A 288,358-nucleotide genomic window follows, 5' to 3' on the forward strand; every position below is an offset into this window, starting at 1 on the left:
TCTTCATTACATGGCCCCCTTAAGCCAAATCTTCTTGTAGTCCAGAGCAGTCACCAAATACCAGGTGCTTGTCTCTTGGTGCACCTGTGTGTTCATCCGGAACTGACAGATGCGGGACATTTGATTCCAGCCCTGCCTCCTTCCTTCTCTCTTGGCATTGTGCTTGCAGGAGAGCTTCAGCTGCCGTTAAAGCAGTTTTGTCTCTAATTTATTATTTCAGCACTAACACGGATGGTTTCCAGTGCTTGAACAATTGAACACTGGAGGGTGAGTAGTTGGCTCAGACTCAAAAGGCCTGGCTTCGGTCTGTGACTGTCCCTAGGCCCTTTGAGTGCTCTGCTGTCAGGGTCAACTTCTTCAGCCTTAGCAATCACAGGGCTGAGGGCCTACCAAAATGTTTGTTTTAATTGCTTTCAATCCAGGAAGTAAAATGGATAAAGTTCATATATTCAGTGTGTACTATATCATAATCATATTCATTCATATTCTGTACACCACATACACACACACACACACACACATACACACATTCTGTGAAGTATAATTGATTATATTAGTTTTCATACCAATAAAAGCATAAAACATTGTTCATGTGTGCATGTGTATACAAATGTACATACATGTGCACATGTGTGCATATTTTTTTAATTGAGGAAGGATAGATTAATAAAGATGGGTTGAGCTCCTAGAAGTCAGCGCCCATCTGTGCAACACTACCTATGTCTGAGGTACCTAACAACTTCTGGCTCAGACTCACTTAGGTCATGGCTAAGCTCACTAGTGTTGACGGCTTGGTGGGATGCGATAAAAAAAGTGCTCTGTAGATCCTGCCTGTGCCATTCAGATTCCTCACAGTGTATGGCCACAATGTGTGGCCACAGCATGGTTGGCACACCTCAGGGTTATGTTGGTTAGTATTGGTTGTTAGCTTCATCAGGTCTAGCTAGCATCTCTAGTTGATAATCCTCATGGTCATGTCTATAACGAAGTTTCTAGATTAGACTAATTGATGTGGGGGAGGGGTAGCCTTAAGCATGCACAGACATTCCATGGGCACAGGGCCCAGACCAAACAGGCACTAGAATGTGGAGTTGGCAAACTCATTTGTTCACTGCCTGAGTGTGGATGCAGTGTGCCCGCTCACCTCACTCTCCTGAGCCATGACAGGCTGCACCCTCCAGCTATGAGCCCAACCCAACCCTTGCCTTCCTTCAGTTGTTTTTCTCAGGCATTCTGTCACATATACACGAACCAATTAATACAGGTACCTGCACTTGAGCCACACTGTGGGTGAAGCATGGAGCAAATCTCTTCTGCCAAGAAACCAAAGCTCTCATAAGAATCTTTGCTGGAATGAATGCATACCTTTTATACAGGCTTCCCGCTCTATCTTTTCATATCCAATCTCTGGGAAGAAGGAGTTGGATGGAGAAGGCTCTCCATCCTCATGGGCAGATCCCTCGGCTCTCCTGCATCCCAGAGTATCAGACGCCTTGACACAGTTGTCCACTGGTAAGACTGGAGACTTGTCTGAGGTCCAGCGAACAGACTCAGCAGTGCACTGACCACAGCAGGACAGTCTGTACCCCTAAAGGAGCATTGACTGAGTGCCAAGCTGTGGCATAAGGTCCAGTGTCAGCACATCTAGCTGTGGCTAAGGCAGGGCAGTCTGCTCAGGGCCTGCACTAGAGTTTGTGGGTACACTCTCCATTGCCCACAGGTTTCCGAGAGAGGCACTAGTGCACCCATTTACAGAGGAAATGGAAACACAGATATGCCATCTAATTGTTCAGCAGATGACTCTCGTGTTGCCTGGGGCAGGAACACTTCCCTGAGAAACAGCCTGTGTCTGTACCCAGATGGCCCAGGACACTTCGAGATTTGTCTCTTGTCCTTAGGCTCATGTTATGCTCCATAAAAAGGGAGACTGATGGGAGGTGAGATCTCAGTTTGGGATCCAGTCATAGCACATTGCCAGACAGTGCTTTAAGCAGGATGCCAGAGAGCTGGAAGACGGACCCTGGCCCTCACTGACCCTTCTCCTTGTGATGCCCCCTGGTTATTTGTGTCCCTAAGAATAACCAAGGTCAAGCAGTGTTGACGAGGGCACAGCTGTAGGGACCTAGTGCAGGCTGAAGCACTGTACTCTATCTAAGGCTTCCTTCGTCAAAAGGCAGCCTAAAGAGACCTCAGGTTTAGCAGCCCATCCGGGCAGCTCTCACACCTCGTCAGCCTGCTTCCACCGCTCTGTTCTCATGTCTTTAGTTTGTTGTCCTGATTTGGGGCAGAAAAGATTTATGAAAAAGCAAGTTTAGTGGTTATTTCATCAAGGGATGCTGTCCTAATAGGGTTTCTATTGCTATTAAGAGACACCATGACATAGTAACTCTTATAAAGGACATTTAATTGGGGCTCACCTATAGTTCAGAGTCTTAGTCTATTTTCACCATAGTGGGAAGCATGGTGGCATGCCAGCAGATATGGAGTGCTAGAGAAGGAGCTGAGAGTTCTACATCTTGACCCAAGGTCAACAAGAAGAGACTGAGACGCACTTCCTCCAACAAGGCCACACCTCCTAATAGTGCCCCTTCCTATCAGCCTCTGGGGCCATTTTAATTTGAACGACCACAGACGGTAATGGGAAGCTTGGCTTCTAGGCTTTCCTCCCTCGCACCATCTTTTGCTCCTTTCCTCTCTCTTTCCCTTCCTTTCTCTTTCCTTCTCCATCTTCCACTCTTTCTTGCATTTCCTTTCTTCTAGAACGTCCTTACTGAGCTGGCACTGCCCACACCATGGCATTCCATGGCACTGTTCCACGGTGCAGTGAATGAAAAGATTAGAATACTCCTCTCAAGTAGCCAATCACAAAAGGGCAGAAGTTCCCAACACATGCTGCCATCTGATCATCCCCCATCCCCTACAGATTGGTGCTTATGTTAATTCATCATAGTGTTCTCCAGAAAAATGTGTGAACATCGTATCTCAGTAAATAATCAAGAAGCAGCCCCTCCCATGAGGCTGGGGAAATGGTCTGAGTGAGTAAGCAGGAAACAGTCCCAATCTATTAGCCTCTTACTAAGAAACGGAAGTCTGAAAGACTGACAGGATGTTATTTTCTCAGTGACTAGGGACAGACTGTGTGTGTCCACGGAGAAGGGATCTAAGGGAAGATGATAAAGAAAGTCACCAGCAGATTTCCCTAGACTGGCTCTCTGAGCTTCAGGGTCTTCCAAGGTTGAAGCCAGACTGGGGGTAAAAGGATCATTAAGATCCTTTCCTCCACGAGCTGGCCCCAGGGAGAGGGGAGGATGAATTACTGTCCGCAGGAAAGTCAGACTGAGCAAGGAGCTGCCAGATGCAAGGGGGCTGTCTTTGAAATAGATCTTTTGTAATTTAAAATGAGTCTAATCTTCTGCCTGCTTTTCATTTTAATGTAATAATTCTCCCTGCAAAACCACATGTGAATGATTCCATCTGCATGAAATGTTCAAAATAGAAAAACCTATAGAGGCAGAAAGTAGGTTAGTAGTTGACAAGGCAAAGAGGGCTGGAAGGTTCTGGGAGGCTGTGGCTGACTAAACAGTCACTTTTCCTCTGAGCAGTAACAGCGCTGACCTAGAACGGAGGGTGGCAATGGTCACGTAACTGGGACAGTACTCAAAACCATTTGATTGGATGTTTTAAATAAGTGGATCATATGGGATGTGAATTAGAACTCATAAAACTGTTTGAAAAGTGAAAAGCCCCTCCCTACCTCCTACCTCCCAAGTAAAGTTGGTGTCTTAGTCAGGGTTTCTATTCCTGCACAAACATCATGACCAAGAAGCAAGCTGGGGAGGAAAGGGTTTATTCGGCTTACACTTCCATACTGCTGTTCATCACCAAAGGAAGTCAGGACTGGAACTCAAGCAGGTCAGGAAGCAGGAGCTGATGCAGAGGCCATGGAGGGATGTTCCTTACTGGCTTGCTTCCCCTGGCTTACTCAGCTTGCTCTTTTATAGAACTCAAGACTACCAGCTCAGGGATGGCATCACTCACAATGGGCCCTCCCCCCTTGATCACCAACCAAGAAAATGCCCCACAGTTGGATCTCATGGAGGCATTTCCCCAACTGAAGTGCCTTTCTCTATGATAACTCCAGCCTGTGTCATGTTGACACAGAAAACCAGCCAGAACAGTTAGCATTCCGGGAAGATGAGTCATTTGCAGTTTGTCACCATGGTGGATACTGGAGTGAGGTGTGCTCATGGAAGAAGTGGGATTCTGCCCAACTCTATTGATGCAGAGTTTTATAGAAGCCTGAGGAAGTGGTATGACTTGGCTGCCCAGCGAAGAGAAGACATCTGGGTCTCCTAAACCTTAGTCCAAGACCATAGACTGAGGCTCCAGATGTCGTTGATACTGGCCTTGTGTTTGCCCTGCATTTTCCCAAGTCAGACTTAGCAAGTCCCTGCAGCCACAGGAGTTTCCTGGCAGGTGCCATTAGCCCTCCTTCTTAGGCTTCCACTTCCTAGCATCCCATACCTTATGTGCCTCCAGCTTCTACCTGCAAATCCTCATGCCTACTGTCCACTTGGAGGGTAGAAGCAGATGTCTCACACCCATACCTGCCTGTGCCTCCCCTGAGCTGAAGGCTAGCTGTGCAATAGAGAGGTTGTGGGAGTGAGAACTGCTATCTGCTGCATCACCGTAGAACCTCGGTATCTGGATGGAATCTCAGCCAGGATACTTTCATCCCAATCTGCCCAGTGTTGGGCAAGCTGTGAGAGTGAATGGCTGAGAGGAGGTGTGCGGCTGGATCATGTAGTAACCTGCCACCCCATGCCAGGGACCATAGGTATGTCCAGAGAGTGGCAGCTCCCAGCCAGGCCAGGCCTTCTCAGTGTCCTGCAGGCAGAGGCTCTCTGGGGACTCCCCTCCTCCCCCTTCAAGTGCTTCTATCCAATTCTAATATCCCCAGCTTTGCCTGTGATTGTCACTAAGGTCCTGGAAAGCAAAGGATGTGACCATTGATTTTCTTTACTTTTCAGTGGGGACTTAGGCTTGGGGATTGTTAGTTTCTCTGCCAACCAATGAAGGAGCAGTCTGCTGTGTACTTCTGCACCAGCCTATTTCCCCCACACCCTGAACTCTGTGTCCATGAAGAGTGTTCTAGAAGGTTGACTGGCCTGTAATGACTGTTGAGCACTGGAAGTCATTGCTTCCCTCCATTCTTGCCCCTCTTACAAGTGTAGGGTCAGATGTTCTCTGAGAAGGATGGTGTTTTTCTGCCACCCGTGTAGAATGTGAGCACCCAACCCAAGAAGACTGCAGAACACTCTTCCTTATGGAGCCCAAAGAAAAGCCTGGGTAGTGTAGGCTCCAGAATACAGGGACAGAGGGCATAAGTGAAATTGCTTGCCCCTCTAATTCAAGGACAGGGGTCTTACTATCTTCTATTAGGGTCATAGGCTTTAAAATGATCCGTTTCAGTATTTCATGCACTTATAAAAATACACAGAATGTCAACATATCAGTGTGGATGGGAGAAATTCCATAAGGCTCCAATGCCTGATGAAGAGCTACAGGCAATCAATGGCTGTGGAGAGAGGGAGAGGCAATTGTTCCCCACCCCCCAGGGATGAGCCCCTGAGAGGTTGTCCAACCCCAAGTGGTTAGTTGTGGGTTAAAATGGAGTCCAGGTTCTGGCCCAGGGCTCAGGCCGCTGGGGGAGGCAGGACACGGGAAGTCTGACTGTGCACCCCATGCCACTGATGGATAGGGAAAGCACAGTCTGAGGTCCCTGGGGAACTGCCAGAATTGGCTCGGAGTCCCTGGAAGAGCTGAGAATGGAGTGTCAGCCTGCAGGTGTGCTCTGGTCTGTGGGGAGGAGAGTCCTACTAGACTTGCTTGAGCAGGCTGCTTGGCTCGGTGGAGACCTTATCTGGGAACGCAGAGAGGCTTCCAGCGTGAGATTAGATGTGGGGCTCTTTAGGGGAGGACCTGCTCCATTGCTCCAGCATAGCAGATCCCAATGAGAGGAGGCAGTTCATGGTTTTAAGGTGTTTATTGTAGGAAGGGAGAGAGGGAGAGAATAAGGAAGTAGAGGCCAGCCATGGCCATGTGGAGAGAGGGGTAAAGGAATGCGGAGAGAAGGTGAGCAAAGGAGCAAGAGGCAAGAGTAAGAGCAAGAAAGGGAGGAGGGGGCAAGCAGCTCTATTTATAGTGGGCTAGCCTACCTGGCTGTTGCCAGGTAACTGTGGGGGTGGAGTCTAGACAGAATACCAGGAGCTTGGGTTGTTGCCCTACATGACTGACGGCCACACACCTCTGGGGGGGTGAGCGGGGGGGGGGGGGGTAGGGGTAGGGGGTTATGTAGCTGTGACAGGAGTCAGGGGCCCAAGGGGTGTGCCTTGCCTGGTCACCTACCTGGTCTCCAGGTTTCACAGCCTGAGCACAGGCTGCCTGTGCACAGCTCACCGCCCCACAGTTAGTCCTAGACAAAACTTTATATGAGAAATACTAAGTGGACTTAAGTGTGTGTGTATGTGTGTGTTTATGTTTAAATTTATTTGGGGCTGGAGAGATGGCTTAGTGGTTAAGAGCACTAACTGCTCTTCCTGAGTTCCTGAGTTCAATTCCCAGCAACCACATGGTGGCTCACAACCATCTGTAATGGGATCTGATGCCCTCTTCTGGTGTGTCTGAAGACAGCTACAGTGTACTCATGTAAATAAAATAAATAATAAAATTATTATAGAGGAAGAGAAAATGAACTTGAGATGGGACATAAAAGGAGTTAGAGAGGAGAAGAGGGGTGGATAAAATAACATAAACACAATATTCGTGTATGAAATTCTCAAAAAATAGAAATTTAACTTTAAAAACATACGTTATCCCTCTCGCCCCACAGCACCTCATTCTGTAACTCAAAGAAGAATGGAATTTGGGAAGGAGGCATCTTGGAAGATGAGCTACCTGGGTACCTAATTGTCCTAATTTTTCTGGCAGCCTTTGAGAATTCTGGACTTCTCTTCAAACCACTGAAACAGACTCTCATTTCCTACCGAGGAAATGAAACAGTAATAGCAATCAGGGCAGTACATATATCAACGATGAACTCAGATTTTTATTCTCACAACCTTCCAAAGGCCACTTTCTTGGATAGCCAGAAGAGGAAAGTGAGGCTCAGGAGGTGTTAGAAAAAAAAAAAGCCCAAGTCACCTGACTTCTGTCTTTTCCATGCCCTCTACCTGCATACATAGAATACAACACACACACACACACACACACACACACACACACACACTTCTTAAAGAAAGTTAGGACATTTGAAAGCATTCTGCCCAATGTCCGGGCTTTATAAGGAGGATGTAGATAAAAGAAGAAAAAGAGAGAGGAAGAGAAGAAGGAGGAGAAAGAAGAGAATGCAGGGAGGAGTGGAAAGGGGAGGCGAGAAGAGAAGATCTAGTCCAGTGACAAGAAGCTGCAGCAGCATGGCACTCGCTGACAGCCGTGTTGGAGATGGTCCTCTCGGGGACTGTCAGTGAGGACCTGATGTATGCAAGGCAGGTTTGGCCATGTGGGCTACATATGTGAAAAACACATGGAAAGTCCTTTGGCCCATGGTCTCCCGCTAATGGTGTGATTTGGATGTCAGAAAATAATCCTGGGCTGGGGCTCTGTCCTGGAATGCTTGCTAGCATGTACAAAGCCCCAGGTTCCATCAGCCAGCATCACACATATGGAGTGTGGTGGCACATACTTGTAATCTCAGCCCTGGGAAGTAGAGCCATAGGACCAGAAGTTCAAGGTTGTCTTCAGCTATATGGGGAGTTCCAGACCAGCCTGGAAAATGAGACGTTTGTCTAAAACTTCTTGTTAAATAGTGGTCTTTGAATTTGCAGGGTCAGTGATGGAACTTAGTTGCTAAGTGCTTGTCTGGAAGGACCTATGCCCAGGGTTTGACCTCTGGCACAACATATGTCAGGCATAGTGCATGCCTGCAATGCCAACACTCACAAGGCACAGGCTCAGCAGCTCAAGGCCATTCTTAGCTATATATCGAGTTCAAAGCCAGTCTTGGATATTTGAGCCTCTGTCTCAGAAAGTTTGTATATGATGCAACAGGGGAGTACCATTGTTTGCATGATGTTCCCCAAGGCGAGTCTCTTTGTTTCTAAATTGCATGCATGTGTTTCCTTATTAGTCTCTCCAACTAGATTAAATCTATTCTTCAAAGCAGGAGATATTTTATAAAAAAAAATACATATGGAATGTCTAAGTTTTCCCTCTTCCCAGTTGTATGTATTTTAGGACACTCTTTTTGGAGAACTCTGGGTCAATGACTCTACTAGTTTAGATATTTTAGAACTCCACTGGACTGCGTTGCAAGCTCTGAAGCCAACTATTCAGTTTAGGTAATTTTTAAATTCAGAACCACAGTTCCCATTTTTCTGTGATTGCTTGCTTATTCAGTGTTTTCCTGTGGTAAAATATTCATAAGACAGAATTTAATTCTAATACTTTGAAGTGGGCAGTTCATGGCATTAAGCACACTCACACAACTCCTCTTTTTACCTCCAGAACTTTACCCTCTTCCCAGCCCCTCCCAGCCCCAGCAGCCCCCTTCTCCCTGACTCTGTGGATGGGATTGCCTCATGCTCTCTTCCCGGCCCCTCCCAGCCCCAGCAGCCCCCTTCTCCCTGACTCTGTGGATGGGATTGCCTCAGGCTCTCTTCCCGGCCCCTCCCAGCCCCAGCAGCCCCCTTCTCCCTGACTCTGTGGATGGGATTGCCTCATGCTCTGTTACTGCCATCAGCTCCTAGGATGATCCCAGTGAGTGAGGACTTGAGGCTTTCAGTGCTGAGCAAGGAGATGAAGTCTATGCGCTTGCAGCACAGCTGCTAGCTGACTCTAACTCCCAGCACAGCCTCCAGGGCTGGCGCTCTCATTGAGGCAGAGAGGTTTTACTGCATCAGCTTAAGGCTGAGTTTAGAGACTTGAAAGCCATAGCAGGCAAGATATGAAGGTTGGAGGAGCTGAGCCTGGAATTGAGCAACTTATGACAGGGAACCATGGGAGAAAAAGGTAAATATCTTTCAAGGAATTCTGAATAATTTGGACGAGACAGAACGTGTGTGTGTGTGTGTGTGTGTGTGTGTGTGTGTATGTTTGTGTGTTGTGTAGGCTGGGGATATTTGCTTTAAAAACTCGAAATTGCACTTATTTATTTGGTTGGTGTGTGTGTGTGTGTGTGTGTGTGTGTGTGTGGTGCACACATGTCACAGTGCACATATAGAGGGCAAAGGACAGCTCTTGTGACCACTGAGAGGTGGGGTCTGGTGGGAAGTCCTGAGGCCACTGGGGATGTGCCCTGAAAGGAATCGTGTAGCCTAAGTTTCTCCTTTCACCTGTTCCTTCTTTCTCCATTCATTTATCCATTCATCCCTTCTTTCTTCCTCTCTCTTCCCTTCCCCCTCCCCCCCTTCTCCTCTCCTCTCCCTTCCTCCTCCCCTCTTCACTTTTCTTCTACTCTGGATCTCTCTAATCAGTCCCATACGAATCTCTCCATAGTCTATCCCACCACCACTTGCTAGAATCCCAGACTAGTGGGACGGTCTGACGTTTAACTCAGTTCTCCAAATCTGTGACCTTCCTAAGTCTTCTTTTCCTCACCAGTCACCTATTTTAGGTATTCCTCACAGCAACACAACACTAACTAGTACAATGTCCCATATAGCAGAATTGCTTCAACATTGGTGATATCACCAGTAAAGCTTAGACTCCTCTCCAGCTCTGTTTTTATAGCATAGCTCACCATACCTTCCTATGAGTCTTCCCTCACCAGCTCAGAGTCCTCTGAAGACAGGAACAGTGACATATCCTCTTTGGATTTTCAGTGCCTTATGGCAGTCAGCAAACAGAAGATGATTCATTTATGTTTATTAGGTAACCAGTGATGACACACCCTAGGACCCTGGAAACCATTCATGTGCTTTGCATATCTAGGATAAGAGTCCTCATTAGCAGTACTCAAGGAGTGTGAGGTGCAACAGTGCTGTGCCTCAGAGGAGCATCCAGAACTAGCTGGCTCTTCTACTCATGTGAGGACACTGTATATTCCTCCATGCTCATGAATTCTGTAGCCATGTTTTTTGCATTCATGGATTTAGCCAACTCTCAATCAACTATATTTGAAAAAGAAATGCATGTGGTCTGTATGCATTACTTTTCTTGTTGCCATGGCAAAATGCCCAAGAAAAGCCACTTCAGGTAGGAAGGGTTTGTTGTTGCTCTCAGTTTTAGGCAGTACAGTCCATCACAGACAAGAAGTCTTAGTAGAAGAACATGTGGTGGCTGTCCGTCACACTGCATCTGTTGTCAGGAGGCAGAGAGATGGAGGATAATGCTCATCAGGCTTTCTGGCTCCCTTTTCACTTCCTGTTCACACTGGACACCTGGTTCACACTACGGTGGATCTTTTTTTCTCCCTTGTTGCACCGTTCTAGAACTATTCCCATAGATATGCCAAGAGGTGTATCTCCTAGGCAACTGCAAATGGAGTCAAGCTGATAGCGAAGATTCACTATCACACAATCAATATATAAATATCATGTAAACTCCCTTATAATCCCAGAGCTAAAATGTTTACTATGAGAAATGAGATGCCATAAAATAGATATGGACATTATTGGAAATTTCCAAAGTAGTGAGTATTTCGAATATTTCTTGATATATAGAATATAGGAAATGATATCTTTATTTAATAATTTATGGTAAGGAATGAGGAATAGGCTCAACACAGTCCACTGTGCTGTTCCTCTGGCTACAGCCCAGGTTCTTTTCTTAACAAGGTGTTACAAAGTTGACTGCAGTTGTTACCTTGCTTTCTTTGATCAGGACCTCTAATCCACTTCTTAGCCTAGTGGGCTCTGGATCTAGGCAGTTTGCAGAGCCTTCTTTAGATTGGACATTGCCTGAAAGTGCTAGATCTGATGAGTCTGTTTCAGTCCTCTAACCACCCTTCAGGTGTACATGATTATGCAGGCTCATGTGTGTGAATGAGTGGACATGTGTGAATGTGTGAACATTAGAGGTCAAACTTGGGTGTCTTTTTAAGTCGATAACTACCTTTCTGGGACAGAAGAGCTTAGCTAAACCTGGGCCTTATTGATTAGATTAGACTGGCTGGTAAGTGAGGCACAGGGACTGCACATCTCTGCTTTTTCAATGCTGAGATTGCAAGAGTGCACCACCCCAACCAGGTTTATAAGTTCATCCTGGCGATTGAACTCTGATCATCATGTTTGTATCACAGTGCTTTCCTAACTCTGCCATCTTCCTCGTCCGTCTCTTAGTTGTTGGGCATTGCCATTCTGTCCTTGAGATTCCTGCACTGCAAGCCACCTCTATTCCATACTGTGTTCCTCATCATTCTTAACCATTCCTTCTGCGTCTCCATTTCTGAAGTTGGCAGCTTCCCAGGCACAAACCACTCCCCTTCTGCACTCTCCCCGATTGCTTGCCAGTCACCACTCCACACCCCATAATTGACTACTATGCCTCCTCCACTCAGGGCCTACATCTGACTCCCCATCCACATCTAGTTGCTGTTCAAGACACATCCAGTTGAGGATTCTCCTTACCAGCCTTCAACTGCCAGCTGCTTCTTGCATTCACATCCTTTTCCCCAGAAGTGGCCTCAGTCACGTGAGAGTCCAAGGTAGCAACTTTGGGATCTTTCTCTCTGTCACCCACAGCCAATTGCTCACCAAAGCCTGTTGTTTCTACCTTGGAAATATCCTATGTGCTCTGTTGTCTCCTCCCTCCCAATTGCTTCCATTTATCATCTCTCCGTAAGACAGCTCCAATGACCTTCTGATCCATCTCTTCTGCAGCCTGTTGGCTCTGCTTCCTTCCTCATTCTATCCCAAATGGTGTTCCTTAAAAACAAACCGAGTTACCTTGCATTTCTGCTTTCAAATGTCCCAGGTTCCTTATTGCCAGTTTCTGGTTACCCTGCTGGGCTCACTGGGTCTCAGTGCTAACTGGGTGTAGCTTTTTGGAATGCACTATAGGATGCTAAGTCAGTGGGTAGGGTCTAGGAATCTACATTCAAAAGAGTTCCCTTCAGCTGGCACAACCATGTGATCTCAGCACTTGGTAGGCTGAGGTAGGAGGGTCATGAGTTCAAGGCCAGCCTGGGTTCTCTTTCTCACTTCTTCCCGTAAGCTTCCTGTTCATGCCTCACAGGGAACTTGCTGTTAGCAAGCTCAGCACCATACTTGTTCAAGTGTCTGTATTCTGCATGACCTTCACGTCACTGTCCCTTGTGGTCACTGTCTTCTCCTTCTCCTCCTTCTCCTCTTCTTCCTCCTCCTTCTTCTTTTTGATTTCAAGAGTTAATGCTTTAGTATTTTTTGTTGCCTCCTTCCTGAGGCTTCTTGTAAAGAAGGTGCTACAGGTGACCATTGTAGAACAAACTGCATTAATATTTATGGAGTCTGAGCTGAGAGCATGCATTTCAATGACAACTTACAAAAGTTACTTATTTACTGTACAACTCACTATGAACCCTACTTCTCCCAGTCCCCACTTAGGCAAGTCCGCCCCATCCCACCTTCCTCTTCTCTTTTGAGGAGGGGAACCCCATACACCCCCTGCCCCCATTCCTCGTCTTCTTGACAGGATCTAGGATTCCACTCCAGGCCCTGCAAGACCTTCTCTGACTTTCCACTATCAACAGCAGCTTCTCTCCTGTGTCACAGAGCATGCCTACTGCTGAGGCATGGCTACTGTTTTGGTATGTTCTTCTGCTGAGGGACTTTGCCTGGGGAGTTGTGAACGTACATCTCTTCACTCTACATATGGTTTTGATGACAGGCCAAAGAAATAATTCCCCCAAATCAAGCTTGTGCCAGTAAATCCCATGCAGTCACTCATGGAAGCACGGGCGAGGGTTCATTTATGGGAACTCACTTACTCAGGCAGCTGCAACCCCAGGTAGCCTGCGTAGCAGCAGCAGCTCCAGAGCTCTCTATACAGTTTACAGGCAGCCCCACCAAGAAGTCCCCTCCCAGAAACTGTTTATTGTGTGCATAAGCTAGGCATGGGCTTTGTGAATCTGATCATTTTCTAGTGAGTTTGCTAAATCCTGTCCTACGTGTCCAGACATCACTGGTTAAAGAAAGAAAATATGGCAGGCCAGTTTAAGAAGCCCTCTTGTCCCTGATGGACTTGCTAAGCAGAATGGCATGAGCATCTGGATGTTTTCTTGTCGCAGTCACCAATACACAATGAGGAGCACCTTAGAGACAAGAAGTTTCCCTTTGCATATGTTTGGTTTTGAGGGGACAGTCTGCTGTGATGTGAAAGGCATTGTGACTCGAGCAGTTGGCAGTTCCACGTGGCAACAGGAATGTGCGGTGGGTTGCTCTCATCTCAGTGACCCCGGGAGGCAGAGCGAAGGGAACACCAGTGCTGGGCTTCCTCCTCCTTTCTTTTGCTCAATTTGGGACTCAACCCATGGGCTGCTGCTTGTTCATAGTAAGCCTCCCAAGTCAACAAATTCTCTTACAGACACACCCAAAAGCATGGCTCACTCATGTCCTTCATGGTCCCTGATCAGTTGGATCAGCAAAGTCACTATCCCAGCATCTGGCAATGGATACAGGGTAAAGGCCCTAGATGCATCTTTGTCTTTGAGGAGCTGGTGCTAGAGTCCAGTTCTGATCACAATAGAAGCTCGATAACTTAAGTCAATGAATGGGTGCATGGAGTGCTAGCTAATTCCTATGGGCCTTAGGTTGTGGGAACACTTGTATTCAGCGTGACATGTAGGCAGAGGCTAGGGTGAAGCTGGACATGGCCACAGAATCCTCAGGGGACTCAAGTCTTGCAGGAGGTAATAGCCTCCTGGAAGACAGATGTTAGCCTTCGAAGCACCCAGTGGGCAGATATTAAAGGCAAATACCAGTTGTCTGAAATTTCACCAGGAACCACCGCAAGATCCTTATTTCCTCAAAATGATCATTTTCTCAAGACTCTGAACTCAAGACTCTGATCTCAAGATGATATCTGCTCCTTGGAGTGCATCAATATGACCAAATTGAAGTCCTAGTTGAAAAGGCAAACTCTTTGTAGACCATAAGGATAAAGCAGAATCTCCGTCGTAGTGGCACTGTGCAGTGGAGGAAGGAGGGCTTGCAGGCTGGCCTATGTACTGTGCTTTCTTATTTGTTCCCAAGAACAGCAGGAGCTGAAGGGAATGACTGAGTGTTCCTGGAGAGAGCAAGGAGGTGTGACTTGCAACTGTCTAGAAGCAGATTTGTGGCAGATGATGTGGTCTCCTTAAGTGAATACAGCACATAGCTGTGACTGCTCGGCCAGTGTGGTTTCGCTCACAAGTAGCTCACCAGTAGCAAAGCCAAGACCCAGGCACTCTGGTTTCTAAACAGATGGACCCTGAACTATTTAGTCCAAAGTCTAAATGGACTGAGTTGTACACAGTCAGGCCATTAAAGGAGAAGCTGGAACAGGAATTCCTTGCCTGGGTAGGGAAGGGACTATCTTTATACACATGTGGCTCTGCATCTCTGTGATTCTGAGAATGCCGAGCTGTGAGTTTACAGTGCATCTTGGAGGCATTGTGTCAGGGGAGGCTTAAAGCTGTGGCAACCAGAGCTGTGTTCTCACCTCAGCTGACCAGGAATCTGGGTGCTGGTGTTCACCTGGCTTCCTTCTGGGGTGCTACCATACATACTCAGACTGGGTATTTTTCAAGATACTTCTTCTCTGGAAACAATGCTGTCTGTGTCTATGTACATGATGAGAGGTTTTGTAAACAGCTGGCTTTCTTATATCACCCACATGGCCTCCAGCTTTTGGATTAGCATGCATGTCTGTGATTCAGGACCTTATTTGTGGATGGTCACTTTTGGATTCAGTGCAGAACCAATCTTTCATTTATCTGACATTTATTAATTCTTGGAGTTATCAATTCAGACACCCACACTTAGTGTGGATTGAATGTTCTCGACAACTTGACAGTGACATGGGTAATCCTTGACTGAGTCCAGAGTTTGCAAAGAAAAAAAAAAAAGCCATTCTGAAAAACAGGAGCAACTGAGAGGGTCTGGATAACTGAGGGGATCTGGATAACTGAGGGGGTCTGGATAACTGAGGGGGTCTGCATAATTGAGGAGGTCTGGATATTGACAATTTGTGTATATGCATATGCATGAGAGAAAGTGTCATATTAATATTAAGTTTCTTGTCATTATTTTAGGAGCATGTTCTTGCTCTAGGGACATGCTATCTAGAGGGGCCTTGGACAAGGTTATCATGATGGTTGTAATTTACTTCCCAGTGGTTCAGGAAAACCAGTGCACAATGAATAGAAAATGTGGCTGGACCTTTACTCGTGGATGCAGGTGAACAGTGTGTAATGTTACTTGAAATAGTTTGGTTTTTCTGTTGGATTGAACATTTTCAGATGGAGGTTGTTGGGAAATGGTTGGCTGTGAAATAAAACTGAATGTCAGAAACGACTTTACTTGTATGGCTGGTCCGACAATGGGGAGCTTCCATGTCACGTGGGCAAGCTGAGGCAAAGCACATCTGCGCTTTCCCGCCCCAGTCTCAGGGATCCAGGAAGCTAGAGAAGGCAGCAGAAGCATCAGATACATTTTAGACAGAGGGGACCAAGGGAGAGATTGTTTATCTACCTCACCATTCTCAGTAACCCCGTAGTCACACCACAGTCCTCACCTAGGCAATAACTGCAGCCCATCCTAAAGTGTAACCTAGCCAAAATTACTGCATCTTCCCTTCCCTTCCCTCCCCTCCCCTCCCCTCCCCTCCCCTCCCCTCCCCTCCCCCTCCCCCTCCCCTCCCCTCCCCTCCCCTCCCCCTCCCCCTCCCCCTCCCCTCCCCTCCCCTCCCCTCCCCTCCCCTCTCCTCCCCTCCCCTCCCCTCCCTCCCCTTCCTTTCTCTTTTCCTCCCTTCTTCCCTTCCTTTTCCTCCACCTCATTAAAAAGCCCCAAATACTTGTCTTTAGAAAGAAGTACAAAGTGACTATAATAGCTCAAGTTTATAATTCTAGCAGTTCGGAGGCTGAGGTAGAAGAATCGACACACATTGAGACCATTTTGGACTACATGGAAAGTGCCAGACTAGTCCGGATTACAGAGTGATGCCCTCTCTTACACACCCCCACTCTCCCCTCTCACAACAGTACAGAATATAAGAAACTTGAAAAAAAATTATTCTAATGCTAAAAGTCAGGGATGCTGGGTGGTGGTGGCACATCCCTTTAATCCGAGCACTTGGGAGTCAGGGGCAGGCTGATCTCTGAGTTTGAGATAGCCTGGTCTATAGAGTAAATTCTAGGACATCCAGTACTCTAGAAGTCAGAGAACATCTCACATAAAAACAGTGCTTTCCTGACGCTAGAGGCATTGCAGGTGTAACTGCCGTTCCGCATGCACATCTGTAGGTGGCAGAGAGTCTCTCCTCTGCACTCAGTGTTTTGACCTGTGAACACTGGAATGATAAGATGACTAACCAATTCCTGGAAAAAGCAAGCCTGAGATGACCACCAGTTCTGTACCAGGGGGCCCGGACTGGGAGCTATCCTGAGAAGTCTGGTGCTGCGCAGACCTCGGAGAGGGAAGACCATGCTGGAGCTGACCCCTCTCGAAGCATCCGATGTACTCTGAGTCTCTGAAGTTTTACATGATTGGCTCATACTGTGTAGCTGGATCTCTTCATTAAGAGCATCTTTAAGCACTGCCCATATAGATCTGCTCGGCTCATTAATTTCAACTACTATTTAGTATTTCATTAGTTACTCGCACCAGATTTTATCCACAAAGTTCCTGGTGAATATTAAAGCTTTCCTAATTTTTCATTATCATAAACGTTTTTGATATTTAATATGATACTGGACAAGGATTTTTTTTCTTATATATGCCATAAGGTATGGGCCTGAGACCACTCCGGAGATGGCCCATGGGCGCCACTAAGGGGAGCAAGTGGTGGAGAAGTGCGAGAGAAAGAGAAACAGAAGGATGTAGGCACAATGAAGAGAGGCAGAACTGGAGAGTCGGGGGGTGGGAGGGGGGGAGTGAGGATCAGCCTGATGTGAGTAGCTAGCAATGCCACCTGGGACCAAGTTGGAGTCCTGGCCTGTGCTGCCACTGAGGGCCATGTCTGGGTCCGTGACCCAGCAGCAACAGAGGTCTGTTACCACCAAAGGCCGGGAGATTGGTCCCTGACCTGGGTTATACCCCACCCCGCCCCCCGCAGGTGGGCATGATGATGTCTGAAGGCTGGGCAGAACTGGCCCCACCCCGTCCCTGGGCATCATGGGAGAGCCAGCCCTGGGGGCGCGAGAGCAGGAGAGCTGACTCCTCCCTCGCCAGCTTGGGAGAGCCTGTCCGCACACTGCGAGTTGTAAGTGAGCTGGCCCTGACATGTGTCACCTGTGCAGTGATATGGAGGAGTGAGAGATACCCTTCTCCCACCTCGCTCCTTGCTATTGCAGGTGGGAGAGCCCTGGGGACATGAGAGTGGGGGAACTGTCTGTCCTTCACTAGCTGCAACACTGGAGAGAGCAGCATTATTTAGTACTAATATTTCTACTTTTTTGTCGCAGTATTTTGCTATGTATCCTGAGTGTCAGGAGTTTAAATGTAAAATGACCTCCATAGGCTCATTTTGGAGTACTTTACTCCCTAGCCAAGGGAGGGCTTTATGTAGCTCAGTCCCACTTCCTGTCCTCTCTCCACTTCTCTACTGCAAAGGCAAGTTGAACAGCTACCTACTCCATGCCTCTTCATCTCCCTTGCCAGAACTGTAAGCAAAGATATGTTGTTGTTGTTGTTTCTAAGTTCCTTCACATCAGGTATTTATTTGATCACAGCAATGAAAAAAAGGAACTGATACCACAGGCAACGTAGGTTACTACCCCCAGTGAGATATCAGGTATTGCACATTTTACTATGTTGAATTCTGGATTTGTGTATCTCTATAAATATCATTCCACTGCCTTATGGAATATAGTTGAGTTTCCTAGAAAGGCTTTGGAGACATGCAATAAAGCTCTGTTTAGGTGAGCCTAGAGCTGTGCATAGTCCAGGGTTCATTTTTCCCAGCACTGTGGCATTCTGGGTACCATGCCAATGACTGCAAATTGTGAGCTTTTCCACTTGGCCTAATGGGTCAAGACCATATGGGTATCACTGTCTCCAATTTCTCTACATAGCTGTTTGCCTGACCTTGGGCCATTTCCATGACTGGGTCTGTACTGAGTGAAGGCTCCAAGGAGATGCTGTTCATGTAGATCTACACTTCCCACTGCATGGCTGCTATTGTTTGGAAGTCCTCCAGGCACTGGTCACCACATCATGGTGCTGTTTTAGAAGGCTTGGAACCTTTAGGAGGTAGAGCTTATCTGGAGGAAACAGATTGAACAGGAAGCCAGCCCATATGTAAGGCAAAGCCTGCCGCCTGTGGTTCCCTGCATCCTGCAAGCCAGGGCCTAAGCCTCCAACCACAGGGTCAGGCCATCACAGTAGTGTCTCCACTTGTCTTTAGCAAGTTTTCTCTACTTTCCTCATCACTGGGACTGCATACCTAATAAACACGGTTAAAGGGAGAAGTGTTTGCTTTGACACATGGTTTAAGGTGTGCCATCTGGTCAGTGGGAGTAGCTCAGCTTCCTGATCTGCCCAGACTGAGTGAGGAATTCATGTTCCTGCTGCCACAAAGGGGAGTTCTGTTGTGATTTCCCATTGTGATGTGCTGTGCCTTCAAACTGCGAGCCAAAGCTTCTTATCAAATACTTGGTTGTAGTAATAAAAGAGGTAACTAACATCCCTGTTATGTGAACTCAAGCTGCCTTGGTCTCCCAAGAGTCCCTGCTCTGAGCCTGCCTAGTACAGAGAACTCTGTTTTCTGCCTGCCTCATCTCTCTCTGCACCATGAGCATCTGGTGCTGGAGCATCTGGGGGCCTCACCATATCTGCTGTTCACCCTTCTAGGGTACCTCTCCTTTGCTCTCTTATAGCTAAGGTCCCACTAACTGGTGTATTTTGTCAGGTTTATAGTTATTCCAAATGGAAGTGTAAGTTTGTTATCCCATGTTGCTCAAATGTGGGAGACCTCTCTGACTTTGAATTGGCAGAATCCAAAGCTCTTAAGCCCAAAGTGTAGAAAAAATTACTATTATTTATAAATGGATTCCTTATTGTGTGCCTCTTTCTTTAAATCTAGTCTTACTTAAACATTTTTTAGACTTATTTATCTTATTTTATGTGTATGAGCATTTTGCCTGTGTGTATGTATGTGCTCCACAATGCCTGATGCCTGTAGAGGTCAGAAGAAGACATCGGATCCTGCAACTGGAGTTCTGGATGGTTGCAAACTGCCATCTGGGTGCCTGGGGTAGAGCCAAGGTTCCCTGAAAAACCAGTAAGTGCTCTTAAGCACCAAGCCTTCTTTTTCAGCCCCCAATTTATTCATAAATATTTAATTTAGTGTTTAAGAGTATAAACAATCAAACAGGCCGAGTGGTACATACCTTTAACCTCAGCATTCAGAAGGATCTCTGTGAGTTCGAGGCCAGCCTGGTCTACATAATGAGTTCTAGGACAGTCCAAGCTATGTAGTAAGATCAAGTTGTTTTGTTTGGTTTTGTTTTTAAAAGAGAAGAGTATGGACAATCTTTCCAGGCAGTAGAGAGGGAAATCTGAGTCCCATCCGCTTATCAGTCCTAGGAACACTCGTTTCCTCAATTCATCAGCACAAACATTGACCGGCCCTTCTTTTCTCTCCAGCTCTCGATTCTTGTGTGTACCAGATCCTCTTTGAGCATCTTGTTCTTGTTCTTCAAATTAAGAATTTTCTGTTCGCAAAAGGCAACATGGTGCCGTACCAGCAAGACCTGGATAACATGAAGTTTACAATTTAATGGAGTGGACACCACTAAGCATTCTCATCACAGACAGGGAGAAGGAAGGCAGGCAGGCTTGAACAGTCCTGGATTTGAATTGTATTAAAGAATTCTAAGGTACAAAACCCGTATCTCTCTAACAAATGCTAGGTACTGAAGGTAAGCCAGATTTCTCTCACTGGAGATCTTAAAGGTGGCCGTTACATTAGTAAATATATAACACATACAGAATGCTTTTGATCTGAAGAGAAGGGCCATTTTGCTGAGAGGAAGTGGAGTCTTGAAGTATGGTTGGCAGATGATTTATCAACCAGAGGATAACTGTACTCCACCATACTTACGGATACGTGGCAATATTACAAACATTATGTAAAAACATGTTATGTGGTGACCAGCAGGAGGGAAGGGGTGAGAGTCTTTAGAGTTAGGTTGGAGAGGTCACTGAGTGTTACACCGAAGACATGGGATGACTCAAGGAGCAAAACAGCTTACATTGCAGTCCAAGTCCTGGGCTGCAATGCAAGGGACAGACTTTAGGGGGCAGCAATTCACCTCTCACCAGCCAAATGGATGGAATGCTGTAGAAATGGCCCATGTAGGAAGAATGGAATGGATGTGCTATGTCCTTGAAGGGGTTAGTTGGAATGGAGAGACAAGGGCTAGAGAGATGTTTAGGAGACGCTTCCTTCAGGAGCTGCTGCCTAAATTAGAGTTACTGTTGCTGGGAAGAGACAATGTAACCAAGGCAACTTATAAAAGAAAGCATTCAATGGGGCTTGCTTACAGTTTCAGAGGGTGAGTCTATGACCACTGTGGTGAGAGCATGGCAGTGGGCAGGCACAGTGCTGCAATAGTAGCTAAGAGCTTACATCTTATTTACAAGTTGAAGTGTGTGTGTGTGTGTGTGTGTGCATGCGTGTGTGCGCGTGCATGTGCGTGCATGTATGTACACTCTCAAGAGGGGGAGGGGTTGAGAATGGCATTGGCTTTGAAGCCTCAAAGCCCACCACCAATAATACACCTTCTTCAATAAGCCCACACTTCCTAATCGTTCCTTAACCCTTCCACCAACTAGGGGTCAAGCATTCAACTATATGAGCCTATGTGCGTCATTCTCATTTGAACCACTGCAGCTGGGGACTGAACAAAGTGCACAGGAAATTATCCTTGTTGTGGAAGGAGGTTTTATGAACTGAGACAAGAGACCTGAAGGCAGCAAACCTGGGGCGTTTGGGTACTTCGTGGAAATGCTTGACAAACCCTACACGTGCTGTAGTTTATGACACAAGGTGTTGAAATGGTAACATTGCATGCTTTATCATCTTGCCTATCTAAAAGGTGAGTGTCCAGGGTACATCTCACCTCTCTGTGTTGTCACGATGGGCACCATGCCTGAAGCTCTGGGGATAAGTTGGCCACAGTACTGGTGAGGGAAAGCCGTAGATGCAAGAGATGACCCAGGAAGTGGGAAGAGGATCAACAAAAGAGTAAAAATATATACCCTGTGACCACTTTCAATAAGAGCACAAAGGTGTTTGGTGAATGTATGGACACCATTTTTATTCATTCTTTGGCTGATTGTGTGGAAGCAAAGTGAGGACTGGGTTTTAGAGATTGCTTTATTGCAATCTGGACAGAGGCAGAAAGCTATTAAGAGGATTCAGTGTGTGTGTGTGTGTGTGTGTGTGTGTGTGTGTAGCTGTAGTTGATTAATCCTCTCTAATCTCTCTGGCAATATCAGAAGTTCCTAAATACCCGTCCCAATGCTCTGGATTCTCGAATGAAACACACACACACACACACACACACACACACACACACACACACAAAGCCTTACCTTTTTTTCCCCCCTTTGGCATCTCAGTGAGGTGGATAAACTTATTTTTTTTTTATTGGATATTTTATTTGTTTACATTTCAAATGTTATCCCCATTCCCGGTTTCCCCTTCAGCAAACCTTCTGTCATACCCCTCCACTTACCCTGCTTCTATGAAGGTGCTCCCCTAACCACCCACCCACTCCTGCCTCACCACCCTCTACACTGAGGCATCAAGCCTTCGCGGGACCAAGGGACTCCCCTCCCATTGATGCCAGATAAAGCCCCTTCAGCTCCTTCAGTCCTTCCCCTAACTCCTCCGTTGGGGTCCCTGTGCTCAGTCTGATGGTTGGCTGAGAGCACCCACATATGTATTGGTCAGGATCTGGCAGAGCCTCTCAGGAGACAGCTGTATCAGGCTCCTGTCCCCAAACACTCCTTGGCATTAGCAATAGTGTCTGGGCTTGGTGTCTGCATGTAGAATGGATCCCCAGGTGGGGCAGTCTCTGGATGCCCTTTCCTTCGGTCTCTTTTCTGCTCTTTGTCCCTGTATTTCCTTTAGACAGGAGCAATTCTGGGTTAAAATTTGGGAGATGGGTGGGTGTCCCCATCCCTCAACCAGGGTGCCATGCCTAACCTCTGAATATGGTCTCAACAGGTTCTTCCCGCCCTTTGTGGGGTATTTCAGCAAATGTCATCCCAGTGGGGTCCTGGGAGGCTCTTGCTTTCCTGGCATCTGGGGCTTTCTGGTTGCTGCCCCCAACTCCCCATCCCCCATTGCTACCTCTGTTCACTTTCCTGACCCTCTGTATATCTCTTCTATCTCCTCCCGTACCAGATTCTTCCCCTCTTTTTTCCCCTCCCCTCTTCTCTTCCTCTCAAGTCCCTCCCACCCTCTACTTCCCTTAATTATTTTGTTTCCTCTTCTAAATAGGACTGAAGCATCCACTCTTCAGTCTTCCTTCTTCTTGAGCTTCATGTGGTCCATGAGTTGTATCGTGGGTATTCCATGCTCTTTGCCTACCACCCACTTATCAGTGAGCACATGCCATGTGTGGTCTTTTGTGACTCAGTTACCTCACTCGGGATAATATTTTCTAGATCCATCCATTTGTCTGCGAATTTCATGAAGTCATTGTTTTTAATAGCTGAGTAGTATTCCATTGTGTAAATGTACCACATTTTCTGTATCCATTCTCTGTTGAAGGACATCTGGGTTCTTTCTAGCTTCTGGTATTATAAATATGGATGCTATGAACATAGTGGAGCATGTGTCCTTATTACATGTTGGAGCATCTTCAGAGTATTGGCCCAGGAGAGGTATTGCTGGGTCCTCAGGTAGTACTATGCCCAGTTTTCCAAGGATCCGCCAGACTGATTTCCAGAGTGGTTGTACCAGCTTGCAATCCCACCAGCAATGGAGGAGTGTTCCTCTTTCTCCACATCCTTGACAGCATCTGCTGTCTCCTGAGTTTCTGACTGGTATGAGGCAGAATCTCAGGGTTGTTTTGATTTGCATTTTTCCTGATGACTAAGGAGGTTGAACATTTCTTTAGGTGCTTCTCAGCCATTCAAGTCTCCTCAGTTGAGAATTCTCTGTTTATCTCTGTTCCCCATTTTTTGATAGGGCTTTTGGTTCTCTGGAGTCTAACTTCTTGAGTTTTTTGTATATATTGGGTGTTAGCCCTTTATCAGATGTAGGATTGGTAAAGAACTTTCCCCAGTATATTGGTTGCCCTTTTGTCCTATTGACAGTATCCTTTGCCTTACAGAAGATTTGCAATTTTATGAGGTCCCATTTGTTGAATCTTTTTTTTTAATTGGATATTTCCTTAATTTACATTTTGAATGTTTTCCCCTTTCTCAGTCTCCCCTTCGGAATCCCCCATCCTATCCCCCTTCCCCGTCTCTATGAGGGTGCTCCCCCACCCACCCACCCACCCACCCACTCACCCACTCCCGTCTTCCCGCCCTGGAACTCCCCTACACCCTGGCATTGAACACCCTCAGACCCAAGGGCCTCTCCTCCCACTGATGTCCAAAAAGGCCATCCTCTGCCACATATGAGGCCTGAGTCATGGATCCCTCCAAGTACTCTTTGGTTCGTGGTCCAGTCCCTGGGAGCTCCAGGGGGTCTGGCTGGTTGACACTGTTACTCCCACCATGAAGCTGCAACCCCCCTCAGCTCCTTCAGTCCCTTCTCCAACTCCTCGGTTGGGGACCCTGTGCTCAGTCCAATGGTTGGCGGTGAGTATCTACCTCTGTGTTTGTTAGGCTCTGAAGAGCCTCTTAGGAGACAGCCATATCAGGCTTCCATCACCAAGCACTTCCGGGGATCCATAATAACATCCAGGTTTGGTGGCTGGTGGGTTCAGAATGGCTAACAGTTTCGCTGATACCAAAACCACACAAAGACCCAACAAAGAAAGAGAACTTCAAACCAATTTCCCTTATGAATATCAATGCAAAAATACTCAATAAAAATTCTTGCAAATGGAATCCAAGAACACATCAAAACAATCATTTGTTGATTCTTGATCTTAGAGCATAAGCTAATGGTGTTCTGTTCAGGAAATTTTCTCCTGTGCCTATGTGTTCTAGGTTTTTCTTCAATTTCTCTTCTATTAGATTCAGTGTATCTGGTTTTAAGTGGAGGCCTTTGATCCACTTGGACTTAAGCTTTGTACAAGGAGATAAGAATGGATCCATTTGCATTCTTCTACATGCTAATCACCAGTTGAACCAGCACCATTTGTTGAAAATGCTGTTTTTTTTTTCCAATGGATGGTTTTTGTTTCTTTGTAAAAGATCAAGTGGCCATAGGTGTGTGGTTTCATTTCTGGGTCTTCAATTCTATTCCACTGATCTACCTGTCTATCTCTGTGCCAATACCATGCAGTTTTTTTTGTTTTTGTTTTTGTTTTTGTTTTTGTTTTTGTTTTTCAAGACAGGGTTCCTCTGTATAGCCCTGGCTGTCCTGTTTCTCCTGGAACTCACTTTGTAGACCAGGCTGGCCTCGAACTCAGAAATCCGCCTGCCTCTGCCTCCCGAGTGCTGGGATTAAAGGTGTGCACCACCACGCCCAGCTCTACCATGCAGTTTTTATCACTATTGCTCTGTAATACAGCTTGAGGTCAGGGATGGTGATTTCCCCCAAATGTTCTTTTATTGTTGAGAATAGTTTTCACTATCCTGGGTTTTTTCTTAATCCAAAGTATTTTGAGAATTGCTCTTTCTAACTCTATGAAGAATTGAGCTGGAATTTTGATTGGGATTGCATTGATTCTGAAATTGCTTTTGGCAAGTTGGCCATTTTTGCTGCCAACTTAATCCTGCCAATTCAAGAGCATGGGAGATCTTTCCATATTCTGAGGTCTTCTTTGATTTCTTTCTTCAGAGACTTGAAGTTCTTATTATACAGATCTTTCACTTGTTGGGTTAGAGTCACACCAAGATACTTTATACTATTTGTGACTATTGTGAATTTCTTTCAGTCTGTTTATCCTTTGAGTATAGGAAGGCTGCTGATTTGTTTGAGTTAATTTTATATCCAGCCACTTTGCTGAAGTTGTTTACCAGCTGTAGGAGTTCTCTGATGGAGTTTTGGGGTCACTTAAGTATACTATCATATCATCTGCAAAAGGTGATAGTTTGACTTTTCCTTTCCAATTTGTATCCCTTTGACCTCCTTTTGTTGTCTAATTGCTCTAGCTAGAACTTCAAGTACTATATTGAATAGATAGGGAGAGAGGGGACAGTCTTGTCTAGTCCCTGATTTTAGTGGGATTGCTTCAATTTTCTCTCTATTTAGTTTGATGTTGGCTACTGGTTTGCTCTATATAGCTTTTACTGTGTTTAAGTATGGGCCTTGAATTCCTAATCTTCCCAAGACTTTTAACATGAAGGGATGTTGAATTTTGTCAAGTGCTTTTTCAGTATCTAATGAAATGATCATGTGGGTTTTTTTTCTTTGAGTTTGTTTATGTAGTGATTACATTGATAGATTTCCATATATTAAACTATCGCTGCATCCCTAGGATGAAGCCTACTTGATCATGGTGAATGATCTTTTTGATGTGTTCTTGGATTCAGTTTGCAAGAATTTTATTTAGTATTTTTGTATTGATACACATAAGGGAAATTGGTCTGAAGTTCTCTTTCTTTATCGGGTCTTTGTGTGATTTTGGTGTCAGCATAATTGTGGCTTCATAGAACAAATTGGGTAGTATTCCTTCTGTTTCTGTTTGTGGATTCGTTTGAAGAGTATTGGTATTAGGTCTTCTTTGAAGGTCTGATAGAATTCTGCACTAAAACCATCCTGGGATTTTTTTGGTTGGGAGACTTTTAATGACTGCTTCTATTTCTTTAGGGTAACGGGACTGTTTAGATCATTTATCTGATCCTGATTTAACTTTGACATTTGGTATCTGTCTAGAAAATTGTCCATTTCATCCAGATTTTCCAGTTTTGTTGAGTATAGGCTTTTGTAGTAGGATCTGATGATTTTTTGAATTTCCTCAGTTTCTGCTGTTATATCTCCCTTTTCATTTCTGATCTTGTTAATTTGGGTACTGCCTTTGTGCCCTCTGGTTAGTCTACCTAAGGGTTCATCTATCTTGTTGATTTTCTCAAAGAACCAGCTCCTGGTTTGGTTGATTCATTGCATACTTCTTTTTCTTTCTATTTGGTTGATTTCAGCCCTGAATTTGATTATTTCCTGCAGTCTACTCCTCTTAGGCGTATTTTCTTCTTTTTGTTCTAGATCTTTCAGGTGTACTTTTAAGCTGCTAGTGTATGCTCTCTCTCCAGTTTCCTTTTGGAGGCACTCAGAGCTCTGAGTTTTCCTCTTAGCACTGCTTTCATTGTGTCCCATAAGTTTGGGTATGTTGTACCTTCATTTTCATTGAATTCTAAAAAGTCTTTAATTTCTTTCTTTACTTCTTCCTTGGCCAAGTTATCATTGAGTAGAGTGTTGTTCAGCTTCCACGTCAACATTGACTTTTTATTATTTATATTGTTATTGAAGATCAGCCTTAGTCCATGGTGATCTGATAGGATGAATGGGATTATTTCAATATTCTTGTGTCTGTTAAGGCCCATTTTGTGACTGATTATATGGTCAATTTTGGAATAGGTACCATGATGTGCTGTGAAGAATGTGTATTCTTTTGTTTTAGGATGAAATGTTCTATAGATATCTTTTAAATCCATATGGTCTAAAACTTCTGTTAGTTTCACTGTGTCTCTGTTCAGTTTGTGTTTCCCTGATCTGTCCATTGATAAAAGTGGGGTGTTCAAGTTCCCCATGAATATTGTGTGAGGTGAAATGTGTGTTTTTATCTTTAGTAAGGTTTCTTTCATGAATGTGGGCAACCTTGCATTTGGAGCATATATGTTCAGAATTAAAAGTTCTACTTGGTAGATTTTTTTCTTTGATGAGTATGAAGTGTTCTTCCTTATCTTTTTTTGATAAGTTTTGGTTGAAAGTAAATTTTATTTGATATTAGAATGCCCATTCCAGCTTGTTTTTTGGTTCCATTTGCTTGGAAAATTGTTTTTCAGCCTTTCCCTCTGATGTAGCATCTGTCTTTGTCACTGAGGTGGGTTTCCTGTATGCAGCAAAATGTTGGGTCCTGTTTATGAATCCAGTCTGTTGGTCTATGTCTTCTTATTGGGGAATTGAATCCATTGATGTTAAGAGATATTAATAGTGATTGTTGCTTCCTGTTATTTTTGTTGTTAGAGATAGAATTATGTTTCTGTGGTTATCTTCTTTGAGGTTTGTTTCTTCCTTTTTCTAGGGTGTAGTTTCCCTCTATGTATTGGAGTTTTCCATCCATTAATCATTGTAAGCCTAGACCTGTGAAGAAATATAATGTAAATTTGCTTTTGTCATGGAATGCCTTGGTTTCTCCATCTATGGTAATTAAGAGTTTTGTTGGGTATAGTAGCCTGGGCTGACATTTTTGTTTTCTTAGGGTCTGTATGACATCTGCCCAGGATCTTCTAGCTTTCATAGTCTCTGGTGAGAAGTCTGGTGTAATTGTGATAGGTCTGCCTTTAAATATTACTTGACCTTTTTCTCATATTGCTTTTAATATTATTTCTTTGTTTTGTGCACTTGGTGTTTTGACTATTATGTGATGGGAGGAATTTCTTTTCTAGTCCAATCTATTTGGAGTTCTGGAGGTGTCTTGTATGTTCATGGACATCTCTTTCTTTAGGTTAGGGAAGTTTTCTTCTATAATTTTGTTGAAGATATTTACTGGCCCTTTAAGTTGGGCATCTTTGCTCTTTTCTATACCTATTATCCTTAGGTCTGGTTATCTCATTTTGTCCTGGATTTCCTGGATGTTTGAGTCATGAGCATTTTGTATTTTCTTTGACTGTTATGTCAATGTTTTCTATGGTATCTTCTTCCCCTGAGATTCTCTCTTCTGTCTCTTGTATTCTTTTAGTGATGCTTGCATCTATGACTCCTGATCTCTTTCCTAGGTTTTCCATCTCCAGGGTTGTCTCCATTTCTGATTTCTTCCCATTTTTAGATCCTAAATGGTTTTGTCCAATTCCTTCACCTGTTTGGTTGTGTTTTCCTGTAATTCTTTAAGGGATTTTTGTGTTTTCTCTTTAAGGGCTTCTACCTATTTACCTGTGTTCTCCTGTATTTCCTCAAGGGAGTTATTTATGCCCTTCTTAAAGTCCTCTATCATCATCACGATATGTGATTTTGAATCAGAGTCTTGCTTTTCTGGTGTGTTTGGGTAACCAGGGCTTGCTGTGGTGGGAGAATTGGGTACTGATGATGCCAAGTAGCCTTGAGTTCTGTTTCTTATTTTCTTGTTCTTGCCTCTCACCATCTGGTTATGTGTGGTGTTGGTTGATCTTGCTGTTTGTGATTGTGGCATGTCCTTCCTGTAAGCCTGTGTGCCAGCACTCCTGGGAGATCAGCTCTGTCCGGGTGGAATTTGTGTATGGATTGCAGACCTGATGGAAACCGGAAGGATCCTGTCCCTTGCTGTTTCATGGTTCCTGTGTCCTGATAGCTCTGGTAGAATCCCTCTTCGGGCAGGTATTTGAGTAGAAGTGGTGGTCTCACCTGTGCCCATAGTTGTGTCAGCACTCCTGGGAGACCAGCTCTCTCTTCCGGAGGGATTTGGGAATGGAGAGCTGTGGCACAGGGTCAGCTCCAGAGTGCACATGGAAACCGGAAGGATCCTGCCAAGCAGCCTTTCATTTAAAATGTGTTAATCAGCTCGATGGCTGGGCCATTTCCAAGCATCCACATTGCAAATACCTCTCTTCTGATACTCCTGAATTATTACTTACTAATATCTATATCTCATCTTTACTACCCTAGACTCAGTTGGGTGAGGACCTGGGGCTGTGCTTCCCTGGCTCTTACATGATTGTATAATTTCTCTTCTGCAGCCTCAAGCCTGGATCTTATTCCTTTTCTGGCATGACCATTCTGCTTTCTCCCCCTCCTGTGTTTCTTGACCAGGAATCCTGAAAGTCTTGCCTCTTTCTGCCTGCCCAGACATTGGCTGCTGGCAACTTCATTTACTGGTCAAAGCCAACTGGCCGATTGGGACAATCAGCATCTTACACGTACACATGCGAATTCCTGTGCAATTTTGGAAACCCAATGAACACAATATAAACAATAAACCAATTCCACAATAGTGCGTGTGTATGTACATGTATATCTGTTTAGTTTTTTCCTTCCCCTCTAGAACTATGAAAAAGTAACTCTGATTTTGAAATTATAATATCAGTAGGTCAACATTCTGTTATAGAAGCACATCTACTCTGTTGAAAGTACAGCCATAAGTGAGTTGTTTTCATGAATATGCAGCCAACTTAGAATTTCAAATTCTCTGTATTAATATACTTAAGAGGCCAAACATTTGAAGATATGACTTGCAGAACAATTGCCCTTTTTTTCCTGTGTGTGTGATGTACCTTAGTATTTAAACTAAGCTTGCCTCAGATTCATAGAACTCTGCCAGTCTCTGCCTCAAGAGTGCTGGAATTTAAGGTGTGTACCTCCATGCCAAACCAGTATACAACCTTAAATATTGAAACATTTTAAATAAAAAGCAGTGATAACAAAATTACATTTTAGTGTTCCTGATCTATCTGCTTCTGACCATGTTCTCTTGCTATCTGCTTATCACTGCTGATAGCCATGTCTGCTGTGTTAGATGAGTTTCAGATCTTTGGATGAGCCTTTAATTCCATCTCACACTTAATGCAATCAACTGTCCCTACCAGTCTTACTTCTCTTCCAACTAATTCCACTCTTCCATGACAAGGATTTGATCTCTGGTTTCTAGGACCTGCTTTTCCTGTTGACACCCAAAGTTTACAATAGAGTGTACTTTGGGTTTTTCTCTAGCTTTGTCAGCTCTTTTAGTCAGCAGTCTGATTTAATGCCTATATACTTTGTTCTTTCTCCTGACAGGAGGATTGGGAAGCATGGCAAATCACTGTGTGAATCACACTCAGAGTTATGGGGAACTGTGTGGGAGGCAGGCTGGTTGGGCCTTTGACACTAATGTGCATGACAGCATAGCAAAGAAGTTTGTGATAAAAGGTTAGGATTGTAGATTTACACATCCCTGAGGACTCTAAAAGTCTGAAATAGAATTTAAGTTTCAAAGCCACTGCAAATAGATGGCCTTAGGTGGATTCCTGCCCACATATTGTCAGGAGGTAGAGGCATTTGGGTCTATTCTGTGCTGTTTTTGAGCAGGTAAAATGATTATATAACTAGGCTATTGTCTCATGATCAGTCTCTTCTCTTACCTATTTAGAAACGGCAAAGACTCTTGGGATAAATTTTGGTTGAGTGCTTCCCCAAATCATGTTTCCCTACCAAAACCCCCATTGGGAACATTCAATTTAATATGGCCTTCAAAAGAATGACAGAGACTGTCAGAGACCATCCCGTGAGAAAGTGATCCCTTCTCAAATCTCTTTAACAAATCAAATGGCCTTGTGCTAAGAGCTGGTTGCCACCCCCCTTCCTCCTTATTCCCTTCCTAACACCTAAGGCTGTAAAGTTGAATAATAGTCCCCTCTTCCTTATCTCTTCCTGAGTTCCCATGACATCCAAGGACATGAGTTACGCCTGAGCCCAGCCTGACACCCAAGGCTGTCAAGGAGGATCTATGTTCCAGAGATAAGATGCAGAGTGCCTGCAAGTTTGGCACCTGACCTCAGCCCCCATGTCAGCAGATGCCCACTTCTTTGTTCTTTGTATAATTCCCCCTCGACCCCTCCCATATTCTCCGCGATGTATGCTTTAAAAAGAAGGCACCTCAGCTTAATAAACGAGACCTTGATAGGTACAATTCTACTTGGTCTCCGCCTCTCTTTCTTTTCCTCCCATTTCCTTCCAGGTTCGCGGTCCCCCTCGCACCCACGAATAACTGAATCCCGCGGGATGGGATAAGAGACCAGCTGACTTGAATATTCCCCAAAGGCCACACCTTGCTGACTCGGTCTCCAACCTGTGGCACTCTTGGACATTTAAGTGGAAGGGCCTGGTGGGAGAAAGTTGGGTTCTTGGAGGTGAGATGTTGGGATACAGTCTCTTTGCTTTTGCTTCTTGGCTGCTGTCAGGTGACAAGCTCCCTCTATGATGTCCAGAGCAACAGAGCCAAGTGCTATGGACCACAGTCTCTGAACCATGAAACAAAATAAGCCTTTTCCTTTTATCTGTTGATTATTGAAGGTATTTTGTTACAGTCGAGGAAAGCTAATGCATTGAGCATTGTCTAAGGGACATCAGTGATGTCAGAAAAAGGCACATCACAAAGTGGCCTAGAAGATCCTCAAGATTCTTGATATTCTAAGTGGGGACCACATCACTGTTCTTCAAGTTTTCCCAGGCTTGTTTGACCCAAGCATCATCTGTGTTGGGTGTTGTTAAAAGAGAATCTCTGGATGCTTTGAGACTGAGATCAAGAACCCATGGGGAGTGAGTGGCAGTGGTGCCAACCAGAACCTGTAACTCTGCATGTCTTTTGAACATGTCACTTTGGGAACACTGGAATCCCTTTTGTAAACCACTGAAGAAGATAGCTGCTTGACAGAGTCAGCGCCAAGTCTTTTCAAGAGCTTTCATTACAGGTTCACATTGGTCAAGTATGTAATTATTATTTGGACATTTTTCTCTAGTGCCATATAGTTTAGTGACAGACAAAAGAGTTGCCAGTAAAGGAGAAAAATCACCTTTGTACTAGTTGGAAAACCAGAATAAAGTCCAAGGTGTTACTCAACAGATATGCATCCGTGCATGCGTGCATGTGTGCATGCACGTGTCTTTGTGTCTGTATGTGTGCCTGTGTGTGTATGTATGTCTTTGTGTCTGGCTGCACGTGTGCATGTGTGTGTATGTGTGTGTGTGTCTGTGTGTACACATATATATATATATATATATGTAAGCATTGTTCTAAGTTTCTTGACTCTGGCAATGTTTTTTACACACCAATGTTCTCATGTGTAAATTGAGATAATAAGGCTAAAGCCTTATGTCCTATTCCTATTCTTAGGAGGACTAACAGAACACAGATCGTGGGATTCCTAGGAGGACTAACAGAACACAGATCGTGGGATTCCTGGGAGGACTAACAGAACACAGATCATGGGATTCCTGGGAGGACTAACAGAACACAGATCGTGGGATTCCTAAGAGGACTAACAGAACACAGATCGTGGGATTCCTGGGAGGACTAACAGAACACAGATCGTGGGATTCCTAGGAGGACTAACAGAACACAGATCGTGGGATTCCTAGGAGGACTAACAGAACACAGATCGTGGGATTCCTGGGAGGACTAACAGAACACAGATAGTCAAATCCCTTAGGCAGTGGCTTTCCTGGCACACAATGCTAATGGGGCAGCAGCTTATTGTTGTGAGTAAATAGGCCAGGATTCCAATCTTTATGATTAAGTAGGATGATAAAGACTTAGCATGGAGGGCTGGAGAGATGATGGCTCAGTGGTTAAGAACAATGACTGCTCTTCCAAAGGTCCCGAGTTCAATTCCCAGCAACCACATGGTGACTCACAAGTTTCTGTAATGGGATCTGATGTCCTCTTCTGGTGTGTCTGAAGACAACTACAGTATACTCATATAAATAAAATAAATCTTAAAAAAAAGTTAACATGGATTTTTTTATCGATTTATGAAAGTTATGAACTCAGACACATCACTTCTTATGCAGTCACTATGAAGTTCAACTCAGTGGCATGTTTATGGAATGTCTGAAATTGTTTTATTATTTCATAACTCTGTCTTACAAACTGGCAGTCTGCAGATGCTTTGCTCGGCCTGTATATTTTAAAGGACAGTTTGTTTCTATACTTATCTAGATATTTCACACACAGAAATAGATTTCTATGTTTTAAAGATGCTTTTTGAGATTTTATTATTATTTTTATTTTATAAGCATGGGTATATATGTGTACCATGAGTGAGCAGTTCCCATGGAGGCCAAAAGAGGGCATCAGATCCTTTGAAGCTGGAGTTACAGACTATTGTGAGCCACCACATGGGTGCTGGGAATCAAACCTGTGTCCTCTGCAAGAGCAGCCAGTGCTCTTAATGGCTGAGCTGTTTCTCCATCCTGATTTCTAGGTTTTGCAGAAAAGTACTTTGAAATGCACCCCTAGTCTCCTATAGACGAGGCTTTCTGCAGTTGAAAAGGGGCTGGCTTTCTGAATGGGCAATGTATGCTACAGGTTTCTGCCTCTTGTTAATAGTTGATATGGTTTTCCTGGCCCCACAGGCACCTGAGTGTTTCCCTAATGTCCAAGGTAACAATTTCTTTTCTCATACATCCTAATGGGTGACAGCTCTCAGCCCAGTTTGCAGCATATGGATGGATGGATGGATGGATGGATGGATGGATGGATGGATGGAGAAAGCAACCACTTCATTGTCTTTCATATCAACAGACTCTTCCTAGCCAGTCAGGTCAGCAGAGCCCCTAGATCTTCTCAACCTTCTTAACGCTGTGACCCTCTAAAAAACAGCTCCTCATGTTGTGCTGACCCCAACCCTAAAGTTATTTTGTTGCTACATCATAGCTATAATTTTGCTACAGCTATGAATCATACTGTAAACATCTGCTATGAAGGATATCTGACCCACAGTTGAGAACTGCCACCCTAGATGGATATCTATCTGTAGGGCCACCTTCCATGACTTTCCAGCAGGTGGGATTTAGACTCAAGTTCAATTCAACCTCCACCAGTGGATTCTATTTCTATTTTCTAGCCTATTTGTTTTATCTCCAACATAGCTGAGCTGCACCCCACACAGTGTTTTATCCCTGACTTATCCAAAGCTCAGGGGCAGCCTTCCGCCCTGCAAACCCTATCATCCCATTCCTGCAGTGAGCTACCCTGAGGTCATTTTCTCTGTTTTTTTTTTTTTTTCCCTAGATGTGACGCCTGATAATTTGGCACACTTCTAGTCCATGCCTTGTAAATAGGAAATGAAGTGCATCCCAGTGTGCGTTGGACTGTAGTTAGATAATTAGATACTCCCATTCTGCCACTGGATGTGAGAACCCTGCTTACTACACCTCAGCATCTAGGGCAGAAACGAGGTCATTGTCATCAAAATATAACCAAATATTGGATGCTCAAAGTATTTGTCATTAGGAATACATTTTCCAACTAAGGAGCAGATGATTGATAACCAACTTTAGGGGCTGGAGAGATGGTTCAGTGATCAAGGGTGCTTTCTGATCTTGCAAAAAAAAGTGGCCTTTGGTTTCTAACCCCCACAACTGGGTGGTTTATACCTGCTTATAACTCCAGCTCCAAGGGATCTGAATCTCTGGCCTCTCAGGGCACTTGCACACAGGCAATGAATTTAAAGATAAATCTTAAAGAGTCAACTCTAAGATCAGAGGATTGGATCACTAGATGAAGGCACTTGCCATCAAGCATGAGAAGCCAGGTTCTGTGCAATCCCCAGGACCCATACGGTAGAAGGTATGACTGCCTCTCACAACTCACTCATGGACCTCCAAACTACTGTGGCACGCGTCTGCACACAACAACAACATACAAATGAATACATATAGTTAAAAAAAGAAGCTGTTTGTAGTCCTCGAATGTTGCACCTTGAAACTCATTTTTCCTTGTTGCTGTGGTTTCCTTTGAGCCTCCTATAAAAGCTTAATGGAGCATTAGCTTCCACTGTGCTCTTTACCCAACGTCTCAGAGTCTTAGCTACATGAAGTACTTCAGTTCATCTTCTTGCGACTCAAGCTCTGTGTAGCTCCTGGCACACTGAGCATGCCCAATGCCTGACAGCGCATGGTTCTTATTCCTATGTAGAAACCAACCTGCGAGTTGGAATCAAGTTTGGGCTTGCTCTATTTTCCCAAAGTATTTCTTAAGAAAGGGCAGGTCAGAGACTGTGGTTTGTCTACCCCGTGCTAAAGAAATGTATTTTTCTTCTGTATAAAAATTCTCTTCTGTATAAAAATTTTCTTCTGTGTAAAAACCACTGATTTTAAAAATCAGTGGTTTAGCCATTCAAAGAAGTACACTTTTATGATTTTTATAACCAACAAGGTAAAAATTATTGAAAATACTGGTAATGTATGGTAAAATCATCAGACATATATGTGGATTAATTAACAATTATGAAGAGAAAAACCAAGTTGTACATCTGGTGGAGGTCATTTTATGCAAGAGGTGAAAACTGGCTAGGCATGGTGGCACATCTTTATTTCCAGTACTCGGGAGGCAGAGGCAGGCTCCACAGAGGGAGTTCCAGGCCCTTGAGGGCTATATGGTGAGAGCTTGACTCAAACTATTAACAACAACTACAACAAAAATTGTCATCATCAACAAGAAACAAGGCAACTCTTAGGATGTGATGCAGTGAGGACAGGACACCAGCTATGCAGTGTTCTTGTAGATAAAGAAAGTCCTCATTTGACTCTACCAAGGAACCAGTTAGGTAGATCCAAGCCTTTACACGGTGTTACTAAAGAAGTGAGCTAGACACAGTCATCTATAGGATGGAACACAGGGCCCCCAATGGAGGAGCTAGAGAAAGTACCCAAGGAGCTAAAGGAGTCTGCAACCCTATAGGTGGAACAACAATATGAACTAACCAGTAACCCCAGAGCTCGTGTCTCTAGCTGCATATGTATCAGAAGATGGCCTAGTTGGCCATCATTGGGAAGAGAGGCCTCTTGGTCTTGCAAACTTTATATGCCCCAGTACAGGGGAACGCCAGGGCCAAGAAGTGGGAGTGGGTGGGTAGGGGAGCAGGGCGGGGGAAGGGTATAGGGAACTTTCGGGATAGCATTTGAAATGTAAATAAAGAAAATATCTAATGAAAAATAAAAATAAATTAAAAAAAAAAGAAGTGAGCTAGACCCTTTAGATGGTCCTCTCAAAGGAAAACGTCTCAGAAGGAGTCTAAAGAGACACTATTGATAACTGTCACATGCAATCCTTGATCAGATCCTCAAGGAGGACAAACCACAGCTGTCCAGGTTGCTATAAGCTCAGGCGGTCAGATTTGCATGTGAACTATATATTGGAGAGTGAGAAGGGAGTGAGACTTTGAGGCTGTGGCCCACTAGCCCACTGCTTCTGAAGTGAAGGGTCTGGAGATCTTACTAGAACTAAGAGCATGGTGAATACAAAGGGAATTGGTTCCACTGAGCTCAGTCTCCTGAAATTGGAGTCACATAAACTGTCTTTAAAAACTTAGAAATGACCATGAAGTCACAGTCAGGGCACACAGTTCTGTGAGGTCCATGTACTGTAGGGGAGGCAATTCTAACTGCAGAGACGATGCTGAGTGAGTATCAAGTATTGTGTGCATGTGTATGCAGGGCATGTGCACCTTGTGTGAAGGCAGAGTGCCTTTTTGTTTACAGGTTTCTCCAGAGTCTGGAACTTTGCTGAGTTGACTTGGCCAGCTGGCCAGCAAGCTCTAGGAATCTGCCTGCCTTGCCTCTCCAGCCTTGCCTCTCCAGCACTGGAATTATAAGTGTGTGCTGTCTGTCGCTGAGCCCGACCTTTTGCATGGGGTCTGGGGCTCAAACTCACATCCTCACGTCTGCAAGGCACGCTTTACTGACTGAGCCATCTCCCCAGCACTAACTGGAAACTTGATTGTCACCAATAGAATTCCAGAGCAGGGCCTCTGTTTTACTGTTTTGGAGCTCTCTTGTCTAATGAAAATAGATTGCTAGTAAGAACCAGGGTAAATTTTCATCCTTGCAGTAGTACAGGGATGCCAGAGCAGCGGGCAGGGCAGCCCTGGCTGTCTGCGTCAGATCCTGTGGTTTATTATCTCATCTGAGGGGACATTATGGAAGAGTGTGGCAGCCTTGTTGGCAATCACTAAAGAAATTCAACGTTTGGGCTGCCTCTGTGTTTCCGAGAGGGGCAGCAGACATTAACAGCTTACTTCTAGTCCCAGTAGCCATGATATTTTCATTACTGCTGTCCTCAGGCACAGACTTTTTAATTTAAAACAGGAAGGTAAGTTCAGGATGGAAATAGCCCATCACCAGAGGAGCATCGCCGCACCAAAATCACATTATCGCTTACCTGCCAATCTTAGCAGCATGCCAGGTGCTTTGGGGTGTCTGGAAGGAGGATGTAGGAAAGAAAGGTAGCAGAAAGGTACAAAGAAAGAAAACTGGAATTACCAGTGCCCTGAAATGGCTGAGGACTTGGTTTTGAAGTACGATGGACTCCTAAGTTTATGCCTTTCTGACTGGTAAGAGTGATTGCTTTGGCCTCAGCATCTTCCCTTATCAGTTGCCAAGTTATAACACCCTTCTTTTGCCTGATAACGATAGTGGGTTCAAGTTGGCTGCAAATTTGTTGTTATTCTCCTCTGCAAGTGGGACTTAGGCCCTTCTTCTCAGTCTGCTCAGAAAACAGAACAGAGTCACAGCACAGGTCGGAGCATGGCCTCTTACAGGACTGCACTCCCCACAGCTTGCTTCTCAGAGTACTTACAGAGGCAACTTGATGAAGGGGTCTTAGCCACAGGGAGCCTCACAGTCATGAGATTGGCAGCCCCCTGGATAGGTTGCCTTGGATATCATAGCCCTGCCAACTCCCTGGATGGTATCATATACAGCAGGGGCAGACAAACCAAGACCAGTGTGTGCCTGAGGATCCCAGAATCACAAGCTAAGAACACACGTTAAGCTGCCCACCCAATATTTATCTAGCTACCTCTGCACCAAGAAATCTAAGCGAGACTCAAAAGTTTGTAGGAATAAAGATCAGAGTCTAGGCATGATGGTGCAAACATATAATCCCAGAATCTGAGATGGAGGCCGGAGGACCAGAAGTCAAGACCTTCTTGGGTGACAGTGATTCCGAGTTCTGCATAGGCTACCCGAGCCTCCTCCCCATGAGGAGGTACAGAGATGGGGCCGAGGAGGTAGCTCAGTGGTAGAGTTCACGCTTAGCTTCAATGAGGCCCTGGTTTCTGTCCCCACCCTCCTCATCAAGACAGAATGACAAAGCACAGGAAACACTGGCTACATTGAAAGAGAACTGTCTAGAACAAATTGCTACATCCTTATCTTTTTTGTGCTTTTGACTTTAAAGCTAGCTCTAGCTGTTAAGACCACTTTTTGATGTTCAACACAAGAGAGAGAAAATAAAAGGAAAAATTTCATTTTAATTCATTCTCATCCCAACATGTGTGTTCTACACAGATCTCATTTTTTTTTAAAACAGAGTTTATTGTATTTAATACATTATAAAATCTGAAAAAATTGTAGGAAAGCAGCAGACTGAAACTGGAGATCTCTAGCAAGTAATAACTCTGGCCCCTCTGCCAAACGATCAGCATAAAAACAAAGGAAAGGTCACGGCTGTGCGGTGGACACAAGTGCCAGTCCTGTACAGACTGCAGTCAGATGTCCTGTCTACCAAGCGTCCCGTGTGGTGTGCTCTTGAGTGGTTCTCTGAACTCCCTTCTGGTCCCTACCTGACCAGACAGAAAACCTCCACCTGCAGAGATACACCAGCCCAGGTGTTTTGTTTAAAAAAAAAGAAAAGAACAATAAAGAAAAAAGAAACAATGGATGGCTGCTGGCAATGAAGCGGTAAGGAGACTCTGTCCTCCCTGCTCATGGCTTATTTACTGGACAGAGACCTCAGAGGCCCAGAACACCACAGTCATCACAGCATCCACTGCGTTCTCTCTCTCTCTCTCTCTCTCTCTCTCTCTCTCTCTCTCCTTGCATTTCCTACCTTTTGACATATAGATATTTATATATTTATATATTTTTTTACATCTTGAGGATATCATGATTCCAATTGTTCCCATATGAATACAGGTGTGATTTCTAGTGGATATAAATGTCTTTTATTCAATTTTAGATTCAGAGCTTGGTTTACTGTCCCAGCTGCACACAAATGTCCCTTTTCTCATATTGTTATTGGTTGTGTATGTTTTCTTTTTGCATAAGAAATAGGTCTGTTTAGTCCAGTGGCTCCTGTTTTATCCGGATGACTGAGGGTACTCGGGGTGTCCGCCTCAGTTCCCGTCGGAGGACATATTCACTGAACTGGGACGAGTCCACTCCTCCTCCACAGGAGCCCACAATTTCAAATCCTCTTTGCTGCAACCGCTCAAGGACCTGTAAAAAACCAAAATAGGCGTCTGCTTAGGGGCAAGGCATAGACACACCAAAGATGCGTGCCAAAGCTCAATTCTTGTACATTCAAGGATGAAGGCAATGGTTTTTCACTAGAAAATATACCCCAAATTAAGCTATTTCAAACAGAGCCGTCACTCGGTTGTAGGGTGCTTGCCCAGCATGTACAGGACCGTGGTTTTGAGCCCTAGTGCTGCAAACAAACGAGAAGATTCTTTAACGGTCGGGTTTCGGCTACACGACCTATTATTTAACTCTGAAGTCAAATGCTAGCCGGGTCCTTGCATTCGGTACATGTCCAACACTCTCTGATGCAGGAAGCCATCTCTGCAACTCCGAGATAGGGAAAGTACAGGAAGCTGAGTGCATTCTGCTTTTCAGCAATGCAACAGATAATGCACTCGATATAATTAAATTCCACATAACGTGAAAGGAAAGGGATACCATAGACCATAACTTTAAAAATAAACATGTTTCATTTCTTTCTTGGAGTGGAGTAAACTGTTGTTAAATAACTCCACAAATGTCAATAATGTGAGAGGCAAAGAGAGGAGGCCCAAGAGTGTGGAACTAGCCTGGCCTACAGAGTGAGAGTCTGGCTGAAAACAGGCAAGCAAAACCCTAAATGCAACTTAGCAAAGCAACCTAATTCTAATTAATTAGTTAACTGTAGCATTGGGAATTGAACCCAGGACCTTGTGCATGCTAGGCAAGCACTCTACCACTGAGCTACATTTCTGGTTTCTTAAGTTATTGTTTTCACCACCAACTTTTATATGTAACACAGAAGCAACATAACGACCTAGAAGAGATTGGAAAAACAAGAGTATGTGCTCCAAACATGCAAACCAGAGACTGAGAACGGTGGGTATCCCTCAGTTTGTACAGGTGAATTCACTGCACATATCTGTGCTCATTGGCCTAAGCACAGGATGATGATGGGGCCCATCCCTAACTCAAGTTCCAGGTGCTCTGGTGGCTGGTGAATACAGTGGCTGAAAACAGCTCTCTGAAAAGACGCTGAGGACGGAGTTGAACCTGTGTAAGAGCTGCCTCAGTGTGCTTGGAAAGGATCTTCTGCCCCATTAGGAGAGGACATGTGAGTGTGAGGAGCCATCAGACAGTAATGAGCCTTCTTCCTCCCCAGAGGTTATCATACACAGACTGTGACGAGTATCTGGAATGATCCTGTGCTGGCTTCCATGTGGTCCAGTGCTTGTTTCAATGCCATGTACACAACTTAGGAAGTCACTGTTTTGTTTTGTTTTTTAAAATATTTTTGCATTTATTTATTTACTTACATATTCAGTGTGTGTGTGTGTATGTGTGTGTGTGTGTCTGTCCATAGAGGTCAGATGACAATTTATGGAAGTCATCTTTCTTCTTCTACTCTGTGGGTCCCAGGAATTAAGCTCAAGTTAACAAGCTTGAAGGCAAGCATCTCTTCCCGAGGAGCTAACTCACAAGGCCTGGACTTATTACTAACTAAACAGCAAGTCCAAAGCAGCCGTTGTTAGGTTTAGAAATGTTTTGGGACTGTTTAAATAATTGAGTGTATCAGGTATGTCATGCCCTGTCCCTAAACCTCTGAGCACTGACAGATGGGTGTCTTTCTCTGGGTGCTGGGTAGAGTCAAAGCAAGAATGGGCTGGGCCTCATTGAATGAGGAAGCTGCTTCAGGTGAAATGTGCACAGCTGCTCTGGCCAGCAAATCAGGCATATGAAAGATGAAAGGTGTTCCCTGGCCAAGGGGTGGGGCTAAGATCTTAGTTGGCTCTGAATGCTATGGTCAGCTCTCTAGGGAACATGGCAGGGTGTGGGGGAGAAGAAAGGCTTTGAGGCTTCACAAGCATGTAGAGGCAACACAGCCATTCAGGACTTACTCTGTCCATGTTGCCTTGTAGGACCACTGCACACCTCCAGGGGTGCCATACCCATAGGAGAGAATGCAACCGTTGCCCTTTGGAACTGGGTAAGACTGGGCACCTTTCTCTGGATGCTGGAGGACCCCATTTTATATGAGTTTCCTGCTAGTGTGCTCTGGGACAATTGCTTAGACATTTTCAAAAGCATAAAGAGTGTGTAACAATTCCTCTGAGGCAGTATGATCCTTTGAAGAGTACTTAGTGGTGTTGGGAATAGAGCATAGATAGGTGCCCTATGGGCTACATGGTCACTTTGCCACTGTTGACCACACAGTGAACAAAGCTAGGAGCCAGTGCCAGGTCCAGAGAGATGGAGGACTTTCGGCCTACTGCCTCTTAACAGAGCACAATGTCAAAGAGCTTCTCTGGGAAGACTTAGGTGTACCTCTGACAGGCACACTGGCAAAGCTCACCTGCTAGAGTTGTTGTCAGAGGGCAGTGACCCACTGGTCACAGCCCAGGGGAAAGGACTGATGCATATTGAGCTAAGATGGAAACAACATCTATCAGCATCAAAGGCATACAGCAAGTCTCAGGATCTAAACCAAAATCCTGAATCCCAGCCTGTTGTTTTCTTCTCCCAAAGATGTTTCCATCTCAGAACAGTGACAATTCCACTCAGTCCTCTCAGAAACATGTAGGGTTTCGTGTATACCCTGCCCACAGTCAGAAACCCTTGTAAGGCTTTTCAATGTCCTCAGATCATCGCTCTGTAACCTCCTTCCTTGCTTCTCTCTCTACTACTTTCATCTGTCACTAGAGCTTTAGCTTTTGGTTTTTTCGTTTTTGTTTTTGTTTTGAGACATGGTCGCATGTAGACAGATATAGACCGAGTTGGCCTTGGACTTGCTAATTAGCTGAAGATGACTTGAATTTCTTTTCTTTTAAATTTTATTTTATTTTATTATTTTTTTTTAAGATTTATTTATTTATTATATGTAAGTACACTCTAGCTGTCTTCAAACACACCAGAAGAGGGAGTCAGATCTCATTACAGATGGTTGTGAGCCACCATGTGGTTACTGGGATTTGAACTCTGGACCTTCGGAAGAGCAGTCGGGTGCTCTTACCCACTGAGCCATCTCACCAGCCCCTTAAATTTTATTTATTTTTATTTATATGTATATGCATGTCTGTTTGTCAGTATGTGCATCACTAACAACAGTATGTTGCCAAAGGAGACCAGGAGAGAAGATCCCAGAGTTAGACTTGCAGGCAGCTGTAAATCAAGCAATGTGACTGCTGGGCTGACCCTGGTGGTCCTAACCACTCATCATTTCTCTAGCCTGACGTTGAATTTCTGATCCTCCTGCCTCAAACTCGCAAGTTAAGAATTATAGGTATGTTTTTTTTGTTTTTCGAGACAGGGTTTCTCTGTGTAGCCCTGGCTGTCCTGGAACTTACTCTGTAGACCAGGCTGGCCTCGAACTCAGAAATCTGCCTGCCTCTGCCTCCCGAGTGCTGGGATTAAAGGCATGCGCCACCAAAAAAAAAAAAAAGAATTATAGGTATGCATCACAGCTTATGTGGTACCAAGAATCAGACTCAGTGCCAAACGCATGCTGGGTAAGCACTCTACCAACCCGTCTACATTGTTGGGCCCTGGAGGATTTATTTTGAAACACAAGTTATGGCGGCTCACTCTTCTGCTCAGATTCCCCCATTGGCTTTCGACTTGTCTCGCATAATCCAATGAACCCAATGCAACACAACACTGCCTACTCCCAAACCTCACAGAGGATCCAGAGTGAAACAGAAGACCCAGCACTCTCTCTCTGAAGCTCACGAGGATTGTCTCCCATCGTCCGCAATGTCATGTGCTAGCCTATGTTCACTCTCTGACTTCCTTTCTTCCAAGGCCTTGATTACCCTCAACATGCCGAGGGCATCATCCTGTCTGGAAGACCACTAGGGGCTGTGTGTGAAGTGCGCCTTACAAGGTTTGCACAGGGAGAGCCTGGTCTCCAGCTGTTAGACAGTCAGAGGACACAGACCTCGTGGATTCCTTGATCCTCTGAGAGTTCGCACTGAGTGGACTGTTAGGAGGTAAGCCTGGCTGGAGGAGGAAGCTCACTTGAGGGTATATTCCTAAGGGGCACATCTTGCCTAGGCCCCGTCCTGCTTTTCTGCCACCATGAGATGAATACACTTGTCACACTCTACCACACTTGTCAGCCATGATGTTCTACTCACTCTAGATCAAGAAACAGTGGAACCAAGTGACCACCTCTGGAACCATAAGCGAAAATATTTCAAGTTGTTTCTCTCCAGTATTTGTTACAGGGACAAACACTGATACAGACACTGTGCCCAGACGTGTTCTTACTACTATTTGGCAGCATTTATGTTGGGTAATTCTGCTCCAACGCCACTTCTGTCCACAAACACAGAGCTGTTGTCTATTTTGTTCTTTTCTGTATCACCTGCACTCACAGTAGGCACACACACTCACAGTAGGTATATACATAGCAGGTGTTTAGTTACTAGTTGTGGATTTATGGGATGGATGTGGTGGAGGCTGAGAAACAACCCACTCAGCACAAGCACTGCACATCATAGTTCCTCAGCTTCCTGGAGGAAAGGCGGCAGTGGTAGCCAGGTGGAGGGAGAGCATGAACTGCCTGGATGCCACATGCTACTGGATGCCTTACCTGAACTGAATTGAGGTGGCAGTAGCCGTTTAGTGGAAACCTGATGACATGTGTTGAGTCGTGATTCCAGCCTGCGTTGACGGAGTTGCACATCACATCACCGATCTCGGGAAACACTTCCTCTATCAAGGACTTGTCCCCACTGAGGGTGATCCTTTCTCCAAGGTCCGGGGCCACACGCACCACGAGGCACTCACAGGGCCGTGAAAAGCGGCCAGTTTCCCTGTCCTGTTTCCATCGCTCCATCTCCAACAACATTGGCTGAAGTTGAAAGTATTTTGCCTCTTCATATAACAAAGTATAGTCCTAGGGGAATAGAAAGGTATTTTGAGGTGGGAAACACACATGGAAGGTACTGAAGACAGTCATGTTTTGTTTTCTTTGTTTGCTTAGAGGGGATCTTACTAGGTAGCCCAGCTTTGCTTTGAACTCATGATCCTCCGCCTCACTCCCACCTCTGCAAGTGTTGGGACTACAGGTGTGTATAACATGTCTTCCAGACATGACAGGACCACTGTAGTCATGAACTCAGAGCAGAGCGGCTGGGAATGAATGCACATTCTAGCAAGGAGGGAGAAGGGCTCCCGAGCTCCCACACCTAGCTGCAGAGCTGTTGACAACCGATGGCTTCGAGGAGAGAGTGGAAGAGTCTGGATTCTTTAAGGGAGTGGCCCCTGCTGGGCTGACAGGCTGCTGTGGATGATCCCACATTCATGTGTTTGTGGACGGTCCAGATTGGACTCAGTGGGTTACAAAACCAAAAAACAACAAAATACCATGAGACTGGGGTAACAGGTGGATTTATGCGGAATCAGAGCAAGGAGTGGTGGGGGTGGATTTACCAGGAGTCACTTTATTTAAGGAGTGGAATGAACAAGATCAAAATGCATTGTTACATATAGGAATGAAATTTTCAAATAACTAATTTTAAGAGTTATATTACAAAAGAAGCTGATATTTGTTCACTTCTTTTGGATTTCAATAATCAAATCTAAGTGAAAATTTACAACACATCTGTAAAGACTCATTTTGTATTCATTCATTGATTCATTCATTCATTCATTCATCCATTGTGCTGGCTAGATTCCTGTCAACTTATCACAAACGATAGTTATCTAAAAGGAGGCAACCTCAATTGAGAAAATGCCTCCATAAGATCAGAATGTAGGCAAGTCTGTAGGGCATTTTATTAATTAGTGATTGATGGAGGAGAGCCCAGCCCATTGTGGTGGTGCCATCTCTGGGCTGGTGGTCCTGGGTTCTCTAAGTAAGCAGGCTGAGCAAGCCATAGGAGCAATCCAGGAAGCAGCATCCCCTCTGGCCTCTGCATCAGGTGCTGCCTCCAGTTTCCTGCCTGCTTGAGTTCCTGTCCTGGCATCCTTTGATGGTAATCTGTGATGCAGAAGTTAAATAAACCCTTTGTTCTTCCCAAAGTTGCTTTGGTCACGGTGTTCCACTACAGCGATAGAAACCCTAACTATGGCATTCATGCATTTTTGTTGATATAATGAACTGAGGGTCAATCTGCAGGCCTGGCTAAGTGCTTTCCATGAATCCAATCCTCAGATCACCTACAAAACCAGGCACTATCATTATTCCCATTCACAAATGAAAAACTGAGACCTGAAAGGCTTCCCTTCCTTCTTTTAGTTCAGAAACACCTGCATTTTAAGCTTGATGGTGTTGGTGGGAATCCCAACCCAGTCCTCTCTGATGGAGGACACATGGGGTGGGGGTGGGGGGTAGGCCCAGCAGCAGATACACTCCTGAGGGCCTTCAGTCCTTGTCACCTTCAGTACTCATGGGAGAGAGAAGGTGGAGGCAGCACCATAGCCTGGGGCCAGGCTTGAGTGGGTGTCTGGAGAGTGTGCACTCGGCTTTTGCTTACACTCCGGTGTTGGTGGGTGATGGTTTAGGCGAGGCTGGCAGAGATTTGGGAGGTTCTCACCCCGCCCCCGGCCACCTGTCAGAGATGTAAACTTCACACAACTCTGACTCCTGGGAACTGGGTAAGAAAAGGGCAACTTGTCCGTTTCTGAAGGACCGGGGCATGTGTTCTTTTCCTCAAGTTTTACACAGATGGCCTGAATTAAAGTCCCAAACCTACAGAATAGGTTCTCAAGTGCACACAGGAACTGCTGAAAGAGAATGGGGTCAAGGTGGAACAGAGAGGCAGCACGAGAAGCGGGGTTGACAAGCAGGCCAATATTATGTCTCAATGTAGCTATGGTCACAGTCATCCTGGGTGAGATAAGTGGGGACTTGTCCAGACACATTGCCTGAGAATGCTTCAGTCAACTGACAGAGTCATTGCTGCCTTCCATCCACGGGCCCAGGTTGACAGGGGGTGCTTGCTATTCACATGAAAGTCAGCTCCGTAAGTATGTGGCCTTGTGCCTCTTAGACTGAGGGACAGCTCAGAAGCAGAGGATGACCCATAACACACACACACACACACACACACACACACACACACACTGTCTCTGTCTCTGTCTCTGCAGTAACCACATCAACAGCTTCATTCACGTCTTCCTGAGAGAGCAGGGAATGGTACAGCAGTTGGTACCACGGGCCTCTCATTGGACAGTTCACTTTCCACCCTGGGAAACGGGCTAGGTGTGAGGTACAGTCAGGGCCCACATCTCAGCAGGATCCGATGCTTCCTCACCATCTCACCAGCAAAGGACCCCAGGGCTCTGATGGTCCTCCTTGCACATTGTTCTGATTACATGACCTTCTGACCCCGGGGGACATGGTTTGGTTGTAGGAAATTGAGGATTGGCTGAGGTGTGTCCACTCTCAAAGTAGGGCAAAACCAAGCTGCGTACTTTTACGTACCTATAATCACAACATTTTTGAGGTGGAGGTGGGAGGATCAAGAATTCAAAGCCAGCCTAGGCTACATGAGACAGTTTCAAGACATAAGAACAAAAGAACAACAATAACAAAAGGTAGGGACCCCATGTTCAGCCTTAAGGGTAGGAGACAGTAGGCCTGGGTTTCTGCCTGGCTACCCAGGGTCTTCACTCTAGAGCTTCATCACGTCTAAATTATAATGACCGTAAGATACTGACATAATATACGTATTAAGACGAGAGTTCTCAAAGAGATTTAAAAACATAGTGGAATGCTTGGGGGATGCAGGAAAGCGCTGGTTGTGTAAGTGTGAGGTCCTTAGTTCATCCCCAGTACTTAAGTGAAAAAGCTGGGAAGAACTTTCTCAGCAAGTGCACACACATGGGTCCCTGTGGCTCACTGGCTCACAAGGCTAATGTTAGTAAGTTCTAGGCCAGTGAGATCCCTGACTCAATGCCAAATAAATAGATGTGAACACAGTCCTAAGGAACAACACTGGAGGCTGACCTCTGACCTCCAAGTGAGTATACATGAACTCCTGTGTGTGTGCACACATGAACACACACTCCAAAACCCAGAATCAATCATGGTAGCACTTGGGAAGTTGAGACCGGAGAATCGAAAACTCAAGGGTCAGCCTGAGCAACTCGGATCCTGCCTTTTATAAAAGGAAAAGTTAAATAAGGGCTAAAGATGTAACTATTGGTGCAGCACTTGTCTAACATGTATAAGGCCTTGGGTTCAAGCCCCAGCATTGCAACACACACACACACACACACACACACACAGAGTCGCACAGCATCAGATGAGCTGCCCCCCTGCTTGCTTGCCCGCATGGTGCATTTCCTAACTTCTGTGTGAGAAAGAATCTGCTAATGCCATGGGCTTCCTAGAACCACCAGGCCTTCCAGCCACACAAAGATGCTAGAAATAGCCTGCTTGCCCAACCTTGACCCCAGGGAGAAATCTGTCCCATACCACTGGACAGGAAGGTGACTTTCTAATAAGACACAACACTTACAGGTTTGGTAGCTTTGGTTGGCAATATTTATTAGAAAGACCTGAATTTTCTCATGCTACCAACTATGCTTATTCTAATTCTCTCTGGAATTATGGTAATTTTAAAAAGTGTTTTTTGTTTTAAAAGTAAAGGGGCTCACTGTGACATTTCCACACACATATTTCACTAGGCTGGAACTGTCCTTGCCCCCTGTACTACTCTCTCCGTACCTCCTGCCCTCTCTGACTGCTGACCTTCCTCCCCCATATATGGTGTGCCCTCTGCTTCCATTTCTCTCACATTCCCTCAATCTATTCAGACCTCCGTCCTCCCCTGAAGTCTTTCTGTTATTTATCTCCATTTCTCTCTCACACACACCCTGCTAGATCCTGCATCTGAAACAAAATGTCATGTGTGTGCTTAATTTGGCTTAACATAATGACTTCTAGTTCTCCTGCCACTTGCATAATTTTGTGTCTCTTTACATTTCTCTTTAAAATTATTATTATTATTGTGTGTGTGTATTATATATGTGTGTGGACCAATGTGGGACACATTTGTGTGTGTGTGTGTGTGCATGTGTGAATCCAAGGACAATCTTGTAGCATCAGTAGGTTTGAGGATGGAACTTTATTCGTTCTGTGACGGGCATCTAGACTGGCTGTGCATCCTGCTACTGTGAAACATTCAACATGGATGAGCAAGTACCTTGTAAGCTGACATAGGATCCATAAGCAGCTTTCACAGGTCAGGTAGAGCTACATCATATGGTACTGGTCTCCCAACCCTACCTCCCTTAGGCACCTGATTAGTGATTTCCATGATGTGATATTTCCACAGTGATTTCCACCAGTGTGACTTGACAGTATTAATACACACCAGCTCCCCTCTCCTCACATCCTCACCACTGTTTATTGACGGGCATTCAGACAGGGGTGAGATGAAACTGTAATGCAAATTTTAATTACATCTCCTTGACAGCTCAAGATGTTGAATAGGATCCCCAAAGAGTATCTTTTATCCTGTAAAAATCCATTAAAGTGCATAAAAACCTGATTATAAGACCTGGAACTCTAAAATTGCTAGAGGAAAACACTGCAAAATGTGTAGGAAGGACCTCTGAGAAGGATTCAAATCACACAGATATAACCCCAAGAACTGACCAACAGCATTGCATGCAGTCAAAAGATGTTCAGAGCCCGGAAGACAGCAGAGGCAGCCATGAAGTGAAAGAAACTCTTTGTCAACTGTACACATGGCAAAATTGGTAAAGAATTACAAAAGTTACCCAAAACCCATCAGTAAATGGGCTGATGAACTGGGTAGATCATTTTCAAGGTAGAGAAACAAATGGCCAGAAAAGCAGAAAAAGTGTTCCACATCCCTAGCCCTCAGAGGTATTGTATTCTTACCGTTTGCTAACCTGCCTCCAACCACTGTAGCCTGGCATCAAACAGGTAAAACTAATCTTTTGACTCTTGCATTTGTTGTGGCCCTGAGGAGCTTCATCGGCCATCTGCACTTGACATTGTTGATATGCTCCCTAACACCCCAGTAGCATACAGCACTGAAGGTGTCGTTTAAGATGGTCCAGGACAGTCACTGCTCAGTGAGAGGTGCTGTCACCATTAAGGACACCGTGTTTCCAATTGCTGCTGGCCAGGATGAAAGGTGAAGGGAGAGAGCTGGATGTCTGGAGGGGGTACTCCCTTCTTCGTCTCTGCTTCCCGACTGCATGCATGAGACAGTTGGTGCACTCTCCACCACTGTGGGTGCAACCTTCTGAAATTGTGAGCTAAAATGAATCTTTCCTAGCAAAGGTAGCAAATAAACACTGTAACGAAGGTCGTTCTCGGAGACCTGGTCAAAGGTCGAGTCAGAGTCGACAGTGGCTTTTTAAGAGTCGTTCTTTCCAGCGGCTCTAGCAGAAACCTATTCTTCTGGCTTTCCAGCTTCCAGAGGTTGCACATAGTCTGTGGCTGGGAGCCTCCCACCACTTCTCCTCTGCCTTCACTGCCTCTCATCCTTTTCTGACTCTGACCTTCCTCTTAAACTTTTACAAACGCCACATATCACAGCACACCCAGGTAATATGGGATAGTCTCCCCAGCTCAAGTGCCTAAATAGGAAAATTCTTGTTTGTCATGTAAAGGAGTTAGGGTTTGGCTGCCAATTCCTCTGCCTCTCCCACCACCCCAATGCAGAGCAAACCCTCTCTTGATCTCTGATTTCCCTTTCCTTACAGGAGAATGGTCTGGATCCTCATTTGGTGTCTGGAAGTATTCTGAGAACCTGCATAATTAACCTTGCTCTAACTTCCATGCTGCAGGCTTTGAATTTGAAAACCTTGATTCCCCCTTCCAATGCCCTACGTCTTTCCTATTGCAGTGTCATTCTGAACTGGGCAGTTTGCTCCTATGAGAATTACTGTGCAAAGCAACAAGACAACTGGGCTAAATCCAGCCCTCTGTGGACTCAGGCAGTAAGTCAAGACTCTGGACTGGCTGTTCCAGGACTTATGAAGCCATCATTCTTTAAGATCACAGGCTCACAGGTATGGCATTCTGTAGTGGTCTTGTTGGAAGGCTACAGTTTAAAGTGGGATTTAATGGGAACATCTCCACACTGCCCAGGCTTGTCGGTCACTTTTTAGACCTTAGCCTCTGTCTAAAAACTGAGTGGAACAAACTCCATTAAAGCTGTTTCCCACTCTAAAATGCTTCATCTACAGAAAAGTGTGATATATTTCCCCATCATGTCCCAAAGATGATAGAGCTGATGGGGTGGTAAGATGTGGCAGGGATCAAGGCCTTGCACTGTAGATAGTAAATAAATGAATACATAAATAAAATCAAAGGTAATGAAGCCACAAGGGCTTGGGGTTCCTCTTTGCTGACTGAATCCTAACCACTTTTTCCCTCTAAATATTTTAGAAATTACTCTGAAGCCTGGCGATGGATGGACAACTCAGGAGCACACATCACTTGGTCTAACGCTTGAATTCATTATCATCCTCTTCTCTTGGAATAATAGGAGCAATGGCTGTCTTGAGACTTCTGGCCTTGCTTGGTGACACCCGAAGGATTCCTGTTGCTGAGGAAGAGTTAGGATGCTCCCTACCCCTTCATCCTGAGTCCTAGACTCATCCTGTGGGCCTAGCATTGAGCTGTGTCAAACCACTGGGCATCTTTTCCTCTCTTTTAACCATCCTGCCTGTGATTTCATTTATCCCACGGCTCTGCCTGGTTCCCAGGGAAGAGGCATTCTCCGTGCTGCATGGAAGTGAAGGGTACCACTGGAGAGGAGCTGAGCCATACTGATGGCTCACCATGCCAGCATGCCCCTAAGCACTGGCCAGCCCAGTCAGGCACAGGCCCCTCTCACTATACCACTATTTTCTAGGAAGATAGGTTTACTTTGGCCATTAATTTTCTGGGCAGGCCCATTCTTTTGTTCATTTGTTTGTTGGTTTTTCTCCACTTCCTAGCACACATTTTTAGTTTTTGCTCACTGGAGAACTTCCTACAAAGTGGAGTCAGTCCTGTTGGCTGCTTTCCTTTAGAAACATTGGCCCCATTCTTCAATTAGCAGGCCTGTCTGATTCCACAATTTCAACTTTGTTTTGTTTTACATGGTTCTTTGGGGTTCTCTGGTCCTGGGCTTGACCCCACTGGCCTCTAAAGCTTTTGAAAAATTTCTATGCTCCCTTTCTGGTCTGACAATGTCCTTTCTTTGGCTTGTACAGACTGAACAACTTCAGTCTTTTCATCCCAAGGCAGGAGATGGAGATAGATCAGAGATGTCAATGCGGTGGGTTGAGTGCCAGCTGCCCAGGGGAAGACGATGCTCACACAGAGTTTGCTTTCTCTCACCTGTGAGTGAGGAGCTTTCAGTGTAGCAACTGGAGAACGGTGAAGGCTGACACAGGAGTAAGAACCCTGTGCTTAGTGTCCACTTCCTCTGATGGCTCAGCCCCTACTCCATTAAAGGGAAACAGTTGTTCATAGACTCACCATGTCTCAGTGATTTTAACTTCTGAGAATATGTTTTAAATTTTTCGAAATTTATAATAACTTTCTGAGATAAGAAGATGGAGAGCCCATTTTATAAGTGAACTTCCCTAAGATCTGGAGACAAGCGCCTGAGCTGGCCCACCCTCCCGGCTAAGTGAGTAGGAGCCGTTTCAGACAGTTCAGGGAGCAATGAACTGTAAAATCTCACTCAAGTGTGGTCAGGTAGCGTCTCAGAAACACTACTCACACAGGTCATTTCTGGAATCAAGCAAGGACACTTCTATGTGGTTATGGTATTACACAAAATAAAACTAGAAAAAAAGGAGGGTAGAGAATTGTAAAGGGAACAGGTCTAGAGGGTCGTGCTAGGTTCCACCATAAGTTCCCTTTGGCTGTCCACTTGACATATCTGGAAAGAGGCATCTTCAAATGAGGAGGAACTGCCTTATCTGACAGGCCTCTGGGCAAGAGGGCACACCCTACTGTGGGCAGTGCCATCCCTGGGTGGACAGTCCTGGGGGTGCATGAGCTGAGCACACTAGAGGAAGAATGTGTAAGCAGCACTGCCCTGCCTTCTCTGCTCTGTTTCCTGCATCCAGATTCCTGTCCTGGCTTCCCTTCATGATGGACTGTGACCTGTAAGCCAAGCAATACCCCCTACCCCCGCCAAGTCACTTTTGGTCAAGGTATTTAACATTGGTAATCTGAGCAGCGGGATATAGTGCATAAGTGGTTTTTTTTTTTTTTTGCTTCTTTACATTTTTAATTTTTTTTTTTACAGTATAAGGATGCTTCTGTAAGATTAAAAAGCATTAGAGATTTGAATACAATGTAGATAGATAAGCTAGGCCTGCTGCATAGTGGATTTGTCTAAATCTAGGAAGGATGGATAGTCATAGAGATCAGTCTTAGCCACAGCTGTTACCAACAAAGATGTGAAAAAGAACAAGCTGGAGGGAGAGAGAATCTGCAGGATCCTGACTAACAGTTTCCGACTGCTGGGGTGTTGGGAATTATAGTCACACAGTTGTGTTTGTATGCAGAGACTGAAGTAGCAATAAGCAAATCATTATAATTGAGGATGGGATTATGAGGAAGGGAGGGCAGCTAAATCCACATAAAACACTCAGAGAAGTTCTGCAACTCACATACAAGGAGAGCTGGCTTTCAGTGGAAGCCAGGACACATGCTTCTGAAATACGAAATTATCAGAATTGCCAAGTGGGTGTTGAGCACAGACAACATATTTGTGGGACTGGATTTTAATGGGGGCAGGACACTAGCACTGTAAGATTTCCCAGGCTTATTCCTTCAGCAGTGAATGGCTGGGGCCAGAAGGGAGCAGTCAGCAGGCATTCCCCCTAGCAAGCCCCTAACAGCAGTCTTTCCAGGTGAACAGGATAATGTCCCATCTGCCATGGTTGGAAGGGAAATTCTGGCATATTGACTGTTCACATGGGTATCTGCTTTTATGATTCCCACGAACTGCACTGCTTTTTATGGTTTAATGTCATCAAGGGCCACAGAGCTGAATGGCCACCTCAGCTCCAACTCTTCTTCCAGCTGTTCTTCCTCAGTTCTGGAACACTCCTTGACACCCATCACCCAGCAGTTCCAGAGGAAACATTTCAAGGTCCCAGATACATGCGTCTCTTTTGACAAGTTTTTTGGATCCCCACTGTCACCAGGCTTGGGCAATGATCAACTAAAGGACATGTTCTGTACTTAAAGTTGATAAGCAGCAGATATTATGTTCAGGAAACCTCAGGCAACAGCCCAAAGGTGTGGTGAAGCAACTGGCCCAGTCCTAGGTGACTAGGGCAGTCCCCAGGGCATGGCCTCTGGAACTGGCCATATCAGCATTGAATCTGACTGTTCTATACCTCCCATGGAAGTTCATGGTGGAGGTTAAGCCAAAGTATGTGTTTAAAACACTGGGCTCCTTTCTTGGAATATGGTGCCAATAAAAACAAACGGCTATATTTATTTTCTAGCAGAAATTCCCAATTTGTTATCTTATGGTTATGGGAGTTATAAATGATGACATTATATAGGTGAAAGCTTCCAGTTTTTAGTTTAGTCCTATATGATTTTAAGAGAAGTGGGCTGCGTATTGATACTCAGCATCTGACCTCCTGGGACTCCTGCAGCTAAGTAAGCAATTCTCACGAGCACAGTGTACAATATCCTTCAGAAAAGCATGTGTGTGTGTCTGTAAGAATATCGTCATGCAGCAGTTAGCCAAGCTAGTGCAGCATTCTTAGGATCAGAGTCAAGGCAGCTATGGCTGGACTTTATATCTTTGCTTAATTTATGTACTGCTTGTGAGGGACTGTAGACGTATACATGGGTGGGCGTATATATGGAAGTCAGAGTCAATGTTTTCCATCAATCCTTCGGTTGTTACTGTTACTGTTAGTGTTGGAGACAAACAAGGTCTTTCACTGAACCTGGAGCTCACATTTTAACTAGACCAGCTGACCACCCAGCCCCCAGGCCTTCACCCTCTCTGTGCCTCTCTGTGCCTGGCTTCTCTGCTATCAACCCGAAGATCTCAAATTAATAAGGGACTCAGGGGCTTTTCCTTCATCCGCTTTTCTGAATTGGAAGCAGTGCGCATGTGCGAAGTATTATTAGTCAAGTGAGAAAAAGTACTCAGGACTTACTCGGGGCATGTTTGTTCTACAGGAAAATACCATGCACCTTTAAGAGGAAACTGAGGAGAGTAAGGAGCGGTGGCTGTGAGGATGCGTGAGTGCCCACAGTTCTGCAGGGGACCCGAGGAAGACTCAGGAGCACTAAGCTCTGAGGGGTGCTGGAGAGTGCTCACCGCAATTCAGATTCCAGGCTCTTGGTTAATCATCTCGGCTCTGAAGTGTGAACTACTTCTGTGTGTTAAGAAGATGCCATTTCAAATACTCACAATAGTGATGACATTTTACTTAGAAACACATTCCGTATCATTTGATAACTTGATATTGTCACTGAATGAGAAAGCTTCGGTTTTTTGCCCTATGTATCAACAGATATAGATGAACCATGGTCTTTAAAATTATTCCATAATATGAATATTCTATATTATTTCCAACCACCTACTGTTTTTGAACTCCCTTTAGGTACACTGTTTTCATATTATAAACATGACTAGCAGATATCCTATGGACACACATGTCTATACGCTTATGTGAATATTTATAGAGATAAATTCATAAACATAAAATTGCTAGACAGCATGCATGATTGAAATTTTAAAAGCTATGGCTGAATTATTCTCCAAAAAGGTTTAATCATTTTCCCTGCCAACTACACTGTATATCCCCAGTGTCTATCGATCTTTACAACTTTAGTCAAACTAATGGATAAAAACTAGTATATCATTTTGTTTTTGTTCTTTTGATATAGAGGGAGATTGAATATCATTTTAAATATTTACTGACAAAATCCTTGCTCTCCCTTTGAGAAAATCTTGTTTATAGGTAAAAAGTTTCCCCTAGATTCTTTATATACTTTTATAGATTTGGAGGAACTCTTTTACGATAATATTAATCTTTTATTGCAAATATTTCTTCTACTTAGACAGCTGTTATGTGAATATGATCTCTGCTTCATAAGGATGTTTTAAAAAGTTCTTTTGTGTATGAAAAGTCTTAAATATACCCTTTCTCAAAATAGAAATTCCTTTTAAAAACACACCCTGCACACTTCTCATGTGGTTTATTGCTTCCTGGACATTACAATTTCTGTTTTGCTTTTGTTGTTGTGGTTGTTGTACACTATGACTGATTCTTGCTATTCCATAGGCAGCGCATTGACTGTCGCACATTGATTCTGAATTTAGATGTTTTAATTAGTTCTCTATTAGCTCTAATAGTATTCAGAATTAGTTTTAAAAATCTCTTATTTAGAGAACCATTACCAACCATAAAAATTCCATTTCCATGTATTCCCTTTTAATACAAACACTTCCTATATGCCCTTCTGTTCAAGGCCCACTCCTTCAGGGGTTCTCCTGCTGTGCCTGATGCGAGCACTTGCTACTCCGTTTTAAGGGAACAATTCTAGGACTGTCTTGCTGATAGTAACCTTAGATTTCTGGGAGAAAAGTGTTCATTGAGTTCAGAAGTTCCTTTTACACTCTAGCTTGCTAAGACATAGCAGAAATTAAATTTGAATGTAACCAGCTTTTCAGTTTACTAAAAGAGGACTATAATTCAATTATTTTAATAACACAAGTGCTCCCGTATCCTGTAACATCTACATGCCATGTGCTCTGCTTCGTGAGTACATGCCAAGGCGCTGCTGTAGACACTGGAGTTGAAGCACATCAAAAAAAAAAATCACATATTTATTGTTAAAACAGATTCCCTCACCTTGAAATCATCAGGAATGAGGAGTTTTGATGTTCGTAGAAAATTCAGGATATATCTGAACATCTGCCCGTCTCTGTCAATGAAATAGTGCTGCTTGAGACTGTCCAGGACAATGGGCTCTGTCCCATCAAAGAGTCTTCCGATTCTGTGATCAAAGAGAGGGAAGATCGGAGAGAGACAGTTAGATCAACTGGACGCTTTTGCTTGCAGTCACCGTCAACGGTAGCCCTTCTGCAGAGCTGCCCATGGAAATCATCTGTCCAGCAGCAACAGTGGCCTCTGAGAAGCACTGGTCTCTGCTGGACAAATGTCTTAGGGTGAAAAAAAATCAGACTAGTCTCAGGTTTGTTCAGACACGCGCCTTTCTTCTCTGCCTCTCACCTGCAAAGGGAATGTCCTGACACAGTGATCCTGGCAAGAGGCTGTCACTGTGACTGAAGAACTCGCCTTTCTCCAGTGGTACTTACCTCTGCTGCCTGCAAAGTGTTACTTCTCCTGTGTGTTCATCTCCTTTTAAACACATTATACTTTAAAAGGTGTTCTGTTTTAAAGAAATGGGTTCCATATTTTCCCAACCCATAAGTCCCAGGCTTCTAAAAATACCGTAGTAGAGAATGCCAACATTTATTCTAAGAGGGAGCAGATAGCCAGCTAGTGACGCTGAGCACACAGAGGACAGAATTGTGTGTCCTTTACCACGTCTCACTTGACTTCTCACTAACAGTATAGCTATGCGTACTGCTCGATTTTCTTAAACACCTTTTCTCCCTGATATCATAATATGCCTGTCTCAGTTTTGGAGTTTTAGAATATTATTTATTGCTATAAAAATTATTTTGAAATAACAGATCATCTAATCATACATTGAAATGTGACAAAGAATCAAGTGCTCCACCCCTTAAACATGATAAGCCATATTTTCCTTTCCTCTGATGTCAGTCATGTGAATTTTTGTTTCACTTACAATATTTCAAAGGTAATTCTAAAACTCATATCCTACTCAAAGGTGGATCAAAGGAAGCCAGAGGAGGGCTGCACTTCTCAGACATGGTACATTTTCTTTGTTTTCTCTGAGCTTTCCATGGGCTGTACTGATTATTTGGGGCGGAGATTACAGTCACCCTGGGACTCTTTCACTGTCTGTCATTTCTCATGGACACATCAAGCAAACAAACCCACGGAGTCTCTTCCATGCAGGCTTTCCAGGACAGCCTGCTGCAGGGCGGGATAGAAGGAGACTTGTCTGCCTCTTATTGGACCATTTAACTCTTCACTTAGTAAGATGATAAAGGCATGCATGACGGGGAAAGAAGGGAGGCCGTATTACCCAAGTGCTTTCGGGAGTCTTTCTCTGTCCTCAGCACCTTCACATGTAATACATACACTCTGCTCCTCTTAATGATGAAGATACCTGCTTGAGAGGATGAGGAACCGGCCTGACTCGTTAAGTATCGATGGGGTGGGAGGGTGGTTGCCTGCTGCTAGGAAAGGTGGCTTCCTCACACCCGTGAGAAGCAGGCATTGCTCCTGAGCAATGGATGTTTTGGGTTTGTTAAACAAGAACTTTATAGTAATGAAGTTTAAGCACCTACACTGATTAATTTAGGGGTGTGAAATAAATCAGCATCGACGTTTTCATCAGTTTACTCAGCGGAGATGAAAAGTGTTTTGTTTTAGTTTAGCTCTAGTGGTCTTGCATACCAACTTCCAAGCCTGCACAGGAAGAGCACAGACCCAGGATGGGTCACCCGTATGTGAGCACCGAGAGGAGCAGATGGAGCTGTTCCCTCCTATATGAGGAGAGTGCAATAGGCTATGGCTTGCTTGGCCAGCCACTCATGGCCTTCCTGGTATCTCCACTTCTTTTTTTACAAAATTATCTCATTTTTAAAAATAAGCTTTTATTTCCTCCTAGTTGATGAGAAAAACCCAGTAAGTCATGGTGAACTCAGAAAGTACACAGTAGCTGAGATAGTCTAAGAGAGTTAACATTTCTATACTTATTAACTTATTAAAAACTTATTAATAAATATAGGAATATATATGTAATTATCTATCTACTAATTTACTATGCTCTACCCAAGAAAGAAAGGGGCACCATTGGCTTTTGACCTCTGCAAATTAGGAAAAAAGTGTTCCTGAAATAGCTTTTAGGGTATAAAAACCAAAACCAACGAAAACAGGAAATGTAGCACAAAGTCAACAAAAGGTATCATGGGAAGATGAGAAATTAAAAAGAGAGAGAGAGAGAGGAAAGAAAAGCTGAGCAGCCCAGCCCAGCCCAGCCCAGCCCCAGCAGAATCTGAAAGCCTCATGGCCTTAGGCAAGATCATGGGCAGTGAGAAGTCTTTAGGGAGAAACAGGAGGGACTGACCACTACAGCAGAAGTGGAAAGCCAGCCAGGGCTGCAAGGGGCAAGAAGACCCAAGTCAAGCATCAAGGCTCTCATCCTTAAAGTTACCCACCTTCGCCTCGCCCCTGCCCTCCCCTCTCCTCCCCGCCCTCCTCCCCACCAATGGCCAAGTCACCTGCTACTGGCCTCTGAACCTTTATCCAGATCTATGATCATGAATGTGGAGGAGCACTGGGCAACCGGAACCGGAAGGGAATAGGACCGCTACTGGGACGGACCAAGTAGGGTAGGACTGCCCCCAAGCAATGGGAACTAGCAAGGGCCAGGCTGATGGCCATGCTCCCAGGAGTCCAGGGGCAAAGAAGAGCAGGAACCCTTGGGTGGCGGAAGGTAATGGGAAAATAAGGGCTGTTTAGGGCAGAAAGGGCTGTGGAGAAAGGGTTAGGACTGTGGAAAGAATGTGAGAGGATTATAAGAGTCATGGACACACATTCCTGCGCAAGGTGAAAGCCGTCGTGAGAGGAACTTGGTTCCTTATCTCAGCACGAATGTTACAAGTGAAAGAGCGCAGTGCTTTACTTTCTGCAGCCTTAAAGGAGGGGCGACTGTGAAGAAACAGCAGAAGGGGCGGGCGGGAAGGAGGTGCCAACAACCCGAGCGATGTCGGCTTCTGGTGGATTTGCAGATCGGGGAGATTGTGCTGTGGAAAAGTATTGTTTGACTAACTAAATAAAGCGGGAACTGACAGGGCCATATTTCTCACAGACATATGAATGGAGTTACAAATCACCCTGCAGTGCTGTGTAAACGTTGCTGCTTGGAAACTATGTGGGACTGATTACAGTGTACAGACCTCGGAGAACATTCCTGGTTTCCAACTGACCAAGACCAAGCCGGCTCCAGATGATATATGGCTGGAGGTTTCTTTCTCTCTCTTTTTAAAATATAAATCCTGTGAACCAAACGGTAATGCTGAGAAAGGCTTCCACAATGTTTTAAAGGTGAATAACTATTTTAACTAGTATGTAATGTCTTCCTTAAAAAATAAATTTATTTTGGATAGTTTCAATGTCACACGAAAGCAGACAGAATAATATAATGAATCCCGTAAGTGAAGACACTGGCATGGGGTTTCAAACCCTATCAGTTCTTAATTAATCTTGCTCCATGGCTACCTTCCTGCCTCACTGACCCTTACTGGGAGTTTTGAAGTAAATCTCAAACATCTTATCATTTTATCTGAATATTTCATTAATTGCTAACATTATACAGGTCTGCTAAAATAGGAAGTCAATAATGTTGAATATTATTTTTCTTATGAGCATTGTGGATTCCTCTTGCCTACTGCTCAGGGCAGAGACCTACTGTGGAAACCAGGCTCCTTTGGGTGAAAAGTCAGTCTGGTTTCCTGCTATGATGGGTTTCCCTTTTACCCAGGAAAGCTGTGTCCCACACAGTGTGCATATGAATATGAAAGGGCTGACATCTGATTCACCTGGCTCTGCACGGGTCAGTCATTAAGACCAATTTCTTCTGTAGTCATTCATATGTAGGACCTGGTTTCTGTAATTTACTGATTCAGTTTCTCAAGAATTTTCCCTTCCTTCATTTTGTGTAATCGTTTAGTTATTCATTCAATATCCGCTGAGCCTGACTGTACCAGTAACAGGTCTAGGGGTGTGGGAGGGTGTGACTAAGACACACTCCTTGCTTTTGTGGAATTTAATAGTCTGTGAGGCTGGAAGCATGGTCAAATGCAGCATGACCAAATAAATCACTCACTGTGTGTGGAGTGGATAGTAGGGATAGAAAGGAGGAGTACCTGACCCATTAAACTCAACTGTGGGTTATCAGGGAAGAAAGAAAAGACTCGCTGGAGCCCTGATGGCGGAGGAGGTTAGTCAAGTACAGGACTAGGAGGGAGGGTAGGAGAGGGCCCAGGAGGGAGGGTAGAAGAGGGCACAGGAGGGAGAGTAGGAGAGGGTACAGGAGGGAGGGTAGGAGAGGGCCCAGGAGATAGAACTAGAAAGGCTTGAAGCTGGGAAAAGCTTCCTGTGTGACTTGTGTGTTGAATCAGGCTGACTGAAAAATGAGGCCGAAGCAGCAGTGAAGAGCCTGGTGCATCAGGAGATCTGTTTGGAGGGGGGTGGTACGGATGACAGATTTTTCTCTAGGGAATCTCAAGGGAAAGGGCAAACTTAGACAGGAGACAGAAGTGACACACCACACTTGAAGCCGTATCTCCTCACAGCCAGAGCTCATCCAAACTGTGTCCTGTGCCTGCTTTTCACCATGTACTGTGAATGGTGAGGTGGCTCTCAGTCCCGGCTGACAAGGAAAATCCCTGGGAACCTTTAAAAAACGATCTCAGCCCCCCCCCCCCCCCCCGTTATTCTGATTCAGTTAGGAAAAGGTCTAAACAGCTGGAGGTTTTAAAGCTTTCCACGTTTGTGTGTTCATCTGTTTGTGAGACAGGATTTCACCATGTACTCCAGGCTGGCCTCGAACTCACAGAGACCTATCTGCCTATCTCTGCCTCCCCTCCCAAGTGCTGGGGTTAAAGGTCTATGCCACCACAACCACAGTGGGCAACCTGGAACTTTTTCTGATCTTCTTTCCCTTCCTTCTTCCACCTCCCAAATGCTAGGATTACAGGTGTACACGCCACAGCTGGCCTCACTGAGCTGAGAGTGTCAAAGAGGAGGGGCAGAGATTAGAGAGCATGCTCAAGTCCCACACAACTGGAATGCTTTCAGTTAGTTCTCTTATTATCTGAAGTCATCAGAACCCTCCCTCAAATAGCTGACCACACTTTCAGAAATGAAAAACTTGACCCAGTTCAACCTCTTGTTTTATAAATATAGCAATAATCATAAATGTAATATAATATGCTAACATCAGGGAGATAAGCGCAGATGAGCAGAAGAGATGATGACATGTGACCAAAGGATTCCTTCCTCCCTTCTCTGCTGAGATTATAGAGGAAGTAAAGGGAGCAGACAAAGAGACCTGCTGCCTTGCTAATGGATATGACGGAAACAGTGTCATGACTCCATGACACCTTCTCTACTGTGATGGGCTATATGCTTGAAACTGTGACCAATATAAGTCCATCCTCAAGGAAGGAAGGAACGGAGGGAGGGAGGGAAAAACCCTAAATGATCATAAACAGCATTTAATTTCAAGCAAATAAAATGTTGTTTATGATCATCCAGGGTTCTGGAATAATTCTTTACTGTTTCCAGTCTTGGGAAATTTCATGTTTTATGACTACAAATAAAAATGGATTTAGATCTTGTTATAGAAATGGATAGAAGTAATTTAAGGGAAAAAAGAAAATAATTTAAGCAAAAAACAAAGCAAATTGTGTGTACTTGTAGGAAGCTGTGCTTCCGGTACCTGTCCCCTGGGGCAGCACCATTTCCTTACATGATATATGGAGACAGTAGAGGGAGAATGAAAGGAACGTTAAAACTGCAAACAACAGGGTATGTGGCTGCCTACACAGGAGCTCAGCACTTTGGAGAATCTGTCCTAAAACTCATGGCTCAGGGAGATCAAGGCCACAGAGACACTACCTAATCTACAGGGAGTTTTAAATGCTTTCATTATTGTGTTCGCATGCATGTGTGTGCCTAAGTGTCCTCATTTGCAAACCAGGGATGCTAGTACAAGGCCCATGCTGGGGTTGTTCTCAGTTGTTCCTCACCTCACCTCTTAGACAAGGTCTCTCACGGGAGCTTGGGCTGACTAACTGGCTGGCTGCGGAGCAGGCTCTAGGCACCTGGCTGTCTTTACTCCCAGAGATAGTATACAGGCGTTCCCCACCACACAGCTTTGCATGTGCATGCTAAGGCTGAGTTCAGGTCCCCATGTTTGCACATCATGTACTTCACACTGAGCCCTCTTCCCAGCACGTCAGGGAGCTTTGGTTTGTCTGTTGTTTTAACTGTAGAACTGGGATCCTATCAGGCAGTGAATTCTTATAGGGAACACATGTCCATGCAATAAAACGTTCCCTGTTCCCTGTGGGGCACATGGTATCAACTCTACACAACTCTATGAGCTCCCTACTCTGCAGGCGAGGACACTGCAGCAAGCTGATAAATGATGCCAGAACTCCCACAAGGCCACAGGCCCGGCTCAGACCTTCTCCTCTACTGCCCAATGGTCATTTGTCTCTCTATAAAGCACCATGCCTTCCTGTCACAAGCTTGGCAGCTGCTGGCAGATATTCATCCTTAGATTAGGTGTTGTGCCCCCAATCAGAAATCTTTCTGTCTCAGGATCAGGCTGAATTGGAAGACAAACTTTGAGATTACTTGTGCTTACTCCTGGTTCAAGCAGCTTTTCAATGGTTTCTAGAACAAATGGCTATTTTTCTCAGATGAGCCCAGGACGAAATCATCTCGCCTTTTCCTGGAGCCCAGCTGGGTATTTTCAGTGAACACAGTCTGTTTAGGTTTTTGTCTTGCTTTCTATATGAGCAGGCAAGCATGAACACATGCGCACGAGCCTGCCTCCACAGCCACCCTGCCTCCTTCCAGCAGTCTCTTCTATATTTAGAGGTATTTTTGACACACTCCTTAGGCTTTTTTCTTGATTTAAGAACTCTAGAATATGTTTTCCACTTTACAGTAATAATCCCCATTTAGAGGGGAAAATGCTCTAATAGCTAACATTTATTGAGAGTGTGTTCAACACCCTGCTGGAATTTTACAGATTATCTGCTTGAATTCTCATGGTGGTAATATTAAGTATTAAAAAAATGCCTAATACAAAGAACATTTGATTGTAGCAATGAAGAAACTGAGTCTTAGCACCATTAAGTAGCCTGCTGAGAATGCGAAGCTAGTGGGCTCTGCTGTCCCTGAGACTGGGAGCCTGTCTGCCTTTGAACTGGCCCAAGCCCCTTCAGTGCCAAAATCATTCAAGCACACTAAAATATCAAGGGGCGTGGGTGGGGTGGATACATATCAGTGCTTGAGTCCTTGCCCCATATCTGCAAGGTCCAGGGTTCTTCAGTTCTCAGCACCACAAACAAACAAAAGACAAAAGCAGAAATCACTTACAAGATGTGGGAATCTGTCCAGCATCTGTCCCTGTCTCAGAACCTCAGCTTCTTCCCTGTCCCTCTGACCATCTTGTAGTTGTGTTTTTTTTTTTTCTGTTCCCCTCCCTCCCTCCCTCCCTCCCTCCCTCCCTCCCTCCCTCCCTCCCTTCCTTCCTTTATATCTTCCTTTCTCCAGCTCTCCATTTCTCCCTCCCCTCTGCTCTTTCTTATGATGTCAAATCTTCAAACCCAGTATGTACTGCACACTAGCCAAGCAATCTAGCATGACACTACCTCCCCAGGCCCTCCCATTTCGTATGACTGGACACATTGCATGTATTCTGGATAAATCTAACCGTGCGAGATTTCTACCCTTACTCCTGGGCAAACCTGACTGTCTGATTATAGAATGTGGTGCACCATTCCTGAGTCTTCCCCGTGTCTAGCAGATCCCTGGGTCTGCCCCTGGCCCCCTCAGCCTCACACTTGTGACCATCAGTGAGGCTAGGCTGGCGAGTGCAGTGTGCCCACGCTTCCTTTGTTGCTTCACTATTCCAGATGGTTGGAAATCACTGACAATATGTTACAGTCATTGCTTCACACAAATGCGCATCATATTGATCATCTGAGAGGACGATGGCCAAGCCAGCATTTCTATTTCCAACTTAACAGTTTTCCCCACTTGTGATCATGCCAGCAAAACAGTGGCTTATAATGAAATATTTAAATCTTTTGCTTAGTGTGTTTAAGTGAAAATCCTAGAAGCTTAACAGAGTTTAATGAAAAGAACAAGAAACTGACAAGAAACCTGCTTAATGCTTTTTTAACATCCTCAGAAAGATGGACAGAATAGCTGAAGCTACCTCAGCTTGTTTGTAGTGTTTTCTAACTCTCATGTTCAGAGACATAAATGCACAAATACCACACATGTACACAAATGCATGCACAGCATACATGCTGCACACATACACAAATACATATACAACACACATATTATAAATTTACACATACCATATGCATAAATATCACACACATACAAAAATGCATGCATATTCACATGTATTCATGCCACACACACATACACAAATAAACACACCACACCATACTACATATACATAAATGCATACATATGGATATGCATACTTGTCATAAATATATACAAATGCACATACACACATGCATATATGCCATGTATATACACATGCACATGTATACATCCATACATACCACACACATATACAAATGAATGCATAAATGCACACATATCCCAAACAAACAAATTCACACATATGGACTAATGCACTTACACACACAGGAGCACACACATGCACATATACACACATCCACTGTCTTAGTTAAGGTTACTGTTGTGGGGATGAAACTCCATGACCGAAGCAACTTGGGAAGGAAAGGATTTATTTTGCTTACACATATCCCTGTACATCATCAGAGGACATCAGGACAGGAACTCAAACAGGGCAGGAACCTGGAAGCAGGAGCTGATGCCATGGAAGGGTACTGCTTACTGGCTTGCTTCCTATGGCTTGCTCAGCCTGCTTTCTTATTGTACCCAGGAAAACTAGCCCCAGGGATGCTCCATCCACAATGGATGAATTGAAAAAAATGCCTTATAGCTGGATTTTATGGAGGCATTTTATCAATTGAAGTTCTCTTCAGAGAACTCTAGCCTGCGTCAAGTTGACATAAAACTATCCAGCGCACACACAAATGCATGCACATTCACAACTTCATGATTACTATCATTCAAAAGTTTTACAGCAAAAGTCTCATTCAAATATCAAAAGGTGGTTGAATGAATGGAAGTGAATTCATTCTGTGATTGTATGACTTTAGAGTGATGGAGAAGTTTTAAAACTCATCCAGAAACCGACTTCCCAATGACACCACCCTGGGGGTGAGAGTCCTGCCTCCTTAGAGAGAGAAGAGCTGAATGCAAATTCATACCGCAGAGTCAGTAGCACACAGGCATGTTTAAGGGTGCACTGAACATCCTTGTCACCCAGTGGCCTTCTCAGGATGTCCAACTGCTTTCTCAGGTCTCTGCGGGATGTGCCTGTTTGGCTGTACACTCTGAAGCTTTCTATTTCTAGATTATGTTGTACATATCTATGTAGTTACCAACTCCAAGTGTCATGTGAAAATAAAATGTGACCTGTAGACCTAGGCACGGTGGCTTATTCTGTAAGCTCATAATTTAAAGGCACGTTAAAGCACATCTTACTGTTGTGTGCTTGGGAGACACCCATGAAGGCTGCTAACAGTTCTCTGCCTTTGGCAACAGTAGGGCCAACAGCTAGAGGTGTCTGTCCTGGGCTGTCACCCCCTCCTGCTGGGCCTACACTTGGTTTACATAATTCAAGAATTCCCCCAGAGGTACCACGCCAGTCATTCAGCACACTGGACAACTGCTGTATCTCTGGCTATTTCTCCCTAAACCATCCAAAAAACAAAAATTCAGAACCAGGCCCCCACCTGCTGATGAGCTGCAGAAGTAAATGTTTCTAGCAAGGACCACGACCTTGTCATTTCCCCTTTCCTGCTCCAAGTGCTCATACACAGGGGTGACAGTGCCAGGCAGTTGATATGATGGCTTCGCTTGACTTGTTCTTCCACCTCCCTCTGCAGATGTCTCAATGAGAAAGAAGCAAGTGCCTCTAACAAGCTGGGGACTTCTGAGACACGTGAGCTCCTCCCTAGTCCACCTACACACTGTGTTCTTGGGAGGAAAGCCACTGCTCTTCTGTCCAGCTTTCTCACTGTCATTGACACCTCACTGGGGCGGAGAAAGGAATGTGCTTTATTCCAACAGTTCCATGAGTTTACTTGGTTGTTATGACTTTTAGTCCAATAACTTAATTCATCTAATAATTCTCTTTCTGAATTCCCTCTTATATCAGCTCATTCCTTAGATGGTAAATTATCAAAATGTTGAGGTTTTGGTGAGGCCTCTTCCCTAAAATGCTTAAGATTATAGATTAATAGGCCAGTCTTACAGTATTCCTTAAAGACAGACCTAGAGGAAAGGAAGGGAGGGGTCATCTAGGCATGTAACTCACTTGGTGGAATGCTTGCATAGCATTTCTAAGGGTATAGGTTCTATCCATAGCCCCCTATCACACCTGTACGTTTAACATTCAGGTAGAGACACGAGATTGGGGGTGGGTGGGGTTCTTTTTTTCTTTTTCTGTAGATTGAGCTATTTAGAGACCAGGAGAGTTTCAGTTTTTCTGTAGATTGAGCTATTTTGAGACCAGGAGAGTTTCCATTTTTGGATAAGCTCAGAAGTCCTTGGGGCCTGCTAGGTTGTTTTTCAAAGATCAATTTCAGTATGGGGGTGGGTGCCCAGAGCTCAGTGAGGCTGGGGGTGGATCCTTGAGCTCACTAAGTTCAAATAAAACACAAGCAAGAGTGAGCTCTGGTTCCCTTCCTGTGATTGATTAAAACCCTCCCAATCCGCATTCTTTGCCACTGTTTAAAAGTTAGAGTCCACTGTGAGACACTCAACTGAGCATTTCAACATAAAGAATCAAAAGAGATCCTAAAGTACACTGCTATTTCCAAGCCATTTGACATTGGCTTTTATTAGCTGCCTGAAATCACTGTTCAGGGCCAGTGTCACTTCTGGGGACATGGTATTGAGGTTTTGTTTTGTGTCAGTGTGTATGTATGTTCATGTGTTCATGGATATGTGTGTGGTGTGCACATGGAGGTCAGAAGACAACCTTGGGTGTTAGTCCTCAAGTTTGAGACAGGCTCTCTTTTTTGTTATCTGCTGCTCTGAATGCCAGGGCAGCCGGATGGACAGCCTCCCGGACTCTCCTCTCTGTGCTTGCCATCTCAGGTAGAAGCACTGAGATTAAGGGACAAATGACCTGATGTTTTCAAGTGAGTTCTGGGGGCTCAGATTCAGGGCCTCATGCTTGCACACAAAAGCATTCTACACACAGAGCCTTGTCCCCAGTCCCTTCACAGACCAGATGTGGTCAGCTGATGATATTCAACAACTCACTTCTTCTGCCTTCAGATTGAGGGGTTTAGGATGACATCAGAACTACACTCAAGAATAAGGCTGTGTGGTGAATAATTCTTACATTCAAAGGTTCCCATATAACAAAAGGGTAGTTGGGTTTTGGAAATTCATGTAAATACTTATTTTTAATTTCAATTATGTGTGTATGTGATGATATGTATGTGAAAGAGTGGAGTATGTACATGCATGCCACAGCTAGCATGTGAGGTCAGAGGACAACTTAAAATTGTTCTTCTTTATTCTTGAGAGTTTCATATATGAATACAATAAAATATATATTGAATTTCTCTCCTCCAGTTCTGCCTCATTTCCACAACATGTCCTCTCCCCAACTTTATCCTATCTATCTATCTATCTATCTATCTATCTATCTATCTATCTATCTAATAGATATAGAATATGTATATATATAATATAGTTATATAGAGAATATGAATATATATGTGTATAGTATATAGTATATATACATACATATATACATACATATATACACACATATATACACATACACACATACATATACATGTGTACACATACATATATACACATATATGTACACACATATATACACATATATGTATACACACATACATATATCAAGTCCAGTTAGTGTTCCCATGTGTGTACTGGTATTGGACTGTCCACTGGAACATGGGAACATGGTAATCCTATCAGTAGCTATATCCTTAGGAAAGAGTGGTTCTCCATCTGTCTGTCAACTGCCAGCATCTGGAGGACAACTTGTGGGAGTCAGGTCTCTCCTGTTGACAGTTCTGTGCATTCCACCCTGCCACCACACTTGCATAGCTTCTAGTCACCGAGCCACCTCACTGTCCTGAATGTTTCATATTGCCTGGGATTTTTAAAAGCCATACACTGTCTGCACATTCACATGTGTGACTAGAAGAAACAATAGGGTTTGTAAAATAAACGACAGTCCCTAAGAAGCAATATCTGCAATCTGTGGGCTGAGCTGCAGGCGAATTTCTGAGTTCGAGGCCAGCCTGGTCTACAAAGTGAGTTCCAGGACAGCCAGGGCTATACAGAGAAACTCTGTCTTGAAAAACAAACAAACAAACAAACAAATAAATAAATAAATAAATAAATAAATAAAATAAATAAAAATAGTGAGATGGGTCATTTTCCCCTAAACTAGCCTTGTAAGAAATCAACCAAATGAATTAATTTTTAAACCAATGAATAGATCAGGCATTTGTTACGATTTTTTGTCTGATGAGAAGAAACATGAAAAGATTGAAAACAGTAAAAACAACCTTGGCATTCTCGGTGATACTATTCATCAAAAATGACAGCCGAGCACTGCTTTTGTCCCACGCAGCATGATTCATGGCATAATCAGCTAGAAAAGCCTGCTTTCACCAGACTTTATGTAGCCACACCATAGAATGCACAGCACCAGCCTGTGGACACTTAGACGTCTCTCTGTCCCCATACATGAGGTGCCCAAACTCCGAGAGACTCGAGGATTTCAGGAGTACGTGTTAAGACTGAAGAGTCTGAGTGAGGAGCTGCTGAGCTGGTAAATCATTTGACTTGGGAGAACCCAAGTTCCATTGCAGAGCCCACATCCAAGCTGGGCACTGCAGCACAGATCTCCAATTACAGCGCTGGGATTGGAAGAGATATGAGGATCTAAGGGGCTTGCTGGCCAGCCAGTTGAGCCAAATTAGCAAGCTTCAGGCTCAGCAAGAGACCCTGTCAAAAAGGGCCTGAGGCTAGATAGGACCCTATGGGACACCTACTACCATTGTTGTGGTAAATGAACAGAGTCATAAAATGGCCCCTCGTGACACTGTCATCACATAGATGAGGGCGCCACTCAAGCTTATCAGAGAAGTTTCCTCTTGCAGTAAATGGTTATTAACACAGGAACCCATAACTGTACAGAGAGGAAGTAACTTTAGCATGCTCAGGCCTAAATGGGATGTCTACATCATAGGTGCCCAAAAGGCTCAGGGATCTATGAGGAAGAGGGGGTAAGAAGATTATCAGAGCTGCAGATGGTGGATGACTCTAAGGAAACCTTTCCAGACATGACAGGAAGGAAGATACAGAGACTGTGACCCCAGAAGACCTGCACAAGCTCAGGCCAGACAAAACCCCAGCATGCAGAAGTCCTGCTCTAACCAAGGGACACACAATTGTGCTGGAGATGAGAAAGTCAGTTCAGTGACATCATGCATCTCCCATGCTCCAGGGTGAGCCCCACGCCCAGGAGTAACCAGCCAGCACAACCTGGACTTCATGGTGTTTGTTTGTTTGTTTGTTTGTTTGTTTGTTTAGACAGAGATAGGAAGAAATAACATGACACTGGATGGGTAGGGACTTAGGGGAAGATCTGGTCTGGGAGGATTTGAAGGAGGAGAAAATATGGTCAAATGCATTGTATAAAATTCTCAAAGGATAAATAAAAATATTCAAAAATAACGTAGAAAGCCACTTAAAAAAAGACATCCAGTGTCAGCCTCTGGCATGTGCGCACACACACACACACAATACACACACATACACATACACACACATATACACACATATACACACACATACACACACATATACACACATATACACATACACACACACTTACACATACACACATACACACACACACATACACACACATACACACATACACACACATACACACACACATACACACATATACACACACATACACACACAAACATACACATACACACACACACACACACAATACACATACACACACATTAACCCACACATTAACCCACACTAACATCTACACACACACATACACATTAACCCACACTAACATGTGCACACACACGCACAAAAAGTCGAGGATTTCCCCTCCTCCCTAAGAACTACACAGTAAATGAGTAACAGAGCATGTCCAGAAATCTGTATCTCTGGAGATGGAAGAGGAGGAGGAGGAGGAGGAGGAGGCGGCATCAGTTAAAGGAAGTTAGGGGTCACCTGGCTGCTATTCTGGTTCCTTATTTTCTCCTGAAGAAAGTAAGCTTAGAAAATAATCCTTCTGGTTTGTGCCTTGAAGGAAAGAGGCTGTAAGTCCTTACTTCACAGCGCTGGGCTCCAAGGACACAAGGCTGGGACACAATCGAGAAGACCTTTGTGGAGATGGGTTTCTAACAGGAAGATGTCCATAAGAAGTTGAGTTCTTGGCAAATTAGGGTAGAATTAAAGTACTCAATATGACGTGCAGTTCAGCCTTGAATCGTTTCTTGTTGTTATTCCCAAGTGAGTCTAACATCGGGCACCAGCAGGTGTATACATGCAAGGAGTCTCTGCCTTCTTCCCAGATCCAACTGGGAAGAATGAGGACTAGGCTAAGGCTTTATTTGCTTCTACACACATTTATTTCAGCAACTTTTAATTCACTAGTTCAGTCAAAACCAAACCTAACTTTATGTGCAGAGATGGAAGAACATGATGGTCACAGAGGTGTTGTGGGTGATGGTGAGGAAGCTGCTTCACACCCAGGGCCTGCAGCTCAGGAGCCTGTGGGTTCCTGTCCACTGGGGCAATGGGGCAATGGGGGCAATATGGCGATCCCAATGTAGCGATGAAAAGATGCACCACAGGACACTGGAGACAAACAGACTCAGCATGCTAGCAAATTCTGCTTCCAAGTGTGAATTAAAATACATACTGGACTTTGAGTTAATTTTTTTTTTCAAATAGATGTTACTTGGGGTGAGGGGATAACTATTTAAAAATAAAATTATCTTTAGATTTAACATAGGAGGCAAGTTAATTCCCTAAAGGGTCTACTTACCCTGTGCAGTAATCTTTCCTCTTTTCTTTTCTTTTCTTTTCTTTTCTTTTCTTTTCTTTTCTTTTCTTTTCTTTTCTTTTCTTTTCTTTTCCTTTCCTTTCCTTTCTTTTCTCTTTTCTTTTCTTTCTTTCTTTCTTTCTTTCTTTCTTTCTTTCTTTCTTTCTTTCTTTCTTTCTTTTTTTTTTTTAAGGTAGTGTCTTAAACAGCCTAGGCTGGCTCAAACTCATTATATAGCAGACATAGTCATAAACTCCTGATCCTCCCTCCTCCACCTCACAAGTGCTGGGATTACAGGAGTGCTCCACTATGTCTAGCTATTGTTTTTCTCAGTGGTATTGAGCTGCTTAGTGAAATACTGCTTATGACTCATATTGGCTGCTTCTCTCTGCTACCTCTGCCTGATAAGCTACAGAAGCTGTTTGTTAAGAGAGGGAGGACTTTTATAGGTTAATTCTGGTGGAAGAGAAAACAAAATCACCCATCCAGGGAACACCAAAGGGTGACGAGGAGAGGTAGGTACCCTTGTGGTCTTTTCTCTACATTATACTTTAAGACAACACTTCCCAAGTCTGGCCACATTTAAAGCAAGGCCCGTCTTGCTCCCTGGTGGCAGAGGAATCCCGTAGCTGTACAGCACACCTTACTAAAGGATTATTCTCCCAGCACAAAATAAAAAAGCCAGGTTCATTGTTTAAACACAGAGGCTGTTCAACTTTTCATTCGTTCACCTGTGTCCCAGGAGAGAACTGTGGGAAAGCAGGACAGTGAAATAGAGAGGTGACAGATGAAGACCCCACCCCATCAGTCACCCCTGGGAAACTCCACGCTTCCAAAGTCATCGCAGCAGCAGTACGACCTTCCTTCCCTCTCTGCTGACACTCCACAGTGACCTAGCTTGGCACACTTCAGTGCAGGCACCAAATTGCTACCATGTGGATCAAAAGGCAGGGCATAACAAAACAGCTTAGTCACTAGTGTGCCCTAACTTTCTGGGTTGCTTGTTTTGTAGATAGATTCTCTCTATGCAGCCCACCCAGGCATGCCGCATCCAGGATCCTCCTGTCTCCCTTCCTGAGATATCAGAGTATAGAGATATGCTGCTGAGCCTGACTTCATGCAGTAATTCTGAAGAAAAGTTTGATGAACCATTTGGCAGATCAGATGCATCCTGTAACAGCATTTATTTGGGGGTGGGTGGGTGGGTGGTGTCTTTGAAACATGAGCTTACATGACAACACAGTGGGACTCATGTCTGGAATGACAGCATCAAAACTGGAAGCATGAAGATGGAAACGATGACATCACAGAATCCTCAGACTTAGCAGGATTCCAGAAATTCTAGGCCAGGATACAAGTGCACAGAAATGCAAACACTGACTTGACTGTCTTCAGAACATAGTCTTCAAAGATTCTTTTATTTTAAGGCTTTAAAAATGTATTTAAGCTGGGTAGTGGTGGCACACGCCTTTAATCCCAGCACTTGGGAGGCAGAGGGAGGTGGATTTCTGAGTTCGAGGCCAGCCTGGTCTACAGAGTGAGTTCCAGGACAGCCAGGGCTACACAGAGAAACCCTGTCTTGAAAAAACAAAACAAAACAAAACAAAACAAAAAGTGTATTTAAAATGATGTGTATAGGTATGTGTCTGTGTGTATATTTACATATGAGTTTGTGTGTCTGTGGAATAAAGAAGAGGGTGTGGACCCTCTGGAGTTTACGAATTACTCAGTACGATTCTAGGAACCAAACCCAGAGCCTCCGGAAGAGAAGGCACTCTTAACCACTGAGCAATCTGCCCGGTTCCATATTTTAGGTGGTTTTGTTTTGAGACAGGGTACAAATATATATAATGTAGGTGGCCTGGCATTCACAAGCCTGGCCTCTCTAATCCTCTCACAGTACACTAAGCTGGCTTCCCCCCTCAGTGAGTTGAGTCTGTGATGTCTACCATCATATATGAGCATGATGCCAGAAGACAGAACTCTGCTGGCAAGGGCACGTGCTTGCCTCCTCTAGCCTAAAGCTCTGAATGCAGACACCCTTTGGGTGGCCATAGGCGTCAACTCCAACGCTGTAAGAGGAGTCTCTTTTGAGTTGTGCAGTTACCTACATATCCCTGCATGCTTAGTAACTCAGCAACTATTTTAGAGATATCCATTTAGCATAATCTACTTATGTGGGAGTTAACTCATGTACTGGGTTTAAAATATACAAAAGCTCTGTCAAGCCGTCAGCTCAGAAGGCTCAAGGAACTAAAACTCGAGAGCTCCCTGCCAGACAGTGAACTATTTTCACTGAGACCCCTAGTTTATTACCACCCCACAGATTCTATTAATTATGTGGTTCAGCCCACTTCCCCACTTGAAAGAGTTCACATCTGAATAAGCATAAACAGAACACCACTAAAATTACTTTTGCTAGAAGGGACAGTGACGGATGCAAAAGACCCCACTTTGAACTCAGACAAGCTTTTCTTACAGTGATTGCTGCATGAATGTTCACCACACACATATGCCCAGAGCAAATCTTCAGGATGCCATGTCATTTGGCATGGAGCTTAATAAACAAATTATTGCAATATTTCAATCTTTCATTATCAGTGGTGTTAATAAAGTATCTTCAGTGTTTTTGGAGCCAGTCATAATCAGATCTGCCCTTCAAATCTGCACAGGCCAGAGAGAGAGCATCTACAAGTGTCTCCCATCAGATGCTCACACTGTCCAAATCAAGTGAGTAGAGCTGTACGGAAGATTCTGATTCCATCCACTTACTCCCCGCCCCCCTTTTTAAAGCGGTGCTACGTTTGATCAGCCATGCTGGGCAAGTCCCTACCTCTGAGCTACATTCCGGAGTCTCCCACTCCCTTGAAGTTTTGCTGTTGTTGTTGTTTTGAGACACAGTCTTGATAAGTTGCCCAGGCTGGGCTTGAACTCACAATCTTGCTGCCTCTGTTTCCCGAGTAGTGTAGCTCAGATTACAGGCCCGTACCACCAGGTCCAGCTAAAAATATTTGATGGCGGTATAGTTTTCTTGACCTTTCTTTGTTGTTGTCCCTTTATTTGAGAAAACAGACAGCGGACCCACAAGACCTAGTCTGTTGACTTCTGACAGCCCATCTTTACATATTCATGGCTGTCTACTATCCCTGTTCAGATTTGCTTCTGCTTTTTTGAAAGTGCATCCCTTTGTAAACCAGCTTAGCCTTGAATGCAATATGCTTCTACTTTAGCCTCCCAAGTGCTAGGGATTCAGTTTGAGCTGTTGGCCTTGGTCTTGTTTTTGGTTTATTTGTTTGTGGTTTGTTTTGTTTTTGCTTTTGCTTTGAATGTAATTGGTATAAAGTTAGTCTGGATTGGGAGCAGGTGTTCTTGTGGATTGGCGCCAAGCCGGAATCCCGGGTGGAGAGTCCCCGAGCTCTCCCTTCCTTTCTTGGTGAGTACTTGGACTCAGATTCACATCCCTCACAAGTGTTGTACCCCAAACTATGCACCCCCTCACATCTTCCACCTCACATCTTTTAAGGTCATTTGTTACTTACAAATCAGAATTTCTTTAACTAGAGGTCTTTGCTGTAATCCTTGAAGCCCCCCTTCCCTCAGGGCCACGACACCAGAAGAAACTAGAGAAGACTCAGGAGCTCTGAGAGGGTACAGAAGGGGCAGCCCGTCAGGGAGGCAAGGGTTCAAAGCACCCCAGAGTCTAGAGAATGTGTTCATGGGTAATGCAATTGGCCCGTCTGGGTTTATTGACAGATGGTTGACTAGGTTGTACATTTGTACAGAACTTAGAAGGGACACTTGAACACCTTTGGGGAAAATCACAAACAAGCATCCTTCCAAGTGTCTTTGACTGCTAAAATCTGAGGGTTGGTCCCTTTCTGAAGTTTCGTTGAGATGAATATTTAATTACTTAGGAAAGTGTCATGAGAACCAAGGAGGAGCAGAGCGACGCACACACCCAGTTGAACACTAAGCAAGCGTTATCTGACCAGCACGGTTTGCTTTAGGTTTAAAGCCATGGAATCAGAAGTTTCTTTGAAACTTGACATAAGCTTAATGCTCTATCTGGTTGGGAAGGAGGGAGGTAAAGCGGGGCATACACGAGAGTTCATGATACCAGAGACAAGGAAGGAGACCCCAGCATTACGTCAGGCTGTCTCCCAGCCGTGAAAAGGAAGTTCTGAGAATTTGGAAGACAGTGTGAGAGGAGCCAATTGCTGAGTGGCTGATCACTGTACATTAAACAAAGGACTATGATGTGCTTCCTATAATCATGTGCAATGAATAACCTTATAAAATGACATATTTGTACCTGATTTATATGAGAGAAGGCAGGTATTCAGCTATCGGATCCTACCAACCCATCAAATAACTGCCAGGCAGATGGCAGAGCCTACATGTAAACACAAATAATAACAAAGCAAATTACTTTTGCTCAGGCTGGAGGTGAGACTTAGGGATAGGATATGTGCCTGCCATGCACAACAGCCCATGCTTGACCTCTGAAATATCAAAAGGAAAAAAAAAAACTATTATTGTTGCTGTGATACTGTGGGCAAATGGTGACTGGAAGTGACAAGAAAACTGAGGATAGCATTCAACGAGTCTGCCTTTTGTTGATGGGAAAAAATTCAATTTTTGATGGATGAAAGTCTTAGGATGGGAAAGTGAGGTTTAACTCTTTCCATGAAAGCATATATTGCTAGTTTGGTGCTTTCATATAGGAAAGAAGGTGCATAAGCAATTTTACATTTTCTAATAGTCGCATGGGAAAAATAAAAATAAGAAAAATTTGTCTGAAATATATTTCTATTTAACTTAAAATATTATCATTCCAACATGAAAAGAAAGCAATATAAAAAATCAATTTTACATGGTTTTTTTGGTTTTATGTCTTAAAGTTTAATGTGTAATGTACGCCACAAGGGGGAAGGCGTCAATTTGGACTGTCCTTTCTTTGGGTGTTCAAAGCTGCACAGGGCAGCTGGCTACTGTAAGAGACCAAGCAGGGAGAGAGAGTAAAGAAACCTATGGGATTTGATCCACATTTCAGGATATGAATAATGAGAGTCAAAATTATGGACTGGAGGAATATTCATAGAAAGTTATACTTGAGAAGTCTCCAAATGAGACATTAACTGAAGTTCATTCCTAAACTATGTAATACCCACAGGAGGTGAGTGGAAAATTCCATGGGACATCAGCAGACTGAGAGAGTGGCTAACCTTTTGTCTTCTACAACTACCCAAAGGCCAAGTGGATCCAGAGCTCTCCAACCCAACAGCTCTCCAAAGGCTTGAACCTCACAGACCATTAGACACTGGCAATGCTCATGCATCTCCACTGACAAACACAGAAGAAAGCCAGCTGCTTAAGGCATAGGCTCGTGGTCCAGAAACCCATGCCCACGTGTTCCAAACGCCAGTACCTTGGCATGTACATCTACTCAAGTGTGTACACCTATATGTTCATGTATGTATGTGGGTCTTCAAAGAAGGCACATGAGTAAGGAGGACGAAAGTCAACCTTGGGTGCAATTCCTCAGGAGCTGGTTTTGGAGACAGGGTCTCTCATTGGCCCAGAGCTTGCCTGATGAGCTGGTTGGCCAGTGAGTCCTAAGGGTCCACCTATCTCTGCCTCCCTAGTGCTAGTGTTCCAGTTCCATTCTGTTGCTGTGATAAAATACTCTGACAAAAAGCAACTTAGAGGAGGAAAGAGTTTAGTTACCTCATATTTCTAGGCTACAACAAAACATTGAGGGAAGTCAAGGCAGAACTCAAGCATGAGCCTTAAATAGATATCATAGAGGATGCTGTTTGCTAGCTGGCTGATGCTTAGCTATCGTCTTACACCACCCAAAATACCTGCCTAGGGATGGTAATGGATACAGTGGGCTGGACTTTCTTATATAGATTATAATCAAGACAGTTCCTCACAAGCATGCCAATTTGATCTAGGCAATTCTGCAACACAAGTTCTCTCTTCCCAGGTGACTATGTCAAGGTGAGAATAAATACTAAGTAGACAACTGGGATCATAGGAATACCAGCTGTTTTACGTGAGTTCTGGGGACTGGACTCACACTTTTGTGGTCAACACCATACCAACTTAGCTATCCCCACAGTCCCCAAAGACCTCCTGAGTAAAAACATAATACCCCTACATGGAAAACTCCATATTATGTAAGTTTGTTTCATCCATAGAACTACTAAAAATATGATACAAATGATCTTCAGGACATGTATGTAAATTATATATATGAAAAATAAATGAATTTCAAGTTGAAACATGGGTTACCTTTCCCCATATAGCTCATTAGATATAGACAAATATTCTAAAATTTGAATATGTGCTAAATCAGAAATACTTCTGTACTATGTAGTTTGGACGTTAAGGCCCTCAAGCTGCATTAACATCTCCCTTATGTAAGAAGTTTAGAAAGCAAACCAAAGCAAAAGGCCACCTGACCAGGCCACTAACTTGCCCTACACTTAAGGACAGGATTTAGACCTTTGTATATATGCTGTACTTGACCCTGGATTTAACTCCTCATCTGAAGGTCCAGCACAATTTTCTGTAGTTGATGTTAGTATTAACAGAAGGATGGAAGGAATACAAACAGGAACTATTTTAAAAGAACAAGAATTATAGAGTCATATTCTTAAAACCTTTAGCCACTGTGACCATGTGACTCAGTGTCACCTTAGTGTTTTTAAGTCATGCCTGCCCTAACAGCTGACTGTCAGGATTACATCATTGTAGTTCCTTTGTGGATAGCATATAAACCTACATTTTAGTCATTTCATTTTTATCATGGAAATTAAACCTGGTTATCAAGAGAAACATTTTCCTACCTTTTTCATCCCAATTATCAAATTATTTTTATATAATACTAAATAGCCAAGAGAGATCTGAAAAACTAATACACCAGTCTCCATAACATTTTTACAGTAGCTATGATTTTTATTCAATCTTTTCTATTTAGGCTACACTCATTATTCTCTCTCTCTCTCTCTCTCTCTCTCTCTCTCTCTCTGTCTGTCTCTGTCTCTCTCTCCCACCCCTCTGTCAGACTCTGTCTGCCTGCCTGCCTATCTGTCTCTGTCTGTCTGTCTGTCTGTCTGTCTCTGTGTCTCTCTCTGTGTCTGTCTCTGTCTCTGTGTGTGTGTGTGTGTGTGTGTGTGTGTGTGTGTGTGTGTGTGCATGTGCTAGCCCATACATACCATGGTATACACATGGAACTTAGAGAACAACCCTCTGGATTCTCTCCTTCCACCATGACATGAGTTTGAACTGAGGCATTAGGTAGTAGTAGTAGTAGTATTTCACCCTGCTTGCATCATTTTTAAATTTTAGATTGGCTCTCTCTACAGTCCTGGCTAGCCTTGAACTCATCGTGTAGACCCAGCTTGCCTTGAATTCATGATCCTTCTCCCTTGGGGTCCTGAATAATGAAATTGCAGGCACGTAATGCCTAGCGCTCAGAACATGACATTTGGACATGTACTCCATGTCCCCGCTTGTAGAGACCAGGAATCCATGGCCCTGAGGAGCTTCTGTAGGTCACGTCCTACACTTGGCAGTGGCCAGTCCACACTGGTCTTCTGATCATCCCATGCATGCACTTCTGAGAATGACATCACTTTTGCAGTTACCTGGATTCGGGGTATTTGGTGAGGGTGGCCAGGCTGCTGGTGTACATGTGGCCGCCCACGTCGATGTGGACGGGTGCGTTGGATTTGGTGAGCTGCGCTGGAGTTGGAATGCCTTGGTTGTTCAGTGGCGATGCAGGGGATCGAGTGATCAGAGGTCTTGACATATTGGGCCGACTGTCCTACAGAGAGAGAAGCACATTTAGATGTGGGTTCTGTGGTGACTGGAACTGGAAACAGATCATAAGAAATGAGTGCATGCCAATGGTGATCAATTGCAGTAAAAATAACAGGTTCTCTCACTTTTGCTGTAACAATTTATTAGCAAAACAAATCCTGCAACAGAGAGAAAGAAAACTTCATGTGCTCAGGGTCCAATCCTGATGACTCTCAGGGCTTATTATACAAATGGATTTTCACAGTATACAAATAACAAGGGGCTTGCGGAAAAATTCTATTCATTTCACATGAAGAGATAATCAGTGCTTAAGACAAGACACACCCAAAAACGATATATGTGGTTTATACTTGTCTTTGAAAACTTTCTCATTGTTATGCACAAGGAACTGGGGCAGATCTTTCACCATGTGTGTTCTGTAAGATGTTTTCCTACAGTTCTAGTTTGTGAATCACTAAAGAGGATGCTGCACAGTTCTATCTGTCAGCTGCTCAAAGAGGCACCAGGGGTGTATCTGTCAATCAGATTCCCAGTTCTCTTCCTTGGGATCTGAGACTTTGGGATGCTTCAAACAACAGAACCCTCAAGTGTTAACTAAATATGTGCATGTGGATCACAGACAAGCTTCTTTGCTGTGTTCCTGACTTCTGAAGAGATCAGGTTACCTAGGTGAGGATGAGGCAGATGCTGCCACCACGATGTGTAGTCACAGCAGCTCTAAGTGTGACGTAAACAAACAGACCAGGATGAGGGCAGCATGTGGCTGCACAAGGACATGTTTAAGGAACTGCACTCCCAAGAACAGAGAGGAGGCCAGTTATCCTGGGATACAGCATAGATGCTTAAACACTGAGTAACTCCCAACCACAGGCAACTTACATCAAGATTCTGGCACTACACAAGGGTCAGCTATTTAGAGTCATCAATTTGATGACCTAATTGGTGATCAATTGAGGACAAAACTAAAAGAGCATTCTGTAAGGCTGACCACACACACACCCTCAAGTCTGTAATTTAGCCAGAGACTGTTTGCAAACATATTCACAATGGATGCCAAAATTGGTGCTGGACATACAAGAGGATTCTGGAAAAGTGGCTGATGGAGATTGCAGAAGGAAGTTGCTTAGTCTTAAGCTTAAAGTGCAACATGATAAAAATGTATATTTGCAAAATGTCATAGGTTTCTTAATTCTGGAACAGCTTGAGGTACTACCTGGAGCTGGTAGACCTCTTAGTGATGTGTTAAGCACAAGTCCAAGTAGACTTCGACCAGGTCTGCTTCCCCAGGCAGCCACTATGAACAGGGGGATGATGGCTCCTTTCACGAAACGTTTACCATCTGTGTGGTGCCCTTCTGCATGGTACATGAAACAGAGCCCAGAAACTGTCACTTGGAGAAAGTTCATTTTCAGCTCCTAAATCAGGTGGCAAATTCTTGGGTACTCACTGGAATATTCTTTACTGTATTCTTAAATAATGCAAAATAGAAATTAAGAACACAAAAGGGTGCTTGGAACACAGAAGGAAAAGGAGCTGAAAGAGTTATTAGGCAGAGGGAAAAAAACTAAACAAAATCGCAGATGGCAGAACACATTAAAGTTAAAAAGTGCCAGAAGTAGCAATTGCAGTTCCAGGAGACAGAAAACATACTTTACCCTTAAAAGTGATCAAGGCCCATGGAGATGCAGTAAATAAACCGCTAGCTGTGTAAGAATGAGGAATGCTGTTAGAGTTCATACAAGGCCTGGCCTGGTAGCACGATTCGGTAAGCCCGTGTTCCTACTGCCCACTGAAGAGAAGCAGGAGATGGCTAGGGAGATTTTGAGCGAGCTAGCCTGGTGTATGGACCAATCAACAAATAGCAGTATTACTATTGCTGCAATGAAACACCTTGACCAAAAGTAAGTTGGAAAGGAAAAGGTTTATTTGGCTTACGCACAGTCCATCACTGAAGGAAGTCAGGACAGGAACTCACACAGGGCAGGAACCTGAAGTCTGGCACTGACCCAGAGGCTATGGAAGAGTGCTGCTTACGGCTTGCTCTCCCTGGCTTTCTCAGCCTGCTTTCTTATAGAACACAGAGCCACCAGTCCACAAAGTGCAGAGCACCCCACCCCCATAAACTACTAATTAAAAAAAAAATGTTCTACAGCCTTGCCTGCAGCCCAATCTCATGGAGGCATTTTCTCAGAGGTTTCCTCCTCTCAAATGACTTCAGCTTGTGTCAATAAAACTATCCAGCCCAACTGATCCTGTGGTAACGTAACACCCTCACAGGTCACTGTTAAGCCACAACCTTTCTTGTTCCTGCTCATCCCCAAGATTGCATATTAATATTCATAACATTTTCAAACTTAAAAAGTTCCATAAACCATACACATTCAAACACTTAAAAAATTCACTCTCTTTTAAAAATCCAAGCTTTTTAATTGTGGGCCCCTGTAAAATAAAAATAAATAAAAAACAAGTTAAATATTTTTTATCTCAAGAGGGAAAAACCAGGGCACCATCACAATCAAAGCAAAATCAAATCCCAACTGTGTAAATAATTCAATGTCCAATGCCTGGGATCCACTCCTGATCTTCTGAACTCCTCTAAGGCTTGGGCCACCTCTCTGGCTCTTCAGTACATACAGCCTGTTCCGGGCTCTGGCTGGCTGCATGCACTCCACTGCTGCTGCTGATGGTGGTCATCCCATCATATCTCTACAATGCTGGGGTCTCTTGCTGCAACTAGGCTGCACTTTCACCAATAGCCTCTCCTAGGCTCTCCTCAGGGACCTCAGCCCTGGCAAACAGTGCCAGGCCTCAACTATTCTCCATGACCCCTTCATGCTTTCAAGTCCAGTTCCACCTGGGAGAATCTTTCATTACCAAGGTCAGCTGCCTATAGGAGGTAAAACCTTATCCACCTCTGGAACACAGCATCTGTGTGTGGCCCCGAGGAAATACTCCCCAAAATACTTCACAGCAATGATGGTCTCTTCTTAATCACAGCTGACTCTTCAGTCCCAGTTGACCAGCACCCATTGTTCCAGAAAAGCAAAGGTTTTACTATAGTGGTTCTGGTCTTGTGTTAATCATAGTTGATTCTTCAGCTCCAACTGAACAGATAATCGCAGATTCTTCACACAAAATGAACAGATAATCGCAGATTCTTCACACAAATGGCCTGATGGAGTCTTTGCTTCCCTCTGAACCTTCACAAGCCAGGCCTCCATCCTCTACAGTGATCTCAACATTCTTGTCTTCCAAGATCCTTCTTATCAGCTCTCTGAGCTCTCAACACTCAATGGCTCTTCTAGCCCAAAGTTCCAAAGTTCTTCCACAACCCTCCCCAAAACAACAATCGTCACGTCTGTCGCAGCAGTGATCTGATCCTAATTTCTGTCTTAGTGTTACAATTGCTATGATGCAGCACCGTGACCAAAGCAGGCTGAGGAGGACAGCATTTATTTGCTTTAGATTTCCACATTGTGGAGCACAGTACAGGAAATCCCAGCAGGAACCTGAGAGCAGGAACTGATGGAAGCTGTGGAGAAAGACTCCAGGGCCACCAGCCCAGGGGGCCCCACCCCCAATGGCTGGACCTTCCCAATTAATTACTAGTTAAGAACATACCTTGCAGGCTTGCCTGCAGCCCAATCTTCTCAGTTAAGGCTCTTCTTCTCCTATTCCTTTACCCTGTGTCCAGCTGACATAAACCTAGCCAGCAGAGGGACCCTGCCTCAAAGAAGGCTGAAGTCCCTAGTTGCCCTCTGATTTCCACATGCATTCGGTAACTTGTATATGCACATTCACAGACACACACACATGCACAGGTATCATACCCCCTACATACACATCACACCCACACACCTCACAAAGCAATAGAAACCACTTTTAAGAGATACCTATTATGTGGCTTCCTATTAGAAAGTGATTCCCTGACTACACACACACAGTCACACACTGGCACACACACTCTTACACATGTACTTGCACATGCACACCTGTTACAATTCAGACTTTCACAGCACTGCAGAGTCTATAATAGCTTTTCAATTGGACACATTCTATATCCTGCCTGAGGGTGCTTGGGCGGAAATGAACAGATTTGCTGGGTTAATGCTGTAGTTAGACTGTGACCTCATTCAGCAGAGCACTAACACTGCCAGCTCTACATAGAAGAGAGAAAAATTCAAAGCATAACTGATTGGTTAAGGACTCCAGACTTCTCCAGGTTTCTACCATTTACATTGTAAATCACAAATGGGTGGCTACTTCTAAATGTAAAATGAAATCAGCATGTCTTCAGGTGGGCCTGGGGTGAGGGCAGGGCTTAGTCCTAAAGAGTAAGGATTAGAATTGGTCTTCTGAACTGTCCTGCGTTTTCTCCTAGACTCTTGCCCCATCCCAGTGCACCTCATGTCCAACACATGCCCCCTTAAATAAGATCTTTAAAATTTTCTTCTTCCATTGGAGTTCATGTACACGTGTGAGGGTATGCATGTGTGTGCAAATACATGTAGAAGCCAGAGGTCAGCCTGGGGTGCCACTGAGGACATCCTACACTTTGCTTTTTGCAATGAACTCTCTCATGCATTTGGAGCTGGCCAAGCGCAGCCAGGCAAGGGTGAGCCCCAGGGCTGCACGGGTCTCAGCTTCCCTGACACTGGGCTTATGAACATGTGTCAGCACCACAATCCGTTCTTTTTTCATGTGGGCTCTGGGGATTCAAAGTTGGGTCTTCAGGCTTGCAAGGCAGGTCCTTTATTCACTGAGTCACATCCCCAGCTCCCAGTGAGACCCAAGGCAGAGGTGGCCAGAGACAGAGTGGGCGCTCCCTCCTCTTTATGCAGACACTACTTGGACAGAACTGATGTTACCCGCTGCACAAAAGCTGTCTCCCAAGAAAACCAAAGATGAAGTCAGGGCATGGAAGCCTGTTCTGAAAGCTGATCACACAAAAAACTATTTCTAAAAACACCTTTCTAGAGCTGTGCCTACAGCCCCTTCCTTCTCTCCTTAATATTAATTGACATCTCCTACGTGTGGGGGATGGTACCAGGTGCTAGACAACACAGTGAGGGATAAAGGCTAGCCCTGGACTGTGGGTCTGTGGGAGAAATCAGCAAATGACTGTGACTACTAGGGAACAAGAAGGCCAGATGACCTGCAGCATCATGAGGAATCACTCAACCACGGTGTGGGCTTTGGAGGGACGGGTATAAGATACAGACAAGCACCGGCTCACTAGCAGAGCCTCACTGAGGCCCCAAAGAGGGAAAGGTACAGCTAGAAGCTGCAGTTCAGTACACCAGAGGTTTCAACCACTGATGTGTCACATCCTTCAAAAAATTTCAATAAGACATCCTTATGCGTGGAAATGGGCCTGAAGAAGAGGCAGGGAGCTGACAGTTTGCTCTCTGGACTTGAGGGACTGTTGTAGCAGTGGGAATATTGCTCACTGTGGACATGGGACTTGAGTGCTGCGGCAGAGCATCTGAGGTTTTTCCCGTAACGTGGAAGAAATGGATATTTATTTATTGGTTGTTACAGAGACTTGATCTCATGTAGCTCATGATGACCTTGAACTCACTACATAGTAACATCTGGAACCTTCCAGCCTCAGACTCCTGAGTGCTGGGATTGCAGGTTTGTATCACCTTGTCCAGCTTCTGAAGTTTTCATTGTAATGCATTTGAATTCATTTGAATTTTATTTTAAATAGCCCCTGTGGGCATTGTCTATCATCTTGGGTGATAGAATATCGTGGGCTTGACTTCTTCTTACTACATTGGAAGAGTAACTCATGACAAATCTAAAGTCTTTATGGCAAGCAGAGAAGCAAGCACATGCTCCATGCCGGCTGCTGTTCTGTATTGTGCTTTGGCTTGGCATGTCTTGGTTGCCTTTTGTTTGTCTTTTGCTTTTGAGACCAGGCCCTAACATGTAGCCCAGTGTGAGCCTGGAACTCAAGATTGTCTAAGCAGGGGAGTTTTAAAACTTGAACCTAGGAGTGCAGGGCCCTAGCACACAGGCATTCTCCTTGTTCTCCCCAACAGCATTTCTGCCTTCCTAACTGGCATTATGACAGAAAGAAAAAAGAAAAGAAAAACCACATAATGAGAGAAGATGAGGGAAGGATGAGCCTTCTGGATGGGAAAGATGGTCATCAGACACATCAGCACATGCTGTGTGTCTGTCCCCAAGAAGCAACAGGCAGACAAAGCAGGATGCCTCTGGAGAGATGGAGGGCAGAACGCTGGCGGTCTCAGGAGGCCATTCTCTGGGAATAGAGGCGAGAGCTAGAAAATCCTAGATTAATCTGGATGTTGCACAGGTATACCTAAGATATATTCGTACTCAAGATTTTGTTCTTTATTCTAAACTCTACTTAAATACGGTAAATTAAACCAAATATAATCTCTAAAGAAACCGACTCAAAACTCTCTTGATCTAATACTTACATTTCAGTGAAATGCTGCCTAAAAACCAAACCAACCAACCAGCCAATCAACAACAGTGGTATGTAGCTCCGATGGAGTAGCAGTCACCACGAGAGGCCTGGGGGCCCATTCCTAACAGTGGGGGATGGGGGAAAAGGTGTTTATTATTTCCTTTCACAGATTTTGCTAAATCTAAGTGAAACATTCTGGCAAGAAGCAGCCCTCCGGGACTGTTTCTAGTTCCCCCCTTGCCCATATCTGGCCCACAGCAATTTCCCAGGCATGTCAGCTGGTTTATCTCTGCATTGCATCTCCCTGCTTCCGAGTCCCTCAAATGGTAATCTCACCTACCCAGCACTGGTTTGAGGGAAGGAGAATCCTTCAAGGGATTTCACTTCAGGCATCTTCCCAGAGAAGATAATGAAAAATTTGTCTCTTCAGTCTAACCTGGCTGTGCGCTGTTCAAACAGGAGCCCCCGGGGCACTGCCTCAAACAAATGTGCTGAGGTTTAAACAGAAAGTTTTAATGACTTTATCGGTAAAGAATGCATGCCCCTGTCATGGGAGCTCACATTCGAGTTGGACTCTATCCGCTCTTTCACTGAGGAAAAGAGACAGGCTTCCTGAGGACAGCTCCAGAGAGACCAACGTGTGCAGGGAAAACATACTTGTGTTACTTTATATTTTATTGTTTAGTGTACAATGAGAGTGGGAAAAAATCTAATACAGTAGAACTTTTCACGCAGTTTCTACTCAGATGCATAAATCAATCTGTTCCTCTGTCTCTCCCTCCTTCGTTTTCTCCCTCCCTCCTTCCTGCCCCTCTCGCACACACCTGTAACTGCCTCCAACAGTACACACGCACACTTAACCACATACATACATCTAACCACACACACACACACACACACCCCTCTAATCACACACTCACAAACCTATGCCTAAGCACACAAAACACTTGAACACACCTAACCTCTATATTGTGTGTGTATGGCAGGTCCAGAGAAAGCAGTATTCCGACTCCCTCATTTCAGACATCCTGACAGACATTTAAAGCCTGGTAGGCCAGGACCTGATTTCTGTGATGGAAATCTGTGCTTGACGTGGGCATGTTACTTCAGGAATGGCACAGTTCTATTGGGCTCGCCATGACTCTTATGAAAATCATCACTTTGTCAGGCATTGTTCCTTAATCCTACAGCGAGGTTCTCAAACAGCATCGGGGAACTCAAAGAAGCCTCCCGTGGTCATTGTCTGCAGCCCTGCTAGCAGGCGCTTCTCACTGCTAAGCTCTGCTTTCTACTGACTTTAAATAAATAACAGAATGAACTTGAGCCAGAGAAACAGGCAGAGAAACATCAAACCCCTCTGCACTGATTGTTCTGTAGGGTTTTAGAAGGCCAACAAGCACTGGAGCACTTCAGATTTGATGCTTAGTGCTCTCACTGAGTACTCAGAGGACACTTTCTGTCCGTCTCAACCATAGGGAAGGTAATGTGGAAGTAGTTCCCAAAAATGTTCTCAGCATCCAAATTTCATGTAAAAAAAATCCCACTTACATGAGCTCTTGCAAATACATACAACCTGTTTTATTATTTGCTAAGATTTTATTTTTATTTGTGTATGAGTGTGTGTGTGTGTGTGTGTGTGTGTGTGAGTGTGTGTAAGCACGCATGCATGTGAGTATTATGCCTGTGAAGGTGGGAAGAGTCCAATAGAACTGTGCCGTTCCTGAAGTCACACACAGATTTCCATCACAGAGATCAGGTCCTGGCTTATGAGGCTTTGGTTATAGTTTGTATGCTATGAATGTCTGTCAGGATGTCTGAAATAAGATATTAGAATACAGAATGCTGTTTTCCCAGGGCATGCCCTACACAGGAGCTGAGACTTCTGGAGCTGAAGTTACAGGTGGTGTGTGTGTTAGGAACTTAACTTAGGTTGTCTGCAAGAGCAGATTGCACTCTTAGCCACTGACAATGTCTCCAGCCCCACTCTGAGCCTTTTTAGTCTGATTTCCCACAATGTAAGAATCTCAGAATTGCTTTTGTCACTCATTACCAGAACCACGACCACTTGAAAGTCAGACCCTAGACTTCTGTGACTGGAAAGTGTAGAATATAGTTGAAACATATTTCCATCCCCAAACTGGAATGAATCACATTATTTTTAAGACCATCTTCAAAACTTCATATGTCTGGCAAAGTTCCACATATAGGGTATATATAGTGTGAAGAGAAAGAACCTACATGTCCGGAAGCTGAGGACCTAGGACAGGTTCAGCCTTGTTCGTGCTTTGCACGATCCTGGAGCAATCACCAAAGCAGCTGCTTCTTGCTGTCTCTCTGAGATGAACAGAGATAAACCTTCCAACCTTTCAGAACAGGGGCATCAGTGAAGATGGCGGAGAAGCTGCACATAGTAGCCCAGGCCTGTAATGCCAGCACTGGGAAGGCTGAGGCAGGGTGATTGCTACAAGCTCAAGGCTAGTCTGGGGTACAGAGTGTGAGGCCAGGGTGGGTTAGGGAATAAAACTCTGTCTCTGTCTCTTTGTCTGTCTCTGTCTCTCTGTCTGTCTCTGTCTCTGTCTCTCTCTCTCTCTCTGTATGATTGAGAGAGACAGACAGAGAGAGAGAGAGAGAGGAGTGAGCTGGAGACATAGCTCAGTGCTTGACTAACTCGTATAAAGCCTCAGGTCTTTATCACTGCAGTTCACTGGCTGTGACAGCACATACCTGTAACTCAGCACTCAGAAGCTAGATGCAGAAGAATCTCAAGTTCAAGGTCACCATCAGCTACATAGTGAGTTAGAGGCTAGACTGGGCTCCATGAGATCATGTCTCAAAAAACTGAACTATGACAGAAGATGAGAGAGTGCATCTGAAGGGGCACAGTGCGCACTTTGCACAGAGAAGGGACAAATGGCAGTGACAGCACTTTCCATACTAGGGATCACACACCCAGAGAGTCAAAGGAAGGTGAAAGTATTGCTCACAATCTGTCCTGGGCTTATACAGGTGTCTTTTCTTTTCACCATCCCTGAAACAATACTGTAGAACAAGCAGTTACATAGTGCTTACATTGTATTATGAAGATATGGGCACAGGGAGAAAATTCCTGAATAGAACAGCAATGGATTGTGCTATAAGAACAAGAATTGACATATGAGACCTCATAAAATTGCAAAGCTTCTGTAAGGCAAAAGATACCATCAATAAGACAAAAAAAACCACCAACAGATTGGGAAAGGACCTTTACCTATTCTAAATCAGATAGGGGACTAATATCCAATATATATAAAGAACTCTAGAAGGTGGACTCCAGAAAATCAAATAACCCCATTAAAAATGGGGCTCAGAGCTAAACAAAGAATTCTCACCTGAGGAATACCAAATGTCTGAGAAGCACCTGAAAAAAATGTTCAGCATCCTTAATCATCAGGGAAATGCAAATCAAAACAACCCTGAGATTCTACCTCACACCAGCCAGAATGGCTAAGATCAAAAATTCAGGTGACAGCAGACGCTGGCAAGGATGTGGAGAAAGAGAAACACTCCTCCATTGTTGGTGGGATTGCAAGCTTGTACAACCACTCTGGAAATCAGTCTGGCGGTTCCTCAGAAAATTGGACATAGTACTACCAGAGGATCCCGCAATACCTCTCCTGGGCATATATCCAGAAGATGTTCCAACTGGTAAGAAAGACACATGCTCCACTATGTTCATAGCAGCCTTATTTATAATAGCCAGAAGTTGGAAAGAACCCAGACATCCCTCGACAGAGGAATGGAAAATGTGGTACATTTACACAATGGAGTACTACTCAGCTATTAAAAAGAATGAATTTATGAAATTCCTAGGCAAATGGATGGACCTGGAGGGCATCATCCTGAGTGAGGTAACCCAATCACAAAAGAACTCACATGATATGTACTCACTGATAAGTGGATATTAGCCCAGAAACTTAGAATACCCAAGATATAAGATACAATTTGCAAAACACATGAAACTCAAGAAGAATGAAGACCAAAGTGGGGACACTGTGCACCTTCTTAGAATTGGGAACAAAACACCCATGGAAGGAGTTACAGAGACAAAGTTTGGAGCTGAGATGAAAGGATGGACCATCTAGAGACTGCAATATCCAGGGATCCATCCCATAATCAGCTTCCAAACGCTGACACCATTGCATACACTAGCAAGATTTTGCTGAAAGGACCCTGATATAGCTGTCTCTTGTGAGACAATGCCGGGGCCTAGCAAACACAGAAGTGGATGCTCACAGTCAGCTATTGAATGGGGCCCCCAATGGAGGAGCTAGAGAAAGTACCCAAGGAGCTAAAGGGATCTGCAACCCTATAGGTGGAACAATAATATGAACTAACTAGTACCCCCTGGAGCTCGTGTTTCTAGCTGCATATGTATCAGAAGATGGCCTAGTCGGCCATCAGTGGAAAGAGAGGCCCATTGGTCGTGCAAACTTTATATGCCTCAGTACAGGGGAACGCCAGGGCCAAGAAGTGGGAGTCGGTGGGTAGGGGAGTGGAGGGTATGGGGGACTTTTGGGATAACATTGGAAATGTAAATGAGGAAAATACCTAATTAAAAAAATTAAAAAAAAAGGATAGTAAGGAATTTTAAGGTGGTAGGAAGATGTATAGGGCTCCGTGAAGATAGTGTATCCTTTTCCATGAGGGAACCATCCCAGGTGGAGGGACTGTGTCTTTCTTCCTGCTGCACACACACAATACACAGAACAGAGCAACAATCCAGCTGTCCTGAGCCTTCTGCAGACCCAGCAAAAAGTATACACACTTGTTAACATCTCTGAGGCAGAGTACAGGGAAAAGACCATAGCACTGAGTGTGGTGCATCAGCCTGTAGAGGAAGAGGGAAGAGGAAACAGGACGGAGCACACATGCTTACAAAGTGCAGAGAGCAGGGCCACAGCGAAGACTGGCATGGCACGGAGAAAAGGCCCCGTCACTGCATTTGTCTTTTCAGAATAAAATCCTAATTTCACTGAAAGAAACAAAGGAAAAGCACGGTGTGCTTCAAAGTTTTCTGGCATGACCTCTAGCCCGTGGCGTGACCTCTAGCCTGTGGTGTGACCTGTAGCCCGTGGCGTGACCTCTAGCCCGTGACACAGTGTGCGCTTCCCTCTAACTCGTTGCAGGAGCAGGTAGTTCTTTCCTAAGCGCAGGCCTTGGCACGATGCTCATCCTGTAGTGGTCAGGGTGAGGGTCACTGCTATTTAGGTATGGCAATGCACAGGCTCTCTAGCAGATATGGAGCAAATGCCCTCAATGCCCCGTTCTTTTTTCCTTTGAAATAATGAAATATGTAGCTAAAAAGTCCCATTATTAAATTACCATGCTGGAACCATGAAAAGAATGCCCAATAGTTCTCTCTTTTTTTTTCCAATAGCAAAAAAAAAAAAAAAACCAAACAAATAAACAAAACAAAACCCACATATTGATGGACTTACGTTGTTAAGTAGTTTTAAAATTAGATTGATTATATATTTGTAATGTATTTAAAATACAGTATTTAAATGTACAGCTCTATCTTGTATACTAATTCTTCAGAAATACAAATGCAGCATTAAAGTGGCAGACTGAGCTGTGAGGCAAAAGTTTTAGAGGAACAGGCGGTCTTGTTTGTTTGTTTATTTAAAGAATATGAACAACAAAAGCCCAGAGATTATTGCATCAAACATTAGGAGTTTGAGAATAGATGATGATGATACAAGCATTTTAAAAAGTATGTGATGCATGTGTGTACATGTTCATGAATGCGGACGCAGGTGTGAGTGTATAGGATGCAGGTGTGAGTGCACAGGACACAGGTGTGAGTGCACAGGATGCAGGTGTGAGTGCACAGGACACAGGTGTGAGTGCACAGGATGCAGGTGTGAGTGCACAGGACACAGGTGTGAGTGTATAGGATGCAGGTGTGAGTGCACAGGACACAGGTGTAAGTGTATAGGATGCAGGTGTGAGTGCACAGGACACAGGTGTGAGTGCACAGGATGCAGGTGTGAGTGCAAAGGACACAGGTGTGAGTGCACAGGATGCAGGTGTGAGTGCGAAGGACACAGGTGTGAGTGCACAGGATGCAGGTGTGAGTGCGAAGGACACAGGTGTGAGTGCACAGGACGCAGGTGTGAGTGCACAGGACACAGGTGTGAGTGCACAGGATGCAGGTGTGAGTGCACAGGACACAGGTGTGAGTGCGAAGGAGCTTACACGCACATGTGTTGAGCCAGGGTGTCCTTCCTCAGATGGACTTACAATATTTTTTTCAGACACTTTCACACCTACAGAGTAGGTGAGGATTGGCTGGCTAGGAGACCCTGCCCATTTCCACCTCCCCAACAGCAAGGTTGCAAGAGAATGCACCTAGATTTTTAAGCAAGAGTTCCAGGGATTAAACTCAGAGCTCACGCTTGGAGTGCACTCACTATGCTGACTAGGCTACCTGTTGGCCTCTTAAAAATATTGATATTACACGAAAATTAACAGTTATCACTTTTGAAGTATTTCTTTCAAATCCTATTTTTAAAAGAGGAAGAAGTCGGGGTGCTATTTCTCTGTGACATCCTTTGGGAAGGCCGTCAGCATGTGCTGCAGCCTACCTTCGCAATAGAGATTTTAACAATGTAGAAAGAACTGGAAGATGAAACTCAGAAATGGAACAAACTCCAGGAAACTGCTTTCTCCCTTTCTTTTCTTGCCAGCGAGGAAATGTGCAGAACGGAAAATCAAACAGGCCTCAGGTCATGGGAAGCTCATATCCAGCAAACACAGAGATCTATTTAGTTTAATCCTGATGGCCAGAGGCAAACCCCATGGTGCCCCACATTCCTGAGGCCAATCTGGCCGCCTGTTCTGTCTTCCCAGATGCCTGCCTTCCAGGCTCTTAGACCCAGGAAGGGCAGAATGATTGAGGCCGAGGGCAGACAAAATTTCCCATGATCCTGGGAGTCAGGGCTCTGCAAGTCTCAGAGGGAAGATATGCCTGGCAACAAGAGTTTGGCTGCGGCACAGTGTCTAACACAGAGGGGCCTCTAGGCTGAAACCAGAAACCTCCGTGAGATGTTAAGCATTATCACCATTTCACAGTGAAGGAAGTTGACTCTGAGGTCAAGTGGCTTAGCCTATAATTACCTAGTAATGAATTTACTGTGATATTTTACACGTTGCCCTTTGTGTAGCAAGATAAGGTTGCCTCTCTCCTATTACCCATGTGCTCTGGCTTTCCCAGAAGAGGTGGATCTGCCATTTGTACCATCCATACTCTTGCTGTTAGTCTGTCTAGGGAGGACTGTAGCCAACTACAGAGATCACCACTGGTCACAGAGGAGGCAGGAGCCAGCTGGTCCAGGCAGTGGTCAACCCCCTTTCCTCCTCGGACTTTTTTTTTCTACCACAGGAAAGTGGCACTCTATTTACCTCCAATACCTGGTTTTGTGGGCCAGTTTTACCTCTAGATAGATACAGAAGTGACTGCTAATACCCATAAAAATTCCTTGTCGAGGACTGGGGAGATGGCTCAGTAGACAGTATTTTCCTTGAGAGCATGGGGACCCATGAGCTATCTTCTAGTCCCTAGTCTGGGCTCATAGTGAGTGTTTCAATTCTGGCTCTGAGGAGAAACAGGTAGATAGATCCCTGAGGCTCACTGGCCTTAGCATACCTGGCAAATTCCATGTCGGTGAGAGAACCTGTCTCTCAAAACAACAACAACAACAACAAAAAACCAAGACAGATAACACCTGAGGATTGGCACCCAAATATATCTTCTCTGGAATGCAAAATGTCTCAAAGGAGGTGGTGGCATTCCTGAGGATGATAACCTAAGCTGCCTTCTGACCTACACACACACACACACACACACACACACAGAGACAGAGACAGAGAGAGAGAGAGAGAGAGACAGAGAGAGAGAGAGAGAGAGAGAGACAGAGAGAGACAGAGAGAGAGGAAAACACTACCACTGCCACCTCCTCCACCACCACCACCACCCCTTGCCCTATAGACACAAAAGTTAAATGCATTTCCTCAAACCTAACTCAGTCTCTTAAGAACCCCCAACCCATGCTAGATTTTTAAATGCCCAGTTGCTTGCCCTATCCCCATTAAAAGAATAAAAATTAAGACACACAAATGTATGTATTCATTTAGAAAGTGCTTGCTGGTTGCTGTGTTTGGCACCAGGCTAAGACCCTGGGCCAGCAACTCCTCTGGAAATTGAGAGCTGACTTGAACAGTGGCTGTATGAATGCTCATAAATTCTTGGTGCCAATGAGCATAAATATGAATATTAAATGAATATAAATATGAATATTAAAACCTTTTAAATTTTCAGCTGTGGCCAATCTTCTGACACAGCACTGTCATCTCCAAACATGTCTGGCCATATTCACAGCTACGCTGGGATCCATGTGGCCCGTGACCGCAGCTGGACATGCCTGCCATGAGGACTGTGTCCAGCTGCCCTTACCTAAGTCCCTTTGAAGGTTGAGTGATACTTTGATATAAAGAAGAATGTACTTTGCTTGATTCCATAAATCTAGGGCATGTCATTTTAAAATATGGCATACCTATATTTAGTATTTCCACATCCCGAGATTCTTCTGACTTTGACCCAATTACTTTTTGGATTGTTGTGTTTTGTTTTATGGGTAAACTGTATTGTGTGTATATGTGTGTTTGTGTGTACAAGGGCATGAGTATGAGGTTGTGTATGTGCATGAGTATGCAGGTGTGTGTGTAGGTCAGAAGGCATTCTCTGGGATAGCATGCCTATACCACCATGCCCAAACCTCCTTATGTGTGTCCTGGGAATTGAATTCAGGTCTTTCATGCCTGTAATAACAAGCACATAGACAACTGAGCCATAGCCCCAGGCCCCCAGTTACCTTGGAAAGAGGAAGCCTAGTTGGTGCCTCTAATGGTGCAGATGTTGATAAAGATTCCTAACCTAAGAACTGTCTTCTGAGGATGCGGTGAAGCAGCAGCTAAGCATCACCTAGGCCAGCCACCAGTGCTTCATATGGCCTGGCTGCTAGTGTCTCTTCCTTCAGTCCCCCTTTATAACACATACATGTGGTTGGAGCAGATGGTCTTAGATGCTCTTTCCAGTTCTGAATTTTCACTACTCTATGATCTTAAAAAATATATACGAAATTTTGAGACTCAAACATCTTAAGAAAGCGTGTGTTCAGGTCAGCATGAGAGTTCTAAATTCCTTTGCAAGAATGGAGAATTGGCAACCAAATGAAAGGCACTCCCAAAATAGCACAAACAGAGAAGGAAGCCAGCTCAGAAAGAGTGTTCTGCAACCATACGATTCTCGCCGGCTGATGGGCAAGATTAAATTTTAATCACTATTACTTTGTATTTGCTTTCACTTGCCAGTGGAACAGCTAATAAGACAGAGTGTTTGACGTGCACCATGCCTGCTTTGGAAAGTCTTTTCTGGTAGCCTTGTATTGGAGTGCTATTTGTATATGCCATGTATTGCCCCAAAACCTCAGAGTGTGGGTGAGGTCCCAGCACTTGGGGAGCTAAGGCAGGAGGTTTATGAGCTGGAAGAGCAAGCTGGGCTACATAGTGAAACCTTGTCTCAAATAAATAACACATGGGGCAATCTGTGAGCTTAGATGTGCAGTGCATGGATATGTGCACATGTGTGCTGAAGATAGAGTGCTATCAGGTGTCTTCATCACCTATTCTCCAACTTAGAGCTTGAAACACGGTCCCTCACTGAACCTTTGGGTAGTTTGGCTGGTCACTGAGTCCCAGGAATTCTCCTGTTTTTGACTCCCCAGTGCTACCATGCCCAGCTTTTCCATGGAGCTTGGGCCTGGGGGTTAGAACCCAGGTCTTCATGCTCATGTGGCAAGCATTGTACTGGGTGAGTCATCTCCCTAGGCCCAGGGCTGTCTTAAAGAAGCTTGTTTGAAATTCTTCAGCAAAATACAAAAATCTGCTTTAGTAATAATACAAAGTATTTTTATACAGTAAAGAGTCAGCATTTATCTTTCCAAGTGATCTCGCAGGTGATAAAAACAGGGAGAGTAGGCCTTTGAGAGATGTGTCAATGTTTACACACTAGATCCAATGGGCCATGTGTTCCAGTCAGTGGGTATCCTGAGTCCTTGGGCTTTGCCAAAATTCTTCTCAGAGGAGGCATCTGGTACTTCCTGGGACCCTTGCTCTCAGGCGACACAGGCTCATTTTCTCCTGCTTGCTTGGGTCATCTTAATTCTTAGCGGCTCCTGGCATTGAGCAAATAAATGTGGAGGTGAAGGAATGCTGTGGTGGGAACAGATCTGCCAACAGCTAGGTGTGACTACAAGGCCCAAGGGTGCTCACGACAGAGCTGCTGGCCCCAGTGTCAACAGAGGGGACTCATTCCTAGAGATCATTTTGAGAGGACAGTGGTCTCTGGGGCTTCTGGCTTAGGAGATATTGTTGGATGCACATAGAGGTTGGAGAAAGCAACACAGTGAAGCCATCCTTGGCCCTCAACACTTTATGAGCTATTCTTTATAAGTTTCTCACTGAACAGGAGACATCTGTGTTCCAGGGGACACTGCTTAAAATAAACACCAAAATGATTTTAAAATGAACCAACGGTTTTCTTTTTTCTGGAGACAAGGTCTCGTGGAGCCAGGCTGGCCTCACTTCCTCTGTAACTGACCATGTCCTTAAACTCTAGACTGCTTGCCTTTACCTACTAAGCACTGGGTCTGGAGGGGCGGGGCTACAGGCATGTGTTACTGCCCCTGAAAAAAATGTTTTTAAAGATCAACCTGATGGGGAAGAAAAATTTGCTGTGAAAATGAAAAGACCATGCCTTCTATTTACACGATGACTTACCAGATCCAAGAACCCTAAAGAATATGAATAGGCATTTGACCTTTCTGTCACTGGGGTAGAGAGGCGTCGAGGTCTTTTACAGAAAAGCAACAGCAAGGCAGCCATCTGTAGACTGGGAGCTGTAGGCCAGCTGCAGCTGCTGAAGTCAGAAACTCAAGGGCTTTGGGATTGAAGCTCACATCCTCCCATCTTAGACATGCTGTCTCTGTCAGGGTTGAGGTGGTGGTGTCTGGCCCATCAGAGCTTGGACAGTATTTCCATTTGTACACAGTAGGGAGCCTTGACACTCAAGATAGCAAAATGTAAAGTCTTTCTTAGTTGCTTGTAAAAGCTCCAGCTATGTTTTATGACTTGGTTATTTAGTCACAAGCCAGTAAAAAACTTCAAAATGGTGGGACAGTGTGGTGGTGAAATGTGATTTGTTTGATGATAAAAAGAGCCATGGGAAGACCAGAACAGCCCAAGAAGACAGAGCAAGGAGAAACGAGAAGCAAAGAAAGACAGGAAGTGAGAAAAGAACTGAGTGTGGGAGAAAGATGGGAAGGGAAACTGAGGAAAAGGAAAAGAAGACTCAGGAAGAACTGTGCATTGGACTAGACTAGTTTTATGCTTTGTTGTGTTTTCTTGAGACAAATATCCCAGGCTGGCCTTGAACTTGCTATGTAGCTAAGTTCATGACTTGAACTTCATGGTGTATATGTATAGGGTATGGGCATGTGCATGTACTCATGCATGCATAAGCAGAAGCTGGATGCCACCATCAGGTGTCTCCCTGTATTGTTCTTCACTCAGTGACTCTATCAGGACGAGCTGGCCAGCAAGTCCCCAGGATCCTCCTGTCTCTTCCCTCCAGCCCTGGGGCTGCATTTATGTAGGTGACAGGATCAATGACCACAGGGTTTTGTCCTTTAGGGTAGTAGCCCTCAAATGCCTTCTGGTTTGTGCTACCTTCCACCCCACCCATCAAAACAAAAAGAGTAGCTTCATAGTCTCTTGGTGTTCCCGTGTCACATGGTATACAGGTCAATAAGTGAGAAGGCCAGGGTAATGAGAGCAAGGATTCTGTGGAAATTAATAACACCCAAGACAAAGACAATGGTGCCACAAAGGTCTGGGCAGCATGCCCTAAGCCAAGAATCTCCCAGAGTGATGTTGTGACGGAGCACAATATTAGGAAATGGAGTCCTGTGCTGGTTTTAAAAATGACGAGAAGGTTCCAAACCGCATTGTAGGGATGACACTGCACCCTTGCAGCAGACAGACAGACAGATAGACAGAATAAGAGAGCCAAGCTTCTCACCCAGGGCATCTTCACCAATGAAACGGACTATTCAAAATCATGCCTGAAGTCAACTGGGCTGGAGGTTCGTCCAGGAGGGAAGCTGCGTGTTTTGCTTGCTGGACCCTCTTTGCCACAAAGCAGGGTTTAGCAGGCACAAAATATGTGTTTGTGGGATGCAGCAACCTAATGTGGTATTTCAGAAGAGAACTAAAAAGATGCTGTGTCATGGCGGCTCATCACTCACCTTCCTTCACAGACACTGCCTCATCTCTTCAATAACCACACAGAGCCAAAGCCACCTCAATATAGAGAACAGGGGCAGAGAGGGAAACCACAAGCTTAACCCGAGATGGAAACAGAATGTAGCAATGTAGGCCCCTGATATTTAAGCACCCGGACCTGGAGAGAGACCAAAAGGAACCGGGGTGGACATTTACTCTGTGATAAAAGTAATACCATCTTAAGGTGACGTAAACTATTTTCAGGTAACAGCCATGCTTCAAATTTTCAATTTGGAAAAATGTTGCCAACACTTGAGCAGAATGAGGCAGAGGCAGAGCACACCCTGGGGGGTGGGGGAGGGAGCACATGCTTTTTACCTCAGTTTCCCCATCTTGGCAACAGTAATCACCATGTCTTTTATGATTATTATTTCTTTTAAAAAATCCCATAGACAAAAGTAACAAGTCACAGAAAATTTTTGTTTAGTACCTAGAACATAACTCAAAAAACAAAACACAACAAAATTTGTCACATTTTAATACTGGCTTTCAAAATTTGCAAATAATCATGATATTTTTAAATTCCTGACAATGTTTGAGGGTCCAAGATTTCAGTCTTGCCTACATTGCTTGCCCTCCATCCTTGTTTCCTTCTCTTCTCTGTTCTCCTAGGTGCTAACCTATGCAAGCCCAGCATTTTCACTACAGAGAACGCAGTTGGGACCCATACGCTTAGAAAGGGGATCCCTTGGTAGCTCAAGTAGAATGTGTACCAGTGAGCTTCTGATAGCCATCATCAAGAATAAGGAGAGCCAGAGGTGGGAGGCATGCCCACGATCCCAGCACTAGGGAGCAAGGCAAAAGGGGTGGAGAGAGGTCCAGGCCACGCTGAGTTACATGGCAAGTTTCAGGTCACCCAGCACTACACAGAAAAAACCCTCTCTCAGAAACCTAAATAAATATGGATATAGTGAAGTATTCTTTTTCTGACTTTTACTTTATCCTCAAAGCTGTTTACATACAGCTTGTATATCAGTTAACAGTTGTACTTCGGGCAGGAGAGATGATGTCTTAGGGTTACTGTTGCTGTGTGCAATGCCCTAACCAAAATCAATTTAGGGAGGAAAGGATTTATTTGGCTTACATATCCAGAACCATGCTCCGCTGAGGGAAGCCAAAGCAAGAACTCAAGCCAGGCAGGACCTGGAGGCAGGAGCTGATGCAGAGACCATGCAGTGCTACTTACTGGCTTGCTCCTCATAGCTTGCTCAGCTTGCTTTCTTATAGAACCCAGGACCACCAGCCTGGGAATGGCCCCACCCAAAATGGGTTGAGCCCCTCCCCCCACGTCATGAATTAACAAAACGTCCTACAGACCTACCTACAACCAGATCTTATGGAGCCATTTTCTCAATTGAGATTCCCTCCCCTCGGATGACTATAGCCTGTGTCAAGTTGACATATGACAAGCCAGGACAGGTGGCTTGTCAGCCAAGACCTCACATTGTTCTTTCACAGGACCCAAGTTCTCAGCCGCCTGCATATCCAGATCCAGGGGCTCATGTGTACACAGTCAGACTTCCTGTCTCTCTGTTTGTCTTTCTGTCTCTCTTCCTCTCTCTTAAAAAAAATACCATAATTATGCTTAAATCTCCTAAGTATTGTTTTTAGCCTGTATTCAGAAAGCTCTTAATGATGGCCCTAACTAATCACTGTGTAAAGAATTCTCACTTGAATAGAAATAACTCAGAAATACAGAACATAACTTCTTTTCTTGAAAGTAGACACTTGCTATCCAGCCCAGGCTAGCCTCAAACTCACAATCGCCCGCATCCAGCTCCCACCAGCTGGGATTATTGGTATGAAGTCGAACAAGTATCTTCTTTCTGTGCATTAAATACACACGTGTGCACAGCTGAGGCCCCAGGGATGGTCAAACAGTAACTGCTTGCTTACAGAGCACTCCTTACTGTTATGGAAAAGAGTTTTATTGAGACAAATTTTTAAATACTCTCAATCTTTATATTTGAAAATGCACTGACCCTCTACTGATCTTAGGCTAAAAGGTAGTAGTATAATCAAGTTAATAATAATGGCTGTAACTTTCTGGTCTGCTCTTCACCATTTAGAGAAAATGGCCCAAAATTTAATATTCACTCTACCGCTTATATAAACTAAGACTCATATTCCATCACCAGAATAATTTTATAATTTTAACAATATATTTGTGATCCTAATCCATGTACTTGATGTACATCTATTAAAATGTTAAAGAAATTAAGCAGTGACGGCTATATCTCTTTGTGAAGCTATATTCAATTGCTTAATATCATTTAGTTGGATGATAATAAAGGGAGAGATAGGAGGTAAGACATTAGCATACTCAATATGTAAAAGGGGGTTGTGGAAAGGGACTGTGGTAAAAGCCTGTGCATTCAGAGCCAATCGCTGCCATTTGTTAGTCTTAATTTAAAAATCTGTAAGAAAGCATCAAAATCACTTCTGCTCAGTTTTAATGAGACAGCTCGAGCAGGAGTCTATTCACTTACCTGCTCTAATTAGCATGCGTATGTCCTCAACGTCAAGTCTGACAATACACTCAACCAAATTAATGTTCATCTCCTAACACAGAACTACATTTGAGTTAGTAGCTCTGACACAAAATTTGCATATTAACATTTTCATAATGAATAGCTAGTGAGGGTGAGGCTGGAAAAGAGATGTTCGAGATCTAAAAAATGGGAAGGAAACTGAGGTTCAAGGAGGTTTGGCTGTGAAGCACCTGGCAAGCAGGGTGCTGGGTTCCAACGCATCAGACACCCAGGTTTTCCTTTCCACCTTTGCACCATGGTACAGAGCAGTCCCGTGACCTTGCAAACTTGTGGTACTTGCCCACATCGGAGGCGATGGTACCTGCCCATGTTATTGATGACTGAAAGGACTCGCTACAGCAGAAGACCTCAGATACCCCCGTGGAGGTTATTAAGTTTAATTCTTACTTTTTAATTGCCACTTAAGCTGAAATGATTACCTCTTTGAGAGATAATGCAGAGCTTTTTGAGGTGGATGTCGGCACACATGCTAATTGACCTTAATTCACACGTATTTCTAAAGTGATGTGAAGGGGAAAGGATGGGAAGCTATAGCAAATGAGAATTGAAAAAAAAATCACTCTAAAAATAAGTACTGATAGGATGGTGCCAGGCAATGCCCCACACTTGTTCTAATATGTCCCAAAAAGCAGACTAAAATGGCTGCCTTTCAGTTTGTGTCTTCTAGAAAGTTTACTCTAGTTTGGCAGGTCCCGAAGACCCTGAACAGGTCCGAGCATCCCTGCTTTGATTGGCATGGTATGGTCTATCTCAGTGCTAGGCTGGCAACTTCCACCTTAACCTCCTGGCACAGTGACTATTTTATCTTAAACTAGTCTCAAAGTTAATTATAGCCAAGGCTTGAACTCTCGGGCCTCCTGTCTCCATCTCCGAAGTGCTGGGATTATAGGCATGTGCCATCATACTAATTTGTGTGATTCTGGGAGTCAAATCCAGGCTTCAGGAATGTTAGGCAAGAATTCTCCCTATTGAGCCATGTGCCCAGCTTCCAAAACCTTCTTTTAGACAGAGAGAAAAGTGCTATTTATAAGATTTATTTATTTATGTACATGAGTGTTCTGTCTTCCCCAATGTCTACATACCAAAAGGGCATCAGATCCCATTACAGGTGGTTGTGAGCCACCATGTGGTTGCTGGGAATTGAACTCAGGACCTCTGGAAGAATACCCTGTGCTCATAACCACTGAGCGAGCCATCTCTCTAGAAAAGTACTATTTAATAGCCAGTGAGAAATGATGTTAGGGCAGTACCATCTCTCCCCAAGGCTGGAAAGGATGTCAGAATTCTAACAGCTAAAGTACACTGGCAGAGAGCATCATCAGAGGCTTACGAGTCCACTGGTAGCAATTGTAACAGGCAGTGTTTTGGAGGTACTATGAACCATGTTCAACCCTTACCATGTGATATCTCATTTAACCACTACAATTGTGTCACCATGCTAAAAATACCACCACCAATGTACTGTAATACTCCAAGAGGCTAATGTTCCACAAAGAACTGATTTTCCTTCAAACTAATTTTCCAGATAGAAATGGTCAACGTTTTTACTGTTAAATGTTGTAAACAATTTAATTGTTAGCCAACTGTGAGTTATATGTCTATAATCTCCTCTTGGGAGCTGAAGCAGGAGGCTCACAAATTCAAGGTCATCTGGGGTCCAGAGCTCAGTCTCAAAAACAAAACAACAACATAAGCAAGCAGACACAAGGTGTCCCTTCCATGAAAAGGATACTTTCCTCCCAGGCAGACCTAGGTTGTGGGGGGTTGGGCACAGTAACGAAGCAATTCTTTTAAAGGAAGATCTATCTACATTGTGCCCCTACTGGGCACAATTCTGGCTTCAGAATTCTAAGGGCTGGTTTATGGTAATTAGAAGCTTTGAACTAGACTCCTGTAGATTCACAAATAGTTCACCTTAAGACAGGGTTGGAGAAACAGCTGAGCCAGTAAAGTGGTTGCCTTGCAAGAATAGAGACTAGATCTCTGAGAACACATGTTTAAAACAAAATAATATAAATAAATGAATAAAAGAATGAATGAATAGAAAGACAGCTAGAAGCAAGCAAGCAAATAAATGGTAGTTCTTGCTTGTAATTCCAGAGCTAGGAAGGTAGAGAGGACTGTAACCCTAAAGCCCTCTGGTCAGTTAGCCTAGATCACTTGGTGAGCTCTCAGCTAATTAAAAACAAGGTAGACAGCATCTGTGGGACAACTATTGTCCTCTGGCCTCCACATGCATGTGTACACATGTGTGCTTATATTCATAAAAGCATACACATACACACACACTCATACATATACATACACACACATACAAATACACTCACAAACATACACACTCAACTATATATATACACATGTACATTCACACACATACACACACGCACAGATACTCACATACAAATACATTCACAAACATACAAACACTCACATACATATACACACGCACATATACACATATATGCACACATGCAGTCACACATAGACACACACACATCTGCACAAGCATGTGCATACACAGCAGACAAAAACCAAAAAAAGGCCAGAATAATAAACATACGCAGTATAATTCTGTCTATATGAAACCCCGGGGAAAAGTGCAGCTTTACTCACTCTATGGCAGGACACAGGTCAGCAAAGGGTGGCAGATCTTTGGGTGGGGGCATGGATCTGGCAGTGGATAGACAGATAGGAGGAAGCGTCTAAAATGGGGGAAATAATGCATGCCTTGACTAGGGCATATTATTTTTTTAAATCCACTGAACTGTATACTTTGTGCATTTACCTAAAATTGGTCTATTTTAAATAGTGTATCCCTTAATAAGAGTGATTGAAAAAGCTAAATTCTAAGAGAAAAAGATAAGCTTAAAGAAGCACAACTCAGGTTCAATTAAATCCCTTTTTCTCTTGCACATTCTTTCTGGGATGAGCATATAGGACTGCTGTTTAAATCAGCACTGAGAGTTTAAGTCACATCTCTCAAATATTCACTCACTGAAGCCATAACCTCAAAGTGGGACCTTCCTGGAAACAGAGTCACAGGAAGTGTTATAGTTAAGATGAGATCATATAGTAGTAGGGTAGGCAGGACACGTTGATGTTCAGGGATAAAGATGGAGCAGAGATAGAAAGACCAATGACTGGCCTAAATGGAGACACATCCCACAGGCAAGAACCAATCCCTGACACTATTAAATAATGCTCTGTGATGCTTGCTGACAGGATCCTAGCATATCTGTCCTCTGTGAGGCTCCACCAGCAGCTAATGAAAACAGATGCAGAGACCAACAGACAAACATTAGATGGAGCTCGGGGAGTCTTATGGAAGAGTTGGAGGAAGGATTGAGGGACCCAAAGAAGACAGAGACATCACAGGAAGACCAACAGAGCCAACTAACCTGGACCGTTGGGGGCTCTCAAAGACTGAACCACCAACAAAAGAGTGAGCCTAGGCTGGACCTAGCCCCCTGCACATAAGGAGCAGATGTGCAGCTTGGTCTTCCTGTGGGTCCCCCAACAACTGGAGCGGGGCTGTCCCTGAATCTGTTGCCTGCCTATGAATCCAGTTCCCCTAATTGGGCCACCTTGTCTGACATCAGTGGGAGAGAATGTGCCTCCTCCTTCAGTGATTTGATGTGCCAGGGTAGGGTAATACAGGAGGGGGGCCCCCTTCTCAGTGAAGAAGGTGAGGGGGAGTGGGGAGGATCTGTGTGAGGGGAGCTTTGGGAGGAGAGGGGGGCTGATATTGGGATGAAAAGCGAATAAATAAATAAAATTTTAAAAAAGAGTAGGGTAGAGCTGGAGAGATGGCTCAGCCTGTAAAAGCACTAGCCATGCATGTCCAGTGACCCATGTTCCACTGAGGAGAACAGGAAGTGATGGTGAACATCTGCAATCCCAGCGCTCCCATGGTGAGACTGGAGGCAGAAACAAGACTGTCCTGGAGGCCCACAGGCCAGCTAGCATGGAGGAGCAGTTTGACAGAAACATGAGACTCTATTCTATGATCTCCATATATGTACTGTAGTACCCTCACACCCACATCTTTACCCATACACACATGCATGCATGCATATGTATATACACATATACACACATACATATACACATACACAAAGACACATAAACACATACACAAACACACACAAACACACACATATACATACATACACACATATACACATATACACGTGTACATATACACATACACAAACACACACATATACACATGTACATACACACATATACATATACACACATGCACATATATACACATATACATACACACATACATACACACACATATACACACATACATATACACATATACATACACACACATATACATAGTACAGATACAATATACATATACACATACATATGCACACACATATACATACACACACATATACACACATACATATGCACATACATATGCACACATATACATATACACACATATGCACACACACACACATTTTAAAGACTCTAACTCAGTGCTATAGTTTGAATATGCCATGTGTCCCACAGGCTCAAGTGTTGAAACAATTGGGACCCAGTTGGTGGTACTATTTTAGGTTGTGCAAACCCCTTAGACATGGGGCCAAATGTCGATTGGAACAGGGCTTGTGAGTTATAGCCTTTCCTGGTACCACCCAGAGGTTTCTGCTTCATGGCCTCCAGAAGCACAGAGCCATCCACCACATGTCTGCCAAGACTGAGGGTACCCTCTCAAACAATACCCAGAATAAACCCTTTCTCTTTAAAAAAGTTAATTGTCAGGTCTTTGCTCACAGAGTTAAGATAGATAATGAAGTTTATCAAAGATGAAGATTTGGATATAGACAGTGCAAAGAATGAATATAATTAAGGCACAGACCAGAAGGACACATCTATGAGGACCACGAGTGTAGCTGCGTGTGGTGGTACATACCTGTAGCTTCAGCCTCTTGGGAGGCCGAGACAGAGAAATGGCCATTTTGGGGCCATTCAGACAACACTAAGTAAGACCATGTCTCTTTAAAAAAAAAAAAAAAGGAAGGAAGGGAAGAAGGAAGGGAAGAAGGAGTCACTCCCTCCCTACACTTAGGAGTCACCCTAAGTCACCTCAATCTCCAGCTTCCTGCCTCCAGACCTGTGAGACAAGAACTGCTGGTTATAGAAACCTCTCAGTGTGGCACTTTGTATAGCGCCCAGGGGAACGATTACAGTCAGGTTTGTTTGTTTGTTTTTTCTCCAGCCACAAAGGCTGAGATACTTTTACCTACTTTCTGGAGTCTAATAGGAGTTTGGTGGATCTCTTTCTAGACTTTCCCATTCCTGTTTTCAAGAGAGATTCTAAGTCCAGGGTCTTCCTAGGAGCAAATCTAGCCGGGCATGGTGGTGCATGCCTTTAATCCCAGCACTTGGGAGGCAGAGGCAGGCGGATTTCTGAGTTCGAGGTCAGCCTGGTCTACAAAGTGAGTTCCAGGACAGCCAGGGCTATACAGAGAAACCCTGTCTCAAAAAAAAAAAAAAAAAAGAGCAAATCTGCTCAGAGTTCATGGCTTGCCCCATCCACATTGGCATTTTCTGAGTACGTCCTGTGTGTTAGACATGGAGTCAAGGGCTAGGTGCCCATCTCACCTAGTCAGTGACCATGGTGTATGTAAACACTATGCCAGTTTCTAAATTAAGAAAATTATTATTATATTTCTTTTGCCTCCATGAAAGTCAGTGCACCATGAGCATGTAGTGACATTGGTGGCCAGACAGGGTGTCGACCCCCCTGGGATTTGGTTACAGTAGTGTGGGTGCTGGGAATTGAACATGGGACCTCTGGAGGACCAGCCGGTGCTTGTGCCCAGTGACCGTCTCTCTTGCTTCCTGAGTTAATCCTAAGCCATTGTCAAAGGAAGCCTCTGCAGACTAAGTAGTTTAGCAAGGTCAAATCCCTCACTGGCTTTATGAACTTTTGTTTAAGAACAATTATAGTACAAACTTGGAGAACTCTGAAGGTTGGTGAAAAGTCCCTTTTTCCCCATGGTGATGTGTTGCTCACAGTGTTAGGAGACATTGTGATACTACGAATTGCCAAGTGGGAGCGAGGGAGGGCTAAAAATCAGACAAGTCTGGGAAACACTGAGTGACAAGTCTGGGAAACACTGAGTGAGACAGGTGCCTTTGTTTCTTGCTGACAGGGATTGGGCCCAGGGCCTTGTGCGTGCCAAGCACACACTGTGCCATCTGACAGTGCCCATACAAACGAGTCAAATGGCTATCTATCTCTTTCTTGTTGATTTGTTCCCAGACAGGGTCTTATGTAGTCCAGGCTAGCCTTGCACTCACTATGTAACTGAGGCTGACCTCAAACTCCTGATCACCCTGCCTCTGCCTAAGAAGTCGTGAGGTTACACATGTGCAACGTGACATGTAGCTCTGATGGATACTGGGTATCCAAGAGGGTGGGCAGCACCATTCCCTAAATTACTTGACCTTGACATCCTACTTAATTAAATTAATTAATTTTTACATCTAATACAGCTAGTGTCTCCTCTAATTCAGGGTGAAATATCACACAGACTTATTCTCTGATTGAAACTGTCACAGGACTATTTTGAATCATGTTTTTGCATTGGCAATGAAAACAGCACTACCTCCTTTACCTCCCAAGGTCAGATATGTGTAAAGACATGAAAATGTGGAAAAGTGTACTTAAAGCTGTGTGTGGTACTGTGAGGGAAAAAACTCTATTTGTAGGTAGCTTTCTATAGGTTACCCCTGTATCCTTTCCTGTAAAGTAATAAAAATTGCCAGAAGCATCCCATAGTGCTCCTGTGGGCACTATCAAAAGGACTATTGGGTTCTGAGGTCTGAGCATGCACACTGTGGCCAGTGCAGCTTTAACAGGGAACAGGTTAGAACCTATAGACCTATGGAAGCCTTCCACCTGAGCAGTGATTGGGAAGCTATAGCTGTGGCCCTGGAGAAAACAGGCTGGGAATGGGGACACTTTCTAGCTGTTACTTGGTGGCTTCTAGTGCAAATAACTCCTGGACACCCACTAGAGCATCCCAAGGAAGGGTTGAGGAGATGCACCGTGGAGCATCTCTAACATGTTCCCCATGACGGCTAGATTAGGATTGAACCTGGGACAAAGGTCTAGCTTTCCTTCTTGGCATTGGCGGCAGCTCCTGCCTGGGCGAACACGCCAGAGAGAAGGGCACAAGGCATTGTTTATCGGTTCTTCTTCCTGGGCGAACACACCAGAGTGAAGGGCCCCAAAAGGCAGTGTTTATCGGTTCTCCTTACTTTCCAGTTTTCTTGAAAAGGAGAAAAGGATTCCAAAAGATTCCTCTCATACATGTAAGATGAGAAAATTCAAGCTCTTGTTTTATTTCCAAATATCCTTTCTCTGCAGACAGAACTGGCTCAATTTCACAGTACACTTCCTTCCATTATATCCCATTACATGCTTTGTTTGTGACTTTGGTTTATCAGAACCATAAACAGTATTCTGTTGTCTGTCTATTGAGTTTTACTTGGTCGGAACCTGTAAGCAGGGACACACCTGAGCATCTGATAAAATCCTACCTCTGGGCCGAGCGTGGTGGCGCACGCCTTTAATCCCAGCACTCGGGAGGCAGAGGCAGGCGGATTTCTGAGTTCGAGGCCAGCCTGGTCTACAAAGTGAGTTCCAGGACAGCCAGGGCTACACAGAGAAACCCTGTCTCGAAAAACCAAAAAAAAAAAAAAAAAAAAAAAAAAAATCCTACCTCTGAGAAATTGTGTGATGAGATCTGTGTTCAATACGGAGCAGAGAGCAATATGCCAGTTATTGATCTTAGTTACCACAGCCCTGGGCTCTCTTCTGCCTGGGACTATAGAGCCTATGTTGCTGAGGCAGGACACCAGGTGTCAATCACACTCCTCACACAGACAGGAAAGAAAATCAAGGGACCAGAGGGACAACCAACCCTTTCCTGACACCTGTGCTATCATTATTCATTCTGAGGGACCCTGGAGCAACTTGAGGAGGAGACCACATCACCCCACATAAGAACCTTCCCAGGATCCCAACAAATCCATGAAATTAAACTCTTCTACAACCTTTCCACTCTGACACTGTGATGTAGATGGGTGGTCCCAGGCAAGACTCGTGCCCCAGCAGAGCTGCAGAGGGGAGGGGTGGACAGCTGTCCTGTTGATTTTAAATAGTGAGCACAGGTTTCATGGGTGCTAGAAAAATCTAAATATCAAACCAACCCAGTAACACTGGAAAAGAGCTATTCCCTATAAAGAAAGGGCAAACGCCAGGCCAGAGGTGCCCCTGGAGCCCCAGAACCAGCTTCCTCTGCCCTGCCCCTCATTCCAAGGCAGGAGGAGGTTACTGGAAACCTAGGAGAGGCTCCATAAGAACAGAGCAGTGCACACAGCAGAACCAGTAAGGACCTGACTCGTGAGCAATGGTGCTTTAACTGCTAAAATCCTACACTGCCTTTCTGCTAATCCTTTAATGTGGCTCCCTCCTGCCTCTTATGCTATGGCAGATATCCTAAAAAGTCAAAGGTCTCTTCCTAGAAAGAAAGGTAGGGGTGGAGGAAGTGGGGTGGTGGTGGCAGTGCCCAGCCTACAGCCATTAGGGAGGGATAGGCCAAGGCTATTTTCCTCCACAGCCAAAGAAGGAGAGTGAAGTTTCTGCTGAAACGTTAACTACAGAGAGCTTTTAAAATGAGTGGGGATAATGACTGAGAGGAGAACAAAGCTGGCATTAGATAAGGACAATTACACAAACTAAGGGACTTGCTGCTTTAAAGTCATTAATTCCAGGTCAGTGGCTAAATTTTTCTTGTGTGTACTCAAACCAAAACAAACCTATTAATAAGGTTGCAGCACAGGATCTTCTGGAACAGTGAGGTGGGAAAACAAATTGTTCTGTTTACACGGAAGAGGACTAGAGCGATTGGTGAGTGAATGAATGAATGGGAGGGAGAGGGGTGCACAGGAGGAACCCAGAGGGCTCTCAACAGTGCCACTACTCCGTGTGACACTCTCTTGGGGGACACATTTATCCTAACTGAAGAGAGTGACCCTCGTGGAAGCTATGGACGTGGTACCTTAGCTGAAGTCAGCGGGCAGCTTCAGGACTAGATAGGGTTTCTTGTTGGTTTTTCTTCCTCTTTTCTTTTTATCTTATATTTGGAGACAGGCTGTCCCTAGGTAGCTCAGGCTAGCCTGGAAACTATGCAGCCCCAGCTAGCCTTGACTCCTCATGCTTGTGCCTCTTCTGTCCTGGGACCTGGGCCCCGAAGCCAGCTCGGAGGTTCTTTTATCTAGGAGATCCATGCAAGGCTCTAATTTTCCAGTCAGTTTTCTGTGAACCCAAGGCTGCTCTTAAAATGGTTTCTTAAGAAGATAAATAAGCAGTCCGTGGTGGTGCAAGACTTTGATATCAGCACTAGGGATGCAGAGTCAGGTAGAGCTAGAAGCCAGCCTAGTATACAGATCAAGTTCCAGGACAGCCAGGGCTACACAGAGAAGCCCTATCTTGAAAAACCAATGAACAAACAAACAAACAAACAAACACAAATTAAAAACTACAGTTGTTGCAAATCACAGAAATTTTTTTTCCAGAAAAAAAAAAAAAGGTGTGTGTGTGGAGCGGGAGGGGCAGTGACCTAGGACAGGACAAGTCTGTCTCCCACCCCACCCCCAGCCCGGTCCCCCATGTGTCAAGTTTGCGCATGCCCAGCCCAGCGTGAAACCTAGGCTGTGATTCTTGTGCACACAGGCATCTTCCTTAAAATCAATCAGTAATGTGACCAAAAGGTAATTTTCATTCCAATAAACCCCGGGCCTGGAGTGCTGCACAGCTGTGGGTTGCTCTATTTCAGCGACATTTTTCAACGATTTCTGTATGAACTCTGTGTGTGTGTGTGTGGTTAGGGACAGGGTCTCACTGGATAGCCCAGGCTGGCTTTAAGCTTTCAGCCATGCTCCTGCCTCAGTTTCTGGGTCCTAGGATAACACACATGAACCATCATGCCGGGCTTTGGTGTTTCTACTTTACCGAGCTGTGTTTGATCCCATGGAGAACTGAATCCTCAGCTTCGACTCTAGCTGATTTCAAATTCCAGCTGAACACAAGCTGATTGGGAACTTTATTTAGCAAATAGCGAGCCAGGATCTTTTAGGGACAGAACTCCCTCCCAGCCACCCCAGCCACCCCAGCCCACCTTTTATGCCTACTTCTAAGAATACAAATCCTGCTAGGCAGGATCCCTCTGACCTAGTGGAGAGGCTGCAATGCTGGTCTAGCCTGAGCTAATCTTTTCTGCCTGTAACTTTTGAAAAGTACATTTATAACTTAATAAGGCAATCTAAAGCCAGCCAATCTACCTGCCCTCAGAATGCTGCTGTGTCCTGACCCTAGATCTTTTATTCAGATTATGTCAGTTTGTCGGTCCCTCTTCTTAAGGGTGCAGATCACATGTTCCTTCACTTCCCTGAACTGCACTATGACTCCCCTTGCAGCAGCCCCTATTTCAATACAGGGATCCCTCCTCAAAACTCGCTTGCCAAGATTGACTAATGGCTCCCCTAAGAGACTCCAAAAGGCCTCATCCTGCACGCCCCATCTTCACAGAATTCTTACTTCACTTGCTTCTCGCTCTTGAAAGCGCCTTGCTGCAGCTTTGTGTCAAGCCCCTCTTTCCCGTTTCTGCCCAGCCTTCAGAGTGTCCACCCTTGTCTCTTCCTATCATTTCTTATTAAGCAAAATGATCTATGCAGATGGCTTCAGTAATCATCCTAATTGGTGTACTTCTAGGTCTGGTCATCTAGTCCAGACCCCTCAGACTGAGGCGGCACACCCTTAGCCATATCCCAGACACATCTCAGCCTCTAGAAGGGACTCCTGTCCTGTCTCTCTGGTCATGCCAGATCCTTTCCTTCAACCCTCAGAATCAGCCTCAAGTTCCGTGGCTGCTACTCTGAAGGACCCCCTCTCACCCTCTCCAGCATTCTAGCCCAGGTACTTTGCCCTAATCTGGGCAGCAGTGCAGCCCACAGTTACATCTCAACAAGGCAGAACTTGTAACAAAACAACAAATCCCCAAACAAACCCCAGAAAAGCAGCTAGTTGCCCCACTTCCCCGCCCCTTCCCCACCTTCTGTGCTACCGGAGACCTGAAATCTCCATCACAGTCTTGGACAGGATCCTTGTCACCCGCCCTTGGTTTTCTCCTCACCACTTCTGCTCAGTCTTTACGCTCCAGATCAGAGTCCTTCTGTTCTGGAGTATTCTAGACTGTTCCTGCTCTTTCTTTTATAAGACCCCTTGCTCAGTACTTCCCTCTGTCGACCACTGTCTCTAGGTTCAAAATCCTTTTCTCTGCCTTTTCTGTCTGCTTTGAAGGAGGTGGGTGGTGTTCCTAGGGATTAAAAAGATATCCTTGGGGGGAGGGGCAGGGAGGCGAGGGCACTTCAGAGGACAAAGGTGACTCCCTACACTAGCAACACTAGCACAGAGCACAAGTTTCCAAATATAAATCACCTTGAGAATACTGATTTAAATTCTTGCAGTTGTGAACAAACAAAAGGACAGGTCCATGATTGAAACTCTTGGAGGTAAAGCAGGGTTCCTGTCAACATTACTGACATTCCGCAACACCGCAACACTGCACACTATTCTTCTCATCTTGACAGCAACCCAGACAAGGATTCCAGCCCTTCCTGCCCTTTTCTTCTCTAGGACAGTCCTCATCTCTGACCAGTATTGGTGCATGGGAAATACTTGTTCCCTTGGTATTCTAAAGCATCAGGTTTAGAATTCTTACTGCTCTGCTCCCCAAACCCAAATTATAACACTGACCCACTGAAAGCTGCAGAGGCTCCCTAAAAATTCCTCAGTACTGCTGTGTACCTGTCAGAGAACATCCTGCCCATCGGATGACGTCAGCGTTCTTGGTTGTATCTCTATAGACTGGAGTTACGGGAAGGATAGAGGAAAAATGAAGATTATGGGAACGGAACAGGATGGAAAGACAGCGTGAGGTCTAGAGAGACAAGAATAACCTGTAGAGAGAAAAGGCACACATGAGGCTGGAGTCGTGGTGACTCTGGAGAAGGTCTACCTCAGTCCTAGCTTTCATTACCCACAGAGGATTCAGCCTGCCAACCAGATGACCTCTCAGCAAGACAGACTTAAACTTCACGGTGCTGTCTTAAGCCCTGGTCCATGGAGGAGAGAGCTCTGCCAGGTACACAGGAAGTATGCAACCGGGGCGTAAGGAACAGCATACTCTTCTGTGCACTGCTGGAAAAAGCTTTTTATTCCTAATCTTCACAACCAAGGAATTTGTTTTTATGTTTTCAGATGAGGATATAAAATTCATGGGAAACCTTTTTGCTTTCGTCTTGGGGAAGGGAGGCGGCAGAAAAAATGGACTACCGTTAAATGATCCTATAAAATATTTTTCTACAACTGCATCTGAGCTCTCAGTATGTACTGGGAAAGAGAGCAGTACTGATGGAGCAATGTTCCTACCCACAGAATGGACTTTACCTAAGGATAAATGACGGGGGTTATGAATAGTCAAGCTTTCTATGGTCCTAGGGATTGAAGCCAGAGCCTCATGCATGCTAGGCAAGGAGTTTATCACTAAGCTATATCCCCAAACCTCAGTTTAGTTTTTATTTTGAGATATGGTTTCACTTAGTTGCCCAGATGGTCTTGAGGTGAGTCTGCAGCTTGACTGGGTTATAATCCTCCTGCCTCAGCACCTTGAGTAGCTGAGGTGACAGAATTATACCACCAGGCCACCTCACTAATCTTTATTCTTTTATAGTCTACTCTACATATATCAAATTAAAAATAATTAGAAAATTTCAACCACTGGTTCAAATACAGTAAGTCCAATGCTTATGCAATGGATTATAAAAAAAATACCCTCTCTGTCTCTCGCCCAACATATGAGTGGTAACTAGAAATAACAATAGAGGTTATATTACAGAGTACACAGAAATGTTTGGCATTAAAAGCCTGACCTAATATTGAAATTCATACCAGGGACAAACAAATCTGAGCTTTAGAAAATTATGTCCCTCCAAGCACTTGTTTTGACCTAATTTAAAAACATTTTATTTGCAGTTATTTTGGCAAAACAGAATCATAGGCTCTCAGGTCAGAGAGAAGTTGCACGTGTCACTGGGCTGCCACCATCTCTTGACCCCTCTAGGCCTACTCAGCCCCCCTGTCTTGCTTGGTGGTCTTCTGAGGGACTGACAACAGGGTGGAGCCACCTCTCCTTTTCAAAAGCTCCCCACGACTCAGCTATGATTCAGTACTTGATCCATGCTGTTGGTCCCCCAGGGACTCCTCCTCACATGCTTTCTTCCATGGGAATCAGAGAAAGGAGACGTTTCAGGGGGAAAGCACCTGAGAACAGAAAGATGTCCCCACTGAGTGACTCACTTAGTTTTTGGGTGGCCCATCTAGGATGAGAGAGGCCAGAGTGAGGCATAATGCCACAGTATTCTCAAGGTTACACAGGAAAAGAGAGGCTTTGTCACCAGGAGGAAGACCAACTCCTTCGGCTGGGACCAATTCCTGACCCTGGACAGACACTGGTTCTCATCCCAGATGGGCTTCTGTCTCCCCACCCAAACAGGAAGGTTAAGTTCTCAAGGAACTCGGCTAACATGTGTTCCAGAGTTCACTGTCCTCTAATTAAAACCAGCATTAACTAGGAAATGCTGGCTGCAGAGATAGCTCAAGGGGTGAAATGCTTGCTGAGATCAGAGCTCCAGAATCTACATAAAGCTGGATACAAGTAGTTTACATCTGTAATCCCAGAGCTCCTATATGGAGATAATAGCGTTTCCCAAGCTCACAGACTAACCTTATTTACTGGAAGCTGAACAACATGAGACCTCCATTTCAAAGAAGGTAGATGATGAGGACTGACCTCTGAGCTTGTCCTCTGAGCTCCCCTTGTGCCATGTCATACATGCATCTGCACCCCCAACACACACTTTTCTCTTTACAATTAGGGAATTCTACATTTTATAAAACTCATGCAAGAGTGACCACCTTTATCTGGAAGATCAGATGAAACCAGTCACAGCTTCACCTGCTACTGTCACATGGAGCCTTCCTGTGACAATGTCAACATGAGTGTTCAATCAGCATGCAAGCCTGCTTTTGTAGGGGTGGAACCCAAGTGCTAGAGGAGACCTCGTGTTGTAAGGCAGGTTTGGTGACTATGGTTCTATTTTAATGAGCAGACTTGTCAGTTTCAGGCTCTGCCTTTCCCACTGGAATGCTGAGTCCATGAAAAATGAGCCTTCTTCATAATTATTGAATAAATGAACAAGTGGGAAACCTAGTCCTAGGTTTGGTATTCAATAACCACTTGCTAGAGCACATTATTTTGCATTCTTAGCCTATAAACTTGTGGTGAGGATTATACACACATAGTGCATAGTGAGTCTTTATAGAAATGTACACACACACACACACACACATATATATATAAAAACACACATATATACCTATGAAGCATCAACGCACGGGCGCCTAATAATCTAACTAGAAGCATCCTGCATGGGTTGACAGGGCTGGCATTATTCCCAAACAAGCTACTATAAAGCAAATCAAGACCCAGGTGTGAAGTCACATGGTTTAGGTCTACTTAGTACTTCCTCTCAGGAAGGAAAGGGTAGCTGAGAAAATGACATCCTGCCATTGCTTGTAAAGTTTTCATGAAGAATGGTACCTACCATTCTATGCAATACACTGAAGACAGCCTCACATTCTTTGTTTGTTTGTTTGTTTTTAATTTGAGTGGGATCTTTTGTGGTGTAATGACCACAAGAATATTCTTAAAACTATTATTGAAAACAATTTACAAAAAATTTTAATGATGAAAGTGTAAAAGACCCTAGGTGGTGAAGTGTTCTCATTAATTTACTGAAACAAATGTAGACTGCGTTTCACAGGTATCAAGCCACCTGACGGGGAAATTATTGCTATAAACCGCTGATAGTAACTAGGGAATATATCAGCAAGATGGGGCATGCCACGGAGAACCAAAGTCACATTGCCAAGACCCAGAAGTCATTGTAAATGTTAGTTTTTAAACACTTTTATATAAATAATGAAGCCACCCCTACTGTGATGAAATGAGAAAAGCCAAAGCTTGGTCACTTTGCTCTATTTTTGTGACTTGCTAGAGATGGCACACCTATAATTTAACATCTGTCTTTTTTGATAACTTGATGGTTTTGATCGTTTGATCATTACTGTACTTGTTTTAGAGCTGCTTCCTGGAAATATTTCTATTCTGTCACTGGTGCTTATAAATACTTTACTATGCTAGTTCATGAATACTTGATCTTACTGTTAAAAGTATATTGAAAATCAGGAATATATGCTATATAATCCTTCTATCCCTCCCTCTCAACTTGTCAAACTCTGAACTAAAGAATTTTTAGCTATAGTTTATTAAGCACTTAATTCAAGACTTTTATTTCTTATTACTGGGGATCAAACTCCAAGAATCAGGCATGCCAGACAAACACTCTACACCACAGACCCACATCACCAACTTCATTGTGGACTTAGAACAATTTACACACCACACTCAAGTGATCAGGTTTTCAAAGAGTTCAGTTACTTTGGTCAACTGTGCCCTGAAAGTACTCAATGGAAAATTCTAGAAATAAACAATTTATAATTTCCAAATTACACATTGTTCTACATATTGAACATGTTGAGATCACCCTCCCACCCCCAACACACACACACACTGCTAGGGAGTGTAGACACTACCTGGGGTGTAGACCATCCGTTTGCCTGGCACCTGAACTGCTAACCTTACAATTAGACACTTCATAGCCATAGTATCAGCCCATTGGATGTACTTATGACATGTAACCCATACAGTAAGTCCCATGTTTGTGCTATTTGCTTAATAAATGCCTGAAACACAATCGCCACAATCCTGGGAATTTGGATAAGCTAAAGAGAAGTTGTAAATATGTCCTTTAAAAGGTGGAGGCTTTTGAGACTTTGGGTCTGGTTAATTTTTGTGTGTGATGTCTCTATTTATTTTCCAGATTTAAAAGTAGAATTGTTTTTATTTAATAACAGGGGAGGAATCCACTGAGGCTGCTGAGCTCACCATGAAGAGTCTTCTGGATGCTACCATTGCTGTTGCATCTCACTCAGGAAAGAGATAATCAAGTGCCTGACATATGCTTCCCTCTGTGGAGAGGGCACTAAAGGTGCACAAAGGCAAGGCACAGGAAGACAATGGCTTGTGAGACTTACTAGGGGTCTAAGAATACAGCGGAAGCTGCTATGTTCCCAGTGTCTGCTTGAATTGAGGAGTGTCTGACCACCCAGGTTAGCTGTTAACATAACTTGAATTGTTCTGTCCCTTGGATTCTACCAGAATCAACAGGGAATCCCCAAAAGGCGTAGCTCCTTCCTGGAAGGCTTTAGGCAGCTTCCCCTGTCCTTCCTGGAAGGCTGCAGGCAGCTTCTCCTTTTCTTCCCTATGATTTCATTTTACTCTGTATTTTCCTTGTGTTCTTTTGGGCTCCCAGGTCCGCAAAGCGGCCTTTATTCCTTTTACAATGAAAGGTCTCCATGCCTGTGGTTGTCACTTCCTAGAGATATATGTTCTTGCAGCAGAAACAAGTCGGGTGACTCCAAGAGGGCTGAATACTTTCACCAGCCTGTTCCTGCTGGACAAGTTCTGCCTGCCAAGAGAAAGGCCTTGGTGGGAGGGCCTTCCTCCATGCCAGGAGGCAAATTCTTGCCCATAAAGCACTGTAATACTATATTGAACATTTTCTATTTGACTTTACGGTCATTTTTATTGGTTCTTTTACTAGTTACAGCCCTGTATCAGAATTGTGTTTATTATTATTTTTTTAATTAAATGCTCTGAATGAGGTGATTGAGAAGGCCTGAAGTCCTTGAGCATTGAGTCCTCAAACAGCTCAGCTGAGAACTGGCCTGGTCTCCATGAGTGTCAGAAGCCCCAATGAGGATCCCATGAGCGTCCTACCACTACAGAAAAGGCTGAAGGGAGTGGGGCCTCTTCGCACAAAACCAGAAATCCCTCAGTCGACCTAAGGTGGCAGCTACTGGCAACTGAGACCTACGTTTGAGCAGGACCACTTCGTCCTAATTCATACCGCATGTTCTCTACAATCTCTAAAATCTAATTGTTTTCAAAGACATGCCTAGCAAGTGCTGATGCCCATCCTTTCCCTCCTGCACACTGTCCCTCCCTCCTTCCCCTCCCGGCCTCCATTATTTTTGGCATAGAGACTAAACACAGTTTCTCAGACATGCTAAGCATGTACTAGGCGAATACTCCTCCACTGAACTATAGGCAGCCTTTGAATGAAAATTTTTCAGCCTTTTATTTTGAGACAGGGTCTAACTAATTTCACCAGCATAGCCCAGGGTAACCCAGTGTAGCCCAGAGTATCCCTTAGCTTTGTAATCCTCCTGACTCAGCATGGTTTTCCTCTTATAGAATATCACAGGCTTATCATGCTGTCGAGATGTATAATTCTAATTATTTATCTACCCCAAGGATATATACCTGTGTCTCAGTGTCTATGTAGCCTGGTACTGGGCACTGGACAGTATCCAGAAATGCTCCCTATGAACAAAATCCCATAAACACTGCACAGGACACCTCAGAACCATTTCATCAATTTTGCAAACTGGGGGTCCATTGAGTCCTCAAACAGCTCAGCTGAGAACTGGCCTGGTCTCCATGAGTGTCAGAAGAGATGAAAGAAAAGATGCTGTGTGCCAAGAAGCCAGAATTTTAGTAGCTATAAACGTTATAACTGGCATATAAACCATGTTGTGCTTCTGAATTCCTCTGCACAATTACACATACACTCAACCATACAAAACGTGGATTAAAACATGGTGAACACTTAGAGCAACTCATGTCTAGGAAACATGGCCGTTTACTCTGAGGCAGACTTTCAATTCTAGTGTGCACACGGGTTGAGCATCCTTTACCTGAATATCCAAACTCTTCTGAGCACTGCTGCACCACCAGGGTAGAAAATTCCCCACCTTATCTCATGTGCTGGATCACAGTTGAAAGACGGGCATGAAACAGCAGCACAGAACCAGATCTAGGTGAATGTATGAGGTATACATGGGCATGAGTGAATTTCATGTACAGATTCGAGTCCTTTCCCCCAAGAGATCCTAAACTTCACAAAATAAAAACAACATGTGAAATTGGAAATATTTCTTTTTCCTAAACTTACTGGATAAGGGACGCGCAACCTGCACTAGGCTAAAGTGATATCTCAAAGAAAAGGCTTGATATTTTTAACGAATATTTTATTTTTTTCCTGAGTTTCTATATTCTATATAAACTTGAGAGTAACCCTTTCAGTTTGGCCAATCCACCTTCAGTTCGGTTTCTTAGAGACTAACACAAACCGTTTGCTCTCTGGGGTTCACTTGTGATCAGTCATGAGACAGAAGGTGCCTTTCTCTGCAGCCAGCCTGCTGGGCATGGCCCAGAGACTCCTCTTATGCTCATCCACACTCTCCTCACTTCCAAATCCCTCCAACCCCAGCACATAGTGAGTGTGCTGGCTGCTCTGTGTCAGTGTGACACAAGCTGGTGTTGTCTGACAGGAGGGAAACTCAACTCAGAAAATGCCTCCATATGATCCAGCTATAAAGCATTTTCTTAATTAATGATCAATGGTGAAGTGTCCAGGCCATTTTGGGTGTGGTGGTTCTGAGTTCTGTAAGAAAGCAGGCCAAGCAAACCATGAGGAGCAAGCCAGTGAGCAGCACCCCTCCATGGCCTCTGCATCAGCTCCTGCCTCCAGGTTTCTGCTTTGCTTGAGTTCCTGTCTTGATTTCCTTTGGTGATGAACAGCAATATGGAAGTTTAAGCCAAATGAACCTTTTCCTGCCCAACTTGCTTTCTGGTGATGGTGTTTTGTCACAGCAATAGAAACCCTAGAATGAACATATTCATATTCAATGAACACATCTGCAAAAAATCCAGGTGTTTGGGATGTACGTTAGCTGGTAGGTACTTGTGTAGCATGCATGATAACCTCAGTACCATGTACAGCATCAAATGAAACTAGTGTGGTGGCTCTTGTCTGAAATTCCAGCACTTATGAGGTAGAGACAAGAGGATAGATACACAGCAAACTGAAGGCTGACTTGGACTACATAAGACCCTATCTTAAAATAATAAATCAACTTTTCAGAAATTTCTGGCTAAGAGTCTCCATCACCTTACTCCTTTTGGATAAGAGCTCTCATTTCAAGAAACCATCACTAGGAACACTAGGCAGTACCAGGATGGGGTTCATGACTCAACTCATCCCTAAGTTTTCTTTTAAAAGGCCACAGAGATTTGATAAAGGCAATCGCTGCTAAGCCTGTGGTTCTGAGTTCAATCATCATATGGTAGAAGGGGAGAATGGACTCCTACAAGGTTGCCCTTTGACCTCTACATACGTGTTATGGCATGCACATTGGCACACATACACACACATACACACAAACACACGCAATGTAGAAATCATTAAAACAACAACTGCGTAAGAAAGATTTCTGAAACATTCCCATTACTAGTCCAAGGGTGTCTCCTGAGAGAGGTCACCAGTTCTGTGAACGCCTGCCATGACTGGACACTAGCTTGTTGGGAAGAGGGAACAACTCTACCATAACTGGCTTTCCAAGGTTCCTGTCAGACTTTTATTTAAGTCTGTTGTCACAGTAACATTTTTTTTAATTGCTATCTAAATCCACTGAAAAATAAATAGTCCCCCCTTTCTCCCTTCTCTCTCTCTCTCTCTCCTTTTATCCAGCCCTCTGTCCCTCCCTCCCTCTGTCTCCTAGAGTAAACACACATAACACACATCTTTATTCAAGATGGAATAAAATGCCTAAAATATCTAAACCTATTCAGTTTTATCAGAAAGTATGCCAAAATCTAGAAGCCAATATTCTAGATGAGCCATCTCAATAATATAACTTAATTCCCAAAAGCCCACAAACTTATGAGGACAGCATTGGCTGAGTATCACAGGCTTTTGAAGGTAAAGTGAAGGCAATAAATCCACACAAGGTCACATCAGTCATTTCTATTCTATAAGCACACTTGGTCACATTACAAACAAGTCACAAGAAGTCATGAATTGGTTGGCAGCATTCCATTGGAGCTCTAATCCCCCTGACTGTGGAGTCTATCCCCTCTGATCATGGAATCTATCCGCTGATCATGGAGTCTATTCACCTGATCATGAGTTTATCCCCTGGTCATGGAGTCTGTTCACAACATTATTGGCACACCTCAACATCCAATGCAGCGTGTTTTCATTTCTATTTCATCCAATGAAGAATTTGGCTTAAATTGTAATTTTCAATGAGAAAACTGTTGTCCATTTATGCATTTGAGAAATGCAAACAGTCTAACATGAAATCTAGTCCAATACAAACTCTATTCTGGAGCACTAAAATTAGAAGACTTATAAAAATGACTGCAAGAACAATTTTTGTGTTTTAAGAGCAGCAGTATGGGACTGCTGCAACAACAATTTGCTACTAAGTCCAGCAATGAGAGTTCCATCCTCTGAACCCACAGGGTAGAAGGAAAGAACAGATTCCTTTATGTTATCCTCTGACCTACACACACACACACACACACACACACACACACACACACACACACACACACACGCGCGCGCGCGCGCAATTTTTAAAGACTCTCAGTATGATCAGCTGCTGTCCTCCAAGCCATCCCAGATAAAATTTTATCTCTTATAAAAGCTTCTGACTTTGTCTAACACCCTGCTGCTGAATCACTGGAGTTTGGGCAGCAGTAACATCCACCTGTGGGTTCTCCAACTCCTTTCAGCCGGAAGAAGCCCTGAGTTCCCATAAAGAGACATAAGAAAGGCCAGCAGAGCGAGCCCAGAAGTTTCAGAGTGAATTTCTCCTTAGGAGTTTGGGGATCAGGCCCACTCATAGATGGGCTCTGTGAGGTAACTGTGAGAGCAGAGGTCAGAGAGGACCAGAGCCCACAGATGCAACAAAATTCATTATCTATCATGAGGTCAGTGGTCTCCAGTGTTCCCAGTCTAGTCCACAGAGAAGAAATTGAAGAGGCCCCTGCCCAGCCCCTGGAACACTGAAGACAGACATAGAGCTTTACTCAAAAATTGCATTTTTCCCTACATGTAATATTTTTTTGCTTACAAAATGACAATGACTACTTCTAGAATGGCAAATGTCTTGATAGTCAATCTTTCCTCCTTTCTTCCACACCCCCTTTTTGGTGTTTCATTTCGTTTTTTGAAACAGTATCTCATGTACTCTGGACTGGCCTTGAACTCATTATGTAGCTGAGGGTGACCTTCAACCCTGATCTTCTTTCCTCCATCTCACAACCACTGGGTTTGTAAGGCATGTGTCATCAACATCTGGTTAATTTTGTGCTTGCAATTGAACCCAAGGCTTCATATATGCTATGCAAGCATTCTGCCAACTGAGCCACATACCTAACCGAATTAAGAACTTTTCAAACAGGAACCAATTTAACACTCATGGACATCCCATTTGGTAAGGAGGGAGGTGACCCTAGAACGTTGGAGGCAGAACTGATTTTGGGGTTCAACTCTGGGGACTGGCTGGTCCTATTCCATGATTTGGTTTCTCAAGAGTTTGTTCCAGTCCCCAGATCCAGCAAAGGCTGAGATTCCCACAGGGCTTGGAGAATGCCCCAAATACAGGAAACAATGTTTGTATTCCATACATTTGTAGGTGGTTATTTTTCAGTGTTGTGTAGAAACAGGCTGCCAGCAAAAGCCCTTCAGGGTGGGATGTGATTTGATGCTCCATTGTCTTTACTTTCAGACTATTTTATTTGAAAAGTTGATAAGAAATTTGGCACCAATAGGTTATGTATTTAAAGCCATGAGTTCAAATCCCAGCTTAGTCCCCTGACAGTCATCAAGTAAGTTAGTCAACATCTACTAGCCTTGTCTCCAAAGTAACTTGTAAAGAAAGGCCATAACTCTGTGAGAGACTCAGATGAAAACCTGTCCCCATCCCTCCCATGTGCATCAGTTAAAGGCTTTCTCTCCAGATGCTAGCACAGTTTTGAGAAGTGTTGGGACTTTAGGAGGTAAGGCTGAGCTAGAAGTAAGTATAAGGCCATGGGGCTCTATCTTATCCAGCCCCCTCCTGTCTGTTGTCTCTGTTTCCCGTCTGCAGTGAGGTAAGCAACCTCCTCCATGACACGCACCTCACCAAGGTGCTCTGCATACTATGGAGACCATGCACTGAAACCATGGGCCACAGGAAGTCTTCTCCCCTGGTTTTCTCAGGCATTTTGTCAGCCCCCACCCCAAAGCTTGACCAATACACTGCATTTCCAACAAGCACCTGAATGATGCACATGTTCAGGTTGACGGAGCCCTTGAAAGCCTCCAGTGAGCCCTGGTCATTACTCACTGATCAGTGAGAGACCATGAGTGCACACACCAGGACCGGACAGCAAAAGTCTCTGCAACCCACAGCCCAGTGAAACAAGAACCCAGCACAGCACTTCCCCTCTCCCTCCTGCCTCGATCTGGTTGGCTAGTCTACTCTATGACCCGTGACAGCTGGGAACGTGGAAATAGTTCACAGTCCTGAAAACTACATGTCTGAAAAAGGAACAAGCAAGGGTATTGAAATTAGCCATGTTCAAGGAGCTTGCCCTGAGTAATTACCTCACAGACTATAACACAATGAAAGATTGTTCCTTTAAAATATCAAATGCAAAGCTGGGTGTGGTGAAGCACTCAGGGGGCTGAGGCAGGAGGATAGCCACAAGTTTGAGGCCAACTTCAGGCTACATAGCAAGGAGTTTCAGGCAACCTTGCAATTATACATAGTAAGACCCTGTCACAAACACACACACACACACACATAGTGAGACCCTGTCACAAACACACACACACACACACACACATAGTGAGACCCTGTCACAAACACACACACACACACATAGTGAGACCCTGTCACAAACACACACACACAAACACACACACACACACATAGTGAGACCCTGTCACACACACACACACATAGTGAGACCCTGTCACAAACACACACACACACACACACACACACACACACACACACACATAGTGAGACCCTGTCACAAACACACACACACACACACACACACACACACACACATAGTGAGACCCTGTCACAAACACACACACACACACACACACACATAGTGAGACCCTGTCACAAATACACACACATAGTGAGACCCTGTCACAAACACACACACACACACACAATTAAATGTATTTGTGTCTATGTGTATAAAGATTATGATCATTTTCATAAAAGAATAAGATAGACAAATCTACAGGTAATACAAGATTTTAACTAATATAAGATTTTAAATGTTTATTCTATTTAATAAGTTAAATATGTAAATATCTTATACACTTTTTAATGTAGCCTCCTACCTGGGTCCAGAGTGGATGGCTCCAAAGGGAACTGTGTTACCAATAGTCACTCTCTTTTGTTGTGTCCAGAAGGAACCAAATGGAAGATTCTGAGCTAAATTGCATTAACTTTAACTTCAGGCATGAAGTAAGACTAGAAACTGACAGTTACAAGCTTCTCAATGTCTTGACATCTTAATTTGGTAACTGAATGCCTCACAACGGAAGTGACACCCTGGGTCAGGCATCTACATTCTTTGCCCAGCCCCTCTCCTCTCCCGGGGGCCTGCCCCCATGTGCTATCTTAAATCTGTCAGCCCCTTCCTGTGGCACATTCTTGCCCCTCCTCTCACACCCAATCATAACAAGGCTTCCAGGGTTCACTGCCAGCCATGGGAAAGCCGTGATGCTGGGTGGGGATGAGGGATGCTCCCAGACAAGGGATGCTCCCAGACAAGATTTGCCGGGCAAAGTTTTACCAACAGTACTGCCTCTGCTTCATATTCCAGGGACGGGGAGGGTGGTGGGAGGAGGAATGAAGCCACTCTTTTAGCCTGCACCACTTTTTCTCTTTTAAGATCAGTTCTTGGGGTGTCTCTAGAGGGTTCACCATTGGAGACTGTCACTATCCTTACTCTGCCAGTGCCTGGTAGGTTGGGGGGGCATGGCGGGGGGGGGGGAGAGGGCAGGGAATTAAAAACACAACTAAGGTCAATACCTGGCAAATGGCAGGAGCTCAAATTACACACTGCAGAACGTAGAGGGTCTCCAGATAAGACTTCCTAGGACTAACACTGCGGAAAGCCCTGGGCAAGCACTGAAGGATGTCTGACAAGCAAGCAGTTCAGGGGGTGTTAATCAAAGCCCCCACCTTCTGGCTTCACAGTGCTGTACAACAGCTCCTACTTTTATAATTAAAACAAAAAGACTTATCTATGACTCAAGCAAAATTTAAGCCATGACGTAAGACAAAAATGTCACTTAATTCACTATTAACAATCAAATGACTCTCTCTCAGATTGAAAAGACAGCTTGACAAAGTGTAGATCAGAGGGACCAGAATTACTAAAGACCTTAAAAGTCTGGCCTCTTGTAGCTCACTGTAGCAGGCTTTCTTACCCAGTTTACAGTCCTGGGCATGAGCAGCTGCAGCCTTAGGTCTGTGTTCAGCCTTGGTCACAGCCTTGGCTGTATCAAGGCATTTCACAGGGCATTGCTGCTCATTTACAGACCTCACAGAAACCATCCACACCATGTAGCCTGTCCTCTCTGGAAAGTGGGAAAGAGGAACTTAAGAGAGAGCTATAAGCTGAAAACCCAAAAGAAGTTCCAGAGGCCAGGCTGGAAGAGTTTGCCCATTTCCACTGTGTTTGTGACTACACAGAGAACTGCCTTGACTCCCCGTCCCCTGCAAATCTGCACAAAGGGGCGGGTCTAGACCCTGTTCCTCTTTGTAGCACACAGCAAGACACTCGGTTATGGCTGAACTGAATTCAGCATCGTAGAACATAAAAGTGTTACATAAAACTGGGCCGCTCCAGGCTTCGGGGATGGCCGTGAGCACGAGGGTCTGAGTACAGAGCCATGGGAAAGCCAGGACAGGGACAGGGGTGTCTACATCAGCACAAGAGGATCCCTGTGTGGCACTGGCCGGCCAGCTAGACAAATCAATGACTCCAGCTTCTGTGAGAGACCTGACTTCAAAATGAAAGTGGAAAGCAAGCAAGGACAACAAAGTCCTAGACACACACACTCACACACACACACACACACACACACACACACTCACACATACACTTACATGCACACACACATACACATACTCATATAGACACATACATGTACACAAGCATACACACAAGACACACATTCACACATACTCACACCCTGTCACATATACACACACACACAAACACAGACACTGATTCACACACACTCACACAAACATACACAAAAACAGACACTGACGCACACCTTCACATCCACTCACAGACATACACACACATACACTGACACACGCTGACAATATAGACAAACACTGACAGAAACTGACACACATAGTCATACACATCCAACACACACACTCTCACATACACACTCTCTCATACACACACACACACACACACACACACACACACACACAGTGGGTTCCTTCAAAGTTTCAAATTCTAAAACTGCAGTTTTGTTTTTGTTTTTCACTTTAATTTATTAAGTTCAATATTCCTATATTCTTTCTGGAACAATAAGTTCAATTACACCATTCCTTATGTAGTACATAATCCAAAGGAGTCTTTAAACCATTACCTCACCAGTGGACCATGAATGGAGAGAAGTCACACAGCTTCTAGGAACAAGCCTGGCTCAGAGCCAGAGTGCTAGCTTACACACTTGCTCCTAGAACCTGTAGCTCCAGCAATTACCCAGCAACTCCAACATCGGTGCTTTTGAAACAGCTCAAAAGATAGCCCGAAACCAAGCATTTCAGAGCTGGAGTGGGCTTTCTCACTGGCTAATACTGCCTCAAGAACTCCAAGTCATCTCCAGTCTAACTAGGAGGGCTAAAAAAGAGCTTCTTGCGCTAAAGGTGTAGTTCAGTTGGTAGGGGACTCGTCTCAACTGCCTGGAGCTATGGACTCCATCCCTCCATTGCCTCAACTGTCTGGAGCTGTGGACTCCATCCCTCCATTGCCTCAACTTCCTGGAGCTGTGGACTCCATCCCTCCGTTGCCTCAAAGGCCTGGTGCTGTGGACTCCATCCCTAGCACCACACAAACCTGGTGTCCTGGTGTAATTCCAACTCAGGAGGATCAGCAGTTCAATTTACCCTTGACCAGACAATGAGATCAAGACCAGCTTGGACTACATGAGGCCTGTCTCAGAAAACCAAAAGGGATGGGAGGAGGGTGTTTCTCTGTTCAGAATCTACCTTGATAATAACAAGTGGGTGTCTTTAGGGGGATCTGATTTCAAATCAGAGTGACACAAAGATTTGAATTTTACATCAGGGTTATTCAACCTGTGGCCCAGGATAGCTATGAATACAGTACAGCATAAACTTACTTAAAATGTTACAAGATTTGGGGACTGGGATGGTTAACCATGAGCTTTGTGGATGACAACTCGACTCAGAGGAGCCCAATGGTTGGACACTCCTGTTTTACATAGGTGACACCCAAGCTTTTTTTGGTCAGCACTTCTTTTCCTGTTTTATCTGCTTTAATGAACAATGAATGAGCCTTTGGTACTGATTTATATAAATTTGAAATAATAAATTCTGGGTGTGGTGGTGTGTCCCTGAATTAGCTGATTAAATGGCTAAGACAGGAAAATGGACATAGTGAGACCCTATTTCACCAAAAGTAATGAAAATAAATAACAACAACAACAACAACAACAATAATATCCCCTAGTCATAATAGTAACATGTAAGACTCCATAAAGAAAACTATAAACTCAGATCACTCTTCTTCAACAACAACTGCAAACCACTGGAGGTATCAGCCAGGCAAACGGCAGATACACACACCTGTAACCAGAGCACTCAGGCAATGAGAAAAAAAAAAAAAAAAGAGGCTTAGGAGTAGGCTAGCCTGAGCTACATGAGGCCCTTATAGCTCTCCCCTCCCCCTCAAAAAAACAGCTGTTAACTTTCTTATTTTGATCTGGTTTTAACATGAAATGAGGCTGAAGTCTTGCCAATGAGATTACTTGCCAAGTAGAAAATTGATCAATGTATTAATTCCTGGCACAAGGCTGAATTAGTCAGCACACAGTTACTACTTCCTGAATGAGAACTATAAGCCGAGCACATACACACAAGGCATGTAGAAAGTTCCCTAAAAGAGCAAACATCTTACTGTAGGAAAAGGAATGTAGCCACAATCCAAAACTAAGAAAAAAGGAAAGCACCCATCTTTAACAAGGAAGTTAAACTTTATGCTCCCAAGTAACCAGTGCAAAGTAGTAGTCTTGTTTCCTCCAAAGCCTTTCCTACCTGCACAAAGTCTCACCTTTACAGAGGCATGTCTCTGCCCAATCTTCCTCAGAGACCATAATACAAGGTCAGAGATGATTTCAGTACTACATAAAATGCACAGTTGCTTCCATCAAATATATGCGTAGCACACAGCAGCTTCTTCAGCACCAAGGCATGTGAATGTGAGCATAGCCTCCCGGGGCTAGACATTGTAGGGCACACCTATGATCCCAGCACTAGGAGGCAAAGGCTGCAGGACCTACAATTCTAGGCCAGTTTGGGCTATACAACAAACCTTCACGAACACCACTGCACCCCCTAAAAGCAACAGTGATGTTAGCGTCTGACTTCTTCCAGAAGGTAAATTACAGAGATGTGTGTGTCAGCTACGTGGTTGCTCCCTTGTCTAGCTTGTACACTGTAAGTATCAATTGAAGAACAATTGTGTGAGGCAGGTCTCACAGAAAGAGGGGACTTACTCTACCTGAACCATTATGCTGCTAGTCTTTCTACTTAAAGAATTCCTTAAAAGTACTTCCAGAATGAAGCTGGGCTAGGGCCAAGTAAGTGTAACCAGACACCTGGGTCACAAGTCTACAAGCACTCCTGAAGTTTATGGGTGTGGGGTTGGGGGGCTGCAGCTCTGTGCATACATAGTATAAGCTATATCACTGAGCTACATCTTCAGCCTCAAGTATGTTTTAAAGTGAACTAACTTATTCATTTTCATTCCTCACTGAAGGGATAAATCATCTGTAAAAACATCAACAAAAGAGCTATGGTAACTAGAGCGTAAATTTACTAATACCTTTGAGTGATGAAGAATACAATTCTAGAGCTGAGATACAACATTAGAGCCTACTGAGAATCCTGAAGACTTGATTTTTCAATCCCAGGGCAACAAACAAACTACAAACTTCTACCATCTACTTAGTGGGTGAAATGCTGTATTTTCATGCAAAGAGAATAGTTATAAAGATATAGGATATAGTAGAAGGCCTATTTAATATTTTTTAAAATTTATTTTTGAGGTAGGATTGCGCTATAGAGCCCAGGCTAGCCTCAAATACAAGATCCTCCTGCTTCAACCTTTTCAGTGATAGGCTCACAATGTGTACCACCATGATTGATGGTGTCAGACTTTTAAAATGGAACATAGCAAAGTACTGGGTTCAGTTCCCAGAACCAAAGTAAATACATAAACAAACAACAAAATACAATGGAACACGCAATTGCTACCAAAACTTTGATAATCATGACACTTCAGTAGGAGAAAAGGAACAGAAAGTACTTGTGACTGCTAACACCAGTAAACATGATTAGAGTTGGTCAGCTAGCATTACCACCAACCCTCCCAAAGGCAGATACACTAGAAGAAAAATCATAAATTCCATACTCCTATTTATTCTTGCGTATATTCATTTTCTACTGTTCCCGTAGGTTAAGACACTTAACACCCTCAGGAGTTTAAAAGAAGAAGAAGAAGAAGAAGAAGAAGAAGAAGAAGAAGAAGAAGAAGAAGAAGAAGAAGAAGAAGAAGAAGGAAAGAGATTATTCATTCTTTACCCATAGTTTCCAAGGTCAACTATGGTCTAAAATGTTAAATGGAAAATTCCAGAAATAAATAAGTCATAAGCATTAGATAAGTTTTCTTGTAGGATATTGCACTTGTTCTATTTTTTTATCAAAAGATGCTATTGGCTATGACTACAGGAAGGAGCCATGGAACACTGTACCAGTACATAACACCCTTCCCAAGCTGCCTGCATAGGATGGGAGGCAGCTAGGTATCCTGGGAGTTGTATATGTTGAGGGATTAAAGTGTGAACCTGGCCTGATGACACAGGAATATAATCCTTACTACTCAGAAGGTCGGGGCAGGAGGATAATACATTAAAGGCCTACCTTGGCTACAGAGTAAGTTGAAGACTAGCCTAATGAACTTAACATGACTATGTAATAAAAGATTTTAAAAAGGAAAAAAAAAGATGCTATTGTACATCTCTTACTGTGCCTGATATATAAGTCAAATTTTATAACAGGTATGTGTGTCGTGGGGATGAGGGAACAGGATATCAATGGCTCAATGCTATGTGTGAGTGGTGGTCTTGGGAGTATGTGTCCCGAGGATAAGAAGGGACTACACTGTGAGTTTCTCTCCATTAGCAGACTCTTCATCTCCTGGGGAACTCACCATGTTAAAGGAGACTTCAGCGGCCAGTGCCAACCTCTGCTTAGGAAGTCAGTGGCCAACACTGAGGTTAAGGTACCATGTTTATAATTAAGGAACACACAGTTGGAGGTCATGGTCCTGGTGAGGCATCTCCAGGTGACTGAGAAGAGTGAGAAGAACAGATGCCTTGCATCTCACTTGACCACCAACCTCACCAGTCATTAATCCACAAAGTTGGGAACTTTAATGCATGCCAAAGGTAAAAGTTTAGTAGCATCTTTCTCCCTAAAGCAAACATCCCTTTCATGCTGCTTCCCTTTTAGTGGGCGCTGACGAAGCCAGCAGTTTAAGTTCTCTTCGATATCTTACTGCTAGTTTCTTTAAAAAGAAATGTTTTCTACTCTCTTTGAACGGAAAGTGTGACTTTAAATACATACACATATGGCTGGGGACGCGGTGCTACTGTACAGCCCCTGCCTGACATGCAGAACCCTGGACTTGATCTGTACAAATAACCCCCACCCCCAAAGTGCGAAAAGAACCCCTGTTCTTCAGAGTTTTAACTAAAAGCCTCAAGGCTAAGACCCAGTTGGGCAGCCACGGTTAGTAATCACATAAGCAAATATACTTAGATCTGCATTTAACTCCCAGAGTTACCTGACAATGACTTGAGAATAATAAAAGTGTCAGTATGAAGCTGTATAGGCTGATTTAGCCCACTAGATAGAGTAAACAAACCCCAGGGAAGGGGGTGGGGGCGTACACTCATGGAAAACAAAAGCCAGGAAAGAAGGAGGAAAATAACTGTTCCGGACGCTTTAGTCACACATCTATATGGCATCAATGCCTAGCAATGACTATATATAATATATGTATATATATACATATATATGTGTCTATGTATATATATATCTTTAAGCTTTAAAACTCTTAATCAGGTGCCACTCTAACCCAGGGCACTTTGAGTGTATTTATTAGAAGAATGTGAACATTTCTGTTTTGCTTTAAAAAAACAAAAGCAAACCCCCAAACTTGCCTCTCTACCCTCAAAACATTTTTGAACTACCCCTGACAGAATGAAACACAGAGAGAAGCACAGGACGCAGCCTACAGATCCTGTGTGGTTTCAAGGCCAGTGTTGCTCAGACTGTCATTCCCAGCCCTTCCTGGCAGCCTTGAGGCATGCCCATTAGCTGGTAAGCTTGTCCAGGACTGGAATTTCCACTTTGGAGAAAAAGCACAAAGGTAGTGATGGGCCTGCATTATAGCTCCAGACTGGGGGCAGAATTTCTATTTCTGCCTACAGTAGGGGAGGTCAAGATAGTAACAAACTTCCTGTGGCACCTGCCCTGCCGGCAGAATGGGGCACAAGTGACCTCCTACTGCTGCCTTCTGGAGAAGCATCCAAGACAGCAAGATAACCTTGCCCTTGCTGGTGCTAGTGAACAGGCTCCTCAGGGCAGAGGGACAAGGGAAAGTTTCTAACACTCAGGCCCCATTCTCTGTGTAGTCAGTACTGGGATGGATTGACTAATGGCAATACCTAAGCCAGGACAGGTGAGCTGATTTGTCCATATTTTACTCTTGTCTGACTCTTGAGTTACTTTGGAGGTGATGCCTCCCTCATCTTCCTTGTTTGGTCCCAAGATAGCAAGTTTCAAGCGGGCAAGTGTCCTAGGCACTGCCTAGCTGCACTCCTGTGTATCATGTCCCTAGCTCAGACATCACTTTCCAATCTGAGTAATGTTAACAAACACTAATGGGAATGACACCCCAAAGGTCAGGTTACACAGGGCTGCATGTTAAAAGAATAAACTGGTACTCCACAGCAGGCCGCTGCAGTCTCCGCCCCCTTTCTTTAACAACAACAAAAAAAGCAATCTACAGGAAGTGGGATTGGCATCTTTTCCTTTTTTAATAATTTTGAAGCGTTTTTTTCCTATTTTCAGAAGTTATGACGAGTATATAATGGAGCATTTTAAATGTAACTTCATTCTAATGTTTTAGGTTAACTACCTCTATTTAGCGCTTTGGCAGTTCTTGCCTTATCAAATGCAGGCATCTTGGGAGACATCGCAAGATCGAGCTTAAATCTTTTACTTTACTACAGTGACTTGGAAACTAGGGGTCCTTGGCATCTTTTAAAGGTTAGGTGTAAAGTCCCCCGACCCACCGAAAGCATGAAGAGTTTCATTTCTAGGGACTATATCAAATCCCGTGCAGTGTAACAACTACTTAAAAAAAAAAAAATCCTCCCCCCAGACCCGATCTAGAAGAGCACAAAAGTTAGTCCCGAACTGGTACCGGACAAATATTTCATGCATAGACGTCAGTTTGGTTACCTGGGCGGGGGAAACAATAGCAGGTGAAACTATGGTGGGAGAATTGGTGCTTCGGTGCCCATTGACTTCTGGAAGAAGAGGCAGGGGGTCGTGTTTCACTGAAACCACCACCACCGCATCCACAGGTTCCGAGGAGGGACGGATACAAAGTCTTTTGGGGGAAGAAGGGCCGCAGATTTCCCCCGACCCGAACACTGACTCGTACAGCGTGCGCTTGGGCGCCGCCTCGGACTTCACGTCGGGCCCGACCTGGCTGTCTTTGGGGAGGATATAAGTGTTACCCAGCGAGGGCGGCTGGGGGCGGTGGTGGTGGGAAGGATGGGTGGGAGCGTGGTGGGAGTGGTGACGAGCTGACCCGTTCAGAGAGTCGGTATAGCAGCCCTGCGGTGCTGGGGAGCCTAGCTTGGTCCCGATACCCGCGATGCTGTTGAGTGTGGCGATGGACACCGCGCCGATGCAATGGTTAGTGTAGGTCTTGGACAGCTTGGCTGCCTTGGAGAGCATTTGCATCCTGGTGCCCAGCAAGTTCTTGCCTATGGCTTTGTTCTCGTACCATGTCACATCGCCCTCACTGCAGTGGTCCCGGGGCCGCTGGAAAAACGCCTTACAGAGGGGATTGCGCTTAGACAGGTACTTGACAAAGCTGGCGTAGGGACAAAACTCAGTGCCCGTCTCGTACATGCGAGGCAAGTTCTCTTCGTCGCTGCTCTCCGCACGCTTCTTACTCCAGGACGAGGAACGCGACTTATGGTAAGGCCCAAGCGACTTGAAGTAAACGAACTTGCGACCGTCCTCGTCCATGGCCAGACCGAAGGAGTCCTCCTCCAGCTCGCGCTGGTTCTCACGGCCTCGAGTGCAGAAGTACATGCACGTCTCGAACCAGACCTTGTTGAGCAGCCCAAAGGGTGTGTTGGTGCTGAAGACGCTGGAGGTGTAGAGCTTGCGCAGGTCGGCGCGCGTGATGGCTTGCTTCTGCACCACGGGCCCCGCGCCCTGCTCCTCGAGCTTGCGGATGACTGCGGCCAGCGTCAGGTTGGCGCTGCGCAGCTCGGGGTCCTTGGTGAGGTCGAGCGTGCGACAGTAAGGGGGCTCGTTGAGGTAGCGGTTGAGGGAGCTGCGGATACTGATGAGCGAGGACTTGCTATAGAGCTGGCCGCTCTTAGAACGGGCCTCGGCATAGAAGGAGCGCAGCACGCGGCACAGCGCCCCCTTGTCCATGGTCTCGAAGTCCGGGCTCTGAGCCTTTTCGCTCAGGTACTCCCGGAAGATGCGCACGGCGTAGCGGGTGGCCAGCCTGGTGTTCTCGCTCAGCCGGGCCCGCTCGGGGCGCTGCAGCACGTCGGGGTCCAGCTCCGCGCTGTCCCCGGGCGGCCCCGCGCGGGCCCGGGGCGCCAGCAGTCGTGGCGGCGCCTCGGGCTCCAGCGCGGCGCTCTGGTCCATATGGATCATATGGACCGGCTCCGGCTCCAGCTCCTCCCCGGCCGAGTCCTCCGGCTCCAGGGGCTCTTCCCAGTCCATCCCCATCTCCTCCTCTTCCTCCTCCTCCTCGTCCTCCTCCAGCCCCCCACCTCCGTCCTCCTCCTCGTCCCCCGTTATCTGCACCTCCTGGATCTCGTCCTCCTCCTCTTCCTCCTCCTCCTCCTCGCCCGCGCTGCAGTAATGCGGGCGGCCGTAGCGGCGGCCGCGGCCCCCGGCCCCGCGCTCACCCTCACCCCGATCCCCATTGTTCTCGGCCGCAGCAGCGGCGCTGCCGCCCGCGCTGGTGTTACAGTCCCCGCTGCCAGGCATTCTCGCCATATTGCCGTCTCCCTGCCAGTCCTCGGGCAGGGCGCATGCGCTATATTGGACCGCAGCGCTGAGAGCTTTTGTGTTTAATGACCTTCAGCTACCGGGAGGCAAAGCCGGGCTCTTAAAGGAGCCGCGCTCCAATTGTCATTCCGAAGCGCCTCTCGGGAGGGGCGAGGGGATGCTGGGGAGGGGAAGCGGGGGATAATTGTGGCCAGGAGGGGGTAAAAGAGGGAGGCTAGCTGGACCTTCTTCCTTCTTTAGCCTGATCCCCACTTCTAGGAAAACTTTGGGGGGAAAAATAGGAAGGGGAGGGAGAGCTGTCGGTGGGGGCGAAATACTCCCAACTTACCCTCTGGCGGAGCGGGCCCGCGGGCCCGGGCGGGCGCGAGGGAGGGCCGGCGGGAGGGCGGGGCGGTGTCGCTTCACTAGGTAATGCCAGAGGAGCGGTGCCCCCTCCACCTCCCCCTCATTGCCCCCCGGAGCCGGGGGATCCGGGAGGCTGCTGCAGTGAGCCGGCCGCGGGTGCTGCTGCGAGGAGCCGGTGTCCGGGACCGCCCGGAGCAGGCAGGTTAATGAGCTGGGTGGAGGAGGCTCTGGGAGGCCCTGCACCCTCTGTGCGCCCGCGGCCAGGGCGCAGCGGGCGAGGCTTGGGAGCGGGATGGGGCTGGCGGCAGCAGCGGCTCCCCCACCTACTTGCTGGCGGCGAGGCGCGGGGGCCTGGGGCCAGCAGCGCGGCTCCCAGCTTCCATCCCGACTCTTGCTAAGAAGCGAAACACGCCCCACGTCAGCCTCATCTGTTTAGACTTTTCCAACTGCCACTTTTAAGCTGTCATTAAAGACCTGGGGCGCTCCCCAAAGGTTTGGGGCAAGTCCGCGCCGGTCTAGCCAGCCCCAGGAAAGTGCAAGAAAGAAAGATTGGGAGGGGCTGGTGGGAGGAGAGATGTGGGAAGAGCAGTTTTCCGGGACCCCAGGGACCCACTTGCCACCCACTAGGGCCGCCGTCCTCCCTGCCCTAGAGCAAAATGACACAACACTCTGAGGCGAGGAGTGCCCAGGTTGGCACTAAAACAGTGCGGATCCCTAAAGGATAAGCGGGAAAGCGGGCGGGTGGAAAAAGTGAACTTTGGTTTGGGTCGCCCCCGCTCTCGCCACAATTCTAGCAATTAGGATCTCTAGCGCGCTCTCACTTAAGTTTGCCAACTGCCTTGCATTCGCCCTCGGGGCTGCGCTGCCTCCGGCGCGTGGGGGCGGGCACCTCGGAAACTGGAAAGACAGCCGGAGAGCTCGCTGGGTCCCGCTTTCCCATAGGAGGTACTGTCCCACTTCCAGCCAGCTTCCGCCCCCGGCGCGCCCAGGCTCTGGGTACGTCCTCGCGTCACCACCAACCCCACTCCCGGCCCTGGGGGTAGTGCCCTAGTGACACCAGGACCTTAACTATTCTATTCGTTGGTGGCAGTAACCAGGGTGGTCATCCTAACTTTCTCCAGCGAATGTTCACTGGCTTGCCAGCCAGGCCTGAGACCCAAGGCCAGGAAGAACCGATGGAGCCAGATCGCAGCAGTGCGCCCAAGTGCCTGGAGGCAACCTCGCCGGGTCCTTGCGTGCGTCATTGGAATTTGCCTCTATGTTTCAATTCAGCTGTGGGGAGTCCTGCCTCAACTATTTGTTCCTTCTTTCCATGTTGCCTGTCTTACCCCCCCTTACCCACCCCCCCGCTCCGAGGCTTTTATCATTTTGTGCCACAATAGGAACCATCCATCAAGTTGTAATTTACAAGGAATGTCAAATAAGAAAAAAGAAAGGCTAATTCTGGGCCCAGTGGCCATCAAAGTGGCTTTTCGTCGCCCTCCAAGAGCTTCCTCAGCCTTGGACACCACAGAGCGTCGGGAAGCCAAGCCAGGTGTGAAACAAGTTATAACAAGTCCCTGTCTCACAGGTTTCCTCCCGCTCCTTTGGGAAACAATACACACACACACACACACACACACACACACACACACACAAGCACACGCGCGCCCTCTTATTACATCTGTCCGAGGAAAAGAGGATCCTGGAGGTTAGACTTCTGGGGAATTCTTCTCTAAGTGCTACTAGAGAAGCTGTCAGATTTGTCACGGCATTCTGTTCTTCCTCTCAGCTCTGGATATATGTAAAGAAATGTACTAGCTTCCCAGAGCTTGTAGCAGTGGGCAACTAAGTGGACACACATGTCTCGGAGCTCAGCTCAAGAGCCAGCCCAGGCTAGTTGCCCACCGTCACTTCTGGCGTGCCTGCATTTTGTCCCGTGATAGTGTCAGGTTTTGGAACCTTGGAGAATTGCTGCAGTGCAGAGAACTCAGTTGGGATCAGGCAAGTCACTTAACTACCTACCAGTAACCTTGACTTCTAGAAGCCCTTAAAACCCGGGGTCCTTCCTGGCTCCAGGCTGCATTTCGAACTTCGCCTAGAGGATCAAGCTCCATCCTTGGGCCCACGAGGGAGCCGTTCTCCGGGTCTCCCCACTTTTGCAGCACAGCTAGTACTATACTCCCCCAACTCGCTCCGTGCAGACACCGGGCTCCCCTCCCTCTAGGGGAGCTGCTTCCAATTGCTAGCAGTTTGCCGGAGGCGGTGTACTGGGTTGGACGCTCCGGGAAACAAAGCAACCAAAAACAGCTTCCAGTTGACGTCAACGTATTTCCAGAAAAGAAAATAGTTTTGTGTTCCCAGGACAAAATACCCCCCAGGGCAAGTCCCTACTGGCAAAAGCTAGGCGATGGGGGTGGGGTATAGCAGGACTAGGGAGGGGGAATTGCCACCCAGTCACCAATCGCTTTTTAACGGACTTGGAGAAACAGCAGTTTCAGGAGCTGCCTTGACAATTTTCGAACAACCGGCAGGACCCGAATTTAAACTAGGGACGAAACAAACACACCTTGGAAAGTATGCTTTGGCCTGATTGTTGCAGAAGTGTTCTTCTCGCACCAACTTCTGACCGGCTACCAATACTTTATACCTATAAGGATACTTCATCAGACACTGAAACAGGTTATTAACCAACACAGTTACGGAACAGAACCGCCAGAAACAAAACAAAGCAAACACAACGAGAAATATCAAATATGCACCCTTTCCTCACCGCTCCTCCCAAAGGAGGGAAAGACGCGGGACAATTGCTTACTTTTTAAAAAGCAATAGCATAAAATTACAGTTGAACTCAGAAAAGAGTTCAGGTCCACGATCATTAAATGCTCTCTTAAAAACATCCCCGTGGTTCCATATACTCAGTTTGAAATCGAAAAAGTAATTTTTTAAAGAATGCTCTCTTTTTTTGTGGCTGCAGTATTACTTGTCTAGTCTGTTTGGTTTCGAAGCCCCCACTTGACTGCACATCTTGAAATTTACTCAGCTCCTCACCAACAACTGTGCAAGAGTTGTGCTTTCTTTATTACAAAAACAATCCAGTTCAATGTGGAACTTCTGCTGCAACCATCCAACTGTCAGATTCTTCATCATAAGCCCCCTGAAGAGGTTTGCAACTTCCACAAGGTGCTCTGTCCATGTAAGCTGTCTCTGTCAACATCATTAGAAAGTATCACCTAGGTCTCTGTGTTTCCCCATCTCAGAAAGTAGAGGTTGTTTGAGGAGGACATCCTACAACGCTCTCACACACCTACTTTATATGCCATGAATTCCTATTTCAGATTCTCACATTTTTGTTGCCAGTATCAATTAGGATACCCTTTTAAGAAAACTACTAGGCAACCTCTTTGAAAAGCCATCAAAATGTTTTGACAACACTACCAGTTTTCTGGGGCTCATCTGTTCAGAACTTTGTACAGGACTGCCTTACTTTCTCTACTAACCCAATACACTTAAGTGTCTCAGAATGTTGCCCAGGGCAGGGTGAGTTCTCTAGCCATCTATTATAAATAAATGAACAAATGAGGGTTGTGTTTAGTTAAATCCCATATTTATCAGGAATTTTTAACTTGAAAAACCTAAAAGAGCATGGAAGATATTCTGTGATTCAAAAGCAGGACAAAATAATAGTAATAATAATAATGATGATGATGATAATAATAAACTTTGAGACAACACCAGTCCCTGGAAGTTAAAGATAATTCAATGACTGTTTTGGATTAATATGTCCATCATCAGTTTTTTTTTTCTCTAGTGGAACATTTTGTAGAAAGATATTGCTGCAGTGAGAAAGGGAGCACTCCCCCTCCACGCAGTGGGGTTAATGAGTTATTGTGGACTCTGTAAAGGCAGACCTAGGGAATGGAGGTGTCTGTGGATTATGAGAGGTGAGTTGGAGAGGATTTGCATTGCTAAACCTCAGGAGTTTGTGGGCTCTTGGGCAGAGGCCAGAAAAAGCATTTAGTTAATCACTTTAAAGAAACAAATCAAAAGAGAAAACCATGCTCTCTTGATTTGATTGCTTAAAGATTCATAAGGTGCTTTTGAGGCTATATATGAATTCAAATCGAAGCTATTTTGATGTCTTTTTTTTTCTTCCAATTTCACTATTAATTTTGTTGTGTTCAATTGAGGATCATCTAGAGTAACATTTTTTGAACTCAAATGAAATCTGAATTCATGTACTCTAACTCTACAAAGTGAAAGAGATAACTCTGAAAGGACAAAAATATGCCCATTCATTTTCCCCTAAATATTTTAGCAAAGTGGCTGGCATATAGAAAATACTCAATAAATGTATAAATACTTGTGTGTCACTCACTTCACCTACGTGCTGTGGAGCAGGACTGCTGAGAGCTTCCTTCCTGAACCTTGGTTGTTGGGTTCGAATCTGACTTTCCCTTATACCAAGTGACCCCTTGTGTAAAAGTCTCCATCTTTTTTTTTAATCTATGTTCTGGGACATAAGTCAACAACTTTTGATTACTTTGAAATTAAATTATTTGCTACTTTAAGCATTTAACATGGTATTTGAAACATTAGAAAACATTTAACTATTGGCTCATATTTTTGGTTTTTGTTTGATTTGATTTGATTTAAGAGACAGGGACTCATGATGTGGCTCAGGTTGTTCTCAAACTGAAGTTCTTCCTGCCTCAGCCTCCTCTCAAGTGCTGGAGTGCAGACATGCTGAAGTACACTAGGCCACACCATTATCTTTTAGCTATTAAAGCTTCAATATTCCTCATATTTTGAGAAAACCAAGGCCAATGCATTTTAAAAGGTTATGCTATAGGTCGTGGTGTGTAGTTAGTGAAAGAACACTAGTGTAGCAGGCCAGAGGCCCTCAATCTGGCTCCCAACACTGTAGAAACACATAAAATAAATGTTAAAAAGTCAAAACACATGTCCCAGGTTTTCCAGACCTCTCTAGGATAGGCAAACTGGTTCCATAGGTCATGACCAAATTTCTTTGCCACATGCAGTCACTAAGAAATCAAAAAATAAAAACAGACACAGCACCACCACCGCCGCCACTCTTACTCTTAAGGAAGTAATTGCCTGCCACTCAGGTTTCTGTGTATGTGACTTGGGGATTTTGGCAAGACATGCTGTTAGGGTGAGGCCCTAGACTTTGAGTATTGCAGAAATGGGCAAAGACATGGTATGACCTTTGTCACACAGTGATTCTAATTTCCTAATTTATTGGAAGTAAAGCCCTATCTGTGTTTTAGAAGAACTCAGAGTGGGACATTGGAGACACAAGGAATGCTCCCCCACCCACCCAGGCTAACCTGCAAAACATTCTACTCAAGTGCTTGGCTCTTCTGTGTGCATCTCTGGGGGCAAGGAGGAATGTTACGTATTTTTGGTTTTGATAATATGCCAGAAAAACAGGTCACAGTAAACTTAACATAGTGATCAACAGGAGTAGAATGTTTAGATTCTAATTGCTACTAAGTGTCTGTAATTTTGAACCTTCCCTGCCCAGAGTTACCTACCAGTTTCCTAAGTCGTTTTAAGTGAATAATATATAAGAGAAATGTGATTTTCTATAAGTAATTTCTATGTTTGCAGAATCTGAAAATGTGCTGCCTCCCTTTGTTATAATATCCTAACAATAAAATGTCACTTGGCCAATAAAGAATTCAAATCTGAAGATAGTCAAATTTAATTAGCAAGAAGAGTCCTCTCCTTATCTTCCAGCCATGTATCTTTAAAGAGTCTACTGAAGTGCCTATCAGTACTGTTTTATATATATATATATATATATATATATATATATATATATATATATACTTATTATGTAATATATTATATATATTTCCATTCCATCACAATGCTAATTAAAGTGGAAGAAGAAATAATATTTGTTAATGTCATGTAATAAATGTTTTTGAATAATAGAGTTATTTACAATGGCTTTAGTATATAAAATATTTCTGAAACTATTCGCTATATTCAAGTAGTTTATTGAACTAGTAAGATCAAAACAAAGTGAACAACAAAATTGAAAACAAATACTTTACCTCCAAATGTTGATATAGTTGTTTTTTGACATCACCAAGTAGGACAGTCTCTAAAGAAAGCACACAGTGACCATTTCACAAGTCATGACTGTGTTCATGGACAATGATGGCCAAGAAATCACTACTAGAAGTCCAGATTCTTAAGAAAATCTTGTTTTGTTTCTGTTTGGTTTATTTTGTGTCTGGGCCACAGGACTAATGAGTTCTGCAGTTTATGTTCAAAGTGTGTTCCACAGTGACAGCTCTCAGTGTCTCAGAGTCCTGCCTTTATGGACAAAAGTTCACACAGTATTGCTAAATGAAGAAGGAAACAGACTTTCTTAGCAGCCTATTAGGCACCTCTGGGTGACTATCGATAACAAAAGTGATGACAGGATATTAAGCAAAAGGACTTGATGTTAATGATACATTCCAAGCCCAGAGATAGTTTAAGGACCAGCATTTGAAGATCCAGATATCAGAAACTGGTATCAAGGTATTTGGTGGATCCTCCTAGGATGTGAGGAAGAGTCAGTATATACCTGCCCTGTGGCTGTGTTTCTAATGAACTAAAAAAAAAGAAGAAGATGAAGAGAGAAAAGAAGAAGGAAAAAAAAACCCTTTTAAATACCCAGAAGCTCTAACCCACATTTTGAACTAATTGACTTACTTTTTCTAAGAAAAGCTTAATTTAACTGATAGGGGCACATGGGTTTATCTGAATATTTAAAGAAACCCTAGGATGAGTTTGTTCTATTTCTTTAACTTGATGCTGGGCCTTCTGAGCTTCATGCCTGACAGGGAGGGCTGCTTGGGGAGGGGCAGGGAACCCACAAATACTGTAGTCTACCCTCTCCATCCAGAAAGCCACATCCAGAGACAGGGCAACAACCTTAGGGCAGCACTACTACGGTAGAAGATTGCTAACGCTTAGAGGTTACTCTTTCTACAGTCTGTCCTCCGACTGAAACATCCCAGGATCACAGGTGATTTCTCCAAATAAAACCAGGCTCTTCTAATATTGATGGCATCCACTTTGCTGTCATTTCTCTCTGCAGCTCCTCCCTGAAGCTAAAAAGCACAAACCAAGACTCGGGTTTATGGTATCTTTCTGGCTATAAGAGAAAAAGAAGATGTATAAACCATAGAAATCGAACCTAGGTAGGGTGTGTGTGTGTGTGTGTTTCTGGGTCACATTTAGGGAGTGTTTGCTGAGGGTCTGGACTTGGAAAACTCTTTTCTGTCTTAAAAGTACATGTGAAGTTGGTTTCTATGTTACATATCTCCCTAGACAGTTAGTCCAACCCCAGAGCACACAGGCTTTCTGAACCATTCTCCTGGTCAGTCTCTTTTGATTCTTTTTCTATTTTTCCAGGGGAAAAAAAATCTGTTTTCCAGTATATTTCCACAGAGTCAACCCCATAAAGTTTACTATTTAAGTTTTAAGTATTAAACATTTAAACATTCAGAAATCAAAACTTGTCATCAGTGGATGCTGTGGTTTGAATGCGTCTTTCAAATTTTATGTGCTAGAGACTTAATCCCCAGTGTGCTATGTTAATGGCACTTGAGAGGTGAGACCTTCAGGAGAGGACTAGGCTCTCACGGATGATTAATTCACCGGGGATTAATGGCTTAATGGGTAATGGAGGGTATGGCTTTGTCACAGAGGCAGCTCTCTTTGGCACAGTTGCTCTGTCCTGCCTCAGACAGGCTGCACTGCTTCAGGCCTCTGCATCATCTCTACCGGCAAAAAGGCTCTTGCTGGAGTTTGACCTTTTCTTTGATCTAAGATTTCTCAGCTTTAAGAATTGTAAGAAGTAAACCTCTTTCCTTTACAAATGGTCTGCTCAGTGAGGTTCTGTGAGAGAAAAATGAGCTATGATGATGGATTTTGGCAGGAAGAGGACCTGTTCAAGGCAGCACGCATCGCCTGGCTCTGGAGAGAGAATGCAGATTAGGTGGGCTGGTGTGCTTACTAACAGCTTTTTCTTGTGCTTCCTTCTTTCTAGTTACTCCATTTCCCAGCACCTTAGAGGCTCTCAGGGGCTGTCCTGCTCCCATCCTGGGAAGCCATTTTGAACTACCAGGGTTTGAAGGGAATATTCAAGCCAGGCCCTTTCTGCAGCCATATGGTGACATACAAAGGACAGCTTTAAGGGATGATCACAGAGTGAGGCTCAGGAATGAGCTGGCTGTGGCATCAGTCCCAGTTTGGTGGCATTTAGGTGATTGGTAGCAATGGCTTTTTAGGCCTTATAGACCTTAGCACCATGTTTTGGTGACTTACATGTATTTTAAATTCAAGGTCAGACTAGGTTGTCATTCCTCAAGTCCTAGCTACCTTTTTTTCCTTTTTTTTGAAACAGGGCCTCTTACTGGCCTGGCCAGGAATTCAGACTAGGCTAGGTTGGCTGGCCAGGGCATCGCGGGTATCCACAAGTCTCAACCTCCTCACTGCTAGAACTAGCTATAAGTAGGTTGGGTGCACCACCGCTGTCTTTTTCATGTGGGTTCTGGGAATTGAACTCATGTTCTCATTGCTTGCCAGGCAAGCACTCTAGCAACTGGGCTACCTCTCAGTCTAGCGTTGCTGGCCTTTAGATTTGAAGTCTGAGCCTGCATCAGAATCCCCCATCCACCTGGAGAACTTGTTTAAAAATTCAGACTCTTAGGTGTCAACTCCAGAGGTCAGGAATGTGGCTCAGGGATGTGCATGCCACACTGTGTCCAGACAATTTTAATACCAGCCTGACCCCACCACAAGAAACGTTGCTTCTAAAGCTAATAAAATGTATCAAACCAGAAAGCAATTTCCTCTCCAGCAATGATAACTAACCACCTTGGGACTGTGAATCCCCCGGAAAGTCAAATGAAAATTATGAAACCTGTTCCTTAGAAGACCCAAGCTGAACCAATGTGACCTGTCAATCATTTAAGGGAAGCAGGCAGGGTTGGGGCTAAGGCTACCTAAGCCCTGGTTTTCAACACCACTACAATGCATCTCTTCCCTTGGCCAAACATCACCCTGTTTCTTTCCTCCAAGTGTAACTTCTCTAGGACTTCGCCCCAGTTTGGTCACCCAGCATCCTCTGCGGGATTTCCCTGACTGAGTCCCCACTTTTTAGGATGACAATCCTACCCTGTGAGACATCCTCTTTCAGAAAACAAAGTGGATGGGCCATGATGAATGACATCCAGTTTGACCTCTGGCTTGAACACACCTGTGATCATTGTTTCCAAAGAAAACAGTGCTAGAAAGTCCACACACTTGAACAATACCTGGCTGGCAGTCCCAGCTGATTCTGACTCTTGACTTTCCTCCAAATGGCCCAGGAGACTGGTGGAAACTGGAAGTCCTGGGCATTCTCCCCAAGTTTGATGGAGCCAGTGCCAGGTGGGATAAGGGGGTTCAAGCTCCCAGAGACTGCTGCTGCTGCTGGCTCCCCACTTCACTCTTGAGAGCCACAGGCCAAGGAAAGATGGATTTGAGGCAAAAACCACAGAAACTATTTGTAGCATGTATATATCTGCACGTTTATCTAGAACAGAAACTCAGTTTCTGTCCCCAGCTTCTGCCAGCTCCTCCTCAGACGCTTGCCTTCATAGGCTCTGTCAACTACAAGTTATGACTTTCTTTCAATCTGTAGTGGGCCTTCATCAATAAGTGAATTAACTGTCACTCCAGTGTATCAGTTTGCTTTAGCTGCCTTCACACACTCACACTTACCGCCTGGAGACTGGTTGACGTTAATGGCAAAAATGAATTTTCTCATAGTTCTGAAGGTTCAAAATCCAAAATTAAGGTGCCAGTTGGGCCTGGCAGCTTCATCTCTGGTTGAAAGAGTGTAGAGAGATCTCTAGTGTCATTTTTCTCTCTCTCTTTTCCCAAAGACTCCCATCTCTACCGGGTTAGGCTCCTACTCCCAGGACTTCATTTTATTGTAGTTATCTCCTTAAGTAACATATGTCTAAACAGAGTCACATTGGAGGTGGCCACTTCCAGAGTACAAATTGTTTGGATGGGGCACTTACTTAAGTCTGTCTAGACCTTCTCCTGTATGCCCATCTTCACCACGCCTCCAAGCCAGGAACCTGGAAGCTTTCTTCTTTGTTCTCCAAATTTATCCCATTAACTTTAGGCTTCCCTATTCTAATAGCATGTCTGTCACTAATCCAGGCTAATTCCACAGTTCAGTGATGGACGTGGGCAGAGTGCCCCATCCCTGGTTTTCAAAGGTGCATTAAAAATAGCTTCCCACTTCCAGGAAACAAACACATACTTTCCTCCTGAGCAGTGTGCAGTTTGTGGGCGTTGTTTTGATTTTTTTTTCTTCTGAGTTCTACCTTGCTTTCCTGAATGAATTAGCTGGAGCCTTACGTCCGCTGTGGATGCTTCTCATGTGGAGTGAACATCATTGTCTCCAGAGCCTCCTGCCCTGGGGAATGTGGACGTGATTGTGCCAAACTTTTCTTCCTTTTTTTTCTTTCAAAGAAGCATAGAAGAGTCAGCTTTAGTACTGGAGGATTAACACAGGAGTGTCTGCTGAAGCCTTTGAAATCATTAGAAGAAAGGATCTGTGCTGAGTACATGAATCATTGCTATTTTTGTTGTTATTATTGTAGAAAATTACCGATTTAGACGCTTTCTTATGCCTGGATCATTCTCTCCCTGTTAAGTTTCACCTAAGGGGGAAAAGGGCATTTTTTTTCACAAGTATTCTTTACATTTCTTACCCACGATGATGCCTGTGTCTTGGTGCAGTATGAAACCTCCAGTTTGCTCTGTTGCTTCACCTCACACCCAGTGCCTAATGCAGATACAATCGCATAGTGACCAAGAACCACTTTGTGAACTCAATTAACTCCAATAGCTTGCCATTTCATTGCTGTAATTAAATCTTGTTTTCTTTTAAACTAACTTCATGCAAGATTTGGAAAAGTTAAACTGTTATTATTATTTACTCGTACTGCTATTTCTCCTCTTCCTCCTCTTCCCCTCTTTCTCCTCTTCCTCTTCCTCCTCTTCCTCTTCCTCCTCTTCCTCCTCTTCCTCTTCCTCCTCTTCCTCTTCCTCCTCTTCCTCTTCCTCCTCTTCCCCTCTTCCTCCTCTCCCTCTTCCTTCTCCCTCCTTATTTTTCGCCTCCCCTCACCTTCTCTTCTGGGTATTAAACATGCTGCACATGTGTTCTACCATTGAATTGTAGAACGTGTCCAGAAATTTGACTTTCCAAAGTATATGATCTGCCTAAGGCCCCTGGGTTCTTTATCTGTGACTCCAGCACAAAGGGAGCAAGAAGCTGGATTCCACAAGGACAGTGATTTCTGCCCAGCTTTCAGCCTTGTGTTTTCCCTGGCTGTACCTCCTTCACTATCAGCCTCACACCTGTACCTCAAAGGCACCAGAGCAATTCCATCAAGCTCTTTCTGTCCCCCCAAAAAACTGATAGAGCTTGCCTCTCCCAGCACACCAGCAGGATCTCTGAACTGGTTGACAATTCACAGACAATGTGTCTCTGCCCACCAAGGGTGATAAAAGGGGCTCTGTGAGTCCTTGTCTAACTTGACAGGGAGTCTGAACTTGCAGCCTGAAAGGGTGATTGTGCAAGGAGCATCTGCCTGGACACTCTGTGGAACAGCCAGCGTGCCAAGAGACCCCAGCAGCTGGCACTGTGTGGCGTGTAAGGTTTGTGGTAGCTCAAAATGACTATGGTTGTAAAAAGTTAAGTAAATGTGTTTTTTCCCCAGAATTTGCCTCACTACAAGATGTACCAAGAGATAGTCCTCTGATTGTATAGAAAAGCCCACACAATGTCTCTGTTCCTTAAGTTTATCCACCAAGAGATAGTTCTCTGAATAGAAAAGCCCACACAATATCTCTGGTCTTTACATCTGCCCCTTAATGTAGCTAAAGGTTAACCAATGATAAACTGCCCCTCAAAAATGTATAAAAGGTGTGTGCTTTAGCTACTTGGGTCGCTTTTGTCCTGATTTCAGAATGACCCCAGCATGCTGGATTAATAAGCCTCTTGCTTTTTGCATTGATCTCCATCTCTGCATCTCTGTGAGTGGGACATCCCAGACGTAAGGCTTTTAGGGTCTCACAGGAGCAGCCAGAGATCCCAGAGACTGGCACTGGAGATTCAGCTTGAGTCTACAGGCTCTGTGGTTTCGTTCCCAAATCATAGCCCACACAACCAGCTATGGTTTCCAGAACCCTAAGTTAAGGTCCCCAAACCTCTCTCAGGGGAGTGGGATCTTGAAGGAGGAAGAGAAGAGATGGTCTGTCTAGGTATTGGTTTTCCCTGGAAATTGTCCCTAGGGTCCCCAGCTGATGGGGAGATATCCGAGTGGAGGCCAGTGCCTCTTTAGGCTGCAAGTTGAGATAAAAGAGCAGAACACTTGCACCCTGGCTGCAGCAGACTCTGGTAGGAAAGAAATAAGGAAATGATATAGGGGGTCTCAGGAAAACTTGTCTCTTCTTGGAATCCAAATACCTGCCACCTTTCCTTTGATACTACCTGCCTAAGCTGCCATAAATCATGTTTTCCAACAGATCCAGACAAACTCCACTCAAGTCTCTATTTTACTATTTTCCCTCAGAGCAGGGGACTGAAAGGCTCCTGCTAATCCTTATGTTGGGATAAGAAACCCCAGGCATGTCTCAGAGCCTCAGGAAGTGTGCTAGCAATTCAATGGAAAGTCACTTACATAAAAAGTTATGCAACAGGGGATGCAGCTGCTACTTGTGACCTCTCAGGAGGAAGAGTACACTAATCCTGTAGTTCCAGAGAAGGACCCCGTCCCAGGGTGGTCTGGGATGCGAGGGCCCTGCTCTCCTGCACAGACAGAGGCCTGGGACCTGCTGATCAAAACAAGAAATAAACACCCTTTGAAGCTGGCGACCGGCTGAGATTTCTCTTTATCTGTTTTTAAAAGCTGCTGTCTGTCTCCGTTCCCCCTAGGCAGCAGTTTCACAGAGGGCCGCTCTTGCCCTCCGTCAGAAGAAAAAGGAGGGGCAGCAGAATGATAGGAGAGATGATTCAAAGAGATGTTGCCTATGAAATCCAAACCAAGATGACCAATGCCTCATTTTCTTACACACACACAGGATTTTAAGTCAGACCGTTTTGAGGTCTTTTCTCGTACAGGCAATAGAGAATTCATTCCTGTATGCTTAATAAAGGACGGTGGCAACACTCAAGATGATGGTGTTAAAGAAAGCTGAAATACAGCAAAAGGAAAAAGCGGAACTGTCTATCACAGTGGGAGATGGACTAGTTAACAGATAACCGTGGGCCAGCATTGCAACTCAGGCTTTGTTTTCCCGTTTGGCTGCTTTGATGGTGCTAAGCAAGCACTCCACTCCTTAGCGGTCCAGTCATTATACTTAAATAGTTCTTCCTTTTGTCAAAAACAAACAACCAACCTCAAACCTGAGAAAGAGCATAAAGACAGTCTTTTATATCACTTTGTATCTAATGATTACACCCTAGAATAATACAAGTTAAAAACCATCAAATTATCACGATCCATTTCCAGCTCAATCAGGCTGACATTCTGTTCCTACCTAATTTGCAGCTGATTTTCTGTTGCTGATAGACTTTGGATACACAGCTCTGACAGGAAGCAGAGCACTGATGGTTCCTTTTCTACACTGATGATGTCTTGTGCAAAAGTGACCTTTGTTGGTGGATACTCTTAAAAGAGGAAGAGGCTAGGGAGATGGTCCTGAGGTTGAAAGCAGTGTCTGCCTTTCTAGAGGACCAAGGTTTGATTCCCAGCACCCACATGGCGACTCCCGATCATGGGAATATGATGCCCCCTTCTAGCCTCTGAGGGCACCAGGCACAAAACAAGTCAATAGATATGTAAGCAAAACATCCATAATATTCTAAGGGAAAATGTAGCTTATCTGGTAGAATGTTTGCTTGTCATTCCTAAAGCCCCGGGTTCTAGCTCAGCACTAAAAAAAAAAAAAAACAAAATAAAACAAAACCAGGCACAGAGTTTCATGTCTGTAACCCTAGCCACATAGAAAGCAGAACGAGTATCCTTGGCTACATACACATAATGAGTTTGAAGCCAGCATGGCTACATGAGATCCTGTTCTAAAACAAACAATTCTAAAGTTTCTACACATGTATTTTCCTTATGAAAATAAATAGTTCATGTTCCTCCCCTCCTCCCTTCTCCCTCACCCTCTTCCCACCAGCCACCTCCTCCTCCTCCTTTTCAATGTGGGTGTAAACATTTGATCTGACTTGGAGGGAACAGAGAGGATTTACTGCTGAATATTTTTCAAATGCTTGGGCTGCACACAGACCCTACCCCCATTACGTAATAGTACTTAACTGGGGATTGAGTTTAGCACTCCTCAATGCTAAAGCAGAATGCAGAATGGAGTTCTGTGTGCAAGTTCCAGTTTACAAAGCACTTTCCATGTATTATCATAACTAAACTTCATTTTATTTAAACTTATTTTCCTCTGCTTGATAAATAGTGAGAGCACTGTAAGCAACTTGCTACTAACCACCGGGATCTTAAACTGCAGGGTGGAAAAGCTGGCAAGATGGCTCAGTAGGTAAAGGTGCTTTGGGCCTCACAGCTTGAGTTCTATCCTCAGAACCGATATGGTGGAGAAGAAACTAGCTCCTAAAAACTGTCCTCAAACCTGTGTGCATACATGGTGGTGCATGCACACAGTCTTGCACATGACAGCATACATAAATGCAAATTAAGTTGTTTTTGTAATGCAAGGTGAAAGACTTTACCCTGGGTTTAGATTCCGAAAGCTATACCCCATCACTGCGCCATCAAGCATCCTGTAGGTTCTCCAGGAGGCCTGGATCAGCTCGGTGCTTTGCTCTGCTCAGAGACTCACTAAGAATGGAGTGAAAACCCACTCAGAGCCCTCCCTTCCTGACAATTCACAGCTCAAATGTCATGGAAAAGAAACACTTCCTACCTCTCCCCTGCTCTCCTCCCACCCCCAGTAACACTCTTCTATTCAGGCTGTCAAATTCTCCTTGCAAAAAGCATTTGGGGCTCACACAGGGAGGAGGGAGGCACACGTTGCCTGGATTCTTATGACAGTGACGATGACGATGGAGCTGTTAGATTAATTGTTGAGGGGGAAGCAGGGGTAAAGATTATTCGTGAAGAACAGGTGACTGAGTTTACCTAGGGTCAGAAAGATCTTTTTAAAACTTGGTCTTCACCCTCTCCCTTCAAACAGAACACCATCTACTGGAAATTAATTTTAGCTAGAAAGACACACAGCATATAAAGTATATAATGATGATGATCGTATTGTCTAAGCGTCTGAGTAAATCAGATATCAGTAGTCGATAGTTAGGAGAAGATACAGAACTGGCACCAAGGCTGGTCTCAGCCACCTGCAGACCAAACTTAAATGGAAAGTGAGGGGAAGTTCAGCAATTGGCTTGGAACTTGGCTGTCACTGAAGAACCTTGTGTACAGTACTGAGCAAAGGCCAGAATACACACATGCTGTCAATCATACTCTGGGTAGTAAAGGAACTAAGCTCCTGTCAAACGAGGAGAGTTAAAAAGACCATGGAGTAAGGCAAAGGCACTTCATGGGTACAGGAGGGGTCTTGGTTAGGCTAATCAAGGTAAGGATCAAATCAAGGAAGTACTGAAGACACAGAGAAAGCTGGTTCTGAGACCATTAACGTTGTGAAAGCATGCAGGAAAATACAGAGAAGGATGCCGAGAGAAAGCAGAGATGAAGATAGGCCTGATCTAGGAGCCATCGCAAAGAGCTGGTTCTAGACTGTGGCTGGTAAGAAATTTAGTGCAGAAATCCCCACTAGAAGGCTTGGACTCTGAGCACTTTACCGATGAGACTTCTGACTTTAGGCTAATTGAACTTTCTGGGTTTCAACCTCATCATCTGGAAACAACAGAATTGCATTCTTTCTCTAATATTAAAGAATTCTATGAGTCCCATAATTCAAACCTTAGAGACAGGAAGGTCACTCCAGTTGACTGAAATAAATTTCAGAATCTTCAAATATTTACAATTCCATAATGTCCGAGGGTAAAGTCATACAGTAAGGACAACCCAATATCTGTAGTGGAATGTTCCAATTTTTCTATCATTGTAGCTCTGTTGCCGAGCAAACCCCCACCCTGTAATCTGAAGAGAACTCTATAGCTCCCCCAAAGCCCCAGCCATGGATTATGATATCTCTCTGTGAAGGTGTCTCCCTCATATCCTGACTGTAAGTCAGGAACTCTTTGGGCTTTTTCTAGCATTCAAAACACATCTATACCATTTCCAAATCCTTCACTTCTATTGTTATTCTTAATCAGAAAACAGTGGTACTGGTACATAGCCATTACATCTAAAATCCCTCTCTTCTTGTTTAGAGAATCTAAGGGCTCACTCGTACACTTCTAAATAGCCACCAAGTGTGGAAAAGCGTTTTCACTAGCGAGAGGAGAGGATAGGAACTGAGTCACTGTAATATTAGCAGGCTTCAGGATTGTTTCTTACTCAACCTGTAAGTACAGTACATGCTAGGGAATGAACAGATGGTGAAGTAAAGAGAGGACTGCTACCCTTCAGTTCTCTTTGGGAAAGTGACACAGTCTTAACAAGGAAGGAAGGAAGGAAGGAAGTCAGGTCGGAGGGAGGGAAGGAAGGAAGGGAGGGAGGGAGGGAGGGAGGGAGGAAGGGAGGGAGGGAAGAAGGAAGGGAGGAAGGAAGGAAGGGAGGAAAATAAGCAAGGGCGCTGCATAATTGCAGTTTTAAACATGCCCACATCTGATTATTTATAGGCATTTTGACTCATGTGTGACAACTGTGCATGTTACCCAACAGTCACACTTTAGATAAGCATCCCTTTAAAGAGTTACAGCGTAGCAATGCAAGCTGTGTTAAGGCGCACCTGTTTGCCTTGTTTAGACAAACCAAGTGAATTTATCCACAGGGATGAAAAGGAGCGATGACATGGAATTCACATCCATCTTTTAAATTGTCCTCATGCTAGTGCTAAGATTTTTTTTTATTCATAGCCTGCACTGCTATGGAATGACAAAGAAGATTTCTTTCTGTGTAAGAAAATCACTTTGGGTGATTTTTCAGGGAGGTAACCCACCATAGGCTTAGTGCTCAGCAGCCCATGGGTCAGATGATCTCTGGCAGCACTTCTGTTGTTTGCTTGTTTGTTTGTTCTGCTCTGTTCTGGTCTTCTGAGTCAGTGTCTCATGTATCCCAAGCCTGGAGCTTGTTATGTGTCCCTGGACAACTTTCCCCTGCCAGTCCTCTCACCTTCCAGATGCTAGACTCACAGGCGTTTGTATGTGTAAGACAAACACTCTTCCAATCACCTTAGACACCCCTGTACCCAGTTCTTTCTGTTGGCTTTCGAAGGGGCTGAGGATTCAGTGGTGCAAGTGGACAAGAACTTTCTGATGACTGACAGCAAAACAATCCCATGAGAACTGATCAGCGGAAGATGTTCTGATGGTGGGTGGAAAGCTTGGTCCCTTCCAGATGCAGAAACCATCACAAGGAATGTGAACGAACCTCACAGGCTGGTTCTCAACTACACCGGGCTTCTTCTCATTAATGTATCTTCAACCAACCGATGGTTATTTATCCAGGAGTGATGTCATGAAGGTAAACTTCCAAGATACTAAATAAATTAGACCACAGTTTCCTAATATAGGGGAGAACTTCACATACAATCATATTACTGAAGGGGAGGGTGCCAACACTAAACGGTTTGAAACATAGGAAGAAAAGAAGTTAATTCAGAAATCAAATGCCTAATGACTGCTCCCTCTGGCTGCACTTACCCGTGTTGTAGTACACAACACCACTACAGCCTTGGTTCTGCACATGCGACACATACACACACCTTTCACTGTGCTTGCCACCAAACAGCACCACACCAGTAAGGTGCTCCAAACACTAACAGCCCAGACTACTTCATTAATTGCAAGTGTTATTTACCTTATATACAACATTTTCTGCTTCTATAAAACACAATAAATTACAGGAGGCAAAGACTTTTAAATTTGCAGGTAACGATCATGATAGAATATCTAAGATGGCATGGTGGCGTACAACTTTAATCCCAGCACTTGGGAGGCAGAGGCAGGTGAATTTCTGAGTTCGAGGCCAGCCTGGTCTACAGAGTAAGTTCCAGGACAGCCAGGGCTACACAGAGAAACCCTGTCTCGAAAAAACAAAAAAACAAAAACAACAACAAAAAAAGCATATCTTCAGATAAGATTGTGTTAGAATGTTTGTTTTACAAACTCTTATTGGAATTGATGATAAAAAAAAATCATTAGGGCTGGAGACACGACTCAGCAGGAAAAGCACTATCTGCTTTTCCATAGGTGCTGAGTTCAATTCCTAGCAACCACATGGTGGCTCACAACCATCTGTAAAGGAATCTGATGCATGCAGTTGTATATGCAGATAGAGCACTCATTAATGGAAAATGAATACATTTTAAAAATCATTAAATGAATTTTCTAGCATGGCCCTAACAATTTCTGAAATTGCACTAGACATCCTTCTACCATCTTGGGCTATGTATTCATGTGAATCACAGAATTGATGATTATAATAGCAAAACATCATTCAGCTTTAAAGGACACTGAAGATGGTCCATGTCTGTCATTTATTTAATAAATGGCTAAAGTTATATACACCAGAAAGTTGTTAAAATAAATTTCTATATGATTGATTATCATTAAACATTTGCTTTCTGTACTGGTGTTATAGACCTGACTATTCTAGGGCCATGGGAAATTCTCATGTGATAAAGGATCAGCAGGATAAAAGAGTTTAAGGAGCCCTGAGGTATGTGACAAGCTTCTATTTGTGTTGACCAGAGTAAAGGTAATTTCAAGATGGCCAAACTACTGTGAGAGCTAGAATAGCGCTTGAAATGCTCAAGTACTAAAGACCCTGCCCAACCAGGCTTAAATTTGGAGGGAAACGTTGTATGTGTGTCTTGTGCTCCTAGTTGGGACAGCTGGAAAGACTCTATGAGTAGCTGGACATACATCCTAACATGGTTACTATTACTTTGCTGGACTGGCTACAATGGTAATTTTATGCTAGGTGTATGCTACCATCACAAACAAGGTCCTGATCTGAGATTGGCATGATGGTTAGGTAGGTAAAACAGCCTGGCTTCTTGAGTTCAATCCCTGAGAGCCCCGTGGCAGAAGGAAAGAACTGATTCCTGCCAGTTATCTGTCCTCTGACCTCCACTTGTTCACTATGATACACACACAAATGTGTGCGCACACAAACACACACCCAGACCTCCCCTCCCCACACACACACAGAGGCACACCTCCACCCCCACACACTGACAACCTCATTGTATAACAATGCAATGATTTTGTCCTGTTTGGTAACACAAAAGAGAAATAAAAAGAATTTGTTATATTTAAATAAACAACAACGAAGTGCTTGCTCACAACGATGCTAAATGAGGTAATGAGGTAGGGAGAAGCTGTTGGACCGGCATTTGTATGAATACTGTAAACTTGAAGTGTGTCAAAGTGCATTTCCCCACCTAGTGTGGACCCGGCTGCCAAATGAGACATGAGAAGTTTGCATAAAACAGGTGAGGGGTTCTCTGGATGTATAAGGTTGTTCAGTTCTCAGAAAACTGTTTAAAATCCTACAGAAAGAGTGTTTATGTACTAAAAGGGGTGAATTCGTTGTCAGTAAGTTCCCATCTCTATATTGGGTTGCATTTGAAACTCAAAAAAGCCACAGGAACTCACCTTTGACATTCAGGACGGTCTTTAGCATTTAGCATGTCTCCCACTAGGACTCCTTCCCACTGCATACCAGTAGCACACCTTAGACATGGCAGGCATGGTGACTGCCAAAAGGCCCCTCAAATACCCATTATGTCCCTTCGTGTGAGCCGTGACACAGGCTGACTACACTCTGGGATGAGAGTCAGGTGCCCTTTCACAGGTGCTTCGTGTGAGCCGTGACACAGGCTGACTACACTCTGGGATGAGAGTCAGGTGCCCTTTCACAGGTGCTTCGTGTGAGCCGTGACACAGGCTGACTACACTCTGGGATGAGAGTCAGGTGCCCTTTCACAGGTGCTTCGTGTGAGCCGTGACACAGGCTGACTACACTCTGGGATGAGAGTCAGGTGCCCTTTCACAGGTGCTTCGTGTGAGCCGTGACACAGGCTGACTACACTCTGGGATGAGAGTCAGGTACCCTTTCACAGGTGCTTCGTGTGAGCCGTGACACAGGCTGACTACACTCTGGGATGAGAGTCAGGTGCCCTTTCACAGGTGCTTCGTGTGAGCCGTGACACAGGCTGACTACACTCTGGGATGAGAGTCAGGTGCCCTTTCACAGGTGCTTCGTGTGAGCCGTGACACAGGCTGACTACACTCTGGGATGAGAGTCAGGTGCCCTTTCACAGGTGCTTCGTGTGAGCCGTGACACAGGCTGACTACACTCTGGGATGAGAGTCAGGTACCCTTTCACAGGTGCTTCGTGTGAGCCGTGACACAGGCTGACTACACTCTGGGATGAGAGTCAGGTACCCTTTCACAGGTGCTTCGTGTGAGCCGTGACACAGGCTGACTACACTCTGGGATGAGAGTCAGGTGCCCTTTCACAGGTGCTTCGTGTGAGCCGTGACACAGGCTGACTACACTCTGGGATGAGAGTCAGGTACCCTTTCACAGGTGCTTCGTGTGAGCCGTGACACAGGCTGACTACACTCTGGGATGAGAGTCAGGTGCCCTTTCACAGGTGCTGACCAGGGTTTTCACTCTGCCAGATTTCCTTTTTTGGTCATTATAATTCATTCACTTTTATTGATCATAATTAATACACAATAAAATAACAAGCTCTCGTAATTAGCTGAAAACAAAATCATAGAGAATCTCAAATAAACACCATCCCCGCCTCCTTTGATAAAAGATGACCAACAAATGAACTGTTGTTGGGTAGGTGTTCCAAAAATGAGTGCAATATGAATCCACGATGATACCCTTCAAGTACTGTAGCATCCTCCACTGACACTAACTCATATTCTAAACCAGTGGACATATCCAACACTGTGTAGTGTTTATACAGGCACATGTACATTCTAAAGAGGGCAAGTACTGTGGCAAGAGGCTTTCCTTATATTTGAACTTCTCACGGATCAAAAAGGGCACTCTTTTCAATGTATCTGTTGAAATGAATTCAATTTGTCCACGTGGCCTATTTATAATAACGACCGATATTAAGCGAATCAGGGGCTAGAGAAATGGCTTTGTATTAAGAGCACCTGCTGCTGTTGTGGAGTGCCAAGTTAGGGTTCCCAGGACCCACACGGGTGAGTCTCACAGCTGCCTGTCACTGCAGCTCAAGGGGATCAGACATGCTCTCTCAGGCCTCTGCAGGCACCAGGCACCCTGGCAGTATACCTGTACGTGAATGCAAACAAAAAGCTAATACTAACAACAACAAACAAAAACTCGACTCTTTCTCCATTAGCCACCTAAGCGTCAAGGTTTCCAGACACACAGCTTCAGCGGTCATATCAGAGTATGTCACCCTCTCCGTGGGAGACAAGGGTAAGTGGCAGCAAGAATGAAAACTCTTCACGTGGCTGAGCCAGTGATTTCTTCGGAGATAAAGTGAAGACACCTGAATTTTGCAGCGTAATTACGCCACTGAGCCTCGAGTCATCACCCTTTAACCCCAGGATAGAACTGCTTCTTCTAGGTTCCACAAAAAACAAACCCAGCGAAGCAGCGAAGACAAGCAACCTCCAATTACCTTGATATCTTGGCGGCAGAGAAAAAAAAAAACCCACCACCAAACCTGTAATTAAAATCTGCAGGTGCAACAACCCCGCTACTGCGAACCAGGGAGGAAATCTGTGAAATTATCTTAAGCAGTTTTCTCCAGTGCAATTTGGAAATTAGCCCACCTGGAGACATAAACCCACAGTTTCCTCTGCTATTGTCCCATCTCATTTATCTTGTCTTCAACGCAAAGACTCCTGCTGCAAAGGGAAACAGGTTGGGACACTCCAATCTTGCCTTCGGAGGGGAAAGATGTCAGAAGTTTGAATTCCAGGCCCACTGACTTTCACGGTGGCTTTAAAAGACCATAAAACCCAACCGAAAGTACTGCAGGGCATAACGAACCTGCCAGTAAGGCTCTACTGGCGCTGCGGTGACTCCCGTACACGTGTAGACTTGAACTGGTCCAGCCAGTGCCAACGCCTGTGGGCCCCGAGGCCTTGTGCAGCTTGGGGACCTGGCTCGGATGCAGGGCTGCTTCCCACCCACTATGGCCTCCAGGGCAGAGCCCTGTTAGAGTTTCCTCGGGTCCCTTCGGTCAGAGGTAGCACGCTGTGTTTGTGGGAGTTTTCACTGTTGTGTGACTTGGGAAGCTTGCTTAGTCTTGGGTTTGCTAGGTAGACCTTGTGGATTCCTTAAAGGAAAGATGTTTTGTAGTATCCGGATGGTTGCTCATCCTTTAGGCTGAACTCCACCTGTAATATGCTCCCCTTACTTCCCAGGAGTTTGCGTGCCTGAGAATTTTACAAGATTGTCTCTGCTTTCTCCTTAGGTCTCTGTGAACAAGCTTCTGGTTTTACTATTGGAGTTTCTGGAGCAGAGCCAAAGATGGTGGCTCTAACTGTCAGCTGTGACAACATTTGGCATTCCCCAGCACACTCCTGTGTCATCTGAATATTTTCATATCGTAGACACAGGCATTATACACCTACAGAACGACATGGTCTGTATATTTCTCGTATGAATATGCGTAGCCCTTGTGACATCACCACTGTCAATGAACCCTCCTCCTCTGCCCCCATTTCCCCAGGGGCAGCTTTCAGGCTGGCTAGGAGCTCCTTAGTAGTTCAAGATGGCCTTGAGCTTCTGATTCTCCTGCCCTCCCCTCCCAAATTCTGGGTTCACAGATGTGTGCAACCACCTCTGGCATCTTTTATGTTTTGCCAACATCCTGTGCCTACACTACATATCTCAGTGTTTGAGTTCTTCAAGACAGGTATGACACGATTTATTGCCATTTCTCTTGTGTTGAGTACAAGGTATCATGGGAGAGATGGAGGAATCCAATATGCTTGAGAAATGAGTGAGTGGGGACTCATGTGTATTGATATGGTCACGTGTTTTTAACCAATCTCTTTATTTCTTTAATTCACTAATTAGAACTTCCTACATATTTATTGTGGGAATCGCTTATATGCCAGATTGCTTGTGCAGACCAGAGAATACGGTCTTGAATCCTTTCCTCCTCTAAGATGGAGCTCCGATCATCAGCCTGGCTGCAGGCAGTTACCCACTGAGCCAAGTTACTGGCCGGCTGCTTGGTTGTTATGAACTAACTGTGTTTACACTTTTAAGGGCCAGAGGTACTCCTGCAAACTATTTTGAGCAAGCAGAAGAGCAGTGGTTCTTAACCTGTGGGTCAGGAGCACAGGAGTGACCTAAGACCACGGGGAAACACAGATTGTGATTCATAACAGTAGCAAAATGACAGTTGTGAAGTAGTAATGGAAACAACTTTAGGGTTGGGGGTCAGCACGACATGAGGAACTGTATTAAAGGGTGGCAGCGCCAGGATGGCTGAGATCCAAGTGTTTTAGGAAAATGGTTGCCTCATATCTCTCTTCAATACGTCCATGTTCTTCCTCTATGGAAAAAAAGCCATGAAAGCCTCTTATTTACCTTCATAAATCTATATTTAATGTATCAGGCAAATATTTTTTAAAACAATTATTATCATTTTTGAAGTATTCTGTACCTTGTTTTTCCAACTTCGCATATAAACTAGTCTTCATTTTCTAATGTCAGTGTTATGAAATAAACTTGCCCTTGTCATTGCTCCTGGGTCACTCAGTACCTCAGGGGTAAATGCTAAAAACCTTGATGTATTTGTTTGAGAGTGTATTACACTATAGTCCAGACTAGCCAGGGACTCATTATATAGTCCAGCTGGCCTGACCCTGACCTTTGGGCAATCTTCCTGCTTCAGCCTCCCAAGTGCTAGGAATATGGGCATGAGCCAATACACTGGCCATGCCTACTTTAAATATGCTCAGTGGTTATCCCAGAACTTCGAACTCTTTCACTCTTTCCCTTCCTTCCTTCCTTCCTTCCTTCCTTCCTTCCTTCCTTCCTTCCTTCCTTCCTTCCTTCCTTCCTTCCTTCCTTCCTTCCTTCCTTCCTCCCTCCCTCCCTCCCTCCCTCCCTCCCTCCCTCCCTCTTTCTTTCTTTCTTTCTTTCTTTCTTTCTTTCTTTCTTTCTTTCTTTCAGAAATATGTTTGTGAGAGTGTTATGCCACATGCCTGAGGGTGAAAACAAAACAAAAACAAACAAAAAAAACCAAACAACCAATGAACAACAACAACAGAAGAGTTCAGAAGAGGGACGAAGGTGTCAGTTCACCTGGAGCTGTAGTTCCAGGCAATTGCGAGGCACTTTACATGGGCGCTGGGAGCAGCAGTAAGTATGTGCTCTCAACTGCTGCTGTCTCTCTAGTCTCACCTCATTTCTTAATGTGTCATCATTAGAGAGGCTCTGTCAGGTCCTTGAAGAGTGGAGAATTTGGTGTTTTATCCCATTCTCTTTCTGACCTTCTACCTCCTGACTCTCTCTCTCTGTTGTGCTGTTTAGTTATTTTGGTGGTTATATTGGCAACATTATGCAAAGCACTTAACATTCTATGTGGTTCCATCAACCTTAGCCAGCATGGGTCCCCCACTGGGTGCCTTGCAGATGCTAGAGCAGCTAAGCTCTCCCTCCAGCCTCCGAAGCTCTCTCATCACTCATCAGTGTCACGGCTTATGATGTTTACATCCGGCCCTTAGCAGTTTTCCTTTCTTCTCTGCAATGCCTCTGCTTATGGGTTCTAGAATTTTCCCTTCCTTCCCTGCATCATCCCTTTTGCCCCTCCTTTCTTCCCTCAAGTCAGCTCTCTTCTCCAGCCCCTTATGTTTGGTTTTTGAGGGATAAGGTCTTACTCCCTAGCACAAGCTGGCCTCAGACTCATGGCAAATCTCTTGCCTCAGCTGAGATTACAAGCATGAGCTATCCTGCATCGCTCCTTTGAGATTTCTGGTCTACACTTAACATCTGTCATCCATTCTAGGATCCTTTGTTACTATGATACAGGCTTTGGGGAGGCAGGGCTTAGAATACCATCTTGAACTGGGTCCTCCTTTCTCTTGAGTGTGATTTTTTTCAGTACGTTCCTGGGCATTTTTTAAAACTTCTGATTTCCCATAAAAACAATGGTACCTGTGGCTTGAATTGGTTTGGGAACACATTAAAGAACTGGCAAGAAGCCACTGGAAATGATCTTTCCCACGCTGTCACTACCCTCAACATACTCCCTTATGAACACTGACTTAACAGTCCTGTAAACAATCATGTGCTTTCGCTCTCTCAGAAGCTTTGTTTGCAAACCTTGTTCAGGAACACAGGTAGTAGACTGCTGTTTGTAAAAGACCCAAACTGGTTTCAATAAAAATACTTTTGCAATTGAACTTGAAGTTAAAGCTCTATGAAGGGGGCTGGCAATGGCTCAGCAGGAAAAGGCACTTGGCGCCAAGCTGGACAACCTGAGTTCAAGCCTTGTGATCCACATGTTTAAAAGGAAGGAACCCACTACTGCAAGTTGTCCTCTGATCCGCCCCCCAACACACACACACAAACACACTCACATGTACACATACACACAGGCACATGTACACAAGCAGGCACTGGCCTGTACACATACACACTCTCTAAATAAATAGGTAAATAAATCAATGTAATAAAACATTAACAAACAAAACACTCCATAAAGAAGGCTTCTTATTCCTCCCCTGGTACGGAGATCAGTGAGATCTCTACCATGAGCTACATCCCCAGTTCTTTCTTCAGTTTTATTTTGGCATAGAGTCTTTTTAAGTTGCCAAGACAGCCTTGATCTTGCTCTATAGCACAGTTAAGCCTTGAACTCACATCTTCCTGTGTTTAAGGTGTGCTATCTGTCAAGCAGCTGACCTTATCACTCTTCGGTCTCATTTTCTATTCCAAGCTGTCATGAGCTGTGGAAAGGTTTATAAAAAAGGCTGTGTCTTAACTCTTTTTGTTTCTTTGTTTTTAATTCATTCTTTTTACAATGCATGTTGGGTAAGCTGGCCTCACTTGAACCCACCTTGAAAATTCCTGTTGGTTCTGCACTGCTGACTTCTGGGCTTTAGGCCATGAGAGTGTTATGGTTTTCCCCTTTTGTCTATAGGTTACTATATGAAGGAGCCCCTGAGACACAGAAAAACTCCCCTTTAATCAAAATTTCACAACTTCCTGTCTCTTTCTTGGTATGCCAATATTAAATGTATCAAGGAAACTGATTTCAATTATAAAGCGTTCTTCCCTTTCCCCATCATCAAATTACACACACACATGTGTATGTACACACACACACACACACACACACACACACACACTTCCATGGAAAGGATCCAGTGTAATTCTCTGTGCAAGGGAGCATGGACAGGGTGCCAATTACTTAAGAGGTGCTCATTATGAATGAAAAAGCAAATATAATTACCACATGCCAATTGCATAGGAAATAAGAATGCTTTTCAACAAAGCCAGGCTTATTTTATGTGGCCCATATAGCTCCCACAGGATGTGTTCTTGCCTGTTTCTCTCTGACTCTACGAGATACTGAATACACATAGAAGATGTAGAACTATGAAGCAAGAAGCACACAAGACTGCAAATTCTGCGATTATCTCTCTGTGGTCCCCCTAGCACTACAGTGGACTGGCTTCCTGAGATGTTCTGATCATACCTGTGGGATCTTTACATACCTATGGTAAAAAGAAAGCTAATTTTATATAATATGAGCTCTTTCTTACGGTCACACACACAATAACTCAGCCAGAGGTTTGAATGTACCACCGTTATATTTAAATTTACAAAAAGCGTTCGATCTGGGATTTACTTTAATGATTAAGTCCCTTGTCCTGGTTTGGTAACATCCAGGCTCCGTACAGTGTGACTCCATGTCTCATGCAGGCTCCCTACAGTGTGACTTCATGTCCCAGAGCCACTTTCCTGTTTTTACACCTGATTTCCTTCCTTCCCTATATATAACTGCTGTTTGGGTCAAGACCCAATCAGGCATACGTTGTCTTCTATTGTCCCAGCTCCACGGTATGTATTTCCCCATCACAGTCAGTGTCCTGAAATGTTGCCTTACATATTGACAATCAAAATATTTGAAGTGAGGCTAGTTACTTAAGTTATTTTGTGTTGTATTTTAACAAACCAAGCAACTTGGCAGATATTCTATAGATATATAGAGATCTATGGAAAACAAGACTAACACAAGTTGAGGGTGTAGCTTGATTGATAGAGGGGTTGTTTAGCATACATGAAGCCCTGGGGTCATTCCTCAGCACTGCATAGACCAGCCATGGAAGCAAATGCCTAGAATCTCAGCACGGGAGATGGAGGCAGGAGGATCAGAAGTTCAAGGGCATCTTCAGCTATACAACGAGTTGGAGGCCAGCCTGGGCTATGTGAAATATTGTTTTAAAAAGAAAACAAATTTCTAATTTAGTAGGCCAATTCAATATGATTTAAATAAAGTTAGCTTGGGCTTTGTACTGTTTCTCCTACGATGTCTGTGGCCTGTTGAGAATTTAGTAGTGATCTCTGAGAGTATGAATATAGCAGTACTCTCTTCGAATGAAAGCACTATACAGACATATTTGGGAAGGACTAGGCACATGACTCAGTGGGTAAGAGCAGGTGCTTCCCAAGTGTGAGGACTTGAGGTTGGGTCCCTAGAACCCATGTAAAACAGAAGGCTGGACATGGCTCAAGCTTGTAACACAGAACTGTGCGAAGTAGAGACAGGAAGACTGCCAGCTGGCAATAGTCTAGCTTTGGGTTCAGTGAGACCAAGGAAATAAGGCCCTGGCCAAAGCTAGTGGTAGAGGAAAACACACAATGTCCTTCTCTGGCCTACACCTGGATGCGCACTTACACACGCACCACATACAAGCACACACCCAGAAGAGATGTCTGGGGGCTAAGAGGTCAGCTCTGCATAAATTCTGTGGAAAATACCGCTTTTCTCATTTCCTTCCTGTTAGCATGAAGAAACATGAGCAATAACGAGACAGCTCAGGACTGGCAAGGATGGTGTGGGGACCGGTTAGGTTTGGTTTGGTTTAGTTATACTCCCGTTGGGCAATTTCCTTTGCTAATGGGTCTCCACGCTCCAGCAAGGTGCTGTTTACCTCTTGAGACAAAGAAGTAAGTGAGCAATGAAGAATGTGACGCTCTCAGCTTTACACACACCTGTCTACCTGGCCATACAGACAAGTGGCTAACAGTAACTCAGGTCTTCGTGGAGTTTCCTTACGTCCCATGTTTGAAACAGTATTTATTGCTGGGCATGGTGGTACACACCTTTAGTCCCAGTATTTGGGAGGCAGAGGCTTTTGGATCCCAGCCCTATTTTACTATAGTTTTGTTGTTTTGCAGTTCCGGGTACTGGTTCCAGACCCCCCAGCATGCTGTGAAGGTCTCTCCTGCTGAAGTACTGCGGCCCCACCCCCGACTACCTCCACTTTTTGAACTTTTTTTATTTTGAGCTCTGGCTGTCAACTCATGGTGACATGAACTCATAAGAGATCCTCTTGGCTCTGCCTGCATGTTGGGATTAATGTGTGCATCACCAATCCTGGCTTTAACTTTTAAACCTTTTAAAAATTTAAGAGAGGGTTTTGTAAGATGCCATGGTCAGCCTTGAATTCGGTGTGTTGCCTGGCACAATGACATTTTTACTGAGGCTCTCTACATTTATGAGAGCTCAGGTTCCACCAGCCCAAACACAAGTCATTGATGTGAGGAATTAAGTGACTCGTACTGCCAACCCCCCTGATGTCCAGCCAAATTCCAGGCTGGGAGGGGGCGGGGGGGCGGGCAACAGACACTGGGTAAAGCAGACTGACTTCTCACATCGACTATACCAGGGACAACCAGAAATTTATTAATGTATGGTTTGGTGTCAGGTGTCCTGAACACTATGAAGCAAAGGACAGCAGAGGTGAGGGGAGTCTATGCAGGAAGGAGCTTGGGTGGGCGGGGCTTGCAGCCAATAGGGAAGGAACTAAGGCTACAGAATTTCCCCCAAAGTGATCTATGCTCTTAAGGGCAGACACACTGAGAGTGCTTGACAGGTGTTGTCTTGAAGAGAGCCTGGTTTGTGGTATCAATGGCCCAAGGACATGAGTTTTTATTGTTGTTATTATTATTGTTGATGCTTTGATCTTTGCCAACCTTGGCAACGATGTTCCCTTGTTTCTAAACCTGATGCTGTAAGAGGCCACAGTCAAATCCCAGAGGGCATCTGGGGGCTGTATGGTTGAGATGCTTACAGTTTGGGTCAGCATCCTGTGGCCTGTTCTAAAATTTAAGACATAAATGTAGATTGGGTGTAGTTCAACACTAGGCTCCATGCTGAGAGCTCAGGTGGTCCTGAGACTGATGCACACACACAAGCCCCCTCCCCCAAAAGCACACACACAGACACACATACATGCACACATGAACTGCTTCTACATGGTGGTATCTCTAGTTTCCAAAAGTCAATTGGGTTTGGTGCTATTCCAGAATTTTTTATCAATTTGACATCATCCTGTCATGAAAGGTCAGGATTCTGAGGCAATCCTGTTGGTATGAGAGTGAGCTCTGAGGATCACTGAATGTGATGTAATGTGACAGAAATTTCTCAGTCTATATTGTCCAGTTCAGTAGTGTGTCACTGTGAACCGTGCCTGGTACAGACTGAGACATGGTAGAGCTATAAAATACATTTTTAGAATACTGAAGACAGGGCTGGGAAGGCTAAGTAGCTCACTCTCAGTGTCTTACTGATTACATGCTGCAAAATGAGCTGGGATCAGGTGTGATGATGTATGCCTGTAATCCAAGTGTCTGTACAGTGCAGGGAGCAGGATCAGAGTTCTCTTAGCTCCAGCTACATAATGACTTTGAGGCTAGTCTGGGTTGCATGAGAGTGTTTCTGGGGGCAGGGGGTAGCAAAATGGCTCAGCAGATGAAGTTGTCTGCTGCCAAGCTTGGGCAATCTGAATTCAACCCCCCAGGTAAAACCTACATGGTGGAAAGAAAGAACCCAACATGTGCATTTTAAAAAGAACTTTTAGACACACTGGGCTAAACAAGCATATTAATAGAATCATTTCCATTTGCTTCTTCTTGCTTTTTTGAAAGTTGGCTACAGAAAACTAAAACCCATGTGTGTGGGCCTTCATTATAATTGTATTTGACAGCAGTAAGTTAAAGGCTTACTATATACTAGCTCAGCCAAGGAGTCTTTCAGCAGTGATCCATAAGGAGATGACTATATGCCAGGCATGGAGCTGAACCCTCAAGGCACCCTGGTATGCAACCATCACTGCCTGCCTTCAGGAGCATTGGTTTTTGTGCATGAGGGAGATGGGGCAGGTGGAGACAGGTCCTCACAAGTATTTTGATTGAATGTACAGAAGAACTCCTCGCCCAGCCCAGGTGGGCAGGGTGTGGCCACCCAGGCCAGAAGACCAAGGAGGGCTGGAAGAGATGTAACAAAAGCTGAGAGCTGGGACCTGGGAGGAGTTAATGAAGTGACTTGGGAGAAGGAGCCTCAGTGGGGATAAGTGTAAGGGCCAGAGAGGAGGTAAGGATGAGCTGCCTCGCTCTAGTCTGGTAGAGAGAAAAAGGCTATGGCAGAGATGACAGGACCTGAGGTTGTCCCCTCCCTGATATGGCTGCTGGTGACTGACTTTGTGTGAAACCTCATGCAAATTTTCTACCTCATTTATTTGTTTTGGTTTGTTGGAACTAGGTCTTGCTATGTAGCCCAGGCTGGCCTCCGTCTCAATCCTCCTGAGAGCTTGGGTGTGATAGGAGTGTACCACAAATGTCAGCTTTTTCTTTTTGTTGTTACCATGTTAGAGGTTGCTCCTGAGGGCAGAGGAGAGAGGAGTGAGGAGATAGCTAGAGCCCCATTCATTGCCCATGTGTCATGCCTAACCAGAATTGAGATCTGTTGGGAAAAGCATTCCTGTTTGTTTTAGTCATTGGAGAATGACTTTGCAATTACCATCAGGTTACCATCTGCATTTGTAGCTTATTTCAATCCTGAACATCTCCATTCAAATGGAATTCTTTTTGAAAAGTTTACAGTCATTCAGTGTGCATGCACACAAGCGCACACTCAGTATTTGCATGGAGGTCAGAGTGAAGCTAGTGGAAGTTGGTTCTCACTTCCATGTGTGTCCGGGGATGGAGCTCCGGTCGTTAGGCTTATTTGCTCAGCCATCTTGTTAGCCCCAAGTAGAATTCTTTATCCCTACAAAGAATTCAATGTTTGACCAAGATACTGTAATAAATCCTGGCGTCAGAAGTTCTTCCTCGTCTACTTAATGATTGACCTCCAACAACATAATTAACACGCCGGTGCCTCTTTGTCTTGTAATGATGGGCTTCACACAATGATCTGCAGTTTTCTTTCGGCTTTAATTTTCACAGAGTCTGGTAAATGTCTGGTTCACATCCAGCAATGAATTATCTAACTGAGAAATGTCCAGGTACAATGGCAAGAAGGGGAAAAATGAGATTTTATTCAGCTCAATGGTCCAAGTCAGAGGAATAATTACATAGTTTGCAACTATTATTCAAAGTGTCATGTTTTATTGAATTATGCTGTACTGTGCATCTGATATTTTTAAGCAAAACTGGCAACCAAGAACACCAGCTATCCTTGGACAGAACGTTTCCTGACACTAGGTTTTAAATCTATCAAGAATAATGAACTGCAGTTTAAATTTTAGAAGTTTCACATTTCCATAGGAGTGCTTTAATTAAAATATTAAATAAGCAAACATGGTTAGCTAAGTGGGCCTCTTTATGGCACTAGGGTTGAGCCAGGGCTTCACACACAGCTGGTAAGCATTCAACACCTTGGCCACACCCTCAGCCCTAGATTGGGAGAGCTTTGACAGACCTTCCATTCACTTTGGAGCCTTTTCCAACCCATCAATATTTAGCTACTGTAGTGGAGCTTAATTTTGTGTGGAAAATTCTAGAATTCACTGGGGACTATGAAGGTACTGCGCTGGGAAATCCTAGAACATAGTGTCAAATAGCAGCCCTCAGAGCACCTGGCCTTGCAGTGACTTTACATTAGTAAAAGTTATTAAGGGCTAGTGAGAGGGCCATGATAGTGATGAGAGGATGGCTCAGGGGGTAACAGGGTTTGCTGTGCAAGCCTGGACACTTGTTTGATCCCCTAGATGCAAGGGGGGATATAAGGATGAAAGGAAGGTGTCCTCTGACCTCTACACACCTGTAGTGGCATGTGTACTCAAACCCTCTCTCTCTCTCTCTCTCTCTCTCTCTCACACACACACACACACACACACATACAGACACACACACACACAAGTAATTTTAAAAAATTAAAAGCCATCAACTTAATTAAGATTTTATAAAGAACCATTTAAGGACCCCAAAAGCATTAGAGTGTAGATTGTATCTATTATTGTTTATTATCTAAAAAAATACTAAGAAAATATTGAAAGATTTAGCTTTTAAAAATATTTTTAAAAGGCCGGGCGTGGTGGCACGCGCCTTTAATCCCAGCACTTGGGAGGCAGAAGCAGGTGGATCTCTGAGTTCGAGGCCAGCCTGGTCTACAGAGTGAGTTCCAGGACAGCTGGGCTACACAGAGAAACCCTGTCTCGAAAAACCAAAAAAAAAAAAATATAATTTTAAAACATCATATGTGTGCATCATAATTATGCATATGCATTCGTGAAATTAGCTTTTTAGTCATATTTATTTTTGAAACAAAGTCTGGCTAGCTAGCTTAGGCTGGCCATGACCTTACAGTCCTCTTGCCTCAGGCTACTTAGTGACGGGGTTATAAGTCAATGCTTAGCTCAAAAGTGGCTTTTAGTTTTCAAAACGAAATACACTGCAGGAAGTGTGACATCATGTTATGTTTTCCCAGGTCTGATGTCTGCTTCACACTGGGTCTGTTCTGGTGCTGCTCATGATGTATCTTGTAGAACACTACACTGTACAAGGAGGGATGATAGAGTGAAGACATCCACAGCTTAGAGGCGCTAAGAAAACACCCAGACTCACACAATCCATGAATTGTGTGCCCAAGAGGTGCCCAGATCATACCTTGAAAATTTGTCACTGCAGGGGAAAGGCACTGGAAAACAGAAGTTGGGCATAGACAAAGTTTGTCAGTATGCATGGGATTTGGAGTGATAAAGAGTGGCTGGGAGACTGTCCCTGAAGTCAAGTGTGTGTGTGTGCTGGGTGTAGTGTGTGGTGGCAGTTACACAGGTAGCAGTTGATGTTGGAAACAAGGCATTCAGTGTGCATGAAACATATCATTAAAGAGTTGTTCCTGGAGACTCCAAAACCGCTTCCTCAGAAGGTCAGCTGCTCCAGAGGCATGCCACCACAGGGGGCCCATGTAGTGGGACATTAGGGGAGCCATTTGGACTTTGCTTGAGATAGGAGACAAGGTGTAGAGCTAAGCAAGGTTTAGAAAGTTCTGGAAACTCCACTGCAGAGATCATCTAGCCCGTGTTAGGAGATAGCTGCCTTTCCTTTTGACAGGACTCAAATAGAACCCCCTGAGAGACATGGTGTAGGAAATGAAGCTGCCCTGACTCAAGTAGGGAAGTGTCTACAGGGCCTCGCTTACACGTGTTACCAATGTTCCCATCTTGACTTTGCCCACACTGGGCATGGCCTCAGATCCTAGACTTCAGGGAAGGTGGGAAGAAAACCACTAAATGTGAATTACCACCAGAGCTTCCATGAACTCCTGAGTTTCTGTGTCCTCGGCCCATTGGTGAGAATGAAGCCTCTCAGGCCATCTGTGGATTGCATCTGGGATGTAATGAAAGGATGAAGGCAGTGAAGAGGAGGCTGAGCTTAGGTCTCACATTTTGAGTCTTGGATCCTGGGTTGGCCATTGGCCAATTTAAAACATTAATAAAGATAGAAGGAGTGTAACAATTAGCATTAATTGAGCACATACTATACTAGGCTTTCTGTGATGAAATCTCCAAGTGCGACCTTGCCCCGCCCTCATAAAGTTTCATGAGGTTTTATTCTCTCCTCTCCCTCAACCCCTATTATTTTTTTAAAACTAGCTACAGGGCTTGATGATGGTTCAGTGGGTAAAGGTGCTTTCTGCCATGCCTGAGTTGAATCCCCAGGGCCCAGATAGTGGAAACAGAACACCAATTTCAGTCTTGCAAGTATGAGAAGAGTTTACGTGAGAGGCTAGAATAGGAAGGAGGAAAGGATTTTGTGGTTGCGATGCTGATGTTTTTATTTATTTGTTTGCTGGCTTGCTTTTGAGACAAAAGTCTTGCTATGTAGCCCAGGCTGGCTCAAAAGTCACTATGTAGAGCAGGTTGTCCTCAAACACTTGCTTACAGACTCCACAAGGCCTAAGTCTGAGCTACTGAATTAGGAAATCATGGAGAGGGAGGGAAGGAGAGAGAGAGGGAGAGGGAGAGGGAGAGGGAGAGGGAGAGGGAGAGGGAGAGGGAGAGGGAGAGGGAGAGGGAGAGGGAGAGGGAGAGGGAGAGGGAGAGGGAGAGGGAGAGGGAGAGGGAGAGGGAGAGGGAGAGGGAGAGGGAGAGGGAGAGGGAGAGGGAGAGGGAGAGAACATGTGTGTGTGTGTGCCTGTGTGGAGGCCAGAGGTCAATGCCTCGTGCTTTCCTCAGTTGCTCTCTCTTATTTTTTGAGACAGGGTTTGTCACTGAACTGTGAGCTTAGTAATTGGGTTAGACAGCTGACCAGCAAGCTCCAGGAGTCCTCCCTTCATGTTGTCTCTTCTTCCCCCTTTTCCTGTTGTAGACAAGCACCCCTGAGCCCAGAACCTGAACTCAGGGACTCGTGCTTGCACATCAGGCACTGAGATATCTCATCAGGCACTCTGTATATCTTATGTAACAATAAAGGTCTTCTTGTTTATTAGAAACATTTTAGTAGTAGACCATTTTTAAGTATTCTACTATTTTCAGCTCAAAGCACCCTCCTTGACAAGACGTTTGATCAAGCCACCTTTCAGGTAGAGGGATGGGTTTTTCAGCTTAAGTCTCTTGTCCATGCTTCAGGATTTCTCCTCTGCTGCTGTGTGCAGAGCCACATTAAAGGATGCATCTCCAGGCACCCTGTTCAGTCTGCTGTGGGTATTCTGTTATGAGTAGAAATTGGCTATATGCGTTCTGAATGTTCCTAACTCCAGACCTCTGGATCAGACACACACGGAAGGTATGACATTAATCATGTCCTCAGCAAACTTTGACTAAGCCACACTGTATCTCTTACAGGGATTCATTTAAAAACGAAATTCAGCCGGGCGTGGTGGCCCACGCCTTTAATCCCAGCACTTGGAAGGCAGAGCCAGGTGGATTTCTGAGTTCAAGGCCAGCCTGGTCTACAAAGTGAGTTCCAGGACAGCGGAGGCCACACAGAGAAACCCTGTCTCAAAAAAAAAAAAAAAAAAAAACCCTAAAACAACCCCCCCCCCAAAAAAAACCAAACGAAATTCACTTACTGATTTTTTTTTTTTTTAAATAAAAGGAAGTCTCTCTAGTGGCCTTGATGGTAAACTCATCTGTTAGGAGTTTTGTTGATTTGTTATTTTTTTTTCTACACTGGGGGAATAGAAAGTTCGTGCTTCAGATCAGATCATGTATCTGAAAATACCTTGAGAACCTATTTTAATCTTTTCTGTACCTCTTTTAGGGACTGCCTGATCCTCTTTTGTATGGTTCAAGATCTCCTGGCTCATGTTAAGACATCCCGAGCTGGCACTGGGGTCCAGTCTCTTGACTTTGGGACACAGCCTGTTCAGGTTTTAGAATTACTCCCCACCCCCCACCTCAGCCCCTGAGCCATCACATAAACTGTGGAGAGATCCACAAAGGAGCGAGCAGGAAAGGACACCAGAGTCCACACAGAAGCATCAGGGTAAATCTCGAGATACTTCAGCATATTGTCTAAAGCCATAAAAAGAAAATCCTGGACACTGAATTGTTTTTTTCAAGCAGATAGAAAATCACAAAACACTCAGTTACCATAACTGCAACTTCTGGCACGTGTGCATTTTCATGATGCCTCTGTCATGTCTGCTAGAGCCATGTGCCACTTATCAAGCACATATATGACAGTAGTGCCATAAGAGAGTAGAGACTGAAGAAACGACCATCCAGAGACTGACCCACCTGGGGGTCCATCCCATATACAATCACCAAACCCAGACACTGTTATGGATGCCAACAACTGCTTGCTGACAGGAGCCTGATAATAGCTCTCTCCCAAGAGGCTCTGCCAGTGCCTGGCAAATATAGAAGTGGATGCTCACAGTCATCCATTGGATGGAGCACAGGGTCCCCAATGAAGGAGCTAGAGAACATACCCAAGAAGCTGAAGGGGTTTGCAGCCCCATAGGAAGAACAACAATATGAACTAACCAGTACCCCCAGAGCTCCCAGGGAATAAACCACCAACCAAAGAGCACACATGGTGGGACTCATGGCTCCAGCTGCATATGTAGCAGAGGATGGCCTAGTCGGACATCAATGGGAGGAGAGTCCCTTGGTCCTGTGAAGGTTCTATGCCCCAATGTGGGAGAATGCCAGGGCCAGGACATGGGAGTAGGTGGGATGGTGAGCAAGGGGAGAGGGGAGGGTGTTTTTCAGAGTGGAAACCAGGAATGGGGATAACATTTGAAATGTAAATAAAGAAAATATCCATAAAAAAAGAAAGGAAAAAATAACCTTACCAGAAAGAAAGAAAGAAAGAAAGAAAGAAAGAAAGAAAGAAAGAAAGAAAGAGAAAAAACGAGTAGAGCCAAATGATCCAAATGCTTCCTATAACCTAGTCACAAGTTGCTGTCATGCACTGTGATGCACGAGTCACGTGACTGTGGTGGTGCTGGCTAAAAGGCCTACTGTGCTTCTGGGCATTTAAGAGTTCAGAATACAACATTTGGGCCAGAGATGGAACTCAGTGCTCAAGTGTTTGCTTAACAAGTGCAAGGATCTGGGTAAAACCCCCAGCAATGAAGAATACTACAGAAACACACACACACATGTATGTATTTTGAGACATGGTCTGTAGCCTTAAATTCTGTATGTAGCTGAGATTGACCTTAAATTTTCCATCTTCCTGTCGCCACCTTCCCAGTGTTCAGTGCTGGGATTACAGGTGTGTGCCAGTATGCCCAGGCAATGTAGTGCCAGAGATGGAATCCAGAGCCTCAGGCACACTAGGATAAAATATATTCTTAAAAAGGTCAGCACTTGGAATTGTGACTCGTTCCTATTTCTTACAAATTGACTGTATGATTGGTTGTTTGTTTGTTTGGTTGGTTTTTGTTTGGTTGGTTTGAGACAGAGACTCACTTTTTAGCCCTGGCTGGTCTAGAACTCTCTATGTAGACCAGGCTAGCTTTGAGCTCACAGAAATCTGCTCACCTCTTCCTTTCAAGTGCTAGGAAGAACGGTGAAGGCCACCACACCTGGCTGACTGAAATGATTCTGAAAACCCATTCTTTAAACTTTCACAGTATAAAACCATTTCGTTTAATTTCATTTGACAGAAAAGACATCTGAAAGAAACTTTTGGCCATTTAGCTTTGCTGCATTGAAGGGGGTGAAGAATCCCACGGTCCTGGGATGCCTTGTTTGTGTGGGATGATGGCAACCATCGTCTTCCTGTGGTGGTTGTGTTCCCAGCATCTCACTGTTACCAGTCTCTCCTCACACCATCTGTTCGTGGCTTTCTTCCCCCTACCTGCTCACTCACTGGACTCAGACCAGCCTCCTGGATGGCCTGCCACTGGTCTGTCCTGCACAAGACCCATGTGTTCTTGGCCTCACCACTTCCCTGCCTTTCTTCACTGTGCCAGCTTTAGCTCTCAGAGATTACAGATTACAATTCTCCTTTCTATGCCCTGTCCTACTTCCCTCTTTGCTCATGACTCTGGAGGCAGCAGAGTAAGGAAAGGGAAAAATAAAAGAAAGAAGGAAAGGAAAAGGAGAAAAGAGAAGGAAAGGAAAGGAGAGGTTTAGTAGCAGAGACATCCAGCCTGAAAATGGGCCCTGCCCTTTATTGGCCGTGTGACCTCAGACATGTTCCTCCTGGGCTAAACCCTTTATGTTCTTTATCTGGAATAGAGGACTAATAGATTCTCTTTTGTCAGGACCCCAATGTGGGATTGATGGTACTGGAAGCATCCAGAAGCCTCGCCGATGCTCAAAGGAGCTGGCCTCCCACCCCTCACAATGCCTTACATCCATACAGACACCCTCAGGTCTCAAAGCGGAAGCTGGCCCTCCCAGGCTCTTCATTCCTCTGCTTGGTTTGGGTTAGCCCCAGATCCGGAACAATATGATTCTCCCATGGCTCCTTGCTGCTCCTGACTGCCAGAGCATTTAGCTTGGCCAGGTCGGCCCTGGGTGTTTGGTTTCAGAAAATATCAGGTAGAAGAGGAGGAGGAGGTTGGAAGGAGGAAAAGGGGGGGGGGAGGAGGAAGGGGGAGGAGAGAGGATACCCCATGGGGTCCACTATGATTATTATGTGTCTGATGCAAGATTAGAAAGTTATCATAAATCATATTTTTCACCTTGAAAACATGTTGCTAAGTTGAAACAGTGATTTTTAAGAGGTCCTAATGAAAATCACTTCTTGGTTAGGGATGGTGGTATCTATCCATCATCAGGAACTTGGAGGCTGAGGCAGGGGAGTGAGTTCAGGCCCAGCCTGAACTACACAGCAAGGCCGTTTCTCAAAACAAGATGGCAGCAAAATGAAACAAAACAAAAATTCCACCTGACTTACAAACATCAGCAAACAGTGGGTCTGAGCGTGGAGGCGCACATGTTATCCTCGTTACTAAACAACAGTGTGTTAGAAAAAACAGTGTTGCCAGTTAGGCGGCATCCTGACCCCAGTTAGACAGGGCTGCCGACTGTGTGTGTCTCAGTTAGACAGGGCTGCCTACTGTGTGTGTCTCAGTTAGACAAGGCTGCCTACTCTTTGTGTGTCAGGAAGCACTTTGCCTACATGGAAGAGGAGGAACAAGGACTAACTTGGCATGCTAGTGGAGTGTTCCTGCAGTAAGCACACCAGGGCAGGGGCTGGGGCTGGGGCTGGGGCTAGGGCTTCCCCTAAACAAAACAAAACAAAAAGAAAAAACAAAAAACCTTCAATTTCTGACAGAAACTCTTACTTGTTAAAATGTCTTTATTGTTGAGTCACAAAAGTTCTTTATGTATTGAGGATGGAAAGTCTCTTGCTAGATTGTAATTTATAAATATTTTCTTCTACTTTACAGGTTGTCTGTTCAGTTCTTGGTGACATTGTGTGTGTGTGTGTGTGTGTGTGTGTGTGTGTTCTGATGCTATGTAGCTGGGGATGGCTTTGGATTTCTAATCCATCTGTCTCTGCCTTCCAAGGGCTGGGATTATAGGCATTCAGAACTGGGAAATCCAGCCCATATCTTCATGAATGCTAGGCAACCAACTAAACTTCATCCTTAGTCCAGGAGAATATCTTTTGAAGCAAAAATGCTTTTAATTTTGGGTAAGCCTAATAAAGCTATTTTCCTTTTGGATTTATGGTTTTGGTATCATCATCATCAACAACAACAACAACAGCAACAACAACAACAGCAACAACAACAACAACAACGTATTACCAATCCAAGAATAAGAAGATTTTCCTCCTTCCTCTTCCTTCTGTGTATTTTACTGCTTAATTAGCCACTACAGTCACCTTTGTACAGAATTTTGCATGTGCTATGATGCATACTGCTCTCAGTATTCCTTCTCGTCGGGTTCTCTTGCTCAGAGTTACCCATTCACTGACGCTAATGTCCTGTCATTATTAAATGCTTTGGCAAGCCCAAGTGCAGTGAGTTTATTCTTTTTTATCTGAAAATCAGGAAATAGGTGTGCAGTCCAGAGTTAATGTGGTGGCTTTTTGGAACCTGGGGTCCCTCCAGCTCACCATGCTATTTTAGATATTGATTTATTCTCCTGGCCCCAAATGGATGCTTATGTTCCAGGAAATAAGACAGAGAGTGGAGAAAGTACACAAATGGTGTGCTCAGTTCTGCTTTAGCAAAAATTCAGGAAACTGTCACTTGACGCTTGGCTGCAGGCCCAGTGACCAGAGTGTACTTGAGCGGTGTTTTAGTTATTTCTTGGCTGTAACCAAATCCACGACAGAAACAATTTCAAGGAGGGGAAGGTTTATTTTTGGCTCACAGTATGAAGATGGATTCCATTCCATGAGAGTGGGGAAGACCAAAGTGTGTGACAGAAGTTTGTCTCACGTTGAAGGCCAGAAAGCAGAACAATCTGGCTAGAACCAGAAGCAAGGATAACCTTCAAAGGTTTGTCCCCAGTGACCTCTTTCCACTCACAATGCTGATCAACTGCTGTACATTCTTCTCCAAGCAGTATTCCACTGTATAGCGTTTCAAAAATGTTTAATACTTTTACCCGTTGATGGCCGTTTGTGTTATTTCTGGTATGAACATTAATAACAGATAAAGTTGCTATAAGCAGAATGCCCGTGCCTTTACATAAATACACACTTGATGTCCTCTTTGAGAAGTATTTAAGATGAAATGGCTGGATCCTGGGTGAGACACATCTTTGTCCTTTTGAAACATTGCCAACTTTGGGAAATGTCCCAAAGTGTTTGCACCATTTCCACTTGACCAGCACTGGGTGCATCTCCTCCTCTGCACTCCTGCCCATTCTTTGTATCCCCAGTCTTTGATTTTCCTTGTTATGAGATAAAGTGAGGTCAGTGTGGCTTTGCAGTCCATCTCCTGAGGCTTGCGACCCAGAGGGAGCAGCTTTGCATGAGCCCGCTGGTCATCAGATCTTTGTGTCTTCTTTGGTGACCATTTTGTTCACATCAGATCTTTAATGAACACTGAAGGGGTTGTGAGTCCTTACCATTAGAAGTGTTTTGTCTTTCTTTGTCTTATAGAATCCTGTAGTGCAGACTTGTCTCAAAGTCAGTATATAGTTGAGGGTGATCTTGAACCTGGGTCCTCTTGACTCTGCCTCTAAAGTGCTTGGATTACAGATGTTTACCACCTTTTCCCCCTCTTTGACATATTGGCCTTGATCTCAAGATCCTCCAAGTGTTGTCATTATAGGACTTTAAGTCAGCAATTATCAAGTGTTATAATATATTTATATACTACAGTCCTCCTTTACCCAAGTATTGTTCTCTGTGGTGTCAGTCACCTATGGCCAACTGAGTTTAAAAAATACTAATGTGAGAAACTCCAGAAATGAACAATTCATGTTTTTAGCTGTATGGAGCTGGAACAGCCATGTCTCATCTATACTGTGTCACATCTATGTCTTTCTCCATCCTGGTTGGGCATGGCCATGCTTCTTGTCACACTGCTGAGCCAAAGGAACCACATCAAGGCACAGGAGTGGGGATGCTGGTGGTAAGGATAAGAGGGCCATAAAGTCTTTCTGTAAGTGAAAAGACGAAAGGTCCTCACCTACTAAGAAGGAAAAGAAATCATACACGGAGGCTTCTGAGGTCTGCAGTAAGATGAATCTCTGCTTGTGAAACTGTGCAGGAGGAGAAGAGCCGTCACACTAGCCTTGTTGGCACACCCCAGGTCTCACTGCAGCTGCAGGGCAGCGTGTTGAGTCAAGGCAGTAGGATGAAATTAAGGGCTCTGTGAGATTTGCACTTGCAGGCATCCACTGAGGACCTATTCAGATAAGGGGGCTACTGAATACAGGTCTTTGACCAGATACACACTTTGCAAATGTTACCCTCCAGTCGGAAGGTTGGTTATTAGATGTCTTACTTGAAGAGAGCGATGTATAAATTTTTCAAATTAATTTGTAAATTTGATTGTGCATGGTGGACCCGGCTACCTACTTGGAGTTGTAGTTCATTTTCCTATAATCCATTTTGAATCCTTTTTATATGTGGTACAGGTATGGATTGAAGGTTTTTTCTTTATTACTGTATAACATTTTAAACCTCATTTGTTGAAAAGATTTTTTAAACTCTTAAATATATTTATTTTAATTTTCTCTTTGTATATATGGATGTGTGTGTGTGTGTGTGTGTGTGTGTGTGTCTGTGTCTGTGCGTCTCTTTGTGAGTGTGCCTCTCTCTATAACAAGATCGCACTATGTAGACCAGGCTGGGCGCCCCCACTGCTGGTCCTTCCACCTTAGCATCCAGAATGCTGTGTTTACAGCTGTGTGCACCCCATGCTGGGAAGAATTGAGGTCTTTACAAGTGATAGTTAAGATAAAATGAAGATTTCAGAGGAAACTCTACGCCAAGTGACTATTGGTCTTCTAAGAAGAGGAGAGTTGGGAAGAGTCAGAAGAGAGGCATTGTGGACACATGAGAAAGAGTGTGCTCAAAGTCAAACAATGCCTGAAGGTCTTGAACACCAGGAGTAGACAGAACAGAGTCGTCTTCACAGCCCTCAGAAGGAACTAACCCTGTTATACCTTGACATCTGACTTTTGGCGTTCTGGTCTGTGGTGAATACATTTTTAAAAACTCACCTCATTTGAATTACTTTCTTATGGGCACCCTAGGAAACCAGCAGGTTCATGATGCTTTCTGGAATCTTTCTCAAGGGAGGAACCTGAAGGCACTTTACAGATCATTGCCTGGCTTTCCCATTTCTCAGCTCTTTGTTGTTCTCAGCTATGGCCATCAAGATGGCTCAGGAGAAAGGCACTTGCTGCCAAGCATCTGTCCTCCAGTAGCATCTGAGTATGCGTGCATGCACACACACAAATAAATAAATGGGAAATGTAGTAATAAAATAACAACAACAACAACACAACAATGCCACAGTCTGTTTGGGAGTTTTGTTGTATTGGGTTGCAGGACAGAAGTTCTCACTCATTTGAATGGTGTGTGTGTGTGTGTGTCTGTGTGTGTCTGTGTGTGTATTTATGTAGGAGGTGACATGTGAACAGATGTTTAACCACATAAGTGTGTTTTTGTGTGGAGTCCAGAGGTCAGCCTTGAGTGTCATTCCTCAAGATGATGTCCATCTTGTTTTTCTAAGGCAGGGTCTCTCATTGGCTTGGAACTCAGCAATTCCACTGGGTTGTTTGACCAAAGAGCCTCACTTGTCTTCCTGTCTCTGTCCCCAGCAGTAGGATTACAGGGGTGTGTTGGTCACAATGCTTGAACTATCTCTCCAGCCCATCCATTTGATTCTTTATTGCCATCCTGGGACCGTGCTTTGGCTTGTGTGCTGGTTGCTCTTGTCATTATGGTAGATATCTGACAAAAGCAACTTTAAGAACAGCGTTGCTTGGCTCATGGCTTAGAAGGTGCAGCCTACCACTGAGGTGGTGGGAATGGCTTGCTGTGTGACAGCTGGAGGTTTTGGATTGGCTTGCTCGTATCTCAGTGACAGGATGCACAGAGGGCTTGGGGTGAAAATGGAAGTGGATATTACTTTCAATCCATTTCTGTTAGCTAGGTCCCATGTCCCAAAGATTCCACCCACTTCCAGAATAGCATCACCAGCTGGGATATTCAGAGCCAGAGCCATGGGAGACATTTTATATTTGATAAAAACATGACACCAGTGGGGTTATAAATTTGGAAGTAGAGGACACATCTAAAAGTTCTTGTATTAACCACCATGTCTGGGCTAATGACACCTGCTCACTGTCAGGGAGCTGAACAACTCTGAGTAGAACATTGTAGGTTTTGGTTCTCTGGATTCAGTAAACTAAAGATTGGCTCACAAGAAAAAAAATTCAATGGATGAGATTTTTTTCCTACTTATTATTCTTAAACTGTGAAAAATAGCCCAAGGCAGGGTTTGGTGGCACTCCTGTGTGATTGAAGCTCTCAGAAGGCAGAGGCAGGTCCAACTCTCTGAGTTCCAGGATAACCAGAGATATATAATGAGATCCTGACTTAAAAAGGAAAAAGAAAGAAAGGAAGAAAAATAATCTGAAACAAAACTACTTTTGTTTTTATCTTGTTTTCAAAGAAGTGACACTTTATTTCCTTTTAAATTAACTGTCACTTACAGTACAGCACAAAGCCCTGCAAGAAACTCTTGGGCCCCAAACCATGCAGACTGCCAGGTGAAACGAGCAGCCTTCTGGCATCCACCTAGATCTCCAGCCATCACTGTTTGTGCCTCAGCTTCTTCAGAGGAAGCCTGTAATGTTTGGTACCCTGACTTCCATCATAGGGACACGGAAGGCACTGGAGACCATCTCATGTTGGGTTTTATTCTGTATTCTGGAGGTTCGGAGTCACTCTGGTGTTGATATCATTGCTAAAGAAAAGTATCCTCCGAGGCCAAAGACTTGTCAAGTGTAAGCTTGACATAAGTGGAGCTGGAGAGACAGCTCAGTGGTTAAGAACATTTGCTGCCTTTGCAAGGACCTGAGTTTGGCTCCTAGCATCCATGTGGCAGGCAGCTCTTCTGTCTACCTCCAGGGGTACCAGGCACACACACATGGTGTACTGCATACATTTAGACTAATACTCATACACATTTAAAGAGGTAAACATTTGATGTGATACAATCATGTTATTAATACATTAGTGACAGAGGTAGGCATTTTTATCCTACTTTGATCAAAGTGGAGAAATTTTCTTTTATAAAGGCAAATTGATGAAAAATATGTTGCTAGAGCCGGAGTGAAGGGTCAGCCAGGCCTACCAGAAACCCTCGATTTGGTCTTCAGCACCACCTAAATGGGGTGGTGGCAGCAACATACAGGGCTGTCTGTGGCATGTGGGAACTGTGAGGACCAGAACTTCAGGCTCACTTGCGCTACATTTTACCCCATCTTAAAGGAAAGGAGAATCTACTAATATCATTTTATGTATTTAACCAATAATTATTCGAACGTGGTGGAGAGAAACTGTGGTGAATGGCTGCCCCTCCTTATTTCAAGGAATTCTCTTCTAGGGGGAAGGCAAACGACGCTGCAACCTGTGCCGGGCGCTCCAAGGCAGAAGAGGTCATTAAACAATGGGTTTTGCAAGCACAAAGGAGGAAGGGATAAGGAAATGTGATGTGGTTTTTCTCCAGACGAGCAGGGAAAAGAGGAATGAGTCTAGCCTGAAGGGACACCAAAAACAGGTATTTGGAATCCCAAGAGTTACAAGAATGCTTCAGTCCCCAGAGGCAGGGCTTGGGGAGAAATCTGTGTGGCTGGGTCTGTGAAGACAGAGAGATCATCAAGTTTGCACTGGAGGTTTAGAGCACATTCTTGGCCTTGGGGCCAGTATTTAGAATTTATCTGGGGACTGGAGAGATGGCTCCGTGGTTACGAGCACTGACTGTTCTTCCAGAGGTCCTGAGTTTAAATCCCAGCAACCACATGGTGGCTCACAACCATCCATAACAAGATCTGACACCCTCTTCTGGAGTGTCTGAAATGTGTACTTACATATAATGAATGAATGAATGAATGAATGAATGAATGAATAAATAAATAAATAAATAAATCTTTTTTTAAAAAAAGAAGAAAAGAATTTATTTTAAAGGAGTTAGGCAAGGTATTTAAAACAATCCCTAGCCATCCATCCGGTCTCTGATCTGGGATAGAGGACTGTCTGTCACTTCATCATGAGATATAAATCTAGCAGTGTGGAGACTAGCACGTTTGCTGATAGTTAAGTATACTTATGGACAGTGTTGCTCTTGGCAGGCCACTTTTGTGCTGCTCTGACCGAATGCCTGACAGCTTCACTTAAAGAGAAGAAAGTGTGTCAACCTTAGAAGGTCCTTGGTCGCTTGGCCCCATGCATTTGTTCAAATTGTAAAGGCTTTAGTATGTGGCACAGGTCAGTCTTGCCTTCTTGGTAGATGAGAAACGGAGAGGGGGCAATGTGCCACCCCCTCATTCTGTTCAGGTCAGTGGGATTTAACTTCACTTCAGCAGAGGTTTAGGGAGGGGGTAGGGTTGCCACCGATTTCCTAGGTGATTTTAAATCCAGTCAAGCTGATCATGAAGATTGATCTTCCCAGCAGGTATCCGGCAGGAGAGTACAATACTGTCAGAATAAACAGTAGCTTTCACTGGTGGCTCGCTCACTAGATCATTAGTAAGAAAAGACAGAAATTTTTATTTATGTTTCTGTTTGAAAATAAATCTAGCACTTACTGGAGGAGGCTTCTAGATCTGGTTATGTGATTAGATAAATCACAAGTAGCCTATGGAAAGGCAGAAGGGTGACGTGGGCTGTAAATCACAATGTTCTCCCTGTCCGAGCAGGCGTTACACAGCCTTGTTGACTAACTTCCCACAGAACTTTGCAGCGTCCCAGCCCATCTCCTCTACTTCCTCCCATTCCACCCAACCTCCACTTCAAAGTGGAGAAGCAAGACTCCGCCAATTCTGTGGTGTCCAGTTGCTCAGCCGCGGAACAAAACCTACGCATTGGGTGACACCCCTTTTTATCCCCTGTCTCCCCCAACAGTATAGAGGGCACTGTTGCTCTCTCTATGCTCACAGATAAGCACTAGAGAAACCAGAGATGTTAAGCTAGCATGCTTGTCTCTTCAAAGGAAGGGATGTATGTCTGCTTCCCACCCCCACGACTGGGAGCGATGCTACTAATAGCTGCGACCTTTGCTACTGTGTAGCTCCAGATTTCGCTGGAATCCCGCAGACTTCTGAACATCCGTTTCTTAGTCAATAGAACCCATTCTTCTGAAAGAGGTCCTATGCACTTTGCAACAGAGTTTACTATTATGCTTGTTACAAACCCTTCCTCCCTTGGCCCTTATCCTGAGTACCACTTCCTCAGCGAATAGAACCCACTGGTAACGGAAGAGGTCACAGGTGCTTTGCAAAGGACATGCATTTTGCAAGGGAATTTTGATGTAGCCTTGCCTTAAGCTTTGTTGTGATAATTGTCAAAGGAACTTTTCCCCATACTTGTACTGTATTTAAATATCACATATAAAGGGATCAGGATCAAATCCTAGACGTTTGAACCAGCACCAGCCAACTGAGTCATGCTAAACTGCTTCCATCTTGCCTCTGATGGCTGTAAGCATTTGAAGGGACTCCCACATCATGGTTGTGATGAAAGGACCCGAGTCAGGGCTACTGGAAGGGCCACAGCACCACGTAAACACTTGGCTTGTTTGACTCAACCACAGTTTTGTGGGGAGAAAGCGGTAGCTAGAGCTAAAAGACTTAAGAAATGAGAGCTAATGAGTACCGTAAGGTCCCAGTGAGGACTATGATGAATGGAGTGTAAAATCAAGTGTGAACTTAAAGTTGGAGCTAGAGATGCTAAAGAAACGTCTGCTTTGGGTGAACATCTCTATCCTTAGTACTGCCCATTTGCAAAGCCTGGGACAGAGCATCTTGCTCCAATTGGAGGGTGAATACATATCTGCCTGTTTTTAAGGGACAGTGTTTGCACTGACTGGAGACTAAAGAAAATTCTAAACAAGGAACCTAGACTGTGAGGCATCCATTGGATGCATGCTATGCACACAGCATTCACAGCCAAGCTCCAGACACAGGCGACGTGGGACCCGTGCTTGGCTAGTGTTTTGGGGTTTCATTTGTTTCTTTTGTTTTTCCTAATAGAGCTGAGGTACTGACTAGAGCTAGTAACCTTTGCCATGCATGGCTCACTGTCCTGGGTCTGTGACTCAGGGTTTAGTGGACTGAGTGTCTTTTGTCCTTGCTATTCCCCACTCCCCCTATCACTGGAGACCCCACTCAGGAGTTGTCACAGAGAGATTTCCTTGTTTTGTGTACTGCTATAAGGTGTGGGGTAGTGTTCTGTGTGCTCTTTTCTTTTCCCGTTCTGTAGTATTTCTTTTAGGCCCATGCCAAGACCTGGTCTAGATGTTATTTTGCTTGTTTTGTCTTAGGACAGGATGCCTTGTTCCAAGCTGGCTCTGAACTTGCTGTTTGGCCAAGGATTATCTTGAGTTTCTGATCTTTCTGCTTCACCTGCAGACACTGGGATTATAGGCGTGTGGCACTATGCTTGACTTTCAGCAGGTCCTGGGACTTTCTGCAAGCACTCTACCAACCACATCCCTAGTCCCTAATGCATAAATTCTTGTCTTAATTAATGTTAACATTTTGGCTGATGTTTTGATTAACTGATCATGTCCATGCACAGGTATAGCATGCAGAAACCATGCAGAGGTTTTTTCCTGGCTTGTTGGGTCCTAGACATTGAACGAAGTTTGTCAGACATTTTGGCAATTGTCTTTACCCACTGAGCAATCCTGCCCTCATCTCCAAAGCACCACACATAACATTGCCTAGAGCTGTATCTATTTTTTTATCTGTGATCAGACAGATGGTCATGGAGCTTGGCTTACTTTGGGAAGAATATCACAAAGGGATAGACTTTGATATATAAGTTCAATAATTTGTATTTTGTTGATATGGAGAACAAAAAAAGCCTGTCATTATTTGATTATTATTGGAATTTGTATTTTATCTGACCTGGACTAAGCATAGTCAGAAAGGGGAGGGGGGCAGGACTTGTGGGGTTGTCATGATCTGCTCATTTGACACCTGTAAGCAGGGAGCGTAAGCCTTTTAAACCAATTGGCCATTCCAAAATAACCCCAAGGTCATCCTTCTAGCTAAGTCTATTCAAAAAGAGCACTCCGAATACACATTATATCTGGGTATTGCTAAAGTCAGGGTCAACAAAGAGGCATTGCTGCAATCCACCAAGCTGCTTAAGACAGCCAGGAGGGATGCACTGCCAACTGCTGCACAGAGATGTATATCATTAATGGGGCTTCTCAACACATCCCTCTCTCACATCTCCTTAAGAAGAAAGTGCTTTCTAGAAGTGAGGGCATTAACAACTTAGCTTTTGAAATGTGAGACGGGAAAACCAAGATAAGCATGGTTCTTTGGCCTTGCTAGATACTTTTATTATTGAGTTAAAAATAGGAAACAGGCAGAAGGGAAACATGTTTTATTAATGGTGAGAGAGAGGTATTTTAAGTTAACCAATGGTATCAGTTTAATGCTTTTAATTTTTCAAACTATGCCACAGCCACAGAAAAGGGGCAAGATGATTTGGCACTTAGAGTGTGGTGTGCAGGTCTCCTGAATGTTATAATTAAAATGAAAGTTGGACATATATAGAATATATGTGTGTGTACATATGTATATATATATATGTATGTAGCATATGTGTATATATATATGTATATACATACACACACATATATATGTGTGTATACACACACACACACACACACACACATATATATATATATATATATAGAGAGAGAGAGAGAGAGACAGAAACAGAGACAGACAGAGAGACAGAGAGACAGAGAGACAGAGAATTAAATGCGAAAAGGAGCTCAGCTGAATGTATTTGCCTCTGTCTCTCGACCACAGGTCTGAGCAATAAGAGACAGGAAAAGAAGAGAAAGAAGTGGGGGTTGCGAAGAAAGAAGGAAAGGAAAGGGAAGCGAAGGGACGGGGAAAGAAAAGATAGAGACAAGAAAGCCAGCTGACCACGTGAACTTTTAAACTATCACCCTCAACACAGCTCAGAAAATAACTCTGCCTTTGTGTGTTCTTATGCTGGGCATTAAGACTGTAGTCATGAGTTAGAAACACCCACTAGAGTTGGATGATTAAGAATTTAAAAGTCTAGAGCATAAAAAAGAGACTGCCAGTGAGAGCCACATGACCTCGAGCAATTCATTTTATCTTTTTAAAGCTTATTTTTCTCATCTGAAAAAGATGTGGTACAAGTCTCTTCAAAACAGCTGTGCAGATGGGCGGTGGTGCCCCTGGGTGTGGCCCAAGTGGAAAGACCCCGGGGCTTGAGCTTACAGGATGCTAGCTGGATGCTGGATGCTTTAGGAAGCTATTGGCTCTCTTTGCTTGGCCAGAGTCCCTGCATGGCAAGCAAGATGGTGTTGGAGAATCCATCAGTAGTACTGATTAGTAGACCTTACCTCCATCTTCAGGAATCACAAGTGAAGGACTAAAAGAAATTAGAATTAAGCACCTCAGTTTCCATCTTCCTCAGACAAAGTTTCAGGACAAGGAGAAACATAAATGCTAAGGGAAGGGTCACCTCAGCGTGGACTCGGTTGCTCAGTTTCCTTTGGATCTGTACAGAATTTAATGTGTTGTAGAGCCAGTCAATGTTCTCTTTCAGCTGGGTTTTTTTTTTTTTCGTTTTGCAAATCAGGGTTCTTATTACCCAGCTAGAATTAAAGTAACTGTTGCTATCTGAGAAGCTATACATGGGTAAGTGGTGTGTGGGTTGGATGTGTGTGGACGTTACAGTCCTGGGGAACAAACCCAGAATCTCCCCCATACTCCAGTAAGCACTCTGCCCCAGGGTATAGCCCAGTCCTCTAATTTCCAACATGAGAGGACAGAATTTAGCCTCAACAGATGATGCATGCACATCTCTGCTGTTTCCAAACTCTTCAAAGCACCTTTCTATGCTAAGCTAACCAGCTCCTTCTGGTTAGAAACTAGAGCCAGTGCTGCTGCTGGGATGCCCAGTGCAAGCTTCCTGTGTGAGATCATCACTGACAACCCCCCAGCACTGACAATGCCCCCAGCACTGACAATCCCCCCTAGTACTGACAATGCCCCCCAGCACTGACAATGCCCCCAGCACTGACAATCCCCCCAGCATTGACAATGCCCCCAGCACTGACAATCCCCCCCAGCACTGACAATCCCCCCCAGCACTGACAATTCCTCCAGCACTGACAATGCCCCCAGCACTGACAATGCCCTCAGCACTGACAACCCCCCACCACTGACAATCCCCCCAGCACTGACAATCCCCCCAGCACTGACAATCACCCCAGCACTGACAGTCCCCCCAGCAGTGACAATCCCCCCAGCAGTGACAGTCCCCCAGCCCTGACAATCCCCCAGCACTGACAGTCCACCTCAGCACTGACAGTCCCCCCTAGCACTGACAATCCCCCCAGCACTGACAATTCCCCTCAGCACTGACAGTCCCCCCCCAGCACTGACAATGCCCCCCAGCACTGACAATGCCCCCCCAGCACCGACATTCCCCTCCCAGCACTGACAATGCCCCCAGCACTGGCAATGCCCCCCAGCACTGACAATGCCCCCCAGCACTGACAATGCCCCCCAGCACTGACAATGCCCCCCAGCACTGACATTTCCCCCCAACACTGACAATTCCCCCGAGCACTGACAATGCCCCCCTAGCACTGACAATGCCCCCCCAGCACCGACATTCCCCTCCCAGCACTGACAATCCCCCCAGCACTGGCAATGCCCCCCCCAGCACTGGCAATGCCCCCCCAGCACTGACAACCCCCTCCCAGCACTGACAACCCCCTCCCCCAAGAAGTACTCATTCCTTGACTTTGTGTGTAGATTTTTGCCTCTGGTTGTATAAAAAAGAATATGTGCTTAGGTTTTGAAATTGATAACTAAAAATAATGGCAGTGAAAAATGCCCACCATACTTCTGCCAAGTGACATCCCCAGTCCAATTTGGGTGCCTGACACCATATGCTGTTTAAGGGATGACGTGGATATCTTGTCATCAACATAGCCGACTTCCAAGAACAGTTATTTCTCCACAATTTCGCTGCTCCTAGGTGTGTATGTTAGGGGCAGTGACTAGGTGTGCTGAGTGTGAGTACCCTCCAAGGCATCACGTGCTTGAGCTCTTGGTCACCGATACTGTCGAGAAGTTTCTGGAACGTGCCAGGATAGGAGGAAGGCTGGCATGGGCAGGCCTCTGAGTAGGGGTGGGCTTTTCCGAGTCACCGCTTAGCCTGCTTCTGCTTGAAGCTCTCTGTTTCACAGTCATCAACTAAGAATAAGACATTTTGCAAGCTTCTGCTGTCATGGACCAAGCTGCTGCAGCTGCTGAGCCTTCTCTACTGTTTAAGTGAGCAAAACCAAACCTGTTCCCATACAGTTAAAGTTACTTCTGTTCAGAATTTGGTCCCATCCATCAATGATAGCCATTTCATTTAGCCGTCCCCTAAACCCATTTCTCTAGTCAAGCCTACTGGAAGCATACTGTATCCTCCTTCTCATCTGGACGGGAAGCCTGGAGTCCTTCCACTGTGGTCTGAGGTGAGTGGCAAAATGGGGAAGGGATTATTATTGGAAACAATGGTATGTGCTCATTTGGGAGTTTGACAGATTCTCAAAGGTGTAGGAGCCTAAATCAGGTTAGGAGGCCACCAACTGTGGAGAGATGCCTGGAGGGTCTTTGGACTTGTCAAAGGCACATCTCTATAGATCAGAAAATGTGGGCATGACCAGGGATGAGAGGGGACACAGTCTTCAACACTAGCTGGATGTGGAACTTGTGGTTTCAGCAATTAGGAGGCTGAAGCAGGATTAGCAGCTTGGGATACACAAGACCCTTTTGAGAGAAGAAAAACAGTAAGAATAAGAATAGGAAGAGAAAGCGCAAGAAAAAGAAGAAGGAAGAAAAAGGAGGAGGAGGAGGAGAAGAAGGAGAAGAAGGAGAAGAGGAGAAGAAGAAGAAGAAGAAGGAGGAGGAGGAGGAGGAGGAGGAGAAGGAGAAGGAGAAGGAGAAGGAGAAGGAGAAGGAGAAGGAGAAGGAGAAGGAGAAGGAGAAGGAGAAGAAGAAGAAGAAGAAGAAGAAGAAGAAGAAGAAGAAGAAGAAGAAGAAGAAGAAGAAGAAGAAGAAGAAGAAGAAGAAGAAGTTTCTTTATACTGAGGCCCTACACATCTTCATGCATTCAAGGTTGGAAGGTAGCTAGATGCCCTTCTCTACAATTCATCTTCCCAGCATTTCCTTCTTGTTTTATATCTCTATGTCCTTCACCCTGGTTCAGGCAATCCATGGTTCCTCTCTTTGGATCTACTACTATGGCTTTGGAGAAAGCATGTGAAATAATAAATAAATCTTTAAAAAAAAGAAAAAGAAAAGATTCAAGTTAGCCTGATCAGAGGCATTCAAGACTCCTCTCAAACCCTTGGAAAGCATTGCCCTATGGCTGGGAGAATGAGGTTCAAACTGAAGCCAACACTGAGGTAAATAGCCATCTTTCCTTAATGACATGGTATGTTGGGACTTATGGTATCAGAAGCCAAGAAAAGTTATTGTTGCAGCTGGTTCAAGTGGGGTTTCTGTTGCTTGCAACCTAACTGCCTAAGCCTGTGCTAGACAGTCTGTCACAAAGCTATGCTCTCATCACAGGACTTGGAGGAGGCGTACCAAGACAAGACAGTTTGTATACTGGTGCTGTGTACTGAAGAAAAGAAAACAGAATAGGAGAAAGAATTTGAGTGGAGGGAGGGCTGCCTGGGTAGGCAGGCAGGGGCGTGTCAAGGGACTGATGCTTATTGATAAACAGGAACTGAGGCAGATGGCAAAAGAACATTTGAGGCAAAGGCTACAGCCTGTGCAAAGGCCCCAGGGTAGGGAGTCACTTGATAGATCCCAGAAACAGAGAAGGTACCATGGTGGCAGCACATCTTCTGAAGATTGCCAGGCCTAATTTATGTCCCACCTCCTTCTGCAATTAACCCTGACTGGCCTCAGGATCTCCTGACTGGGTTACAGTGTTCCCAGATTATATCAGCTTTGAACTTCAAACTTCACACTGAAAGTCATATACCATGCATCTTCCTTTTTACTTTTTTTTTTTACTTTATTGTGTCTTTGAACTTTTAAATATTTGAAAAAGATTTATTTATTTTATGTATATGAATGCTCTATCTGCATGTATACCTGCTTGCCAGAAGTGGGCATCAGATCTCACTATAGATGGTTGTAAGCCACCATGTGGTTGCTGGGAATTGAACTCAGGACCTTTCTAAGGGCAGCTGGTGGTCTTAACCATGGAACCATTTCTCCAGCCTATCATGTATCATCTTCTATTGCCTTATGTTTTTCTTATGATTTAAAAATTTTAATTTATTTACTTCTGCATTTCTCTCTGTCTCTCTGTCTCTGTCTGTCTCTGTCTCTGTCTCTCTCTCCCTCCCTCCCTCTCTCTCTCTGTCTCTGTCTGGCTCTCTCTCTCTCTCTCTCTTTCTCTCTCTTTCTCTCTCTCTCTCTCTCTCTCTCTCTCTCTCTCTCTGTGTGTGTGTACAGTTGCCATGGCAATGGTGTAGAGGTAGACAATTACATTCAGGAGAATTATTCTCCATCCACCATGTGGTAACTGGGGATTGAACTCAGGTTGCCAGACTTGGCACAAGCATCCTTACTAACTGAACCATTTTGCCAGCCCTCCTTTCTTATGGTTTTATTGCTTTCAGGTCTTAGAGTGCATCTCATATCTTTTGGGTTGCTGATCACAAAATCTTATTGTGTATAATCTGAATTGCTCTGAAAACACCATGTTTGCAGGTTCACTGTTTCCGTACCAGTTGCACATGGCACATTTGAATGAAACAGTGGCACTATAATGTGCGTTGTGGTCAAAACACTCTACACCATGAAAAAAGGCTCACAATATCTATGTTATGGCTCTAACCTAGCTGTTGGAGTGGATAAGGAAAATGTGGTACTCTATACCCATGGGAGCTTTTGCAGGAAAATGATGCAATCAAGGTCGTCATGGTAAGTGAACAAGGTCCATCTGAGAAGGACCAGCACCACGCGCTTCCTCCCATTGGACCCTGGACATTACAGATGACTAAGTCACGTATGCACACATGCCATGAAAACAGAATCAATGGTGCTCAGGAAACAAAGGGGCTTCATGTGGTAGAAAAGAGAGAGTAGTGGCTATGAGCTTGAGTGTCAATGTATGATCATATATTCCTGTGAAAATGGCTTTATGTAATCTCATACAACAGAAGTAGAAGATACGACAGAAAACCGTGCACCAGCTAATTCATACGCTGTGACTGTGTAACATCATTTTAAAGGACAACACAGTCCAAAGCTACCACTCCCTCAGTTTCAGAAAAACTCTGTGGAAATGTTAACATATATCTTTGGCCACCCAACTGCCCCTTAATTATCTGTGGTTGGTTAATAAAAGAACCACAATGGAACACTTCAACACTGTGCAATTTAGCATTCATTTTAATTTAAGTTTATGTGTTCATCCAATTTTTAGTGATATAGTTTGATAAAAGGAAGGGTTACTTGTGCAAGAGTAGTCTGGTCATGCACCTGGCCACTTGCCTGGCTTTTCCTTAAGGATAGGAATTAAGTCCAGGCTCTCTGGAACATATGCTCCATCAATGAGCTTCAGTCACAGATCTATTTATTTATTACTTTGGGACAGTCCCATGAAGTTGCCCAGGTTGGTCTTGAACTTGTCCTATGCCTCAGGCAGGCCTTGAATTTAGAACCCTCCTACCTAAGCATCCTGAATAGCTGGGTGTTACAGGCTTGAGCCACTAGTTGTAGCTCTTGGACATTTTTGTTTTGATTTTTTTGTTTGTTTGGTTGGTTGTTTTTCTTTAAAAAATATTTATTTATTTATTATATGTAAGTACACTGTAGCTGTCTTCAGACACTCCAGAAGAGGGCATCAGATTTCATTATGGATGGTTGTGAGCCACCATGTGGTTGCTGGGATTTGAACTCAGGACCTTTGGAAGAGCAGTCCACGCTCTTAACCGCTGAGCCGTCTCACCAGCCCTGGTTGGTTGTTGTTTTTGAGACAGATTTTATGTAGCCCATGCTGGCCTCAAACTTCCTGTGTAGCTGAGTATGACCTTGGACTTCTGATCCTCCTGCCTCTACCTCTCAGGTGTTGGGATTACAGGTCTGAGCCGCTTTGATGGAAGCCATGACTGAAGTACTCACACAGGAAGAAGCACCTGACCTCCCATGGAGGCTGGGAACTCAGTGGTGGAATTGCTTTTCCACATGTGGCTGGAAGAAGGCGTACTGGTGCCCACAGAGGCAGGCAGGCTGCCAGGAGACTGCCTGGGCCCCTCCTGCTTCCCCTTACATGATCTGCCTGGATGAGTGCCTCCCCTCAGTGATTGCCAAGTCCGTGTGATTATAACCTTCCCCTGGGCCAGGGGCCTTCCCGCATCCACTGGGTTCTGTGTGGAGCTCACTTCCACCATCATGAAGGTTTTCACTCAGGCTAAAACTCCCTGGACATGAGTTTTCCCATCTGTAAAAGAAACCTGGCCCTCAATGACCTCTTGGGCCATTTTCATAGAAAGGTCAAGTACACACAAACACACACACACAAATGTGCACACACAACCCTTTTATCGTGGATGTGATTTTATAATTCCCTACAGGCCACTTCTATGCTAGTTGCTTTTAAAAAGTGGAAATGAATCTCCATCCAAACAACATACATTTGGGAAACAACTTCATTACAGCTCAACAAAATTTCTTCATACATGCCAAAGGCACCGAGAGAGGCAACTTGAAAGTTCTTAAGAAATCACTTTGCATTGAGGGTTTTTTTTTTTCAAGAAAAAAAAAAAACTATCTGAGTGATTTCTTAAGTGGTGAAATTCCCCCCTTTTGCCCTTTTACTAGAATTTTTAAAATAGCGTAAATGAAATCTTACTCAACACGCTACAGGAAAATATACCTTTAGGCTGAGAGGCAGCATGAATTTCATCCTGGAGAATAATTTTTGGGGGTGAGGTGGGGTGTTGTTACAAGTGCCTAGAGACAGAGGCTTCTAATTAAATTGCCCTCTCGGCCAGAATCACAGAATATATACTACAATCTCTGCAACTGGGTTTAAATCTGGGGCAGAATGATAATTTGTGAGTTCAGAGTGTTTTTTTTTTTTTTTTAAACTGTGGCTCATAATGGCTGGAGACTTTCTGATGACTTTTCAAGGTTCTGCAAAGCCTGTGTATTTGCTGAGGGACCAGGGGATTTTCACTGAGTGAATAAATAAGAAAGATTTTACAGTCTCAGGAAGTCAGAGGGAGTCCCAGATGAACAGGAAGAGCTGGGGTTGTCTTTCTGGCTCACAGATGATGAGGAGCCCAAGGCACACTCTGAGGCAGGAAGCTCAGAACAATTTCCCATCAGCAGCTATGGGTTTGCCCTTAGTCACCTCTGCCCCACTTCATTGGCAATAAAATCTGGAAGAGTAGAAGATGGAGGGAAGGGAGAAGTTGGCATGGTTGATTGTATGTATTTAAACATTCTTTGGTATGGTCATCTATGTCTGCGGTATGTGGGGGGAGGGGTCATGATGGGTGTAGCGGTCAGGAGTCCATTCTCTTTCCTTCCATAATCTGGACCCCAGGGATTAAAATCCTGTCACCAGGTTTGGCAAACACGTGCCTTTAACCACAGATTTGTCTCAGTAGCCGGTTTTATTTTATTTTTGAGGCAGGGTCTGATGTAGTCCAGACTGGCCTGGAACTCACTATGTAGCCAAGAAGGACACTGAATTCTTGATCCTCTTTCCTCTATTGCCCCCATGGCATGAACGCTGGGATTGCAGGACTGTGCCATACCTGGTGTGGTCAACTAGGTTGGATGGAAGATGGTCTAGGTCTCACAGCTCAGGTCTCTATGTGAGAGTTTCTCCAGAGACAATTAGCTCCTGTAGACTGATATGAGACATGGCTGAATCCCCTGCCAGAGTGACTGGGATGGTGTGTGACTGTAGAAGGTGGGCTCGGGCTGGGGAAGGAGATCTTGGGGTTCCCTGGGGGCTCTACCTGATCTCTTTCTGTTACTTCTCCAACTCTGATCTGTCTGGCATGTTGGTAGACATCTCTTCCAGCCAGCCACTCCAGCTCACATGGAATCCTCTGAAACCGAGGGAAGTGAATCTTCCCTCCCTTTAGTTGTTCAATCAGGTGTTTTGTTCAAGAAACTGGAAAATTACCTATGGCACAGCGCAGCCCAGGACATTGGCCTCAGCACAGCTAGCTAACAAATGCTGTTAACCAGTCCCTGACTCAGAAAGCATCCACTCACTGACTTGTTTGATAAGATCCACTGAGGACACTGCTCAGCGGTGGGCTGAGTGAGGGAGTATGAGGTAGAAGAGGTAGCTGGGACAGAAGTTTGCCTTCGTAGAGGAGCATATATCAATGGCTAAACATGTTATTTCAAGTTTCAGGAAAAGCTGTGGTAAAAATTTTTAGGTTTACTTGGGGTCCAGAGAAGAATGGCAACTGGAACTTTGGGCACTGGCCTGTGAAAAAGATGTTTGAACTGGAGCCTTAAGGATGAGGGGGAGAAGATAGTATTATTTGGAGAGGCCAGTTGAGGGACCACCCCGTGCAAAGGCCCTGAGGTCAGAATAACATTGACTTTTTCAAAGGGTAAAACAAGAATCCACATGTCTAGAAGAGTGGCTCCTAAAGTGTAAACTGCAGGGTGGCAGGACACTAAATGACTTCCAGCTTCCGTGGAAGAGCAGACTGGACAGCAGCAGTAAAAGGGCATTGCATCTCCAGACCTCAGAGGACAGTGCAAAGCTCACATGCAATGAGGCTGTATGGACGTGAGACTAAGAATGATCAGTGGGAAAGAAAAGAGAATTCAGAACAGTCTTCTATATGAGAATTTAATATACATTATACATCAAAGGTGCACTTCAGCTTAGTGGGAAGATAAATTATGCACAGAACAATATCAGAACAACTGGCTATCCATCTAAAATAAAATAACCTCCCACAAAAACACATCCCCCAAAGTATTATGAACAACAAAACAAATTATTGCAGCAATATCTAGGAGACTTCGCAGTCAACATAGAGACCAAGAAAAAAATTAAGACTGGAAAACACAGAGGCCATAAAAAGATAAAGATGACATATAAAAATGTATATGATCTCATAACACATATAATTATTATTTGAAAATTAATACAAAATTTGAAATTTACTCCCCATGTGATGGCTATTTAACAAATATGGTATTATAAATAAATTCAAGCCACAAATGATAGATCTGGGGCTAAAAATCCTTTATAATTTAAAAGACAAATAGCTTATATAACAGAGGAAGTAACTTTAGAAACTGGTAACACAGACAAATAAAGAAAAGGGGATGAGAGTTTAGAGAGGCATAAATCCAGACAGATATACAAAAAGATCCTATGATTTGCCATAATCACAAAAATTAATGACACACAACACCAGGTCCATCAAGCCTGCCAAAATCTAAACTTCCTACAATATGTGTTATGGTCAGACACGTGATGTTTGTAGCATTTGGGTTAAGATCTAGGTAGTATCTACTTAAAATAGAGACAAAAATAAAGTGTCACATATGTGTACAGTAGAAGACCACTCAGCAATGAACAGAACTGTTTTACACACAGGATGGTGATTGTTAAACTTAACTGTTAACTGGATCGGATCTAGGATCAACTAGGAGACTGTTCTCCTGAAATGTCAGTGAGGGATTATATTTATTAGGAAGATTGAGGTGGGAAGACACGCCCACTGTTGGTGGCACCATTTCTTGGGCTGGGATACCGAGCTATATAATAAGGAGGAAAATGAGCTGAGGACAAACACCTGCTGCTGTGTGCATCTTGGCTGAAGATGCCAAGTGACCAGCTGCCTGAAGCTCTTGGCAGTGGCAGTGGCAGTGGCTGTGGCTGTGGCTGTGGCTGTGGCTGTGGCTGTGGCTGTGGCTGTGGCTGTGGCTGCCCTGCCTTGCAGGACTGTGAGCTCACACTGTGAGCCAAAGGAACTAAGACAGACATCAATCTAAAGAGCTGAGTCGTAGCTGAGTGAGATTCGATTTATATAATGCTCTAGACCTGGAAAAATGAATCAGTAGCATGGGAACCTACAATCAGGATTCTTAACGGCAGCAAGTGAGACCGAGTACCATCTTGTCCATACAGAACAGGAGGCTGAGTCTGTGTTAAGGATCCATGTGCTGGTGCGGAGCCATCAGGATTGCCAGGGTCTTATCCATCAGAAAAGGCTTCATGACATCATCCTGTCTTATGAAACACAAGTCCTGACCTTCATATCTAAGTGTGAGTATGTTTACACCCATTAGTGTGTGGTGTCTATATCTCATTACAGAAACATGGAGAAATATGCAAAAACAAACAAATCGAATTTTTCAGGGGGTTGTAAAGGATAGATATTCAAAGTTTTTGATACAGAATTTTGTCACATAGCCCAGAGTAGCTTTGAGCGCCATATCCTCTTGTGTCAGCCTCCTCCATTACTGGAATTACAGATAACTGCCACGTCCAGTTCAGGGATGTCAATATGGTTATAAGACATGGGGGGGGGGGGGGAATGGAAGGAAAAAGAGGAGGAACGGGGCATCAAGCTACGAGGAAAGGCTGAGCTAAAACCGACGGAGTCATGTGATTGTGTTTGTGAATCATATAATTAAATTTTGTGCTCATAGATGATTTCTAAAAAACAAAACAAAACCCACTGTCCATCTTGAAAGGCTTTAAACTTGGTCCTTGGGGGAACAAGAACCGCAGAGCTCAGCATTTGAACTGCAGTGTTGTGTCCTTCTTTGGCTTCCTAAGGTGAACTTTGTTCCTCAGTGTTACAGAGAAGAAAGAGCTGGGGACTGTGGGTTGCCCCAGAGAACACAGTGGGGAAGTACAGACCTCAGGAGTTAAAGCCAAATAGCACAATTCCTCAAGTCACACACCCAATACCCTCAGAGTTGGAGAAGAGGGGACAGTGGTGATAGTTAAAGACACTCAGGAAGCAAGAGGGAATATTAGAAAACATGATTATTATTATATTTTAAATCTATTCTGAGCTGGAGACATGGCTCAGCAGTTAAGAGCACTGGCTGTGCTTGGTCCCCAGCACCCACATGGCTCACAAGGGTCTGTAACTCCAGTTTAAGGGACTCTGACATCCTTCTGGCTGGCCTTCTAGAGCACTGCAGGAATGTGATGTGTACATACATGTAGGTAGTCACGCACAGAGAAAAAATAAATCAATTATTTTCTTCGATTGCTAAACAGAAAAACCCATCACTAGAGAAAGAATCCTAGGACCTGGGGGCACAGCTCACTTGGTGGAATGCTTGCCCACCATTCCTGAGACGAGACCCTAGGCACCATTCCCGAGACGACCCTAGGCACCATTCCCGAGAGAGACCCTAGGCACCATTCCCGAGACGACCCTAGGCACCATTCCCGAGACGACCCTAGGCACCATTCCCGAGAGACCCTAGGCACCATTCCCGAGAGAGACCCTAGGCACCATTCCCGAGAGAGACCCTAGGCACCATTCCCGAGACCCTAGGTTCCATCCCCGGGACTGCATAAATCTGACTGTGATGGTTCACACCTATAAACCCAGCACTTTGTGGGTGGAGGCAGAAGGATCAGAAATTCAAAATCATCTTTGCCTACATAGTGGATTCTAGGTTGGCCTGAACGCCATGAGACCCAATCTCAAAACGATCAGAAGGGGATCCCGTGCTTCTCTTGCTTCACTCCTGTCCCTGGGGGTAGCTAACTTAGACCATGTCTTAATCTACTGTTTTCTCATCATCTTTAGTTTGTCATCATTTCTTTGCACTAATTTTGATCCTTCAAAACACTGTATTAAACTGTTGTTTATTTTGAGCAGGACAAGGTGGTGATTTCCTATATTTCCAGCTACCAGGGAGGATAAAACAAGGATGACCAGGGTCCAAGACAGGTCTGGAAGCTTCCACACGACCTTGTCTCCAAATTAATTATAAAACAGCTGACATGTAGCTCAGTGGTAGTGGTTCTTATGAGATCTATGCAAGTCCCTGGTTTACGTCTTCCAGTATCGATGAACAATGTTTAATTACTTTTCTTAGTTTGTGAGGGTTTTTGTTTCTTAGCCTTTAAACTTTCTTCCTGGTGGTTAGTATTTCCCACTTGTTTCCACCTGATCTCTGATGCATTCATCTTTACACCGTGACACCCTAGTGAAATTGAACAGAATCCAGTGAATCTCGGAGCCTCAGTTTCCTCTCCACAAGGAGAGAACAATGAACTCTGCTGCATCACAGGGCTGGGGTGGGAAAACATGAAGTTCCAAGGATGAAATTGTCCGTCCATTTCTTTGTTCTCTATGCTAGAACTGCTCGTGAATGGTAGTCGTGTGCACGTACGGTCCCCTAGCCTTGGACACACTCCCCGAGCAAGCTTGGCTTCCTTACACATACTTCTGGGAAATCCCCAAGGATCTGGTCTTTGTTTAGATGTCTTTGGGCAGTAGTTCTTTAATCATACCCTCCACCCCATCTGAGCATGTGACAGAGGCGAATCTCTAATGCCACAGCTGTGCTTTTCATGAATGTAAGAGAAATCTGCCCCTCACAACACACAGACACCCATAGTCTTTTGGAAAAGCTACACTGGGTGCTGGCAAAGTGGCTCAGTGGTAATGGGCACTGGCTGCTTTGAAGAAGACCTGGATTTGGTTACCAGCACCCACATGGCTATAACCCCAATTTCAGGGAATCTGAGTCCCTTTTCTTACCTTAGAGGGCACCAGGCATGTATGTGATGAACATACATACATGCAGGCAAAGCACTCATGCAAAATAAAACTTAACATCATTAAATTTTTTTTAAAATCAAAACAAAAACCACACTGGGAACTGAAAGGTAGATCAATTGGTAGAGACTTGTCCCCCATGAATCAAGTCCTGGGTTCAGTTCCCAAAACTGTGTAAACTGGTCATGTGGCCCACACCTATGACCCCATCATTGTCAGGAAGATCAGACGTTTAAGGTCGTGCTCCCTATGTAGTATTTGAGGTCAGTCTAGGTCACATCATATCTTGTTTCAAAATACACACACATACACACACTCACACACACACACACACACACACACCCTTCCATGGTAGAGCATGTGTTTAATAAGTGTGAGTCTGACATGGGACAGAAGAGTCTACATGCCTAACAAGCTCCAGGTGACATTCTATTTGTCCCCAGGTCTCACTTGCTTTGAATAATGAAGAGTTAGCGGGATGAGTAACTCTTTTAAGTAACTTTTTTCATGGTAAGTAGATTAGAAAGACCCCAGAATATCCCAACAACAATGGCACCCTACACACTAGGCACAGCTGTGAGCTACTCATCCTTACAACAGCCCTGCTGAAATCCACCAGCCAAAGACTACCAAGAACGCACCTCTTATGATATAGATTTATTCAGACTGCCACAGCAGGCAAAAGTGTAGAAAAAGACCGTTTGGGGGCAGGCATTGGAGGATTTAGGATGGGGATATAGGGATGGGCCTCAGCATGGAAGGGAAGGTGAAGCTTCATGGGGCTGGTGAAATGCAGTGTCAATTGGGTGGTAGAGAGCATCTTTTTAAAATGTGTGTATGTGCCGATGTGTGCCTGTGTGTGCCTGTGTGTGCAGGTGCACCTGTGTACGTATGCATACAGAGATGGAGGACAAAGTTAGATGTTGCTCTTCATGCCCATGTGATTGGGCACGTGTCCCAGGACAGCCTGGCAAGCAGACCATTCCCACCTTCCACAGCACAGTATTTCTTTTGCAGGACTGGGGAGGGGGTGGTCTCAGAATTGTTTCAGAATGGCATTTTGGGGTGATTCAAATTGCTTAGAATGGGGGCTGGAGGGTTTTCTCATTTTGGTAAAATCCTTGCCAAAGATGTTGAGCACCCTGACTTTGAGACAAGGTTCCCCACTGGCTTGGAACTAGCTAAGTAGGCTAGGCAGTGAGCCCAGGGGATGGATACATTTCTGGGAGAATGGACGGACCACAGACGTGGAAGTCTGAGTAGGGTCAGACATAGGAGAGACAGCTTTGTCCATGGTTGTAATGTTCTTCTCCTCTGAGGTAGCCATGGCTGCCAATGGGATCTGTGCTCACGTGGCCGTAGAGTGACCTTGTCTAGTGGCTGTTTTGATTCAAAGAAGGAAACCCATGTTCCTCGAGAGAGGCAACAGCCAGTACTCTCCTTTGACCTGGGTATGTCAGGTCCCTCAGACTGGAGCAACTTAGACTTTTTTAAGGTCTTTCCCAGTGCCAGGCTGGGCTAGTGGTGTGACATACCCATATGTTCTAAACCCAAAATGGAACTCAAAGGGGTTCCAGGCCCTGTTCTCCCTTCACAGACTGAGCGCATAGCTGCTCAAAGCCCTGTGGAAGACTCATGCTCACTTGTTTGTGGCTCTGTATCTGGGCATGGGTAGGGCAGCCTAGCAACCAGACCGTTGCCACTGACATGGTTGTCAGTAACTGAGTTGGTAGAATGCTCACAGCTTGACACTTTGGAGTGACTCTAATTGCTCATATAGGTTCTAGGGAAGGGCTCATTTGGCAAAGTGCTCACTGAATAAGCACGGTACCTGAGTTCAACCCTTCAGAAACGCACATTACCAAGTCAGGTATGGTGGCATGTGCTTGTAATTGTAGAGATAAGCAGATATGTGGGGCTTGCTGGCCAGGCAGCCTAGATGAAATGACAAGGTCCAGCTCAGTGAGGGGCCCTGCTGCACAAAACAAGGTGTGTGTGTGTGTGTGTGTGTGTGTGCGAGAGAGAGAGAGAGAGAGAGAGAGAGAGAGAGAGAGAGAGAGAGAGAGAGAGAGAAAGAGAGAGCCTTATAATAGATGAGAATGCCACAAGATTCTTTGCTTTAGACTCAGGGTTGGACTCCATAACAGCCTCACCTGCTCCCTCTGGTGTGATTCCACAGTGGCTAGGTTGTAGACCAGGGTTCTGAACCTGGAGCCTGCTGCTGGCTTCCCAAACTAGCCACTGCTTTCCTTTTCCTTTTGCTGACTGCACAGGTCCCCTGGGTGTCTCCAGACTTGTCCACAACAGCTGACATGCCAGCACGACTCTGAGTTTGTAAAACTGAGCCTTCATTCTTTGCCCCCTTTCCATGCTTCCTGCTGGGGGCCAGGGGGTTTCACGTACCCCATACCCCTTCTGAGCTCCCTCCTCCTAGCCCGGGTCTCCATTTGTCCCAAGATGTCAGCCACATTCCAGAGCTCCCACCTGCATCTTTGGCCATCTGAGCCTCTGAGCATAAAGGCGGTTCTCTCACACAGGCAGATGATCCAGATTGCCGGGGGTGGTGCTGAGGTTAGCTGTGAGGAGGAGGTGGTGAGCATGTGGGCAGGGCTGAGAAATGTGCTAAGTCTTCTATTATGGGGTCAGCCCACCTAGTGTGGTCACTGCCACTCTACCAGTTCCAGGAACTAGAGAGAGAAGCTGAGCTACAATTGACTCCATTCGATCTCTCAGCATTTTTTCAGCATACGAGGAGAACAGTCAGTCCTGAGATGCAAGGCCTCTTCATCTTTCGGGAAATGATTCTAGACCACGAAGGCATTCAAAAGCTACTGTGTGATCAGGGATCGGCCCACCCCAGGAGTGATGTCCTTAATCCCAGCATTTGGGAGGCCAACCTGGTCTACAAAGTGAGTTCCAGGACAGCCAGGGCTATACAGAGAAACCCTGTCTTGAAAAACCAAAAAAAAGAAAAAAAAAAAAAAAACCAAAAAACCAAACCAAAAAACCAAAACAAAACAAACAACCAACCAAACAAGAAACTGAGTCAGTCAATATTAATCAGTAATCACCAAACGAGACAAGCCTTCTGGTGTGTTAATGAAAGAAGTGTGAGACTAGGTTAGCCGAGATGGGAATATCTGCTGGAAATGCAGGCAACAACAGTCCAAGGGCTGGAGTCCTGGACTGAATAGGAAGGAGGAAGTGAACTGGGAGCCCCTGTTCACCTCTCTCTGCAGAGCTCTGTGACTGGTTGTCTCCCTCTCCTACTACGGTGTCTTCCTGTTATGATGGACTGAACCTTCAAGTGGAGCCCAGATAAGCCTTTTCATCCTTTGCTTTTGTTGGCTGTTGTTTGTGACAGCAGTGGGGAAATTAATCGAGTCCAGAAATTCAGCTCTGGAGAGCTGATCTGGAATCTCAGCTCCACTATGGTCTAAGCTATGTGACCGCATGGGAATAACATGCGATTGTTGGGCTTCCTTTTCTGTATCTGAAGGGTGGGAATTATAACCCTTAAGTAGCTACTGTGGAGAGCAGCTGATATCAGGCCCAGGACAAGGTCTTGCAGGCTGCTGCCATCTTAGCCTGTCTCACCAAGGACAGTTTGAGTTAATGAGCCACAGGCCCCTAGTGTCATTTCAGAAACCTGTAGAAGTCTCTTTCTTACATATACGTAGTTTTAAAATACTGTTTGTAGATCATTCACCAACAGATGCACCCATCTTTCTGTATCTACCTTCTACCTTCAGCCCTACCATCCCGAAGGTGATGACGTTTGAAACTTCCTTTCCACTGATGTAATAGAAGCATCTTTGATTTATCCTAAGCCCCTAGTCTCTGAGGTTAATGGCAAACCATTCCAGAGTCACTCTAATTACACTTTTACAAGCTCCTGGTATATTAATTACTTTTCTATTGCTTTGATAAAACACCAGGACCAAGGTAACTCATAGAATAAGGAGTTTATTTGGGCTTATCATCCCAGAGGGTCAGAGTCTGTGATGGGGGAACAGAGGCAACAGGGGGGAGTTGTGGAGGGCTAGCCTCTTGAAACCCAAGCATAAAGCAGAGAGAGCAAAATCAAAATGCCACAAGTCTGTAAACTCTCCACAGCACACTTCCCATAACAAAACCGTGCCAGCACCCTGAGACCAAGTATTCAAATGTCCAAGACTATGGGGATATTTTCTCAAATTTAATCACTACATCTGGACAGTTAATGATCTTCTAGTCTTGTAAATACTTTATCTGTCTGTCTCCAGGGTTTTGCTGGTAACGTTGAGAGAGTCTCTTCCTGTGGTTTGATTGTTTTGCTCTAGAGCACGAACTTGGAAGACAACAGCACGACACAGTAGCCAATGGCTAGAGAGATATGCACCTTCACTCTTGCCAAAGACCCCTCACCTGACTTCCCAACCTCTTCACTTTATGTACTCTGGTTAAAGTCAGCCCTCTAACCAGCATGGAATGGAAGCCCTAGAGAACGTTGCACGGTAGCAAACATGCACAGATGGAACAGCACAGCCATTCATATCCCACTCCCACTACGTGTCATTAGAAATTTACATGGGAAGACTGTGCTGGCCACAGGAAGACACCATGTCAATTTCTATAAGGGACTTGGGCATCTATAGACTTTGGTATTGGCAAAAGTCCTGGTGCCTGAATACAAAGGACAACTGTGCTACCAACCCATACTTCTAGAAAGTCTCTTCTGTCAGGATGACCTAGTTAAAAGGATTTTCCCAAATTCTCTCTTTGCCGGTTAGTCAAGCACTTTGGGAGCCCCTCCCCTGTCCCTTTGCCTCTACTCCCCAACTCTGGTCCCCTTCAAACTCCAGCAAAGTCTGACACAAATGGGGACATGCTAACACACTTGCAACCCAAGCTCTCCCCACGGTCAGCATGTAAGAATCGGGCTTGGATCTTTCAGAGCTTGGCATGGTGTCTGTCCTTTGTCTCTGTGTGTGTTCAAGGGTGAAAGAAATAGGGGACCCTAGTGACAAAAGACACTGTAAGGAGAGAAGATGACAGTAGGACACAGCAGTTTGGGACAACGAAAGTATGGAAAGGTTGTAGCCTGAGATATAAGTGGGGTGGTAGAAGGAGTTCCCAGTAAATCTGGCCAAGGCCACTGGATATAGGGCTCCTAGGTCAGGCCAGGCTTTTCTGTCCTGTCCAGTAGGCTGTGGGAATGTTTTAAAGCAAGGATAGAATGTCATGTCATTTCCAAAGAAGTATCTGGGAAAGGATCTCTCAGCCATCTCCAGGCACGGTCCTAGGGTACACGCCTGTAATCCCAGCACCACGGAGGCAGAAGCAGCTCTCCAGTGTCTGTGTTAGTGTGTATCACACGCGTGCCCACATTGTATGTCTGCCCTGGTGTAGAACTGTGACTACGGGTAACAGGGAGAAGGAAGAAAGCCACAAGGACTCGGCACTGGGCACGTGGTGGGTGGTGAGGCCGCTGCAGGAGAAGCGCAGAGAGCAGGAAGGGAGTGAGCTCTGTCTGCCAAGTGGAGGTGCACCCTATGCGGGCGGGGATAGACGGGAGCAAAATAGTTCTTACCCAAGTCAAGGGACATGATACTCCCTGGGATGGACAGACACACTGAAGGAAAGACATAGTCAGAGGAGGTTCAGGGAAGACTCAGAGGAGGCAAGGATTGTGAATCCCAGAAATTGTGAGGGTCAGGAAGAGCTCAAGATACTAGGGAGAAGCCAACAACATCCCAGCCCACATTCCTTGCTTTTCTGTATCACTGTCACATTTATCTCTGGTCTGCTTCACTGTCCCGGCTATGTGAATCTTTAAGTCCTCAGAGATGTCTGCTCCCTCCAGTAAGACTTGAACATGGCTGGGCCTCTGCCACTTTGCCGGGGTGGAGTGGGGTGGGGTCATCACCTGCTCTGGTTGTCCTTTGTTCCCTTCCCCCAAGATTCCAAGCCTGGTGAACAGGGACCGTCCTCACACCTCAGCCATGCCTGTTAGAATGCCGGCGAGTCAGTAGCCTGCAGCATCTGTAATACCTGCTCGTACGGTTTGCGCCCGATCTCTGTGGCAGACGCTCCTCTGCCCTCCGTGGCTCAGTTCTGGCTTTGAGAGTTTTTCCCACCACAGTCCCTTCCTGTGGGGGCTGCCATTTGGTCTCCCAGGCAGCTGGAGCTCACTTTGCTTTCTGAAAAATTTCTCTGCTGGTCTCTGTCTCCGTGACTTCCCCCAATCTCCTTACGCTCAAGTTATGAGAACCTGGCTCCTCTGCCTTCCTTTTGGCATGCCATGTCTAACCACTGGACCCTCCATAGGCACTCATCATTTTGACAGTTATTCTGCTCAGTGTCCCATTTAGGCACAAAGTGCAATGGCTTTCACCAGCTTTCTCAACAGCTCTAATGGGAAGTATCCACTAATGACGCGATCGACACAGCTCCATTCTGTGTCCTTCAGTGACTGGGCTGTCAGTGTAGCTCAGTTGGCAGAGTGCTTGCTTACCACATATGAAGACCTGAGTTAGAGCTATAGTACCACACACACTGGGTGTGGTGGCTCACATCTGTCATCTTAACCAAGAGGGCCAGAAGTTCAAGACCATCCTCAACGATGGAATTCGACTCAACAAACAAACAAGTAAATAAATAAATAATTAAATAAAATGTAAAATAAAACCAGACCAATAGGTTCCATTTAGAAACAGAAAGGAAGACCAGGCTGATGGTGTATGCCTGTGATCACAACACTTAGACGGTAGGGGTAGGAGGATTAGCACACTTTGAGGTCAGCCTAGGCTACATAGTGAGACAGACACAACACCTCACTCACATACATACATGTGCATATGTGTACATGAGTGTGTGCAGATATTACACTCATATACATGTGCATATGTGTACATGATTGTGTGCAGATATGCAAGTATCTCACAGTGGTTAGACTGGCATTGCTTTAGCTGTCTGAGTGTGTCCCACCAGCCGGGCACAGTGTGCTCTCCAGGTGTAGCTTTCCTTCTCCTCCTGCCCTGGCAGCTGCTTTTCCTGGATACAAATGCTGGGCCTTGCCTCTGATTCACCAGGGATGATGCCAGCAGGGTGTTTCCCTGTGGGAGAGCCAGGACTTCCCTATGACCAGCACGGGAGCTGTGAGTTACCCATGGCAGCAGAAGTCAATGTCTTATCATCTTATCTCTACCTGTTGTCACTGCTCCCATAGACAGTGCCCAGAATTTGGCTGTTGCAGGTTGACTGGGAGACAGATGAGACTTAAACAGGCATGTCCCATGACAGTATTCTACAAAATAAACAATGGTTGGGATTCCAATTTCATATATAAACCTTGAGGTTTATATATACATACATACATACACACACACACACACACAGAGAGAGAGAGAGACAGAGACAGAGACAGAGACAGAGGGAGACAGAGACAGAGAGACAGAGAGAGAGAGAGAGAGAGAAAGACAGACAGAGACAGAAAGAGAGAGAGACAGGGAGAGAGAGAGAGACAGAGAGACAGAGATGGGTGGGTGGGTGGATGGAAGAGTCCAGGAGGAAACGTTTCCTTAAATCACCTTTCCAATTTTGGTCCCAAACTTGCCTTTCTGCTTCAGCTGGAAAGCGGCAGACAACCAACTGTACAGATGTGGAATAATGTGAAACTCAGTGATAGGTTCCCATTTTAAAGATCGTGTAGCAAAAATACATTCAGTTAAAGAAAAAGATTGTACATCAGAAAACAGTCTGAGAGTTGGTGACAAGCAGAGACAAAAATTAGTCTTCAAGGTCAATCAAAGAGCATGAAATTCTGGAAGACCACAGAGATTTCCATGCTAGACAAGTGAAAACATGCTCCACTCGTGTTTCTGATCCTGTTCTACTCGGCTGTGCTACCAGAACCCACGAGGAAAGGACTTGATCTGAAAAATGCAGTCCGCATGAAAGAAGAGCCAGGGGGAGGGAAGTCTGAGGTGTGTGTGTGTGTTCGTGTGCCTGTGTGTCTGTGTGTGTGTGTTCCTGTCTTGTTTTTTAACGTGTATATTTTATTCAGACGGTTCTATTATAAAATACTTTCAGACAGGTTGGCATTAAACAACAAATTTATTTCTCATGGTTCTGGAGGCCAGGAAGTTCGAGATCCAGGCGCTGGCCAACTGAGTTGAACGAAGTTTTTTTCCTTGGTGTGCAGACAGCCAACAGCTTGCTGTCCACCCAGCAGTCCCCACGGCTGGTAATCTTTACTGACTGGAGACTTGGGTCTGAGAGTCTCTGTGGGTGTTTCCAGAGGGGCTTAAATGATGTGGAAAGACCCACCCTGCGTGTGGGTGGGGCCCATCTGTGGCTGAGGTCTCAGTCTAAGTAAAAAGGGGAAAGAGAGCCAGTCAGCAGTGGCATTTGGCGCTCTGAGCCTCCTGAGAGCAAGCAAGCATGATCTCAGATCCAGGCCAGCGTAGGCCACGCCCCTCCTACTGCAGGCCATGCCCCTCCCACTGCCACCCTGCTCTGCTTGGATGAGCTGTGTCTTCTTGTGCTGACATTTCTTCCCTTAAGGTGCACTTGTCAAGTATTTTGTTACAGCAATGTCCAAAGCAACAAACACCATCTCTTGATGCAAAAGCAGAGAAAACAGGTCTCTGATATGTCTTGTTGTAGGACACTAACCTGACCTAGACAAAGACTCTAGGCGCCCATGACTTTATTTTCCCTTAATTATATGCCCAAAGGCCAGATCTCCAGATATAGCCATCCTAGAGCTTAAAGATGAAACGTTTGAAGGTTGGGAGGCACGCTGGCATTTGGATTGTTCTGCAGCTGTAAGCCAGAGTCAAAGGCCACTGAAGACAGGAAGGGACTCTTGATTCCAGCACCTCCCCATGAAGAATGAGGTAAGACAGCAGGAGGGGTCTGCCAAACACAAGCAGTACCTAGGAACCAGCCAGGCCCAGCCACTGTGATGCCATCCAGACCCTGGCTTGTGTGCCACCTCTTCACAAAGGCTTCACCCAATCACCTGCTTTAATTGTTCTATGGCAGTTAATTATATGCAGTCCACCTCTTTGCATGTGTGTCTGTGTACATGTTCATACGGACACATGTGTGTATGTGCACTAACATCTGTGCCTAAGAGTGTGTGTGAGCCCGTGGTCGTCCTTGGCTGTCTTCCTTAGCCACCGCCCACCTTGATTTTGAGACAGTGCCTGTCAGTGGCCTAGAGCTCTTCTATTTGGCTAGACCAAATAGACCAATGAGTTCCAGATGTCCCCAGCACTGGGGTAGCAGTATGTAGCACCATGATTGGGTTTTCATATAAGTGCTGAAAATCAAACTCAGTTTCTCATGCTTGCAGTATACCTACTGGGCCTTCCTCAGCCCTTGATTAAGTTCTTATCCTATCACCCCAGGAATGAAAATGAGACCCAGGATCACCCTTGCGTGGTTCCTCACTATTTAGTAAGATGTAGGGTAGTGCTTGGCACAGCAGAACCAAAAGCAAAATAAAAACAAAAACAAAAAACCAAACCAAACCAAACCAAACAAACAAATATAATACCCATACACACTGTATCTAAATAGATGATTTTAAAATACATTTAAACCTACATAAATCAATCAATCAATCATCTATATATCATCTATTGATATTTATTTACTTATTTATTGTGAGGGGCTTGGGTGCACAGACCACAGCACACACATGAGTCAAAGGACAACATGCCGAAGTAGACTCCTTCCTTTTATCAGTAGGTCCTCAGGATTGAACTCAGGCTCTTAGGCACGGTGAGAAGTTCCTTTACCCACAGACCCATTTTTGTCAGCCAGGATCAGGTGATCTTTTTAATGGCACCAATTAGAAGAATTGTGTGACAGAATACAGTCACCACACATGCCCTTAGGATGAAAAGTGAGCCTCGGAAAGCCAAGAAGGACACAGAGGTCCAGGAAGTAGAGGAATGACAGGAGCTGCTTAAGTGAGGCTAAGTGAGGAGGGAGCTGGCAGAAAGGAGCAGGACCAAAAGCAGGGGAGGGACAAGAGGGGCTAGACAAGGGATTACAGGAGGCTCTGAGGTCAAAAAGTCGCTCACTCACTCACTTGGTGGGAACTGGTGGACGAATCATAAACTCTCGCCTAAAGATGAGTGCGAGAGCAGCAGACTGCTGAGGGACAGCAATGGCAAGTGACAGACGCCACATCCCACTGACCTCACTGGCTGTGGGTGGCGGAAGTCAGAGAGACTAGTTCTCAGGGGCACTGTGACACAAGTCTAGCTGATGTGTTCCAGAAATAATGATTCTGAGTTAATGGGTAGCAAGAGAGACTAAAGGGCTCTACAGTCCAACACGTTTGAAAAACACCAAGTTAGAACATTACTTCTGCATATGACACACCTTCCAGAAACTTTAAGGTGCATTAAAAAGACTTCAAAGGAGACAGTGTATGCTGAGTTTCCCAACAGTGTCAGGCTGGCAGACCCTGTTTTATTTCCTTCCTGGAACATCTCTGGGGTTTACTGTCCCCGAGGATAGACGCTCTCTCTTAAAATTCATTTTATGTGTATGACTACTGTGCTGGAGTGTGTGGATGCCCCATAAGGGTACAAAGCCATAGAGGTCTGAAAAGGGTGTCAGATCCCTTGGGACTGGAATTACACACGGTTGTCAGCCTCCACGGAGATGCTGAGAATCTGGAAGAGCAGCCAGGGCTCTTTCTTCACCACTGAGCTATCAGTGTTCTGGAAGTTAGGTTCGAGGAGCAATAGAGGCCAGTGCTCAGCGGAGCCTGTTTGAAATGTAGATTTTTAGGCCTTCCTCTACACCTACCCAGAAACTGGGAGTGGAGCCAGGAACCAGCTTTTAAGGGGCTCCCTAGGCTACTCTGGTGCATGGGGTTTGAGAGCCACTCAGTTACAGGGTGATGATTCATACTTACACACAGCAAAGACTTAGCTAAGGGGTTGGCTAAGTCAAGATGACTCTGAGGTCAGGTTTTATAACTGATGAGGTAAAATAAGAAATTTGGGACTCTGTGGCAAATCCCTGGGTTACTGTCCCAGGCTAACTCATTGTGAGCTCACTATCTAGCCATGGATAACCCTAAACCCCTGTTTCGAGCACCAAAGCACAGGGGTCAAAATGTCTGGTGCACTACAATGTCCCAGTTTATGCCTTTTTAGAGTGTGTACCCAGGGTTTCCCGAATATTAGGCAAGGACTCTACCAACTGAACTACATCCCAGTTCTGGGAGACAGAATGTTTGTAAACACCATTATCCACTCTTGAACAACCATAAACAAATCCTATGTGTGGCTACACAAGTTCATAATCTGAGGTTAAAAACAATTATATACAAAGAGCTTTATTCATCAACCAGCTTAGAAGTATTGTGCCCCCCTTCTTCATAAGGAGAGAGAGTTAACACAAAAACTTAGAAGAGAGCTTTTTTTTTTTCAGATGTTAAAAAACAAAATTATCTGTCTTGCTCTGTAGTGGGTAATTTAGGAATGTTCTTCCCCAGCATCTGTACTTTGTAGGAGAGCTGTCAAGAATAACTCAAGTACATGAATATTGCAATTGTACAAAGGAAGAAAACAATCTAGGAGCACATTTTCAGTAGCAAAATCTGAATCTATGTCTGAGTCTGAAATGCATTTAAATTGTATTACATTCACTTATTCGCTTTACTTATGTACTTAAGGTGTGTGTATGCAGGGATATGCCAGTGTATGCAGGCACATGCCAGTGTGTGCAGGATCTAAAGCTCAGAGCACAACTCTGATTGTTCTCTCCATGCACCCAGTGGGTCCTGAGAGCTGACCTCGGGTTATAAGCCTTGGTGGCAGATACTCCACGAACCATCTCTCTAGGTTCAGAGATAAATCTTGGCTCACACTTTCGTTAAGTTGGAGGGATGACCATGGAAGACCCTTGAACAATTATGCAGAACGAATCCGTTGAGCTTTTTATATGCTCTGAGCTTCAGCTAGAAATATCCATAGTGTCTAGCGCGGCTGAACACAATGATACATCAGAAGCCAAAGGGCACCATTGTGAATGACTTTTCATGAGCACAGAGGCTTAATTGCAAGGGGGGAAATGATTGGGAATAGTCCTAATCGCTTAAGGTGAACGTCTTGTAGAACTCTCATTCCATCTCCCGTTCTCAGTTCTGACTCATCTCCTACCAACATGCATGACTGGCAGGGTACCCAGGATTCCACTGGTCATGAACTCTTATGGCTCTTCCTGCTCAGCAGTGATAGGTGAACTGGGTAAACGTTAGATCAAGATCTGCTTCTTCTATAGCCAGTGTGACTTATGCAACCTTGGAATGATTCATCATGCCTATTCTTCAGATCTCTGAAATACTTGAGCCACCAAAAAAAGAAGATTTAATCCTGAAATTCTGGCTTTCCTTTAGAGACTGACGTTTCTAACTACTTTATTTGATGATACCACAGGCTGCAGAGTTCAAACCCATGAAAGTTCAACCCCCAACACCAGCTTTGCCTCCCAGACTTCAAAGAACATTAGGTTTGTCGGCCTGTTTATTTTGAGAGGGGTTTCAATAAAGGCTGCAGGCTGGCCTTTTGCTTAGATCCTCTTGCCTCCACATCCCAAGGCCCCTATCTCTTGTTCCAAGCCCAAGCCTGGCTCAAGGAAGGGCTAAGTTACAGCACACAGCAGGGTGATTTCCTTTTACCACTGTGTGTTGCCTTTGCAAAATCGCCCTTTTACTAGCTGTCCCTCATGAATGCTGGCAAGAAACTTATGCTGGAGTACACTTGCAGTCCCAAGCCTTGGAAGGTGGAGGCAGGAGGCTCAGAAGTTCAGTCATCTGTGACTATATAGCAGGGAAAGAAAGAGAGATTTAGCAAGTCATCTGGCCATTTCTACCTCCTTGGGAAATGAATGACAAGCCTCAGGAGAAGAACGAGCCAGCAATGGGAGCAGAACCATGTAGAGCCCTTGATAACATTTCATATTTCTGAAAATGGCTGAAAAGCTGTGAATACCTAAAGGCCTCCTCCCTGTTAAAAGTTCATCACATACATCTAGAACAAATAAATCCTCATACAGTCTCAGCGTTGATTCCCCATATCTCTAAATCAAGGCCCCAGCTATCACGGGACTGACAGCTTAATGCTATGTTGTACTGTAGGATTGTCATTCACGTGTTTCCCTGTGTCCGAGGATGAATTATAGCCAGTGTTCTCTCTCCCTTACCCTCTATGGAGTCTTTTGCATCCAGGGCCAAGGATGACCTTGTCGTTTTAATTCTCCTGCCTCCACTTCCTGAATGCTGCAATTTCAGGGCTGGGCCACCATCCCTGCTTTATGATAATCAGGGGATTGAATTCATGAGTTCCTGCACGCAAGGCAAGCACTCTATCATAGAGCAACATTCCCAGCCACCCTGAAGTACCTTCTTGTGCTTTTTATAGGCCAAGGCATAAACATTTCGCCCATTTTACAAAGTGGTTGGGAATAATTAGTATCTTAATTCTTAGAAAGGACTGGATGAAGCCAGATTTACAGTTACAGACTTAACAGTGGGTATAGAGTTCAAAGCAACTAGAAAAGCAAGACAGAACTACAAACAGCAACGTGTAGGTCTCTTCCCTTCATGGTGGTACACGAATACTTCAAACTGAGTTATTACTGTTATTAAATTCCAGATTTCTGATTACTTTCAATTAGGCATGTGATAATATGGCTGATGTTAGGGAATGAAAGCCCTTTTTTTTAGTTGATTTAACCTGGAATTCAAGAAACACACACACACACACACACACACACACACACGCTTACATAACCCCCATCTCTGGGAAATCGCAATCAGTGAGTGCTAACGAAGTATACACTTTATCTAACCTCCCTGGCCCACTGCCTAAGAAAAACTGGGCTACTTGGAGATGCTGATGCTTCCAGTTGTCCCTCTGAGCCACAATGGTTTCCTTGAAAGCGCCAAGGCAGGTTTTAAAAGCTGGCTCAACCCAGCTTTCAGAAACCAGGAGTGTGCGTCACTGCCATCTGCTGGATGGAATGGGCATCGCACGAGCTCCGGAGCTCCTCTGCTGAGTGGGAATCTTCTGATTTGATCCCCAGGGTTGGGTCAGAATAGGGTGGAGTACTTACCCTTCGAAGACCAGCTTTACACGCCTGCAGTATTTTGAAACCCTACAACATATGTACCCCGGAGGAATTTCTTGTGCGCAATCAAGAAGTAAAAGGGGATGAGGAATGTAGTCTAGCGTGTAGAAAGCCCTGGCTTCAGTCTCCCAAAACCGACAAAACTAGTTGTGCCGGCACACCTGTAATCCCAGCACCCAGGAGGGGACTGAGCAAGATGAGACCAAGTTCAAGGTTATCACTAGCTACATAGCAAGCTCCAGGCCATCTCGAGCTACCTGAGACCTCATCTTTAATGCAAAACAAAACGAAAAGTGGAAAAGGACCATCTTTGGAACAAACTTCCCAGATCTAAAAGTTTGTCTGTCCCAGATGATTGATCTAGTTAGTTAGAAAAAGCCTGTAGCCATCAGGCCAGGGGACTTACAAGAAGACAAAGTCAGAGCCTGCTGTTTTATTCTGTGTTCATGCATCCAAAAATTATTTATTGAGCACTAATGCTGCATGCCCTAAAGAACTGAGTAGGGCAGCCAGCATTGGTAATTCTGGAACTTGGGAGGTAGAAGCAGGATGATCAGGAGTTCAAGGCCAACCTTGGCAAGTTGGAGGTCAGCCTGAGCTGCATGAGACTGTGACTCAAAACGAAGAGGAAAACCAAACCAAACCAAACCAAACCTAACCTCAGGGGCTGGAGAGCCAGCTAGACATTTAGGAACCCTTGCTATCCGTGCTGAAGATCTGAATTTGGTTCCTAGTACCAAATGGAAGGCTTGTAACAACCCATGACTGCAGTTTCAGGGGATTTGACAGGGGAGCTGATAAGCTATTTTGGCCCCAGAGTACCAGATACACACATAGTGCACATACACGCATGCACACACTCACACATACACAAAAATAAAAATAAAACATTGAAAGGAAAACCACAAATGGAATTTGGGAAGTTAGGAGCACTTGCTGTTCTTCCAGAGGACCAGTCTGGTTCCCCTCACTCATAAATGCAAAGCTTACAACTGCCTGTAACTCTAGCTCCAGGGAGTCTGAAACCCTCTTGTGGCCTCTGTGGACATGCATACACATTGATACCTATGAATACAAAATAAAAATAAATATTTAAAGCAAAACCCAACCTAACAAAAAGAACTAAAGAGGCAAGGGAAATAAACATAGCGTCTACTCTTAATCATAGAATATTCTCTCTCCTGAGAGCCAGTACATGCTGGACGTGTGCACCCCATTTAGCTCTTAGGATAGCCCTCAGGCTGTTGCTGTCTTGTTTATAATCATCCCATACTGGTATCTTAGTCACAAGGCAGAAACTTGGTAGTTTCTGAACACCAAGGCTTGGAAAAATGAAGTCCATCAAGGTGTTACAGTGAGAAACTGACAGAGGCAGGTGTGAACGTGGGATCTCGGGGTGGGCATGTTTGAGGGACAATGGTCAATGCCCTGGAACAACTTAGTCTTTTGTTTCTTTCCCACAGAGACTTTTGGACTTGACTTTTGTATATGTCTTGTGTTCCATTAGCTACAGATTCTCAGCAAAGTGAAATACACAAATATGATGAGAGGAAGGATTCACCAGGAAGGGCATCCCTGCCTCTCGAGAGCCTTTGAAGCCTGTCCAGTTAACATTCTCTTCAGTTCAGAAGGCTTTTTCCTAGCAGCAGGCTGTCTCAGCAGCCGGCACTGACTGAATTGCTGTCAGCTCTCTCTGAGTAGAAAACAAATCGACATTTTCATTGATGTGACAGAGTATTGTGAAAATACACTTTGCTTAGCAGGAGTTCTAGGGTTGGGTGTTTTGGTGGCAACAATCTCAAACCACTTTGTCGTGTACTTGGTTGCATACACTGGTGTGTGCATGTGTTCAGACTTGTGTGAAGGCCAGAGGGTGTTAGCTGGTATCTGCCTCAACTGTTCTTTACCTTAGTTTTTGAGACAAGATCTCCGACTGAATCTGAAGCTTCCTGCTTTGGCTAGATTGGCTGGCCAGTGAGCTCCTGACATCTGCCCCTACCCGCTTAGATCCCCTCTGTCAGAGTTACAGGCGCACACCACCACACCAGACCTTTTTGTGGGTTCTGGGAACCCAAACTTGGGTCCTCATGCTCATACAAAAAGCACCTTTATCCATCAAGCCATCTCTCCATTTCTCAAACCATTTCTATTCCTTTCTTTTTTGGTTACAGATGGGGAGGTAGTGGGAGGGAAGTGGGAGAAGAGTGTCTGGGATCTGGGACAGTTCAGGACACATAGCAGTGTGCTATGGAAAACATCCAGGTGTGGTAGCAGAGGCAGGAGGGTCTTCCAAATTTTAATGCTAAGCAGAGAGACCATACACCTCAGAAAATATTTAGTCATATTAGCCGAATAAACAGTAAGCTAGAAGTGTTCGTAGAACAATGAGATTAATGCTAAAGTCTGGCTGTTGTGATGTCTTATTATAAAAAATACCTGTTACATTCAAATGGACTAGAACTTTTGCTGGACCCCATAGCCAAAGTTTATTACATCCCTTAAAGTCATTGAAGACTGCTGTCCTAGCGCACTCTAAGCCTGTTTATTTAACCCACCTTTAAGAGAACAATGCAAAAACAACCTCATTTGCCCTGGAATTCCCATATAACCAACTTTTATAACCTAAGCTAATGTATAGCTATAGTCTTAAGTTATGTACTCTTCCGTGCCAATGACCCAAAGTGTGTGTGTGTGTGTGTGTGTGTGTGTGTGTGAAGTTATGGTAATGAATCCTGGAAATAGAAAAGAGGCTGAAAGCATCCTTATAAAACGAACACACCCCACAAATGCTGGAAACATCATCTGAATAGTGTTTGACAGTGTTTGTTTGTTTGCTTGTCAACGGGATCAGTTAGAGTCAGTGACTTGTGAAACTCTGTTAAAGATTTCTATAAGGTATCCCTTTCCTTCTTCATATGATACTTTTTCCACTGTTAAGTAAATATAGAGCATAGCCCTTTGTTAGGGATAGACAGATACAGACATGCAAGGACCTACACACACACACACACACACACACACACACACACACACACACACGGGGTGGGGATGGGGCCGAGAGACAAGAGAAAGACAAGACAATGCAGCATTCATGCAGGCACAGATTCAGACTGGTACAACAGCCAGACAGGAATGACAGGACACACAGAGAGAAAGAATTCAAATCCAGGCTGGCTCTTGGTTTATTACACCAAGGGGGGAGCTTCATAACTTCTTTTCCTTAATGCAATACTGACACACTATTGGTGACTCTGAGTTTATCATTAATGCTTTCCTCTGACACTTCTGATAGTTGTTCTTCTGGGTTAGAGTCCCTACGCTGCTCCCACCCCTGACTTAACAACTGCATATACGCTTTGTAACTAGTGTTATTTGAGGGGCCCAGCAAGGAATGCTGGATTCGCTCCTTTGGGTCATGGATATTCCCACTGTGTGGGCACCATCTTGTGCAGCCAGGAAGCAGTGAAACTCAAGCACACTGAAGGTTTGAGCAGTTAGAAGTGGGGTGGCTCCTCCGACAGGGGGTGCCTTGAGGCATTGATACTGCTTATTCTATCAGAAACCACACAAGGCAGGTTGGAGAGAGATGGAACCCCAGGCGATATGGCTGAAAGGATGGGCATTCATCTAATTAAAGCCTGCCCCACATTCCCAAAAGGCTACCTACAAGAGACCCACCAGAAAAAAATGCCTTAGGGCTTTACGTGTGTATCAAACTCCCATGAAGAGAATGGTATTCACATTGCTTCCTGAAATAACTGAAGCCTCAATTTTCTGGAAGGAGCCCAGACTGGAATTTTCTGGAAGGAGCCCAGACTGGAATTTTCTGGAAGAAGTACAACCAGAGAAGGAAAATACTATTATAAAAGATTTATGGCAGGCTTCTTTAATGGAAATCCCCTTTCTAATAAATGTCAATGTTGAAAGCAAAACCACTAAATGCCCAATTTCAGATTATTTAAAAATTAATCCACAGACTAGATGTTCTACATTTTTTTGTGAATCTAGACATAGAGGATAAGTTTTTGAGAAGTAAGAACAAATTAAAAGAAGGAACAAGATCTCAGAAGCTCCAAAGCGCTCACTTATAAAGAGACATGAGAAGACCACATGGAGACCAGGCTAGCCAAGGAGCAGTCGAGAGAGGTCCACATGTTTTGGGGAATCACTATGGTTTAAGTTTAAGGTGTTTCCCAGCTGGCTCAGGTTTGGATGTTAGTTCTCCAGGGGGTAGAGGTATCCTGGGGGGGGGGGGGGGCTATGGGTTATTTAGGAGGTGGGTCTAGGAAGTTGAAGTGGGTTACTGTGATCTGTGTAAGTTGTACCTGTCCTCCAGCCCCAGTCCGGATTTCTGTACTTTCTGGTTAGTTGCCACTTAAGCAGCCCCACAGGGGCCTGCAGCCCCAAATTAGGCATCTCCACCGTGGCTTTCTTGTTGTAAATTGAATCCATGCATGAGCCAAAAGGAACCTTTCTTTTCCCATTTGCTTCTGTGGGGTGTTTTGACTTAGAAACATAAACGTCACCGTGGTGGTAAGAATTGTCCCCATAGGCCCACAATCTTGATTGCTTGGTCACCAGGCAGTGGCACTACTTGAAAGGAATGAGGAGGTGTGCCCTTGTTGGAGGAAGTGTGCCACTGGAGGTGGGGTTTGGGGCTGCAGAGGCCCAAGCAAGGTCCAGTGTGTCTCTCTTCCTGCTGCCTCTGGATCCAGATGTGAACTCTCAGCTTCCTCTCCTGCACCATGTCCTGCACCATGTCTGCCTGCAGGCTGCCATGCTTACTGCCATGCTGATAATGGATAGACTCTGAGACTGTGTGCAATCCCCAATTAAATGTTTTCTTTTATGAGAGTTGCCGTGGTCACCGTGTATTCAAGGGTCAGATACACAAAAATGTATCTAAGGAAAGGTCAATTTAAAGGCGACTTATTTCCTTACACCTTTCTTGCTGCCTTTTTGAATGGGATGGTTATCTTATTTGTATGCAAATGACTTTAAAAGGCAGAGTTGAACAGCTAATTTTTAAAAATTATCCATTCATTTTTTACTTTTATGTAGGTGTGCTTTGCCTGCTACAGTTTATATGAATGGCTTGTAATGCAGGAACTCACCAAAGCGAGACATTACAAGCCGTTTGGAGCCACCATGTAAGTTTTAGAAACCAAACCCTCTGCAAAGGAGTAAGCGGTCTTAACCACGTCGCCATCTCTCCAGCTGCTGAGCAATGAACTTTTCCAGTAATGTAAGGCCTTTATACCTTAAACATTGTTCTTAACGTAGGTTTATTGTGCACAATAACAGATTTCACACATGTACAAAATGTGCTTATTCACCCCATTCCCTCTCCTTGCCCCCCACACTCATACCTGCCCCCTTCCTCTTCCCAGTCAGTCACTCTTCTACTTTCAAGCCATTTTAAATGACCCAATGGACTGAGTTAGACTTACTTACAGGCGCATGGGTGAGAGGTTTCTTACAGTTTGCCAGTGGCCACAGCAGTGATTTTATGATACAGTTCATGTATATCATAAGACACACACCTGACTTTGTTCCAAAGCCTCTCTCAGTGGTGACTTCCAGCTTATCAGGAGCTCCTTGTTGAACAGACCTTACAGGGCAGTTCAAGCAAAAGGGGCTTAGAGGACAGGATGTGAAGGACAGGCAGAGGAGGCCCTGATGGATACAGGCACTGCACAGGACTGTGGAACAAATGGAGCAATTGAAGAATGACCGGACCAGATGCCATGGTTGCCTTGTGAATTTAGATACACTGGATGTGGATGAGGCTTCTCATTACCACTCCTTCTGGTCACTCGAGAGGAAGCAAAAAGATACCAAACCAGCCTCCCAAATACCACATCTACTTGATTAACATGCCCTGCATTCATTACTTTTCTTGCTGTGATTAAACATACAGCAAGAAGCAACTTAAGAGGGTATGATGGTTTATATATGCTTGGCCCAGGGAGTGGCACTATTAGGAGGTGTGGCCTTGTGGGAGTAAATGTGTCACTGTGGGTGTGGGCTTTAAGACCCTTGTCCAAGTTGCCTGGAAGCCAGTCTGGTCCTAGCTGCCTTTGGAACAAGAAGTTGAACTCTCAGCCCTGCCAGCTCCATGTCTGCCTGGATGTTGCCATGCTCCCCATGTGGTGATAACAGACTGAACCTCTGAACCTGTAAGCCAGTCCCAGTTAAATGTTGTCCTTTATAAGAGTTTCTTTGGTTATGGTGTCTGTTCTCAGCTATGAAACCCTAACTAAGCCAGGGAGTAAAGGTTTGTTGGGGCCTACAGTTTTAGGGGTACAGTCCATATCTGAGGAAAAGGCACTGTAGCAATGGCTTTTATGGTGGCAGGGTTGTACCCATGTACTTCCCATAGCCGTACATCTTGGTTGAACAGGTAGTAGCAAGTGGATTGGAAGCTCAAAGCCCATCCTCATGGACTTGCTTCCTTAAGCAAGGTTCTACCTCCTAAAACTTCTACAACCTTCAAAGTCAGCGCCACCTGGGGGCAAAAACATTCAAACCTCAACAAGCCCCAAACCTTGATATTCTTCTCTCTTCTCCTCTCGGTGACCCATAACCAAGCTTTTCCTAGATGTTTACCTTCAAAGCGGATTGCACATCTTTCCATCACTGGTTCTCCTGCCGCTAGCTACATCTGATGTGCTCTCGCCTAACCCACTGTAATGGCCAATTCAAGGTTGCCTTCACCACGTTGCTCTGTGTAATCATTTGCCCACATGCTTCCAGGATTGTGCACAGGCCTCAGCATGCGCTGCCATTCTCCTCCCTAGCCTTCTTGCCCCTACCCTTTAGTGTCACCCTGAGGGTTGAAACCACTGCAACCCAGCTCATCCACTTACCTCTCTAACATTTAGATCTCAGGTTCTAGAGCTTTCTCTGGAAATCTGATCCAGCCTTGGCCATTTTGCACCTCTTGGTTCATACTACTAAAATTTCCCTTTTCTTTCGAAGCACTAATCTCTATCAATTGTTCAATTATCCAATTAATCTGTCTCTGTAATCATAAACTCTGGGCAATCAGGGCCCTGGATGCCTTTCCTCACCATGGCGGCTCCAGCATCTAATGAAGTTTCCTGGATAGCCAGAACAAATAAATATTGGTTGGCTGAATGGATGAGCTTAATGAAAACAGACTTCAAGAAATGATTCTTAAAAGGTAATCTCATCTTACTCTTTGCAGAGCTCTCAATCTAAACTCCTCAAAAGCAAAGCATTCCCTGCATCTGGTACATTGTTATGAATGAGAAGTCAGGGAGTTGTAACTGTATCCAAGGATGGCAAATTGTTTCTCAAGCCTGCCGTGAGTAAGTTCTCCAAGTAAGTGCACACACTCACATCCAAAAGTTTTCATTCCCAAGATGTTTTTTCTTGAGGATGAATAAATGCTTTGTTTATTGAAAAATGATAAATTATAGTTGAAAAAAGTTCAAAAATGCAGTTTAAGAAGCAGCTTTTTAAAAGCCAGGTTTGAGTGACTTTACAGTTGATGCAAATAGTAGATCTGAGAAAAACAAAAACAAAAACAAAACAAAAACAAAAACTATATTTCAGGATGGTGTATGGTAATTACCCAGAGTTTAGAAATGTCAAAACCAGAAAGCAGTCATACAAGCAAGTGTTACCTTCACTTTTCTATTTGTATTTTTTAAAGATAAATAATTTGATGCAGAAAAGCCTAAAATACATGTTTCAATGCAAACTGACCAGGACATTTTCACCAGCTAGTAGAAATCTGTCTTACTGTAGCTACATTCTGAATGCTTGAGTAGCATAAAGTGGGCAGGAATTACTGAATCATCTCCTCAAAATAAATGCTTCACAACAGAATATGAAGAATAACCAGGAAGGTAAAATTATTTATGAACCCTGCCTTTACTGAGTGCCCCACTATACATGCTCTAGCAAAGAGTCACAAGAATAACAATTGTACAGCTGGAAGAGAGACCTCTAGTGTATGTTCCGGGAGTTTATATATTTTGCTTCGGGCATAATTAATAGAGCAAAACCCATTGCAGTCAATTTGCATGCTGTGGTGGGAGACCCCCACCCCCAACTAGCATTCATACTCCCTGCATCTAGAGATTTCTTCCATGCAAACCTATGGCACTTTTGCCTAGTTAGTTACATTCTCTTTACACACAAGCCCCAGCCCAGGAAGTTTTCTCTATGATGCGAAGTTTTAAAGTTCCAGGGTCACCTTTGTCACCACATTAACTAAACACTTAACCTACTGCCATCCTTACAATCACCAACAGCTCTTTTTAATCTGCATCAGCAGGACCGCTAACGGCACAGACTCCTAAACAACCAGCCCTTTCTCCTAAGCCAAATGCCACCGAAATCTAAGCATGAGGGATAAACCGGCATCTTGCCCATTATCCTGGAGACAAATGGACTCATTGCTATTTAAAATTCGCCAAGTCGACTGGCTATTAGCTCTTACAGCCTCCCACACAGGCAGGTGGATTCCTTGATGTGGACTCAAGATTTAATGAATCATTTCGTGGCATCAGCCTCAGCCTTTAAAAAATTCTTTATTTTCTCCTTTCTACATTAAAAACACTCAGAAAATGTTTCCCCTGGAACACACACACACACACACACACACACACAACACACGAAACAGGAGGTCTCTTAAGGAGTCTACTGCTGAGAAGGTAAAAGCCTTTTGCTCATTTTTAATTTGCTAAAACAATCCAAGCATGCTTGGTACCCAGAGGGTATTCTCAAATAAACTTGTATCTCTAGCTGCCAGCTTAGTTGATTGAAAACAGAAGGCAAACGTTTCTTAAAGAATGAGTATGTTAAACTGTGTGTCTCCCCGAGTGCCACCAAACTGTTGTCTTCCCGGGTGCCACCAAGGACACACACACACACACACACACACACACACACACACAGAGGCGGGGACTGGGGGGTGGGAGAGAACAACAAAAATTTGCTTGAAAGCAGCCAGTCCTATGCCCTAAACGGTAGTATTTGTATAATATTTGTACCAAATTACTTCTGCCTTCCGAGGTGTCCCTCTTAGACAGGAAGCCAGAGCATAAAGGTCTTGGACAGTTCGCCCGTGCGAGTCTCCACGTACAAAACCGACCGCCCCATCCTAACTTTGCTAACTTTGTCCGCTCCGGCCCAGTCGGCCTGCGAAGCACAGTTTCGGTAAAAAAGGTGTTAACACCGAAAAATCATTTCCACGACAGCTTAAGTGCTGAAGAGCACAAAGGCGATCCAAGCCGGCCCGGGATCGCTAGGAAGTTGCTGCGTGCCTGGCGCCCGAGCCGGGCGGGCATCCAGATAAGGGGTCCTCGCATCAGTTTCACCCTCCCCCTACTTCGGCGTTCAGGGATTCAACCTCACTTTGCAAGCAGTTCACCACAACGCGTCACCCGCCCCATTCTTTTTTCCAGGAGGTGAGGACTCTTTTATTTTCCAGCCAGGTCCCTCTTGGGGGCAGGAGAGGAAGCGCACACCATATTTCCATCAGGAGGGGGGGGGGCAGGCTGGGGGATGGGGAGGAAAGAGGTCAGAAAGGAGCCAAACTGCTTCCCTTCCTCCCACCTCTGCGCCCCGGAGCGCGGGTTTCGACCGCGCACACCGGTGGCGGCCACGAAACTCTGTCCCTTTAAGAGAACCGTGGACTCCAGAAGAGGAGGAGGGAAGGATGTGGGCTCAGGACTCGGAGCTGCAGGCTCGGTAGAAAAGGGGCAATCGCTGAAAAGCCGCCGTTACCTGCGGCGGTGGCGGCCGCAGCCCTCCCCTACCCCAGCGCCCCCAGCCCGCGCCAGCCTCCCAAGGAGACGTCGATTCCGGAGAATGTGCCTAGGTCTCTATCAGGGGAGGAGGTGGGAAGGAAGAGGAACCGGTGCTTTTTAAAAATAAATGAAACATTTGCACCCAAGGAGGGGGGAGGGGAAATGGGAGGGGATGGGAAAAGGCTTTAAAGGCGCCTGAGTGGGAGGAGGCGACGAATCTGGATCAGCCCGGGTGGCATGCGGGCTGGCTCTGGGCACCAGCCGCGGCTCACAAAAGGGCTCAGCCCGGGAGAAAGGGGAAGGGAAAAATAAATAAATAAATAAAGCGCCTGGGGGCCCGATCCGCTCAGCAGCCACAATGGCGTCTTTGAGCGGGTGTCCGGGGGGGCGCCGCCAAGGCTGGCTGAGAGCAGGGCGACGGTCCCCACCCCCAACGCGATCGGCGCGGAGCCTTGCGGCGCCCGGGGAAGAATGGACGCGCGCGGCTGGCGGGAGCCGGGACGGGACCCGGGGGTCCGAGAGCCGCAGCGGTGAGCTCCGAAACACAGCATCCGGCCGCTTGGACCCCTAGCCCCGTCCGCGCGCCGCCTTCCGACCCCGCGGAGCTCCAGCCGGGGCTCTCGCCGCCTCCGCCCGCGCCGCTCGGCTCCTTCTGCCAGGAAGAAAACCGAGGAGCCGCAGACGGTGCGAGCGGATCCCCAGCCGCCGTCCGCGCCCGGCTGCGTGTGTGCGAGTGTGCCGCGCTCTCGCCCCATGCCTGGCACATGCGTAAAAGCGAGTTGCGCCCAAAGTCCCAGCCATACCCTCCTTAGCAAATAATAACAAACCCAAACCGTCAGATCTTACCTGAAACATTGAAGCACAAAGTCTCTTTCCAAGTCCCCTTTTCCTTTTCCTCTCCCCCCTTTTCCGATTTCTCTCCCAGCGATCTGCTCGCCTCGCCACACCAGAGAGAAATGCAATAGCTTGGCTAAGGTAGACAGAACAAAATACAGAGGAGAGTTGCTCCAGGGCTTTGAAACCCCTCAAGGCAAGGATCAGGATACAATTAGCTCGCGCCTCTACCTCTACTCCAAATCTCCAAAATAAAACTTAAATCAAATTAACCGATCACAGGGCTCACAGTTGATCTTCAAAAAATAAAGCCTTGCATAGACCTATAGAGTAATATACATATACGATTTTTTCCTAGATTTTTTTTTTGTTGTTGGAAAAACAGTCTCATTCCGGCCCCCAACTTGCTTTTTACTCTTCCCTTGCACAGAAAAGCTGATTTTAATCGTTGTGATTAGTTTTGATGTAACGTGTCCGCGGGCGATTTCTACAAATGGATGGAGTGTTTCTTTGCCAAAAGAGGGAAACGCAGCAGATGATGATAATTATAAGGATTGTTGGTTGTTTCTTTTTATTTGTGTTTCGGGCTCCTGCTTCACTTTCTCGAGTTGACCTGACGTTGCTGTTACAGGAAGGTCCCACAACTTGTTGATGAGGCTCACCGCCCTGTCTGATCAAAGGCTAGGTGATAATTTGGCAATAGAACAGCATGGTTTTGGTTCCTTTGGGGACATAAATGTCGCAAATGACGTGGATAAAAATAAAGCACATGCAGTCTACTTTGCCCCAATCAAGTCTGAATCACTGCCTGGGGGTGATGCACAAACTCATTTCAAATGTTCAACCATGCAGAATTGTAAAAAGATTGAAAGAGTTACACTACATTTTTTTTTAGTAGGAAAATTAAAACAAAACAAAACCTAACACACCTACCATTTAGATTTATTTGATCAACCTTTTGAGCATACCTCCTGTATTGTCCCTGCTTGCCTCCCCCAGTACCTTTGTGTGTGTGTGTGTGTTTAAATCCATTATTTGATGGAAGGACTCCATGAAGGCAAGGAGACTGAGGTAAACACATCTCCCCAGATTGCAGCTCTGAGTTCTGAGCCACCCTCCACCCCCATCATTTCTTCATCTTTAGGACTCTGCTCAAAGACTTTTGCTGAAGACTGCCCTTTATCTAATTCTGTTCATGGTTGGTTGTAAATTCAAGGCTAACTTCCCATTAGTGTTACATTCTTGCAGGATATTTTTGAAATGGTATGTGTTTTGAGCACTTCACAGTTCACAATTAATTCAAAGACTTTGCTGACATTTCATATATATGCATGCATGTACACACACTGAGAGAGAAACACACACACAGTGTGTGTGTGTGTGTGTGTGTGTGTGTGTGTGTGTGTGTGAGAGAGAGAGAGAGAGAGAGAGAGCAGGTTGTACAGCCAAGGATACAGAAACAGGAAAACCCATGCAGAACCAGATATGCCTTGCAAATACTTGTAGCTGGCAGCATTTAACAGGAAGTGATTTTTACCCCGCATTTTACCTTTAAGATAAAGAAGTTGTTACAATGTCAACAGATTAAGTTTTTCATTTGTTTATTTTTAATATGGTCCAACAAACCAGTGCTGTAATGACTCCAGAGACTGGTGTTATAATGAGACTCAGAGGTAGTGGTGGCTTTTATTTTTAGTGTGGAAAGTGTATTAGGGCATAGGCATTTTGCTCTGAGAACATTGTGCCCTTGGAAGAAGAAAACAGAAAAATCTCACAAAGCAACACAGAAGAGGCTCACAGTTCTATTTAAATATTCTCTTCAGTAGATATAGTCTGTGACCTGCAATAAAATGTTTAAAAAGACCACAAAGAGCTAAATTCAACAGAATGAACAAATGTTTCTTTTTCCAAATGATGTTAACATTAAAAAAAAAAAAGTGAGGAGGCAAGGGCCTCAGCAGAAGCAAGCCCAACCATTGGATACTTACATTACTGGAAATGCTTAGAATCAGGAAAGTTCAGAGTTTCAAATAAAGCATGGACATAAAGAGTCATGAATGGATGGGACCCAAGTCTGAACATGATATTCATTTATGTCTTATGTAATACCTTACACACACACACACACACACACACACACACACACACACACACTTGCTGACCAAGCTCCCTGCCATTATACAATGTAGTTAAGAATCTAGGGCCTCAAACTAAGTCTGACCATGTGGAGTTCTCCACTTGTGCAGTTGGTCACAGTGCTGCTACTCAAAGAGTTTCAGCTTTGGGGGCATGTGACAGCTTTCATTGTCAACTTTTGCAATCTAGAATCTACTAGGAAGAGAGTTTCAATGACAGATTCCCTAGATCAGATTTTAACATGGCTGTGGGTGATTATTTGATTGTGCTAATTGAAATGGGAAGACCAGCACTATGGATGGCAACATTTCCTAGGCAGGGATCCTTAGCTGCATGGGAGCAGGGAAAGGGAGCTGAGCACGGATGCCCATGCTGTAGTTCTTCCTCTGCTTCTGCCTGTGGGCTGTTAAGTGGATTGCTTCACGTTCCCATCACTGTGACTCCTCCCCTTTGATAGTGCGGTACCCTGGAACTGGGAGCTAAAACCAACTCTCCCTTTCCTCGGCTGCTTTTGCATGGTCACTTATCACAGCAACAGAAAAGAAACTGAGGCACAGCATTTCTGGGTTTCTGGATCAAGAATGCTCAACCTGTTTGTTGAAGCTGTGACCTAAAGGAACTATTAATTAAAAATTAAAAACACTAATCCCCCTAACCTCAAGCCCACATGCCATCTGAAGAACAATGCATTCCTGTCCTAGAATGTTTGAGCTGAAAACTCCTTTGCAGACCAGTGTGTCATCATCATTCAGAGATGGAGGTAAGAAGCAAAGCAACTTGCCTACCATTTGTAAAGGTTTCATTTTTATTAACTGTGTGTGTGTGTGTGTGTGTGTGTGTGTGTGTGTGTGTGAGAGAGAGAGAGAGAGAGAGAGGGAGAGAGAGAGAGAAGGGAGGGGCTTGTGTGGAGCCAGAGGACAACTGTGTGGAGTTGGCTCACTTCTACATTTACATAGATTTTGGGAATTGAACTCAGGACACTAGGCTCAGGCAGCAAGGACCTTTTACCTACTGAACCATCATTCGGACCTAAGATGATCTTTTTAAACAGGTCATTGGTAGCTGACCTCCAAATTTGTGGTAGTTCTAGTGTTGGGCAGTCTACGGAAAATTCTCATTTTAACTATCTTGAAAATGCATTTTGTTTTATCAATACAAATAGATAAATGAACTTCAAGCCCTCCAGACAAAGGGTTAAGATGATGTATTTTAAATTTTTTAAATAGACTGTTAACATTGAGCTGCTGGCATGAAAGTGCACCTATAATTCAATACTTGGGAGGTGGAGTCAGGAGGATTACCAGTTCAAGTTATTGTAGGCTACTCAGGAAGTTTTAGGCCAGCCAGAGTGATAGGAGACCATTTCCTAAGAAGAATAAACAGGCTATTAATGAAAGAGCATGTGAAGATCCAGGCCCCTGTCTTAGCAAGGATGAGAGACCAACTTAAATTATATTTGCAATCACACAATGACTTGAAAATACATTTTTCAGCCTGGTGTGGTGGCACATGTCTTTAATCCCAGCATTCTAGGCAGAGGTAGAAGCAGGGACAGGGGCAGGGGCAGGAGCAGAGAGGCAGAGAGACAGAAAGAATCGCAGAGGGATGAGGGGCAGAGGGGCAGAGGCAAGCGAATCTCTGACTACTAGGCCAATGTGGTCCTTCCACATAGGGAGCTCCAGGACAGCCAGGACTACATAAAGAGATTCTGTTTCAAAAGGGGAGGGGCGTGGAGAGGAAAAGAAAACACTTTCCCCTAATTGATACCATATATATGAACTTTAGCCACTTTGGAAATTGTGCAATGTGTCTGTAAACATGTGTGTGAACACGTGCTTCAATTGCAAGGTAAGGAAAAGAGGACATTCAAACTCCCAGCTCTGACTTATCCACAAATAACCAGAGACCAGCGGTCTAACGAACACTAGCAACAAGTAATTGCTTGGTTCTGTCAGTGAGAAAACAGCCAGGGTGGTGGTGTATGCTGGCAACGCCAGTCCTCAGGAAGCCAAGAGGACTGCTGGGAATTTGAGACCAGCCTGGGCTGCCTCAAAACACAAAGTAAAACAAAACAAAAAATGCAAAGAAAAAAACCAATGGGGGCATAAATATAACCCTTCCTGAGAATAATCCAAGATTTCAGATTCAAAATGAGTTCTACTAGTGTGGAGAGGCGCACAAAACATTGATAGGGTGTTATGAACTGTAGCCAGGAGCTTGGCTGAAAACGTTGAGCATGCTGGTGGTTGTGGAAGAGAAAATAAGATATACTTTCAGGAGTGTGCGCTTCCCCCTCTCACTGTTACTGTGGCACAGATCATTTGGCTGCATCGTAGCCACCGAACCCTCAAATCGCAAGTTCCTGCTGAACATCGCGGCTTTATCCAGGGCAGCCCTGAGGTGCCTTCTTGGTGGCGATTTGACAAGATGTGGACATTAGTTGCTGAGATGAAATGTGAAATTGAAGAGCCCTCCACTGAAGCAACCAGACACCCAGATGGAATTGAACAGTTCAGCAGCACTTCATATTAGGAAATGCAGAGAGACCTCAGAACTTGGGTTTAACCTGGGTGTGCTGAGAGACCTCGCTAGCAAAGGCGGCATGGGCAGTCTTTCACTGGTGTGGTCTCTGGATGACCATCTTGCTGACATGGCTTCAGCAGCCTCCACCTGTGACTCCAGGAGAGGTCCTGCCACACAGGAAGGGCAATTATGCAGTTATATTTTATCCTTGTGTCAGTTAGGGGTTGGGGTAGCAGATCACCTGGTTTTTATCAGTCAACCCGAGACTCCCTGTAATGCTGTGGAATGTGCGTTTTCCTGGAGTTGAATAGAAGCATTAAGGAACTGAACAGAATGCGTTTGTGATTGCTGGAGTTTGGCCCCAGCTACCACCTGTTTATAATTAGCCTTTGCAAAGCATCATAGCTCTCTGCTTCGCCGAGGACGCTATACACCAGTTGGTGATTTCTTCTCTCTGACAAGGCGGGTCTTCTGTCACTTGCAGATCTACTGATGGGTGGCCTTTTCAACGGATCTGTGAATCGGACATATACAAAGTCCTCCTACAGAGGTCCTTAAATCAATGCAGTCTTTTGTCAGTGTTTCTTCTCTGGCTGCCCAATGTGAACACTCATTGTGATCTCAAATTAGAAAATTTGAGATTACAGAAAATTTAAGAAGAAATCAAACAAAAATATGGCCAAATCACCAATTGTAGTAGTTCTATTTAATGGGAAAATATATTTGCCCCCAAACGGTGGAGATGTATGGTCAGGAAAGGTGTCATGTATCTGTAATCTCAGAACTTGGAAGGTTGAGGCCGGAGGCTTACCCAGAGTTTGAGGCCAGCCTGGCTATATAGCAAGCTTTATCTGAAAAAAAAAAAAAAAAAAAAAAAAGCTTTTTAAAAGAGGAGGAAGCTGGAGGTGCCTTAGTGGTACAGTGTTTACCCAGAGGCACAAACCTTGAGTTTGATTCTATCTAGCACTGTGAAATAATAATGATAATGATAATAATAATAATAATGAAGTTATTTACTTATGAGTGCTGTGTGAATTTTTTTTTTGTAAGAAAGCAGAGGCTGAACATAGTGATGTAAGTCTTTAATCCCAGCAGAGGCAGATGGATCTCTGCAAGTTTGATGCTAGCCTAGTATTCATAGTGAGTTCTAGGACATGCGGGGCTATATAGAGAGACCCTGTTTCAAAAGAGATAGGTAAATAATAGGTAGGTAGGTAGGTGATAGATAAAAGGGAAGTAAGAAATAGATATATCACCGTGATGAATAAAAGGATATGTATTTTCTTTGAAAATTCTTTGTCAGGACCACTGAGATGGCTGAGCAGATAAGGGACATTTTGATGGCCCATGTTTGGTACCTGGGACTCACATGGTAGAAGGAACTCTGATCTCCATACATGACCATAATGATGAGCCTTGGCTTACCAGGGACCTCTCCCTCCTCCCCGTGCGTGCCCAAGTGAACAATGCAGAGTCCGGGATCAATGCTAAAGCAAGAGAAATTTATTGTTCCAGCATGCTGGGGTCATCATCCTGCACCCAGAGGAGAGGCGGTGCCCCTGGGCCGTCCATTCGGCAAGTTTTTATACAGCTTCCAGAGGCAGAATAGAGCATCAGCAACTAGGCAAAGTATGATTGGCAGAACAGTGCAACCTTTAAACTGATTGGTCTTTAGGGAATGAGATAGGCTTAACTAGCCTCTTCCTTCCGGCCTATGTGTTCTCTGACCTGTCTCTTCCAGGAGGGCAAGGGTGCCTGGTGGAATTTTCCAATGTCTCTGAGCTGACCTCTTCAATAGCACACATGTGTGCACACACATATGCATATACACACAGATAAATATGAAACAATTTAAAAATAAAAGTCTTTGTCCAAGAACCACCTGTTTTTAGTAAGTACTTGCGAATAAGTTTCATAACTTTAAAATTACAGTCACAACTCTGCCTCCTTAACTTGTGAAGAGAGCTTTAGTTTCTTTAGCCATAAAATATAAATAAATATAATGAATATATAAATATAAAACTCAGAAACATAATGGAAAATTCCATTTGAAGCATTGCATTGATTAACATGTAGACATTACTCAGAACTGTAAGCAGCGCGGCATACTCTAAGTCAGTCGCAGCAATCATTATCATGGTGGCTTCCAGGCACTATACAGTGATTAACCCTGTTCCCGTGCAAGTGTTACTGTTTAAGTTAAAGGTGTAGAGGAAGAATTGACCTTGTCATGTTATTATGGCATCTTGAGGTCCTGATGACACTTTATTTTTTCACAAGAAAAGCGGTGCAGACGGAATGGATTCCCCCAACACTTCCCTTCTTGAGGTAAATCCTAGCCATAAGAAACCTAAACATGGCAGTCATGGTGGCCCATACCAGGAATCTTAGCACTCAGGAAGCTGAGGTAGGGAATTGTGAGTTTGAGATCAGCTTAGATTGTGTACAAGACCTATTAAACAAACCAAGGGCAAGGAGGGGGGAGGGGGGAGGGTGGGAGTCTCCTGCTTTTATGATGACGCTTCCTAGCAAACATACTTCCTGTCTGTTCCTTTGAGCATACTGCATTCTGACAAAACTGCCTCATGCACATAAAACAATTAATTAAGCATTTTGTATAATTGTTTGAGTAAGAAACAAGACTTGACTAGAATTCTTTCACAACTTCTTTCTTCATAATTATTTGCTTTTGCCTTTCAGGAATTACAACGTCCCTTTTGAAAGGAAGAAAGAAAGAAAGAAAGAAAGAAAGAAAGAAAGAAAGAAAGAAAGAAAGAAAGAAAGAAAGAGAGAGAGAGAGAGAAAGAGAAGGGAGGGAGGGAGGGAGGAAAGAAAGAAAGAAAGAAAGAAAGAAAGAAAGAAAGAAAGAAAGAAAGAAAGGAAGAAAGGAAGGAAGGAAGACAGACAATGCAGTTTTAAAAATAGGAAAAAATGAACTTTAGGGCTGAGTCCACTGTCTAAGGAACCCCATTAGACAGCGGCAGGCATGGGGTGTCTCGCCTCCTGGTTTATGGATGTTCCTTTCCTAACTTTTAGAGCTTATCATGTTCTGATCCTTCCATGGAATCTGTTAGGGTGTCCATTTCCACTTTATGTAGCAGCTGTTTTAAAAGAAACATTTTTTAATAAGATGAGCATTTCATTAGATGCACACACTTCCTGCCTGTCTCCGCCTCACAGGAACAAGGCTGGCACCCAGGCTGCCTCCATTTGCCATCATTCGGCTCATGGGCAGCTCATCCGGTTCAGAACCACTTAGCTTTGCTTGGCTGTCTCACTGAAGCTAGGCTGTTCATGAGAACCCCCGCAATACAATTGTGGCACCTCGGGGGACCATATACATTTATGTAAGTTATCTCCCCATGCACCCTTCGGTGTCAGAACCTCTCAGCTTTGCTAACCATAAAAAATCCGCCGTAAGCATATTACTAACTTTAAAACCCTAATGATATGGATGTCATATTTCAATTTTTAAAAAACCTCTTCCTGCTCCACCCCTGGAAAAAAAAAAGAAACCCTGTAAAGCTTATCCAATGGAATCAAGCTAAGGTTAAAAATACAGAATTTATTTAAAAGAATGGAAAATGTGCTCTACTGTAGAACACACATAGAGACACACACACATTTACTCATGCACACACAAGCTGATTAGTGAAATGTAATAATTAAATAAAAAATAAATAGATCACCAAGCTGAAGTAACAACTTTAATAAAAAAATCACTAATGGAAGCAAGAATCTATGTAGTTTCTTTAAAGTTAAGAGAAAAATAATGTTTCTATGGGGTTAATGAGTCTAAGCCTGATTAGTTAACATGAACGTGGGTTAGCAGATCCATGGGACTTTTTAAATGGTTCTAAGACAATTGTTAATAAGATCATCCATAACAGGCCTAAGGAACAATTGTGAGTAACGGCAGGGCCGTGCACTGCATAGAGACCATCTGGTTGGGAAAAGCAGATAGGAACATTCTTAAACGCAGCCCTCAGCCTGTCCCTCCAAGGTTACTAAGTACATAATGGATTTCTTAATTTTTTAAAAAGGAAAAAAAGTTCATTGTACCAAGCACATTGCAATTCACGCTGAGAAAACACAAATCTGTCTGTATTTCTAGAGCCTCCATAAAGGCTTATAAGATACTGATAGTAACGTATATAAGATAATGATAGCAACATATATAAGATAATGATAGCAACGTATATAAGATAATGATAGCAACGTATATAAGATAATGATAGTAACGTATTAGCCTTTTGCTTTATTTTATTTTTTGCTTCTAAAGGTTTTGATAGGTAGACTATTGTTATAATCTTGTTACTTGCTGGACATGGTTGTGCATCTCTATCATCCTAACTTTGGAGGTAGAGGCCAAGAGTCAGGGATTCAAGGGTCTGCTCAGCTACATAATGAATTCAAGGCCACCCTAAGACTTTATCTCAAAAATATGGCTGTAGAGATGGTTTAGCAGTTAAGAGTTCCCACTGCTCTTCCAGACGTCCTGAGTTTGGTTCCCAACACCCACATTAGTGGCTCACAACCACCTGTAATCCAGCTCAAAGGTATGAGATGCCCGCTTCCAGCCTCTGAAGGTAACCATGGACATGTGGCTTACACTCACACAGATACACAGATGCACATAAATTAAAATAATACATCTTTAAAAAAAGTTCTCCACACAGCATGCTTGTGATCCCAGTACTCGGAAAGTGGAGGGAGTAGGGTCGGGAATTTCAGATCATTCATGACTGCATAATCAGTTCTAGGTCAGCCTGGGCTACAGGAGACCCTGTCTCTCCCACCTATGTATGCTCCCCTAAAAAATACAGAAAGGGAAGGAAAGAAGGGAAGAAGTGAGGAATGAAGGAATGACAAAGGAAAGATTGCAGGTCACACAAACACAAAACCTGAAAGGACTGAGAGTTAACCCAGCCTATAGGAGAAACTTAGGAAAAAATATTAAAGAGATAATTGTCGTCTTAAGGGACAGAACACACACAAGCAGCGGGCTTCTCTTCAGGGTTGGGGGCCCAGGAGCTGAGCTGAGCTCTGTTCAAGCACTGCTCCCTTCCCTGGGACCCTAGATTCTCACCTCTGGAAAGCTACAGGAGTAGACGAAGATGGCAGTGAAGCCGGCGGTGCCAATCAGGGCTTTAGATGGGTGTTTACATACTCAGTGCCTTCACCCAGGTCTGTGCTTGACCTGGCAAGTCTCTCACCTCAGCTTCCTCTGACATCCTTCTACTCAGTTCTGTTTATTCTGCTCTTTTGACTCCCGTTGCTCATGATTTTTATTTTTAATTACACTTAGCAAGAAACCTCACCTCCAGGACTCCACTGGGCTGTTTGCTAGGGGCTCTTATCCCATTGCCCATCTATTCCTTATCCAGTCCCACTCTGTCTCTCTGCCTCTTCTTCCTTACTCTATCCTTTCCTCCTGCTCTGTTTCTGTTTTGTTCTTTTCCTCCCCATCCTCCCTTCCTTCTACTTCCTTCCGTCTTTTCTTCCTTCTTCCCCCCTCCTTCTCTCCCTTTCTTCTGTCCTTCCCTCCATCCCTCCATCCTCCCTTTCTTCCTCCTTCCTCCCTGGATACATCCTTCGCTTCCTTTCTTCCATCTTCTCTTCACTTTTCTTCTTCTCTTTGTCACTTTCTTTCATCCTCTATTAGTAACAAATTAAGGGAAGGTGTTTCCCAACCAAAGCAAGTTCAAGAGGAAGATCTTCACAGCCTAATTAGCTGGCTCTTAATTTGTGAGAAGCTTGGCTGTGTATGTTTCCTAATTAGACTAGGAAACCCTAATGGGACCGCAGCGACCGACTGCCTCCCCCAGGCTCTCACAAGACACCGCCTGTCCCAAGGAAAGCACAGGCACTCTCTCCTTGTAATTACCCTCCCATACACTGCTCTGCTCACCCTGGACTTGGTGTAAGAGGAAGGCTCTTCATTCTCGCTAGTTACACGTGTATGAAAATCTAGGAGGAGGGTGTCCGAGTTTATCCCTTTGCAGCTGGAAGATTGTCCTGGTCTGTCTTTCTGTACAATTCCTTCCACATTCCCCGCTCAGCTATACATCTCTTTCAGAAGAAGAAAAAGGAAATTGCTCCCACAAATGAAAACAAACCCCATTATTTCTTAATGAATCTAAGATTCCCAGAGCTGACTTGGACCCTGCTCTCGGGGGTCAGGTAACCTGCCTCAGGCAAAGGCTACAATGCCATCAGTCAGGGCAGAGAGAGGAGAAATTGTCCCAGAGGCACACAAAGCCAATTGTATATTTTATATACAACAGGAAATATCTCTCTGAAGACCCACGGGTGGTCTCATAGCCTAAAGCACCCGAATTGATTACCCGTGGCTTGTTTAATTCCAAATGTCCTTGATGGTCGACAAAGGACCACACTGACAAAGGATTCTCGGCACTCATCTGTGGGAAGGCAGTCTAATAGTGAGAAAGCAAAGGAGCATCTAGAAGACTCTGTGCCCACACAGCACACTGACCCCCAACGTAGAAGGTGAACTTGATCCACATTAGACCTGTGTTTCATTCCTGTTCTGTAGAGGAGTTGCGTTTCCCCTTCACCACAGAGCAGGGACAGAGACTGTAGCTTCCTGTGGTCTCTGGGGATGTAGAATCCTGTTCATAGATGGTCCTGGACCTTAGCTGTCTGACGCTAGACAACCCATCTCCAAAGACTCTCAAAGCTTTGCTTGGTCTTGCTCTTTCTACACTGTCAGGAGGTTAGTCTCCTCTGCTCTGTGATGTCTTTTCTACTCTAGCTCACTCACTCACTGCCCCAGGGCCTTTGCACAAGAGGCATTACCTGAATGTAGAATCCTTTTCCTTCTCTTATCTAACTACTTGGTTTCCTTCAGCTCAGACACCTATTCCTTTCCCTTGGGACTGGCTCAGAGCTCTCTCTGACAGCTGGCTGGTCTTTCCTTTAAACTAGACATCGGCTAATGCCTATGCAGCTGTGGGATTTGAGTATCCTTTGCTTCCATCAGGTAGGAACTCTGCCTGCCTTGTCTGGGAAATGTCTCAGAGATCTCTCATAAAGCTGAGCAAATAGCTGGTGTCCAAACTGTGACTTGAAGGAATTGTTGAATGAGCAAATAAGGGAATGGATGGACACAGGGCGAGCATTCATTCAGAGAGCAACTGGAAAAGGGAGAAAAGACTGGGATCCTTAGGGGCTGAATAAGGGAGAACTACGAACTACTGTCTGTCATCTGGTGATAGATATCATGAATCTGGCATGACTGGATTTTGCTATACATTTGCAGAACCCTTAAAACCTAAGGTCCCCACTCAGAAAAAGCTGAAGGGAGAGACTCCATTAGATATATGCATACTGTGTTCACAGGAGAGCTTTAGCTAAGAGGGCACACACCCACCTATCACAGATGGATGAGAGGATACTAAGATGTAGGGTGTTGGCACATACCTGAAAACCAAGTCCTCGGGAGGCAGCAGCAGCATAGGGAGGCCATCCTGGGCTACACCTTGAAAATCATGTGTACTCATATGGAAAGGTAGCTCAGTAGGTGAGCACCTGAGTTTGGATGGCAACACCTGTATAACAAGGTGGGCATAATCACTCATGTGCCTATAACCCCAGCAAAGGTGTGGATCAGAGCTGGGGAGGGGCAGAGGTAGGATATCTCCAGCACAGCTCCAGGGTTAGTGAGAGACCCTGTCTCAAAGGGATAAAGCAGAGACTGACAGAAGGGACCTGACATTCTCTTGCTTCCACATGTGCACAGATGAGGACATTCACCCAGAGCTGCACACCTGCCTCCCGTACATACACACATTCTTTCTCTCACACAGGAGATAGGATTATTAAACTTTAAGAAGGAAAAAATTCTCACACATGTTCTAACAGCTCTGCTTGCAAAGGCATTGTGGGAGCATCTCGTTGGCACCTGAAACTGGGCTTTGGAGGGAGAGAGAAGGCATGAGTCCTTGCCCTAAGATTGCTTTTTGTTTATTGTGCCTCTGACAACCTCCAATCCTTGGTTATTTCATCTGTGAAATAGAGAAAATGATGTTTTCTCCTTAAGGTATTATAAAGATTAAACAAGATAAATTATTATACAATATATGTATATATTATAAAGATTAAATAAGATAAACACACGTGCATGGGCACACACACACACACACACACACACACACACACACACACACACAAAGGAGGGCAAGTGTTGACCCAGAGTAAGAGATTGGCAAAATGACATATTTGTGTATCTCACTAATGTGAGTCAGAAAATAGTGAAGAGTGCCCAGGATGCGGAGAAACTGGAACCTTGTATCTGCGGCGAGGGAGTGAAGTGATGCAGCCACCTTGGGAAAGAAGTAGGTAGCTACTCAACATAGGAAGTCCAGAGGAATGCTCAGTAGTTAAGAGCACTTGTCCTTGCAAAGGACCCAGGTTCAGTTCACAGCACCCACATGGTGGCTCACAGCCATCTATTACACCATTCCAAGGGATGGCCTATTGTGATTTATGTGGGCACCAGGCATGCATGTGATGCACAGACATGCAAAAGTTAAGAACAACAAAATACCAAATTATTATCTAACCCAACAATTAGGCATAAGAGAAATAAAATTATGTGTACATATGAAACCCCTACCTACATACTTTAGCTGCAATATTCACAACAGCTAAAAGATAGACTTACCTAGATGCCATTTAGATGACAAATAGATTTTTTAAAATATGGCATAGGGAATATTATTCAGCAATAAAAATGAAAGTGGTCATTATACTGTAACAGGGTTTTTTTTTTTTCTTTGATTGCCAGTTGGCCAGATTTAAAATCACCTAAGAGAAACACCTCTAGGCATGTTTGGGAAGGTGTTTCCAGAGAGGTCCAACAGAGAGAGGAATAGTTGTCCACAGAAAGAAAAGCAAGCTACACACCAGCCTTCCTGTCCGACTCTGCTTCCTGCTGTAAATATCACATGGCAGCTGCCCCCACTCCGGCTATGATGAGCTACACCTTCCAACTGTGAGCCAAGCACTTCCTCCCCAGGTTGCTTTTCGCAGGTTTCCTGTGGCCGCAGTCAAGAAAATATCAAATACACGTGCTAAAACAGGAGTAAACTTTGAAAACTAACTGAATGAAAGTGGCCCGTCAGGAACAGTCTGTGATGTGCACGGTGGTTTGAATAGGAGTGGCTCCCATAGGCTCACAGATTTGAGTGCCTTGTCATTACGGAGTGGCAATACTGAAGTGTGTCACTGGGGGTGGGCTTTGAAGTGTCAGAAGCCCAAGCCAGGCTTCGTGGCTCTCTTTTGCTCCTGCCAGTGGATCTGGAATACAGTGGATCTAGCAATCCCTGTTATCGTGTCTGCCTGTGTGCTGTCATGCTCCCTGCTTTAAGGATAATGGACTAAACCTCGGAAACTGTAAGCAAGCCCCAAATTTTCTTTTACAAGAGCAGTCATGTCCACGACGTCTCTTCATATCAATAAAACACTGATAAAGACAAGGTGAGCCATCTGGAGGTCAGGGGGCATCAGGGAGGCGTGGTCAAGGAAGCAGAAGAAAGCTGTTGGAATTAGGCGCCTTTGTGGGGGTTAATATTCTGGGATCAATGATGGTTGATACTTAATATTGTTAATGTACTAAATGCCACTCAATTGAACACCTAAATGGATAATATCGTATGAAATATCTAATCTTGATTTTCAATTCTATTAAGGTAAGAAGCACCAGGCAGACTAGGAAAGCCTGCCTTCACACACACCTTTGGTGTGTCCATGGGAATGTTTCTAAACAGGCTCAACTGAGGAACACCTCCCCTCAGTGTGCTTGGGAATACCTCGTATTCTGGTGGCCCGAAAGGAAGAAAAGAGTGCTAAGAAGGATGCTCAAGGGGATAGGCTCTCTTTCCCCAAATGCCCTCTCTATGCCACCATGATTTAACAGTCTTCTGTACCCTGTCAAGATGAACTGAAACTACTGACCCAAATTCTCTCCCCCTTAGCTGTTTCACTGCAAACTTTGTTGCAGAAAGAGAAAGTTAAATAACACACAGTACAGGAAACATAATTCAATAACATTACACAAAAAAGAAGTGAGTTTCTTTTAAAAAAGGGGGGGGAGCATCCAGAAAGACAGCTCCATAGTTAAGAGCACACACTGCTCTTGCAGAGGACCCCAGTTTGGTTCCCAGCACCCACAATGGGCATCTTACAGCCACTGGTTAATCTAGCTTCAGGAGATCCAACTTCTGTCCTCCTTGGGCCCCTGCACCCATGCCTCACGTATACTGAGACACAACATAAATAAAAATAAAAATAAAAATAAAAATAAAAATAAAAACAAAAATAAAAATAAAAATAAGAGAGTGTGTTGCTTAGATCGGGGCGGGGGGAAGAGGAGGAAGTTTGAGTAGAGGAAATGTAGATGCTGAAACCTAAGTGTGTGGTCATAGAATGTACGTTTGTGGCCTGTATGTGATGGGCTCAAGAGCAAAAGCAAGTCTAAGAGAGAACAACAAACTAGCTCAAAGACAACAGAGAAGCAGCCTGAGTCCTTCCTGAGGTCAGAAAAAGCACGGAGAAAAGGCATGTACTGAGGCAAAAGAGTCAAAGGTTGGAGGACCTGTGTGTGTGTGGGAGTTGATGCTAAGGAGAATACAGCATTGCGGGTACGGCTCAGTGATACAGTGTTTTGCCAATGGACACACTTCTCTGTGTGTTTGTGGGTCTGGTAGAGCTGGATTCCGGTTCGGGTGTGCAGTGAATGCCACAGTAGAGAGTAAAGGAGTCTCAGGAGCCTTGCTGGGCCTCCTTTTAGCAGGTGTGGGATTGAGGGAATCTATGTGGGCTATCATGAAAGTGTACCCCCATTTGAGCTGTAAGAGAATCTATAGAGAGACACTATCATCCCTCACAGCGTGTTTTGCTCTCTGCGAACATTGTCCTTGGGGTAGGAAGAGCCTCACTCTTGATAGAGAACAAACACAAATATGATCTTTCATATCTCCTCGGCTGTCCTCACCTTTCCCTGTAATTGGAAATGATCGCCGCCAGTCTCACCTGTAGGAGTCTGTCTTCAAATGCAGAAATCACTTCTCTTCATCAACCTCCTCCCTCCCTGTGTCCCCACTCCACTTCAACTTCTTAGGATCCTTTCTTTCTTTCCTTTGGTTACGGATGGGGTGGGGTGGGGCAGAAGCGGGAGGAACCCTTCTGTTTGATCACTTTCTGAGAAAGTGTGCTACTTCCAACCCTGCTCTTCGACAGGACACCACCAGCAGACTTTCTGCGCTCCTCCCATTCACACTCTGGCTGTGTGAGCGGAGTCAGGCAGGCTTTCCACCCGGGCTCTTAAGCTGCAGCTCTCCAGTCTGCTATTAGACCTTTTTCCGGGAGCCTTTCTCTCAAGCTTACCTTGGTGGCGCTTCGCTTGAGAGTCACCTTCTCTGGCAGTATCAAGCTTTGCTGCTTCAGGGTTATATTTGTTACTATTCTTGGTCTTTGCCCAAACACACGACAAGCAGCAACTCGAGAACAGAGTATTCTTGGATCATCATATAAAGGATATAGTTCACCATGGCAGGGGAGACATGGTTGTAAGAACGCAGAAGACAGGTAGGAAGCAGGCAGCCACACAGCAGTCACCAGTGATCCTCCCATGATACTCTGCTGCCTGAAGGTTCCACTTTGCTCCAAACAGCGCCACCAGCTGGGGACAAAATTTTCAAACACGTGAGCCTGGGAGGATTTTTCTCATCCAACCCTGATAAAGATCCAGGTACCCTCTGCAGGTCTCACACCCAGTCTGCATCTGCTTCTACAGGACACCTCAGATTCCTCCCTCTATTGATAGCACCAGCGTGGGTTGCATTTGTATGGAAAGCATCAATTCTTGGGGTGGAGATATGGCTCAGTGATTAGGTGTCCTAGCAGCTCTTGCGGAAGTTTCAAGTGTTACTAGAGCCAAATCAGGCAGGTCACAACCAGCTGTCATTCCAGTTTCAGGTCACACACACACACACACACACACACACACACACACACACGAGAGAGAGAGAGAGAGAGAGAGAGAGAGAGAGAGAGAGAGAGAGAGAGAGAGCATCCATTTAACATGTCCTTGGCAGTCTCTAGTGTGCTTCACAAGTAGTGACTCTTTGTCATTCTGATCACTATTATGTTTAACAATTCCACAGCTGAGCACATGGCACAGAGGTAGGGTACTTGCCTAGCATGTGCAAGGTTGTTGGTTTGATCCCCAGTACCACAAACAGAACAGAAGCAAGAGAAAGCCCTCTCAGTTATTACTCAGTAAAGTGACATTTCTAAGACTTTAAAATTGGTTGAAACCCAGTGAGTTAAATGAAAATCTTTTGTGAGTTCTTTTCCCCTTTGAGATGTGAGCAGCTTGGGATGGTAGGACCCGAGGAAGTAAGAAGTGTCTTCCGGGCACCTGTTCTTGGCTAAGAAAAGTCACAGATCGCTCTCTTGGGCTTTTGGCAAAGGGTCTTATTCTGCAGGGATACTCTCCCCACCCTCCCCCTTTCTCTCCTCTTGCCTTGGAAGGGACATTGTCTCTAGAACCCTCCAGCTTTCTTTCCTGTTATTCTAGCTGGCTTTCCCCAACCCAGCATCCAGACTGTGGTCAGTATATTTTCTTTTTAATGTAATCTTTTTTTAAATAATTTATTTATCTTTATGTTATATGCATTGGTATTTTGCCTGCATGTATGTCTGTGTGAAGGTGTCAGATCTCCTGGAACTGGAGTTTCACACAGCTGTGAGCTGCCATGTGGGTGCTAGGAATTGAACCTGGGTCCATCTGGAAGAACAGCCAGTGCTCTTGTCCACCAATCCAGCTCCCCGGCCGCACTATATTTCCCAAAGTGTTTATTGTCAGACATAGATGAGATAATGGGCTTCACAGTGACATTTCACTCAGGTATATATTGCATTTTGATAACATCTCCCCTTTACCTACTCTAGTCCTCCCCGGCTCCTCATGGTCCCCTTCTCTTCCCTAAAGTTATCCTTCTCCAACAGTATCTTTTGGTTGTTGTTGCTGAACCAATGAGCTCATTAGGATGCCTTACAGAGGAGTGGATGTCACCTCTCACCCCAGCAGCTATTTATAAGTCTCCATGGAAGGGTGGGGACTGTGAGATCCTCTCCTAGTCCATGATGAAATGTTGGTGAGCTTTGTCCTCTGTAGGTCTTAAGCAGGTCATAGCAGCTGCTGGGTGTTGCAGAGTACAATAGCCATGGCATACCCAGATGGCAGTATCCACTCCAACTCTGACTCTCTCTCCACCTCCTTTCCCAGTGTTTTGTGAGCCTTGGAAGGAGGGGTGTCCAGGTCTCCTTTAGGATTAGATCTTTAGCCATTACTTTTTCTCTCCTCTTGATTCTGAACCATTTCACAGGTCATTCTTCTTTTCAGAAATGTTCCTCACTCTGTTTCATTTTGGAAGACACTCAACAATAAAACAGCATGAGAGCTTTCCATCTTAGTGTCTACTCAGGTATCTGTATCACCTATCTCTATCATCTCCGTCTCCGTCTCCGTCTCCGTCTCCGTCTCTATCTCTAACTCTATCGCTATCTCTATATTTGAGCTAAGGTAGTTGTGAACATGACCGTGTTTTACGCCCTAAAGCTGACCAGATAACTTTGATTATTTCCAGAACACCCTACTCTTATCATACCCTGCAGAGTAACCCATGTCCTGGACTTCAGAGATTTGAGAATATTGTTTCATCTCGTTTATTCATCCACCACTCATTCTTGCAATTGGTCTATAAGTATTTCGGAAAGGCCCAAGAGAAGCTGTGGTTTGTGTAAATATGAGAATTGGAAAGGGGCTGGGAATGTGCCTCACTAGTAGTGAGCCCTTAAGTTGGATTCCCAGATGGTAAAAAAGAAAATTGAATAATCGCTTGTTCCAAGTTGTAGCACAGAGGCACAGGACTCTTGGGAAAGAAAAAGCCATAGACCTGGGTTGTATCTAGTTACCTATCATAAGATTACACCAGTTCTGTTTACACATCTCTGGGTAAGCTTAATCCTGTGTTGACCTAGGCTCAACTTTGATCAGAACTATCAGTATAAAGAAAAATCAATTAGGATGGGTCCATGTGTGTGATATGGTCTCAGATAGAGTCCCTGTGATGTGCCCAGAACTCATTCTATTACTTTGCTCAGTTGCCTCTGTGAGAAAATGTGGGCCAGCCTTTCATTCTCTGACAGCGTGCTCTGGGATCTGTACACTCAATTTTGGGATGAACAGAGGGACAACCTGTTCTGGAGACTGCCTTTTCTCTTCAAAATGTGCATGAACCAGCTTGTCCATCATGCATTCTACCCACAATGAGGATATGAAGTGGAATAAGTCTCTTACCTCTAGGCTCTTCTAACAGCAAAAGTTGTAGTCTCTGAAAAGCCTCCTACCCTAGTCTCTTGTACTGGAAGCCTTCTTCTGGGTTGTGAAGTGAGAGGAGGTATTTAGGAATGTTTGTAGGAATCAGAGATTTTCCGTATGGGCCCAGTAATAAAGTAAGACAGTAGAGATCCAAGATGTCTCCAATCTTAAGACATAACATTATTTTATTTCTGTGTCAGCCAGTTTTCCATTACTGTGACAAAATACCTGGGACACTCATCTTAATATAAAAGAAGGGATTTTGGTTGATAATTTTAGCCCGTGGTTATTCAGACTCATGGTCTTAGACCACGGTGAGCATTTCCACCAGGTATAATGTCATCATCCAGACTTTTTCATTTTTTAAGATTTACTAATTGTTATTTTATGGGTGTGGGTTTTTCTACCCACTTACCTGGTGCCAGCAGAGGCCAGAAGTAGGTTTGGAACTAAAGTTACTAATAGCTGTTAGTTGCCATGTAGATGTTGGGAATTGAACCTGGGTCCTCTGGGAGAATAGTCAGTGCTCCTAACTGCTAAGCTATCTCTCTAGTTTCTCATTTATATTTTAAAATTAGAAACAGGTTGTGCTGGGAATTGAACTCAGGGCCTTGTGAGGGCTGACTCAGTGCTCTACCTCTGAGTCAAGTCCCCAGACTTCCACTGGGATTTGTATACATACTCATTGAAAGACATTCTTTAGTTTTTCTGGTCACTGCTTTATCTCTTATATATTTCATGCATATACAAAAAAGATAAATACATTTGGCGAAGGTATTTCTAGAATACCATACTTGACTCTCATCATCTCCAACTTGGCACTGTCAGGTCCAAGTGTGGCTGCAGAGGTTTCATAAACACCAGTGTGTGGTAGACCCACAGCTCTGTTTCCTGTACCTGTGGGAGGGGCCTGCAGCACCTGGCTCCACTGTGGGTGTTTCCCAGTACTGGGTATATTCGAACTTTTCAGCATCAAATCCTTATTCCACCGCCAGCTTCATCTATGCTCCCGGCTAATCCTCTAACAAGGCAGCTGGGAGCACACTGGGTAAATTTGATCCAAGGAAACCCTGGTTCAGTCAATGGCAACAAAACCGAAACTGGTTTCAGCACTCCTGTGCAGCTGTCACCCAGGCTAGAGCATCTAAGCTGAGAGTGCTCTGTAGGCTCTGCATGTAGAAGGTTTCCAGCTGAGAAGGAAAGGAGAGAAAAAATCAGAAAGCTTCATGAATGTGGTGGCCCCAAGGCAGGGACTGTGGTCAGCTTCCTTCATGTGTGTCTCTAATTTGGGTATTCATAACTCACCATGTGTCTGGATTGGGCGGACGATTGTCATAGTCTGATGCGGTAAAGAAACTTCATGTCGATGGCATGTAATGACTCACTCTTGTCATTCTGACGCTATGAGGCTACTAAGACGGGAAGATCGTCATGAGTTTGTACATACAGAGTTCCAGGCTAGCCTGGGCTACAGAGTGTGACCCTGCTCAAAACAAAGCCAAGGAGATGGCTCAGCAAATAGGCATGCATGCCAGGGAAAGCCCGACAAGCAGAACTCGATCTCTGGCCTCTGGTGAGCATCTGCAATCCCTTGGAGAAGTGGGTGGCAGACACAGGAGTGGTATTCTGAAGTTCACTCTGCAAAGCTAGCTACCAGTTCAGTGGCAGGAATAAGAGAGACCCCGCTCCAATGAGATAAGATCAAGGTCCGGAAAGCTTTTCTCTTACACTGGAGCCAGTGCGCGCGCCCGCACGCACATGCATGCACATGCACGCGCGCGCGCGCGCACACACACACACACACACACACACACACACACAATTAGAAAATAAAACAATCCCTCTAACAACAAAAAGCCTTCTCTCCCTCTCCCTCTCCCTCTCCCTCTCCCTCTCCCTCTCCCTCTCCCTCTCCCTCTCCCTCTCCCTCTCCCTCTCCCTCTCCCTCTCCCTCTCCCTCTCCCTCTCCCTCTCCCTCTCCCTCTCTGTGTTGGTACTTGTTCACACATGGACAAGTGTGTGTTTGGGTATGTAGGTACAAACACACCTCTGTATGCCCTCACGAAGAAGCCAGAAAACTCTGGGTGTTGTCTGCTGGTACTGTCTCTTGCTGGCCTGGAGGCTAATTTGGCTGGCTAGCAAGCCCAGACAGCCACCTGTCTCTGTCCCCACGCTAGGATTACAGCAGGCACCACCATGCTCAGCGTTTTCATGTGGGCTTTGGATATGAAACTCAGACCTCTGTGCTGAGCCTCTCCTCAGCTCTCACTCCTCAGTTTCACCACAGAAGGGTAGATGCTCCCTTTCACAGCACACAGGACTGCCCCCACCTGCCGTGCACCTCACCTGGAAATAGGTCTGTGCACTCTGGTTTCCCATTTTTGGTTTTCTTTGTGCGCTGGGGTTTGTTTATTTGTTTTCTATTTTGGTAGCTAGGGACCAAGCTATTTGTCTTCTGTTTGTTTCTCTAACTCTTTTTACACTTTAACGAGTCAAATACAAAACTCAAGGGAGCCGATGAGCCCTGTGCTGGTCTCATGCATAGCATCATATATATTGATTGGATATACTGCATTGGAATGCTGTGGAAAAGCCCCCAAACCAAAATCTCAGCTGCCTGAAGCTTTGAGCTTTCCAATTAGAATGAAGGGTTCCCCTGATATCTAGTAATACTGGAGCTCTTAATACTGTTTAGCCTTGCCCTCTGTCAGCAGTGCTTTCTGCGTATGGCGGCCAGCAGATCATGTGGTGTCAGCCAGGTGGCACATTGCATGCTCTTGCATGCTTCCTTATAAAATATTCTATCTAAATAAAAAAATAAAAATGAGAACTTAGGTTTAACAGAAAGCAGTCCTGATTGGGAACAAATGCTCCCTGCCCTTCTGAGGCTGTCTTCTCCTGGGCTGCCTATTTTGCATCCAAAGATACATTTGAAAGTCGAAATCCCTTGGAGCGAACTCTTCTGAGCTGGCAGGGGAACCCGAAGCGAGCTGCTCGCGCCTGGAGCGCTGTTTTTATGAGGCCGTCACTTTCTATTTCGAAGTTGCAGCATGCACCCTTGCTTTTCTTATCGCTGGGAGTCATGCCACAGCAACTTGCCTCTCTCAGCTTTTAATGTTTTTTTAATGGAGTCCAGTTTTCCGCCTAAGTTATGGTTAGCTTTCTGACAAACCATCAGACACCTAAGTAACCATAATGGAGGAATCTGGATGCGAAGAAGGAGACGTCATGGTGAATTGTTTCTCCTTTTCATTACAATCATATTCCAAGCATTCTTTTGGGTGGTATTTTTCTTTTCTCCCTCCCTCCCTCCCTCCCTCCCTCCCTCCCTCCCTCCCTCCCTCCCTCTTTCTTTCTTTCTTTCTTTCTTTCTTTCTTTCTTTCTTTCTTTCTTTCTTTCTTTCTTTCTTTCTTTCTTTCAAAACCTGGCCTTTGGGTTTACCACACAGGTGAAAAGGGCCTTAAAAAAACATTTAAGTAATCCCAGCACTCGGGAGGCAGAAAGGCAGGCAGATTTCTGAGTTCGAGGCCAGCTTGGGCTACAAAGTGAGTTCCAGGGCTACACAGAGAAACCCTGTCTCCGAAAACAAACAAACAAACAAACAAACAAACATAAACAAACAAAAAAATTAAAAATTAATTAGTGATATGAAATATTTTCTTGTAAGCCATGAACTAAAGCTAACATCTCTGTGTCTGGCTGTGCAGCTTTGCATTGGCAGCAATGGTTGCGTGTTTTGCTGCAGCCTAGAGTGGCTTGCATGGCAGTGGAGTTGTCTATCTAATGAAAAGAATGAACACACGGTGTCAGGTCGCTGGTTATTAAGCAGAATTTAGGGAAACAACAGTAAATTAAAACAAACAGTGAGCTGCTGAAGATTCGAATTCACCAGGGACTTGCCTCTGATAAACGAAGGGCTATGTGCTCTTGAAGGTCAGTGCTTTACGCAGCTTTATCTCTACAATTTGGAAGACATTTACAGAACATTCCATAATTAAATAAAGTCCTCAGCTGAACTGCGATGCCTGGGGTGGTCCTGCTGGCACGTGAAAAGGGAGTGCTATGTAGAGATTAATATTTCTGCTTTGAGTATGTTTGTGTGTGTGTGTGTGTGTGTGTGTGTGTGTGAGAGAGAGAGAGAGAGAGAGAGAGAGAGAGAGAGAGAGAGAGAGAGAGAGGCTGTGAGCTTCAATAATCTATGTAGTGATTTGAGTCAATCAACACTAAAGAACTGATTAAAATTCAAACTCAGCATGTCCTCCTCCCCAGTAAGATTTGTCCATCCCTTCCTATCTCCTATCATCCCTTTCCACCCCCCCCACCATTCCTTTCCATTCCCCTCTATTCCTTCCCACCTCCACTATCCCTTTCCATCCCCAACGATCCCTTCCATCCTCCATGATCCCTTTCCATCCCCCATGTTCCCTTTTTATCCCCCATGATCCCTTTCCATTCCCATGATCCTTTTCCATTCCCCATTATCCTTTTCCATCTCCACTGTCTCCTCAGGACCCTTCCTTCACTAAACACTGCTGAGGTGGTTGTCTTTATTTGTTGTCTGGATTATCAAATGCCTGCTTGTAGAAACTGAACTCGAGGGCTGGGATGTGGTTCAGTTTGGAGAGTGCTGGTCTAGCCTGCATGCAGCCATAAGTTCAGTCTACAGCAGGATGGAAGGCGGTCTAGGGTGTTCCTTGTCCCTTTCAGAGTTTATGTGTAGGGCCAGGGCCCTTAGAAAGCACAGTGGATAAGTGAGTGCAGGACAATGACTGGCTACAGTGTTGCTGATGATAGTTTCACTTTAGAGACTTATGGAATGTTGGGTGGCTTTGAGAGAGACTCTCATCAGGATGGAGAACAGCCATTATCTCTCACAGTCCCCACAACATCCTGTACAGGCTTCACTTTTACTTTTTTTTTTTTTTTTTGAGACAGGGTTTCTCTGTATAGCCCTGGCTGTCCTGGAACTCACTCTGTAGACCAGGCTGGCCTCGAACTGAACTCAGAAATCCACCTGCCTCTGCCTCCTGAGTGCTGGGATTAAAGGCATGCGCCACCACGCCCAGCTTCACTTTTACTTTTAACACTTGGAGTATGACTGAGTGTCAGCCAGGATGAGGGGAACGGGAAGAGAGTGGGATATGGGGGTGGAGAGTCTCAGGAATTATGTTTACGTAGAGGGCTGACAGGCCCACTGTTTAGGAGCAGACAAGTCCATCATCTTGGAATGCCTTGAAGAAGGTCATTTTTCCTAGAGGAAAACCACGAAAGCATTTTTTATATAAATTACTAGTTTGATTAGCATTTTGGCTGCTTTCTGCCAAACCAACGTTGCCATCTTTTACAAGGTAAAAATGGTTTTTACCAAACAAGCAGCGTGACTGACGGTCTGAGATTCATTATGACGATTATTACCATAACCAGGAAAGGCTACCTCTGTGAGTTCCATGTAGTTTACAGGAATGAGCCTCATCTGATGCCTGACTTTACTTCTCACCCACACTGCCTGGAAGGAACATGTTTTTTTTTGTTTGTTTGTTTTTTAATAAGATGCAATTTTATTCCTATATTCTGAAGTGGAAGTTTCTCTTCCTTCCTTCCTTCCTTCCTTCCTTCCTTCCTTCCTTCCTTCCTTCCTTCCTTCCTTCCTTCCTTCCTTTCTTCCTTCCTTCCTTCCGTCTTCCCTAGGAAGGTAGGGCATCATAGAAAGTATCCTTATTCACTCAAAGAACAGTTCACTCATACACACAGGAGCACAGTGGGTCTCTGGATGCATATGCCAGCCTTAGGCTGCCATGGATGCATGTGCTCTACTTGGGACTTGTGTTTGATGTTGACAGTGTGTTTTCATCTATGAAGTCTCTAGTCTTTCTTTCACCTTGGTCCTGGCTGTTTCCCTTTCATTGTCTTAATTAAAACGTTCATGTGATGGCACCTTAGCCTGTAGGATTCACCCAGCAAGTGCAGATTTACCGATAAAACAATGTCTCTTTGTATTATAATTCCAGGAAATCAAATTTAAGGTTTGTATTTGGTGCATATTTGGTAGAATAAACAGTAAAGAAGGCATGAGAATGTTCCTATAGATTCTGTCTAATGATTCTGTTAAGTGTAGCTACCAGGGAAGCCAGTGTGAAGGAAGAAGCCAGTCTGAAGGAAGAATTTACACACACACACACACACACACACCACTTTCCTGGTCCTAGGTACAGAACTTGGGGCTTCATGTATGTTACGTGTTAAGCAGGCTGTACCACTGACATGCACCCAACCATAGCACAGTCAACTAAGAGAGGGACTGGAATTGACACACGAAGGCAGCATTCTCTTTAGATCACACTCATTAATATGATAAAATCTGGTCATGTTAAAAAAAACTCTTGCCGGGCGTGGTGGCGCACGCCTTTAATCCCAGCACTCGGGAGGCAGAGGCAGGCGGATTTCTGAGTTCGAGGCCAGCCTGGACTACAGAGTGAGTTCCAGGACAGCCACGACTACACAGAAAAACCCTGTCTCAAAAAAACAAAAACAAAAAACAAAACAAAACAAAAAAAACAAAAACAAAACCAAAACCAAAACCAAAACAAAACAAAACAAAAAAACCTCTTAAAGAATGAACTTAAGGACATTGGCACAAATCTGTAGTACCAACACTGAGGAGCCACACGAACTTGAAGACAGCCCAGGATGTGTATGGCAAGACCATGTTTCAAGGGCGGGGTGGGGGGCGTTCATTTTGTGTCCAGTCTCTAAATACTGATCACACTGTGCTTCTTATGTACTTCAATGAGTCTAAGGGGCTAAGTTACAATGCATGTATCAAACTGCATCATGAACTATGCTTAAAAAGACACAATAGAGTACTTAAATGTAATAAAGTCACAGTCCACCCCTATGATGTCAGTGTGGTGGATTAGAGCTTGCCAGGCCCCAGTTGCTGGCAGAAAATAAATCAGAATAAAAACAATAATATAAATCAGCTTTTAGGAAGAGACACAGAAAGACTGATCAATTATTTGCGGGAAAAGAAAAAAAATTCTGCAAATTCCCCATTGTTGAATTTATTTTAAGTAGTCTGCACATTTTTTAATGCATAGAAAATGAAGTTATTGTACAGAAATTGATTGAATCTATATCTGAAGGGCTCATAAGACAAGGCTTTCTGTAATTTGTCTTCAGGGCTGTGGTATATCTCTCAGTTCTTAAAGAGATGCTGAAAGAAGGATGAACCTGGCCTGGGGTGAGGTGGGGAGGGGAGGGTGGTAACCCGAATTTGGGCTCAGCACAGAGCTTTCTCTGTAAACTTGGGGCTGAGAGATCCCTGAAGAGTTTGCATGCGATACTTCACTGGTGCATTCATATAACATCTTGACTCAATAAAGACACCAGCTAAAGGAAAGGAAGAAAAGAAACCCGCAGCAAGACAATAAAATGCTTCCTCCTCTCCCCCCACTGCCTCAGGCCTTTTTCCTTTGAGTTTCAGAGCTTGTCCCACTGAAACTCATCAATTTTTGCTTTTATGCTGGAAATGCCTGAAAACATTTGAAGCTCCACAGCTGCCCCTTGGGGTAAAAGATTTCCCAATGCTGCTATGCCTCACAGCATGTCCCCAGAGAAAGCCAGGGGGCCACAAGACTTGGAGCAGAAGGCTCTCTCCTTTTGGAGGCCGGGACCAAGGACTCTTTTCTCTGCCGAGCTGAGAACAAAGGACAGAACCTGAAAGCTCCTGTCCCAACTCCTGACCTCAGGCCAAAGGCAAACTATTTTATCTCTGGGTCCTAGTGACAGTAGCTCCTCCGGCACCTCTAGCCCACGTGACCAGAAACCTTTGATGGCGGTCTGTCCTCCTGTCTTCTGCTTCTCTGCCTGTCCATTTATTATTCTGTATCTTTTCAAGAGCTGTGGGAAACTTTCATAACCAGGGACTAAGCCAGGCGAAAACTTGTTCTATTTGGAATTCGTAATGAAGGCAAAACAGGGCCTGGGTTCTCTGAAAGCCTCCTTTGCTGCCTGCAGAGCCCCAGGGCACAATCAGACTCTGGTGGAGGAGGCCTGGGAGCAGATTGGTTACCAAGAATAGGAGGGAACAATATTTGCCTCCCAAACACTAGGGCTGTTGTTTACCTTCCCAGCTGCAAGGCCGAGAGATAAATGCGTAGTTCACATAGACCGTAAATGCCAATTTTTTTCATTTCTAATTTTCAGAAAAAATTTTTTCTTTTTGTTTAACTCCCCCTACACGAAAGATTAGAGGAAAGGTTTAGCATATTTGATTTCCTGCCCCGAGGGAGAAAATTCTTTATTTTGAACTTTTGACCCCCGAATAGTGCTGTTGCTTTTTCAGCGATGAAAGTGTTATTGGGAGCTGGACGGGGTAGACGTGGATAAAATGGGAATAAATGGATATATTTTAAGGTGATTGGGTGTGCAAAACACCTATTGGTGGACTTGCAAGGGATGGCTGTCAAAACTAACTTTAGCTGTTTGGATGGAAAACTTGGTCTCCTTTTGAGAAGTTCTCACAAATTCTTCACACTTGATCTTAGCCAAAAGGCCGAGAAGCGATTCTCACAAATTCTTGACTGCCTCAAATATGCTTGCTTAACAGGGAGTCAGATTGAACCCCCCCCAACCCAAGTAGCAAGCCTATATGATAAAAATTCTTAATTTTTATTTAAGTCAAAGGTTAATGGTGAGAGGGGGGTTGGTCCCTCATTCTTTCAAGTTAATGTTTATTTTTTCCTCCACCATTTAAGGGATTTCCTAAGGCCTTCATTTCACTGCTGACAGGAAAGTAGAACTCAGACTTCATGCCCCAGGGCCTGAATAAAGAAAAAAGGAAATCACAACAACACTCGCATCTATTTAACTGGCTCAGTTCTCAGAATCTTCTCACAATCAGAGGGAAAAACTGTATCTTTAGGTTAAATGAAGCTATTCTAGGAGATATTTGCCAAAAACACAATTCAGAGAAAGGTAATTATTGTCAGAAATGACCTAGGAATCTCAGACCTACGTGATTAAAAATAAAACTTAGAGAGGAGCTCTGTCTTGCTCCCATTCCTGCCAGGATATCAATGAACGAACGGCTAAAGGTGGCTGAAGAGCCAATTTCATGCGTCTACTGTACGAGGAAATGAACTGAGCCAAGGGCAAAAATAAAATTATACAAATGTTATTATAGACTAGCCTGCCTCTGTCCTACTTTAATTCAGATTTTAGAGCTGGAGGCCTTGCTCGGGGCAGTAGCCTTCCTGAATAAATCAACATTTGCTTACATCTAAATTATTAGGGAAGCACGTGACTTTGTTTATTGTATAAATTATACGCAAGGTTAAAGCATTAACTGCACAACTGGCTTTGTTCAGCCACCTCACCAACTCTCCCCCAAGTAGGAAATAAAACAATCTGAAACAACTCCCTTTCTCTTTCCAGACAAACCTAATAACAGGAGCTGGAGAGCCCTGGGAGCCTGAGGTTGCCGACAACTGCGCTGTTCAGGAAGGGTGGCAGACAGTCTACATAGTCAGGAAAAGACTCAACAACAAGATCACCAACCACCACCAACCAGGAGCCAGGGCCCCAGAAGTCACTCATATGAACTCTGATGTGTCATCTGCACAGAGGAGATGTGGCTGGCAAAGCATCAGTTAAGTTGATTAAGGCAGCCAACCAAACGGGATAATTTCATACAAAGCTAAAGAAAGCCTTTTGGCTAGGATGTCAGTAGGTAAGCAATTCAAACCACAGAGCAATGTTGGGACCCAAACATTTTAGTGCCCTCATCTGTCAGAAAGTTAGATACAGACTCTGGAAAATGTACCCAGGAATAACAAATGGTCTATTTAATTTAAAAAGTTTTAATTTAATTAATTTAATTTTTAAATTTTATTTGTCTGTACATCACTAGGAATGACTTCCCAGAGCCCACCCATCCACGTGTTTGGGAAAGAAGGGTGGGATTTGATAAGTTAGACAATGGACCTTCCTAGGATTTAGACAAACTAAGTAACAATATGTCTCCTTGTGAGAAAAATCTAATTTGAGTAAATATCAGTGTTCTAAGTAGACCGTTCAGATTATTGATATCACCACCACCACCACCACCACTATCACCAACATCACCACCATCATCACCATCATCATCATCACCACCACCATCATCATCATCACCACCACCATCATCATCATCACCACCACCATCATCATCATCACCACCACCATCATCATCACCACCACCATCATCACCACCACCACCACCACCATCATCATCACCACCACCACCATCATTGTCATTACCACCATCATCATCATCACCACCACCACCATCATCATCATCACCACCACCACCATCATCATCATCTCTCATGTTGTGGACGGAACCTGAGGCTTCTGGAACCCAGGTTCTATGCTAGGTAAACTACCACTGAGCTAATAATTACCATCTCCAGGCAAGAAGCTAATTATTAGTTTTACAAAAAGTCTTTTTAAGATACGCATAAAAGATCATCCATTTTGACATTTTTCATATTGTTTCAGTTAATTTCTGGCATTGATTTTAAATTTTGTTCTCTCTATATATAGATAGAATATAACATAATCTTTTATATATACATGTATATATACATTATATATATAATATTCTACCAATATATTATGGCTCACTTGCAGGAGTCACTCAGAGAAGCAGAGCTTAGAAACCAGCTTGGTTTATGGAGAGCACGTGGTGGGATCTGGGGCTCCATGCATCCCCGGCAAGCTCTTGATCAACTGAGCTATGTCTACAGCCCTGGTTTATCAAGTGCATAAGTAAAGTGTGTACCATCATCTTGTAGGGCATAGTCTGTGTTTATTTTTATTTTTTATTGTATGTGTGCACGTGAGTGTAGGTGCCTCAAGAGGCTAGAGCTGTAGGATCCTTGGAGCTAGAATTTCAGACAGTTTTGAAACTTGAACTGATACCTTCTATGGGTGCTAGAAACTAGACTTGGGTCCTCTGCAAAAACTATATGTGCTCTTAGCCACTGAGACACTAACCACCCATTTTTTGTTTTGTTTTTTTAAATAGCAACCTATCAAGTAGAAATCACATAGAGGCAGCAAATTAATTTCACAATTCACCCTCATGTGATGCTTGGCAGAAAATTGGAATTTCCTCTGAGCTCAGTTTTCTTGTGTGTGATGTGAGTCTAATAACACATAAACATGCCAGGTGCTGGAGAACAATAAGTAACATGCATAGAATTTGGGGAGATGATCTCTCCCAAGCAGACAGTGGTGGTTATTCACCATCGACTCCAAGTTTTTGATTCTGTAACTAGAGGATATAGACCGTTAAATATTAAAGGGCTGAGCTTCCCCGGCTCTTGACAAAATATCAGGGAATTTTAGGGCGTGTAGTTAAGTTGCTCCTTCAGCCTGAAAATGTTTCCTTTCCAACCCTGGAGGCTACAAAACTCTCCTGGTGTTTCCCCAGGGAGGAGAGAGAAAGCCCCAGCATGCAAACAGCTTGCAGAACTGGTGTCTGTAGAGAGTCTGTGCTGTTCTACATCTGTGTGCTGAAGAACTTATGCATGAAATGGAGCTTGAGGCTGCTGAAGAGAGAAGCCTACTAAGTCTATAGCACTATAACAGTTATTCCTAAAGAGGCAGAGTAAAGGAAGACATGGAGAATACAGACTGCACAGGGAGAACCAACCATGAGGAAAAGCCAAGCAGAACAGGCCTGCCAGCTCCCAGCTAGGCACCTAAGAATGCCAGCAGAGACATTGATAATGACAACAATGTCATTTTCATATATTGTATGAAACAGTGTTGCCATTAATTGCAACACTAATTGCAACATTTGCACAATGTATATACTATGCTCTAACCATATGCATCCCCCCACTCCCTACTTGTTTTCACTTTCCTTAACCCTGCCCCAATACTTTCTTGTCTGTTTCTTCTCCACATCTGAGAGAAAACAGGCTTCTTTCTGAGTCTGACTCTTTTTTCTTTAAGACATGGTGACCTCTAGGACCATCCACTTTCCTGCAAACATGGTTCCTTTAATATTCTTTTCTCTATGCAATACTCCATTCTACACATACACTATGTCGTCTGTACCTAAGCATCCATTGATGAAAACATACTCCAAGTGTATAACTTGGCTATTATGAACCATGTGGCACTAAACCGGAGGGTGTGGGTTTCTGGCTCTTCATTCCTTTGTTTACATATCAAGGAGTGGGTCATCTAGCAATTCTATGGTTTTACTTCTGAGCAACCTCTATAACGGTTGCCATATGGCTGCACTAATTCCTTTCCCAGACAGTGGATAGGAATCTCCTCACCCTCACCAGCGTGGTCTCCATCTTTTTTGTTTTTCTTTGAGCAAGGTCTCTCACTGAACATGGAGCTCACTGATATAGCCAAAAAAGATGCTAGGGAGGTCCAGCCAGGCTTCCTGCCATTTTCCTCTCCCACACTATTTGATTCCTGGAGTGCATTATGGGTCTACAATGTTCTGGGTTTGAGAATGACAAACAGTGTATCTGGTTTTATGTGGAGTTCCTTGGTCTACTTGGACTTGAGCTTTGTACAAGGAAATAAGAACGGATCAATATTCATTCTTCTACATGTTGACCACTGTTTGAACTAGCACCATTTGGTTGAAAATGTTGTCTTTTTTTCCACTGGATGGTTTTAGCTCCTTTGTCAAAGATCAAGTGACTGTAGGTGTGTGCGTTTATTTCTGGGTCTTCAGTTCTATTCCATAGATCTATCTGTCTGTCACTGTACCAATACCATTTTACCACTATTTCTCTGTAGTACAGCTTGAGGTCAGGCATGGCGATTCCCCCAGAAATTCTTTTATTGTTGAAAATAGTTTTCGATATCCTGGGTTTTGTGTTATTCCAAATGAATTTGAGAATTACTCTTTCTAACTCTATGAAGAATTGAGTTGGAATTTTGATGGGGATTGCATTGAATCTGTAGATTGCTTTTGGCAAGATGGCCATTTTTACTATATTAATCCTGCCAATCCATGAGCATGGGAGATCTTTCTGTCTTCTGAGATCTTCGATTACTTTCTTCAGAGCCTTGAAGTTCTTGCCATACAGATCTTTCACTTGTTTGGTTAGAGTCATACCAAGATATTTTATATTGTTTGTGACTACTGTGGAGAGTGTTGTTTCCTTAATTTCTTTCTCAGACCGTTTATCCTTTGAGTATAGGAAGGCTACTGATTTATTTGAGTTAATTTTATATCCAGCTACTTCACTGTAGTTGTTTATTAACTATAGGAGTTCTTGGGTGGAGTTTTTGGGGGCACTTAAGTATACTATCATATCATCTGCAAATAGTGATATTTTGACTTCTTCTTTTCCGACTTGTATCCTTTTGACCTAAAGTGGAGAAAAACCTCCAACACATATAGGAGCAGTCCTTGGGCCTGAGGGGCTTCAATGCCCCAGTGTAGGGGAATGCCAGGGCAGGAAGGTAGGAGTGGGTGGGTGGGTGGTGGAGAGGCAAGGGGAGGGGGGAGGGGGGTTGGGGGATGGGATAGGGGGTTCCAGAGACTGGACCTAGAAATGTAAATAAAGAAAATATCCAATAAAAGGAAAAAATAGAGAGAATGACAAACATTTTCCCTACCAGGTGCTCAACATCATCGTGTTGGGCACTGTTGCTGTCTCGGAGGGTTCTAGATTGGGGATGTAATTCTGAGTCTTGCCTTCTGGCCTGCGTGTCTGTTTTTGTACAATCTCATGCTGTTTTACTCACTAAGGCATAGGGATACCTTCCAGATTGCTTTTGTTTTTGTTGGGGTTTTTTTGTTTTGTTTTGTTTTGTTTTGGGGCTTTGATTTCTTTTGTTTTTCTGTGTTTTGTTTTTGTTTTTTTAAAGACAGGTTTTTATGCCACCAAGGTTAGCATGGCACTATGCATTAAGGATGGCCTTGAACTTCTGACCTTATTATTTCTATCTCTCTAGTGCTACGATTAGAGGCATGTGCTACTCTGCCTGGCTTAGTGATGGGAATCAAACCCAGAGCTTCATGCACGCAGGTTGAGCTACATGCTGGCATGATGAGAGCTGCTCTGGCTATTCTGAGTCTTTTGTACTTATATGTGGACTATAGAGCTGCTATCTAAGTTGACAGGCTGGATGATGACCTTTGCAGAGTCAGGGTTTTGTTCTTTTTGCCTTTTTTTTTTTTTTTTGCTTTTTGCTTTTTTGAGCTTTATTTCTACTTAGTGACTCTTTACATTTTAAGTATATCATATAATTAGTATCCATATCAAGTCTGTGAGATTGGTTTTATTCTTAGATTCACTCCCAGACATTGTGTTAGGAAGTACTTGAATTTTGATCTTGGAAATTCAAATCAAATTCCATGTTGTGTCAAATGTCTACACTCTAGATATGTGTCTCTAGTCTCCATTTTCTATCTTTAATGTGATACCCCCAATTCCTGTTCAGAAGCTGCCCTGTCACATTCTGAGAGCCAGTGGCACTTAGACAACTCCTCTAGTTAGTTGTCTTTGAGAAAAGCCAACAATTCGGTAAATCTTGAATTCTTCCTCATTATGCTGTCTAACTGTGGGCATGATTGTTTAAATTCTGGTGTCTTCTATCAAGACGGGATGGCTCATCTTCAGAAATGCCGGAGTTGTTGTTATTGCACTTTCTAAGGTTAGAGGCTGGGCTCCCAGGCCTCCAATAAGTTAGGGTTGGCCCCCACCCCAATGTGCCAATCGAAGGGACAAGGAGTACTGAAAAACAGAGAAAAGTAATTGTGTAATGTGGTCACATTGGGAAGATGAGGGACAGATAAGTGGGTCTAGCCAGGGATACTGACATGAGGTTAGATTTCCACAGAGGGCGAGTGGTAGGCATAACAAAATGAACATGGTCAAGGTGTGGGCAATTACTGACCAATGATCATTTCAGTTTCATCTCTTCTGTTCGTTGTGAAGTTGTAAGAACTGTGGGACAAGATCCTCTGCTGTCTGACCTTTTGCTTCTCCCAGAATGACATTTCCAGGAAAAGTTGAATTCTTTGGAAATAGTCTGATCATCTAAGTGAGAGACACAATGATCCTAGAATATCTGCTTTCTTGCAGTTCTGTGTTCCTAGGCCTTCAGAGAGCAAGCTATCTCAGAGTGCTGTGTTGATACACCTGGTTCCCGTGTACCTGCATCCTGCTTAGGAGCAGACCTCTCTCTTGTTGGAATCACTGATGTGTGTTTGTTAGCAGTGAACCCAATCCTCTCAATAATTCCTGATCATTCCCTGGAAATGTATTAATGAGACATTTGATTACTTCCTCAAGCAGTTACTACTGTGAAACAGAAAATGCAGATAGTCAATGTATGCAAAGCCCACAGGATGTTAGTCTACTTTTGATACATATGATATAAAACACGGTATTACACTGAACATTCAGCTTAAATTCAATGAAAGGAGAAATGACTGGCTTCTTCATGGTGCCACGTGATGGGCCAGTGGGATTAGGGACAATAAAGGCACACATTCACATGATTTGCTTATCTTTAAAAATGTACTACTAAAGTGACCGCTTTTGTATTGCATGTGTGTACATGTGTGTGTGTGGGGGGGGAGTGTGTGTGGGGGGTGCACATGCTGTGGTTTGTGTGTGCAGATCAGATCTTAATCTTTTATTAGATATTTGAGTTGAAACATTTTCTCCTTATCCTTGCTGCCCTTTCATTCTGTGACTGTTCCTTTGGCAGCACAGAGACTTTCTAAAGATGTCATTTCATGCTGTTCCTTCATTGCACTCATTTCACTTCATATCTAAGGGATTGGCACGAGAGCCCGTGTAAACATTTCCTCCATTTTCCTTTTGGATTTTTATAATCATAATCTTATGTTTAAGCAACTAATTTCTCTTGACTTGATTTTCATTTATGAGATAAGGTAAGGGTCAAGTTGTCCAATTTTGTCCAATATCATTCTGTTAGATGTGGATACCAGTTTTCCTAGAAGTATCTGTTGGAGAGAGAGTTTCTCTCAATTGTTTATTCTTGACAACCTTTTCAAAGATCACTTGACCATGCATGCATGGCTGAGCTCTCCATCTTGTAATACTGACCTGCATGTCCGTGTTTTATGTCAACACCGTATCCTGCTATTTTGAGTCCAGTAGCTTTGTGATTATTAAAACAGGAAGTTTAGCTCTTTAAGCTCTCACCTTTCTTACTCTCATCTCTAGCTCTCCTTCTCTCTCTCCCTTCCCCCTCTCTCCATGTGGTCATGGCCAGCGTCTCTCTTTCTTTCTACCTTTTCTCTTTCTCTCTGCCTTTCTACAATAAAGCCCTAAAACCATAAAAAACCAAACCAAACCAAAGCAAAACAGGAAGTTTATTTATTTCATGTATCTGAGTACACTGTAGCTGTCTTCAGACACACTAGGAGAGGACATTTGATCCCATTACAGATGGTTGTGAGCCACCATGTGGTTGCTGGGAATTGAACTCAGGACCTTTAGAAGAACAGTCAGTGCTCTTAACTGCTGAGCCATCTCTCTAGCCCAAGGTTGTTGTTTTGAGACAAGCTCTCACATGACTCCAATTAGCCTTGAACTCTTGGTTTTGTCTCTGCCTCTGAGTTCTGGGACTTTAGATTCATTATGCCTTGTTTTGGTTTTGTTCTTCATAAAGATGAAAATGCAATAGATAAATTTAGATTTTTATCACAGATCAATTAAATAATGCATTGGAAGAGATATTTTTTATATATTTTTTATTACGTATTTTCCTCAATTACATTTCCAATGCTATTCCAAAAGTCCCCCATACCCTTCCCCCCCCCCCACTCCCCTACCCACCCATTCCCACATTTTGGCCCTGGCGTTCCCCTGTACAGGGGCATATAAAGTTTGCAAGTCCAATGGGCCTCTCTTTCCAGTGATGGCCTACTAGGCCATCTTTTGATACATATGTAGCTAGAGTCAAGAGCTCTGGGGTACTGGTTAGTTCATAATGTTGTTGCACCTACAGGGTTGCAGATCTCTTTAGCTCCTTGGATACTTTCTCTAGCTCCTCCATTGGGGGCCCTGTGATCCATCCAATAGCTGACTGTGAGCATCCACTTATGTGTTTGCTAGGCCCCGGCCTAGTCTCTGGAAGAGATATTGAAAGGGGTATTTTGTAGGGGGTGAGAACCAAGGGGTCACGTGCATTGTTGTAGTAGGTGTTGTTCAGGGTGATATGAACCTTCTCTAAGTGTGGATGCCAACCAGCCACAGGTAACCCAATGGATTCAACTCTACTCATCCTACAGAAGTATTTCAAGTTGCTGAGTGAACTTGAGAGAAAGTACTTTCAGCTTGAGACGTGGAATTATAACGTGATGGAGAATGACATAGATTCCAGCACTCAGGAGGCAGAGGCAGAGGCAGAGGCAGAGGCAGAGGCAGAGGCAGAGGCAGAGGCAGAGGCAGAGGCAGAGGCAGAGGCAGAGGCAGAGGCAGAGGCAGAGGCAGAGGCAGAGGCAGAGGCAGAGGCAGAGGCAGAGGCAGAGGCAGAGGCAGAGGCAGAGGCAGAGGCAGAGGCAGGTAGATCTTTGTGAGTTCAATGCAAAACACAAACAAAAAAAAGACAAAGCAAAACAAACAAAACATGGAAGTTAAGGAGCTGGAGAGACTGTTTAGAGGTTAAGAGAGCACCCAAATTCTGTTCCCAAGAGCCACACTGAGAAGCTCACAACCACCTGTAACTGCAGCTTCAGGGTCTAACCCCTCTGGCCTCCATAGGCACTTGTACTTACATATACAGACTCAGACACATATAATCATAATTAAAAATAAATCCTAGAAAACGGGAAATTGGACACGTAAAAATAAACAAAGATAAAAATTGGAAACATTGTATTATGTAATCTATGAATAATTTTAAAATATCTGTGACTTATTAATTTTCCAGCAGTAATCTGGGTGGAGATGGTAGAAAATATCCTTTTCCAACATGTGCTAAAACTCTTGGGAAGAAATATGTGTTCTGTCCAATGTGATGAATGCAGAGAGAGGGAAAACAAGGTAAGAAAAATATATCATTTTGCTTTGACTGTGTAATACACCACCCTGAAACTTAGTGGCTTAAAACCACAACCATCCTTAGTGGCTTTGAATAGTGTAATTGCCAGTGTGGTCTGGCAATTTAGGCCAAGCTCAGCCGCACAGTTTGGGCTTCATCTTTCACTCACTCACACATCCATGGAAAACACTGGGTTGTCTAGGTAAATCTTCCTTTTTTTTTTTTTTTAACATGGCCTCTTCTCTAGAAAACTAACTCAAAGATGGGAGTCTTAAGAATTATAAATACACAAGGCACTGTATTAGTCACCATCATCTGGCGTAGCCGAGTGAGCACATACTACAAGTGGGGATTGGCTAGACTGCCTTATGTGAAGTAAGGCTATCTGGAAATTGCTGTCGGCACACTGGAGAGGTTGAGAACCCACTCAGTCTGTGAAGCTGATGTTTCAGCAGAATCAGTCTGAGGCTGAAGGTCTGTGGACTGCCTGGAGAGCTGCTGGTCCACACTGGAAGGTGGCTGAGAAGCTGGGCTTTGGTGATAGCCTAGCAACGGATAGATACAAAGAAGTCAGGTAAGTGAACCCCACTGCTCTCCTGACCCCTCTGCATCTGGGCTGCCTCTAGATGGTTCTGCATACTCCTGCCAGGGGGACTTCTCTTGTAATTCAACTCATAATGGAAACACCCTCATAAACTCACTCAGTGCTGTGTGTCTTAGCTGATTCCAGATCCAGTCTAGTTGACAATCAACATCCTACAAATCAACCTTAGCCTAGAACTGTTTAGTCTTAGACCACTGGTACAAGCAATCTGCACGGCTGGTCCTTCAGGTGGGGTGAACTGAAACTATCAACAGATACAGATACAGGAAGGGGAAAATGTGGCCGTGCTTTATTTAATCTACCACCACAGACAAGAAGCTGAGGAACGAGGTGTTAGACTTACTGCTGAGCTAATAGAAAAAGTAAGAAGAATAAAAGGATCCAGGCAAGAGAGAAGGAGGGCATCACAGAGTGGTTAAAAGGCGATACAAATAGCAATCGGGAAGCCTAGAAGACCCGTAGGCGAGACAGAATCGTGGAGGAAGCAGAGGGCACGTACCAGCATCCATGGAGTTATGGGAGACTTGTAGCTGAAGGCCTACCAAGATAAGTAGAGCATTTGTGTCTCTGGGTTTCTGAGTTAATGATGCCAGCAGTCTCTGAACTAGCCAAATTGTGGTGGATTTATTATTTACATTATAACTCCATTTAAAAATGAAAACATATGCCCACATGTTCAGTGCTTTGCAAATACACGCTGTAGAATTTTATATCCAGTAACAGGATGCAATTTCCCTATCAAATATAATTTCTGTTTGTCTTCTGAACTCTGTATTGTTGTGGAAATTCTAGTTTATCAGCTGCACTGGATCCGAATGAAGTGAGTAGTCCAAGACATGAGCAGATTTCTGCTGTGCACCTAGTATTCCTTTCCCTTCCTATTCAATGCTAATATTGCTTTATGCTAACGATGCATTTTTTTTAATGCTCTACAACTTGATTCGTGGAAAAAAGCAACACAGATAATTAAAGTTCTCTTTTGGGAATGTGAGTGGGCAGAGAGAAGTCAAGCAAGGGAATCTTTTTGGTGGAACTTGTTTCACTTTCTTCTCCAGCCTGGTTGACATTATAGTGCTGAGAACAATTGGGAGTTGCTGAAGGCCCAGTTCATCTTGCCGATTCCTGTAGACTATGTGTGACTTTGTTTCCAAGTGACCCACAAGAGCAATGGCACCTGACGGAGCAACTGTGTAAAGCTGGGAGCAAGCCCATTTTCAGGAGCAATTTAGAGACTTCTTTTGACATTTTTCCCCTTTTCTTTTTAAAATGTATTGCAGTGTGACAACAGCAAGTACCCAAATGCTGTTAGGAAATAATGTAATTTCTGAGCTTGGGTTCTGCTCTAACAAAGTTACGGGGTAGATGTCACCAGCGTGGGGAGGAAGTTAATCGTGGCAGGCTTGGAAAAAGATTCAGCGCTGGAGTCTGGTTGTTCCCAGTTTCTCTTAAAGTGCTCTTCAAGTCTCCTTTCCCTTTTCTCATTTTCATTTGTTGTCTCAGGTTTGCTGGGCTGTGGATTCTGGACAAGAGAACAGGATCTGCTAGGAAAGCAAGGGAAATACGGTAGGAGTGGTTTTCCCCATTCATGGGCTCGGAGGAAAGTTAGTCAATGTAAAAACCAGAGAGAAATGTTCTTTTTTTGTCAAATAATATTTAAAGAATGTGTGTATGTCTTTATTATAAAGCTACAGTGCTGGTCTTGGAGACTAACAGGGTGAGCCTAGTTTTTTACCTTGTCCCAGCTACATGACTCATGGCAAATGTCTTAAACCAATTAGCTGTAGGTTAGTAGTATCTCGTAAGATTGTGGTAGAATCAAATTCATAGTATAACTGATGTATAGTGCTTGGTACATGGTCATTGTTCAGCATTGATGGCTATCACTGTCATCAGCAATACTGTTAGCCTCTGACACTCATTTTCTTAGCTTGCTATTCCAGGCCAGGTCCAGTAAAGCTGGCTTCATTCTGTATATAGTGAAAAGTAGGTGCGGAGCATATAGTCGGTCCCCAGTACATTCTGGTGAAAAATGTAGTGAGTGAATTAGTCTGTCAGTTATATATTGTAGTTGTTGTAGCGTGTGTGTGTGTGTGTGTGTGTGTGTGTGCGTGCATGTATGTCTGTGTGTGTGGGTGGGTGGGGTCTTCTTTAAAAGAGGATTTAGCCCATGAAAGCTGACAACTGCTTTTCATAGTACACAAATGGCTGACTGGCCCCCAAGAGCACCTTTGTTCCAAGGATTTATTTATGTGTTCCTTTGACAGTCCTAGGTGGACACCCAATAACAAGTTGAATTGCCTTCCGGCATGCTGACCCTTATTGCCTTATCTGTCTTATCTCCCAAGGCTGCCTTGAAGGCCCCTCTCTGGAATCTAAGGGCTCAGAGGAGCTCAAGGCAAAACACAACTGCTTTCAAGAATCATTAAAATGAATGCCTTTACTGTTTGGCTGTTTTAATAGTGCTTAAAAATAAAAAAAAAGGCGCCGTTCAAGGTCCAAGCTGGATGTTAGGCAGAGGATGCATGCGTTCCTATCACACACATCAGCCTCACAGCTCGGCTGACAATAAGCTGGGAAACCCTACATCTACACATCAGCAAAGCTTCTTCACTGTGTTTCCACACCGCGCTCTCTCATCACCCAGCTTCCTGAGGCATCCAGGCCGGTTACCTTTTTGCTAATGGTGCATCTCCTAAGTACCCTTAATTACACCATCTCCTCTTGCTTTTAGTGACCCCTCTCCTCTCCCTGTTCAAATCCTATACATCTTTCAAGTCCTAAGACAAATTCCCTCTCTTCTAGGATTGGGTTTCCTACAATTCTCTGCCTTATTTAGATCCGCAGGAGCAGCATTTAATTGTTCTGTGTTAGCTTTGTCTTCCTAAATAGGTCACCTCATCCTCGAGGGCAGAGACTGTGCTATGGTCTTCCTTGTGTCTTACTCAGAGAGGGTAAGAGTGATAGATACATAGAAGATGCTGATTAAATGTGTGCTGATTCATTTCCTGCACAGAGCTAACTGAAGTTGATGCATGAAACAAACCAGGGTGTGTGTGGTATGTGTATATGGTGTGTGTGTGTGTGTGTGTGTGTGTGGGCACTCACACACACTCATCTGTTACCCAAATCTCCCTTTGGGGGAGATGTTCTTATGGGAATGCAGACAATTCTTCAAAGAATCTTGTCCGCCGACGTTCTGAGAATGCCCCTCTAGAGAACCATCACGGTGGGGGTGTTGCCAGGCATTCTCTTTCTTGGATACCTGTGGTTGGTGTGGATCTTCCAGGGTCCAAGGCACAGGGCCTCTGGGACACTGGGGTAAGTTGAACACTGGCAAAGGCGGCCTTTGTGCATTTAAGGAATTTGGAGACATTCTGAGGATTGATTCTGGTCTTTTTTCCACATTGGGAAAGTACTTGGCCTTTGAGTACATTCATGTCATAGTTCATACATAAGTCAGGGTGAAGAGAGAGAGAGAGAGAGAGAGAGAGAGAGAGAGAGAGAGAGAGAGAGAGAGAGAGAGAGAGAGCACAGGCTCTTAAGTGGGTAGCAGGTACACCAAGGAGAGAAACCCTGATAAGCAAAAGTGACAGGTGACCAGAATTAGCCAGATCTCCCATACTTCACCACTTCATAGTTTACTAGATTTCAAAAGTCCTTTCCAGGACAGAGATTGGGCAGGTTTCCTCTAAGCCATCTTTATAAGATTAAAGCTTCAGGGCTCCAAGAAAAAGCAAAGACATGCCAGGCACCCCAGCCTGGCGAGAGTAAACGGTACAGGAGAAGGCTATGCCCATTTCTCCAGAACGCAAGCCGAGGGGGCGGAAGTCTTTGTTCGCCACCACACACACTTGATGATGGCTTAGCCCAGGCCACGACTCAAGCGTTAGAATCACTGCTAGGGTGCACATGTGTCTGACAGCTCAGCGGCCGTCCTGCTGTTAGGAAGCAGTATGTGCTGTCATTCAAGACTTTGAGGCAGCAGCCAAGTGCCTTGCTTGAGCTATTTGAACAAGGATTGTGTCGTCATTCAGCTAAGTACTGATGAGAGCTGAGATGGAAGGGCAGTGCTTCATAGATCTATGGAAATCAGTGGTCCCTCACCCCATCCCTATCCCTGCATGAATAGGCTCAGCTTTTGTCTTAGAAAATTCTGGTGAGAGCTGGGTAACTCAGCTGTCTACTGGATAATTTTGAGATCGGTTACCTTTAAAGTAGAGGGACTTTGATTATTAATAAGTTGGGATGATTCCTGAGTTTGGGTTTATACTGTATAAGTGATGTTTTCATCTCTATTCTGAAATATTCCTGGGAAAACTGTTCTTTATAAAGTAACTTCTTTAAAAATTTTAAATTAGATTTGTGTGTGTGTTTGTTTGCGTGTGTGTGTGTGTTTGTGAGAGAGAGAGAGAGAGAGAGAGAGAGAGAGAGAGAGAGAGAGAGAACATGCTACAGAAAGAGAGTCAGAGAGACGACAACTTGAAGGAGCTGTTTTCCCATGGTTCCTTGGGATCAGGTTCTCTGGTCTGGCCACAGCAAGTGCTTTTACCTGCTGGGCTGCCTCACCAGGCTGATGGTGTAACTTCTTAAAGCTATAATGATGGGCACTGGGACAGTTCACAGCTCCGTGAACAAAGGTGCTGGCTGCCACACCTGATGATCTGAGTGTGGCCCACAGAATCAACTCGGTAAGGGACAGAATAAACCCTGGAGGTTGTCCTCTGATGTCATCCATGTCATCCATGTACCATGGTACTTACTGTGTACTGCTCCATCATATGCATAAATGTTTAGAGAAAGTTCATGGCACATATGAACAACTACATGCTTTTATAAACAATCACCCCTACTTTATCTTTTTGCTTGAATTTTTGGCCTTTGCTCCTGCTTAAACGTTCTCAATCTAATCTCAGTGTCTCTTTTGAGGAGACATCTTTATCTCTTGGGATAAATGTTAACCAGAGGTTGGTAAAGTTCTGAGGCCATCAGTGTCTCATAGGTATGGCTGGGAGAGCTGACAAAAAGAAGAGGTGAGGAGGAGACGTTAGAAGCGCTCGAGAGCTTGTGTAGGTGCGTGGGCTTTGCTCCTGTGCGTGCCTGGGTGCACATGCATGTGGAGGACAGAGACCAGCCTTGAGTGTATTCCTCAGGTGCCACCACCTTGCTTAACTCTGTCTGACACAAGGCTGCTGTGAAGGTTGGCTGCCCGGGGTCTGGGCTCTGCCTGCTTTGCTTCCCCAGGAGTTACAAGCATGTGCCACGTGGCTGGCCTTTCCTTAATGGCTTCTGGGGATTGAACTCAGGTCCCCACACTTGCACAGGTAGCACTTCATGGATGGAGCCACCTCCCCAGGCAGGATGACATTTAACAAGCATTTTAATTTTTATTGTGTGTGTGTGGAGGGGCACCCATCAGTGCAGGTGCTGACAGAGGCCAGAGGTATTAAATCCCCTAGAACTGACTTTACAGGTAGTTGAGGTAGATGCCAGGAGTTGAACTTGAGTCCAACACTCAAGCACTCTTAACCTTAACTGCTGAGCTAGCTGCCTAGATGTTCCTGCCACTCACCACCTCCTTGTTCAGGAGGTTGTTTTTTGATACAAGAAGACAACCAATGTTTGGGTGACTGGAAATACAGTGAGCTGCCTGTCCACTATTGCCATGCGTTCCTAGAAGATATTCAGAGCAGAGAATAAACTTTTAACGTGCCAGCTTAATTTTACTTGTGGTTGGCAGTCCAGGTTTGGTGGGGCAGGGGGAGGGGGAAGGAGAAGCAACTCCAAACTGAAAGAATCTCTGACACATGACTAGCTAGCTACATTCCTGACTCCTCATTACCTGAGAAGAGAGAGGGCTGGGCAAAGTAGGCTGTAGCCCAGTGGGTGATGAACAAATCCTTGGTGGAGGTAACCCAGCCTCTGCAGCTCTCCTGTATGACCATGGACCTCGAAAACACTGCAGCTCTCCTGTATGACACTGCAGTGAGCTCTGTGGGCCTTAAGACAGTCTCCCTCCCAGCGCTGTGAGGCCTCAGCACTTAATCCTGTAAGGTTGCATTTTTCTTCAGACACATCAATTAAAACAACATATTGCAGCAAATTGAATACAGAAGCAGATATGAGAAAGTAACTACCTTTTATTATGACAAATGTTAGAGAAGCTTTAAAAAACTGGAGGCAGCGTTTGCTCTCTCGGTAGCTACTTTTCCTTTGTTTTGAGAGCAGTTTCTTGTTACAGAATAGAAATATCATTTATGTTATTTTATCATTTTATGATTTTTATGCTAGCATGTCACAAATTCATGATTTGATTGAAAGAGATGGCTGCATGAATACTTTAAAATACTTTGTTTTAACTCCTAAATATGGTCCTTGCACAGGTTGATGTAAGCAGCATAAACGTGGGCTCTTCAGGGTTCTTGACAATTCATAAGAGTAGAAAAGAGTCCCTAGGCCCAGGGTTTGGGCACCTCTGTCCTAATTGTGAAATATCTCAGAAGCAGAGCTCCTCATGAAGGCTGGCCTGTTTCATGTGCAGGGTGACACTAGAAGGGACATTTGCTCTGAGCCAGCAGCATGACTCCTCCCTCCAGTGCCAGTGCCTCTAAGGGAAGGGGAGCCTGGAGGCCTAACAGGCAACCATCTTCCTCTACCTCACAGTGCCCTTTGATGGAGTCTTATTCTTTCTTATTGACTTGCATGCAGTGGTATCGACTCCTTCATGTCTTCTTCTTCCTGTGGATGTCAAAGTGAAGAATGTCACAGTCCCTTGTGCAATGTGAACAATGTGAACACAGAAGGCTTGTGCTTAGTGCAGACCCATAGTCCAGGAAAGAGAAGTGAAGACAGTGATCTGCACTTGGTCTTTTGCCGTCCCCCAGAATGGATGTAACTAAGTAAGTGATGGGGGCTGGTGGTGCAATTCAATTGCCAGCCACTTTTCTAGGCTGCAGGAAGACCTGGATTCAGTACTCAGCACTGCAGAGACCTTAGCGGTATATTACTGTAATTATGGCACTAAGATGGAGTGTCAGGGGAGGCAGTAGAATCAGGAGTTCAAGGTCTTCTTTGACTATGTAACAAGTTCAAGGACAGACTAGGTTACAGGAGATTTTTCCTTGAGGAAAAAACACAACACTTCAAAAGCCAAACAGTTAACAGATTAACTCAGGCCTTAAAATGAACAATTGCAGACAGAAGTGCCTAAAAATGTGAAGGAAAAGAACTGTCTGCTTTAGAAGTGTCTGTTTTCTCTATTTTCTCCCTACACTTGGTAGCTGGGCATCTTCCTTAGGCATGCATTGCAAGGCTAAAGCCTACCTTGAAGAATGTGGCTTTCTTCTGTAGACAAGCACTCTTGTAGATCCTCAGTCCCAGACTGCAGTGGGCTGACCCACCCAGAAATGCCTGCCCCTGGGTAGACTCTGACAGGAGAGAGGAAGACGCCGAGTCGGTAGCTCCTTGGAATTCCCTGAGGAACTTTCAGTGACTTGCCCAGCAGTCAGGTGGGTGCTCACTCAGTCCTTCCTTGTCTTCTGTCTGTTACCAGGATGACTTTCCTGCAGGCTCGTTCTCTCTAAGCACCAGGGCCCCAGTCCAACGTTACTAAGAGTGAGGGGCCTCTTTTCTCATTCCAAACAGGCACAACTCTGGCAATCCCCAGGGTCTTACGACTTCCGTTTCTATAGTAGCTAAGTGGGATTTTTTTGAGGGGAATATCAATTCAATTCTTTACTCATTCTCAATGTGAAGGTAGATTGTGTGTGGGGTGTCCATCGTGTAACTCTTTTGTGTGAATAAAGCTCTAGAACAATTTTCCCTCATATAATGAGGATGCTGGGATTTTCTTTCTTTTCCTCTCAGGGGCCTGGTCTTTTTAGGACAGGCAGTCTTGCGCGTGCATGCCCGACTCGCCAGCAAGAACGATGCTGCAACAGGATCCTTCTGCACACGTTTATTGGGAGAGCTTGATTGCAGAGGCGAAGAGACCCCAAGCCCAGAACTGGTGCTGCTTATATAGGCCTAGGAGAGGCATGTCTCACATCCAGATTGGTTATGCATGGGTTATGCTTACCACCTCATTTGCATGTCTCACATCTGATTGGTTAACATGTCTCTCATCTGATTGGTTAACTTGTCTCTCATCTGATTGGCTAACTTGTCTCTCATCTGATTGGTTAATTCTCAAAACCTCATCTTGGCAAAAAAACTTTACTGCCTATGTATACATGGTGGTCAGTGGTAGCCAGTGCCACCCTGCAACGGCACATGTGGCTTCCCACAAGGCAGTGTGTTGTATGTATTTATATGTATGTGTGTATATGGTGTGTATTTATGTTTGTGTATGTGTATATGTATATGTGTGTTTATATGAATGTATGCATGTGTATATATGTATATGTATATGTGTATTTATGTGTGTGTGTGTGATTTATGTATGTGTGTATATGTGTATGTAGGTTTATGTGTGTGTATATGTGTGTGTAGGTTTATATGTGTATATGTATGTGTATATGTATGTAAATGTGTGAATTTATGCTTGTATATATACATGTGTATTTGTGTGCATGTGTGCTTATGTGTGTAGGTATATGTATGTATGTATGTGTATGTGTGTGTGTGTGTGCACATGAGAGAGGGTGTCTTGCCTAAAGTTGTAGAGCTAATAAGCATTAGAGGCAGGGCATGGATCTAGGAGACTCCAGGGCATGTATGTGTAAATACTGTTTTCTTCTGTCATCTTTCAGCCTTATAATTTAATTTAGCCAACATTTATCTAAACCATTCTGGGTGTTACATGTGGCAGCTAGTGAAGACAGCAAGGTGGTGAATACATGCTGCTCTAGTTGAATTAACCAGCAGTGATGACCAGCTTGTTCCCTCTTGATACTGGGAAAGCAGTCACAGAGATGCCAAGAGAAGGCTGCTTTTATCCCCATGGGCCAGGCAGATGTATAGCCAGTTATCAAGTTATCTACCTGGATAACCACCACTCAAGCATCTTAGTCATCAGGTCTCTGGCTTTCTTACTATGGGTTGTCTGTTGAACCCATAATTAAATCTTCCCCATCAGAGGAGGTGACCCTCCTCTGTGAATTGTGAATCTGCCAAAGAAACAGTCTTAGGAGGCTGAGAGGGTCCATTGTGGGAGCTGCCTGGCAGCATCACTGCCTGTCACTACACTGTTACCTCCCTAAGTGAGGCTGCCGTGACTTTGCAGAGAATATGGAAGTAGAGTCTTCAGGTACATAGTCTTTCCAACATTCTCCATCAAGAGGTGTGGCGTCTATGATAACTTGTACAAGTTTGACCCCTGAGTAAGCTTTCTCTAAGAATTTATGCTGTGGAACACGGGAGTTCACAGAGAACGAGGAAACGGGCTTAATCCTGGTGTAGTTACAGGGATTTTAGTTTTTACTTTTTGGTATGGGCATCCCCATGAGAAACAGAGCTTTTATTGTTCACATGTCACGGTTCTGTGCAGGACAAGCTGGTGAGGTACTCAGTGCTCTGAGCAGGGGTGTGGTTGGGCAGTCTTCATGAGGAAGGAGGGTGCTGCCTTCCAGAAGGGGAAAGGGCCGTGTTGTGTGGGGGCATGCCTGAAGCTTAAAATGAGCAAAATTATGAAATTGAGCCAGAGACCCAAGTGTCCCAGTACCCTCAGAACTTCACATTGATTTTTTTCTGTTTAGTTAAATGTCATTTGTGGTTATGTGTGTATGCATGTATTTGCAAGGAGGTTTGAACACATTAGTCCAGGTGCCTGTGGAGGCCTGAAGCGTGTGTCAGATCCCCTGGAGCTGTGAGTTGTGAGCCACTTGATGTGGATGCTGGGAACTGAACTGAGTTGTCTGAAAGAACCCTATGCTCCTACTGCTGTGCTCCAGCCCCTGATGTCGTTGATAGTGCAGTGACGAGACAGGATGGGGCTGCCTACAGAACAGATCCACTCACCTTGCCACCGCCGGCACTCACCTTCTTTAGACTGTTTTGTATGAACAACTGAAGGAAGTTAGATCGTACAACAGTGTGCATCCAAATAGGCATTTTCTCAAGGGCAGTTGGGTTTTGTTTTTTGTTTTTCTAAATAAGTGAGTATATAGTAGATTGTTCTCGCATAGGACCTGAGCTCCGTTTTCTGTGCCCGTATCAGGAAGTCCACAAACAGCCTGTAACTCCGCTCTTGGGGATCTGGCACCCTCTTTTGGACTCTGTCAGGCACCTACACTCAAATGTGAAACCCACCCCCTCCCCACAAATGCAGAGATGCTACACATATTTTTAAAGTAACTAATATGTTGAAGCACATTATTAGACTAAAGAAAGGACTGTTTGCTGAGTGTTGGGCCTAACAATAGGAGTGCTTTGTAAGCTGAGGGATGGGCTGCTGCCTTACAGCACTCATCTCTGACCCTCATTCCAGTTCACACAAGTGGGTGGGGATCAGCCATTTTACAGAGAATTATGATGAGGCTCAGAATATAGGCTCACACTTTCTTCCTGTGTTGCTGAGAGCTGCCTGGAGGACACTCTGTCTGATATGCTTGCACTGGAGGACACTCTGGCTGATATGCTTGCATTGGAAAACACTTTGGCTGATATACTTGCATTAGAGGACACTCTGGATGATAGATACTCTTGCATTAGAGCATACTCTTGCTGATATGCTTGCATTGGAGGACACTTTGGCTGATATACTTGCATTAGAGGACACTCTGGCTGATATACTTGCATTGGAGGATATTCTGGCTGATATGCTTGCATTGGAGGACACTCTGGCTGATATGCTTGCACTGGAGGACAATCTGGCTGATACTCTTGTGTTGGAGGGTACTCTTGCTGATATGCTTGCATTGGAGGATATTCTGGCTGATATGCTTGGATTCAGATGGGTGGACTTTACAGTTAAGGCTGGAAACTTCTTGAGACTAGGCCTATGTGTGTGTGAATGTGTATGTGAAGTATGTATGTATGTTTGTATGTTTGTGAATAAAAAGACAAAGAAGGAGTGTTGAGCATTTGAGCATAGTCCTAAATCTTAAAAAATTTAATCCCCAGATTGATATACAGAAACTTTCACATGGATAACAGACAGGGCTGAGGTCTATCATCTCTGTGTCCATCCCTCTGTCCATCTGTGAATGCATCTTTTTAGTTCTCCCTCTTCCTTTCCCCCTCCCCCTCCCTCCCTCTCTTCCTCTCCCTTTCCCCCTCACTCCCCCTCCCCTTCCTCCCCTTCCTCCCCTTCCTTCCTCTGAGTATGTGAATGTGTGTGGCTTGAGGGTTGAACTGGGAGCGTTATGCAGGGTAGGCAGAACTCTACCATTGATGCACACCCTCAGCCCAAGACCATCTTTTTGGGGATACTTTGAAAGTAGGTTGAAGACACCATATTCTTGCCCTCAAACTATTTTGTAGCGCTTATGTCTAAATAAACTTTTTTTTTTTTTTTTTTTTTTGAGACGGGGCTTCTTTGTGTAGCTCTGGCTGTCCTGGAACTCACTCTGTAGACCAGGCTGGCCTCGAACTCAGAAATCCACCTGCCTCTGCCTCCCAAGTGCTGGGATTAAAGACGTGTGTCACCACTGCCCGAAACTTCAGCATTTCTTTTCTGAACTTTTCATCTGGTGCATGATTTACATGCAATGTGTTGTATAGTTCTAGAGGCATCTAGGGACCTGGGTAACTTGGTCCTAAGATAAAAAGTATTATGTTACACACAACATTTATTATAAAATAACAAGGTCAGAATGGTGATTGAAACTTGTAAGTTAAGCACCAGGTAACGGAAGTAGGAGGAACCAGATTTTAAAGATGTATGAGGCACTATCACACACACACACACACACACACACACACACACACACACACACACACACATACTCACACATACAGATATGTATGCATACACACACAGACTTCTCCCAGCAATGAGCTATGATCATTGCTTTAATAGCCAGCATTTGTTTTCATTTGATTGTTTGGGGAACATAGTTTGTAGCCCAGGCTGCCCAGAAACTCTCTACAGATTCAAGGTTGGCCTCAAACTGTTGGCCCTAGAACTTCTGGTAATCCTCCTGCAACTGGTAGAGTTATAGGTGTAAGCCCCCACTTCAAACAGTCACTCAGCCCCACTGATAATACCTGTTACATATTGTCTGTTCAAATTCAGTCCTTCTGGTAAGTTGTTGAAGTTTTGAGGGTGGGATAGACATCTCGCTAGCACAGATGACAACCCGTAGTTCTTAGATCTCACTGAGAAATGTGTTGTGTTGGCTACAGGTCAGGCCTCAGCTGTCTGAGTACTGCTCTGATGTTCCCTCCCTGACAGATGGAGGTGCTTGGGGCAGTGCTGATGCTCAGGCAAACGCTCCTACAGCAGAGTGAGCGCACAGATCCTCCTGTGCCTGGATCCTTAGTCCAAGTCTCCCCACACGGCTCAACTTTACGTCTGTGTCATAAGAATGTCAAGGCCAATTGCCACTTGTCTTTTTTCTCAGAGTTCTCACCCAACATAAGGTCAGTACCTCAAATGTCCAAAGAGGCAAATTTCAAGGAAAATGCAGAATAAACAAGCTTGAGGACCAAGACCTTTCTTTTCTACCAGCACTGCTTGTATGGCTCCTCCTGATTCCTGCAGAACTGTATGAGAATGGGAGCCAGGGATGAAAGGGCTGTGTGCAGGCTGGCGGAGCATCACCTCTGTCCCTTTGACTATTGGCCTTGGGTTTGAGAGGCTCAGTTTTCTCAGAGAATAAGGTTGAGTGTATGAATACATGCATTGCTATAGATTTTTGAAATTTCACACGTGACTGTCTATATTTTTAGGATTTAAGAAATATTTCTGAAATTTAAAGGTAGAGATTCTTAATTCATTTTCCTTTAAAGATGTGATATTTTAATACTTCTTGTATCCCTGCTTGTAGTTTCATGCTATTCCGATGTGTTCATGGAAACAGCTCTTTCCCTTCCCCTCCTTCCCTTCTTCTTTCCCTCCCTCCCTCCCTCCCTCCCTCTTGTCTTCCTTACCTTCCTCTCTCTTCTCTTCTTTCTTGCATTGCTGAGATAGAGCTTCATGAAGCCCATGCTGGCCCCACACTTGCTGTCTAGCTGCTGAAGATGACCTCAAACTTGTGGTAGTCTTTACCCCTGCCTCCCCAGTGTAAGATTACAGACATACAGCCCCCTGTCCCAGGTTGTAGCCTCCCCAGTGTAAGATTACAGACATACAGCCCCCTATCCTAGGTTGTATAATGTGAAGGATCTCTATGCATGCTAGCCAAGCACTCTACCAACTGAGTCATGCCCCAGCCCCGGATCTTTCATATTTTCAGTTATGCCCTTGACTGTATCAGATGCACTAGCAGCTCATGGGTAAACCTCAGCTAATCTTGCATTTGCTTTTGGGTCCTTTTGGCCAGGCTGCCTGCACTGCAGCTGACAGTGCTAGGCTTTCACTGTCCTTCTATGCTGGTTGCTTGTGTTTTATAATTGACAGGCTGCAGTAGAGAAAGGAGTGAGAGAAAGAATGTTTAAGTCATGTGCTTTGCCTGCAGGCCATAATTTTGGAACAGGAAGGAAGGGACCGGGATGGCTGAGAAGACTCGCTTTAGGGCAAATAGCCCAAATCTCAGTTCAAACAAGATAAGGGTTGCAGAGATAGAATCCGAAGATAAAGGTGTTTTCCCCTGGACTGCTGTTAATGCCTTAAATGTGTGGGAGAGTTCCCTGGGCTTTGATTCCCCCAAGGTCCTTGCAAGACAAAGTCTCTTAGTTACAGGGAAAACCTTCGACTATAGACAGCCCTTGGTCCCCAAATTCTCAGGAGCCAAACGGTTTCAAGCACAGAATTCTTGAGCAAACACATCCTGTGCTCCCGAGTGGAAGTGATGCTCGGTGCTAAGCAGAAAGCTTTACAGATGCTGCTGAAGGTCAAACGAAGGTAGAGAAACCTCAACACAGCACGAGGCATCACCCAACTGCAAACTAATTGGGAAGGAAATGGTTTCAAACTGACAGACTGTGGCCGGTAACTGAAACCTCACAGGGACAAAAGGTTCCTGCCATTTAAAGGGGTAGCTAGCGGTGCCTATTTCAACTGTGCAAACAAAAGAAATGAAACCCCCTCACGAGCTGGGAGGTTCTATTAGCAGATATTACATCCTTGCTTTTATGCCCTCCTGTGTCACAAACCCTGAACATGTGCCATGTGTCCTGAGGCACACATTGGTTAATTTACTTATTCCGAGTAGAGCAACAGCAAAGGCAACAGCAAAGGCAACAGAGAAGCCCCCAAACAACATGAACGTGGTGGCGCAGGCAGCATTAAGATGCGGCACACAGTTTGGATAGGTGGGGTTTGATCTGAAACTGTACACATGTTAAACTCCAGAGAAAGTGAGATGCTTATAATGGTCCTTCAGGGAATTAAAAAATAAAAGCATTGTTGGAAATATCACCATATTGAGAAGCAAAGAGGAGTTGTGCAAAGTCATGTACTTTTCTGGGCCAAGGGCAGCCATTTGGGGCTGGCTTTAATCAATGTTCTAAGGAAGGCCACTGGAAGAGGCCAATTTTTCTACCATACAGATGTGGTGAGAATTATGGACTTAATTATATCCTCCGAAGTTCCTCAGACGGTCTACAAAAGCAGTTGTGTATGTGACCCTATATTTTAGAACTGAACTGTAGTGAGTAGAGTAAGATTCAAGCTGAATAAAATTGAAATATAATGAGTGAATTAATTCTTTAAACTTTGTATTTAGTTGGGTTTTCAATAAAATAAAAAAATAAAATAAAATAAAATAAAAGAGACCCTTCAACAAGTTTTGCTGACACCACGTACTGGTTGCTAAGACAACAAAAACAGTTCACAAACAAGAATGTTACGATCTGGAAAGCTTAGAAAATTTGTTCCTGTCACAGATGAACTTGGCTTCCTTAAACACTCTGTGTGTGTGTGTGTGTGTGTGGTGCGCGCGCGTGTGTGCCTGTATGAGTGGAAAGCACAGAAGGAGGCTTGGGTATCCTGCTCTATCGTTCTACCTTAATGTTTTGAGACAGGGCCTCCAATATGAATTGAAAACTGGCAGCGTTCTAGGACCCCCCTGGGACTCCAGGAACAGGTTGGAACTGCTGAGACATCCAGCCTCATGGAATGAACAAGTCAGGGTTCCTTGACAACAGACATTGTTAGACTACTCTGACAATAGCCTAGAAGCCACTCCAATAAATTATGTGGTGTGTGTGTTTATTCTATTAGTTCTGTTCCTTTAGAGAGAACCCTGACTGATACACACCCCTTTACTGGAGTTAGAGGAATGTGTAGTCTTTGATACATTGGATTGGATTTACACATTACCCACGGGTGATGGGGATTTGAACTCTAGCCCTCATTCTTGCACAGCAGACACTTTTACCCACTAAGTCACCTTTGTAGGCCTTACCTTGGACTTCTGATGCTCATGTCTCTATTCCCTAAGTGCTGGGCTTACAGAAATCTGCCTATCTGGTGAATTGTGATGATCCAGACAAGGGCTTTGTGCATGCTATACAAATACTCCATCAACTGACTTACATCCCCAGCTCTTGGGGTAGTTTCAAACTAACCCTTCTATCTTCTTAAAAATGTATATTTAGGGATTGTTCTGCTTTAGATTCTGATAATGCTGTAGGAGACCCTCACCCCCAGCTTCATCTGTAACATGAACAATATTCTAACTTTTATGAACCTTGATTCTTTAGATAGTCATCTCAGGGTTTTACTGCTTTGAACAGACACCATGACCAAGGCAACTCTGATAAGAATAACATTTACAGGTTCTGAGGTTCAGTCTATTATCATCAAGGTGGGAGCATGGCAGTGTCTAGGTAAGCATAGTACAAGAGGAGCTGAGAGTTCTACATCGTGTTCCGAAGGTAAACAGGAAGAGACTATCTCATGGCAGCTAGGAGAGGGGTCTCAAAGCCTATCCCCACAGTGAGACACTTCCTCCAACAATGCCACATCTACTCAATCAAGGCCACACCTCTTAATTCCCTGGGCCAAGCATATTCAAACAACCACAATCATTTTATTACAAAATTGATTTTTTTGAGACAGGGTTTTATATGGTAGCCCAGGCTAGCCTGGAATTCACTATGGCATCCAGTCTACCTTGTTAATAGTCTTCCCACCTAAGCTTCTTCAGTGTTGCATTCTTCCTTCCCTTATGCTCTTACTATTATTATTGGTCCATATTTTTGCTATTCATCAACTTCATTTTTGCTCTGTCTTCCAGGTGTAGCAAATGGTGGCAGTGTAAGACAGTATGCTTGGAATGGTACAGGAAACGTGTGTGCTTGTGCTATGGACTGTACCAGTTACTTACTATCATGGCATTAGAGAAGGTTATAATTTTATCAGAAGTACAGTGTGATTAGTCCTTCCAAGTATTCATTGTAGGGGCTCAGAAGACACTGCTGGTGGCCCAGCCTGGATTCTGGAGCTTTGTATAGAAACTAGAGTCAACAGGAAGTTCTCAGAAAGCCAGTAACTAGACTCTTCATTACCCCAGGGATCTCCCTACTTTTCTTCCTGGTTTTCTAACCACTATAGGCAATTTCTCACCTGCCTGTGCCATGAACATGCCTCACCATACATGATCATTAAAGTGCTTTTTCTTGAAGGCTAACTTTACCAACAACAACAGAGACTGTTCTCAAACATGCAGCTTAGCTTGCCCTCCAGCCTCTTCTATCATACCACAAAAATCTTTGGGGCTAGAGAAAGTACCCTCAACATTCCAGACATTGTCAGGAATCTCCATTTGGTTCCAAACATAGGCGAGGAAGGACACAGGGCCGATGCCAGAGGCTGGGGTGAGGTACAGTGTAATAACTGGGAAGTGGGGCAGAGATGAGAAGAACAGTAGTTACCTAGGAAGATGGTGCTGACTAGCCTAGGAGAGGGGCTGGGTGAAACAAATTCCCAGCTGCTGGGAAGGTAGGACCTCTTGAAAACTGTGTGACTCTCCCAAGATTTGGTGCTATTTTTCACACTGGGTCAGCCACTGAGGTCTATTGAGACCCAGGGAAGCTAAAGTGCCTAGGCTGCCTTGGCCAGGATTGAAATTATGTGGAATGGATGGGTTGGCTGTGCAGACTGGACCAATTGCCTCACACACCTAATGTAGAATCTGGGAGAACTTCCATGATGTAGACAGTGCAAAGTGATGGATATTAGCACTTGTTTCCCAGTGGTCCCAAGCATGCATTCTAGAGCTGTCTTAGAAATCAGCTGGATTCTAGGAACACACTGTTCAGAGCCCCTGCAAGCCCCATCCATGGCCACCATATCTGAGTATGAGAAGTCAGCGTTTCCAGCCAATCTCCACAGCACACAAACTGGAGAGCAAAGAGAAAAGAAAAAAGGGAACTCAGTAAGCAAGACAAGCATCTCAGATCTCTTAGGGATGGTTGGTGGAGGACAACAAGAGACACAAGAGTAAGAGTAAAGAAAAAGGCTTTCTCCATTATCAGAGCCAAAGACTCAAGCCCTGTACAAAGAAACAGGAGAAGCCAGGAAGGGACTTTTTGAGGATGTGTGGAACAAAGAGAGAATGCAGGTCTGCAGGCCTCTGAAGCAAGCTACTGACCTTCCAGAATACCTCTTGTAGGCCTTAAATATCTAGCTCAACTTGAAGCAATGATTGCTGCAGGCCATGAGACCCAATCCTAAACTAAAGCTGAGACCCGATGTGAAACTACCAATGTTACAGGAGAAATACAAGCTGAGACAACACTCAGAGACCAGGATGCACACTTCGCTTCCCAAAGCAGTGGGCATTTCTAGAGAAAAGTCTAGATGAGCCAGACCTGATACAGGTGAGAGAGGTTCAAGCAAAGCTGCTTTAAAAAAAGTCCAGAATGTCATGGGTCAATGAGGGAGGCAATTCTCAATTCTGTTATTGTCTTGGTAGGGAGATCAAGTGGCCATGGAGAAAATTACAGGGTTTTGTGTATGCTAGGCAAACATTCTACCAGTGAAGCTACATCCCCAGCTATCAGCACATATGTAACCTCAAGTGTGCCTCCTGTAACTATAACTATATTACAGCTCTGAGTCTGGATGTGACCACAGGGAAATTTAATAGGGCCTGAAATCATCTATTAGGGTCTTCTTTTGGGAAAGTTGTGTGCTGTCCAGTTATGACAGACAAGTCACATGACTGGGAACTTCTCTAGGAGTTCATGTTTTCAAAGGGCGCCCCCATGGGAAAATGAAAGTGAAGCCCAGTAGAATTGTATTACAAGAAGTTGGTCTATATCTCTTCAACCCGACACCCTGTGGTGCCCATCACCAGGGTCCTCCGAATCAGGAATGTTTGCCCCTCTGAATTGCAGTTACCACTGTTAGCACCCCAGTGCACCCCTGTTTTCACTGTGCTGTAGCAGCCCGGTTGCTGAGGTTCCTTTATGTGTTCAGAAGAAAATGGAGGCCTGATTGGCTATTCTGAGTGCAAAGCCTGCTTTGAAAATGGAGAGTGAATAAAAATTTGTCTTGGAACATTAATCTTTTTTTTTTTTTTTTTAGGCTTCCAAGATGACAGAGAACAGGAGGTTGAGATGACTACTGCTTGAGACCATTGACAAGGGAAGGTCCTTTTCCTTTGAGGACCACTTGGATGCTGACATTTGCTGGATGTGCCTAGATCACTGTGAAGGCTTGGCTGGATCCATGGTTGACAAAACATCTTTTGGTGACATCAGAAGGGACCTGCTGGTGTCCGCGTGGGCAGAAGAGAGTGGTTCTACTGCTTTGAGAAAGCCAGTTGAAAGCCGGCACCTGCTTCCGTCTACAGGAAGGCAAACTAGCTCCCATCACACAGGCTAATGCTTTGTTCCTAGTTGAAATCTATACCAAGACTGCTGTGCATCCTGGATTCTCCAACTGGGCTGCCACAGGCAGTTTCTGGCTCAGCATCTCAATATGGCAGAGATCTTCTTCACTGCACATGTACCCACTGGGAGGACTCAAACCTGGTATTTCAGAACTCAGGAGAAAAATTCACACTTTGCATTTCTCACTGTCACGTGGAGGAGACTGTGACAAGGCCAGCTCTAGTGGCACAGGAGCATATGTACAAATGGATATTCTTGATAAATTTATAGAAGTGATGGCACAGACCCAAAGTTTCAAGCACTCCTCACTCTACCCTCAGAAGATGCAAAGACGAGTCCATTCTCCAACTGATCGCATCTGGAGTGTGTTCTTGAGTGTGTGATGCTTCGAAGGAAGGATGTTAACGTGTTTTGAGGCCGAGGTCACATGGCTTGTGTAAAGAAGAGACATCTGGACCACGCATGCCCATTTTATCACTGGACACCTTTGCAGAGATGATGGGATGGTCCAGTCGCACTGCTTTTGGATGAGTAGGCGATGTCTTCACTGGGAGCAGACAGTCTCCTCACAAAACACTCTAAGAGCTGACAGTATCTCATTTCACTGGGAGCAGACAGTCTCCTCACAAAACACTCTAAGAGCTGACAGTATCTCATTAGTGGGTATGGTGTCATCGCAGTGGACTGTCCCATTTGTGGACAGTGGAAGTCAAGGTGATTTATAGAGAACAGTTGTCAAGTCATAGCTGAGTGAGGAACCTGCATATGAAAAATCTTTGAGAAGCCTCTCCACAAAGCCAGCCTGTGGGTGACAGTGGCTGGCTCCTTGATTAGAAGCCATACAGAGTTGTTTCTGAATCTAGACTTTAGGTCATTGGGGTAGGAGGTATTTCCTTATTCGTCATTCTGTTTTGTTCCAGTTGAGAAACGTGTGTAAGTACACTTTAGACTCAGTGAGGAAAGTGGGCTTCTTTCACTTCCAGTGCCTGTAGAACCTTCGTCAGCAACACGTTTGCAGGGAACAGGAAGACTAGGGTTTTCTTTCTTTCATACTTTAGCCAATAATGTTAGATTTCTAGTTTATTTTAAAGAACTTCTTTTGTATGCTTGTGATAGAAACGATAAAGTTTTAAAATTTAAATTTACTTTTTAAAATTAAGTGTGTGTGTGTGTGTGTGTGTGTGTGTGTGTGTGTGTACACTCACTCACCTATTTGTGGTGAGCATGGGCATGCCACTACATGTGTGAGGGCCAGAAGACAACCTCTGGGGACTCATGTAGCATACCCTGGCCTTGAGAGAACTATAATGTAGTTGAGGCGTGGCCTCCAACTTCAGATACTAGGATCATATGTGTACGGCCACACTTGCTTATGTTCTTTTTTGTGAAGTTAACCTGCCTTGTAAGCACTTGGATTCCTGGCCTACCATAAGGGGCCCTTAGCCCAGGCCTGGAATGTCAAGTGAGCCTCCTGGGACAGAAAAGAAGCCTTTTTTCCCCCCTCAGACCTTTTCTCTTTCTTTTTTCTTCCTTTCTTCCTTTCTTCTTCCCTCCTTCCCTCCCTCCCTCCTTTCTTTTTTATTGCATTTTTAAATTTACATTTCAAATGTTTTCCCCTTTCCAGGTCTTCCCTTCTGAACCCCCTATCCCATCCACCCTCCTCCTGCCTCTTTGAGAGTGCTCCCCTACCCACTTCTGCTTCCCTGCCCTGGCATTCCCTACACTGGGGCATCAAACACCCTCAGGCCCAAGGGCCACTTCTCCCACTGATGTCCAACAAGGCCACCCTCTGCCAGTCTCCGGGAGTTTTTGGGGGGTCTGGCCTGTTGACGTTGTTGCTCCACCTATGGGGCTGCAACCCCCCCTTCAGGAAAAGGAGCCTTTTAAATATATGAATGATTTGCTTGTGGAATTAAAACGAATCACATGGATAATCTTTTATGAAATCTACTACATGCCTTTCACTTATAGCTGTAATATTTTTGTGTGAAATACATACTTTGTTAAACAATGTGGTTGTTATAAAAGAAGTGGGGGAGGGGAACAACCCTATCTCCAGGGAATGTCGGTGTGCTTTCTAACATTTCTGAGACTTCTGCATCTGCCCAGCAGGAAGGGCAGGTCCGCATACTGTGGGATCACTCTATTTCACATGGCCCACAGTGTGCTCAGACCCTGGCTCTGGCTTTTCCAGAGAGCCCTGACTAGGAAGCCACGCTCTGGGAGGCCAGTATGTGAATGTGCTCCACAGCCTCTCTAGGAAAACTGTGTTTTATTAAACCCTGAACTGTGAATGAGGGCCAGCTCTGCATGTGGCAGCGAGAGAGATTTAACTTCTCCCCTCCTGATTTATCACCCTACTGAGAATGGCCAGTTTTCCTACTAGGGTTAACCTGGCATTCACCACCATTTCTCTGGTTTAAGGCATGTCCAGAAGGACCCTATTAAAATGCAAATATGTTAGTCAGAAGGAGCTATTCATCAATCCATTCGCACCTCAGCAAGGATTAGTTTATCAGATCAGGGGAAAGAGAATAAGGCCTCAAGAAATGGGAGATAGGAGGTGTATTTTGATTGGAAAGGAGGCCCAGAGAAGTCTTTTCAATAGGCCCTTGGCAGGGGTGCCTGGGTGAGAGGCTGCTTGCCTCTGCTGTTGCTTTAAATGCTTTAAGCATGTTGCCTTTGAAATTCAACTCTACTTCAGCTACACACTTTACCTCTTATCTTTTCCTGGCTGTGTTTTCTCACTTTCCTAGAGAGCCAACTCCTCCCGAGGGATTCCTTTCATTAGCTACCTTCCACTCATTAGTGAAATCTTATCTGTGTTCTTGATAGTCTCCTTTGCATTTTTATTTTTATTAATTTTTAAATTAAAATAAAACTACAGCACTTTCCCCTTCCTGCCTCCATCCAACCCTTCCCACGTGCCATGCCTTCAACCCTCTCACGTCTCCCTCCCCATTACATGACGGCTTCTATTATTATTATTATTATTATTATTATTATAGCTATTGTATTATTACTACATATAAATACAACCTGCTGAGTTTGTTTGGTTATTACTTGGATGTGCCGATTCCGGGGCTGACCACTTTGTATAGGATAACCAATTATGGGACTCATCCCTGGGCGAGGCAGGGATAAACTGGTAGGAGAGCAACTGTAAGGTTAGTAAATCTCTCTCTGCCTCATGCAGAGCTGGTCCTCATTCAGGGTTCAGGTTGTGGGAGCACATTCACATACTGGCCTCCCAGAGCATGGCTTCCTAGTCAGGGCTCTCTGGGAAAACCTGAGCAAGGATCTGAGCAGTCTGTGGGCCCAGTGATAACTGAGCCCCTCTTTCAGCGGTCACCAGTTGCCTGGAGTTTTTTTCTCTAGGCTTGGAACCAATGAGATCTCTCCCTTCCACTTGATCTTGTCTACTGGTATTCTCATTGCTCAGGTCTTGTTTAGGTAGCTGGGATGCCCAGTTATCATGAACGTAGCTTCCATCATTTCTAGGAGACACATCTCCCAGCAGAATTCTTGGTCTTGCAGGAAGTGTATTGTAGACGTGCTGCTGCTATTGGGCTCCACACTGTTTATCTCTGACCTGTCATGGATTCTGTAATGGTCTCCATTTGCTCTGGAGAGGCTTCTTTGATGAGGGGTGAGAGCTATGCTTACCTGTGGGCATAGGGAGAAGTTTTGGAACACACTTAGAATTATCCTGACCTATTAAAGTGACAGTAGTTAAGTTCTTTTCTGAGATTCATGATGTCAGTATCCCTGAGTAGCTGACTAGGTTTCTAGTACCAGGTAAGATTTCCCTCCTCCTGAATGTGCCTTAAGTCCAATTAGACAGCCATTGGTTACCGCCACCAGTCACTATTATACTAGAGATATTCTGCCATGCCAACCATTGTCTATAATTCATTGTTATCATAGCTAGATAAAACTATTGATTATCTCCCTTTGCAGGTTTCATAGTACTTTCTGGTACCACAGAAGCTAGATCGCAGGAAGCTTTCAGATCAGAACCAGCTCAAATCCTCCCAAGTCCTGTGTCCAAAGTGTGTGAATGTGCAGTGTCTTTAGCAATGGCAATTATTATTGTATGTTTATCAAAAATTATACTATATATGTATATATGCTCATATGTGTCACACTCATGAATGTGCATTTATGTATATATGTATACACATACACACACACACATCACACACATATTATCTTTAATGAAGTTATGCTATTGGGCTGCAGTGCTTCCCACATGACAAACCTCCATTGGAGTTCATGGTAGTACAAATGATTCCCCAGACAACATAGGCTATAGCTGCTGCCCTCAGCTGCCTCTCAGAGGCTGAAGGTAAGTCCGTGTTGCTGATGATAGTGTTCCGTTCATATGCATCTTATTGGTCAAGCTCTGGAAGAGTTCGGGAACTAGGTTAGGGACCTTCCGAGAACAGGGTTTAACTTGGTGGGATTATAGGGCAGTGGCTGCTGTGTGTTCCCCAGCATCTTGGGGTCTTCAGTGCAGCCTTTACCTGGATTCTTCTCTTTGCCTCTTGGCTTCTCTCCCATGAGCCCTCAATTTGAGTTTCACTTTTTTATTTTTTTCATTTTCTGTCCCCTGCTCTTTCTTTGAAACAAGACTTCAAGTAGTCCAGGCTGCCTTTGAATTAGGAATGTAGCTGTAATTGACCTTGGATTTTTGAGTTTCCTCCATCCACATAGGATTACAGACACATATCACCACAGCCAGCTTATGCTGTTCTGGGGACTGAGCCTGGTGCTTCCTGCTGCCAAGTGAGAGAGTCCTCTACCAGCTGAACCACATTCCTGGTTCTGGTGTGCTGCATTCCAGGTAGTCCTTAACCTCTCATTAGAGGGCACACAAGTGGTTGCTTCTGAAGCTCTGAGTGAAGCCTGGTGGGACCAACCTGCAAAATGGTATTTCTGTTCCATTCAGAGGTGGATGATGGGCATGCCGAAGCATCATTCTCCAGATCATTACAGCTCTGGCTCTTTGCTCATAGAGTGTTCTGAGCTGGGTGTGGTGATACACACCTTTAATCCCAGGACTCAGGAGGCAGGGGTGGGCAGATCTCCGAGTTTGAGGCCAGTCTGGTTAAACAGAGTGAGTTCCAGGATAACCAGAGCTATATAAAGAAACTCTGTCTCAAAAACCCAAAGCAAACCAACCAACTAACCAACCAACCAAGCAATCAACCAAGACTCTTCTGGACCAAGGAGTCTCTGGCAAAAACTACGTCACTGGAGAATGATTTTTGTCTAGGCATTAGGTCTACCTACATAATCAGTCCAAAGCCCAAGTAGGGAAAAAATATGGAGGCTAAAGACAATGTGGCCCGGGTATCAAGCAGCCCTTTAGTAAACCTTGAGGTGTAAGAAGCCCTATAGGGAAACCTGTGTGATAGATGGTCATCTTTTCAATTATCTGCCTGGTTCATAAAGCCATAGTTCTCTCCAGCTGACTATACAACAGGACACAGATCTGAAACCTGATACTTCTTCATAGGCTGTTACGTCATTTAAGTCTTGGTTACAAATGAAGGTGAACTAGCCCAACTAAACAGATCATTTAGTGGCTTTGATAAATGAAGACTTCAGGGATAAAATGTTACATTAAAAATGAAAGATTTATTTTATTTTTAAGAGAGAGTGAGAGTGAGAGGGAGATGGGGAGGGGGAGGGGGAGGGGGAGGGAGAGGGAGAGGGAGAGGGAGAGGGAGGGAGGGAGGGAGAGAGAGAGAGAGAGAGAGAGAGAGAGAGAGAGAGAGAGAGAGAGAGAGAGAGAGAGAGAACACATACATGTGAGTACAAGCCCAGCTGGACCCTGATGAGTCTGGTTCTCTGGAGTTGGAGTTACGGGCTGCTGTGAGTCACTTGATATCAATGCTGAGAACTGAACTTTGGTCTTCTGCAAAAGCAGTACACACTAACTGCTGATTCATCTTCTCCAGCCTCAGGAGTAGTCTTTTAGATGGTACTTAATCAAATACTTAATGGTGACATACGACTGTATATATCCCATTTCTGTGTTGGCTTCATGTTTAGGCCCAGTGATTAGCACTGTCAGCTCATAGGTTGGTCCTGAGAGCAAATGATATTTAGCAGAAGAAAGCTCTGATCTTCCCTTCCTCCCTCCCTGCTCCCCTCCCTCCCTTCCTTTGTTTCCCACCTTCCTTCTTGTTGCAAAGGACTCAGATATTCTTCTCTTCCTGGCACAGTCATCTGAGCTCATCAGCTCTCCTGGGTTTCAGGTCCACTATTGTTGAGAGAAATGTCCCTTGATTGACATCCCCACCAGAACTGTGTGAAATGGGAAAGTGGTAGATCTCTGGGGAAAATCAAACAGTAGCAGATGCCCAACCCATTCTGTAAATGTCTTCACACTTATCTATGCAATTGAAATTTGTTAGAAATGATGATGAACTGTTTCTAGGAGAGAGGCTTGGCTCCAGAGAAGGGGCCTCTGACTGTGACGAGAGGGCACTAATGGGTCATGGCAGTGCCTGAGAATTCTGAGACGCTGAAATGAAAGGTGTGGCTAACAGCGAGCATCCAACTTTTCCTATTCTGGGTGTCCATGTTCGACACTGATGGGCACATGACTATTTGTAGAACCAAATGACTCTATAAAAAACAGCACATGTTCCAGCATTTCCTTTTTGTTGGGGGAGTGACGGCCACATTTTCTGGTTTTGATGAATCATCAACAGACAGCAGGAGGAGGTTTTCTTGCTACTTCAGTTTCACAGCCTCAACCTGTGTATTATAATTAACAGTGCAGATGTCTAGGGTGCAATCTCTTGTTCTGGAGAAAATACTGTATAGACCCAGTAAAGGACTCTCATATACTTGGTTGTTTCCCCATGAGCTGCGTTTTGGTGTCTGAGCTGGGTAGGGGTTGTTCTTTAGAAGGCTGAGTCTGTGTTGGGGGTCTCTTTGGTAATAAGTTTAGGTCAGAGGGTGGATGGATTACCTTTCAGTCTTAGTGATGCTATGCTCTTTAGTCTAGCACCACAGAACACCAAGTGCAACTATATATCTATGGTGAGAGAAAGAGTTCATTTGATCGAGTGTGAGGCATTTAAACACAGTTCTACTTTGTTGGACTTTGGAAGAGAGTAGACATTTTCTCTTTTCCAGTGCCTTGAAGGTAAGTGGAAGTAGGTTCTGTGGTAAACAAATGGCCTTCGGCAGTGAACTAGTACAAAGGAAAGCAGAGTCAGTGGCCAGGGAAAACCAGGGAACCTTTGGTGGTATTTCTGAAGCCCTGATCAAGACTGCCTAAGGGCCACTTCTTTGAGTTAATCTCCCTGACACCAGTTCTGTGCATATGTCTCGTGTGATATATAAGTGTATGATGTGTGTTTGTGTATGTGAGTGTGGGTTCATGTGAGCTAAGTGTGCATGTGGAGGCCAGAGGACAACCTCAGGAGTTAGAGCTCCCTTCTCTATCTTGCTTAAGGTGGGATCTCCTGCTGTTCACTGCTGTGTATGCCAGGCTAGCCAGCATACGTTCCCATATTCTCCTGTCTGTCTCCCATCTTCCTGAGAAGGAATAAGAATTACAGATTGGTGTCCAACTGTGTCTGACTTTATGTGGTTTCTGATGATCTGAACTAATGTTTGAATGGCAAGTACTTTTTTCCATTAGGCAACTCCCCAGTCTATCTTTTTCCTTCCCTTCCCTTCCCTTCCCTGCCCCCTTCCCTTCCCTTCCCTTCCCTTCCCTTCCCTTCCCTTCCCTTCCCTTCCCTTCCCTTCCCTTCCCTTCCCTTCCCTTCCCTTCCCTTCCCTTCCCTTCCCTTCCCTTCCCTTCCCTTCCCTTCCCTTCCCTTCCCTTCCCTTCCCTTCCCTTCCCTTCCCTTCCCTTCCCTGCCCCCTTCCCTTCCCTTCCCTTCCCTTCCCTTCCCTTCCCTTCCCTTCCCTTCCCTTCCCTTCCCTTCCCTTCCCTTCCCTGCCCCCTTCCCTTCCCTTCCCCCTTCCCTTCCCTGCCCCCTTCCCTTCCCCCTTCCCTTCCCCCTTCCCTGCCCCCTTCCCTGCCCCCTTCCCTGCTCCCTTCCCTTCCCCCTTCCCTGCCCCCTTCCCTGCCCCCCTCCCTTCCCCCTTCCCTTCCCCCTTCCCTTTCCCTCCCCTCCCCTCCCCTCCTTCCTTTCTGTTTTCTTTCTTTCTTTCCTTCTTTCCTGAGATAGGGTTTCTCTGTAACCCTGGCTACTCTGGACCCACTTTATAGATCAGGCTGGCCTTGACCTTACAGAGATCTGCCTGTGTCTTCTTCTGAGTGCTGGGATTAAAGGCATATACCACCACACACAGTTATTTTTTTAAACAAAAAGATATCCACCCCTTTCTAAGATGGGGTCTCTGTCTGTCTGGTCTCCATCTTGCTCTGTATCTCAGGCTGACCTTGGCCTTTCAGTGAGCTGCCTCTGCACTCCCAGGTGCTGAGATTACAGTGTGCCCCTTAGCATTCTAGTGTCTTCTCTCATTTTTTTAGTCAAGGATCCTAATAGTCAACATCTAAGGACAGCTTTACCCCATGAAGTGGATGCTGTGATCATGTGTACCATTTCCATGGGCAGAAGATGAAAATGAGTACTTGTGGTACGGAGCCTGTTTCCTTCTAAGGGATGCACCAGTTCTCTTATAGTCAAAGCCTTGCTCTGTTGGAATTCACAAACAAGCCTAAGTGAGAGCCATTGCCAGTTCATGCTCCAGTGGGGGCCAGAGAGAATGGGCAAAAGCAGGTTTTGTACAGATGTATTTGAGACATGTTCAAGGGGTGATTGTGTGTGTGTATGTATATACAAGTACACACGTGTGTGTGTGTTCCTACATGTATATATGTGGAGACCAGAAAATGGCTTTGGGTATCATTCTTCAGGGGTCACCAATCTAGTCTTTTTGAGACACTGTCTTTCATTGGGCAGAAACTCACCAAAGTAAGCTGGTCTGGCTGCTTTATTGACTAAACATCTCCATAGATCTATGTATGTAGTCCTTGTAGAAAGCTCTGCAGTGGATACTAGTCAAAAAGATGCTTGGAATACCCACGATCCAACTCCCAGACTATGAAACCCAAGAAGAAAGAAGATCATATAGCAAAGTGTGGGTGCTGCAGGCCTACACAGTGTGGATGCTGCAGTTCTACTCAGTGTGGATGCTGAAGTCCTATTCAGAAGTGTGGATGCTGCAGACCTACTCAGAAGGGGGAAGAAATAATCTCTGAGGAGTAGACGGGGAGAGGGGTCTGGGAGGAAGAGAGAAAGGGGAGGAAAAAGGGGGAGCCAATTCAGATATGGGACTCCTCCCATATCTGGGGGAGGAGTACAGAGGGTCAGAAATTTGAAAATAGGTGTGTAGCAGTGGGGGAGGGGGCACTGGGGATAGCCATTAGAAAGTCCCAGATGCCAGGGACCAAAAAGGTTCCCAGGACCCAACAGGGAGGACA

At 44.6% G+C, this 288,358-nt stretch overlaps 1 protein-coding gene and 1 pseudogene across 3 annotated transcripts; one reads left to right on the plus strand and one right to left on the minus strand.

The window, feature by feature from the left end:
* The first annotated feature begins 16,423 nt into the window (after positions 1 to 16,423).
* LOC115029922 (small nucleolar RNA SNORA17) lies at positions 16,424 to 16,543 on the plus strand (annotated as a pseudogene).
* Positions 16,544 to 39,138: 22,595 nt separating this feature from the next.
* On the minus strand, positions 39,139 to 222,425 carry Kctd1 (potassium channel tetramerization domain containing 1). 3 transcript variants are annotated; one of them, XM_021150844.3, is made up of 5 exons: positions 222,304 to 222,425; positions 79,159 to 79,337; positions 56,254 to 56,398; positions 44,015 to 44,320; positions 39,139 to 39,420 (listed from the first exon to the last, which is right to left on the minus strand). In XM_021150844.3, the coding sequence occupies exons 1-5, from the start codon at positions 222,310 to 222,312 to the stop codon at positions 39,262 to 39,264; spliced, it is 798 nt and encodes a 265-aa protein (XP_021006503.1). In that variant the 5' UTR covers positions 222,313 to 222,425; the 3' UTR covers positions 39,139 to 39,261. The 3 variants fall into 3 exon arrangements, with proteins under 3 accessions (XP_021006503.1, XP_021006504.1, XP_029328014.2); XM_021150845.3 differs by lacking the exon at positions 222,304 to 222,425 and adding an exon at positions 134,914 to 135,549; XM_029472154.2 differs by lacking the exon at positions 222,304 to 222,425 and adding an exon at positions 132,777 to 134,864.
* Positions 222,426 to 288,358: the final 65,933 nt, after the last annotated feature.

This window comes from Mus caroli, unplaced genomic scaffold, assembly GCF_978045245.1.
Source record: "Mus caroli unplaced genomic scaffold, Mus_caroli_1 scaffold_19, whole genome shotgun sequence".
Lineage (NCBI taxonomy): Eukaryota > Metazoa > Chordata > Mammalia > Rodentia > Muridae > Mus > Mus caroli.

What these genes read in the sequence shown, in the direction of transcription:
- Kctd1 (XM_029472154.2), bottom strand. Translation starts at nt 134,573, where the DNA reads ATGGCGAGAATGCCTGGCAGCGGGGACTGTAACACCAGCGCGGGCGGC. An exon ending in CTATTGTTTCCCCCGCCCAG is followed by an intron (nt 79,338 to 132,776) that starts GTAACCAAACTG and finishes CTCTCTCTGTAG; the next exon opens with GACAGTCGGCCCAATATGTC. An exon ending in TCATTCCTGATGATTTCAAG is followed by an intron (nt 44,321 to 56,253) that starts GTGAGGGAATCT and finishes CTATTCCCCTAG; the next exon opens with GACTATACTTTGTTATATGA.